Source organism: Pan troglodytes, chromosome 7 (genome assembly GCF_028858775.2).
Source record: "Pan troglodytes isolate AG18354 chromosome 7, NHGRI_mPanTro3-v2.0_pri, whole genome shotgun sequence".
Classification (NCBI taxonomy): domain Eukaryota; kingdom Metazoa; phylum Chordata; class Mammalia; order Primates; family Hominidae; genus Pan; species Pan troglodytes.
The window spans coordinates 18,081,767-18,370,124 of NC_072405.2; the positions used below are offsets into that span (position 1 = coordinate 18,081,767).

Consider the following 288,358-nt stretch of genomic DNA (forward strand, 5'->3'; position numbering starts at 1 on the left):
TACTTTTAGTAGAGACGGGGTTTCACCGTGTTAGCCAGGATGGTCTCCACCTCCTGACCTCGTGATCCGCCCACCTCGGCCTCCCAAAGTGCTGGGATTACAAGGCGTGAGCCACTGCGGCCGGCCCTGAGGTGGTTTTAATCACATCTGAATGGTGGATACATTTAATTCGCATTGACAACAGATTTTTTTCATCGTTATGGATCCTTTGTATAATTATCTCATACAACAAGACAAGTAAGATCAAGAGAGTTGAAAGATAAAAGACAGAGTAAAGTGCGCAGCTCCTGTCAAAAGACTCTGAGTCTACAGCTTAAAGAGATTCCCCTAACCTTTCACCCTAACCCACCACATAGCAACAAAATGTTGAAAGCTTAAGAGCCTGCCTTTAATCAAGAATCAATTGACCAAGATCCAACTTACCCAAAACAAATTTACCTTCTGTTCAATTTCTTATTGGCATATTTCCCTGAATTGATGTTTTTTTAAATTTGTAAACTTTCATATATGGTGTCAGTCTTTTCTGAAAAATTATATATACATATATAATATAACTTTTATATAGCTTTTATTTGACTACTTTTGATCATTTTCATGTTAGCTGATGTATTTATAAGCATTTGCTTATTTATTTCTTCATTAATAATTTATGCCTTAATAATTTTAGGTTTGCATAAATGTTCCAAAAGACTAATATTCAAAATATTTTTTGAAAAGTAGAACAAAGCCAGAGAATTTAGACCACCTTGTTTTAAGACAAAGCTACAATAATGAAGACACTGTGATACTGGAATAAGGAGAGACATATAGTTCAACAGAACATAATGGAGAGTCAAGGATAAGACCATCATATGAATGGTCTGTATATGGGTAAGACCATATATATTTATCCATGCTCAGTGATTTTGACAAAGGTGCTAAGTAAAGTCTTTTTTTTTTTTTATGCCCTCATTCTTGTTTATGTAACTAATTCAAGTGGTTCATGCGCAGGTTTGTTACATGGATAAATTGTGTGTCCTGGGGGTTTAGTATACAGATAATTTTCCCAGATATTCAGCATATTACTCAATAGGTAGATTTTCAATCCTCACCCTCCTCCCAACCTCCACCCCCAGGTAGGCCTTAGTGTCTGTTGTTCCCTTCTTTGTGTCCATGTGTATTCAGTGTTTAACTTCCACTTTTTTTTTTTTTTTTTTTTTTAGACAGAATCTTGCTCTGTTGCCCAGGCTGGAGGGCAGCAGCATGATCTCGGCTCACTGCAACCTCCGCCTCCTAGGTCCAAGCGATTCTCCTGCCTCAGCCTCCTGAGTAGCTGGGACTACGGGTGTGTGCCACCACGCACAGCTAATTTTTTGTATTTTTAGTAGAGACAGGGTTTCACCATGTTAGCCAGGATGGTCTCAATCCCCTGACCTCGTGATCTGCCTGCCTCAGCCTCCCAATAGCTTCCACTTTTAAGTAAGAATATATGGTATTTGGCTTTCTGTTTCTCTGTTAATTTGGTTAGAATAATGGCCTCCAGCTGCATCCATGCTGCTGCAAAGGACATGATTTTTTATTTTTCATGGCTGCATAGTATTCCATGGCACATATATGCCAAATTTTCTTTATTTAGCCCCCTGTTGATGGGCATCTAGGTTGATTCCATGTCTTTACTATTGTGAATAATGCTGCAATGAACATACACATGCATGTATCTTTATGGTGGAATAATTGATATTCCTTTAGATATATACTAAGTAATGGGATTGCTGTGTCAAATAGTGCTTCTATTCTAAGTGTTTTGAGAAATCTTCAGACTACTTTCCACTATAGCTGAACTAATTTATATTTCCGCTAGCAGTGTATAAGCATTCCCTTTTCTCCAAAGCCTCACCAGGGTCTGTTATTTTTTGACTTAATAATATCTATTCTGACTGGTGTGAGAGGGGATCTTATTGTGGTTTTGATTTGCATTTCTCTAGTTATTAGTGATATTGGGCATATTTAAAAATAAGTTGGGTGTCTCCCTGTATGTCTGCTTTTGAGAAGTGTCCATGTTTTCCAAATTTTTGAATAAAGGTTTTAGTTTTTGCTTGTTGACTTAAATTCCTTATAGATTCTGGATATGAGACTTTTGTCAGATGCATGGTTTGCAAATGTTTTCTCCCATTCTGTAGTTTGCTGTTTACTCTGTTAATCGTTTTTTTTTTTTTTTTTTCTCTCTCTGCAGAAGCTCTTTAGTTTAATTCGGCTGCACTTGTCAATTTTTGTTTTTGTTGCAGTTACTTTTGAGGACTTAGTCATGCATTATTTCCCAAGGCCAATGTCGACCATGATGTTTCCTAGATTTTCTTCTAGAATTCTTAAAGTTTGAGGTCTTACATTGAAATCTTTAATCCATCTTGAGTTAGTTTTTTGTATATGGTGAAAGGTAGGCATTCAGTTTCATCCTTCTACATATGGCTAGCCAGCTATCTCAGCACCATTTATTGAACAGGGAGTCTTTTTCCCATTGTTTATTTTTGTCCACTTTGTCAAAGAGCAGATGGTTATAGGTGCGCAGCTTTATTTCTGTGTTACAACAATCTTAATCTCTGGAATAGAGATTCTGTTCCGATGGCCCATGTGTCTGCTTTTGTACCAGTCCCATGTTGTTTTGGTTTCTACAGCTTTGTCATATAGTTTGAAGTCAGGTAATGTGATGCCTGCAGTGTTGTTCTTTTTTGCTTAGGATTACTTTCACTCATCAGACTTTTTTTTTTTTTGGTCTCATATGAATTTTCAAATAGTTTTTCTAACTCTGTAAACATGTCATTGATAGTTTGATAGGAATAGCACTGAATCTGTAAATTGCTTTGAGCAGTATGGTCATTTTAATAATATTGATTCTTCCTATCCATGAGCATAGAATGTTTTTTCATGTTTGTGTCATCCCTGATTTCTTTCAGCATTGTTTTGTAATTCTCACTTAGAGATCATTCATCATCCTGGTTAGCTGTATTCCTAGGTATTTTTATTTTTTCTTCCAGCTGTTATGAATGGGATTTTGCTCTTGCTGTGGCTCACAGCTTGGTGTATAGAAATGATATTGATTTTTTGTACATTGATTCTGCATCCCGAAACTTTACTGATTATCAGGTCTATGGCCTTTGGGCAGAGACTATGGAATTTTCTCATTATGGAGTCATATTATCTCTGAAGAGAGATAGTTTGACTTCCTCTCTTTCTAGTTGGATGCCTTTTATTTCTTTCTCTTACCTTATTGCTCTGGCTAAGATTTCCACTCTTTCAACCAGTGGTTCTGGAGAGGGAGATACAAACAGAAGTCGTATAACCTTTTATTATGTAGCCTGAGAAGGCAGAAAGCATCATCAGCACTGTATTTGTTAGTTAAGGCAGTTACGAAGGTTTGCCTCAGATCAAGCAGAGGGAACATAGACTTCACCTCTCAGTGGAGGAGTATCAATGTTACATTATAAAAAGTTCTTGTGGGATGGAATACATATTTTTAGAAAACTACAACTTTTGGAAACGTGTTTTTGAAAAACACAATGTGCCACTGTAGCTATAATTTTTTTTCAGTTTCACAAATGTCAATTTTACGTGGTTCAATCCATTATGCTCTTGACTAAAATTGCCAGAATTTTAATGTCCTTCATTTTTAATATTGGGAATTGCTGTGACTAGTAAGTACTAATAATAGTATAATGAATAAATTATATGGTACAAATAGTATAATAACAAGGTTGTGGTGTAGTGACAGCAGCAAAAATGGAATAAAAATGTTCAAAATTTTATCTCTTTATAAAATATACTAAAAAGCTGGCAACAACTGTCAAAATAAAGCTTTTTAGAACTCTGAAAACTAACCTAAGGTTTTTAGCAACCTAGGGAGTGCTAATTCTAGCAAAATATCTCATCTCAGTAAGAACATCGATTTGTGGTTTTTAACTTACCCTGTTTCCACTCTTCTCAGAGAAGCAGCAGGCTTGAAAATAATGCCCAGATTCTTAATACCAATGCCAGAAGAAACAGAATGGACCTCATTCATGAAAAATTGATCTCCCTGTTGACTCCCTCAAATATATTCTCAAAAGCCTCGTTTTTTCACCTAATCTGGACCTCACGTAGTGGTAAAGCTGCTACTTGGTGTGTGGCGGTGTTAGAAAACATTTACAGAAAAACATAAATACTGCTGCATGAATACTGGGGAAAACAATAGACTAAACAAAAATCTTGAGAGAAAGTACTGGGAATGAGATGCTTTGGGGAATATGGGCTTTGAAAAGCTTCAACATATTTCTGAGAATTTGCAAACTGTGTATGTCAAGGCTGTGTGCATGTTCAGTAAAAACCTGGGAAATTTCTACCTTCCCTGCACAAGCAGAAAGTGTAGGCCAAGGCAGAGTTGTAAACTGTCTGGCTGAGTGTTGAAAGCAGGGCCCAACACATACACAAAGCCGCTCTGCAAGTTCCAAACACATATGGAAATCTTTGTCAAATTATTAGCTGACCTCTAAGCTAATGGAAAAAAAATATTTTAATCGACATAGGTGACAAAAAATAGAGACCACAAAATTTATTCAGAAAAGATACTAAACAAACAAATAACTACAACGAGGAGTACAACGTGGGGAGGAGGGAGAATCTTATTTCCAGAGTGGCCACATTATCATGTTTAAAATGTCTGGTATTCAAAAAAAGTATGAGACATACAAAAAGAAAAAACTGAAGAAAGTATGGCACATGGAAAAGAAAAAATGCAGTTAATAAAAACTACCCCGAGGAGATCCAGACATTGGCCTTAATAGAAACAGACTTTAAATCAACTATTTTAGATATGTTCAAAGAGCTAAAGGAAACAACATCTAAGGAACTAAAGAGAAACATGAGAATGATATCTCAGAAAAATAGATAATATCAACAAGAGACAATTAAAAAAAAACATGAGAATGATATCTCACAAAATAGAGACTATCAATATTTTTTAAAAATTATTTATTTTATAATGTTCTTTTAAAAAGAAACCAAATAGAAATTTTCGAGTTGAAAGATAAAATAATGGAAATGAAAAATGCTCTAGAGGGCTAAACAGCAGTTTTGAGGAGGTACGAAAAACTAGTGAACATGAAAATAGGTCAATTGAGATTATCCAGTTAGAGAAAATCTCACTTAGAGAAAAGAATGAAGAATAATAAATGGAGCCTAATAGACCTGTGGAACACCATCAAGATATCAACATATGCATAATGGAAGTTCCAAAAAGAAAAGAGAGAGAGAAAGGTACAGAAAATATATTTGAAGATATAATTGTCTAATACTTACCAAATTTTATGAAAAATTTAATCTACATGTACAATAAGCTCAATGTACTCTAGGTGGATAAACTCAAAGAGACCACCCGAAGACATATCATAACCAAATGGCTCAAATCCAAAGCCAAAGAGTAAATCTTGAAAACAGTAGGAGAGAAGAGACTTATCATTTATAGTAGTTCCTTCTTATCCATGAGGGATAGATTTCAAAACTCCTAGTGAATGCCTGAAACCATGGATAGTATTGAATCATACACATATTATGTTTTTTAATACAACTTACAATAACATTTAATCAAAATTTAAAATTTGATAATTTTAATGTATAAATTAGGGGGAATACGCTTGCATTTTGGGGCCATTATTAAGTAAAATTAGGGTTACTTGAATGCAGAACTGTGATAGTGTGACAGTCAATCTGATAACCAGGATAGGTGCTAATTGACTAATGGGTCAGTAGCATATACAGGATGAATATTCTGGACAAAGGGATGGTTCACCTCCCAAGTGGGATGAAGCCAGATAGCATGAGATTTCATCATGCTACTCAAGTGGCATGCAATTGAGAATTGTTTATTTCTGAAATTTTCCATTTAATATTTTCAGGCAAAAGTTGACCATAGGTAACTGAAGTCATGGAAAGTAAAATTGCAGATAAGGGAAGATTAGTTATTAGTGATTCACAGTAAATTTACAGCTGACCTCTTTTAAGAATACAGTGGGATGATAAAAAATTCTATGAGCAGTTATTTGGGCTGAAATGAAAGAACATTATATAGTAATTTCAAACACATAAAGGAGTAAAAATGCTGGGGGGTGTGTGTGTATGTGTGTATCTTTAATAAAGGTAACTTTAGTATATATAAGCAATATCCTCTTTTCTTCTGATTTAAAAAAAACTACACATCACAATGCAGCATTACTCACATTACCCAAGATATTGAAAAAACCTAAGTGTTTATGAACAGATGGATAAAGGAATTATATACATAATAAAATATCACTCAGTTTTGTAAGAAGTTTCTTTCATTTGCATCAACATGGATGAACCTAGAAGACATTATGCTAATAATAAATCAGGCACAGAAAGAAAAATACTGCATTATCTCATTTATAGGTAGACCCTAAACAAAAAAGCCCCACAAAAGCCCTAAGAAATAGAAAGGTTAGAAAGAGGTGGGAGGTGTGTGGAAGATGGAAGATGAAATCCAAAGGGTACAAGTTTCAGCTATATAAAATAAATAAGCCTGGAGAGCTCACGTACAACACAAGAGCTGTAGTTAATAATGTATCATACTCCAAAATTTGCCCAGAGTAGATTTTAGATACTTTTACCACAAAAATGTAACTATGTGAGATGATGGATATGTTAATTTGCTTGATTATGGCAATCATTGCACTACATATATATGTATATATACACAAACATAATATTGTATATCTTAAATACAATAAAAAGAAAGTCAATGCATAAAGCAATAAATATAAACCTATGTTGATGATCATACGATGTATAAAGATATGATTTAGGTTGGGCCCGGTTGCTCACGCCTGTAATCCCAGCACTTTGGGAGGCCGAGGCGGGCGGATCACCTGAGGTCAGGAGTTCAAGAGCAGCCTGACTAACATGGAGAAATCCCGTGTCTACCAAAAATACAAAATTAGCTGGGCATGGTGGCCCATGCCTGTAATCCCAGCCAAAAAAAGCGGGGGTTGCAATTCTAGTCCCTGACAAAACAGAGTTTAAACCAACAAAGATAAAAAAAAAGACAAAGAAGAGTACTACATAATGATAAAGGGATCATCTCAACAAGAAGAGCTAACTATCCTAAATATATATGCACCCAATACAGGAGCACCTAGATTCATAAAACAAATTCTTAGACACCTGCAAAGAGACTTAGACTCCCACAAAATAATAATGGGAAACTTTAACACCCCACTGTCAATATTAGATCAACAAGACAGAAAATTAACAAAAATATGCAGGACTTGAATTCAGCTCTGGATCAAGTGAACTTAACAGACATCTACAGAACTCTCCACCCCAAATCAACATAATATATATTCTAATCAGTGCCACATGACACATATTATAAAATCGACTGCATAGTTGGAAGTAAAACACTCATCAGAAAATGCAAAAGAACTGAAAACATAACAAACGGTCTCTCAGACCACAGTGCAATCAAATTAGAACTCAGGATGAAGAAACTCACTCAAAACCACACAACTACATGGAAATTGAACAACCTGCTCCTGAATGACTCCTGGGTAAATAAGGAAATTAAGGCAGAAATCAAGAAGTTATTCGAAGCCAATGAGAACAAAGACCACATACCAGACTCTCTGGGACACAGCTAAAGCAGTGTTAAGAGGGAAATTTATAGCACTAAATGTCCACATCAGAAAGCTAGAAAGATCTCAAAAATGACAGCCTAACATCACAATTAGAAGAGCTAGAGAAGCAACAGCAAACAAATCCAAAAGCTAGCAGAAGGCAAGAAATAACTAAGATCAGAGCAGAACTGAAGGAGACAGAGATACAAAAAACCCTTCAAGAAATCAATTAATCCACAAGCTGATTTCTTGAAGAAATAAACAAAATAGACCACTACCTAGGTGAATAAAGAAGAAAAGAGAGGAGAATCAAATAGACACAATAAAAATGATAAAGGGGATATCACCACTGACCCTATAGAAATACAAACTATCACTAGAGAATACTATAAATACCCCTATGCAAATAAACTAGAAAACCTAGAAGAAATGGATAAATTCCTGGACATATACACCCTCTCAAGACTAAACCAGGAAGAAGGTGAATCCCTGAATAGACCAATAAGAAGCTGTGAAATTGAGACAGTAATTAATAGTCTACCACCCAAAAGAAGTCCAGGACCAGACTGATTCAGAGCTGAATTCCACCAGAGATAGAAAACCAGCAGAAAACAAGGATGCCCTCTCTCACTGCTCCTATTCAACATAGTATTGGAATTTCTGCCCAGGGCAATCAGGCAAGAGAAAGAAATAAAAGTATTAAAATAGGAAGAGAGGAAGTCAAATTGTCTCTGTTTGCAGACGATGTGATTCCCTATTTAATAAATGGTGATGGGAAAACTGGCTAGCCATATTCAGAAAATTAAAACTGGACCCCTTCCTTACACCTTATACAAAATTTAACTCAGGATGCATTAAAGAATTAAATGTAAATCCCAAAACCATAAAAGTTCTAGGAGAAAACCTAGGCAATACCATTCAGGACATAGGCATGGGCAAAGACTTCATGACGAAAATGCCAAAAGCATTTGCAACAAAAGTCAAAATTGACAAATGGGATCTAATTAAGCTAAAGAGCTTCTACACAGAAAAGGAAACTATCATCAGAGTGAACAGGAAACCTACAGAATGGGAGAAAATTTTTGCTATCTACCCATCTGACAAAGGTCTAATATCCAGAATCCACAAGAAGCTTAAACAAATTTACAAGAAAAAACAACCCCATTAAAAAGTTGGCAAAGAATATGAACAGACACTTCTCAAAAGAAGACTTTTATGCGGCTAAGAAACATAAAAAAAGCTCAACATCACTGATTATTAAAGAAATGCAAATCAAAACCACAATGAGATAATATCTCATGCCAGTCAGAATGGTGATTATTAAAAAGTCAAGAAGCAATAGATGCTGGTGATGCTCTGGAGAAATAGGAATGCTTTTACACTGTTGGTGGGAATGTAAATCAGATCAACCATTGTAGAAGACAGTGTGGTGATTCTTCAAGGATCTACAACCAGAAATACCATTTGTCCCAGCAATTCCATTACTGGGCATATACCCAAAGGAATCATAAATCATTCTACTGTAAAGACACAAGCACACGTATGTTTATTACAGCACTATTTACAATAGCAAAGACATGCAACCAACCCAAATGCCTATCAGTGATAGACTGGTAAAGAAAATGTGGTAAATATACACCACGGAATACTATGCAGCCATAAAAAGGAATGAGATCATGTCCCTTGCAGGGACATGGATGAAGCTGGAAGCCATCATCCTCAGCAAACTAACACAGGAACAGAAAAACTAACACCACATGTTCTCACTCATAAGTGGGAGTTGAACAATGAGAACACATGGACACAGGAAGGGGAACAACACACACCAGGGCCAGTCAGGGGATGGGGGTGCGAGGGGAGGGAGAGCATTAGGATAAACAGCTCATTCATGTGGAGCTTAAAACCTAAATGAGGGGTTGCTAGGAGCAGCAAACCACCAGGACACAGGTAAACCTTGCAACAAACCTAGACGTTTTGCACTTGTATCCCAGAACTTAAAGTAAAATGAAAAAATAAAAAAAAGTAGTACAAGAACAAGATAATTAAAATGATACACTAGAAATATTTAATACAAAGGAAGGCAATAATGGAGGAATGAAAGAATTGAAGAACAAAAAAGGTGTAAGATATATAGACAAGAAATAGAAGAATGGCAGAAATCCTTCCTTGTTAGTAATTATATTCCATGTAAATGAATTAAGTTCTACAATTAAAGGCAGAGATTGAGAGAATATATTTAAAAACATGATCCAATTATATGTATCTATGAGGCTCATTTTAGATTAAAATACACAAGTAGTTTGAAAATAAAAGAATGGAAAATAATATTTCATGCAAATTGTGACCAAAAAAGAGCAGAAATAGCTATGTTAATGTCAGAGAAAATAGACTTCAAGACAAAATTTTTATAACCAAAAGGATATTGTATAATATTAAAAGGGTCAATCCATTAATAAGATATAATAATTATAAATATGTATGCACCTAATAAGAGAGCCCTCAAATACATATATGCTAATATAACTGAAGAGAGAATAGCTAAAAGGTATGGATATTCTGATACTCTAAATTTAATAATACAAAATAACTAGATAGAAGACCGGTAAGAAAATGGAAAACTTGAGCAACACTATAAACCAGTAGACTAACAGACATCTATACAACACTCCAATTAACAACATGTGAATACATATTTTTTTCTTAAGTAAACACAAAACAGTCTCCAGAATAGTCCACGTTAGGCCATAAAATAAATCTCAGAAAATTTTAAAATATTAAAATCATACAAAATACTTTCTCCAACCACTGTGGGATGAATCTAAAAATCAGTAACAGAAAAAAAAAAAAAACAGAAAAATTCACAAATGTGTGAGAATTAAACACCATACTCCTACATAACCCATGTGTCCAAGAAGAAATCACAAAGGGAATTGAAAAATACTTGGAGAAGAACCAAAATGAAAATACAATCAGGGATGCAGCAAAAGCTAAGCTCAGATAAAAATTTATAGATGTAAACTCTTACCTTAAAAAAGAATGAATAAAATAGATAGCTAACACTCTAAATTCAGAACCCAGGAAAAGAAGAACTAATTAAATTCATAGCAAGCAGGAAAAATAAAATAGTAAATATTAGAGCAAAGTGAAATAGAGAATAACAAAATAGTAGAGAAATCAACAACAAAAAAAAGTTGATTATTTGAAAAGATCAAGAAACTTCACTAGCCTTTTGCTATACCGACCAAGCAAAAAAGGAAGAATACATAAATTACTAAAATTGAAAATAAAGGCCAGGCGCGGTGGATCACGCCTGTAATACCAGCACTTTGGGAGGCTGAGGCAGGCAGATCACGAGATCAGGAGATCAAGGCCATCCTGGTTAACACGGTGAAATCCCGTCTCTACTAAAAAAATACAAAAAATTAGCCGGGCGTGGTGGCGGGCGTCTGGAGTCCCAGCTACTTGGGAGGCTGAGGCAGGAGAATGGCGTGAACCCGGGAGGCGGAGCTTGCAGTGAGCGGAGATGGCGCCACTGCACTCCAGCCTGAGCGACAAAGCGAGACTGTCTCAAAAAAAAAAAAAAAAAAAAAAAAAAAAAAGAGTGGGAATACTACTACCAAACTTACACAGATAAAAGAAATTATAAGCGAACCCTATGAATAATTGTATGTCACCAAATTAGATACCCTAAATAAAATGATGGACAATTTCTACAAATAAACTACCAAAACTGAGTCAAGAAGAAATAAAAAATACAGATAGACATATAACAAGTGACGGTAGTGAGTCTGTGATTAAAAACTTCCAAAAAAATCATCCAGGACCAGATGGCTGTACTAGTGAATTTAATCACGTTTAAAGAATAATGAAGGCTAATCTTTCCTACAATCTTCAAAAAATTGTGACACATTTCCAAACTAATTTTATGTGACCAGTGTTACCCTGATATGAAGGCAAGACAAAGACATTACCAGAAATGAAAACTAGTCCAGTATTCTTTATCAATGAAGATACAAAAATTCTTAACAAAATACTTTAAAATGGAATCTAGCAATATATTAAAAGGATTATACACCACAACCAAGTGCAATTTATTTTAAGAATTGGCTTGTGGGGGGTGGCTCACGCCTGTAATCCCGGCACTTTGGGAGGCTAAGGCAGGCAGGTCACTTGAGGCAAGGAGTTCGAGACCAGCCTGGCCAACATGGCAATACTCCATCTCTGCTAAAGATACAAAAATTAGCTGGGCGCGGTGGTGCACGACTGTAATTTCAGCTACTCCGGTGGCTGAGGCAAGAGAATCGCTTGAACCCGGGAAGCAGAGGCTGCAGTGAGCTGAGATTGCACCACTGCCCTCCAGCCTGGGTGACAGAGCAAGACCCTGTCTCAAAAAAAAAAAAAAAAAAAAAAAAAAAAAAGTTTTTTAAAATATGCAAAATCAATCAATATTAGTAGAATAAAGGGGAAAAAAAGCCACAATCGTCTCAAAAGACATAAACAATTATTTGACAAAATCTAGTGCCCTTTCATGATGACACTCAAGAAACCATAAATCCAAGACAATTTTCTCACCCTGGTAACGAGCATCGATAAGAAAAGTGTAGCCAACATCATACCTAATAGTGAAAGACTAAAAGGTTTTCTCCTAAAAACAGGAACAAGAAAAGAATGTCTGCCCTTGACACTTCCGTTCAACAATGTGCTGAAAGTTCTAGCAAAGGCAATTAGGCTAAGAAGAAACTAAAGGCATTCGGAGGAAAGGAAGAAGCATTATTATCTCTATTAAGCCATGAAATGATATTACATGTAGAATACTCAAAAGAATTCACAAAAATCTATTAGGGCTAATAAACAATTTCAATAAAGTTTGAAGATACAAGATCAATATGCAAAAATCAGCTGCATTTCTTTTCTGTAATAGCAATGAACAACTTGGAAGTTAAATGAAGAAACAATGATACTTACAATAGCATAAAACATTAAATACATAGGAAATAGTGCAATGAAGGAAGTGTAAGACTTGTACGCTGAGTCTACAAAATATTTTTGAAAGAAAAAGAAGATCCAAGTGAATGGAAAGATTTCTCATGCTCATGAGTTGGAAGATTTAATATAATTTGAATGAAAATACTTCCCAAATTGATTTATAGATTTAATGCAATCCCTATCAAAATTCTGTCTTTTTGCAGAAATTGAAAAAATTATTCTAAAATTTATATAGAAATGAAAAGACGATTAAATATCCAAAACAATTTTGAAATAGAAGAACAAAGTGGGAGTACTCAAATTTCTCAATTTCAAAACTTACCTCAAAGTCACAGTAATCTAAACAGTGTGATAATGGTGTAAGAATAGACATATAGACTGATAAAATCAAATTTAAAGTTCAGAAATAAACCCATTCATCTACATGCAATTGATTTTCAACAAGGGTGCCAAGACCATTTAATGAGGAAAAAATAGACTTCAACAAATGGTGCTGGGACAACTGGATATCCACACGTAAAAGGAAAAATTTGTCTACCTCATTCCATATATGAGAATTAATTCAAAACTGACCAAAGACCTTAATGTAATAACTAGAATTGTAAATGTTTAGGAAAAAATGGTACAAATAGTTGTGACCTTAGATTAGGCAATGCTTTCTTAAATATGACACCAAAAACATAGCCACAAAAAATAGCTAAATTGGACTTCATTTAAGTTAAAAACTTGAGTGTATTAAAGGATACTACCAAGGAAGGGGAAAAAAGCCCACTGAATATGAGAAAAATATTTGAAAATTGGATTAATATCCAGAATATATAAAGAACTACTACAAATCAGCAGCAGCAACAACGACAATAAAACACAAATGATCTAAGAAATGATCAAAAGATTTGAATAGTTTTTTGAAAAAGATATTTAAGTGGGCTATAAGCACATGAAAGGGAAATGAAAATCAAAACCACAATGAGATACCATTTGATATCGAGTGGAATAACTATCATCAAGAAAGATGGAAAATAACAAGTGTTGCGGAAAATGTGGAGAAATTGGATTCTCATACATTTCTGATGGAAACATAAGATGGTGGAGGTAGTTTGAAAAACAGGTTGGCAGTTCTTAAAGAATTAAAAATAGAGTTCCCATATAACCCAGCAATTCCACTCTTAGGTATATACTTAAGAAAATAGTTTCTACCTAAGAATTGAAAAATTCTCAATGAATTCTCATAGCAGCATTATTCATAATAGTAAAAAAAACTGAAATAACCCAAATGCCCATCAGCTGATAAATATATAAACACAATGTGGTATATTTATATAACACAGTATTATTTATTGATAGAAGGAATGAAATAGCTATATATCCTACAACTTGGATGACCTTGAAAAATTATGGTAAGTTATGGAAGGCAGACACAAATGGGTATATATTTTATAATTCCAGTTATGTAATGTCCAGAATAGTCAAATCTATAAAGATAGAAAACAAATTAGTAGTTTCTGGGGATTAGAGAAGGAGTTTCTTTTTGGGGTGATGGAAAGGTTTTGGAATTAAATAGTGGTGATGGCTGCACAACATTGTAAATATACTAACATCTATTAAATTAAACAAATCAAAATGGTTGAAATAGTGAATATTTTGTTGTGTGAATATTATCTTAATAAAAATTGTTTTGACAAATACGATGTTTTGGAGTGTCCCTTTTTCTGTTTTTTCTTAGAAGAGTTGGATATAATTACAATTGTTTAAATTTCTGAAATGTGGTTGAAAATATAAGTTAAGTGCCCTCTTTTTTGGGAGGTTATTGATTACAGAATTAGTTGCTTTATTAATTCAGGAAAACATTCTTATTTTCTGTTTCATCTTGAGTTAATTTTGTCAAGTTTCTTTAATGGTTTTGCATATTTGAAGATGCTTCCTTTTTTCCTGTTACTTTTATTTGTGCATTTTATTTTCTTTGTAATTCATACTGCAAAGACTGAGATGTTTCTGTTTTCTATTATTATTTTCTTCTGAGATCAGATGAGATCAGGAGTGTTCATGATGGTATTGCCAAAGACTCACCATTATTATTTTCTAATATTAGCATTTATGACTCTGAATTTCCTCTTTAATAATATACCAATGGAATCCAAAAAGTTTTAATAAGTAATATTTTAATTTCAATATATTTATTTTTTCACTAAGTTTTTTTCTTTAATTAACTGGGTTTTAGAACAGTTTCTTATAATTTCATATCAGTGGGATAAATGAACACTTTCTGTAGAGTGTCAGTTATTTGACTTTTGTTAAGATTTGGCATGTAGAACAAATCGTTATATGGTCAATATTTGTGCATATTCAATATGTCCTATTAAAATTGTATTCGGTAGTTGTTGAATGAAGTTCTTTGTAATTATTCCCTTCACAAAAATAGTAAATTTTTATTAACATCCAATGTATTATTGATGTTTAAAGTCTTCTTTTTCTTTGAATGACTAAGAAAAATAAGTTATAATCTCCCTCTATAGTTTGGAATTTTTTCATTTTTCCTTGTAGGTTGCTCAATTTTTGTTTTATAAATTTGATGCTATGTTATTGAAGTGCACATATTTTGATGTATATATTTTTCTGGTACCACACTGTTTTGGTGACTATGATCTTATAGCATACTTTGAAATCAGGTAGTGTGATGCCTCCAGATTTGTTCTTTTTGCTTAGTCTTGCTTTGGATATGTGGGCTCTTTTTTGGTTCCATATGAATTTTAGAATTGTTTTTACTAACTCTGAAGAATGATGGTGGTGTTTTGATGACTCCGTGGGGGTCATCCACTTTGTAGGATATATAGCTATTTCATTCCTTGTATCAATAAATAATACTGTATTATATAAATATACCACAATGTGTTTATATATTTATCAGCTGATGGGCATTTGGGTTATTTCAGCTTTTTTACTATTATGAATAATGCTGCTATAAGAATTCACTGAGAATTTTTCAACTCTTACGTACAAACTTTTTTCTTAAGTATATACCTAAGAGTGGAATTGCTGGGTTATATGGTAACTCTATTTTTAATTCTTTGAGAACTGCCAACCTGTTTTTCAAACTGCTTCCACCATTTTGGTGGTTTAAGGCTCTATTTTTTGTGCTGATGGGCCTCCTGCTGGGAGATGGCGCTTTCCAGAAAGCATCCGCTGTAGTAGTGTTGAGAGATGACAACATGCTAGCAGCCCTCGCTTGCTCTCAGCGCCTCCTTGGCCTCGGCGTCCACTCTAGTTGCACTCGAGGAGCCCTTCAGCCCGCCACTGCACTGTGGGGGCCCCTCTCTGGGGCTGGTCAAGGCCGGAGCCGGCTCCCTCTGCTCGAAGGGTGTGGAGGGAGAGGCCCTGGTGGGAGCCGGGGCTGTGTGTGGCCCTTGTGGGCTGGCGCGGGTTCTGGGTGGGCGCGGGCTCGGTGGGCCCCACACTTGGGGCGGCTGGCCGGTGCCTGCTGGGCTTGACCGGGGGATGAGCTCTCTCTAGGCGGCTGGAGTGCTCGGGCTGGGTGCTGCAAAGTCCTGTCTGGCGAGTGCCATCAAGAGGTGAAGCCGGCTGGGCTTCTGGGCCCGCTGGGGACTTGGAGAACTTTTCTGTCTAGCTAAATGATTGTAAACGCACCAATCAGCACTCTGTGTCTAGCTAAAACTTTGTAAATGCACCAATCAGCGCTCTGGGTCTAGCTAATCCGGTGGGGGACTTGAAGAACTTTTGTGTCCAGCTAAAGGATTTTAAATTCACCAATCAGCACTCTGTGTCTAGCTAAAGGTTTGTAAATGCACCAGTCGGCACTCTGTTAAAACGGACCAATCAGCTCTCTGTAAAATGGACCAATCAGCAGGATGTGGATGGGGCGGGGCGGCAAACAAGGGAATAAAAGCAGGCCACCGGAGGCCACAGCTCAACAGGCTTGGGTCCCCTTCCATGCTGTGGGAAGTTTGTTCTTTCGCTTTTTGCAACATAGCTTGCTGCTGCTCACTCTTTGGGTCCGTGCCGCCTTTAAGAGCTGTAACACTCACTGCGAAGGTCTGCAGCTTCACTTCTGAGGCCAGCCAGACCACGAACCCACTGGGAGGAATAAGCAACTCTGGACACACCATCTTTAAGAATTGTTAACACTCACCAGGAGGGTCTGCGGCTTCATTCTTAAACTCAGCGAGACCAAGAACCCACCAATTCCGGACACTGTGGAGAGGGACCAGTGGTGGGCAGGGCTCCAGAACTCCAAAGATCGTATGTTCTTTGTCTTCTGCTACCAGGGTGGATATGGAAGGACCATCAGGTGGGGGTGGGGCTAGGCGTGCCCGAGCTCAGACTCTCCTTGGGTGGGTCTTGCTTTCGCTGCTGTGGGGGATGGAGTTCAGATTCCCATGTTAGTGGAATTGTGTACCTAGAAGGATTATGGCTGCCTCTGCTGAGTCATGCAGGTTGTCAGGGAAGTGGGGGAAAGCTAGCTTCCACGCACACTGAAAGGCTGGTCTCACTCCCACAATGCCCCTTGTGATAGCCCGGAGTCTGTTTCCAGGCCGAAGGCGAATCTGGCTTGAAAACTTACCTGAGGCTTTCTGCCTTCCGACTGACAAAGAAATGGGCTTCAGTTCTCACCCCGCCTGTGAAGTCTGCAAACCGGATTCACGCCCTCCCCCCGAGTTCTGGCCAGGAGGCTTCCAGCCCCATTTAATTTTTTACAAAGTTCAGCTAGAGAAGTCCTTCTCCCTGTGAAGTTTTACCCCCTGCTCCTCTGGCCACCCTCCTGATGGATGCCTGTGGTGTCAGGCAGGAATGGGCTACTTGGGGATCCAGCGGCCTTCCAGTGCCTTTGTGCTACTTCCTTTACTCCTGTATGTTGCTCAGCTTGGCTCTCTAACTTGGCTCAGCTCCAGGTAAAGTCACGAACTTCTCCCACAAACAGACTTTCAGCTTCTCCAGTGGGGGTGTGTGTTCATGAGACGAGGGTCTCCCTTTCCCATTTCCGTGGTTAGGGGACTTAAAGTATTTGGGGTGTCTCCCAGGTCCTGCAAGAGCAGTCTGCTTCCTTCGGAGGGTCTGTGGGTCCTGTCAGGATTGCTGATCTGTTCTTGCAGTCCATCTGGAGCTAAAATTCACAATGCAAGCCTCCGCATGCTGCTCTGTCCAGAGCTGCCATCTAGTTCTGCCTCCTGTCTGTCATAATCCCTCATGACCCTTGAGCTTTTTTTTCATATGATTGTTGGCAGCATGTATGTCTTCTTTTGAGAAGTGTCTGTTCATGTCTTTGCCTACTTTTTAAAGGTTTTATTTTTTTGTAAATTTGTTTAAGTTCCTTATAGATGCTGTATATTGGATCTTTGTCGAATGCATAGCTTGCAAAAATTTTCTCCCATTCTGCAGGTTGTCTTTTTGCTCTGTTTATAGTTTCTTTTGCTGCCCAGAAGCTCTTTAGTTTAATTACATCCCATTCGTCAACTTTTGCTTTTGTCACAATTGCTTTTGGTGTCATTGTTATAAAATTTTCGCCCGTGCCTATGTCCTGAATGGTATTGCCTAGGTTGTCTTCCAGGGTTTTTATAGTTTTGTGTTTCACACTTAAGTCTTTAATCCATTTAATCCTGCATATTAAGGCCGATCTTTATGTTTAGAAATTCTTTCATCTTCTTAATCTAGTCTATTGTTGAGGTTCTCAAATTGTATTATTTATTTTATTTATTGAATTATTCCATTTCAGCTGTTAAATTCCTTTTCACTCATTTTATGGATTTGTTTGATTGAAATCTGTTGCTGGAGAATTATTGGTTTTCCTTCAGAGATGCTATGTTTCCTTGCTCTTTAATGTTTCTTATGCCCTTACAATATTTGAATATCTGGTAAAACAGTTGCTTCTTCTAATTTTATAGATTGGCATTGGTAGTAAAAGACTGACTTCTGCAGCTGTATCTATACTGTTGAATCAGTAAGACACTTTGCCTTTAGTTCTGGGTTGGTTCAGTAGTTTAGACTTCTATGATTTCTTCAGCTATAATCAGCATCACTGATGTCTGTGAGCTCCTCAGTGTCTTAGCCTTCATTGTTAATGGAGGCTGTGGTGAGATTTTGCTGGGGAAAGACAAGCCAGGCAGTTTGGTCCTTGGGCACCAGTTGCATTGGTCTTTGAACTTGTGGGTGATGAACGTGGGCACTACTGGTTGAAGTTTCAGGCAGGCCATCCTCGGGCCTTCAGGTGGCTTTTTTTTTTTTTTTTTGAGATGGAGTTTTGCTCTTGTTGCCCAGGCTGGTGTGCAATGGTGTGATCTCAGCTCACTGCAACCTCCGCCTCCCAGGTTCAAGCAATTCTCCTGCCTCAGCCTCCCGAGTAGCTGGGATTACAGGCATGCACCTCCATGCCCGGCTAATTTTGTATTATTATTATTATTATTATTATTATTATTATTATTATTTTTTAGTAGAGATGGAGTTTCTCCATGTTGGTCAGGCTGGTCTTGAACTCCCGACCTCACGTGATCTGCCCCCTTCAGCCTTCCAAAGTGCTGGGATTACAGGCGTGAGTCAGGTGGCTTTCTCAAGTGCCAGCAGTGACAGTGGTGAGCTAGGTAGATAGGCATGCCCTCAAGACCCTGAGAGGCATGTGTAGCATCAGCAATTGCAGTAGTCATAGCAGGTCAACTCTTGCGACCCCAGATGGCATGTGCAGACACCAACAGTCGTGGCAACATGATGGACAGAGTAGTCCTCAGGCTTTCACCTTGTGCAAATATGTGGGCACTGGTGGCAGCGGTGATGGCAGGCTGGGAAGTCCTATCCTTAGGCTCTCAGGAGACACACAGGTACTTGATGGTGATAGACATGGTGGATTAATCCCCAGGCTCCCAGACAATGTGCACAGGCACCACCAGGCTGGGTGGGCTCATACTCAGGTCACAAGAAGGCATGCACAGGTGCCAATGACAGAGAGCAGTGTGGGTTGATCCCCAGCCTCCTGGACAACGAGCTTGGGTAGTGGTAGCGACAGCAATGGGTGGGATGGGCCTGTGCTCTGGCCCTGGAATAGTGCCCAGGAAGGCGAGTCCCCAGGTTCCCTGAGGATGCCTGCAGGTGTGCAGTGGCCCTGCTCCTGGGGGTCAGGATTGCTGTCAGTGTCAGTGGTCCTGGGAAGGTGACTCTCCACTTGTGAAGAGTGGCTGCTTCAGCTCCCTTTGTTCTGGGGGCAGCCTCTCTAGTGAATGGCACTGCCAGTTCCCTGGAGTGTAGGACACTGTGTAGGCTAGAGTGATGGGGACCAAGCTACACTGGTGAGTTCAGCTGGTATTGTGACTCTGCAGGCCTCTGGATGGACATGAGGGAATGTCACTGGGGGTCCAGAAATGTGGAGATGCAGGGGCTGTTGGGCCCCAGGGAAGGATGTAGTCTGATGGGGGCTGGACTCTCAAAATGGCACTGTGCCACAGCTGCCTGTGTCTGTGGGTGGGTGCAAACGATCCAGTGCCAACTCCTTCTCTGGGACAATGACCATCACATAGACTCCAGGCAGCTCCCTATAGTAGTCTCAGGGCCTGCGAGGGCTGAGAAACTGTCCCTTGGCTAGGATTGCAGTGTCCACAGTGGGAATATGGACCACTGGAGCTGTCTTTTTTACCTTTTCACCACACTGGAGAGCCTGTCCTGGCTTTAAGCTGATTCTGGCTGGGCTGCTGCTTCATTTTCCTTTCCTTCCATACCTCAGAGATTCCTTGTTACTTTGCTGCTGAATTCTAGTGCCCTCTTTCATGCCCTCTTCAAGGTATGATTATCTACTTGCTGTTTTGGTCTTTCTTTGGGAGGACACAGTGCCTGGTACCTCTAGTCAGCCATCTTGAAGGCCACCTCCTAGCAATGAGAGGATAACATTCTATGTGACGGCTTTAACATACGTGTCCAAACTGCTTCTTTTCTAGGGAAGCACTTACTCTAAGAAATAAATGTTATATAGTGCAAAAATATATTAAAGGGTCAGTTGGTGATGTAGTTTCAAGAGTGGCACTGAGGAAAACTTGGCACTTCGACAGGATTGAGTTGGTTGGAATATATCTCAATCTCTGAGATTTTGAACCCAATGTTTTGAACTTTTTGAGATTTCAAGTAGCCCATGTGACATAACTTAACATTCTTTCTTGGCCAAATCAGGCATAGTGAAAAATAAAATCCAGCTAATATACTTTGAAATATCTTGATTCTATACTCTTTCAGTAACCAAGGGGAGGCCCCCCATTACTTTACACAAAAAAGAAAAGTCTATGAATGAGAATCTCTTCACACAAAGCCACTAAAATTGTGTCTAAAAGGAGCAAAATGGTGACAGGTGGTAAAAGCACTCAGTGGCTATTGTAGGCAGAATAATGTCCCCTCTGTCTCCCACCAAAGCTATCCACATTCTAACTCCTGGGTCCTGTGAATGTGCCACCTTGTAAGGCAAAGGGGAATTGAGGTTTCATGTGAAATTAAGGCTGTTAATCAGCTGACCTTAAAATAGGGAGATTATCTTAGATTATCCAGGTGGGCCCAATGTAATCATGAGTCCTAAAAAATGGAAGAGTGGGGAGAAGATGAATTCAGAATGATGGAATGTGAGGACTCAACGCTCCTTTGCTGGCTTTGAAAATGGATGGAGGAAGCTATGGTGCCCAGGAGTAACCTGCCATTGCTGGGATAAAGGTGCAGGAAGAAAACTGCAGAGCTTCCAGAAGAAAGCTCAGCCCTGCTGACACCTTGATGTTGGCCCACTGAGATCCAACTGAAACCTGCAGCCTATAGAGCTGTCAGATAATGCATTTGTGTTGCTTTAAGCCACTAAGTTTGTTGTAATTTGTGATAGCAGCCGTAGGAAGCCCATGCAGTGTTTTAAAAGATGGAAGAAAATGCTGAATGACTATTCCCAGAGAAAGGTGGTAACTAAAGGAATTCCCTGAATCTTGGCCAGGCATACATGTACAGACCCAGGGAATTGCTTTTGAAAAGAGTGCTGAACAAATTGCCTTTAATCTGAGTGCACCTCTTTTTATAATTTAGATTTCTGGTGAAGTCTGGCTGACGTGATTGTGCAATTTTCCCATGTGCTGCACCTTTATCAGGGAGAGACAGACCCCTGCAAGGCTGCATGGAATAGGATGGTGCATTTTCCCAGTAAAAAAGGGGAGTGGTCTTCCCACACGCAGGGTGAAGGGTTACAGTGCGAAACAAAAGCAATAGGTATGGTTGAAAGTTCCCCCACCCTGCTGTAGGTCATTTTCAACTAAGAGGTCATCCAGATGGGATAGAAGGATACTGGAAACCAAACAGTAATCAAGTCATAACATGTAATATAAACTTATTTTTTTCTTTCTTTTTTTTTTTTTTTTTTGAGACAGTGTCTTGCTCTGTCGCCCAGGCTGGAGTGCAGTGTCAGGATCTCGGCTCACTGCAGCCTCCACCTCATGGGTTCAAGAGATTCTGCTTCAGCCTCCTGAGTAGCTGGGATTACAGGTGCCCGCCACCATGCCTGGCTAAATTTTTGTATTTTTAAAAGAGACAGGGTTTCACCATGTTGGCCAGAATGGTCTTGATCTCCTGACCTCATGATCCACCCACCTTGGCCTTCCAAAGTGCTAGGATTGCAGGCATGAGTCACCGCACCCAGCCAGTAATATAAACTTTTAAAAGAGGTTTTGTGCTGGTTGGTTTTGGTTTATTCTTTTTTGAGGATTCAGTAAAAATCCCTGTGAGGAAAACGGAGAGAGGGAAAGGGAGACAGGGAGACAGGGAGAGGGAGAGAGAAAAAAGAGAACCTAAAACCTCCAGAAAACAACAGGCTTCAGTCCTTTTTGGGTGTAGTGCTCTCAATTCTTGGTTGATGCCCCAGAGGCAGACAGCAGGGTCAGCTATTTAAACATCTCCTAACATGGATTTCTGTTTCGAGGCAAAAGTCCCGACAGGAGCCATTTGGACGTTCACAGATCTCCTTGAATTTGCCCCTGGCTACATGCAGAAGAGGGTTATTGTAACCATTCATCAGTCTTTCTTTACTTTGTATTGAATTACATGGATGTAGGGGGCAGTGCCTGAAAATAATCTCGTGCGGATTTGCGTGTGTGTGTGTGTGTGTGTGTGTGTGTGTGTGTGTGTGTTATTTGATTTCTTAAACACTTAAAAATCTGCTGTCACACAAAAATTTGGATTTTTTGGTGTTCTTGAAAAATCTGAGAATATTGGGTGCACCTACATGACAAAAGGCTGGAGGTGAGTAGCCCGCTCCCCTTTACAAGTTCTAGAGCATGCAAGTTTCAGTTTATTTCTCCCTTATTATCTTCTAACACTGATGGGATATTTCAGCCTTTTAAAAAAATTTATTGTCTTCTACTATGGATTTTCCTGGAGTGAAAGAGAAGAAAATCTCTTTTGGCTTATCTCTTTTTATTTCTACACACACACACACACACACACACTCTATATGATAGATTATAATAGATGTATCTTTCATAAGTAGAACTGAAATATAGACCTAAAAGATAATATACTTTAATTGTTAGAGAGGATATTTTTCCTGTGGAAGGGAACAATATTCCTATGTGTTTAATACACAAATATATCTGTGCCAGTACTTGGTACACCCTGAGACTTCACTCACTACTTATATCTCTGGCACTGGTCTTTGAGGTTGCAATTTTTCTCTAGAAACCATGGCATATATTAAGAGTGAAACATCCAAGGCCTTCTTAAAGGCTCGAAAACTATACTTGTTGAAAACATTGAATAGTATTTCATTTATGTCCGAAGATATCACTGCTCTGGGAATAGGCTGCACACACTGAGGTATTTAGTTTGAAAAGTGTTTTAATTCTGAGCAGTCTTTGTATGTAACACAGAGCACCTTTTCCATGACAACTTCTTGGCAATAAGGGAGGTATAAAAACCAGCCCTTTTTTTTTCTATTCTGGAACACAAAAGCCAATTCTAGAATAGCTTTCAATCAGTACAGCAATTTTTATAAACATTCAATAAATGCCTATTGAATTGAACTGAAATCCAAATGTATTAGATTCCATTTTACTTTTCAATGGTCACAAAGCAGTTAGTGGATTGATGTGAAGACCAAATATATGTAATATCATATTTATATCTGTAATGCAAATTGGGAAATAAAGGTCATGCTTTTCTGAAGACAATGGTAATTGTAAATGTTGACCACTTGGTAGAAACAAGCTGAAATCTGAGTTTTTTGATCCCTGAGCTTTCCATCTCTTCCTTTTATCTGTAAGTAGTCAGCTACTACGTATAGTAGTACCCAAGCCCACTGGCTTTCTGCTAAAATTGGCCCTTTGCAGCTGGAAGAGTCATAAGAGATTAGTATAGTGTAGAGGGTGAACCACTGACCTGTCTTGTGATATGTGATAAATCACTCTTGAACATCCCTCTGTGGTAGTACTTCTTGCCTTCTACTACGGGTGGTGTTTTCCCATCTGACCTCAATTCTTGATAATGAATTTCTTGAGGGCAGGAATCATATCTTATGCTCCTCTGTATGTATATTCCAGAATCTGATTAAAGTCTTGGCTTATAATAGCTATTCAGTAAATGATTGTGGAATAATTGATTAAAATACAGCTATTTTCTAACTTGCAATGTGTTTGTGCGGAAATTTGTTGTTACTCTCAGTTCACAGGTCTTTGAATCATGTGTACTATTTTACTATACCTGAGTCTATTGAGCATTACATTTTCAAACCACTTTTCGAGAAACTTAATACAGAACTACCATTTGACCCAGTAATCTCACTACTGGGTGTATATCCAAAGGAAAATAAATCAGTCTTGTAAAAAGACCTAAATTTGTATGTTCATCACAGTGGTATTCACAGTAGCAAAGATATGGAATCAAACTAGGTGTTCATCAACAGTGGATTGAATAAAGAAAATCTATTACATATATGTCATGGAATACTATGCAGCCATAAAAAGAACAAAATTGTGTCCTTTTCAGTAGCATGGATGCAGCTGGAGGACTTTATTCTAAGCAAATTAGCTCAGGAACAGGAAGCCAAATACCACATATTCTCAGTTATAAGTGGGAGCTGAGCAATGAGTGCATATGGACATAAAAATGGGAACAAGAGAGATTGGGTCTTACCAGGAGGGGAGGGAGAGGGAGTAGTCTGAATAGCTACCCTTTGGGTACACCCTACCTGCATGACAGAGTTATTCATACCCCAAACCTCAATATCACACAATATACCCATGTAACAAATCTGCACATGCACTCCCTGAATCTAAAATAAAGGTTGAAATTATTTTAAAAAATTGAAATTACAAAGGGCTTTTAAAAATTATGGTGTACCATTGTTCAATTGCAAGAATTCAAGTAACATTAAGGATTTTAAAAATCTTTTGTTTTCATTTGTTCTTTGCTTGTAAACCCTGTGTATTGCATATTGTGGACACTATGTCTTTTCCAGCTATTTGCTTTAGGAACAAAAGCTAGAGTTACAATGAACATCATAGGCTGTCTTGTCTAGTCACTTACCTTAAAGATGAGGAAATAAGCTGACGGAAAGGAAGAAACATGCTCAAGATCACCCAGTGATCGAGGGAGGCAGATGATAGGGACAACACTAAGGCTTGGTATTCTGAGCCTCATTCCATTTTCCACTCTTGCCCTCTCTCTGTGTCCTCCTCTCCTCTCTAGCCTTCTACAAAAAGTTGGCAGTTCTGCTTCAATGTCTACCTAAGGACATCCAGAGGAGATGCCACCTCTCATTAGGCTGCATTCTTTAGCACCATCCTGTGTTTTCTTCTCCAGTCTTGTTGCATCCCATTTTTGACTGTGAGTCATGCTTCTGCCTGTGCTGTTCTATCCAATTAGTTGCTTCTATTTTGATTGAGTGACAGTGAAAACAAACAAAAAAATTGTTTATCCAAATTTGGAATTTTTAAACCTTGATTAAAAGCATTGATTTCTTGGGGTTATATATGTAAGACACATATTTTAAAATATTTTTAACTGATTAAAAAATCAAACCCATGTATTTAGCCAGGATGACTATTTAACAAGTACTAGTGAGACAGAACTTCAGTAATGCCACAAGGGTAATAATCTTATAAGTCAGTCCCCGATGTTGTGTGCTACCAAGTTAATATAATTGGATATGGTATCTCCTTTTTTCAGCCTTTAGGAAGTCACAGAGAGGAACAGCACAACAGAACTCCAGAGTGGGATGTATAGGGAAAGCCAGGATACTAAAATAAAGCATTGACGCTGACATTTACCCCACCGTTGGGAAAGGCATTTCGGTTTCCAGGGCCTTAATTTTTTTCTCTATAAAACAGCAGAAATAGAGGCAATAAGTTGCTTATTCATCCTTGAATACACATGTTCAGGAGTTCCAGAAAATTTTTGGATCTACTTTTGGTGTCTGGTAATCACCTTGGGCCAATCCAAGAAGTCCTATACACACTTCTCCAAAGCATGTCTGTGCAAGGGGCCTTATACCTGTGATTAATGTTCACATGCTGAATGCAGTAGGCTATGCTCTGGTGTGGGGTCATCCCTGGTTCCTGTGTTTAAATTCTACATTACAAGACTAGATGCTGAGAAGGAAGAGGGACAGCCAGGGATGGAGATGGAGCCTTAAGGGTAAAAGTCAAGCCCCAGGGACCAACAGTATTGGCGAGCAATAGGTTAAAGATTTCTTAGATTATAATAATATTTTCAAAGAGACTTCTTCCACCAATCCCTTCTGTCTGAGCCAACCACAGCTTTGGCATAGCTCTTATGCCAGTTCTTAGGATAACTAACTTTTGCCGAAAGAAACTAGAGGAGCTTTGGAGACCAAGATTTAGTAGAATAATGCCTGATTTTTAATTTTTGAGGCTAGTAAACTTGCCTAATTTGGAGATGGAATAAGAGGGTTTCAAAGACTTGAAACACCATTGACTTCATTTAACTGAGTTGCTATGGAGAATTAACGAATTAGATGGCTGCAGGCCTCTCAGCCAATGAGTCTTCCAGATTTCCTATTAGACCCCCTTTTCTGGTCATAGGTGATGGTGATTTCTCTTTGAGTCTTGAATCCCTGTAAGGTGTTACGCACTCTACTCTTACCAAGTTTATTTTGTTACCTGGTAGAACTTGGCTCATAAAGAAGAAAATGGTGAAGAGGAGGACAGCAATCCTCATGGCTGAAGAAAGAAGAAAGTTTGGCTTCATTTCCACGAGGCAGAGAAAACTTCCGTCTGTGGCTCTCTAGCACCAGTGGAATGTCTCTGTTTGGGTAATAAGAGTCTTTCTGTACCTCCTTAGGCATATTCATAGATAGAGGTGTTCTATGCATGCAAAATTGCTTTTATGGGAAGACTGAGAGTCCTTTTTTTATTGGACAGCCAGTTCATTAGAATGATGTGGGTGCACAGTTTTGGCCAGAAAACCTTGTTAAATGGGGACATAAGCTACAAACATTTTGGCAAAAGATGAAAGTTTATGAACAAACAACCATTTATATTGTTACAATAAATTAGACTGTGTTGAGAAATCAGTTGGTTTCATTAATGACCAGACATTTTGTTAGTGAACACTTCCCAGACTTTACTAGCCCTAAGAATTAATCACCCCACTTGCTCCTGGTCTGAAACTCCAAAGTGCTTTGTCTATGTTACAGTACTTACTGCCTTGTATGTTAGATTAGTGAATGTATATTTGCCTCATCCACTAATGTATGAGCTTCTTGCTTGCTGGGACAAGGCTATATTCCTCAGAACTGAGGAGGGAGTTGAATCATGTGGCTATTTATTCTCAAATCCTCTTCACCAAGTGGAACAAAACAACAGCGAAAGACCACCGCGCATGGAAGCAGGAGGTCTGGATTTGGATTCTAGATCTCTAGATCTATTACTAACTGGAGGTATGGATGTAGTCAGGAAAATTGTCTTCCTTAGGTCCTTCCTTGATAGCACCTATAAAGGTCGAGATCTGTTGGATCTAGATCAGGGGATTCTCAATCATTACTATGCAGAAAATCAACTGGGAGAGTTCCTTTGCAATACAGATGCTTAGTTCCATCTCATGATACTTTTATTTTTTTTAAATTGGTCAAGTATTTTTCATTAAATAATGTAAACTTTCTTAGTCTACATCTAATAAAACTCCCACCAGCATACAAATACATTGAATGATATTAGCAGCAGAATCTTTAAATAAAGTAACCATACACAACTGTTAGGCCACTTTTTTTCATTGCTTAGTATTTCATGCTATTTGTCATCATTGTCATCATAATCAGCCTCATCCTACATTGTTGAACACCCATCATGGACCATATGGCATAAACATTTTTCCTACTCATAAAGGAGCATATGTTCTCTATATGTATATAAAATTAATGTCTGAACAAAGTGGCTTAAACAAGGCAGAAGTTTGTTTCTCCCTCACTTAAATCTATAGTTCTACCTACCATGGCTAGTACAGATACCTGCCAAATTCATTAGGGACACAGGCCCCTTCCAGCTCTCTGTTCTGCTATACTTTAGAAGAGGCTCTAGTTTGGCTGCTAAATCCCCACCTATCATTTTTGAATTCCAGGCAGCAGGAAGGAAGAAAGCCAAGAGAGAAAAACAAGGAACATCTACCCCTCCTTTTAAATTTTTTAAGCAACCCCCTCTTGTTTTTTTTTAACAGACTTTGTTGAGCTATGATTACATTTAAAAAGCTGTACATATTTAAGGTGTACATCTCAGTGAGCTCGGGGATAAGTATACACCATGAACACATCACTACCATCAAGATTATAAACATATCCTTCACCTCCCTAAGTCCCCCCCCTTTATTATTATTATTATTTTTTTTTGGTAAGAAATTTTGGTAAGAATACAAAATCTACCCTTTTAGCACATTTTAAGTATGTAATACAGTATTCTTAGCTGTAAGCACTATGCTGTAAACGAGACCTCCAGAACTTACTTATGCGGTATATCTGAAACTTTGTACTCTAACCACATCTACCCATTTCCCCAGCACCACGGCCCCTGGCAACCACCATTCTACTCTCTGCTTTTGTGAGTTTGTCTATTTTAGATTTCAAATACAAGTGAAATCATATAGTAATTGTCATTCTGTGGTTGGCCTATTTCATATAACGTCATGCCCTCAAAGTCCATCCATGTTGTCACAAATGACAGGGTTTCATTATTATGTAACACTGAATAATATTCCATTGCATATATGTATTAGCCATTTATCCTGATACTCTCCCTCCACCTGCCTCCCAACAGGCCCCAGTGTGAGTTGTTCCCCTCCTAATATCCATGTGTTCTCACCGTTCTGCTCCCACTTGTAAGTGAGAATGTGCAGTGTTTGGTTTTCTGTTCCTAGGTTAGTTTGCTGAGGATGATGGCTTTCAGCTCCATTCATGTTCCTGCAAAGAACATGATCTCATTCCTTTTTATGGCTGCATAGTATTCCATGGTGTATATGTACCACATTTTCTTTATCCAGTCTGTCACTGATGGACATTTGGGTTGATTCCATGTCTTTGCTATTGTGAATAGTGCTGCAATGAACATATGTGTGCAAGTATCTTTATAATAGAATGATTTATATTCCTTTGGGTATATACCCAGTAATGGGACTGCTGGGTCAAGTGGTATTTCTGGTTGTAGGTCTTTGAGGAATCACCATACTGTCTTCCACAATAGTTGAACTAATTTACATTCCCACCAACAGTGTAAGTGTTCTTATATCTCAACAGCCTCATCAGCAGGTAGTTTTATTTTAAAAAATTTTTGAGAAACCTTCATACTATTATCTGAAATGGACATAGTAATTTGTATTTCCACCACAAGTATACAAGGGTTATCTTTTCTCCACATCCTCACTAATACTTGTTATACATCTTTTTGATAATAGCTATTCTAAGAGGTATCAGATGATATTTCATGGTGGTTTTTATTTGCATCCCCCTGATGATTAGAGATGGTAAGAATTTTTTCATATATTTGTTGGCCATTTGTATCTGTTCTTCTGGGAAATGTCTATTCAGATCTTTGCCTTTTTTTTTTTTTTTTGAGATGGAGTCTCGCTCTGTCACCCAGGCTGGAGTGCAGTGGCATGATCTCGGGTCACTACAAGCTCCACCTCCCAGGTTCACACCATTCTCCTGCCTCAGTCTCCCAAGTAGCTGGGACTACAGGCACCTGCCACCATGCCCTGCTAATTTCTTGTAATTTTTTTTTTTTTTTTTTTTGGTGGAGACAGGGTTTCACCATGTTAGCCAGATTTTTGCCCATTTAAAAAAAAAATCAACTTTTATTTTAGATTCAGGGTATGCATGTTCAGGTTTTTACATTGGCACATTGTGTGATGCTGAGGCTTGGAGTATGGATGATCTTGTAACCCAGATAGAAAACATAATACCCAATAGACAGTTTTTAAGGCCTTTGTCCCCACCTTCCCTTCCCCCTCTAGTAGTCCCCAGTATCTGTTGTTCCGATCTTTACATCCATGTGTAACCAATGCTTTGTTCTCACTTATAACTAAGAACATATGGTATTTGGTTTTCTCTTCCTGCATAATTTTAGAATAATGGCCTCCAGCTGCATCCATGTTGGTGCAAAGGACATAATTTTTTTATGGTTGTGTAGTATTCCATGGTGTACATATACTGTATTTTCTCTATCCACTCTAACATTGATGGGCATCTAGGTTGATTCCATGTCTTTGCTATTGCAAATAATGCTATAATAAATATATGAGTGCACACTTCTTTATGGTAGAACAATTTATTTTCTTTTGGATATAAGGGTCTGTCCCCATGGCTGCTGTCAAGGGTCAGTGTTGAGTGCCTGCAGCTTTTCCAGGCTCAGGGTGCAAGCTGTCAGTGGATCTACCGTTCTAGGGTCTGGAGGATGGTGGCTGTCTTCTCAGAGCTCCAATAGGCAGTGCCCCAGTGTGGACTCTGTGAGGGCTCCAACCCCACATTTTCCATCTGCACTGCTGTAGTAGACATTCGCCATGAAGTCTCCATCCCAGCAGCTTCTACTGGACATACAGGCTTTTCCATACATCTTTAGAAATCCAGGCAAAGTCTTCTGATATGGTTTGGCTCTGTGTCCCCGCCCAAATCTCACCTCAAATTGTACTCCCATAATTCCCACATGTTGTGGGGGGACACAGTGGCGATAACTGAATCATGGGGGGCAGTTTCTCCCATGCTGTTCTTGTGGTACTGAATAAGTCTCACGAGTTCTGATGGTTTGATAAGGGGAAACCAGTTTTGCTTGGCTGTCATTCTCTCACTTGCCTGCTGTGATGTAAGACATGCCTTTTGCCTTCTGCCTCCCCCCAGCCATGTGGAACTGTAAGTCCAATTAAACCTCTTTCTTTTGTAAATTGCCCAGTCTCAGGTATATCTTTATCAGCAGTGCACTCCTGTACTTTGTGAACCTGTAGGTTTAATACCCCATGGAAATTGCCAAGGCTTATGACTTGCACCCTCTAAAGCGCTGGCCCAAATTATGTCTGGGGCCCTTTTAGCCATGGCTGGAGCTGGAGTGGCTGAGACCTAGAATGCTGTGAGCACTGTCCTGTGCTTGCACTGGACCCAGCCCACAAAACGATTCTTACCTCCTAGGCCTCCAGGCCTTTGAGGGGAGGGGCTGCCACCAGCCAAGGTCTCTGAAATGTCTTTGAGGCCCTTTCTTCATTGTCTTCTATTAGCATCTGCTTTCCTTTTAGTTACCCAAATTTCTGCAGCCTGCTTGAATTTCAGACAATACCAGTGGTCTTACAAGTACTACATGACCCCTATAACACTTCCTGACTTCATTTCTGCAATATATTTTATTTTTTTACATCATCATGAACATTGAAACTTTTTATATCTATTCACCTTCCATTTGTTTTCAAGTCCAGTTTACCTCCAAAGAATTTTAGAATATAGAGTCTCCAGAAGATTCTAGTTTGTCTTGTTTCTTGCTGTATCCCTTGACTGCGAATGCTTTCTAGTACATATAATACACTCAAAAGTACTTATGAATAAAAAAAAGGAATTAATCTTCACATTTTTCCTTCAAAATAGACTTAACTCTGTGGTTTCCAACTTTATGTGAGGGTTTTTAGTAGTAATCTTAAAAATCCAATCAAATTGAACAGGGAGTGTCTCCAGAATGAAGTTTTTGATTAGATTCCGTGTCTGTGCAATCGGGACATGTCTCTTGGAATGTAGTGGTGATTAGGTTTATTAATTTTTTATATATATAAGGGGAAGCCAATCAGAGGATGCATTTTCCCAGAGAAGGAGCATCTGAAGAGTTTAAGACCTTGGGGAAAGAGAGTCTTGCTGCTTGCTTGTGGGACTTGCCTTGGAAGGTAGATAAGTTCACTGCATCCTCCAACTTTTTATTTTTGGTGAGTTCTCCAAGCACTGAGATGTGAACTGGCCTCATTCCCTTACAATGATACTGTTACCAGTAGAAGAGATTCCAGTTACTGGCAGCATATCTGCATGGGTCCATAAGCAGCTTCAGTCCTTGCCTCCTCAGAAGAAAGAATTCGACTGAAGGGCATACAGCAGAAAAAAAGACTGAGCGGTAAGTTTCAGAGTAGGAGGGGAAGTTTATTTAAAAAGGCTTTAGAACAGGAAGGAGAGGAAAATTCTCTTGGAAGAGACCCGAGAAGATGCCTGAAGGTCCAAGAAAGAAAAGAGAAGAGTCTTTAACGTTGATCCTGCGATGGGTTTGCCTCTTTTCCATGATTCTTCCTTTAGGGAGAGTTTCCGGCATGCACAGTGCTTTCCTTACCCTTTGAAACTGAGCATGCACGGTGTGTTTAGGGAGTTATATGCATGTCCATCTGAAGCTTTCTTTCCTTTTCCGGTGGAGTGTGCCCCCAGAAGATTATGCTTTGCCATTTTTGTCTCTTAACATGCATGCCCAAGAAGTTGCTTCCTCCTGGGGTCTGCATTTAATTAACATTTTTGATGTTAACAGGTGTAGACCATCAGGAAATGGCCTCTCTCTGGTGCTGCCTAATTATCATTTTTAGAGAGGCAATGTGATAATTGACAGGCCATCACCTGACATTTCTAGTGGGTAGGGGAAGAGTCCTCTCCTGTCCTGCTCATGCTCTTCTACCTGTAGCAAGACAAGCCTTGTATATCATTAGACATTTGCCCCATCAAGGCAGCATCTCATTATTACATTTTATTGTGTGAATTGTTACTTCACATTCTCAGATTCTGTGTTCACTATTTGTGTGCCTTTTCCATTTTTGTTTTGGCCATATCTCATTATTTTAACTGCCTCCTCCAAGATTCTAGATCTGTATTGACCAATATAGTAACTACTAGGCACATGTGACTATAAACTGTAAATTAATTATAATTAAATGGACAATGCAGATATAGAGAATTTTTTTCATCACAGAAAATCATGTTGGGCATGTTGGCTACCACTTATTTTTAAATTCTATTTGTGTGGTTTATAGTTAAATTATATTCTGCTTCTCTATATTCATTTCCTTTCACAGATTTTCTCAAGCAATTTTTAAATTTCATTCATTTACCTTATTGAGGTAAGTACTTAGATTACTTTTTTAAAATAATGCACAGCAAATAATTTTTCCATCGATATTGTTTTAGCTTTATTGTATTGGTACTTTTACGTACTATATTCAGGTATTATTATTTTTCATAACGTACTTTAAAAATTGTGCCAAATTTATTTAAAATAGATTTCTCCCTTGATTTTCAGATGTTAGATTCTGTCTTCCATTGCTGTATTTTAATTTAATTTAATTTTATTGTATGTAAATATGTTGCATATTCCTTTTTTAAAAATGTGAGATATTTCCTCTCTCCTGTTACACAAACTTTGTATGCAGTGTTCATTATGCACTTTAAAAATAAATATTTTGTTTCAGGGCATGGTGCTTTCACACATAAAACCTTAGAATAATTTTAAATTCCATTCCACTTTCACCATTCCTGAACTGCTTTGAATATATTGGAGGTTGGAAGCCATGAGAGGCTTGCAATCCTGTCAAGATAATAGGATTTTCCATTTATAGTGTAATCTGACTTGCAATCCCATCAAGATAATAGGATTTTCCATTTATAGTGTAATCTGACATATATTCGTTTTGGTTTCATACTTTAAAAAAATCTATTCTCTTTTACTCTGTGGTGATCTCTGCTTTTCTATTTGTTCATTGCTAGAATGTCAGCTTGCTGTTTCCCTAGCACCTGAGATGTCATTCAACATTGTATAGCACTGGTGTTGAGAATTGAGAGAATCTACTAAATAGTAGGACTTTTCGAGACTGCAGTTCTGAATTAAAAGGAAGGGAAAGGACAGGCAAAACAATATAGACATCAGCTATTTTTACTGAAGATCTGTTGGAGAACATGGTTTTGTTGTCCAGGAACTTGAGACCTAATACCTCATTCCTAATACTTCACTAAGGTGTGTCTAAATAGCCGTGAAAGGGCTAAGAAGTCACAAGTCGGCCTCTTAATTTTTACGGGTGCCCTTAAAATATTAAGGTAATATTGAGGATGCAGAATGGCTCATTCCTCATGACTTTTTAAGAGATCTGGGCTGGGCACGGTGGCTCACGCCTGTAATCCCAACACTTTGAGAGGCGGAGACTGGCGGATCACCTGAGGTCAGGAGTTCCAGACCAACCCGACCAAAATGGAGAAACCCCGTCTCGACTAAAAATACAAAATTAGCTGAGCACGATGGCGCATGCCTGTCATCCCAGCTACTCAGGAGGCTGAGGCTGGAGAATTGCTTGAACCCAGGAGGTGGAGGTTGCGGTGAGCCGAGATCATGCCACTGCACTCCAGCCTGGGCAACAAGAGTGAAACTCTACCAAAAAAAAAAAAAAAAAAAAAAAGAGAGAGAGAGAGAGAGAGACATCTGGAGGGAGATACTAAGCTGTGCAGGCTCTCATCTTGAAGTCACCAAATACATAAGTTGTTATTTCTGCTCTGGTGAAAAGTTTGTCAATACATTTTTTTCCATGAATTAATGAAAATTTTAGACTCATAACATAAGTTTTTAAAAGTTTATCCTAAAGATTGCTTGTGTATGTATGTGTTTTAAAATATATTTAATCTCTACATCTTGAAATAGTTTTTATAGATTCCACATAAGAATCCTTTATGAAATAAGTATGCTTTAACTTTCTTATAATATTTGTCCTTTTTTGTCCCTGGCACGGTCTGTATATGACCAGTTAAATTACTTTTAGTTCATGTTTGGGTTATAATTACACACAAATATTCTCTAAAGCCCAAATCTTATTTTGATATTCGAGGAAGAGTTTACTTGGTAATAATATTAAGGGTTACAGCTGGTTACACTGAAGCTTTGTCGGCATTCTCTAATATCTTATTTTTTTTGAAGGAATATCTGTTCTGCTTGAATTATAGACTACATAATACATGTACTGTCAGGTACATTCATGGAAGGGACAGGCAGATGGAGTCATATGTTACTGGAGTCTTGATGAACAGATGTAGAAAATAGTCCAAGGAATAAGAAAAAAGTTGATATTGAAAAGTGCTTGTTGAAGTCTGTAAATGTGCATTAAATGTGGCAGTAAAAATAGACACAATGATGTTTGGGAACTGGGGTCTAAATGCCGGAGTCCCCAGAATCATAGAGAACCTTGGTTAGGGGAGTAATTTTGTCAAAAAGCAAGAAGAGGCAGTGACAGGCAGAATATAATTAAAAGTATTGCTGGGCCAGTTTCTAATTTTGTAATTTTGTCATATTGTTCAAACCCTGTTGATCATTTATTAAATTGGTAAATAAACTGTAATCAGCAGGGTTATTATGAGGGTTAAATAAGGAAATATATGTACATCTGTAAGCACAATGTCACAATTAATACAAAGTTACCCTTTTTATTTTTCCTGGACTTCATGTACAAATGGGTCAGTAAATTTTTTGTTTATGACACACAATTATCACTTGCACATAAAATATATTTAATTATTTTTATATTTTTAGCAGGGAAATAATACATGCCTGTTTCCCCCTGTCTCAAACACATACATTCATATAAACATATGCACCTATATACCTACATATCTATGTACGAATATATACATGGACATCGGTATTTCTCAGCAAATATGTATCATGATAATCAGAGATATTGCAGCTAACAAAGAGTAATATAAGCCATGATTGCAAGAATTTTAGATACCACGTTAGTAAAACATCAGATTGAGCTGCTAAATTTCTCCCACCCCTAAGTCATTTTGTATTTTCTGAGCATCCTAGAGGATTGTGACTGTATACACAGGACAGAAACACCATGACTCAGGGTACTCCTGCTAATTTCCGATGCAGGAGATTTTAAGGGCTAGATTAGCAGGATGGGAGTGTTGACCCTCTAAGTGAAATAAATCCCTCAATTGATTATCCCCATCCTAAAACAGATTTTTTTTTTTTTTTGAGACAGAGTCTCACTCTGTTGCCCTAGCTGGAGTGCAGTGGTGGGATCTCGGCTCACTGTAATCTCTGCCTCCCGGGTTCAAGAGATTCTCCTGCTTCAGCTTCCTGAGTAGCTGGGATTACAGGCAAGCACCACCATATCCAGTTAATTTTTGTATTTTTAGTAAAGACGGGGTTTCACCATGTTGGCCAGGCTAGTCTCAAACCCTTGACCTCAGGTGATCCACCTGCCTTGGCCTCCCAAAGTGTTGGGATTACAGGCGTGAGCCACCGCACTCGACCCTAAAACAGATTCTTACTTGATTATTTCCACGTTCCAAGGGGAAATACAAAAGTCAGAGTTGAGTGAAAGTAAAAGTGGAGTAAGGCTTCAGAAGGCTGTGGTGGGTGTTGGAGAAACATTGCTAGGGCATAAAGCTAGGATAAGAAAATCTGAGAATCCCAGGGTTTATCTATAGGTGGAAATCATATTCCACATGTGGATGGAGTCAGGGATCCCTGTGTTTTAAAATCAGTGAGGGAATTGAATATCTGGGCTTGTGCCAATTAACATACAAAACTCCGTGCTTTTGATGTTCTCATTCAGAAGATATCTGTGTTCCTTCCTGGTTAGCAACCATAGTCATAGGCTTCCTAATTTTGACCACAGGAAAAGAGGAGAGGCCTCTGCATGTTTGTGTCTGTTGGTTAGGCTGTGGTGCAGTTGGTGTCACACTTCAGTGAAAGTCTGGCTTTTCATCACAGGTTGATCTGAAAATTGTGCACAAGACTGGTGTCTCACATGTTCTTTCTCCAACCTCAGCTTTTCTTAGTGCCTAAGGTGTCTGCAAGTGGAAATCCAGAGGAAGACAGAGAGAAACTGAGTTCCTGACAATGCATTCACTAGTGAGTAGGGGATGCCTCTTTCTACTGAAATTATACCCATATTGCTGGCAAATGGACAGTTTTCTCCAATTTGCATGGGTGTTTCAGTTTTATTCTTTTTTTGTTTGTTTTTATGATGTAAAATCCACCCAGCCTGAGTCTTCCAAATGCAGTCAGGAGGCTTTCAGGTATCTGGCCTCCAATTAAGTTTTCTCAGGACTCTAGGTTGGGTATCGTGTGTCAAAGACTCCTAAATTATCAATATAATTTCTAATATTACACTACTTTATTCCAGCCCTCATTAAGACTATTTACAAAAAAAGATATTAGAGGTTTCATTTATATATTTCTTTTTCTTCTATCCATCCTATAATCTCATAGGGAAATAATTGACCCATTAACTGTACTGTTGGCTGAAATAGACTTAGGATTGTGATGAATGCAGGCAACAGAAATGAGTGAAGAGCAGAACATCACAGCCCAACAATGAGTCTGATGTTCTAGCAGCTGAGTTCAATAAATCCAGTGTGATAGGACTTGGGCAAGAGCTGTGCAGTGTTGAGGGAAAAGAAGAGTTTGATAAAATATATTTGAGCTTTTAAAAACTTTGTGAAAGGACAACTAAAGAAGTCATTACTATTCTTATCCCCATTCATTTTACCTTTTGGTAATTAACCTTTTTGCCTTCTGGTAACTGAAAGTAACATATAAGAAATATAATTATTTAATTATGGTTGCACACTCAGAAGAAGGAATATAGTAGATAGAGTACAATTTAGGGTTCTGTGGAAATGCTTTATAAGGGCTGGTTAGAAAAAAAAAAAACAATGAAGAGGCTTTTTAAATCTTTGAACAAGTGAAGTGAGAAGGTAAATTTAAAAGAGAAACAATGATAACTGATGTTTAGATTGCCGAGAGAAAGTTGAGAACAGGAGGCTTCATATCACAGGAATCATCGGACTAAGATTTCCTCAGTATAGCAGCCTCAGCGGTCTTGTCTTGTGCTGCTACACTGTCTTTAAGCCTTGTCATGAACACCTGAATTATATAACATTAGAGAGACTATATGTATGAATTGAATCCTATATTCTGCATAAAGCTTGTTCAGTTCTGAAGAATGCTGGAGTCTGGTTCATTACTTTCTAACTTTTTAATGAATAAGGGACCAATGACTTATATTTAATAAATATTTGCTAGATAGGAAACATGTTTTCTATTAGTTCATTAGATTATTCAAAACACATCATAGGTCTTTTAACCATTTGATTGGTGAGAAACCCGTGGTTCATCTAGATAAATAATTTATTTCATCATAGTCATGTTTAAAAAGTAGTAAATCATGGTTATTTGCCTTGTGACAAATCTGTAATTTACTTGAAATTCATGGTAAATTTCATTTTATTTATGAATGTTCAAGTGAAAATTTTATAATCAGTTATGTAGAGGTGATTAACAGATTACTGAAAAATATCTGGGTTATATTATGCCACACCTCATGCGATATTTCTTTATAGTAAACTTTAATGGATTCAGAGTGGGTATATCTCTGTGAGTGAATCTGAAAGGCAGATACCAGCTTAGTACTGAGAATGAACTGGCTGGAACCAAAAACACTGAGTATTCTGAATACCCAGCTCCTAGCTATGTCATCTCAGCCTTCCTCTTCCAGACATTGAAAGGGATTTCTCTGTCTAAACTAAAATGTCTGTGATGTTTTAGGAGAAAGTGACTTTTGAAGATGTAGCTATTGACTTCACCCAGGAAGAGTGGGCCATGATGGACACATCCAAGAGAAAGCTGTACAGAGATGTGATGCTGGAAAATATCAGTCACCTGGTGCCCCTCGGTGAGTCCCTCAACATTCACGTACATATGTAGACACACATTCTCTCATTCATTCAATAAGTGTTAGAACAGCTTCCCCATATCTCACTCTAATCTCTTCTCTGATTCTCTCACAGATCTCATCTGAAAAAAGTTTGAACTCTCTAAATCTATCTGAAATGAATATCTGTCTTTTTATTTTATTTTATTTAGCTTGTCACTCAATTAGAATGTAATCTTGACAAGTATTTCATGGTTTCTTTAGTACTCAGTCTCTAATACTCATAACAGACCTGGGAACATAATGAATATTTTCAATGTATTAAATTAAATATTTTCTAAATAACTCTTCTGCTTTAGTCTATGCTTAAGCTGAGACCAATTAGTGAAAACAATAGCAATATGTTTTCCATATAGAACACCAATTATTTTTGTAAATAGAATGTTTTTTTTGTTCTGCGTGAGAATAATAATAAACACAATGTGCAGAGATTTAATTACTCTCTTTCTGAAAAGATTGTGTATTATGCATTGTGTCTTGGAACTTAGGCATGGACTCAGCATTCATAGGTCCTGACTATTTTGAATTTCCTTTTCCTGATGGCCCTTTGGTTTGGATTTATTTTCTAGTCTCACGTTGGGTCAGAAAAATCCTGGGGAGTTTTCTGTGTTCTAGGTCTTGTGGCCTGAGCTGACCTTCACTGTTTTTATTCTTCCTTGATAGCCTGCCTTACACTTGGTGATAATGCACATTTATTGACAGTGAACTCAAAACACATGTATTCTTTCCACTAGCAGGGTACCAGATAAGCAAATCCTATATAATTTTGCAGCTGGAGCAAGGAAAAGAGCTGTGGCGGGAAGGAAGAGAATTTCTTCAAGACCAGAATCCAGGTAAGCAACAGGGTCCTGTGCTCTAATAGGAGGAGTTGCTTTGTCAATGAATAATATCAGTTGAATATTAATTAGTGGTTTTATTAAATGAGTGATAATTTCTAAAATGTAGGTTAGGCTACTGGAGCAGAATTCCTTAGATGTTATTATCATTTTGTTCATGTGTCAGATGCTACTCTTGTGTCCTCCTCTTTTTCTTTTCTTTTAATTTTGGGAAAAAGATAATTCATGTACTTGGCTGGGGTTAAACTTTCATATACTGACTCTTTCCCTGATATCCCTGTGAAGACTATCCCTCTATTTACTTGCCTGATATCTCATCACCATTTTAACTCTATTCACATTTTAATTTAAAAAATCTTTTCTAATTTCTGACACTGTACAATCTATTTCTTCTATTCAAGTAGTTTCTTCATTTGACACACTTGCCACATCTAAGTGTCAATTTTTGAAAAAAAGTAAATGGGCCTTGGGGCTTTTCAAACAATTTTATTACCATAATACCAATGTAACAATTTATTTTTCAATTATTTCAGACAGGGAAAGTGCCCTTAAGAAAAAACACATGATATCCATGCATCCTATCATCAGAAAAGATGTATCCACCAGTATGACAATGGTAAGTTTTATAGCTGTGTACACCAGTCATCTAAGTTAGAGACATGGTAATGGGTTAAGTTAGTAATGAAGCACAATCACCTGAGTGTAATTAGGCTGGCATTAAGTGCTTTCTAAGCAAAGAAAAAAACTGGAGACTTTGAATTTAGTGAATACATTGACCTGTGTTCTAAACCATAACATGAGATCTCTAAAATAGAGCAAGTGTATATACATTGCTCATGCCCAGACATTGAAAGATATTGATATCATCACAATTATGCAATAACTCTACAGTTGAGATGTTACAGAAGAGAACATATCTGTGTCTGCAGGAGATAATGTGTATGCAAATGTCAATCGAGAAAAATGACAAGACAAGTCTCAATCATTTTAGGAGATTTATTTGCCAAAGTTAAGGACATGCATCCAGGGGACAGGTGTATGCCTTTCTCCAAAGATGATTTTGAAGGCTCCAAATTTAAAGGGGAAAGGGTGGGATATTGAGAAGTATACAATTTTCATGTAAAAGGTGGGTAGAAAAAATAGTCATTCATGCATTTTTCTGGCTTAGTGAATCTGGATTTTTTTACATAACATGACATAAACAAATGAGGCAGAGGAATAATGCAGGAAAGCTGCATTTTTACATAAGACAACATAGGCAACATGGGGCAGGGAAACAATCAGATGTGCATTTGTGTCTGGTGAACTGGGGATGACTGCACCTGTAAAGACAAGTTATCAGTTTGCATTGCCATGGTGTAATTTTAACAGCTCATGAGGAATTTCCTTGTGGGCAAAATATGGGGGAGGCTTGTAGCTTTTCATCTTGTAGCCATATTATTTAGGAACCAGAAGGGGGAGGCAGGTTTGTGTGACCCAGTTCCCAGCTTGATTTTTCCCTTTGGTTAAATGAGTTTGGGGTCCCAAAATTTAATTTCCTTTCACACAAGAAACATTGGAAAGATTTCAACAGGGTCTACCACTGAATATTTGGTCTAGGATTCAAAGGTAGTGAAATGAATGTATAGATATATGTGGGTAAACCATTAAGAGCTTTTAATCTTTGTCCCAAAGGAGAACTCTCTCATTCTGGAGGATCCTTTTGAATGTAATGATTCGGGAGAAGATTGCACTGACAGTTCCACAATAACTCAGTGTTTGTTAACTCATAGTGGAAAGAAACCCTGTGTCAGCAAACAGTGTGGAAAATCCCTTCGTAATCTTTTGTCCCCTAAACCACATAGACAAATTCATACTAAAGGTAAATCATATCAATGTAATCTATGTGAAAAGGCCTATACTAATTGCTTTCACCTTAGACGGCACAAGATGACTCACACTGGAGAGAGGCCATATGCATGTCATCTATGTGGAAAAGCCTTCACTCAGTGTTATCACCTTAGAAGACATGAGAAAACTCACACGGGAGAGAGGCCATATTCATGTCATCTATGTGGAAAAGCCTTCACTCAGTGTTCTCACCTTAGAAGACATGAGAAAACTCACACGGGAGAGAGGCCATATAAGTGTCATCAATGTGGGAAAGCCTTTATTCAATCCTTTAACCTTCGAAGACATGAGAGAACTCACCTTGGAAAAAATGTTATGAATGTGATAAAAGTGGGAAAGCCTTTAGTGAAAACTCTGGCTTTAGAGGAAACAAAATAATTTACACTGGAGAGAAACCACATGCTTGCCTTCTATGTGGGAAGGCCTTCAGTCTGTCTTCCGACCTTAGATGACATGAGAGAACATGCACTGGAGAAAAGGCATATGAATGCCATTTATGTGGGTAAGCCTTCAGTCAATGTACTAATCTTAAATAGCATCAGAAAATTCACCCAGGAGAGAAAATTATAAACTTCTTCAGAACATATTCTGACTTTAGATGACACGGTGTTAGGAATGACGAAGGTGAGGAATGTGGAAGAGACTTCAGCTGTAGTTGTAGCATCTAAACATGCCAAAAGACTCACATTTTGAAGAAATACTGTAATCAACATGGAAGATACTTCAGTTACCTTTATTCTCCAGCCCACATCAATAAATTCATATGGAAGAGAAATTGTATGACATGTATGTACCAAAGACTTGTTAGTGATCTGAGCATAAATGACATGAGAGAGCTGAAACTGTCAACATAATCAACTAAAAGTCTTCAGCAACAGCTTTAACTTAAAACATGTGGGACTTTCAGGTAGAGAATCTCTAACTCTGCATTCAGTGTGAAAATGTTTTTATTTGCAATTTATTGTCAAATAACATGAGAAAACTTTACTTGGATGAACCCTTTATTTGTATTTTCTGTGAATAAACATTCAGCCAAGCACCAGGCTTGATGTTCACAAGAAAACACAGTGATAAAATGCTGCTAAAATGGAAAATAAGAGAGGAAAGCCTTCATAAGCTAAATAACAAGGGAAAGTCTTTTCAAGGGCAATGAATACTCTTGGAATACCAAATACTTCTTACTGGAGAAGTTATGCAATGAAAAATCATGAGCAATCCTTTCTTCATAGAGCAACACTTGTGGCACATGTGAGATTTCTCACTGGACAAAACATGGTTAGCATCTTGAAAGGAGAAAATTCTTTAGTGGTAATTCATTTCTTAGTTGACATTAAGTTTCTCACATTGAGGAGCTATCAAACTTGAAAATCACTGTGGAGAAACCTGATAGATTTCTCATCAGAAAAGTGAGTCAAGAAGGTGGACCTCTAGGAAAAACTCTTAACACATACTTTAGCAAAATAATTCAGAAATTTGGGAAAATATCTATTCATAAAAATGTGGCATGTAAATGCATAATAGCAAAGTGACCAGGGAATAAATTGAATGCAGAATTATATAAGAAATCTCATTAAACTTTTCCAAAAGATCAATACTTACAAATATTAAAAGAATACAATCTGTTGTTGAAAAAACTTAGTATGTTGGTGAAGCCCTTGTTTCATTTATGCAGCCCTAACAAATTGATTTGCATCTGCACTCCTTGGGTGAGATTCTTGGTCGAGATTCTACCCCAACTTCTGAGTCTCCCCAGTCTTCAACAGCTCTTTCCTCACAGCTCACCTCCCTTTACTTCAACGTCCACCAAAACCACTTGTTTCCATCCAACCCTCGAGTTGACACACCAGGGAACTTCAACCCCACTTGCTAGATTTCTCAGTATGTCATTGCTTAGATTTAGCAGGGAAATGGAGGCTGTATCAAAGACCCCTAGTATATGCATTTGGGTATCCCCAGCTCTTGCCTCTGTCTCTGAGCAGTTACCTGGGATCAGAGAATAAGGCAGCTCTTCTCTTCTATCCCTCAGAAGGCTCTTGAAATTTTGTCCCTGGAGCCTCTCTAACTGGAAGTAGCAGTTCATCTCATGACACCCCACATTTTATTCCGGTGAGTCCTGAGTTATTACACAGAGACAGACACAGCTGTGCTCCTTTTACTGCAGTCCAGAAGATAAAACACCAGCATGATAAAACAGCCGAACCTGTCAGCCACCTTGCAAGCCTTTCCTATATTTGATTCAATGTACTTTTCCCGAAGCAAAATGAAAGTTCTCACAGAGAGGCCCTCCTCTGCCTTGTCCTCAGAATTGGAAAATGTATTCTCCGTGAAGGAGCCTCACCACTGAACCTAAAACTCAAGAGAAAATGTTTCCTGAATATCAAGTGGGATGACTTGAGATTTTGCCAAACAGGCACAATCTTAATACGATCGGCCTTACTAAGGCTAAACGGCTTTATCCATGGTTGAAATTGACACATCATCATATTAAAAAATCTCCACGAGTAATTGATTTTACTCTGCAGCCAGGCTTTATGTCAAGTGTGAGGATAATGAGCAAGAAATTCAAGCCCTTGGCAAACTGGTTGGAGAGGCAAGGACTGTGTCCAGGCAGAGCTCATATCATTATTTATTGTTATATCTATTTAATTAAATATGTAATTTACCCACAAACTGTGGCTGACCTTATATGTACTCCTGAGCCCCATTAAGATGTACTATTTGTGCTGTGAAATTCTATGGGATTTGACAAATGCATGGTGGCAGATCTCCAGCCATTATTAAAGTGTAACACAGAATGCTTCTCTTATTCAAGCTCGTCTTCCCTCCACATAGAGGGAATCAATCGACTTTTGTATACTGACTCTTGAATTTGCTTCTTTATTTCCATCTTCTTTAATTAAAGCACAAGATATCATACTCAATTTCCATTTGATCTTCCAAAAGAAAAGTACTGAATAATCCACACCTGAATTTCAGTGATTCAGACTCAGGTCCACCGCTAAGACCAAACGTCCTGTGCTGCCACCTCATGGCCGGCAGAGGGCAATGAAACCCATCGTTCCGGCCATGCAGGGCGCATGCGCGCTCTGCCTCCCGCGGCGGGCCGGGTCTCCAGGGAGGACCTGAGTTTTCTTCACCCATGGTCAGGGAGGCGCCATCGCCCTGGCTTTGGGGCTGGGGCCTCCGGGGAGGTTCCGGTACGGGGGTTGGAGAGGCCGCTCTTTTTGCGAGGCCTGAGACGGCGGGCCCTGTGCAGGCTGCCCTATTCCGCGCCCTCAGGGCGTCAGTATCCGCCTGAGGCCGGATGCCACCGCTGGGCCTGGAGCATCCTCGGCGCTGCCCTCCCAGAGCCCCGCAGAGGCTGAGGTGGCGCGGTGGGGAGGCCGGCTCCGGGAGAAGCGGCGGCAGCGAGGGCTTGAGGACCCGGGCTACGGGGCTCCGGGGCGTCTGGCCTGGGTGGGACTGAGCCCATCCAGGGACTGGGACTCCGGGGTTGTGGTGTAGGTGGATCCGGGGCAGGCTCAGGACCAAGTCCCACTCCTTCCACCAAGGAGCGCCCAGAGGCCGGCGGCAGCTCCAGGTTCACCTCCTCCTCCTCCAGGTGTTTACTTTTCCTTTATTTCTGTGAGGCCAGAAATTGTCGCCATCCTTCACATCGGTGAATCGGGACCCTAACACTCATTACCTCAGGTTTATTGTTATTGCCATTAACAGTGTTGGTGGCATTATCACTAAGATCATCATTGTTGTTATTATTGTCATTTATGATTATTAGCAGGTGTGTTCATCATTTTGTCTCACTATGCATTTTTTTTGGGGGGGTGGGATTGGTTTTGTATGACGTTGAATTGAGCTTCTTTAATCTTGACCAGTGTTGTCAGATTTCTGAAGAGAATTCCGGAGGACATCTCCTGCCTTTCAGCGCAGCCACAGAATTTCGTGGGCACAGGAGAGCACCTAGAATATTCCCCTTTCATTGCACAGCAGCTTTGGGAAATAGTGGCTGCCTGGCTCTGAGATGAGGTAGAAAAGACTGGATACTGGGGCAAGTGTTAGCACCTCCACTGGTGTTTTTATGAAGCTAAGAGCACTGTCTCCCATGTAGACTTAGAATAAAATCTGATGGCTCTAAAGGGCCATGGCTGCCCTTCCTGGGACTTCCTGGGAACCTTTAAACCTTCTGTGGTTCCTGGAGTAGGTAGGTTGCCAAGTCTGTGCCTCATATGGTAGCACCAGTCTTTTCTGGGCCAACAAGGACACTTAGAATGTTTCCAGAAGCTCGGGCATGCTGTCTCTGTTCCTCCCTTCTGTTCAATGGCAATTCACTGGGTCCCTGGCTGATATAGAACATCCTGCAGAAGGTTGGGCTTGGGTGACTTCCTGTTCAGCCTTCCCAGGCAGTCATCTTTGAAAACCTTGAAGAGACTCACAGAGGCCATTCACTGGTATTTCATGACTGCAAGTGGGGTTTCTGGATCCTTGAGTTTACTCAGAATGTTTGAATGGCTCTGAATGGCCAAGAAACCCTCCCTGGTCTTAGAAGCTGCCAAAAGCTATTACTGGGTCTCTGAAGAGACTTTTAAATTTTTCCAAGTACATTTGGGCATAGGAAACTTTTCCAGGTCTAGCTGAGCCAGCTCAGGTCGAGTCCTGAAAAACTGGTGGGTATTGGGTGATCTCATCTTATGAAAGAGCAATTGGTGGCAAAGCTGGGCCTCCAGGAGAGCTGTGTGTGTATATGCCTGTAGAACATGCCTTGTAGTCACCTTTGGTAACTGAACACCATTTGTGAATGGATAAACTATATTCATTGCTGTACAATCATGAAAAATCCATATTAACAATGGCAGTAATAAAAATATTGATGGATATTAACAGGAATAATGATCATCATGATACTAGTACTAATGGTTTTAATACTGATAATAATACTAACCCTATGGACTTGGGACATATAAGTTTTCCATAAGTGGATAATAGGCATAAATATTTGGCTGTGTAGATTTACTTCAAGTCCCAAAAAGCAAGGATGAACATCTAGAATGAGAAGAAAAACAATCTGGAGGTTAGTATGTGCACACCTGGGGACTCCTGTGTTAACTTCTGGTGTTTCAGCCTAAGAGGGAATGTTAATATAACCCTGGTCCTGGAACACCATGCTGACCAACACCTACCAGCTTTCAGGAGATAAGACAGCTGGCTGATGGGGCAGGGATCCAGAGAAGGCACGGGTCCACACCTGCACATGTTGCCCAGTGGCAGAGTTCATGACAAGCAATAAGCCCCAGGACAATGTCATTCCCAGCCACCTGGCTGTCATCTGCTCTTTCATGGCCCCTCTCTACTGGTACCTCTAGGCACTGGCATGTCCTCCAGAGGCTGCAGGAGGGCATGATACTCAGAACTCTCCCACCTGCAGGAGGCAAGAAAGATGGAAACAGCTAAATACCATGGCTTCTGGATTTTTTTTTGGTGGGCATGGAATATTTGGCACTTGCTTTAATAATGGTAGAACCCAGTCAGTGGCTTGCAATACAGATCTAGATGACTCTGGACACCTGTAGAGATTTTGACAATTTCCAGAAGGTCACAAGTTCTTGGAGGACTTTTTCATGAGTTCTTTGACTGAAAAGGTGGTTCAAAGAGCTTCTATACTGACTTAGAAAATGTTGCAGAGGCCAGGTGCGGTGGCTTATGCCTGTAATCCCAGCACTTTGGGAGGCCAAGGCAGGCGGATCATGAGGTCAGGAGTTTGAGACCAGTCTGGCTAACATGGTGAAACCCCCTGTCTACTAAAACTACAAAAATTAGCCGGGCGTGGTGACACGCACCTGTAATCCCAGCTACTCAGGAGGCTGACGCAGGAGAATCGCTTGAACCTGGGAGTTGGAGGTTGCAGCAAGCCAAGATCGCGACACTGGACTCCAGCCTGAGGGACGGAGCGAGACTCCATCTGAAAAAAAAAAAATAAAATAAAATAAAAATAAATAAATAAGTAAATAAAAGAAAAAAGAAAATGTTGCAGACACTCTGGTGAACAGGTAAGCCCTCTCCTGCCACTCCAGGTAAAAGTTTCTTGGCCACAAACCTGATTTAGCAATATCCCTTCATCTTAGGTGGGTAACAGAAAGCCATTCATGACCTATCCAAGCATGGAGAGGGGATTTGACTTAGAAAACTGTTAGGTGCACTAGTTGGTGAAAGAAAGTGCATTCTAGGGCTCACAGGCCTACACATAGTGTTGCTATCACATAAAGCATATATATGAATTCTTTCTGAGCCCATGGCAAGATGAGGGTGCACTTCATCAGTCTCCTATGCTGGTATGAATAGGTACTTGCCTGAAAAATAAAAGAATAATTCAGGAAGCCCATTCTTCTACAGGACACCAGGCAGTACAGTAGGAGTCCTGGGGTTGCTGTGGTATTTATGTTTTAAGGTTGTCTTTTAATCATCTTCAGCAAATTCAACAGTCTTCAGGAACATGAAACAGTTATTCAACATTGCATAAAAATGACCACAAATATATCCATGATAAAGAACTGTACCAATATAATAATAACATTAATAACAATCATAATGGTGATGATACAAATGTCAATTTAATGAAGAGAGTAATAAAAAAGCAGATATTTAAGAACATATTCCTGTAAGCCTGTGACAATGTTCCCATACTAGCCCTCATGTTATTGATTAGATGGAGAAGCTTAGGGCCACATCTTGAAATATATTCTGTGATGGCAAAGAAGAGTGGCAGCAGGGAGAATAATTCTGAGCCACATGAGAACATGGGCAAAAGTGGAGATACCTGTGCCATGTGGAAATACATTACAAATGCACTATGGCAAATGGTCTGGCCAGAGTCTTGCCTGACACAGGTCGTACAAAAGCCTTCAGTAGTTCACCCCAAGAAATAGCTGGTCCAGGCTGTAGATGAGAGGCACTAGGCAGACACATCCACACCCACCTCCTGAGTCTTAGAATTCTGGTGTTCATCGAACATTAAGCCCCTAGCCTACTGAGACTTCACCTCCCAGCTGGTCTTCTACCATCTGATTCTTGAGCCCCATCACGTTAGTGTCATCTCCATACTGGAATTGCCAACAATGTCTGATGGAGGGTTTCACCCTGGGTACTTGGTACCAGCAATGTATGAAATACCAGAAGGGAGGCTCCAGGGCTTCCATAGAAGACACATTCTAAAGTTACTCAGGTGATCAAATGGTCATCTCAGAGATTTTCAGTAGAACTGCAGCATTTTGTCAATACCTGAGTGAATGCAGAAACTATCCAGAGGCACGGGCATTCTAGGAAGCTCCCTGTGTAAATCAAATAGAAGGAATATCTACTTCTGGGCTCAAAAGCTAACTTAGAGAAAAAAAAAGTGAGATGCTGGCAGAAGGCAAATAACTCCATTTCAGTTCCCAAGAGAAAAATGGTTCTGTAACCTCTCAGTTTATTTAGAAAAGTTTTGGAGCCTCAGGAAGACCGAGTATATCATTCCTGATGTTTCCAGGACAGATTGGACTGCTTAGGCCTTTGGGACTATTCTAAGTCCTCTCAGGCTTCCAGGGGAGACTGTAACTCTAATCCTAGAGCTCACACCAACCCCGAGCAAGCTCATTGTTTTCGAAATATTCCAAGGAAGCCCATCCAGGGTATGCCTATATTGGTGAGTTTCACTTTGGACTGGCAGGAGAAGACTGAGAATTATACATCCTGAGTTCACTTGGTAAAGGTAGGGGAGCCAAGAAGTCCAGATCTGGAGAGCACCTGAAACACCAGATGGCAGAAGGACAGTAAGGAGGTAAAGTCAGCTATGGAATTGGAGCTTCATGTTTACTGCGTGTAGGATTCTGAGTTCCAGGACTGATGGGCTGGTAGGGATCAGAGAGGTGTCTTCCTTGCAGGGAGCCAGGCCAAACCAGCCATCTGGTTGCACTACTGAAAGCTTTTGTGTGCCCAGTGGTGGGCAAGACACAAATCACAGTCCCTTCACCTCTGGCTGGTAGTTCTTGATGAGAGAGGTTTGCACACAAATGTTCATATTAGCCCATGGCCTCCTGCGGCTTGCTTTTCTTTCACCTCCTGTTTTTGATGTTTGCCATCATGGAACACATTTCATAGAGAAATTCTTTGACTCTGACTCCAAATTACACAAGGAGGACACAGTTTGTGAAGTTTTCATATATTTAGGGGAAGCTCCACATTAATTTTTGTATCCTTATATTCATATTGTCACCAGTATTAAAATTCGTACTATTTAGGTCATTGCATTCATTATCATGATTATTAATTATTTTTCATTTATCATTTGTTTTTATTGGTTAATTTTTGTGGCAGCTGTTCTATAACAATCACTAGAGTTTCCCTATTCATGAAAGATATCCAAGTTAATGGAGATAACTAGGAGTGTTACTTTACAGGTAAGTAAATACAGATAATCTTGGCTGGACTGTGGCTATATTGTCTGGTGTCCCTTTGAGGGTGAAGCCTCCTGTATTATTCTAAGTGACCTCTGGAGAAAGCAACTGTCTCATAATTGCAGGGACGACTTGAGAAGGCATCCTGAGCCTATGCAGAAATGCAGAAACACTTCCATGATCTAAACAACCTATGTGAAGGCCTGAAAGCCAAAGCAAGATCCTCTTATTACAAAGCTGTCCAACAGAAAGTTTCCGAAGTAACACTGGAGGTCCATCAGTCACTCTTCCTGGTCTGGAAATGCCAGAAATGTCCTCCTTGGTCCTTCTGAGAGTCAAGATTTTTCAAAATCACCTCAGGAGCCGCAGAACCACTCCATCCTACCTGAAATTGCAGGATGACACTTCTTTTGACCAGAGTCTCAAAAATATATTCGTTCATAGTTTTGATTCCTGGGAGCCGCCATTGCTTGCAAAAGATGTGCCAGAGAATAGACATTTTCTGTCTCCTCACTTGTCCGGGGAAGACTGAACTTTTACTGAAACACAGAGATGGGAATCTGACCCTCTGAGCAGCCTCAGGATTTTCTAAGTCTTCCAAGCAGAGTGGAAATACTGGTGAGGACCCATTGCACCCCTTGATGGTCTGGAATCACATAGGATGATGCTTTCAAACAACTCTAGGTGGAGATACATTTTCTGAGATATTCCAAGGAGGAGGGACACAATTGGACCAGATGTTAGAAGGACAGCTGAGCATTAAGTGCCTATGTAGTGTTTGCAGCTTAGTGTCCCATGCAGAAGGGGAATCTGGGCCCTGGTGTTAGAATTCAGTGTAATTCTGGGTTCCTGCTTTCCTTCCATGAACTCCCAATTCCAACTGGATGTCTGGAAGAACTACTGAAAGCTGCTGAGTGTCCTGCAGCAGGTGAGCTGTGGCCAAAGCCCAAGGATGAAGGGAGCTCCCTCACTCTGTGACTGTGAAGAGGAAGCCTGAGGTGTAGCAGGCCCAAGCCCCAGAAGTGTGGAAAAAATGAGGTAGGGAGGGAGGGGGCCTCAGGAGAAGACTGAGTTCTACAGAATCCCAGGGTCAAGAGGATGGTGCGGTGTCCTGGCACTGTCTTTGATGTTGCAAGAGGGGTGATAATCCATCTCCTGAGTAAAAACTTCACATGGAGTGAGGAGGGGAGAAGTGAACAGAGAGGAAGCAGGGAAGGCCAAGACAGCGACCAGCCTTACAGCAATTTTAACCAGAAATGGACACAGACCCTGGACCCCATCACAGGAGTGCAGGCCTAGGACTGTCTCCAGGTAATGCATAGCTCCCTTGTCAGGTTAGTGGGTGCAGGGATTGTGACGTCTGCAGGGGTGTGGAAGGCTGGGCAACGGGAGCAGCTTACTGGGCTGGACCAGAAATACTGAACTTCTTTTCCACCAGTGAAATCCCTTCTGGGTCAGAAAAAACTGCGAGTTCCGGAGGGGCAGGGCCTAGGAGGAGGTCAGGTCCTGAGCCTTCCTGGTTTGACCCCCTCCCACCCCCTGTGTTTCTGGGTCTGTCCTCACTTCCACCCAGTGGATCCTGAGTCTCTTCCTTTGAGTCCCTTTGAGTGTGTTGTGTGCAGTGGGGCCGGGCCGCTTCATCGACTACACGTTAAAGGTTTCCAATACTTTCTGGCCAAAGCTTAGAGTTGTCAGACCACTGACTTTGAATGTTGACCTGGTTCCTTGTGGAACAGAGTAATAGCTATTGAAGTTTAAAGTCACTTTCCTGCGTGGATGGTGAAGAGGCAGGCTGTTCAGGCATAACTGTCCTCAGGCCTGGAGGGCTGTGGAGGTCACCGTGGGCGGTGGGTGGATCCGGAAACTCTGTGGCTCTAGACTTTCAACTATTTCATTTTTTCTTTTGTAGTTTTTGTTTGTTGCTTGCTTTTTTTACAATGGGAAGTAGAATGTAAGATGCCAAACTCAGCCTGTGGGGAACATGGATTTTCACAACAGCAACCACAGAGCGTGGTTTCCATTTCTATTCCCTGTTCATGTGGGAGGCAGAGAAGGAAATCAGGTGCTCAGATCCAGGGACATCACAGGACTAGGACATGTGCAGTGAGGGTGGAAGGCAGAGGCATTGCTTTAGGAGAATAAAATTACTGCATGCACACACATATGTATGTATATGGATGTATGTACACAAACTTGCATATTTATAGATTCTGTTCTCCCTCTGTCTATATAATTTTCTTTATTTCACACTTGATATGATTTCTAAATTTAAATACCTTTGAGAAAAATGTGAATTGTGAAGGGATTTAAATGTCAGTGAAAAATGGAATTAACAATAAAAATATAAATATAAACTTTATTTCTCAATATAAGCTCTACTGAGATCAAGACACTCCATTAAGGGATGATCCCAGCCATTCAGTCCATTGCTAAAGAACTGAGGGTGATGGGAATTTAACCGTGTCAATGCAGTCTTCTATTATTACCTAAAGAAAAATGGGTGCCCTTTACAGTTATTTTAAGATTATGGAAAAAATAGTCAGAAGAAACCAAATCAGGACTGTAATGTTGGTGCCTAATAATTTCCCATGAAAACTCTTACAAAATTACCCATGTTTGATGAGAGGAAGGAAAAGAAGTGTTGCTGTGGTGCAGAGGGACTCCCTAGTGAAGCTTTACAGGGCGCTTTTCTGCAAAAGTGTTTGCTAGTTTTCTCTAGGAACTCTCCTAGTAAGCAGATGTTATAGTGCTTTGATCTTACAGAAAGTCAACAAGCAAAATGACTTGAGCATCCCCAAAACCTCCATGGCTTTTGCTTTTGAGAAGTTTGCTTTTGCTTTGACTGGACCACTTCTACCTCTTGGTAGCCATTGCTTGAATTGTGCTTTGTCTTCAGGATCTTATTGATAAAGCCAGTTTCACTCCCTGTTAAAATTCTTCAAAATAATGCTTCAGGATCTTGATTCCACTTGCTCAAAACAGTAACTAATAGCTCTGCTTTTGTCCACTGCTGATCTAGGCACAAGGGTATTTGGGACTCATCAAATGTAAAGTTTCTCAACTTTCACGTTACAGTCAGTATTGTGTAAGCTGAACTAATTGAGATCTCTGTGGTGTTGGCTATAATATCTCTTGTTAATCATCAATCCCCCTCAATTAGGGCATACAAACGATTTTTTTTTCTCAAAAATTAGTATGGATGTCCTTTCTCTGTTGACTTCATCTTCAACATTGTATTATCTCTTCTTACAATAAGGTATCCATTTGCAAATGATTGATTCTTCAGGTCATTTTTCCCATAGACTTTTCATAAGGAATAATTTATTTCACCATTTTTTGTACCCCAGCTTCACCGTAAATTTGATGTTTGTTCTTGCTTCAGGTTTGACAGAATTCATGTTGCTGCCATAGAGGGGCTCTTTTCAAACTGATGTCTTAAATCTTGTTCAGATATGTTAAAACTGGGCCAGGCATGGTGGCTGACGCCTGTAATCCCTGCATTTTGGAAGGTTAGAAAAAATAAAGTTTTTTAAAACTTTATTTTATTTCATTTTAAGTTCTGGGATACATGTGCAGGATGTGCAGGTTTGTTACATAGGTAAATGTGTGCCATGGTGGTTTGCTGTACCTATCAACCCATCACCTAGGTATTCAGCCCACATGCATTAGCTATTTATCCTGATGCACTCCCTCCCCACTCACCCCCAGACAGGCTCCAGTGTGTGTTGTCCCCTCCCTGTGTTTATGTTCTCTCATTGTTCATCTCCCACTTATAAGTGAGAACATGTATATTTGGTTTTCCGTTCCTGCATTAGTTTGCTGAGAATAATGACTTCCAGCTTCATCCATGTCCCTGCAAAGGACATGATCTCTTTCCTTTTTATGGCTGCATAGTATTCCATGGTGTATATGTATCACAGTTTCTGTATCCAGTCTATCATTGATGGGCATTTGGGTTGATTCTATGTCTTTGCTATTGTGAATGGTGCTGCAATGAACATACGCATGCATGTATCTTTATAATACAAGAATTTATATTCCTTTGGGTATATACCCAGTAATGGGATTGCTGGGTCAAATGGTATTTCTGATTCTAGGTCTTTGAAAAATCACCACAGTCTTCCACAGTGGTTGAACTAACTTACATTCGCAAAAACAGTGTAAAAGTGTTCCTATTTCCCCACAGTCTCACCAGCATCTGTTGTTTTTTGACTTTTTAATAATCACCATTCTACTGGCATGAGATGGTATCTCACTGCGGTTTTCATTTGTATTTCTCTAATGATCAATAATGTTGGGCTTTTTTTTCATGTTTGTTGGCTGCATAAATGTGTTCTTTTGAGAAGTGTCTGTTCATGTCCTTTGCCCACTTTTGAAATTTTTAATTTTTAATTTTTTAAGACAGAGTCTTGCTCTGTCACTCAGGGTGGAGTTCAGTGGCACAATCTCGGGTCACTGCAACCTCTGCCTCCTAGATTCAGGCGATTCTTCTCTCTCAGGCTCCAGAGTAGTTGGGATTACAGGCCCGCACAACTACATCCGGCTAATTTATTGTATTTTCAGTAGAGACGTGGTTTCACCAGCTTGGCCAGGCTGATCTTGAACTCCTGGCCTCAAGTTATCTGCCCACTTCACCCTCCCAAACTGCTGGGATTACAGGCATGAGCCACTGTACCCAGCTTTTGCCCACTTTTATATGGGGTTGGATTTTTTACAGTTTTGGGTTTTACATTTAAGTCTTTAATCCATTTTCAGTTCATTTTTGTATAAGGTATAAGGAAGGGGTACAGTTTTAGTTTTCTGCATATGTCTAGCCAGTTTTTGAAGCACCATTTATTATTAAATAGGGAATCCTTCCCCCATTGCTTGTTTTCATCAAAAATAAAATGGTTGTAGATGTGCAATCTTATTTATGATATATCTATTCCATTCCATTGGTCTATGTGTCTGTTTTGTACCACTACCATGCTGTTGGGTTACTGTAGCCTTGTAATATAGTTTGAAGTCAGGTAGCATGATGCCTCTAACTTTGTTATTTTAGCTTAGGATTGTCCTGGGTATATGCGCTCTTTTTTCATTCCATATGAATTTTGAAGTAGTTTTTTCTAATTTTGTAAAGAATGTCCATGGTAGTTTATGGGACTAGCATTGAATCTATGAAATACTTTGGGAAGAATGGCATTTTCATGATATTGATTCTTCTTACCCATGAGCATGGAATGTTTTTCCATTTGTTTGTATCCTCTATTATTTCCTTGAGTAGTGGTTTGTAGTTCTCCTTGAAGAGGTCCTTCACTTGCCTTGTTAGCTGTATTCCTAGGTATTTTATACACTTTGCAGCAATTGTAAATGGGAACTCATTTGTGATTTGGCTCTCTTCTTGTCTATTGTTGGTGTATAAGATTGCTTGTGATTTTTGCATATTGATTTTGTATCTTTAGACTTTACTGAAGTTGCTTATAAGTTTAATAATCTTTGGGCTGAGATGATGGGATTTTATAGATATAGGATCATGTCATCTGCAAACAAAGACAGTTCAACTTCCTCTTTTACTATTTGAATATGCTTTATTTTTTTCTCTTGCCTGATTGCCTTGGCCAGAACTTCCAGTACTATATTGAATAGGAGTGGTGAGAGAGGGCATCCTTGCCTTGTGCGGAATTTCAAACGGATTGCTTCCAGCTTTTGCCTATTCAATATGATATTGGCTGTGGGTTTGTCAAAAATGGCTCTTATTATTTTGAGATATGTTCCATCAATACCTAGTTTCATGAGGTTTTTAACATAAAGGAATGTTGAATTTTATCAAAGATCCTTTCTGAGTTTACTGAAATAATCATGGGGTTTTTGTCTTTAGTTCTGTTTACAAGGTGAATTACTTTTATTGATTTGGGTATGTTGAACCAGCCTTGCACCAAAGGGAAGAAGCTGACTTGATCTTGGTGGATAAGCTTTTTGATATGTTGCTGGATATGGTTTGCCACTCTTATATCGAGAATTTTTGCATCAAAGTTTATCAGAAATATTAAACTAAAGTCTAGTAAATACATTGAAAATAATAACAGACTGATTAAAAGACTAAATAATATGAATCCTAAGTGTTCTCACAGCTGATTTATAGAGTAAAAGCATTGTCAAACCAAATGAGCTTGGCCAGAAACTGTATAGAGTCTGAGATGTTGTCTGAACTTCCAGTTACTCATTGTGAGGTGGAACTGCAGTAACTATATTTGGTGCAAAATTTCATGTTGATGGAAGCTGAGATGTCCTGCAGTCTCAGAGGGAGAGAATTCTGGTGTATCTCCCTTTGGCTTATGAGAAATGAAGATTTAGGCCATGAGGGTTTTGTCAAAATTTATGAGATATAAGAAATGGGGACATTTTTAGGCCACGAGGCAAGGCCTAGAGGTGTAAAGAAAACAGCTTCTGACCCAGCGCTCATGAAGTCAGCATAGTGTCAGAGGTGATGGCGGAGTGAGCATAGTATGGTCTTTGGAACCATTCCTTCCCCATACTCCTTCATAGGCCAGGTATGCGCAACCAGGGGGCATCTCAGGCCTGATGAGCAGAGTCCTGAAGAGACAAAGAGGAAATCCTGAGGAAGAGACTTGACAGGGAGGAAGGAGCCACCATTTTCACTCCTGAAAAAACTCTTCCTCCCTAGTAAACCACAGGATTTTCCTTGAACTCAGTGAGAGTTTTCTCGAGTGAAGAGAAAAGAGAGAGAAAGGGACTGATGAGTTATCTGTTTCCACCACCTGAAGTGATTCTGAAACATTGGGGGACAGGAGAATTCTCTTCAGAATCATGAGCAATCCAGGTGCCATGGTTACACATGAGAGACTGGAAGTTCTTATCTCTGGAGTGTAGGCACTAGGCATTGATATTCGTTAAAGCTCATTCACTGATTAAAAAGTGAGACAAATAAATACTCTGCTGCAAGATTTATTCATGACATTTTATTTCACACACAATTCACTTGTCTTCAACACAAAGAGCTCTTGGTTCCCTGCCTATGGACACACTGTAACTGGGTCTTCCAATTTCATTCTTCTGGATGTAAAAGAGGACATAGGCCTGTTGACTCAGGGGAGAAGTGATACCAGAGGCAGTGACCTCGGTATCATCCATTTTATACCACTGGCATTCTTGAATTTGACATAAGAGAAGTAATGTCCGTTGTGACAACTCCACCCGGTGAGGACAAGCACAGCATACAGGACATAGACAAGAGGTCCTGTGTTCTGCTGAGACATGTATGGCTGCATGTCAAGGCATTCAGGATATTGCACATTCTTGGCAAGTTTGTTGTCTGTGACATCGGAGAATCTCTTCAAGACAAGGATGATGACCTTGGCAGAAGTGTGTAAAGTTAACGTCTTGGAGGCCGGCGCCCTCTGGAGACAAAGACCACAAAGATAGGCATTCTCTCCATTGAGTTCTTCGGGCTTCACCAACTGTTCCAAAGCTTGCTTGACACTCTGATCTGCCTGGATATCCAGCGCGATGTCCAGGTAAGGGTCAAAGGTGTCTGAAATGCCGTGGAAGTAGAGACATTTGATTTGAGATCTCCAGTAGCCTCCAAATATTTGGTGGATGAGGGTGGTGTCCTTAGAGTGATGATCTACCTGCTTGTGGCCGGGAAGGCATGCCTTTTTCATGGCATCCACAGTGAACATGAAAAATTCATGGGCATCTTCCTGTTTGTCTCTATGGAAGCCACCAGCCAATGCCTGTGAGGGCTGGATGACATGACCAGGATGGTGGAGGTGCCCCTGTGATGTGAGCTTACATAGTACAGAGCATGCAGCACTTGGGAGGATGACACGTTTGAGAGTGCTCCCAGGACAGCATGTAGTTGGCAAGGGGCAGTGTGTATGTCAGGCACTGCAGGGAAGCATTCAAGTAGCAGGTATTTCCCATATTCTGGAGCCCAGCCCCCACCGCAGAAGGTCTCCTGCTACTCAGAGGAAGCTTCTCCCTGGGAGCAAGCTGTCTTGCCACAGGAGCCAAATCATCACAGAGGTCGACACGGGTCTCAGATGAGAGTGGTGACTTCTCAGGGAGAGAAATCCGCTGGATTTCGGCAACAGCTGCATCTGGCCGAGAAGATGTGAGTTTCAAAAAGTGGTTGAACTGCCACTCACCTCCCAAGTAGAGTGAGTCGTCCTCCATGTTGCCTGAAACAAGGATCACAAGGTTTTTCTGCTGGGACCGCAGGTTGCAGAAAGACGCTGTCTCTTCCGAGAGAGTCTTCAAATGACGAGCTCTCTGGCCGCATCAGCCCTTCCATAACTCACCCCCACCAACCGCGAACACCCCACCCACACATCAGGTGCACGATAAACCAATCATATATCAGCACTCAATTAAGGAATGAGTCACAGGGTGTGTCCCCTTGCATCGCTGGGAATTCAACAGACACAGCCCACATCATGATTTCTAGAACACCTGCTTCAAATTACTCCTCAGGATGATAGGCACATATATGAGTATAACCGGGTGGGACAGTGGGCGCATAGATGCCTTATTTTAGGTAAAACAATGTCAGGGAAGAAATCTTTACCTATGAAACCGTGTGAGTATGTGTGTTTGTGTACGTGTGTGTGTGTGTGTTTGTGCTGGGATGTACTTCCAAGTATGTACTTTTGGCAGCTACTATCATCCTCTCAGCGACGGAAGGACAAGAAGTCTGAAGTGCGCTTTCTGACCTGAGAATAGTCAATGAAGTATAGTAATTAGCACAGTGTATCTTTTTCCTTAATAAGGAAGGAGAGATCCGTGGAATCAAACAGACCTTCCAGCGATAACCTTTCCACGTTCAGCCTATTGACTCTATATCCGAGAGAAATTACCTGCTAGTGGAGAACAGGAGAAGTCTTTGCATGAAATGCTCTTGTGGAAGCTAGATTGCCAAGTAATAAAGCACCAAGTGGTAGAAACATGCACTGAAATCTGAAGAGATACTCAGCGCACAATGTAAAGTGTGAAAGTCTTTGGGGAAATCATGCAATCACCGATAGACTAATTGATGACATTCCGCAAATTTATGTGTGCCAGAAAAGAGAGATGGTCATGACATTGTATAGGGAGTGTTTTCGGACGTGCGACGGCAGTTTAAGAAAACATGAAACAAAAAACTTGAGAAATCATAAGGTATCCCAACTATAACCTTTTGTTTATTAAAGAACTGACGAAAATAAAAACAACGTATCTCACAGCATGGGTGATACTATTTCCATACGTATGTGATAATGGATCAACGTTTCATAGAGATGAAATAAAAAGTTCTAATTTTGACAAAAGGAAACAACGAAAATTATACCTTAGAAAAGCCCGGGACACGGAAGTGAGGCCCTGTCTCAAGAAGAAACATCGGAGACTTTTAAAAGCAGGGAGTGAAACAGAGGACAGCACAGCATTGTTAATACTGGCCCTTGTTTCAGTGGGAAAAGGCAATAATAAGCCGTGTATCTCCTGGATTCTCGAATCGATTGTTCATGATCTGAGATGTTCCCTCCATTTCCAGTTATGCATTGTATGCTGGAATTGCAGTTGGCACATTTTGTGCAAAAATTGTAATGCTGATGAAAGTGGACATGTTCCCTGAAGTAAGAGGGACAGAATTTGGGTGTGTCTTCAGGCTCTCTGGCTTACCAGGAATGAAGATCCTGGCTGTAGGGATTTTCCCAACGTGTCTTAGACTGTAAGGAACAGGGCAGAATTGAGGCCCGGCGCCAAGGCCTCGAGGTGTAAAGAAACAGCCCTGGCTTCAGGGCCCATGAAATTAGGATAATTTTAAGGAGGATGCTGGAATGAGAGGACTGTGTCCTTTGGCCCCGTTTCTTTCCCTTGTCTTTTCATGGGCCAGGTGTGCTCCATCAGAAGGCTTCCTGTGCCTGATGTAAAGTGTCCTGGGGGAAGAAAGGGCACTGCTTAGAAAGATGCTCCACAGGGAGAAAGGAGCCACCATTTTCAGGAGAATGATCCCAGAAGCATGAGCAATCCAGATGTAGTGGCTTCACACCTGGTGTGGGAGAGTCTCATCTCTTTAACCGGGACCTGGGCATTGGTGTCCTTTAATGCTCATAACTGCTTTTGAGGTGAGCCGAATTGATATCCTGCCTGCGTGTCGTGCTCATTGCACTGTAGTTCACACACATGTCACACAGAAACACTCTGAATAAGCACATTTTTGTTCTTGAGCAAAGTTGCACCCAAGATTCTGTGGTTCTATGGAGCCCTGAGTTCTGTCCTGGACCTCTCTACTCTTGTGTAGGTCAACTTTGATCTCTGTACCTAATGAGAAATGGACTATGAAATCTAATCAACAAATATACAAAAGTAAGGGCCGTTCTCCAAAATTGCGTCTCTCCAGTAGGTCATCTTTGATAACTGTACCTAACAAGAAATGCATATGTGATGATTCCAAATCAAAGAATCTCTTGGTTTTTCACCATTTTATTTAATTCTGTTAACGTTTAAATAGAGTTTAAAACCCAAGATTTGGCATGAAATCTAATCGTCAAATACACAAAAGGAAGGAGCCATTCTTCAAAATCTTTTCCACTGAAAGACCACCACTGATAAACAAGTGTCGTTGCATTACAGGGATCCTGCTTCCAAGATGCAACTTTCACAGCTGGATGATTGACCAAGAATCTCCTCTAATGCCATTTTTTTACCCCCAAAATGAGATTTATTTCGGGGCTTTCTGATTTTATTTTAGTTGAATACACCCACTCTTGTGTTTCAATTTCTTTCAAACACCTTTAAATAATTAAGTATCTTGCTGCATCAGCCCTTATTTAACTACTGTCCACCCACAGAAACCATTACATTTATCCCTCAATTACCCTATTTACTAATGAAATATCAGGATTCAATTAATTTTTTTGTCTTAGGTTGTATCCTCTTGCATTCCTCAGAGAATTTAATGGACACAGCTTACATTGTGATTATGGAAGATTTGAAGCAGATTTACTTGTCAGTATTATGGTCAAATATGATAGGAGTGGAACCGGGTTAGGATAGGGGCTAAATATTTGCCTTATTTCATGTGAAACAATGCTAGCTAACAATTGTGTACATATTAAACAGTTTGTGTGTATGTGTGTATTTGTGTGTTTGTTTCTGGATGTGTGTGTATGCATTGAGAAGTACTTCCAAGCATGTGCATCTGTGAGATAAATCATTCTTTCACCGACTAAATGACAAGAAGTTATAACTACACTTTCTGACTTGAGAATCTGCAGCAATGTTATGTAATTAATACAGCATATACTTTGTCTTAATTAAGATGGAGAGATCAATGGAGTCAAATAGACATTCCAGAGATAACCTTCCCATTTTTGGCCAGTTGATTCCATATCATGTTGTAATGATCTGGCATTGGGGAGAAGACAAGTCTTTGCATGAAATGGTCTTGTGGAAGCAAGATATGCAAATAATAAAGCATCAAATGGGACTATTCCCCCCAATAGTGAATGTAGAAACATTCACTTAAGTTTGTTGAAATTCTCAATGCCCAAAATAGATTGTGAAACACTTTCAAGAAAACATGCTATAACCCAGAGACTAATTGATGACATCCACCGAAGTTATGACTGCAAGAAAAGAGAAATATTCATGGCATTTTTAATCCAAGGGTTTCTTGTATATGACAGAATTTTTTAAAAAGTCAAAATCCGAAAAGCTTCACAAATTGGAAGATATCTAAGGTAAAAACTTTTGTTTCTTAAAGGGACGATGAAAATAATTGCAATGTAACACACGGCATGTGTGATAATGTTTTAATACATATCTAAAAATGCCTTAAAATTCAATAGAAATAAAATAACAACTTCTAAAACTTGACAAAAGGAAACAACAAAAATTACACACTGGAAAAGCCTGGCTGACTGGAGTGACATCCTGTCTCAAGAAAGAACAGACAAACACACAAACAAGCAAAGGATTCTAAAAGCAGGGAATCAAACAGATACTTGTACACCATTCTTCCTACTAGCACTCTTCATAGTAGGAAAAGGCAAAAACAACCCAAATGTGTGGCGAATTACTTCATTAATTTTTTTAGGATCTGAAATACTGCCTCAATTTTCAGTTACTCATTGTGGGGAGAACCTGCAGTTACCACATTTGTTCCAAAATTTTATGCTGATGAAGGTAAACCTGTCCAGCATTCTCAGAGGGACAGAATTCTGGTGTTTCTCCAGGTTCCTTGGCTTACCAGGAATGAAGATCTGAGCTGTATAGACGTTTTTCAAAAGTATGTACTTGTGTATGTATGTATGTATCCATGTATATATGTATCTATTTCCTCTTTTTAAATTTAAAAATTACAGGATACATATGCAGAATGAGCAGGTTTGTTATATAGGTATCCTTTGCTATGGTGGTTCGTTGCACCTATTGACTTATACTGTAAGTTTCTTTCCCTCACCCCCAGCCCTCAACGGGCCGTGTTGTGTGTTGTTCCTCTCACTGTGTCCTTGTTTCCTCAATGTTCAACTTTCACTTATTAGTGAGAACATGCGGTATTTGTTTTTTTTGTTGTTGTTGTTCCTGTGTTAGTTTGCTCAGTATGATGGCTTCCAGCTTCGTCCATGTGCCTGCAAAAGACATAATCTCATTCCTTTTTATGACTGCATAGTATTTTTTGGTGTATATGTACCACATTTTCTTTATCCAATCTAGCACTGAAGGGCATTTGGGTTGGTTTCATGTCTTTCCTATTGTATGTAGTGCTGCAATAAACATACGTGTGCTTGTGTCTTTATAGTGGAATGATTTATATTCCTTTGGGTACATAGCCAGTAATGGGATTGCTGGGTCAAATGGTATTTCTGGTTCTAGATCCTTGAGGAATCGACCTACTGTCTTCCAAAATGGTTGAACTAATTTACAGTTTCACCAACAGTGTAAAAGCGTTCCTCTTTCTTCTCAGCCTCACCAGCATCTATTGTTTCTTAATTTGTTAATAATCACCATTCTGATGGGTGTGAGATGGTATCTCACTGTAATTTTGATTTTCATTTCTCTGATGATCAGTGTTGTTGAGCTTTTTAAAAATATATTTGTTGGTTGCATAAATGTCTTCTTTTGATAAGTTTCTGTTCATATCTTTTGCTCACTTTTGATGGGGTTGTTTGTTTTTTTGCTTGTAAATATGTTTAAGTTCCTTGTCAACTTTGGTTATTAGACCTTTGTCAGATGGGCAGATTGCAACAATTTTCTCCCATTCTGTAGGTTGCTTTTTCATGCTGATGATAGTTTATTTGCTGTGCAGAAGGTCTTTAGTTTAATTAGATCCAATTTGTCAATTTTGGCTTTTGTTGCAATTGCTTTTGGCATTTTTGTCATGAAGTCTTTGCCCATGCCTATGTCCTGAATGGTATTGCTTAAGTTTTCTTCTAGGGTTTTTATGGTTTTGGATTTCACATTTAAGTCTTTAATCCGTCTTGAGTTAATTTTTGTATAAGGTGTAAGGAAGGGGTCCAGTTTTGGTTTTCTGCCTATGGCAAGCCAGTTTTCCCAGCAGCATTTACTGAATAGGAGATCCTTTCTCCCTTGCCTGTTTTTGTCAGGTTTGTCAAAGATCAGATGGTCGTAGATGTGTGGTGTTATTTCTGAGGTCTTTGTTCTGCTCCATTGGTCTATATGTCTGTTTTGGCAGCAGTAGCATGCTGTTTTGGTTACTGTAGCCTTCTAGTATGGTTTGAAGTTTGGTAGCGTAATGCCTCCAGCTTTGTTATTTTTGCTTACAATTGTCTTGGCTATACGGGGTATTCTTTGATTTCATATGAAATTTAAAGTAGTTCTTTCTAATTCTGTGAAAAATGTCAATGGTAGCTTGATGGGTATAGCATTGAATCTATAAATTAGTTTGGGCAGTATGGCCATTTTTACAATATTGATTCTTCCTATTCATGAGGATGGAATGTTTTTCCATTCGTTTGTGTCCTCTCTTATTTCCTTGAGCAGTGGTTTACATACGTCCTTGAAGAGGTCCTTCACATCCCTTGTACTCCTAGCTGTATCCCTAGGTATTTTATTCTCTTTGTAGCAATTGTGAATGGGAGTTCATTCTTGATTTGGCTCTCTGCTTGACTATTGTTGATGTAAAGGAATGCTTGTGATTTTTGCACAATGATTTAATATCTTGAGACCTTGGTGAAGTTGCTTATCAGTTCAAGAAGTTTTTGAATTGAGATGATGGGGTTTTCTATATATAAAGTCATGTCATCTGCAAACAGAGACAACTTCGCTTTCTCTCTTCCTATTTGAATACCCTTTATTTCTTTCTCTTGCCTGATAGCCCTGGTGAGAACTTCCAATACTATGTTGAAAAGAAGTGGTTACAGAGGGCATCCTTGTCTTGTACCAGTTTTCAAAGGGAGTGCTTCCAGCTTTCGCCTATTCAAAATGATGTGGGCTGTGGGTTTGTTATAAATAGCTCTTATTATTTTGCAATATGTTCCATCAGTACCTAGTTTACTGAGAGTTTTTAACATGAAGGGATGCTGAATTTTATCAAAGGCATTTTTGCATCTATTGAAATAATTGTCTGGTTTTTGTCTTTGGTTCTGTTTATGTGATCAATTACATTTATTCATTTGTGTATGTTGAACCAGCCTTTCATCCCAAAGATGCAGCCGACTTGATTGTGGTGGATAAGCTTTTTGATGTGCTGCTGGATTCTGTTTGCTAGTATTTTATTAGGAATTTTTGCATTGTTGTTGTCAGGGATATTGGCCTGGATTGAGCAGGTATGTGTGTGTGTATGTGTCTACCTTGGTTTGCCAGTAGGTTGATGTGTGAGTGTGTGTGACTTTGTGTGTGTGTGTGTTTGTGTGTGTGAATATGCGATAGAGAGCCAAACTAGAGCAGAGGAGGTTCCCTGGCCTGCCATGACATTAAATGTTCTGAATTCAAGATACCAAGAGAGGCATGAGACCCACAGTGGAAACTTCATGATGTGGCCAGGTTTCAGGGGTTTCTGGGAGCTGCCAGCGGGCATGTCTCAGGCTTGCTCCCACTGACAATCCATGTCTTCTCTCTAAATGGGAGATGGTTCTGTATGGAGAACAGACAACTTAGAGCATGATGTAAGGGTTCTGCCTCATACTCACTAGGAAAGGAAACAGTTTTCATCATCTCTCACTCCATTCCCATTGTAAATCTATAGACACAGGGGTCAGTTACCTGAAATATTAGCATAGCTAAAGTCCTCAGACCAAATTAGATGTCCTACCTTCTCATGTGGATCAGATCCTAAAAAAACAACTGCTTCCTGTGGTCATTATCTTTTCTCACAGGCCATTTCCAATCCAGAGGAAGACCTTCTAAAAGAGGTGATGGATGGGAGAGTGCTGACATACTATGTGAAGCTACTATTTGGAGTTGGACACGAGTGCATGTGACCTTGTGCCACAGCGGCAATGTGAGCTGGATGACAAATGGAGATTTGGACTTGTGATAATTGGCCTCTGTGTCATTGTGTGGAAGACTGACTGGTCCCTTTATTTCCTGTAGCTTGACTACCACACAAATGAATCCATTCAAATGTTGGCAAGTGGAGCAGAGTCCCAGGACAGGTAAGGCACCTTCCCTGCTTTTTCTTAAGATCAATCCCCATGCCTAGAAATTAAAGTCACATCCCACACTATCATTAAAGTAGAGAGTGCATTCTGCAGGATGAGTGAAAAGGCATTTATGATTCTTGGGGGCAGATGTTCTACAGTTGCCTGTGCTAGTTCACATCTTTCTGCAGATCACATTCTTAACCTCTAGAGAGTCTGGCAGGAACAGAGCCATACCTTTCCCAGTCTGCAATCTCTACAGGTACAGAAACACCCCCAGTTCAAGGATCTTCACACCTGGATTTAGGCCTACACCTGCAACTACCCCAGGTAAGTTTCCTTTTTCAAGGGCAAAGTTCGGACAATGCTGTTCAAACTCCAGGCAACAAGCAACATCTAGGGAATGTGCTTTTAGGTAGGGTCAGCATAATATCGCACTCTGGGAGACATTTTTATTTTAAAGTTCTAGAGGGTGATGCTGCTGGCGGCTCCCTCCCAATCTGCACCATTTGCAGCCTCTTTTGAAGACAGAGAACTGAAGGCTGTCCTTCGAATGGAGCAGTGTGATTCCAAAAAAAGAGATGCTCCTTGTGGTCCTGGGACCAGGGATAGGACTCCAGTTGAGCCTGGTGGAAGAGGTCCTCGTCCTAGCCCAATGGAGAGCCATGCAGCTGAGCTTGGGTGATGTGGTCCACGTGGTTGTTTCTGACTGTGTCCTGAGGTTGCAGGATGGCTTGCAGTTCCCTATGCAGATCCAATGCATCTTTTGCTTTTTTGCTTCTACAACCTGGAATTTATATGTTCAAGATGGAGCCATCTCAGCCATGACAACAGAGAATGTACCACTCCCACGTGAGGAAGAGGGGTAGGCAGTGCTCTTGTATCACCAGCCCTTAATGAGACCCTGAGGAAACCACATCATGGAGATCAGCCCTTCTCTCCTGTAAGGAACTCATCCTATGAAAGAGCAATTGGTGGCTGCAAGAGCTGTCTCTGGGACAGCTGTTCATGTCTATATCTGCAGGGTAACCCTCATAGTCATATGCAGTCATATCCATAGTCATATCTGGAGTCAGTCTCCAGTTCGACTGAGTGAATGGAGAAACTAAACATTTATTACTGAATAATAACATTAATAAACCATCTTAATGATAGTAATAATAAACATATTGATGAGTATTAACAGGAATGATGATGATTATTATGATACTAATATCCATAATTAATAATTTTAATATTGATAGTACTACTAACCCTGTGGACTTGGGACCTAAAGAGCAGTTTCCCCTGACAATTATCCCATATTTGGCCAAATGGGGTAATATTGAGTTCCAGAAGGCAAAGATTAACATTCAGAAAAACAGGAAAAACAACCTGCAGGTAGGCATGTGCACACATGGGGACTCTATGGATAAATACTAAAGTGACTCTTGCTCTGGATCTCCATGCTAACAAACATGCACCAGCTTTCAGGAGGTAGGACAGCTGGCTGATGGGGCAAGGCTTCTTGAGGACATGGCAGGAGTCAGAAATCACACATGCTGCCCAGCAGCAGAGCTCATGACAAGCAGTAAACCCCAGCGAAAGGACCTGGCTGCCCTTCTGCCATCTGCTCTCCCATGGCCTCTCTTGACTGGTACATCTAGGCACTGGAGTAACCTTCATTGGCTATAGGAGGGCATAATCCTCAGTATTCTTCCACCTGCAAGAAAGACAAAAATTAACTGAACACCATGGCTTCTGGGTATCCTTAGTGGGCTTAGCATATTTTGCTTTTGCTTTAACAGGCCAGTTATCCAGGCAGTGACTTTCTGTACAGCTACAGTCACCTCTGGACACCTGCAGAGACTTTAAAATTTCCAGAAGGTCAGAAATTTTTGGAGACCTTTCTCATGGGTACATTGCCTGCAAAGGTGAATCAATAAGCTTCTGAACTGACTTGGAAAATGTTGCAGAGACTCTTGTGAACAGATAGACCCTCTCCTGCCACTCCAGATAGACGTATCTGGGTCACACACACCTAATTTAACAACTTCTCATTATCTCAGGTGGGCAACAGACAGCAATTTAGGACCTATCCCAGTGTGGATGAAAGACATTGAGTTGGCTTAGAAAAATATTTGATAGACTAGATGTGGCAAGAAAGCCCATTCTGGGGATCAAAAGCCTGCACATAGAGTTGTTGACACATAAAGGGTATGTATAAATTCTTTCTCAGCCCGTGAGATCAGGATGTACTTCATCAGTATACCATGCTGGTATAAAGAGATTCTTGCCTCCAAAGGGACTCAGAATATTTCAGGGAACCTGTATTAGTCTATTTTTACACTGTCGTAAAGACACTACCCCACACTGGGTAATTTACAAAGGGAAGGTGTTTAATTAATTCACAGTTCTGCATCGCTGGGGAGGCCTCAGGAAACTTACAGTCATGGTGGAAGGCAAGACAGAAGCAAGCACCTTTTTTCACAAGGTGGCAAAAAAGAGAAGTGAGTGCGCAGAAAAAAAAACCTCCAACTTTTAAAACCATCAGATCTCCTAAGAATTCACTCACTATCATGAGGATAGCATGAAGTAAACTTCTTCGACACATGGCGATCACAGGTCCCTCTGTCGATGTGTGGGGATAATAATTTGAGATGAGGTTTGGGTGGGGACACAGAGCCGAACCATATTATTCTGCTCCTGGCACCTCCCAAATCTCATGTCTTTTATATATATTGCAAAACCAATCATGCTTTCCCAACAGTCCCCCAAAGTCTTAACTGATTCCAGCATAACTCAAAACTCCAAGTCCAAAGTCTTATTTGAGATAAGTCCCTTCTGCCTATCAGCCTATAAAATTAAAAAAAAAAAAAACAAAGTTAGTTACATCCACAATGGGGACCTCATGACCCTGACCAGGGCCTTATCCTACTGTGGCTCAACTGATATCCAAGATGCAAGACAAAGTCCTTTTTACTCTTTCCTCTAATCTCCTCTAGCAGAAGGAGGCGGTCTTTTTCGGAGCTGCAAGCTGTGCTGCCTGGGGTTGGGGGAGTGGTAATGCAAGTACTCCTTTAGCTGTCCTGGCTGGTGTCTCAGTAGGTTTTATGGCCACTCACCTCAGTACACTGGCTCTGAGTACAGTACTATTGTGTCTGCAGTAGTGTATGAGATGGAAAATAAGTCTCCATTCTCCAAGACTCTTCTTGAGCATCAAGGCTGCCTGATTGTTGAGATATAGCTACAGACTTTCCTCGCTGAGCCTAGCATGCACATGTTCCTCTGCTGGAAAAAAAACAAAAACAAACAAACCACCAGACGACTTCCCACAAGTGGAATGTTCTGGGACTCAAGGCCATCTAGATTATTTTGTCCCCAGGGTGCTCCCTTGATGTGGTGCGCTTCCTCTTTCCTCAGAGTAGGAGGCCCTGAAATTCAGATTACTGCATATGCTGCTGCTGCTTCTCTGGGTCTAGCTACCCAGTGGGGCTGCCGCACACCAGGCTGGTGCTCAAGAATGTCCGCAATGGATCCAGTGATATAATCTGTCCTCAAGTCTCACAGCAGTGTGTATCAGCAGCTGATCAGATGGGGATGGCAGGGGAGTGATGTAGACTCTGAAAGATTCCTCGGTTATAAATAGTCCTAGTGTGTTGTGTATTGGATTTCTCAAATGCCAGGTGTAGTAGTAATGAACTCATCACATGGACAGACTCAGGGCCTCCTGCTTAGCCAGAATGATGCAAGCAATGGTAACAGTTGTGGTCACTCACAACTTTTCTCCTTCCTGGGTGCTATGTTATTCTACCTGCAGATGCTGTAAAGGACTGTCAGTAGGCCTTCAGCCAGGAGGTGGTGCTTCCAAAAGACTGCCAGCTGTGATGGTAGTGGTGAGATTTGGACTTGCCTTATGTTACCCATGGGAGACACTCTGGTGTCTCAGGAAATAGGTGGAGCCATAGAGCTTCTAAAAGTTTCTTCTGTTATTTGTGTTAATCTACCAGGGTAGGTGGTTGAGCAAAGCCAGGTGGGAACTAGGTCAGGTAAGGTGATGCTCTGGCTCTCTATGTGTGGGACAAGCAGTGGCTCCAGTGGGAATTGGAAGGCAGTTCTTGGGCCACTGGAGTAATTCTCCAGAGAGAAGTGAAGCTGTCTCTGCCTCTGTACAAGGAGAGTCCATGTGAAGAATGGGGAGTAGCAGCTTGGTAGTAAGCCCCATCCAGCTCCCACACACTTGGCAAGGCAGGTCTCACACCCACAGTGTTCCAATGGGAGTAGCTAGCTAAGTTTCAAGAAGTCTGAGCTCAGAACTCAAAATTGGCCCATACCATAAGTCTCCCCTATGGAGACAGCAACTGCAACCTTCAGGCCACACCCTTCCTGATCCACCTGCAGAGCAGGGGCCCCCAGCTGCTGTGCTTGCTGCTGCAGCACACTTCCCACTCACCTCTCAGTTCTGGCCTGGGGAGTTTGTCCCCAGTCAAGATTATATCACACATTTCAGTTGGGAGGTTGTCTCAACCTGTGACCACCATCTGAGTTAGCTGGCAGACTTCTAGGAGGTCCTGTCTGAGGTAGAATCAGAAATGGCTCCCCTCCATTCTACCAGAAACTGGGAATGTGCTGGAGATTCAAAGCACATCCCAATGCCACTCCTCATATACTCACCACTCTTCCCTAAATCAGCTCCAGCACTGAGTAGGGTTAAGGCCTTCCCTCACGGCCTGGATTGATAGGTTTCCCAGTGGAAGTGTATATCTTAGAGTCAGTTTACCCTCCTGTCACACCCTGGAAACTTACAATTTTCTGCCTAGCTTATGGTGTAAGCTGCATTCTGCTGTTTCTTTCAAATGGTCTGTGGCTTATTTCAATTTTCCTGTTAAATTCCTGTGTAGCTTCTTCAAAGAAAGTTCACAGTGTGAGTCTCTACACACCATTTTGTCTTTCCAAGTGCAAGAGGCACACTAACAATGCCTTCAATCCACCATCTTGGAAAACAAAAGTAATGATTTTCTCATTTTTAAAAGTTTTGTTAAGATCTGTTAATGACTCACAAAGAAATAGTACTTGGGTATATTTGAAATTAGGATTTATTCATTTATGTTGATACGTGAAAATGCAAGACGGTTATCAAGATGGAAGTACTTAATATATATATTTTAATATTCTTAGATGCAAATAACTGCACTTTTGATGTATTTTTATTCTGTCTCAGTTTCATTTCAACTTAGGTTTAAAGGGTTCTTGATAATCTGACATGATAAGTGGTGTTGGAATTGGCATTAAAATCCACCACGCTCTACAGCCCTTCATCCTTCTTCGGCGGGCACCAATTTGATCTTCTACTACTTTGCAGACATCTCTTCTGCAAACACCAGACAAATTGAGACAATGACCTTCCGCAGGACCCAAACCACCTCTTACTGCAGGAAACAAGATCCAGTGAGATAGTTAGTCCACAAATGGAATGCAAATCCATAAACACTCTTAAGTAACAGAATAAATTTAGTATGAGCATTTTTATGTGGGAGCTCTTGAAATGGTTGCTGCTCATATGTCAGAGACACATGCAGTTTAAGAAAGGTAGCAGTTCCAATCCTGGTTTGGCCCAACAGTCAGTGCATTTTTGGTGGGGAAAAGGGATGTGGAGGAGATGGTACATCTTCATCTTTTTCTCTGGGTTTTCTGTCAGAAAGGGATGTTGCTTACTCCAGTGGCAAAAAATGTCAGTGTCTTCTGCCAGAGTGGGTTACTGAGGGCCATGGTGGTTCCACCTTGTGGCTGATACAGATAGTCCCTTTCTGCTTTTGTTTCTAGCCAAAAAAGATGTTTCTCGCATCTCAGGTATGCTGATTTCAGCAGCTGTTTTCTCTATATGGCTATTTTTTTTTCTTTCACTCTCTCTTTCTCTCTCTCTCTCTCTTTTTTTTTTTTTTTGGCTTCACTGTGCTGCCATAGTTTCTTAAATGGTCCCTTGAACCCTCCCAGGGCTATTTTGGTTTGTACATAACTATCTATATATTTTTTCTCTTGGGGGGAGTGTGTAGAGCTAAAGGCTGGTATATCCTGCTCCTGCTCCCCGAAAGTGACATTATTCCCCCAAGCTAGTATTTCAGGCTTTCAATCTATTCATGCTTTCATCTGTTTAAACATAAGTAGAAATTACTTTTTCTCTCCACATTTAGATTTGCTCTATCTACTTTTATTGCTAATAGTGTCTTAGTCATAGAATAGATTAGTTAGAAAAAAGTGTTTTTGACATTATAAATGATTCTTTCAATTTGTGTCTAAAAGTGGAAAATGCTAGAAAGCTTAACATTTGTTATTGTATTCAGACCAGTATTTCCTCCAGATGACCTTTATTACAACAAAGATAATTTAATGAAGATCTCTCTAATGGTAAAGCTGATGGCTTTGTGCTATTACAATATCCTTAAAATAAAGTGACGGTCTGGTGGAAATAACAACTAAAGCAAGGATTAGGAAGAAAACAGTTAATACCTTCAATTTGGTCTCACTGTGCGTTAAGAGTTTTCATTGTGTTAAGGATTTACTATACATTAAATAATTTAATGTTCATTTAATAATAAATGGATCTTATTAAATATGATTTTTAGAATTATAATCACATTACTTTTATTCACATCTGTCTACTGATGCCATTCCTAGATGAGAATGGTATAACATTATTTTATTTTTTTTCATTTTGCCACATCTTTACTTACTTAGGATTATGCTGTATCAAACAATGTATGTGTGGGAGTAATGGATGATTCAGGAATGCATGAGGAGGAGGTTTAAGCTCCTTAACCTTGAACAATTAAAATTAGCAACATAATATTGAAATACATACATAACACTCAAGTGGTACTTTCAAAATAGTGTATATTTCCTCTGTTTATTTGTAGCTTTTAAACCCAGCTAGAAGCATTCTATTTCCTTTAGGTACCATAAGTCTGAAAGTCTGTAGTGAAAACTACAAGTAGTAAATGATACTAATTCATGTGCTCCCACCTGTGGAAGAATCGAATGTCTTAGATAAAAAAAGATGGTGCAATTGGTGTACAAAGTATCTAGAATACAATTTGGTGGTGTTTTTTCTGTTTCCATAGCAGAGTAACATATATAATATTCTCCTTTCATCAAGTTATTTAAATATGCCTTTGAACGGGGAGAATTGAAAATAATACTGTGAATCCTGGTAAACATTTTAAAATAATGAGAAGAATATTGCCTTTACAAAGTCAAAATTTGTCTGATTACAACTCATATAGCAATTTCATAGCAAAACACTTCATTCAATCCTATTAAAATAAGAAGGAAAAGAAGAATACCCACTGTCAATGTTGTATTAATATAGTTCTAAAAGTTTTGGACAATGAAATAGGTTGTAAGAAGAGAAGTCAGGGGAGACTTGAGCCCATTGTTTTCCCTCTCCTTCTATACCTCCCAAAATACCATTGGAATGTTGTAACATTTTGAAGAATCTATAGCAGTGTCCCAAATCATAGAACAGTATGAATACATCTGAATCTGAGATATCTCCGAAAGATACAAAATAGGTGTGATTAGAATGAAAGAAAGATTTAGGCTTTTGGCCATGACTGCAAGTTAGCTGCTCTCAAATGACTGCTGCTATCGAACAAATACATTTTAGAGGATCTCTCTGAAACATTTCTATTCTTGAAAACGGTTAGGCAAGTTCTTTAAATATCTCCTCTTTCAAACACAAAAATAGTCTGTGAACTGGAGCTTGAGCACTGGGCACTTTGTATTGGCTAGCTGATGGAGGGGTGTGAGGGTTTCCCAGATCTTCTGGGAAGATCTGCTATTATCAGCAATGCTAATGGTGGTACTACTGACTCTTGGGCCATCAGAAATTCCAGTTCGTTAATCCTGGAACTTCTATATTGAGATAAAGCATTGAGTCAGTTTCACATAGGAAGTTTGGATAATAGCATTCTCATTTCAGACCGTAGAATGATGGCAGATTAAGGATGAGCAACGAGTTCAGTATTAAGAATGATCAGGTAAGCAAGACACCATGAATAAAACTTAATGAAATGAACAGCACATTTAAATCCTTGAAAACTAAATGTATTGAAATTGTCAATGTGGAGAAATAATTAAGCAGCTGTGTATCGATTGTTTAAAGAAACAATCTACTCTTACAAAGAAGTAAAAACAATAGTAAAACAATATAGATGATAGAAAAAATGGGCAGGTCTGGCTGGGCGTGATGGCTCATGCCTGTAATCGCAGCACTTTGGGAGGCCGAGGCAGGTGGATCACGAGGTCAGGAGTTCAAGAACAGCACCCCCAAGATGGTGAAAACTTGTCTCTACTAAAAAAAAAAAAGTGTTTATATATATAAAAATTAGCTGAACATGGTGGTGGGCACCTGTAGTCCCAGCTACTCAGGAGGCTGAGGCAGGAGAATCACTTGAACCCGGGAGGTGGAGGTTGCAGTGAGCCAAGATTGCACCACTGCATTCCAGCCTGGGCAACAGAGTGAGACTCTGTCTCCAAAAAAACAAAACAAAACAAAAAGGCAGGTCTGAATTAAAAAAAATTAACAATTAATGCAAGTTATTAATGATATATTAGATATAGGTAACAGGATAATTAGTAAAGAAAAAAATGCTTAAATGATATACCCAGAATGTAGCATGGAAACACAAGGTCTAACATTTATTTAATTCAAATATGGGGGGAGAAAGGTGTAAGAGGATTCACCGTTTCAAGAGATTCTCAAAAAGAAATTAGGAAAAAGTATAAATCCATGGATTCAAAGACCGTATTTCTAACAGATGATATAAAAATAAATCCACATTACTTAAATTATAAATTATAAAACATTAAAACCAAAGACCAGACCATATAAACATTGAAAAAAGGACAATTTATAATGAAATAATATTTATCTGATTATTATAGTAAAGCAAAAACTAAAAATGAGTAAACTAGTATCAACAAATATTGAGAGAAAATAACTGTTAGTATAGAATTGGGTACTCAGTAATGCTGTCTTTCAAGAACAAAAGTAACAATATGAAATTGACAGATAAAAACTAAAATTGTTCACTATCAAGAGATCTGCAGCAAATAAAATTTCAAAGGCTATATATCAGGAAGAAAGAATTTAACCCAAAAGCTGATCTCAGAGTCAACTTGGAATTCCATAAATATCACTAAACTGATGATAATAGTAATACTTTCTGACATGGGGGGATTCTGAAAAGAAGCGAACTTTTACTTTTGTTTAAAGTTTAGAAAGCTATAGAAAAATGCTCTTGCCCTGACAAAGAGAATAAGCTGGATAATCTATAGATCATAGATTTCATTTTAAAAGACAGAGCTGAGGTCTCAAAAAAAGCTAATTAACTTAAATTCAGAGTAATGAAGCCCTACTGAAAAAAGAACGGATCCACAGATGATTTGTGTGTACCTGAGTTGCAGCAGCAGAAGCAGGAGGAAGCTGCCCCTGATGGAGATAAGAAGGAAACAAGTGAACCTCAAGCAAATGTTGAAAGGCTGAATGTGGGCTTGTGATAGTTTAGCATCTGTAGGGGCCCAAACACACTCACTCACTCACTAATGCTTTAATGCTTTTCTTTTCTTTCTTTCTCTTTCTTTCTTTCTTTCTTTCTTTCTTTCTTTCTTTCTTTCTTTCTTTCTTTCTTTCTTTCTTTCCTTCTTTCTTTCTTTCCTTTCTTTTCTTTCTTTCTTTCTTTCTTTCTTTCTTTCTTTCTTTCTTTCTTTCTTTCTTTCTTTCTCTCTTTTCTTCCTTTTTTTTTTTTTTTTTTGACGGAGTCTCACTCTGTCACCCAGGCTAGAGTGCAATGGCATGATCTCGGCTCATTACAACCTCCGCCTCCAGGGTTCAAGCGATTGTCCTGCCTCAGCCTCCCGAGTAGCTGGAACTACAGGCACGTGCCACCACACTCTGCTAATTTTTTGTATTAGTAGAGACAGGGTTTCACCGTGTTGGCCACTGACCTCGTGATCCCAAAGTGCTGGGATTACAGTGCCTCGGCCTCCCAAAGTGCTGGGATTACAGGCGTGAGCCACCGCACCCGGCCCCACTAATGGTTTTTTCATGACCTATCTTGTGTGCTCCTAGGTAAGATCAGATGGAGAGCAGGTGAACTACCTGAGACACTTTTGAGGGACAGGCATGTAGGAACTGCTGCAATTTGAGGTCAGAGAAAGGTAAAGGTCACACTGTGAGAATCGGGAAAATCCTCTGTTACTGGGGAGTGGGTTGGGGAGCTGAGAGAATCCCCCCTTCACTCTCTTTTCTCACAGGTGCATAAGAAGAGAGGCCTGATGAGGTCTGAAGGCAGGGGAGGGCAGGTAGCTGAGAGAAGTAGATTCTCTGGTCTTTCACTGAGTGTGAGGCAGCTACTGCCCGTGGTTGGGCAAGGGATGGGAGCCCTGAGAGATTCTTGAGGTGCAGAGATAGAGGCTTGCTGAGGATGAAAGTGGACAGGAAAGCTAAGAGAAGCTCCAATGCTGACCATGGCACTCTGCAAGAAGAGAAAATCTGTATGTAGAGGTTTCTGAGGGAAAATCATGAGTTCAGTTTTGGATATATATTACTTTTGAAATCAAGTGTCCAAGTAGATATATCAGTTATGCAGTTGGATAATTTATTATAAGCCTGGAGTTCAGAAGGAGGTCCAAAAGGAGAATTTAAAGGGATGAGACTTGCTGAGCCCCTCCAAAGAGTGTGTGGTGAGGGAGAAGAGAAGAGGACCAGGAACTGAGCTCTGGAGCTCTCCAATAGGAGGTGTGATGCAAAAAGATGAGGAAGAAACAAAGGAAGCCGAAGTGGTAGCTCCAGTGAGATAGGCTGAGACTCAAGTGAATGTGCTGTCCTGGAAGCCAAGTGAAGAAAGTATACTGTGAAGAAGGAAGTGATTATTTGTGTCAAATGCTGCTAATAGGCCAATTAAAGTTGTAGTGAAAAATGATTACTGGATCTAGCAATGTGGAGATTATTCGTAACTTTGACAAAAGTGGTGTCAATATCATGATCGAAAAAGGGGGAGAGAGCCTGATTGGGATATATTTAAGAAACAATGAGAGGAGAGGAATTGAAGACAGAGAGTATGGACAGCTCTTTTAAGATGTTTTGCTGAAAAGTAGAGCAAAAAATGGGATGACAGCTGGCATCAGAAGAAAAGCAAGGACATTCTTTTTCTTAGATCAGAAAAACAACAGCATATTTGTATGCTGATGGTAATCATTTACTAGCATCAAAATTGATGACACAGTCATGATATAGTGAACTGCAACAGGAAAATCCCCAAGTACACAGTGAAGAGGGAATATAATGCACAAATTTAAAAATTATTTGAATCTCTGAAACATCTGTTTTGATATTAACCTTTCATTCCTGCAATAGTTATTTTAAGCATGTTCTCATTTTCTCTTGTTCAGCGTTGCCCGGTTATTATAAAGTGTATTAGACTTTTTGAAAAACATTTTTTAAAATATTAGTTTTTTCTCATTTATTTCATTAATTTATATTTTGTATTTATAATTTTCCCTTTATCTTCTTTAGGGTTATTATGCTGTTTTTTTTCCAAAAGCCCCCAAAATGCATGCTTAGCCATTAAATTTTAGCCATTTTTGTATTGAAAGTTATGTTACCCATTTCTGTGTGGTTACCTGTAATATACCGTGAGCAGCACTTCTTGGTGTCTTTGCTCCTTATTAATTCACTTGTCTGAAGTTCCTTTAACTCTCCTTTCTGGTCCTCAGTTTCACTTTGCAAATCATTTATTCATAACCACATAAATCATAATTTATTTTGAAAAGTCTCTCATAAAATTTTCACTTATTCTAGGATTATAATTTTTCCATTTGTCTCTTAGAATGAAACTTTCAGATTTGTCAACACTCATTTAGCAGTAGCTCCTATTGATAGGATTCCACCATCTCTTTTGACCTAGTAAGTGAATATAATAATAGATGCCACAGAGATTCAATCCTGTCAGATTTAACTGCCTACATATAAATTTCCATGTCCCGCAAAGGCATCTCATTGAGGTCATGTTCTGTTGTATCCTTACTTTGTACCTTGAGATGCTTGGTGGGGCATGGAAATTTATATGCAGGCAGTTTCATCTGACAGGATTGAATTTCAGCAGCATCCATTATTATATCCACTCACTAGGTCAAAAGACATGGATGGAATCTTATCAACAGGAGCTACTGCTAAATGAGTCTCTTTTCTATTTTTCCCTATTATAATCCTAGTGAAGCTGTAAATATTAGGTTCTTGAACCCACAGGACTGATTCTAGGATCTTGTCTGGCCAGAGATATAGCCTTCTCATCTGCAGAACCTTATAGTAATCAGCTACCAAATTACCTGGGGATAAGAGAATTGAAAAAAGAAGGAGAATAAGGAGAAGCAAATGGAGTCTCACGGCTGAAGGGCCAGCATCAATGTGGGTTGAGCCTGGATTCTCTGGGCATCGTGGGTCTGGGTCTTTTTATGATGCTCTCTGAGTCTGTGATTTGTTCTTGGTCAGAAGAGCCTAACGAAAAGAGAATAACTAAATCTCCCACAGGAAACTTCCAGGGACACACAAGTACATAAATGTGGTGATATCTCAATGGAATAGAAAGCAGGTGAATGCTATTTATTTCCCAAAGATTCAGGATGTCTTTATTGCCACCTGCTTTCTTTATTATTTTTGACATGCACATGCAATAATCATTGATCTCACTTTATACATCTATTGTTTGCCAGGCAATATAGTAGGAACTGAAGTAAAACTGTTATACACAAACAGTACATAATTAATGGATATAGTTTGGCAAGTTTGCACATATATATTATCTTGTTACCACACCAATATCCAGGTAATAATATATCCATCACCTCCAAATGTTTCCTACGTCCCTTTATTGTTGTTGTTGTCAGAATCCCTAAGATCGACCCTCTTAACAAATTGTTAAATACAAAATACCTCATTGTTAACTATAGGTACTATGTTTTGGAGCCTATCTCTGTAATTGACTCATTTTGTATAGCTTTAACCCTTGAACAATAACTCCCCATATTGCTCTTTCCTCACTCAGTAAAACACCAAAGTCTTTTAAAGCACATTCTATATAATCCACTTTATGAAGCTTTTCCTAACACTCTTTTATCTGTTCCCCCCCAGTAAAGGGAACTACTAATATAAAAATTACCTATTTTGGATTACTGTGTCTTTTACAAACATTATTTTATGAACCCATTTAACACTTATCTCCCATTATCTTATTATGAAGTAAAATAAAACTTGACGTGATTTTAAAAAATGAAATCACAAAAGGGCTTTGTTAAATTATGATGTACCACTGCTTATTTGTAACAATTCAAGTTACACTAGGGGTTTTTAAAAATCTTTTGTTTTTATTTGTTGCATATTGTAAGCACAGTGTCTTTTCCAGCTATTTGCTTTGGGAAGAAAAGTTAGAGTTACAATGAACATCATAGGCTATCTTGTCTAGTCACTTACATTACAGATGAGGAAATGAGCTGAGGGAAAGGAAGAAACTTGCCCAGGATCACCCAGTGATCTAGCGAGGAAGGCGATAGAGACAGCACTAAGGTTTGGTATTCAGAGCCTCATTCTGTTTTCTCCTCTTGCCCCTTCTCTGTTTCCTCCTCTCTTCCCCAGCCTTCCAGAAATACTTTACAGTTCTGCTGCAATGTCTACCTAAGGGCATCGAGAGGAGACTTCACTTTTCATTAGACTGCTTTTTTAAGCACTGTCTTGCATTTTCTTCTTCAGTCTTGTTGTATCCCATTTTTGGCTATAAGTAATGCTTCTGCTGTGCTGTTCTATCCAATTAGTTTCTTCTATTTTCATTGAGAGAAAATTAAAACAAAAAAACCATTAGTTTATCTAAATTTGGAAGTTTTAAAACTTGATTAGAATTTCCTGGGCTATGGATGTAAGGCATATATTTTAAAATATTTTTCATTTTCAAAATTAAAAATCAAACCCATATATTTAGCCAGGATGACTACTTGATAACTACTAATCAGATGGGTCTTCAGCAACGCCACAAGGATAAACATCATATAAATCAATTCCCTGGTGTTATGTGCTACTGAGTTAATGCAATTTGATATGGGATCACCTTTAAGCAGGCTTTACGGAGTCACACAAAGGAACAGCACAACAGAACCATAGGGTGGAATGTATAGGGAAAGCTGGGATGTAAAACCCAGCCTTGACTCTGACATTTACTCCACTGTTGGCAAAAGCACTTTAGTTCCCAGAGCCTTAATATTTTCCTCTATAAAACAGGAAAAATAGAGCCATATTTAAGGTTTTGTCAAATCTTGTTGCTGAGTGATTTTACAGTGTCTGCAGCTATCCTCTCTGCTAATCATAACAAGGCTAACGAACTGTTCTTTTGTTTAGTTAAAGATATTTTTGCATTTGTTTACAAATTCTTATTCTTCCCTTCACAGAAAAGGAAACATTTTAAAGGTAATTTATAAAAGGTTAAGAGTCTCTTACATGTCAACTCTTCACAATGTGACAGAGTAGCTTAACCCCATCCCTAAGAGTATAGTTTCAGATCAGCCCCAAACCTATGTGGAGTGTGGGATACAGAATATATTTCAAACACATGCAAAGGCACACACACGCGCGCACACACACACACACACACACACACACACACACACACACACACAGTATTACCTAAAGCAGAGGTGCAGATGACAATCTTGGATAGACAGCTCAAAACTCTTAGTACTAAAATAATCCTAATAATAATTTTCCTGCCAAAGTTCCCACTAACAATCAGATCTCTTAAGGGTTGGTGCCTTAGGTTTTCGAGCCTTGTGTATCTTTTGGCTTTCTTTTTTGGTTGTGTGCTATTTATCTCATAGAAAGAAATCTCTTCTTCCTCCTATGCCAGTGCTGTATTGTAGGGGCTTGTTGACGTCTTCCTGGTATGTAGCAATCCAGGTGACTGGCCTCTGGCTTCTTAAGAGCAAGGCCATCACATGCTTTTGTTCTTTGTCTGCTTGTTTCCTTGTAAGGGCCCCATATACAGTGGGCGCTTAACAAAAATTTGATCAACTGAACTCATTTTCCATCTCCGTTCTCTCCACTTCAATCTCTCCCTTTTACTTCTTCCAGGTTAGTTTTCCTACAGCAAAATGGGAATTGTCCAAAAACTGCCCTTCATCTTTATAACTTGAAGGATTCATTTACCCTAAGCCGTCCTTTTAAATTTACTATCACAGACTAGATAGAAAAGTCTGGGTTCACCAAGAATAGGCATGTGTGCCACCATATTTTCTGTTGAAAACTTTGGAAACTCTTTTAGCAAACAACATGAAGCATAGAATTTGACCATCCCTGACAATGTACAAGGATCATCCATATTCTCACATATACATGCCTACTTTCCCACTCCTTCCCCAACCTTGAAATCCTGAATTCAAAAGAAAATATGAGAAGATAGTTTGCCTCATATAAGCCAACAAGTTGCTTAATCTTTCTTGCCTATGCACATTCAAGAACTCCAGAAAATTTTCTGATCTACTTAGAATGCCTGATCATCTTCTTGGGTAAAAGCAATAAGTCCTACACAGAATCACCAAAACCATGTCTGTTCAAGGGGTCTTATACCTGTGATTGATGATTGCATGCTCAATGCAGAAGGGCATGCTCTGTTGCAGGGTCATATCTGGTCATTGTGTTTAAGTTCTAATTTAGAAGACTAGTTGCTGAGGAGGAAGAGGGAAGGATAATGTTAGGAAATGGAATCAAACTTAAGGGGAAAAGTCCAGTACAGGGGAATAACAGTACTGAGGGGTAATAGGTTGAAGATTTCTTAGATTATTGCAGTATTTTCAAGGAGGCCCCACGAATCCTTCCTGGCTGACCCCACCAAAGCTTTGGCATAGCCTTTATGCCAAATGTCTTAGACTAACTAACTTTTCCAAAAGAAAATAGAGGAGTTATGGAGACCAATATTTAGTAGAATAATGCCTGATTATTTTGCTTTTGAGGTCTAGTAACTGCTAGTAAACTTGCCTAATTAATTCACATTTAGAAGTAGAGTAAAGAGGGTTTCAAGCACTTGAAACACCACTGACCTCATTTCATGTGAGAGGTGCTATGGAGAGCTAATGAACTATGAGGCTGCAGGTCTCTCAGCCAATAGGTCTTCTAGATTTCCTATGTGACTCCCTTTTCTGGTCCTAGGCGATTTTGCTTTTGCTTTGAGTATTATAGCACAATAAGGTGTCAGACACTCTACTCTTACCAAGTCTTACACAAAGTTTATCTTGTTATTTGGTGGAGCTTGGCTCATAAAAAGAAAAAAAAAAGAGAGAACGATAAAGAGGAGGACAGCAATCCTCATGGCTGAGGAAAGAAGAAAGCTTGGCTTTATTTCCAGTAGGCAGAGAAAACTTCCGTCTGTGGCTCTCTAGCACCAGTGGAATGTCTCTGTTTGGATAATAAGTGTCCTTCCATACCTCATTAGGCATATTCACAGAGATGTACTATGCACACAAAATGACCTTCATGAGACGACTGAGAGTCCATGTTTTATTGGACACTAAGTTCATTAGAATGATGTGGGTGCACAGTTTTGACCAGAAAACCTTGTTAAATGGGAACATAAGCTACAAATATTTTGGCAAAAGATTAAGGTTTATGAACAAACAACGATTTATGTTAAGTTACAATTAATTAGGCCATGTTGAGAAACCTTTTTGTTTAGTTAATGATTAGACATTTTGTTAGTGAACACTTCCCAGATTTTACTTGCCCTATTAATCCCCACTTTGCCGCTGGTCTGAACCCCCACAGTGCCTTGTTTATGGTACAGTGCCTACTGCCTTGTATGTTAGATTAGTGAACATATATTTGCCCCCTCTACTACTGCAGGAGCTTCTTGTTTGCCAGGACAGGGCTATATTCCCCAGAGCCGAGGAGGAGTTGAATCATGTGGTCATTTATTCTCAAATCCTCTTCATCAAGTGAAGCAAAACAGGACAGTGAAAGGTCACTGAACATGGAAGCAGGAGGTCTGGATTTCAGTTCTAAATCTCTAGATCTATTACTAACTGGAGGTATGGATAGAGTCAGGCAAATTTTCTTCCTTAAGTCTTGACAGCACCTATGTAGGTCCAGATCCATTGGATGTAGATAAGGGGATTCTCAATAATTACTGTGCATAAAATCAACTGAAAGAGTTAGTTTGCAATGCAGATTCTTAGCCCCATTCTATGAAATTTTTACTGTTTTATAAATTGATAAATAATTTTTATTAGACAATGTAAATTTCCTTACTTGCACCAGCATACAAAAATATTGAATAATATTAGCAGCAGAATCTTTCAACAAAGTAACTATGTATAGCTATTAAACCACTTTCTTTCACTGCTTTTTATTTTCTTTTATTTATCACTATTGTCTTCATTATTATCATCACACATTATTGAACACCTATCATGGACCATATGGCATAAACATTGTTTCTGCTCATAAGGAGCATGTATTCTCTACATGTTTATAAAATTAATGCCTGAATAAGTTTGCTTAAACAAGGCAGAAGTTGATTTCTTTTTCACTTAAAATTAACCTGTAGTTATACCATTCAGGGCTAGAACAGATACTTTCTTATATCATTAGGGATGCAGGTGCCTTCCGGCTCTCCGCTCTGCTATACTTTAGAAAAGGTCCTAGTTTGGCTGCTAAATTCCCACCTATTATTTCTGAATTCTAGACAGCAGGGAGAAAAAAGGCATGAGAGAAGGGCAAAGGAACATCTACCCTTCCTTTTTAAAATTTTTAACCAACCCCCCTTAAAAACACTTTGTTGAGACATGATTACATTCAAAAAGCTGTACCTATTTAATGTGTATATCTCAGTGAGTTTGAGAATAAGGATACATTGTGAAAGCATCACTACCATCAAGATTATAAACATATTCATCAACTCCCAAAGTTCTCCCTCCCATTCTAATTATTATTTTTATTGGTAAGAATAATTAACATAAAATTCACCCTCCTATTATATTTTAAGTATGCAATACGGTATTCATAGCTATAAGCACTAAGCTGTAAATTAGACCTCCTGAACTTATTTATGTGGTATATCTAAAACTTTGTACTGTAATCACACCTACACACTTACCTGCACCACAGCTCCTGGCGTCTACCCTCTGCTTCTGAGTTTGTTTTTTTGAGATTTCAAATACAAGTGAAATCATACAGTATTTGTCATTCTGTGTTTGGTTTATTTCACATGACTTCATGCCCTTCAGATCCATCAATGTTGTCACAAATGACAGGGTTTCATTATTATATAATACTGAATAATATCCCATTGTACATATATATATACATATATATATGTATAACATTAATTCAGCCGTCCATGAATGAATGATAACATGTATGTCTTCTTCATAGATCTTGACTATTGTGAACAGTGTTGAAAGGAATATAGAAGCACAGATATCTCTTTCACATACTGATTTCAATGACTTCATAGATAAATATTTATATATATATGATATATATAATACATATAAAATAAGTGGGATTGCTGGAACAAAATGGTATTTTTATTGTTAATTTTTTGAGAAACCTCCATACTATTTTCCAAGGTGGCCATACTAATTTACATTCCCACCACCAGTATACAAAGGTTCCCTTTTCTCCACATCCTTACCAACACTTGTTATCGTCCATCTTTTTGATAATAGCTATTCTAACAGGTGTGAGGTAGTATTTCTTGGTTGTTTTCATTTGCATTCCCGTGATGACTAGAGAGGGTAAGAATTGTTGATATATATGTTGTCCGTTTGTATCTCCTTTTTCGACAAATGCCTGCTCATATGTCTTTGTTCATTTTTTACGTTTTTAATTTTTATTTTAGACACAGAGGATACATCTGCAGGTTTGTTACATGGATGTATTGTGTGCTGCTGAGGTTTACAGTATGAATGATCTCATCACACATGTAGTGAACATAATACCCAATAGGTAGTTTTTCAGGCCTTGTACCCAACCCTCCCTCCTCCATCTAAGAATCTCCAGTGTCTGTTGTTTCCATATAAGTGAGAGCTGAACAGTGTATAACCCAATGTTTAGCTCTCACTTATACATGAGAATATGTAGTATTTGGTTTTCTGCTCCTGCGTACCACACCACACTGGGCTAATTTTTGTATTTTTGGTAAAGATGGGGTAGCTTCAGCATGTTGGCCAGGCTGGTCTTGAACTCCTGAGGTCAAGCGATCCACCCACCTCACAAAGTGCAGACATAACAGGCATGAGCCAGTGCACCTGACTTTTCTGAACTTTTTTAGCTTATGTTAGGTTTGTCTGTTCTAGAATTTTGTATACATTTATTTATATTATAGGACACTTTTTAGCTTAGCTTTCCCCACTCGGGGTTAGAAAGATTATATTGATCCATGATCATGATGTCGATTCATAGAGTTGATTATTCCCATTTATTGATAAATATTACTCTATAATATGCATATAATTTATCAATTTCCTCTCAATAGACATTTGAGCTATTCCCAGGCTTCTGCTATTGTTAATAGAACTCAAGGACACATTTTTAAAAGAAAAAATTTCAACCCAAAATGTCCTTTCCTTTTGGCTCTCCAATATTGTGTCAGGGTTATATATTTGTTGTCTTGAAAATCCAATTACATTGAACAGGAGGTGTCTCTAGAATCAAGGTTCAGTATATGTGTGGTCTGGCTGTGTCCTGGAATGTAGCCCTTATTAGTTTTATTGAGCATTTTCCTATATAAATTGAAATCAAGTTGAAGACTCATTTTTCCACAGTAGGACAAATACAACAGTTTAGGACTTTGGACAGATAGCAACTTGCTGCTTGCCTGTGCAACCCACCTCAAAAGATACAACTCCTCCAACTTTTGATTTCTGGTGACTTCTCCAAACAATTAGATGTGAATTGACCTTATTCCCTTACATTAGTACAAGTCGATCTTCTGCACCTGGCCAAATACAGTATAAAATTGATGAGCATACGTTTCTTTTAGTTTCATATTTTCTATTTAAAGCTACTCTCTTTGGCTGGGCACTATGGCTCATGCCTGTAATCCCAGCAGTTTGGAAGGCCAAGATAGGTGGATCACTTGAGGCCAGGGGGTTGAGACCTGCCTGACCAACATGAGGAAAGCTGTCTTTCTGAAAAATACAAAAACTTTCTGGGTGTGGTGGCACGTGCCTGTAATCCCAGCTACTCAGGAGGCTGAGGCAGGAGAATCACTTGAACCCAGGAGGCAGAAGGTGCAGTGAGCCAAGATCCCGCCTCTGCATTCCATCCTGGGTGACAGAATTAATCTCCATCTCAAAAAAATAAAAAGCTAATCTATACTTTTCTTTTGGTGCATTATTAGAACATAGAAGGCAATAAGGCAAAACTATTGTGGGTATATTAGTGCATATCTGTAGCACATAGCACAGTGCCTAGCCCAAAACTTGTGTTGAAAATTAAGAGAACCTTCTTCATATCACTTTTCCACACTCTAGTTCTGAATTTAAAGAAAGAAAAAGGTAGGTTAGCAAATATAGGTATCAGTTATTTCTATTGACAGATCATTTGGATAACATGTTATTGGGTGTGGGAGAAAAAAGATTCCTAACTCTCCACCCCAGAAATAATTTTGCTGATACAAAAATCAGCCAGACATGGTGGCACAGACCTATAATCCCAGCCACTTAGGAGGATGAGTTTGAGGATAAGGATACATTGTGAAAAAGGTGGGAAAATCACTTGAACACAGGAGGCAGAGATTGCAGTGAGCCAAGAGTGCCCCACTGCACTCCAGCCTAGGCAACAGAGAAAGACTCTGTCTGAAAGAAAAAATAAAAAGTTGTTGCTATATAGCACATAATTTCATTGTCATCTCATTTAAAATTGAATAGCACATTTGGGTTGAATTCTTGTGCCTGCAGAGACATTTGCTTCCGGCTTAAAATCACTGGCTGTAGGAGGAAACTCCAGCAGAGGGCATCGTAAGGATTTCATAGTGTCTATGGTCATCTTGGTAATTCCTCAGATAATTCCTGGCAATTCTGTTAGGTCTTGAACTTCACTTACTTCTTACATGTTTAATAAAAAGAAGTTCAAAACATTGCCATGGCTGTTGAATTCCCACAGGCTTGTCTTCCCTTTAAAATTCATCACATGGTTTGTACTCTTTTGCAGATATAATACGTAAGTTTGGAGGTGGATGCTTTCAGCCATTAAGTTCAAAAGTACTGCTAAAAGGGCCAGGCCTGGTGGCTCACACCAGTAATCCCAACCCTTTGGGAGGCCAAAGCAGGTGGATCACGGTATCAGTAAACTGAGACCATCCTAGCCAACATGGTGAAACCCCATCTGTACTAAAAATACAAAAATTAGCTGAGTGTGGTAGTGTGTGCCTGTCGTCCCAGCTACTCGGGAGGCCGAGGCAGGAGGATTGCTTGAACGCAGGAGGCAGAGGTTGCAGTGAGCTGAGATTGCGCCATTGCAGCGCAGCCTGGTTACAGAGTGAGACTCCGTCCCCCACCGCAAAAAAAAAAAAAAAAAAAAAAAAAGTACGCTACATGGACATCCATTGTCCCAGCATCTCTGCCATAATAGCTGAGGAATTATCGAGAATGTCTGTTAATTTCTTCAACTCCAAATTTGTGTTATGTCCCTTGGTCTCCTGTCATACCATAAATTGTATTATTCATAAAATGGACAATTTGTCTATACTTATGTCTTCTCAGTATGCTACATCCCTTTAGAATTTAAACATAGAGTGTCTCCCAACCTGAAATTGGAAGTTTTGAAAAACCAGAAAAATGTTTTCGGACACCTTTTATTTCCAGCTGTTTTTATGTCCTCTCCTGAATCCAAGTTGAGGGTAAAGTCCATTCGTCAGCATTTCTCCTCAACTCACAACAACCTCATCCCACTCCAGTATGATGTTTGTCCCCACAAATTGATGCACATAATTCTTGCTGGCAGTGGTAATGTCCTAATTAAAAAAATCATGAGATGGCGTCAGACTTTACTTTATTTTCTAGCTCAGCAGAATTTGATTCCTGCCTGATGAGGAAACCCTATTTTCCCTAGAAACTTTTCAATTTTGTCACAGGTTTGGTTCCCAGGGAACTGGATATAGATGAAGTTTAGTGTGCAGGATGTTTATTAGGAAGTGATGTGAGGATCCACATCTGTGGAAAGGATTGGAGGGAAGCCTTATGTGCAAAGGGACAAGTCTAATGGCAGTGCAGCCTGACATTGTCACCTGGCCACACGGACAGAGCTGTAGAGCTAAGAAGTCCTCCCCTATTTGTCCCAACTGAATCAAATGGCAAAGCCTATGTACCCCTTGCCTCCATTAATGATTGTGTGCTTGCCACTTGTGGAGGATGAGACTTTGAAGCAGGTGGCTTTCTGTGGCTGAAGAAAACCTTAAATGTGCTGACAAAGATTTCCAAAGAGACAGAGAATGTCATCGGCCATGTATGCTGCCCCTTTCCAAAGAGGAAGCAACAAGGGTAATGGCCTCCAATGGCTCTGTATGCAGATAGGTGGACAGTAATATCTGTCCCTCCTGTGACCTAAGAAGAACAGATGGCAGACATGCAGCCAGGCAGTTAGAGGTGACACAGTGTTAGGAGATAAACATCTGTCAGAAGCAGTGCTTCTTTGAATCAGGTGTGACACGAGCCTTGCATCCCTTGCATGGACCCCTTCCCCATTATCCTGCACCTCATGAAGGTGGGTGGGGGCTGGCTGGTGGGGAGTCCCTGTACCAGGTACACTTTGCCTGCAGTCTTTCCACATGAGTTCCAAGGTAGCCTATGTGGTCATCCATAAACCTTGTGTTTTCCTTATGCTGCTTGTCCTTTGCCTTTGAGGAACACATTTCATTTGACTCTGAATCCAAACAACTCATGTGTCCCTATATCTGTACATTGTCCTTCACTTAGGGGAATCTCCAATCCCTAATGCCTTTGTTTTATTTTTGCTATTAATATTATAATAATTAACATTGTCATTATTATCTTCATTGTTGATATTCAGTTATTTTTATTAATAGAGTTACTATGAATTATTATATTGTGGCTACTTACACCAAGATGAAGATAATTAGTTCAGGAAGAATCTGCATTCTGAAGACAAATAGAAGTTCCAGCTACAGATGGGCAGACGCATGCCCTCTCAATTCCTGATGGACCTCCTAATGCCTCCTGGACCTAAGGGGCCTCCCTCAATATTCCAAGATGCCACCAAGGCAGGGATCAGCTCGTGCATTCCTGAGAACATCCAGGATGAAGTGAGGCTCTGGAAAAATGCAAGAGTTTCCACATAATCCCAAAAAACCCTACAGGTGAACTGGATGCCACAGAAAGAGGAGTGGTCTTTGTTACAATGAAATCAACAAAATTATTTCGAAGTCAATTAGGAAACTCAGAAATCACTCTTGCTACCATTAAGAGGAAGAACAGGAGCCTGTGAATGGCGTCCCTGGCCTACCTGAGACTCCACAGATATTTCTATGTGGCTTCAGACAGCAGAAATCTCTGTGATTTACAGAAAGGCAGGGACAGCTCATGCCAGCCCATCCCTCTGCAGAATGTCTCCCAGCAGATCAGTGGCATGGAACCATCATGGACAGCACCAAGGCTCAAGGGCAGCATCCCAGGCCGGCCTGTGACTCTAGATAAGTTCTGAGTCCCCATGGGGGCTCAGGAAAGGTTAGTGACGACCTGGAAAGAAGGGACAGGCTGAAACCGCCCCTAAGCAATCTGCAGGATTCCAACTTCAGCAGGAAGCCAAGGACCAGCTCGTACCACACCAGCGCCCCCTGAAAACGCTGGATACAATCCCACTCTGCAGAAAGTTCCACATAGAAGTGGCTGGGAATTTTGCATTCTAGACTGCATTTTACACTGCCTCTGGACATGTGATGAGAAATTTAACATTGGTGTATCTAACTCTGACATATTTCACGAAGTGATTTTTAAAAATGTGGTAAAAAAGACCAAATATAATTCAAACATATGCATTATATGTCAAAGTATGCTTCGCTGGCATCAAGTAGACTCACCTTGAGATACAATCTTGGACAACCTCCATCTTCAGAATATCTACTTTTTCAAAGGGAAACTCTCCAACCACAAATCAATAACATCAAAAGTTTGCAACTACAAGCCGACGTAAAATAAATACATGAATTCTACCACAGTGAATTGGACTGCACTGGGAAACACAGATGAAGAAAGTCAACACCGCTTTGTCCTTCAGTGCCTGGCTCCTTTTTCAGCTCGTCTTGCGACTCCAGGCATTATGCCTGAAAAGTCTCCCGGACGCCTGTGAGGCTCTAATTCCCTGGGTCCCATTGCCAATTCTCTGGTTTTGCGAAGATCCACCGGACTTTCTGTGGAACTCCCGTGTCCCTGAACTTTTGTGCCACGTCCCCTAATTCTGCCCATGCTCATCTGCACCTGCACGACTTAGGGTCCATGTTTCTTGGACGGGAAGAGACAGGCAGGAGTCGGAATGATGAACCAGCACACTGGGGCGTTTTCTCATGTAGCCCAAGGGACCCCATGGTGTTCTTGAGCTTTGGAACCAGTCGCGTCCCCTTTGACACTGCACCCGACTCCCAGTTTCTCAATCTTGTTGGCCCTCCGGCGATCTCTCGTTGGATGAATTGCACCTGCGGAAACTCGAGTCCCCTTTGATTTGCGCTTCATTAATTATTCATGATTCAGGTGGGAAGGCCTGCTGACGACCCCCTGTGGCCATTCTCTGAGCTTTCCGGTCATATCGTTTCCTTCCACGCTCTTTGGTTCATTGTGTCCTGCTCCTGCTGTCAGAGGAGCAGAGAGTTGATCTTATTGATTCTGGATACGGATACTTTCTAGGTGATCTGGATAATCCAGATAACGACCCTCAACAGCGGCGGAAAGGGAGCAGCCGTTTGGTGTGTCTCAGAAAATCCCGCTCAGTTCCGAGGCCTCCTAGATGTGGAATCCTGCTCAGAGTTGTTCCCAGGTCAGAGAATGGAGAGAGCCTGTGCATGATGGGATATCCCTGCCTAGATCTTTCAATGAGTCTCTACCTCAGCTACTCTCAGGATCAGGGGGAGAACCATGGTGTCAGACATCCGGAAAGAAGACGGGATGAATGTTTTACCTCTGAAGTACATCCCAAATATCGGAGTTAACTTCAGCTTTGCTGGGGTCTATTTGACCAGTGAAACTCTGCCTGGTTCATTCGCACATCCGGGAGCCACTTCACGGGGGGCCGTCGCAACCGGAACCACACACTTGACATCGGCGGTTGAGCCAAATGGGGACTCGTGGTGCAAGCAACGCTCCCCACGTGTTAGCGTGCGTGAGATTCAGTTGGCGGAATTTTACTAGGTGCGTGTTGGTAGAGCGGGGCTGAGGTTTTCTTGCTCCTGTGGTTGTATAAGAAGTCAAAGGTCCTGCCCAGCCCTGCGGTCCCCTCAGTCAAGTCTGTTTCGGAGACATAACGATTTGGATTGCTAACAAGTCAAGAAATTTTCAAGCCCTTGGATGTAGGGAAGAGAAAGATGTCACACTGTCACTGTGTCGATGTAGAAAGGGAAGACACAAGAGACTGCATTTTGAAAAAGACCTGTACTTTACACATTTGCTTTGCTGAGAAGTTGTTCATTTGTAGCTTTGCCCCAGCCAATTTTCCCCAGCCGCTTTGACCCAACTTGGAGCTCACAAAAACCTGTGTTGTATAAAATCAAGGTTTAAGGGATCTAGGGCTGTGCAGGACGTGCCTTGTTAACCAAGTGTTTACAAGCAGTATACTTGGTAAAACTCATTGTCATTCTCTAGTCTCAATAAACCAGGGGCACAATGCACCGTGGAAAGCCACAGGGACCTCTGCCCTTGAAAGCAGGCTATTGTCCAAGGTTTCTCCCCATGCGATAGTCTGAAATATGGCCTCGTGGGATGAGAAAGACCTGACTGTCCCCCAGCCTGACACTCGTAAAGCATCTGCACTGAGGTGGATTAGTAAAAGAGGAAATCCTCTTGCAGTTGAGATGGAGGAAGGCCACAGTCTCCTGCTTGCCCCTGGGAACTGAATGTCTCGGTGTAAAACCCGATTGTACATTTGTTCAAGTCTGATCTCGGAGAAAAGCTGCCCTGTGGCGGGAGGCAAGACATGTTTGCAGTAATGCTGCCTTGTTATTCTTTACTCCGCTGAGATGTCTGGGTGGAGAGAAACATAAATCTGGCCTACGTGCACGTCCAGGCATAGTACCTTCCCTTGAACTTAATAATGATATAGATTATTTTGCTCACATGTTTTTTTTTGTTGTTGATCTTCTCCTTATAATCACCCTGCTCTCCTACTACATTCCTTTTTGCTGAAATAATGAAAATCATAATCAATAAAAACAGAGGGAACTCAGAGGCTGGTGCCAGTGCTGGTCCTTGGTGTGCTGAGTGCCGGTCCCCTGGACCCACTGTTGTTTCCCCATACTTTGTCCCTCTGTCTTATTTCTTTTCTCCGTCTCTCATCCCACCCGACTAGAAACACCCACAAGTTTGGAGGGGCAGGCCACCCCTTCACTTGGAAAATCAGTTAAACACAAACACGGAATGGGAGTCAAAAGACAATACGTCATCTTTTTGAGAATTTTATTCACTTCTAAACAAATTCAACACACATATGTACAAAGGCATTCCACAGCCCAGTTTTCGAGGCTGAGGAAAGACCCCGAGAGCGCTTTGCACAGCACGCTTCCCAGCGTCCGAAACACTGCTCTCAGGGCGGGGCACAGCGGAAGGGCTGCACCTCTCAGGGTTCCCTAACTTTTCCCTTATTCAGTCATCTAGAGAGCAAATACACAGTAATTCCCCAGTTTCCTACTGACGTCCCAGCGGAACTCTGACTCCTGTGCATCACGCAGTTTCTGAGGCAAGGAATCTCTGGCACGGAAGCTTTTCCTGGCGCGTTTCCGGAGAACCATGCGAACTACAATGTCCCTCACCAGAATTCAATGAGGCAGAGTCCCTGCATCTGCTCCCTGCCTGGCCTGGGCTCCCACATCCACAGAAGCGCCACAGCCGGGGAGCTTCGGAGTCACCGCACAGAGTCTTCTCTCTGCTCTCCGGTCCTCAGTCCCACATTCCCTTTCAAGTCACGGGAGCTGGAGGCCAAGGAGACCCTGTCACCTGCAGTCTCACTCCAGGTCAGAATCGCTGTCCTCTGAGGAGGAGGAAACCTGAAGGTCCTCATAGAGGACGCTCGGTGGGACACGAACACGGGGACCCTCAGACTTCTCTGACACATGAGGGCTCTGAGCGAGGAAGGCTCCCGGCTTCTCAGGAGAGTGAAATGGGGGTGCCGCCAGGAGGCTGGAGCTCCAGCGTCCGTTTTCCAGTCTCCGGAAGAGCACTCTGAGAGGCTGGGCCCCATCATGGCTGGCCGCTGGGTAATGGGACATGGTGCAGGCCTGGGCAGTAGGCAGGCAAGGTCTGCTGTGCGGAGGCTGCCGGTCGACGCTGTGCACCTGGGCGGGTGTCCTCCCGCCCATCTGGGGCGACGTACTTGGTCCAAGTTCGGTTGCGGCTGGCGGAGGTTGGAGATTCTCCGAGGCCCCCAGCTCACCTCCCTGGATGGCGCTTTCGGGGATCTGGAAGGGACCCAGTCTCGGTTTCTTGGGGAAGTTCAGGCAAGCCTGAATCCGAGCCTGGGCAGGTCTCTTGGCTCCTGGCCCGAAGCTGAGATTGGAGCCTAGGCCCAAGCTGTGTGTGGCGGCTGGTGGGCAGGGCTGTGAGGTCACCGCAGGACGTTTGTCTTGTGCCTGGGGTCTGATGGCCTGGAGCAGGCCATGGGTTTTGGAGGCAGCCTGGGGAACTTCTCGGCAGCCACCCTCAGGGCTGCTGTGTGCCGGCTTCACCACGAGGAGAGGCTCGGGGCCCTGGTGCCTGACTGCAGGCTGAGGGATGTCGGCCGCAGCCCCTGTCTGTCTTTCCTTTGGTCCAGGACTTGAGGAGGAGCTCAGACTGGCTTTTCTGAGGGGAGACAGTGAAGCCAAGATGGAGACCCTGTCAGACATTTCGGTAGCTGAGCGATCAGAGAGGACAGGGTCCACGCGCGGCCTCTTAGTGGTTGTGTGGACCGGCATTGGCCCGCTTGCAACCTGAAAGAGAGGAAACAACACAGGTTAGAAGTTCCTCCGCATGGAGCCAACATGAAAATCAAGCACATCCAAAGACAAGGTGCACACGCCATGAAATTCTTAGTACAGTATCGACAGGCGGTCCTTGGAAGTAGGGACAGACCCTCCACCTGAGTGCTGATCAGGACAAGACACATGAAAGATGCGCTCTCGAGCTATGTGTTGCTGACCTAAGCACACCATTGTTCAAAAGATCGCGTCTTGGGCATTAGCTGGACCAAAGCGCCTCCACTCACTCTTCCATGAAGTGGAAGGGACTAATGCCCTTCCGAAGGCAGGTTGGTGGCTCAAGGGTACTCAGGACGTCTTCTCTGAACACATGCATGTTCCTGGGTTTAGCCTTCTCCACGTTTGGGGCCTCTGAGGACCTAATTTCCTCATGCCGCTAGGAACGTGTTGTTGGCAGGCTTGCCATAATTGGACAGAAAGTAAGCCACAGGAAATACGGCATCTTCAGATGCCTTCGCCTGGAATCAAATTGACCTGGAAGGATCGTGGAGTCCCTGACCCCAAGAAGGCAAGAAAGAGGGGTTCCCCGATTTCCTCCTGCAGACAGGAAGCTGAAAGGAAATCAACCAGGTTGACCTAGAGGAGAAAAAGGCCAGGGGCCCAGGGTGACACTCACCCTCAGATAATGAGAAGATTCCGTGGATCCTTTTCGATTTGGCAGCGGCTTCTCTGGAGGTTTCTCGGAAAATATGTGGAGGAGAGTCTTCCTCTGCGGGTCTCCTTGCCTGCAGAACAGAAAAAGGTCAGGTCGTGCCCCCTGGTTTTCCCAAGGAGACAGGGAGAACCCTGTCTGGGGCCCAGTCCCATTCCGTGTTTTGTGATACAGAAATGGACATCTGGTGCCCTTTCCGCCTCAGCACTTTCCCTCACGTGCCAACCTTCCCATCCTCCATGTGGCCCTCTAGTCTTCCCAACTAAGGACTGTGATTTGGATTCCATCGCTTTTCCCCCTGTCGTGGGGAACCTGCACGAAGCGCCCCCGCCTCTCCCCGTCCCTGAATCTCCCAGAGCCAAAGGAGCTCCTGGGTGTGGAACCCTGGAGGACACGGAGCTCAGGTCTATTTCTCTGCAGCGTTCCTTCCCTGGCCCGGAGACGGAAAGGCACACGGTGTGCAGGTGCAGAGACACCATGTCCTTAGGAGGCAGTACCCTAAGAGTGGTGAAAACCCCTCCCACTGCTCACCTTGGTCTCTCTTCCTTCTCTCCCTTATCCTTGTTCAAGGGCCCCGGGTTGGCTTCAACCTGGGGCTTCCATGGTTTCAGGTTTTCCTTCCCTTCCTTTTTCCCCAAGGTCGCTGGAACCAGGGCTGCCTTCCAGCACTTCATGGGGCACCTGGTGCTTCTGGCCGTGTGGCCAAAGGCCCCGCAGTTTTTGCACTTGAGCTGTGGGTGGAAAGGAAGTGATGTCGGTGAGTGAGCTGAAGCCACAGGCAGCGATCCCACGTCAACATTGAGACGGATTGTGAATTCAGAGCTGAATAAGGATTCCAAAGAGGGGACACCGGCATGGGGGCCGTTAAGTGCTGGGAGAGTTCGGATGCGATGTTCCCTCCCAAAGCCCATGTGACGGAGGAACTCTAAAAGGCAGGACTCAAGGTTCTAAGGGGCACGATGGTGAACCCGATGTCAACAACACAACCAAACGTGGCCACACAGGACTCTAAGTAGAAAGGGAGGTTGCCCCCAAGGGTCTCTCAAGAGGCCTATCGGGCCGGGGAGGAGGTCCCAAGCCACGCCCACCTTGGATGGGAAAAGCAACCTGGGTGGTGGTGACAGAACTCTTTGGAATCCAACCCAGTCTCTGAGGACCGTGTGACACACCCTCCCCCCGTCCCCGCCCCCACCCCAATACCCAAGAGATCCAGTTCTAGACTTACCCTTGGATCTTCTTCATCGGGCAGGGGAGACCTTGGCCCAACTGGGGCGCTCCGCTGCTTCTGGAGGGTCTGGGCTCTCACCAGTCTGTTTGCCCCAGGTTTGGGATCATGACGTGCCATCATCTTCGTATCCTGTGGGTTTTATGACCGGCTTTTTCAGGGGTTGATTGTTGGGTCACCTGAAACACACACAAACACACACATGTCGATGGTTAAGCACATTGGATATTCACACACCCACAGGAAGCCCCCCGCTAAATCCTTGCCGGTGTGGTCATGAGGAGACCTCACCACCAGTCGGTCAAATCTGTGGAACACAATGTGCTGTGTGCATCCTCAGATATTGTGTGTTCCTCTGCCATGATTACTTAGTCCGAGAGTAAACCTCGCCTGCCACAGGGCCCGTGGCCTAGGTATGGGGAGTTGACCTTTCAACCCAAAACAAGCAACTGATTCTGGAGACCGGACTTATGTCTATCACGATTCACTCCGGTAGAAGACACGATGACTCTATCTCCCTTGACGGACAGAATGATCAAAGCCACAGGGCATGGCGTGTGTCACCCTTTGGCTGGTCTGTTTGAAATCTGAGATAAGGGATGCTTCCTGTGACAACTTGAATCGCTACTCTTGCCATTTCATTAGGCAACTTCCAAACACAAATTCATAAAGAGAAGTTACCTTCCTCTCTACCACACTAGCAGGTGATGGTCTTTCCTGTTCTATCTTTTTGGCTTTAGCTCCAGCCCCTCTTTATTTATTTTTCTGGTATTTTACACATGCCACATGAATTCATCTAAACAAACTGTGAACAAGTGCCATATCGTATCGATGTCTTACATGGCTGGAGGGCAAACCACCCTTTTTTCCAAAGTCCTTTTTCCATTCACCCACCAATTCAGCATGCTGCAGTACATTTCTTTTCGCATTCCCACCTTGGTCTTATCCCACACATGGAGACGGAAATGCTTTCTCGTTTTCTGTTCCAAGAATTACTTGTAACGAGAGCACACCCTACCCCATCAGCAAGCCCCAGTGTGATCGGTTTCTTTCGGCCTCCTTTGTCTCTTTTCCCCCCCACCCCTCAGGGATTGCGTGAAACAAACAACTGTTCAGTGAAATTAACCTGAAATTGCACGTCTACTTTCTTTCCCCGGCTGGCGCTGAGATGGGCAGGTGATGGAGCAGCCCCGCTGGGAGCGATGCAGCATCCACGGCGACAGAGGAAGGGGCGGAGAGGGACCTCTGCTTTCCAGGCTTCCTTTTATACTGCCTCTGGTCACCTGACGTGGAATGTACCCTAACCTAATCAGTTACATGTAGGTTAATTACAATCAACTTAATCCAATTACATGACCTGGAAAGGTCTATCTGCACAGCCCACTCTAAGATCATGTCCACTGCTGACAGACATTCTAAAACCTACGTGTACAGCTGCAAGCTTTGAAGAATAGATGTTCCCCGTCAGACATGTAACACTGGTGCCTGTACCCCTGTCTTCTTTTCCATCTTTTTTGTTTTTGTGTTTTGTTTTGTTTTAAAAAATGTGGTAAAATAGACACCTTTTAATTGGACCAGATTTACTCTATCTCGACGTAGGCCTCAGTGTCATCAAGGAGATTCTCCTTGACATGCAGTCACGGCCATGATCCATCTTTAGGGTTTCTCTTTCTTCCCCACGGTAGGTCTGTCAGCAGAGAACCCTAACCACACCCTCATGTGTTTTCTCCTCCAGGAGGCGCTCGGAAACCACCGTGAATTGGACCGCACTGGGAAGCACAGATGAAGAAATTCAGCACCGCTTTGTCCTTCAGTGCCTGGCTGCTTTTTCAGCTCGTCTTGCGACTCCAGGTATTTGAGTCCAGGGAGGGATACCCCGCCTTTACCGTGTGCTTGCCACGATCTTGTCTCCTTAATCCTCACTGCAGCTCTCTGCCATAGGGTCTTATACTGCTTTACATGTGGGAAACTGTGGCTCAGAGGGTTTCACAGCAGGGCAGGGAGCCCAGATGTGAATCTGTAGATAACAAGCTTTCTAGTTTTTCAGTAATTTGCAAGCATCTTTTTTTTTTTCTTGTTTCGTCATTGGTGTCTTTTTTTTTTTTTTTTGAGACAAAGTCTCTGTCGCCCAGGCTGGGCTGCAGTGGTGTGATCTCAGCTCACTGCAACCTCCGCGTCTCACATTCAAGCAATTCTCATGCCTCAGCCTCCCGAGTAGCTGGGACTACTGGTGCCCATCACACCCAGTTTGTTTTTGTATTTTTAGTAGAAACAGGGTTTCACCATGTTGGCCAGGCTGGTCTTCAACTCCTGACCACAGGTGATCCACCCGCCTTGGCCTCCCAATATGCTGGAATTATTGATATGAGCCACTGTGCCCGGCCATGTCATTGTTGCCTTAACCAAGCCTCTTTTAATTTTTCAAACGGAAGAGCCCCTGTCCCACAGTTACTGCTGCTGAGCCCTTTCCAGGTGACTCATTGTGGAGGAGGAAAAGCGGAAGCAGTGTGGGAAGAGGCGGGGTCTGGGCCAGCTGCTGATCCTGCTCTCCTCCCTCCTTTGGCCTCTAGGCTCCCAGGAGTGGTTTGGAACCTGCGCCATGTGCTCTGGAGGCTGTGGCAGGGCAGGCACGGCTTGGAACCTGCACCATGTGATCTGGGGGCTGTGCCAGGGCAGCGGGAGTCCTTGTGTCCCCTGCGCACAACACAGACAGAAGGCTGGGTCCACCCAGTGGGCGGTCAGGTGCCAGGCCAGTGCTTACCCCGCCATGTTTGCAGCCTGAGGCCAGCTGGCTGCAGGTGCAGGGCTATGCGTCAGGGGTCAGGGTGAACACATCCCTGCAGGTCTTGGGGCTCCTGGGTTGCTTCTGGAAGGGCCCGGATGGGGCCTGACTGGAGCTGCTGAGGGGTGGAGCTTCTGGGAAAAGGATTCCTCCTAGGGGGAGTGTCTTGGGCCTGGGACCACGTGGCAGGGACAGAGACGGGTGCATGGCAGTGTCTGCTCTTCTCTGTGAAGGCAAAGGGCCTCTGAGGGAGTATTACAGCCGCCTCATCCACCAGAAGCATTTCCAGCACATCCAGGTCTGCACCCCCTGGCTGGAGGGCCGAGGACTACCCCTGCTTCTAGGTGAGAGGCCAGCAGGAGGCTCAGGGAGGAGACGGAGCCTTAAGCAGGGGGAGCAGGGGTGGGCAGGATGTACTTTTTCTGAAAAGGTGGCTCTGGAGGCCACTTGGGGACAGGACCTGGGCTCTGGCTGAACTCCCGGGAGGAGGCTACTTCCTGGTGTGCCAGCCCCTTCCTGCCAGGTGGCCCCAGAGGCCCTTTACCAAGGGGTTTGAGGAGGCCACGTCCTTTCAGTCTGCCACGCCCTCCATTCAGTCCTCTTCCTTCCTGCAGGAAGTCTGGGCCTGGGGTTGGGGCCACTGTTGCCCAGGTGTGGGAGGGCAGTGGCTTTGGGAGGTACAGGGACGATGTGTCAAACAGCGTCGCCTCTCCCAGTGAGATGGTTCTCCTTTGCCTCCGTCTCTTTCCCCGTTGATTTCTCCAAGTGGGGAGTCATGGCTTGGTCCTGATGCGTCTCTATAGCCGCATCTTCCAGCTTCGAGTGAGCAGAGTACTTGGAGGCTGAGGGCCTTTTCCTGGCAGGATTCTCCAGCTAGTCTTTGTTTTAGACAGTCTTGCTCCTTTGCCTAGGCTGGAGTGCACGATCTCAGTTCATGCAACCTCCGCCTCCTGGGTTCAAGCGATTCACCCACCTCAGCCTCCCAAGTAGATTACAGGATTACAGGAGCCCGCCACAGTAGCTGGCTTATTTTTGTATTTTTAGTAGAGACAGGGTTTCACCATGTTGTCCAGGCTGGTCTTGAACTCCTGACCTCAAGTGATCCTCTCGCCTTGGCCTCCCTAAGTGCTGGGATTCCAGGCGTGACCCATCATGCCTGGCCCCAGCTAGTCTTTAGAAATGTTAAGCTATTTGGCTTATTTTCACACTGACAGCTGGTTTGCGGTGGGTGTGCTGTGGTTTATTATTATTATTATTATTATTTCTTTTTTTTTTTGAGACGGAGTTTCGCTTTTGTAGCCCAGGCTGGAGTGCAATGGCGCGATTTTGGCTTACTGCAACCTCTGCCTTCCCGGGTTCAAGCGATTCTCCTGCCTTAGCCTCCTGAGTAGCTGGGATTACAGGCACCTGCCACGAATTCGCTTCGCTAATTTTGTATTTTTTTTTTTTTAGTAGAGATGGGGTTTCACCATGTTGGCCAGGCTGGTCTTGAACTCCTGACCTCAGGTGATCCGCCCACCTTGGCCTCCCAAAATGCTGGGATTACAGGCGGGAGGTGAACCTGGGTGTTGGAGGTTGCAGGGAGCTGAGATTGTGCCACTGCACTCCAGCCTGGGTGACAGAGTGAGACTCTGTCTCCAAACAAAACAAAACAAAACAACAACAACAACAAAAAAATCAAATTGTGGTTACGTAGAAAAAGTGTCAACTTACATTTTCAGATGTCCCAGACAGGCCGTGTGGCTGCTTGGCCAGCTTAAGCCACTTGTGGTTGGGGCTGTCGGGGGCCTTATCCAATTTTCACTCCCCTCAGGGGATGTTGCCTCACTGTGCTGGAAGGATTTGTGTTCCCAGGGCAGAGACCAGCGCTCTGACCCACCCCTCTTGCCTAGCAGGGTCGGTGGACCTGGGTGTCTATCTGGACACGTCCTCCAGTGGCCTGGACCTGCCTATGAAGGTGGTGGACATGTTCAGGTGCTGTTTGCCTGCGTGTGCCGTGAACTTCAAGTGGTAGGAGCAGAACCCGAATCTTTCTGGGGATAGCTTCACAGATCCACCACTGTGGGGGAGCAGTGCAGAGTGAGCTGCCCACAGTGAGGCCCTGCCCCTCGGTCAGTCCAGCACACACTGGAGGCCATGACGAGGAGCCCTGCGGTTACTGTGTCTGGGCTGAGCCTCACTGAAGTAGTTGCTTCCATTTAGAGCTCATGTTATATTTAGGTTGGCATAAAAGTAAACACGGTTTTTGCCATTAAAAATGGCAATTACTTTTGCAGCAACCCAATATGAAAAAAAAAAGCACCTTAAATACCAGAACTCCACTAGGGGCTTTTGCTCCCAGAGTAGAATTGGCGGGAATTGCCTGCAGGCTTACATGGTTTTCTTTCTTTCTTTCTCTCCCACCATGTCCCTTTTGGCCAAGCTCACGTGCTGGGCTTGAATCAGTTAAATGAGTGTCATGCTGTGGCCTGACTCCACCCAGCATAGACGGGTGTTTGGAAGGGTGGAGTTAGAGGAGATTCTAGAAGCAGTAGCCCCAGCAAACGTTGAGCCCTTGGCCCCTGCTCAGGAGCCGGCCCCTGGATGGGATTCAGGGATGCGAGCCCCTCGTGTGAGCTGAGCTCAGGGAATGTCGGGATCAAATCTGGTGTCCTAGAAAAGTCATATTTTATGTGCTGAGCCAGTCCCCAGGGGGTTGCCTTTACTTGTTCCATGGCCATGGAATTAAGAAAAACATGCAAAAATAATTCTTCAGTCCTTGAAGAGCATCCAGCACAGAAGGTACAAACCTTCCTTAAGGCTCCCTTCTCAAATCAGTTTGTCCATTTTGATGTGCACCCCCCCAGGCTTTTATACTCTTCAGATGCCAAATCTAAGAACCACCTCCCAGAAACCACACACCCTGTTCCAACCCCCAGCCTGGTTTGAGCGTGGGGTGGGTAGGAGCCCAGCTGGGCACCCCAGGGGTCTGGTGTCTTCTCCAGGAAGCTCTCGGGCTCCCTTTGTTCTCTCTGCAGTTTACATGAGCTGGTGAAACATGAAGAAAATGGTCTGGTCTTTGAGGACTCAGAGGAACTGGCAGCTTAGCTGCAGGTAGCCATGTCTGCCACCACGCCAGGGTGGGCAGGGTTCTGGAGACTGGCACCGAGCCACGCTCCCTGATCCCTGCTTCACACAGCCAGGGTGGGACCATGCGGGGTCTGGTGGAAAAGCTAGGGAGGGAGCAGAAGTCACAGAGGCTTCCTACTCTGCTGTCCCATTTTGGCACAGTAGGCTTGGGAAAGTTAGGACACAACCCCACCTGCCCTCTGGATTTATGGAGCTGACACTCCACAAATGATGCTGGAGCCGGGTGGGCCGGGCTGCAGTTTAGGAAGTGGTCAGGATCAGGTAGGTGCGTGGGCAAAGGGAACTTCTGGGACAAGCCTTGAAAGATGGGTGGAATTCTGCAAAGGTTACTTGTTTCTTATTGCAAAAAGTAATACATCATTCTTGTCAACAGAATGATTGGGAGGATTTTCAGTAAAGGTCCAGGTCAGAAGTCATTTAGACTGGGTCCCCCAGTCTCTGTCAGAACCATGGTACTCTGTTGTGGTGCGAAAGTAGCCACAGCATCTGTAGAATAAGGGGTGTGGCTTTGTTCCAACAAAGCTTTATTTACAAACACAGGCTGTGGGCTGGGTTTGGCCTGCAGGCTGTAGTTTGTGATCCTTGATTCAGACAGTTTAGCAAGGCTGTAAAGAACACCCACACCCCCTTGTTACCCACAGATGGGTGGGACTGTGTTGGCCAGAGGCTGAGAGGACGGTGCTCACAGGGGAACGTACAGCATGTGGAGGCCGGAAGGTGCTCCAGCGCACCAAGTGTGGGAAAGTGGGACATACGGGGAAGTTTCCAGAAAGCATGATGTCAAGTTGGAGGCAGAGCGCTGCTGGGGTGTGAAGGGTCTCAAGTCCAAGTGAGGGAGTTAGGGACTTGGGAGGGGTTGTTGTTGGGTCGGGGAGCTGGGGTCATCCAGGTGGTGACCTGGGATGGGGTGGGGACAGGCAATGAGGTAAGCTCTGCTCTTTAGTATTTTGCAGATGCCTTTCTCAAACTTTCCTGATCCTGCAGGCAAGCTAAACCAGTTCTGGAAGAACCTGCGGGAGTCTCAGCAGCTCTGATGGGATGAGAGCTGGGTGCAGACTGTGCTCCCTTTGGTTATGGACACATAACTCCTGGGCCAGAGGCTAAAACCCCAGGGCCCCTGCTGTCCTTCCCACAGCTTCTTCTTGGAGTCTCAGGGCAAATCCTTTTGAGCAGCGCCTCCCAGTGGCCAGAAGCTGAAATGACGGCAGTGGTGCCACCTGGTGAATGACCCGGGAAGCTGTGGTTGGCCCTGATTTCTTCTTTGGAGTCTCCGAAACGCTTCCTGTCTTCTGTTCTTCACGCCCCATGCCCCTGCTAGCATATTACTGTTCTGTGACTTCCCTGTGACCTCTACAGTACTCCCAATCCTGCATTTGGTCTCCAGGTGTCACCTTTCTTCCATGTTCCTAACACTTTGATTCCTGTCTTGAAAAAAGCACCTGCTGCACCATAAGCCCAGGGATGTGGCAGCTGCAGCGGGCTTAGATTTGTGAGGAACCGAGTGTGTCCGGGGATGTGGCAACTGCAGCGGGCTTGGCTTTGTGAGGAATCGAATGTGTCCAGGGATGTGGCAGCTGCAGCAGGCTTGGTTTTATGAGGAACCGAGTGTGTCCACGTGGGGGAACGTCATAGTTGATACACACGTTTTTATTTGCACAAAGAAAATGCTATTTTTGGAGCCAGAATTTTCATGTCTGATTTATGGTGATTTTCTTAAGAACCAGAACTGCTGGCAGAAAGGGGGCACCCACACGCTTAGATAGCCGATGTCTTATTAGAGGGCAGTTTGTGGTTCCTGATTTGGAATTTAACATTCTCCAAACATTCCAGTCCAATGAAAGTTTTATCCCCTTTCTCATATAAAAATTCTTCCCACGAGAGTGACTTGATTCTCACAATCCCGTTGGAGTCGTGTGTGAGTCCTACAGTGTGAGGTTCAGCATTGCCATCTCCAAGTGCTCTCCGTAGGGAAACAGTTTCTGGTCATGATGAGCTTCCGCTTCCCATCTGATCCCAGCCCAGCCTGGAAACAGAGCACGTGTTTGAGGATGGCGGTGTTTGGGGACAGGACATGTGCGTTTTGTGTGGGGCTGCTAGGACAGGCCTGGCGGGGTGGGGGGTGTCTAAGTCAGTTTACTTGCTTCACAGGTTCCCAGGCCCACCCACGTACCTAGAATTGGCCTCCAGGATGGGACCGGAAATCTGGTTTTGCATAGAAATGGCTAGCAGCAGGCACCATGCCGCTGTCCACTCTCTGCCCGCGTCTGCCCCAGCACTTGGCACAGCAGGACCGAAGCAGAGATCTGAACCCACATCTACCTGGCTGCTCAGTCAACTCACTCTTCACAAAGCTTAGAAAGTGGCCGGGCACACTGGCTCATGCCTGTAATCCCAACACTTTGGGAGGCCAACGCCGGCGGATCACTTGAGGTCAGGTGTTCGAGACCAGCCTGGCCAACATGGTGAAACCCCATCTCTACAAAAATACAAAAATTAGCCAGGCACGATGGCGGGTGCCTGTAATCCCAGCTACTTGGGAGGCTGAGGCGGGAGAATTGCTTGAACCCAGGAGGCGGAGGTTGCAGTGAGCCGAGATTGTGCCACTGCATTCCAGCCTGAGTGACAGAGTGAGACTCCATCTCAAAACACACACACACACACACAGACACACACAGACACACACACACACAAAAGCTTAGAAGGGGCTGATGTTCTCATAAGCACAGATGTCTGAAGAGCCATTAGCCAGAATGATTCTTTTTTTTTTTTTTTTTTTCTGAGATACGATCTTGTTCTGTCACCCAGACTGGAGTGCAGTGGCACAGTCATTGCTCACCACAGCCTCAACTCCTGGGCTCTAGCAATCCTCCCACTTCCTGAGTAGCTGGGATGACAGGTGCATGCTACCATGCCAGTATTTTTTTTATTTTGTAGAGATGGGGTCCTGAACGCATGGCCTCAAGTGATGCTCCTTCCTCAGCCTCTTTTATTATTATTTTTTAGATTGAGTTTTACGCTGTTCCCCAGGCTGGAGTGCAGTGGCGCAATCTCAGCTCACTTCAACGCCTCCCAGGTTCAAGTGATTCTCCTGCCTCAGCCTCCCGAGTAGCTGGGATTATAGGTGTGCACCACCACGCCTGGCTAATTTTTGTGTTTTCAGTAGAGGTGGGGTTTCACCGAGTTGGCCAGGCTGGTCTTGAACTCTTGACCTCAGGTGATCTGCTCACCTCTGCCTCCCAAAGCCTCAGCCTCTTACAGGGTTGGGATTAGAGGCATGAGACACTGTGACCTGGGATGATTTTCAATCACGGTTTTTTGTTACGAGTGGAAAATGCGTATTTATAAAAATGAAGTAGTATAGACATGAACGTGTAGCAATCTCTATAATCCTGCAATCCAAGGATGGCACCTGTTAACGTGTATATCAGGGATGTCCAATCTTTTGGCCTACCTGCGCTACATTGGAAGAAGAAGAATCGCCTTGGGCCACCCATAAAATACAGTAAAGCTAGCAATAACTGATGAGCTAAAAGAAAAAAAATCACAAAAAATCCTCATATTGTTTTAAGAAAGTTTACAGATTTGTTTTGGGCCACAGGTTGGACAAGCCTGCTATATATATGTTCTAGGTTTTCCCCTATAGGTATACCTATGTGAAAATGATTATTTTGATACATTTTTTTTTAGATGAAGTCATGCTATGTTGCTCAAGGTGGCCACAAACTCCTGGGCTTAAGTCATCCTCCCGCCTCAGCCTCCTGAGTAGTTGGAATATAGGTACTCATAACCACGTGTGGGTGATTATTATTAGTTTTTAAACAAAAATGGGGCTGGGCGCAGTAGCTCAAGCCCGTATTCCTACCACTTTGGGAGGCTGAGGCAGCAGATCACTTGAGGTCAGGAGTTCAAGATCAGCCTGACCAACATGGAGAAACCTCGACTCTACAAAAAATACAAAAATTAGCCAGGCGTGGTAGCACGCACCTGTAGTCCCAGCTACTCAGGAGGCTGAGATGGGAGGATAGCTTGAACCTGGGAGGTGGGAGGCTGCAGTGGGCCGAGATGGCTCCACTGCACTCCAGCCTGGGCAATACAAAGCCAGACTCTGTCTCAAAAAAAAAAAAAATAAATAAAAAAAAATAAAAAATAAAGGTTGGTGGGGGCTTATACTATGTGTTCTGCTTGGCACTGTTTTTTTTTTCACTTAAAAGATATTGCAGGTTTTTTTTCACGTAAGTATCCGAAAAAAGACTTCCTTTTTTTTTTTTTTTTTCTTTTTTTCTTTTTTGAGACAGGGTCTCGCTCTGTTGCCCACGCTGGTGTGCAGTGGTGAGATCAGGGCTCACTGCAGCCTCCACCTCATGGGCTCAAGCCATCCTCCCACCTCAGCCTCCCGAGTAGCTGGGACTACAGGCGTGTGCAACCACATCTGGCTAGTTTCTGTATGTTTTGTGAAGATGGGGTCCCACTATGTGGCCCAGGTTGGTCTTGAACACCTGGGGTCAAGTAGCCCTCCTGCCTTAGCCTCCTAAAGTGCTGGGATGACAGGTCTGAGCCCCGCGCCCAGCCAGCCTCCTGTGTTAGGTTGTGCGGGACTCTGTCGTGGAACCCAGTATGCCTTCGTGTGTTGGCTTGTTTGTTGACTCTGTAGTTCACGGGCTGCCCCACATGGACAGGCACTGGGTCGTCCGTGTCTCTGTGTGCAGGCAGAGGCTGCTGCGGGTGCATCTGTGCACATGGCTGCCAGGAGGGGCTGTGCTCAGGGGGAGCTGGGGCAGAGGCTGGTGGCAATGGGGGGCTTGGGTGTAGTGTAGAGGCACGAGAGCCACGTGGTCTGGGTGCAGTCTGTGGGAGCTCGGGGGTCGCTTGGCCTCTGTGTGTCCTAGTGTTTTTGTCGGTGAGATGGGACAATGACAGCACACTTTCACAGGTGCCGGGGGCTGACCAATGTCAGGTCTCAGGACAGTGGCTGGCCCATTAGGGGGCCCGTTCCCCTTCTCTATAGTCACCCTGCTCGTCTTCCATCAACTAGGTGCTCAGGACAGTGGCGTGGAGGATCCGCCTGTACAGCCTGTGCTCCAGCATCCTGCAGGCCACAGCTGTGTCCAGCCCTGACCCCAACTGCCCCTCCCGCCACCTCCATTTTACAGATGAGGAAACCGAGGCCCAAGGGCTTAGGGAACCCTGCTCTGAAGCACATAGTAGGGCTGCTGGGCTCAGACCCTCCCTGCCTGTGCTGACCTGCCCTCCTCCTGCCGCAAGCCCCCAATGCCCCGAGCCCACCCTGCTCACCGGCCTCTGCCCGAGTTCCCCGCATGGTGTGGGAGTGTGGGGCATCCTAGCTTTTCCCCGGCACCCAGTTCTTTCACTTTCACTGGAGTCCTGCAGGGACAGCTCGGGGACCATGCAGGCCCGGGTGGGCGTCGGGGCTCACCTAGCTCCGTGGTGAACAGCTGGCACGTCTCTGGGTTGCGGACGGTAAAGGCCATGTAGACCTCAGGAGCCCGCTTGTGCTCTTGGCAGGCAGCCAGCCTCCACAGAACCCCGACCAGTGACACGATGGCTTCTGGGCAATACAGCAAGTCTACGGTGAAAGCTTCAGGTTACTGAAAGGGACAAGTGGAAAGTTCCAGTTCATGCTGACCTCAGCAGCAGGGCGAGGCCAGAGAGGCAGCGGTCCTATGAGACTATTAGATGCCACTTGACCATTTGGGCCATTAGATGGAAAGGCAATTACTTGGGTGAAAAAGGAGAACCCTTAGTAGAGAAAGCTGCAAAAGACCGAAGCAAAAGAAAAAAATCTCCAGACTCACTGGTGTTCCTTAAAAAACCAGCTCTGGTTCTCGGCCTATCTAGGGGGCTTTGAATGACAGAAAGCCTGACCCTGCCGTGAACTTCGTGTTTCAGGTGTCTGCCGATTGGTCTGCTGGCTTGCAGGGGTGGGCCTGTGTCCCTGGCCACCGCTGGACCTGTGGGTTTCAGGGCTGGGACCCAGGACCACAGGCAGAGCTCTGTTCCACCAGAGAGGGGACTGAGTGTGCTGTCAGGGGTGAGGGGTTTTTGGTGGCCCAGCCAAACACCACCTTCTCTCAAGGGCCCTGTCCTCATCCCAGAACTGGTTGTTTTCCTCCTGTGGTCTCTGAAGGACACAGGGCATGGCTCTGGGACACAGCCATGTGGTGACGACTGTAACGGGAGTATGCCTGTCTCCAACAAGAGGGCTGTGGCTTGAAGGTCACCTTAAGAGGCACCCCTGTCCTTTGATGTCACCCTGGAGGCCCAGAGTAACTCTTCTGGAAGCCCCATCATGTCCATGCCCGACAGGGTCCATTGTTCCCTTTTCCCAGAGCCAAGAGCTGGGTAGAGCTGCAAGGACACCGCCTGCACAGGATGCCCGGGGCTGGGCATTACCTGCTGCAATGACAACATCTGGCTGGAAGGCAGAGAGCTGATGGACCATCGCTACGTCCCAGTCCAGCTGGGCCACTGTCACCCTGGGGCTGTCTAAGTTGGCAGTGATGTCTGCCTCTAATGAGAGGCCATTGAGAAGGACATTCCCTCGGAGCTGCTCGAGGAGCCGGCTGTGACAGTCGCTGAAGATGTATGCCCGGGGGTGGCACATCTTGCAGACGGACAGGCCTGTAAGGCCGGCGCCACTGCCAAGCTCTAGGACCGTCCTGGCGGGAGGAAAGGGGACCGTGTCTTCGACTGCACCAGGGTAAGCCTGCCTCGGTGCCCTGCCCTGTGCCCCGAGGTCACCTGTTAGTGAAGGCTGCCGGGTTCTCGATGACCCATTCTGCAAGGTAGACTGCGGCTGCCCTGTGCCCCAAGGTCACCTGTTAGTGAAGGCTACCGGGTTTTCGATGGCCCGTTCTGCAAGGTAGAGGGCGGCGTCCCATGTGACCAGGCCTGTGGTACCGTGGGAGATGATGGCTGTGCTCTCGGAGAATGTGACCGACCCTTCCGAGGGCTGCACCAAGAGAGGGCGAGACAGTAAGTCCAGCAATCAGAAAACAAGTGGCTTAGAAGACAAGTAGCCATCCACCACATGGCTGAATAAAGCATGACAGGACCAATCGCCACTCAGCAATGAGAAGCAGCTAACTGTTGACATACCAACAGCTTGCACGGGCCTCAAGGGTGTCACGTGGCATGAAAGACACTCATCTCAGGCCACACAGGATTCTATTCATCGAACATTCCTGAGACAACGGAATTCTGGCGATGGAGCACAGGTCAGTGGTGGCCAGGGGCCAGGTGTGGCTATGAAGGGGTGGCTGCATCGTGATGATTCAATATGCTATGTTTTTCCTTTGTGGTTTTCTGTATCTATGTTTTATCTTATTTTTTTTTTTTGAGCTCTGTCATACAGGCTGGAGTCAGTGGCATGATCTTTGCTCACTGCAACCTCTGCCTCCTGGGTTCAAGCAATTCTCCTGCCTCAGCTGCCCAAGTAGCTGCAACTACAGGCATGTGCCACCATGTCCGGCTAATTTTTGTACTTTTTTTTGAGACAAAGATTCGCTCTCATTGCTGAGGCTGGAGTGCAATAGTGCAATCTTGGCTCACTTCAACCTCCACCTCCCGGGTTCAAGAGATTCTCCTGCCTCAGCCTCCCGAGTAGCTGGGATTACAGGCGCTCACTACCACACCCCGCTAATTTTTGTATTTTTAGTAAAGATGGAGTTTCACCATCTTGGCCAAGCTGGTCTCAAACTCCTGACCTCAGGTGATTCCCCCCGCCTCAGCCTCCCAAAATGCTGGGATTACAGGCATGAGCCACCACGCCTGGCCTAATTTTTGTATTTTTAGTAGAGATAGGGTTTCACCATATTGGCCAGGCTGTTCTCGAACTGCTGACCTCAGATCCACCCGCCTTGGCCTCCAAAAGTGCTGGGATTACAGGCTTGAGCCACCATGTCCAGCCCTGTCAAATATTCTTTGAGGACTGGGCACCAGGTCCTTGTGAGGCAGGTAGTGTGTGTCACCTATTGGACAAATGCCCAACAACCCCACGAGACATGCTGTTGTTGTTGAAGTGCTTGATTTACAGACAGGGAAACTGAGGCTAAAGAAGGTTAATGGACCTCATGTCTAAGACTGCAGAATGGGTGAGTCAGGATTTGAACCCACACCCACGTTTTCACTTTGTCTGTGCAGGAAGGGTATCTGGGCTGTGAGGGGGAGGAGGGTGCCCTTCTCATACCAGCAAATAGCTCCAGTGGCCCAGGGTGCACTCCTTGGCCATCAGGGTCTCCACCAGCGCCTCGTACAGCTCGTCCAAAGGCTCCGTGTGGACAGCCTCGTGCTGCGGGCAAAGAGAGTGAGAGCTTGTTTGCTTTCGTTCTAATCTGTAAAAATGGCCAGATGATTTTCACCAAGTTTAGAGGGGAGATTTGGGATGGAATGGTGTAACACCGGACAGCTGGCGCATAAAATATTCACTTCGTTGGGCGTGGTGGTGTGTGCCGAATAGTCCCAGCTAATCTAGAGGCTGACATGGGAGGACTGCTTGAGCCCAGGAGTTCGAGGACAGCCTGGGCAAGAGACCTTGTCTCTAAAAAAAAATTTCACTTGGTAGGGCAACCTGGAAGGGAGGGCCTTCAACAAGAGGTGTTGAGAGGGTAGGGTTAGGTGTAGTCTAGGGCAGGAGACAAGGATTCCATGAGAGCTGCCACGTGACCATGACAGAGAGCTCTGTGTTTAGATCAAACACAGAGAGGAGGAAAACAAAAGGTGCTTTTAAGTGAGCCCAGGCAGAACTGTGAGGGCGGCCCATGCTGCAGGCTGTGGCTGTCAGCAGGCTGCTTTTCCACAGCTGGCCCCATCCTAGGATTCACAGGGCAGCAGCAGGGTACACTGGGTGACTGCTGCCCTCTCGTGATGGCACAGGGCAGACCTGCTGGAGACTACAGATGCACCCTTCTGGGGAGGACTAGGGAGAAAGCAGGTATTGAAGAAGCAGGGGATTGTTTATTTGCTAAAAGTGTGGCCCTTTCACTCAGCAGGTCTGCTACTGCCTACTAAGGAAAGGCCTCTTGACATCCTCATGTCAAACCCTGCATGTTCGGGCCCATCTTTAAAATCCATCCTAGGCCAGGTGTGGTGGCTCATTCCTGTAATCCCAGCATTTTGGGAGGCTGAGGCAGGTGGATCACCTGAGGTCAGGAGTTCGAGACCAGCCTGGCCAACATGGTGAAACTCTGTCTCTACTAAAAATACAAAAATTAGCCAGGCATGGTGGCATGTGCCTGTAGTCCCAGCTTTTTAGGCACGAGAGTTGCTTGAACCCAGGAGGTAGAGGTTTCAGTGAGCCGAGATTGTGCCACGGTAATCCAGCCTGGGCACCACAGTGAGACTGTCTCAAAAAAGTAAATAAATAAGTAAAAAATAAAATCCATCCTGTATCAGTCAGGAAAGAGCTCATTCCAGCAGGATCAATGCAGAGAATTCACCAGAGGAACTAGTTCCAAAGGTATGGCAAGAGCTAAATTTTCCAACAGGGGCCCGTGGGGCAACCCAGAGACAGACAAGAGCAGGAAACTCCAAACCCTTTGGCGGGCAGGACAGAGGGTGTGAGTGAGGGTTCCAGTGCTGTGGGCTGGACCAGCCTGGTAGGAATGAGAATCCATATGCTAGGAGATGGGGCCCCAGAGAAGCAGCTGCTGTGGAAACCCCAGGAGGCAGAGTGAGGGAGAGATGCTGGCCTCCCCTTCTTCCCGCCCTGCACTGTCTCCCATGGGTCACACTCAGCTGCAGCCAGTTGCCTGGGGAGGCCCCTGCCATGCTGGGGTTTGCAAAGCAGGCCCAGGGCCTGGGAAGGATGGGGGCTCCAGCACGCAGGTGGCTATGCTGTCCGGCTACTGGGTGGACACTGCCCATTACTGACCTTTTTGATGAGTTCTGAGAGAAAGCACCGGGCATACTTGACTGACGGCGGGTGCTTCACACACAGGATGCCTCACAGTCTACGGCAAAGAACAGAACGTTGGTTGCTCGAGAGCCCGTCTTAAGTCTCCTATGAGCTTCAAGCCAATACAGCAGAGGGCAAACTCCAGGCTAGCCGATCCCTCAGCAAAGATGTAGATGGACACGGCGTTCTGGCCCCACGCATCTGCAGTTTGTCTTAAGATATAAGTCATTTCCTAAAGATGCTTCCACTGCAGTGGCACAGGCTATGGCAGCATTTCTAATGCCCATTCTGAGCAGGAACACAGGGCATGTGGGCCCAAACAACCTCCCTCCCAGGGGAGCCAGTGTGAACCAGGGCTTGCAGTAAGGACAGTCGCCAACTATCTGGCTCTATGGAAGAGGCGGGAAGGCCCACTTGGCAACTGCTCTCTTGGAGCGTGTGTCCCTGGGGACAGGATGGAGGGGAGGGGACACTCAGGGTGACACTCCAGCTAAAGCCGAGAGAAGCCAAGTGCAGGATGAGCAAGTTCCAGGCAGTGGGAACAGCCTGTGCAAGCTCTGAGGTGGCCACGGGCTGGCACTTGGAAAGGAGGGCAGAGGGACTGGTGCAGCAGGAGTGGGGATGGTGGGAAAACAGGAGCCTGGAAGGAGAGGGAGGAGACAGTCCGCAGCGCCTGCTGGCTGGGAGGGATGCAGATTCTGCCCAAGGGCAGCAAAGTACCCCACGCAATACACAGGCTCTTCATGCTGGTGCTGGTTTTTCATTTTTTCTGACACAGAGTCTCGCTCTGTTGCCCAGGCTGGAGTGCAGTGGCCTGATCGTGGCTCACCGCAGCCTGTGCCTCCTGGGTTCAAGCGATTCTCCTGCCTCAGCCTCCCGAGTACCTGGGAGTATAGGCGTGCACCACCACGCCCAGCTAATTTTTTTTATTTTTAGTAGAGATGGGTTTTTGCCATGTTGGCTAGGCTGGTCTTGAACTCCTGACCTTAGGTGATCCATCCACGTCAGCCTCCCAATGTCCTGGGATTACAGGTGTGAGCCAGTGCACCCAGCCTTGTGCTGGGTTTTAAAGCAGCTCTCCCTACATCTCATGCTTCACCACCTACAAGAGTGAGTCTCAGGGGGAAACTCAGAGCAAGGTGCGAGATAACTTCAGGTATCTCCATGCTCGAAGCCCTGACCTACTGTATTGCCCTGAAAGTCTTCCCTGCTGTGGCTGCATCTTTTCCACGTGGATAATCTTGGTTCACCTCTAGAACAGGAATTCTTCACCGGGGCTCCTAGGATGGGCTGGGTGGGTCAGGGTGGAGGATGTCTGCCTCCCCTGAGTTTGTATGGAAAATGTATTCTGGTGCACTTCTTTCTGGGAGGGAGTCTATTGGTTTGTCTTTTCAGAAGGGCCCATGGCCCTTCGAAGGTGAAGACCCAGGATGCAGGGTGATCTGCACTTGGCCCTCAAGGCCAAGGTCAGCCTGTGGCTGGGCCGGGTGGTGATCCTGGCTCTCACTTGCATGCAGATGCACTTGAGTCCAAACCCCACCCTGGGCAAAGCAGGGGCCCATTTAGGTCTAGAAGAGACAGGAGTGGGCGGGACAGGCCTCATGAATGCAAAAAAGAAAGTCTCTGAGCATCTACCAAATGCTAGAAGCTGTTTTGCACCTGTCATCTCTGTTTTTGCTGTGGATGGTTTAAAAAACATTCCGTAGATTTCCCCCCTCTTGCAGATTTTTGTATATTCTGATGTCTTTGTCTAAGTCATAGATAGAAAACGAAAGCTTAGGAGCTGTCGGAGGTGCTGACACCCTCCTGAAGTGCTGACTCAATGGTTTTGTTCTTTGAAGAGGGCTGTTTTTAAAGGGTACAAGCACACCTGTGCTGCTTCTCTCAGGTCTTCCGGAGAGCTTCAGGAGGCAGGGTCATGAGTCCCAGGGACTCTGGGATTCTTACCTTCTGCAAAATATCCCGCAGCAGCTCAGAATCTGATGAGTCTCTTAACTTTGCCTCTAAGCTCTGTGTGGACGGGAGAGAGAGAAATCTCAAGGGCCCATTCACAGGAACATTAAACACGCAATAGAGTGTGTTGGCAAAGCTCTATGTGATCCCTCCCTGGGGACGTGGAGCCAGTTGGAAGTGGAAGCCACAGCGGCTGAAAGCCTGACCTTCAGATGTCGCAGGATGCACCTGGATGAGTCACAGGAAGAAGGCTGACTCTTGGTCGCATTAGTCCTGGCTACTCAGCTGCCACCCAGGTCATGGGCCAGCTCCCTGGTTACACTGGTCAGCCAGGAATTACCAGGGCAGCCATGGCACCAAGGTTTGATGGGCTTGCCATCTGAGTTTAAGTGGAAATGCAGAATGTGCCCATACCAGCCTGGGTTACATTGTCCTCTTACAGGGGCCTCAAGCCCAGCAGCGAGCTTTGGCTCCCGAGTTAGGCAGACTGTCTCGGCTGGTATGTGACACATGGCAAGGCACTTCATTGCTTCAGAGCTCCTTCTATGCCATAAAAGGCCCTACAAGACCTGCTGCTAATCCCCCTCTCTGGCCTGTTGTCCCTCACCTCTGGCCCACCCTGCTCACTCCACTCCAGCCACACTGGCTGCCTTGCTATTGTTCCTCAACCACAACTGGCTTATTTCCACAACAGGGCCTTTGCATATCCTGTTCCCCAGACCCTTCCCATGGCTGGCTGCTTCACCACTCAGGCCCCAGTTCAAATGCCACCTCTTTGGGGAAGGCTTCCCTGATTCCCTGACTTTGGTGACACTTCTCCCCAGTTGCTCCATTCACCATTTCCCTGTTTTCTTGGCTTTAAAGCCACTCTCATCTGGTCTTTTCTTGTTTATTCATTTATTTGTTTATTCTCTGGCTCTCCCATGCAAGCAGAGCCTCATCTATCATGGGTACTGCTGAGCCATGGTGCCTGGCTCACGGAAGGCATTTATTAAACATTTTGAGACTGAATAAAACACTAGCTAACACCGACATGCATTTACCATGAGCCAGGCACTGATCCACAGGCTTTTGTACTCAACGCTGACAACAACCCTAAGAGGTAGGTATCATTATATCCCCCATTTTATTAATAAGAAAACAATAGCACAGAGAGATGCAGTCACTTGCCCAAGGTCACACAGGGCCAGGGGTTGGGCCAGGATTCGAAGCAGGCAGGCTGTATCCTGTGTCTGAACTCTCAACTACTTCACCATAATCAAACAATCCCTCTGGTCAAATGTGAGTGATAGTAATAGTACACACCTCGTGGGTGTTGAGGGTGAGCCCAAGTTAGCATTCAGTGTGGGCATGTGAACAATTATAGTCAATATTGAATGGAGACCTATGATGCTTTTATGAAGGTTTCTATTTTGGGTTAAAAATGCACAAATTTCTCCTGACTGGAAATGATCTCTGAGTGCTAAATATTTTATGTCAATGGAATAACGCAAATGATTAAGCAACACCCCATAAAATGGGGCAGACCCAGGGAGGAATATATATCCAAACTGACTCATCCCAGTGAGCTCACTGCACATGAATTCCAAATGGAGCGGGGTGCATTAAGCCCCTCTGCTGGCAGAAGGGAGGCTGCTGCCTGCCATGTGCCTGTGCTGAGAATGGCAGGTCCCCAGGGAGAGGAGAGGCCACCCCCTTCTCTGTCTCTTCCATCACAGGCGTGAAAGCCTCAGCGCATGAGCCGATTGTGTGCAGTGCTCGACATACAGATGAGAACACTGAGGCACGAGGGACAGCCTGTGACCTGGTCACCATGCTCAGGAGGAGGTGGTTACCCGCGGGCCTGAGGGCGCTGACTTTTTAGAATGGGCGAGCGCAGCTGTGTCCCAGTGACCAGAACGATTACTGCCTTTAAAAAGTCGTGAAAATGATCGTGAACTGTACCCCACACCAAGCGCGCGTCTGCCCCCCAAGGCGGTGGAGACACCCCCAGCTTCCGCCGCCAGCTCGCGGGGCAGAAGGGGTGCGAGCGACTCTGGCCAGGCCCTAGGGACGGGGACCGGTTCTCGCGGTCCTGACCGGGGAGAACCCAGGAACTCACGTGGCCGGAGCGCCGGGGGTTTCAGCACGGAGACCCATCCCGTCTGCCCCTGGACTCCCGCGAGCCCCGCGGGCCTCTCTGCTCGCCCCGCGGGCCTCTCTGCTCGCCCCGCGGGCCTCTCCGCTCGCCCCGCCGCCCACCTGCCAGGGGAAGGAGTGCAGTGTGCGCGCCGCCAGGAAGCGGCGCTCGAAACCCTGCAGCAAGAGTTTGGTCCCCGCGTTCTCCTCGGGCGCCATGACGTGGGCGGGGCCGCAGCGTTGCCGGGAGACCTGGAGGAAGCCGGGCCTGGACTGAAGAGGGGGCGGGCCGAGGGCAGTGCGCGGGGGCAGAGAGGGGGCGGGGCCTGGGGATAGGGTCAGGAGGTGCGTCCTGGGGTCGGACTCTAGGACGGGGCCAAGATGAGCGTTAGGGGGGCGGGGCCTGGGGTAGGGCCAGGATAAGCGACGTCGGGGCAGGTCTTGGGTAGAGTCCAGCTTGGCGGTTCCTGGGGCGTGGCCAGGAGAGGGCGATCCTGGAAGCTGGGCTTCGGAAGCGTCCAGGTTGGTGGCGTCCTGGAGGCGGTGCCTTGAGTGGGGGCAGGATAAGAGTCCTGGAGGCGGGCATTAGGGCGGGGATAAATGCCAATGGGTTCAGGAAGCGGGACTCAGAGCAGAGCCCAGGAGACAGGTCTTAGGGCGGGGCTAAGGCCAGACCCAGAGAAGGTCTCAGGAGGCGGGGCAGGGGCGGGGCGTTGACTATGTCGTAGCACATGGCCAGGCGGTGCGTGGACTCTGGGAGGCGAAGCTTAGGACGGGCCCACGTGGGGAGGAGCCCAGGGTCCGGGAAGCGGGGACGAGTCCGGGCTGGGCTGCGCTCAGGAGGCGGGCCCTCGGAGGCGGAGCTTAGGGAGGGGCCGGTGTCGGGAGGGACCCAGGGACTGGGAGGCCGGTCGGGGCTGGGCTCGGGGGCCGAGACCTAGCTGGGCTTGGGGCGGGGCCGAGACGGAGCGAGGGGTCCAGGGTGTGGGAAACGGGGAGGGATTTGAGGAGGGGATCGGAATGTGGCTCAAGTTCGGGAGGCGTTACCTGCGGAGGGTTTGAGGCAGGCCCAGGAGCGAGCCCATGGTCTTCCGACGCGGGGCCGGGGGCGGGCCCCAGGATCCGGAGCTTCGGGCGGGGCCGAGTCCGGGTTTGGGGCCCGGGAGGCGGGGCCAGTTAGGGCGAGGGTCCCTGGGATCGTCGGGTCAGGCCTTGGGCTAACGTAGGCACTCTCGCAGTTCCTCCGCCTTCGGAAGGTCTTTTTAGCAGGGGCCTTACGGGTGCATGCTTCGGTCCTGGAGGCCTTATCCTAGCCTCCTCTCCATCAGCGCCACCCGTCTGGGGCCCGAAAGGAGGGGCTTTCCCTCTGTCCCCCAGCCTTTGGACTGTCACCAAACAAGCCATTTGTTCATCAAATACTTTTTAAGCGCCTACCATGTGCCTGACAAGGGAGATGTAATGGTGAGAAAAACTAGGTGTGGTCCAGGCCCTTCAGAGGCTCAGGGGCTCGTGGAAGAAGTGGACATTGAAGTACTTATCACACAAATGAGGATAAAAGTACGATAGCGATATCTACCACGAAGGTGAGCAGACAGAGCTAGTGGGGCTTGCAGGAGGAGTTTTGATCTTGCAGGGACAGGAAGGAGGAGTTAGCTCCTGCGGGGTGGGATTGGGGATGGTGGTGATATAGACGTGGGGACAGAGTGGAAAACAACAAAAATATAATTATTTTAGTTCAAAGTTATTGTGTCTTGAGTTGAAAGGCAGGGCAGTTAGCAACACAGTTTAGATTTCAGTACTGCCCCTGAAATCTGAACTGTGTTCAAAGTCTAAAACGTTTACCTTAGCAAATTCCTCATAAAATTCCATTTGGAAGAGTCCTGAGAGCGAATTTGGTAAGTATACTTGCAACAGGTAGATGAGGAGACAGATAAAATCTTATTACCTCTTTCAGATGAGAGGCACTTGAGCCCTGCTCAGCTATGAGAATAAGAGAGGGGAATTAATTCTAATTGAATACACTTGTTCTCTTATAGCTGTTGTTCCACACCAGAACCAAATGAGCGCAAGATCTGACAAAGAAAAAAAAAGATTCATCTTTTATTCCTCCAAACACTTTCATTTAAATCAAGAGGATGGGATGTGGTTATTGCTGTGTTTTTAGACAGAATCAACGGTTTCTGGGTCTGAGATGTTGCATACACCCTCTCAGTCCCTGTATCCTGAGAGGGAGTCACCTGAGAATCCACAGCAAGTCCTAACCAGGGATGGGTCTGGGTGATTAAGGAAGATTGGCTTCAGAACTGGGCCAGGGGCACTGCTTTGCTTTTGCTGTTTTGATCAGCTCTCTGCCTGCAGGAGACAAGGAAAACCAATGGGAACAGGTTAGTTATACTCATAAATCCTGGGCTTATTTTATTAACTCACATAATAGCTATTAATTGTCTTTCCTCCAAGGAGCAAAAGGGCATATACGGTCAATGTCATAGTAAGTAACATTGTATTATGTTATACTAAAATATTAATAAATCTAGGTTGGTTCAGTCTTTCCTGAGTCCACAGATTGGAAGCAGATTGAGGAAGGAAACTAGCGGACCACAGAGCTGAGCCATGCACACAGAAGAAATCTTTTTTTCTTTTTTTCTGGAGACGGAGTTTTGCTCTAGTTGTCCAGGCTGGAGTGCAATGGTGCGATCTCGGCTCACTGCAATCTCCACCTCCCAGGCTCAAGCGACTCTCCTGCCTCAGCCTCCCGAGTAGCTGGGATTACAAGCGTGAGCCACCCTGCCGGGCCACTTTTGTATTTTTAGTGGAGACAGGGTTTGAACACCTTGGCCAGGCTGGTCTCAAATTCCTGACCTCAGGTGATCCACCCGCCTCTGCCTCCCAAAGTGCTGGGATTACAGGCGTGACCCACCGCGCCTGGCCAGAAGAAATCTTTATCTTGGTGTGCAGTGTCTGGTGATGGACAAATGTCATCTCTCTTGGATCTGAATCTGGAAGGATCAAGGCACTGAAGGAATTTTTTTTTTTTTTTTCAGACAGTCTCCCTCTGTTGCCAGGTTGGAGTGCAGTAGCACGATCTCAGCTCACGGCAACCTCTGTCTCCCGGGCTCAAGAGATTCTCTTGCCTCAGCCTCTCGAGTAGCTGGGACTACAGGCACGCGTCACCACACCCAGCTAATTTTTGTATTTTTAGTAGAGACAGGGTTTTACCATGTTGGCCAGGATGGTCTCAATCTCTTGACATCATGATCCACCTGCCTTGGACTCCCAAAGGGCTGGGATTACAGGTGTGAGCCACCATGCCCGGCCTCACTGAAGGCATTTTTTTAATGTCACGTGGCTCTCACAGGTGCGGTGTGTTCAGGAGCAAGTGAAGATTACGACTGACGCTTAAAAACAAACGTAAAATTCCAGGTGGTGTTGTTATGGGTAGCAGTATTAGGACAAACTGAGTGGTTTCAGTGGCAAGAGTGTGCGTGTACGTGCAAGAACTACAGTCAAGATTCAACTTCTGGCTTTGAGGGTCTCTTTAATAACAGTATCAACAACCTAAGGCAGTTTAACAGTATGGAATGGTTGCCTTTTAGAAGTTAAGCTATGGGCATGGAAGTTCAATCAGTACATTGAAGTTTTTCCTTTATCTCTCCTATGGTTAATGGTTTCTGCAGAAAAGGACCAATTGATTTCTTTCTAAAACGTTGCTTCAGGGTGTAGAGACCTTTATAGGTCATGTTTCAACTTACAGAACATTTTTATAGTTCAAATATAAATTAAGTTCAATATGGACTTTGTAACAGAATTTAAGGTTAAGTAAAATCTCCACTTTCCTTAGGCTGTTTACAGTGCCCAGCAGGTCCCATGATATGGAGCTGGAAGTTATGTTAAAGGAGGAGATTGGTCAGGGATGGGCAGAATAAGGAATATGGGCAGCTCAGGCTAATGATACAATGATTTTAATGTAGAAAGAGGGTCAGGCATGGGATAACACCTGTAATCCCACTGCCTTTGGAGGCCAAGACAAGAGAATCGCTTGAGGTCAGACCAGCCTGGTCAACAGAGTGAGACCTAACCTGTACAAAAAAAACCACAAAAAAACAAAAAAATTAGTTGGGCATGGTGGTGTGCGCCTGTAGTCTCAGCCACTTGGAAGGCTGAGGTCAGGGGATGCCTTGAGCCCAGGAGTTTGAGGCTGCAGTGAGCTATAATCACATAACTGTACTCCTGCCTGGGTGACAGGGTGAGGCCGTGACTCAAAAAAAAAATTGAGTCAGGGAAAAAATTTGAAATCTAAATCCTCAGTACTGAGGAATGTGACCTTATTTGGAAATAGGGTCTTTCTAGATGTAATCAAGTAACGATGAGTCATCCTGGATTGGGGGCTGCTGGTGAGGGGGCAGATGCAATGACTGGTGTCCTTATAAAAGAAGAGAATGAGGGCCGGGCATGGTGGCTCATGCCTGTAATCTCAACACACATTGGGAGGGTGAGGTGGCGGGATCAGTTGAAGTCTGGGGTTCGAGACCAGCCTGGGCAATAATAACAATAAAAAAGCCATTTTAGATTCCAATCCACTGAAAGAAAACTGTCCCTTAGTTAATGTCATGATTATTGGATCCATGAAGTCTTTGAAAATTTAAACTACAAGGACACTGCTCTCTGAGGTGGTGGAAAGAATACAAAGGATTTAAAGGTCTTTAAGAAAGAGAATGTAGAAAGCGTACTCATTGGAAACAGCAGGATGATGATAATCGTACTGACAGCAATAATAAGCTCAAATATATAGAGCTTACTATGTATCATGAATTGTTCTGAATGCTTTATATATATATGTTACCTCGTTTACCCTCACGGCAGCCCAGTAAAGGCGCCATTCCCCATTTTACAGCTGGGGAAACTGAGTTACAGAGCTTTTCTGCACTGAGTCATCAGGAGCAAATTGTAGATCAGGTAATTGAACCCAAGCAATCTAGTTCCAGAGCCAAATAGATGTATTTTTTATGGTATAAATACATATACATACACTTTTAGGGGAAGGGTGGGTGTAGGATGGGATGAGGATTCTGGGTAATTGCTTGGTAAATGGCAAATACCTTTCTTGTCTGTCCCTCTTTTCAAATGATAAAGTAATTTCAATTGCAACACTTTTTTTTTTTTTTTTTTGAGACAAGGTCTAGCTGGAGTACAGTGATGCAGTCATAGCCCACTGCAGCCTCAAATTCCTGGGCTCAAGCGATCCACCCACATCAGCTTCCCAAGTAGTTGGGACTACAGGCCCACACTACTATGCCCAGCTAATTATTTTAATTTTTATAGATATGGCAGGTGGGGGTGGGGCTGTCTTGCTGTGTTGCCCAGGCTGGTCTCGAACTCTTGACCTCAAGTGAACCTCCTGCCTCAGCCCCACAAAGCTCTGGAATTATAGGTGTGAGCCACTGTGGCTGGCTACAATGCTATTTATTTATATTTTAGACCAACACATATTCTAGCATCTAAGAAATGTGATGCTCTCTGTACATTGAAGAGCTGGTCTAATATTTGGCCTGGGGCATACAGAAATTGCCTGTCTGCTCCGCTCTGGTTGAAGAAACCAGTCGGACTGTCTCTGAGGCTATGGAGCAGTCCATCAAGAATGAAAGCCCTCTGCCAGGCACGTTGGCTCACACCTGTAATACCAGCACTTTGGGAGGTCGAGGCAGGTGGATCACTTGAAGTCAGGAGTTCGACACCAGCATGGCCAACATGGTGAAACCCTGTCTCTACAAAAAATAGAAAAATTAGCTGGGCCTGGTGATGCGTGCCTGCAATCCCAGCTACTCAGGAGGCTGAGGCAGGAGAATCACTTGAACTTGGGAGGCAGAGGTTGCAGTGGGGAGCTGAGATCACATCACTGCATTCCAGCCTGGGTGACAGAGCGAGACTCTCAAAAAAAAAAAAAAAAAAAAAGAATGAATGTCTTCATGATGGCCTCAAGCACGTTGGTCCCTGAAGAGAGTCAAGGAAGGCCCACTTTACTCTGCACTGCAAAGCAGGCAGGTGGACAGGAATCTGAGAAGTGGATTCAGTGAGAGGCATTGACCCAAAGGATTTTCTGCCTAATGGTCGGTCCAGCAGAAGATTAAACTGAGCACATCATCCTGTTCCCTCAAACCATCTGGTTGGTCAGTGGGGAATGTTCTTGTCTCGTTAAATGTCTTCATGCTACTGTCAAGATATCCTGTTACAAAACGTCATAAACCAGGTTTACAAATAGGTCAGGTGACTGTGGAATTTCTCCTTGGCAAGGCCTTAGCTATGGGATTGCGATTGGTGTGCAATAATCACAGTGTTCCAGGCCACTTGAGGGATAAAATATACCTTAGGTGATAAACTGTTGTATTTTAATGTGAATATTTCCACCAACATTAAACACTAACCCCATGAGTTTTCTCATACCTGTTACACTCTGGAGTTGCAACAAGCTAACATGAACCAAGTTGCAAACATAATGATCGCATTTGGCTCCTATTCACAGCAAAGGTTCTTCAAGCTGTACCGGGGGCAGTCTTCCCTCACATGAGGTTTATAGCATCATTTATTTAATTATGTATTTATTTTTTGAGATGGTGTTTCGCTCTGTCGCCCAGGCTGGAGTGCAATGGTGCGATCTTGGCTCACTACAACCTCCGCCCCCCGGGGTTCAAGCGATTCTCCTGCCTCAGCCTCCCGAGTAGCTGGGATTATAGGCACCCGCCACCACACGCGACTAATTTTTGTATTTTCGGTAGAGATGGGATTTCACCATGTTGACCGCGCTGGTCTCAAACTCCTGACTTCAGGTGATCCACCCACCTCAGCCTCCCAAAATTTTGGGATTACTGGCGTGAGCCACAGCGCCCGGCTATAGCATCATTTAAACTTTGTTTCTGCCATGAATTGTTAGTTGGTAGTTAACAAGATATAGACCACCTCATTTATGTCTCACAGTTAGCATTGGTTTTTGTGTTTTCTTTAGGCTTGTTTTTTAATTGTTTTTAAAACTGTGAAACAATTTCTTGTTCTGTTGCTGAGGCCAGAGTGCAGTGACACAATCTTGGCTCACTGCAGCCTCAACCTCCTGGGCTCAAACAATCCTCCCACTTTAGCCTCCTGAGTAGCTGGGACTACAAACATGAGCCACTACCGATGGCTAATTTTTAATTTTTATTTATTTATTTTTTTTTTGAAATGGAGTTTCTCTCTGTCGCCCAGCAGGTTGGAGTGCAGTGGCGTAATCTCGGCTCACTGCAACCTCCACCTCTCGACTTCAAGCGATTCTTCTGCCTCAGGCTCGGCACCCACCACCATGCCTGGCTAATTTTAAAAAATATTTTTAGTAGTGACAGGTTTCACCATGTTGGCCAGCCTGGTCTTGAACTCCTGACCTCAAGTGATCCACCTACCTCAGCCTCCCAAAGTGCTGGGATTACAGGCGTGAGCCACCACGCCAAGCCTAATTTTTAAATTTTTTGTAGAGACCAGGTTTTGCCATGTTGTGTAGGCTGGTCTTGAACTCCTGGGCTCAAGTGATCCTTCTGCCTTGGCCTCTCAAAATGCTGGGATTACAGGCATGGCCCTTATGTCTGGCCCTTAAAGCTGCTTTTTAATAACAGCTTTATTGAAAGATAATTTACATACAATACAATTTACCCATTTAAAGTGTATCATTTGGCCGGGCATGGTAGCTCACACTTGTAATCCCAGTGCTTTGGGAGGCTGAAGTGGGAGGATCACTTGAACCCAAGAGTTTGAGATGAGCCCGAGCAACATGGCAAAACCCTGTCTCGACCAAAAATACAAAAAAATTAGCTGGGCATGGTGGTGTGTGTCTGTAGTCCCAGCTACTCAGGAGGCTGAAGTGAGAGGATGGTTTGAGCCTGGAAGGTGGAGGGTGCAGTGAGATGAGATTGCACCACTGCACTCCAGCCTGGGCAACAGAGCCAGACCCTGTCTCTAAATAAATAAATAAAGTGTCTAATTCAGCGGTTTTTAATATATTCACAGAGTTCTGCAGCCATCATCACCATCAATTTTAGAAATTTTAATTACCCCAGAAGAAACCCTGTATCCATTAGCAGTCACCCCTTATTTCCCCCTGATTATCCCCACCCCTGGCTCCTGGCAACCATTAATCTACTTTCTGTTTCTTTGGATTTTCATATTCTGGGCATATATATATATATATATATATATATGTAGAATCATCTAATATTTGTCTGGCTTCTCTCACTTAGCCTAATGGTTTCAAGGTGTATCCAGGTTGTAGCATGAATCAGCCCTTCATTCCATATTTTGGCTGATTAATGTTCCATCACACGGGTAGACTGTACTTGTTTGCCCATTCGTCTGTTGTTGATAGGCATTTGTGTTGTTGCCACCTTTTGACAATTATGAATAGTTTTGCTACGAGCATCTGTGTGTGTCTTTGTATGAAGAGGCTTGCATGTTTTTTGATATGGGCAAATGAGAACCAGCGGCAGGGGGCCTCTGTCGTGACATTTTTGGTGATCTTCGTGTACTCTGTATAATGATCATCCACTCAGGCTTGGGGGCAGCACTTAACCTTACATTTCTTTCTTTTTTTAAAGTTAGGGTCTCTCTCTCTGCCACCCAGGCCAGAGTGCAGTTGACGCAGGGCAGGGGAGCCCCGAAGTGGAGCATAGTGTGTTCGGAACTGTTGGGTTCTTGGTCTCACTGACTTCAAGAAAGAAGCCGCGGACCCTCGCGGTGAGTGTCACAGTTCTTAAAGGCGGCGTGTCCAGAGTTTGTTCCTTCTGATGCTCGGATGTGTTCAGAGTTTCTTCCTTCTGGTGGTTTTGTGGTCTCGCTGGCTTCAGGAGTGAAGCTGCAGACCTTCAAGGTGAGTGTTACAGCTCTTAAGGTGGCGCGTCTGAAGTTGTTTGTTCCTCCCAGTGGGTTCATAGTCTCGCTGGCTTCAGGAGTGAAGCTGCAGACCTTCGAGGTGAGTGTTACAGCTCATAAAGGCAGTGTGGACCCAAAGAGTGAGCAGCAGCAAGATTTATTGCAAAGAGCAAAAGAACAAAGCTTCCACAGCGTGGAAAGGGACCCCAGTGGGTTGCCACTGCTGGCTGGGGCAGCCTGCTTTTATTCCCTTATCTGGCCCCACCCACATCCTGCTGATTGGTCCATTTTACAGAGAGCCGATTGGTCTGTTTTACATAGAGCAGATTGGTCTGTTTTGACAGGGTGCTGATTGGTGCATTTACAATCCCTGAGATAGACAAAAGTTTTCCAAGTCTCTACTAGATAAGCTAGATACAGAGTGTCGATTGGTGCATTCACAAACCCTGAGCTAGGCACAGGGTGCTGATTGGTGTGTTTACAAACATTGAGCTAGGTACAGAGTGCCAATTGGTGTATTTACAATCCCTTAGCTAGACATAAAGGTTCTCAAAGTCCTCACCAGACTCAGGAGCCCAGCTGGCTTCACCAAGTGGATCCCACACGGGGGCCGCAGGTGGGGCTGCCTGCCAGTCCCATGTCCTGTGCTGGCACTCCTCAGCCCTTGGGTGCTCAATGGGACTGGGCGCTCTGGAGCAGGGGGCGGTGCTCATAGGGGAGGCTCGGCACTCATCGGGGAGGCTCAGTCCATGCAGGAGCCCACAGCGGGTTTGGGGGAGGCTCAGGCATGGCGGGCTGCATGTCCTGAGCCCTGCCTTGCAGGGAAGCAGCTAAGGCCTGGTGAGAAATTGAGCAAAGCAGCTTCTGGCCCAGGTGCTAAGCCCCCCACTGCCTGGATCCAGTGCAGCCAGCGGGCCACTCCGAGTGCGGGGCCCCGTAAGCCCATGCCCACCCGGAACTCATGCTGGCCCGCAAGCGCCGTGCCTAGCCCCGGTTCCTGCCCGCACCTCTCCCTCTACACCTCCCCGCAAGCTGAGGGAGCCGGCTCCAGCTTCGGCCAGCCCAAGAAGGGGCTTCCACAGTGCAGCGGTGGGCTGAAGGGCTCCTCAAGTGCTACCAAAGTGGGAGCCCAGGCAGAGGAGGCGCCGAGAGAGAGCTCGAGGGCTGCCAGCATGCTGTCACCTCTCAATAGCACGTGAGGGTTCTTGTCTTTACCCAGGAAAGAATTCAAGGGCAAGCCGGAGGTTTAGAAGAAAACAGCTTTATTAAAGAGGCAGCATTACAGCCCTGTGACTGCTCCTGTAGGGCAGGGCTACCCTGGAGGCAGAGAGTAGCGACAGAGAGTTTGCAATCACATTTATACCCACTTTTAATTGCATGCAGATTAAAGGGCAGTTTATGCAGGAATTTCAAGAAAATGGGTAGAAACTTTTGAGTCATTCGGTCATTGCCATGGAAAGGGGCAGTAACTCCCGGGTGCTGCATTGGCAATAGTAAACTCACATGGCACACTGGTGGGCATGTCTGATGGAAAGCTGCTTCTGCCCCAGCCCTGTTTTAGGTAGTCCTCAATTTGGTCTGGTGTCCAAGCCCTGCCTGTGGAGTCAAGTCCTGCCTCCTATCTCACAGTGGTATGATCATGACTCACTGCAGACTCCACACCCCCGGGCTCAAGCAGTTCTCCCACCTCAGCCTCCTGAGTTGCTGGGACCACAGGCACATGCCACTACGCCCAGTTACATTTTTTGCATTTTTTGTAGAAATGGTGTTTCACTGTGTTGCCTAGGCTAGTCTCAAAATCCTGGGCTCAAGCAATCTACCTACGTTAGCCTCCTAAAGTGCTGGGATTACAGGTGTGAGCCACTGCACGCAGCCCAACCTTACATTTTTAATTTCAAGTCACTTCTCTCTAGGTTTTGATTTCTTCTTTAAAATGGTGGAAGTAAGAGCATCTATTTTATAGGGTTGTTGGGAAGACAAAAATGAAAGAACTGCTACTCAATGTTTAGTGAAGCGCAATGCACAATTTTGAATAATGAAGTTGGTGTTTATGTTTTATTATTTGTTTATTTATTTTTTAGAGACAGGGTCTTGCTCTGTTGCTCATGCTGGAGTGCAGTAGTGCAATCACAGCTTAGTGCAGCCTTGACCTCCTGGGCTCAAGAAATCCTGCCACCTCAGCCTCCTGAGAAGCTGGGACTACAGGCATGCATCGCTATATCTGGCTATTTATTTATTTGTTTGTTTTTTGTAGAGATGGGGTCTCCCTATGTTGCCCGGGCTGGTCTTGAACTCCTGGCCTTAAGCAATCCTCCTGTGTTGGCCTACCAAAACACTGAGTTTACAGTTGTGAACCACCATGGCCAGTCTTATTTGTATTTTTAAATCAGCCTTGTAAAGTTGAGTTGGTCATTAATCTTGTATAACGGTAATTTGGGGCAGCATTGGTTGGGCGGGGGGTGGGGAACATTTAGGACCCTGTGGGCTACAACTCGTAGTGTGTGCACTTATTTTATTTTATTTTATTTTGTTTTGTTTTGTTTTATTATATTATATTATATTTTTTTTTTTTGAGACAGGGTCTCACTCTGTTTCCCAGACTGGAGTGCAGTATCATGATCTTGGCTCACTGCAACCTCTGCCTCCAAGGTTCAAGCGATTCTCCTGCCTCAGCCTCCAGAGTATCTGGAACTACAGATGCGTGCCACCACACCCGGCTAATTTTTGTATTTTTAGTAGAGATGGGGATTCACCATGTTGGCCAGGCTGGTCTCAAACTCCTGACCTCAGGTGATACACCTGCCTCAGCCTCCCAAGGTGCTGGGATTATAGGCGTGAGCCACAGTGCCCGGCTGTGCACTTATGTTTGATTTTTGCAGAACCACCCTTCCCTAATGGTTGTCTCCTAGATCCAAGGTGACTTTATTCATTTTAGAATGAACTTACCCCATTGATACTGTAACCAGAGTTGGCATACATCACGATTGGCAGAACCCGGTCATGTTTAGCGAGATGGAAGTGTTCTGGAAACTCCTCCTTCTTGTAGATGTGGAGGTGAGGGTATGCATTCTTCAGTGACTGGTAAAGGGCTTCCTCTTGCCCCAATTTGGGCAGGGGCATCCCAAAGCCACCGTAGCCCACAATATCAAACTTGACCAAGTCCCTGAACTTGATGTAGTTGGACAAGGGGATCTTGTTGACATTGGGTCTCTTCTTCACGGTGGTCATCCCACGGTCTCATGTGATGATGACGCTGAGGTGCTCTGCAGGCTGTGCTTCTCAGTGGCTCCCACCAGATACCCGATGGTCCTGTCGATTTGCTGAATCATCAACTTCCTGTTCTCTGCCTGTGGCCCGAATCGATGTCCCATGTTATCTGGCTCTCTGTAGCACAGAGTCACAAAGTCATAGTCTTCCTTGGTGAACCAGTTCATGACGGTATCGATGTTCTCCCTCCGCTCTGTCTCGTTGCTGTTTGGGTGAGTGTAGGACTCCACCAGGGTCCGCTTGACAGCCTCACCCTCGTATTTAGCACCACCCCTGGAATAGTGGAATGATGCCACTTTGTTCCCCTGCAAGTACAAGAAGAAAATTCCATCAGGGCCATTTATCATACCTTTCTCACAATCAACAAAGCTCGACTTGTCTACATCTGTGCCCTATTCCAAAGGCATAGGAAATATGTGGTCTTTGGAGTCAGACAGGGTGGAGTTAGGATTCTGGGCTTCCCCAGGATCTCATAGCATCTACAACACTGTTAGTTACAAGATGTGCTATTATTTTATGCGCTACTAAGCAGAAAAATGTTGCCAACGAGACCGTGACATTCCAGGGATTGTAAGGTATATTCCAACTTCAGAGATGGCAAAATGAAAAATAATTCCTTAGAATAGAGGGAGACGGTAATTTCTGAGTTGGTGGTGGTGAATTTGTGCATGTGTGTTTTTTATATATATACACATATATATATACACACACATATACACATATACATGTATATATATGTGTGTGTATATATATACACACTTATATACATGTATATATATGTGTGTATATATAGATACATATATATATTTATATATAGTGGTGCAGGGGTACAATCATAGCTCATTGCACCCTTGAACTCCTGGGCTTAACTGATCCTGCCACCTCAGCCTCTTGAGTAGCTGGGGCCACAAGCATGTGCCACCATACCTATTTTTTTTTTTTTTTTTTTTTTTTTTTGAGACGCGGTCTCACTCTGTCACCTAGTTTGGAGTGCAGTGGCACAATCTCAGCTCACTGCAAACTCTGACTCCTGGGTTGAAGCAATTCTTGTGCCTCAGCCTCCCAATAGCTGGGATTATAGACATGTGCCACTATGCCCAGCTAAGTTTTGTATTTTTAGTTGAGACAGAGTTTTGTCGTGTTGGCCAGGCTGGTTTCGAATCCCTGGGCTGAAGTGATCCACTTGCCTTGGCCTCCCAAAGTGCTGGGATTACATGTGTGAGCCACCGCGTCTAGCCCTAATTTTTGTTTTGTTTAATATTTGTAGAGATGAGGTCTCACTAATTTGCCCAGGCTGGTCCTGAACTCCTGGGCACAAGTAATTCTCCTGCCTCAGCCTCTCAAAGTGCTGAGATTACAGGCATGAGACACCGTGCCTGGCTGGTGGTGAGTTTTTAAATCTCCCAGTGTCTCAGTGTTTCAATGTTTCTACCTGTAGGATGCCAAAAAGTAGATGGCATCTTTGTGAGGATTAAGCAGGCTAGCTTTTTATTTTTATTTTTTTATTTTTTATTTTTGAAGACAGAATTTCTCTCTTCTCACCCAGGCTGGAGCGCAATGGCGTGATCTTGGCTCACTGCAACCTCCGCCTCCTGGATTGAAGTGGTTCTCCTGCCTCAGCCTCCCAAGTAGCTGGGATTACAAAGCCAGCTAGCTTTAAGATATAGTGTTGGGCATCACATTTTGGCGTGGAGCAGGCACTCTTTTCTTTGCCCCCAGGTGGGACTAAGCCACCACAAGCCTTCCCTGGTGTGTGCAGTGGGTGATGAATGCTTGCCTGCTCAGCCCCCACTTCCTGGTGGCAGGGTCACATTACTCTGACTCCCCCTTGAGCTTCAGTTCGTGCCTGGTTCAAGATGTATTGACTCAACCTGAGGATCCAGAGGTGGGATGTAGCTCTGGCCTGGCCAGAGGACCGAGGATGCTGCATGCCATGGCTACAGCAACTGGTTCAGCTTTGGGCTCATGTCCTAGTCAGAGCCAATGAGATGTAATCTTGGGATATCTGCTGGGCTGTTGGGAAGGGGACAGGATGTCCTGCTCATCCCCATTCCTGATGCTGAGGGATCTGAGAAAATCACTTGTAAAATTTGGGGGTGTTTGGAAGAAGTGGAGACTGATGTCTCTTTCTCTCTACAGACATCTGATCAGCTACAGAGCTTGACTAACCTACCCAGAGGCAGAATGATATGGTGGTTAAAAGTGTGCTCTGGGACGAGATTTTGCCACTGTACTCCAGCCTGGGCGACAGAGTGAGACTCCATCTCAAAAAAAAAAAAAAAAAAAGTGTGCTCTGGGCTGGGTGCGGTGGCTCACAACTGCAATCCCTGCACTTTGGGAGGCTGAGGCAGGAGGATCGCTGGAATTCAGGAGTTTGGGATCAGACCCTATCTCTAGAAAAATATTTTTTAAAAATTAGCTGGGTTGGTGGTGAATGCCTCTAGTCCCAGCTACTCGGTAGGCTAAGGCGGGAAGATTGCTGGAGCTTGGGAGTTCAAGGCTGCAGTGAGCTATGATCAGGCCACTGCACTCCAGTTTGAGGGACAGAGAGAGACCCCATCTCTCTGAATAACAAAAATGTGTGCTCTGGTGCCGCACTGCCTGGTTAGATCGTTTGTTCACCACTTAGATGCATGTTATATAAATGCTCTCCTCAGTTTCCTCGTCTGTAACTTGGGGATGGTAATGCTGCCCCAATAAGTGGTTATGGGGACTAAATGCATGTGGACATATTGGTAAGTATTCAACAAGCTTGATTTTTCCTGGAGAGGGAGAAAGAGCATGCAGTGAGGTGGCATGGTCAGGTGCATTGGGACAAGGATTATTTCCTCTGGCTTCTGCCTCCTGGGAGGTACTAAGGAGGGATCTGAAATGTGTCTGCAGACCCCAGAGATGGGGACTGCAGAGGGAAATTGAGATCAGGGACCCCAGTCTGGCAGAAATGAGTGCAGCATGGGGCATTGTGTCCCTTCCATCAGAGGCATGGGGTGTGTTGCAGACAGTCATGAAATGTGGCTGAATCTTGCAAGGGACCCTCGGTCCTATGGTTGCTGCTTGAGACAAAGACCCCTGTCAGTGGAACCTGGTGACCTTCACCCTTCTGTGTCAGGCTTCAGACAGCAAGAGACGGCAGCAGATTATGCCCAACAGGAAAAGGGCCATTGCCATCACACAGGTTGCCATAGGAGGAGATGACATCTCTCCCTCTCGTCCTCCAGCAGTGTCAGCTGGGGAAGAGGTGGGTGGGTGTGCACAACCAAGAGTAGACCACAGACCATGCTCCTTCTCCTCCAGTCTGCTGGGGCCCCAAGGGAGTCTGCAGCCCTGGGCCAGGGACCGGCTGACACAGGAGAACAAAAGACCTTAGGCTGGGATAACATGGTGGTGCAGTTCACACTCTGGAGCTCCCTGTGAGATCAGACTGGAGCCAGTCTCCAACTGAGACCACATCTCACTTAGCTCCTTCCCTGTCATATCCTGTTTTCTTTACTCCTATCTCCTGAGAGTTCTTCCTGAATGAATTACATGCACTCAATCCCTGCCTCAGGATCTGCTTTTAGGGAACTTGACCTAAGACAGAAATGTTGGTACTAAATACTTTGCAAGGCGTCAGAAGCTCTGCTGTCCACAAGCAGGTGAGATATTACCTTCCCTACCCCCTGGCAGTCATAGTCTATGATGCGATTGAGCTTTATGGAAGTGCTTCTCTAAAGAACTTCCCCCAATTTAAGAAGATCTTAATTTGCTTACTTGTTTACTGTCCATTTAGCTGCTCTAAAATGTGAGCTCCAAATCAGGGGCCATGTCTGGTTGGTTACCCATTTCCTGGGATCTAGAATGGGCCTAGCTCAGAGCAGGTGCTCACTATTGATGGAATGCATGTTGAAAGAATGCATGAATCTCATCTCCCTTTGTGGGTGAAAAACTCATCCTATTTTCACCCAGATTAACTTTCTTTCTTTCTTTGTTGCTTTCTTTTTTTTTCAAAATGGAGCCATGATCTGTCACCCAGGCTGGAGTGCAATGATGTGGTCTCCGCTTGCTGCAACCTCGGCCTTCTGGATTAAAGCAATTCTCCTGCCTCAGCCTCCTGGGTAGCTGGGATTACAGGTGCATGCCACCACGCCCGGCTAATGTTTTGTATTTTTAATAGAGACAGGGTTTCACCATGTTGGCCAGGCTGGTCTCGAACTCCTGACCTTGTGATCCACCTGCTTTGGGCTCCCAAAGTCCTGGGACTACAGGCATGAGCCACCGTACCCAGCCACTCTTGATTAATTTAATGGAAATATTTACAGAGATTCTTTCTCTTCTGGGTTCTAGCGTCTTTTCTGTAACCTCTGCAGGTAATACATTTTCCTTCCTGATGATAACATTTCTATGGTTGCTTTAACTTGCAAATCCTTTAATACTTATTTATTCCATTTCTGATTGGCATTAGACATAATTCTCAATTTTCAGTGACAGCACTTTTTTTAACGTACATATAATTCGACTTTGCCTTGAAATGTGACATTGACTAGAAGGATGAAACTTCTAACATGCTGTAGACCATAGTTTGACTGGCTAATTTATTATTTAGAAGAAGCTAATATTGTCATTATGAGGGACTTAGGTGGCTCTGAAGAACCAGTTGTATTTCTAATGTTTGCAATGTTAAATCACAGATATTGCCAACGTGAAATAGTTTCCATATGCTGTATTCTCAATACACAGCTTTTCCAAAGATATCCCAAGCTGTAGTCTTAGGAAACTGTTATTTTTCTTATTTGGTCTGATAGGAATTTGGGGAGCTATGCGGGATCTCCATAAAATGGTCTCCAGAAACACACATGTGTGTACACACACACACTCATGTACCACACCACATTTGACTCTGTTTATTTGGGACCCATGATTATCAGAAGTGCTATTTTCAACAAATACTTCTGAGAAATAATTTGAACACTTAATTGGATGCAAAAGAGTGGCTATTTACTATTCTACCCTTTAATTAGCATAATCAGTGTTTCCAGCAGCAAAAGCAATTGAAAAATCGCTAGTTTTATTAGGTTCATTATTCTCCCTTAGCGTAGTGTGGCATCAGCACGGCTATTATTCTTAAATTGCCTCTTTAAAACAAGAGCTGGTGCTTCTTACAGGCAATTCCTAACTCTTGGGTTTTGTAGAGGGTCCAAAACTCTTTAGAAGCTATAATTCAAGGAAAGCCTCCACTTTGGTTTTACATTTTGTCTGGTCTCTTTCGGTGACAGAATTTATGTCACAAGGTGCACATATTTTGGGGAGGCTCATGGACAGCCCATCGCTCTTGTGCTTTGGAAGGAAGTATGTGCAGTTAAGGGGAAGGAATTAGTTACTCATCTAGGGAACAATTGGGTAGAAAGAGATGGACTCCCTGTATTTGAAATTCAGAACTCAAGCTTGGCTCTAAGTGTTTCCTTGATTTACTGTGCTCCGGGGGAGTCACTGAGCAGAAGGAAGCGAGTTGCCTGAGATTCCTCAAAGCCCGCAGCCCTTTTGGAGGTTACATTGTTATTCTCAGAGCCTTATGATGCACAATAAAGACCTAGCTTGGACCAATATTAGGATGAGTTATCTTGCTATGAACATTCTTTTAGGTAGAAGTTGCTGGTTCCATCTTGCTCACAATCCTCCAAAGTTTGGAAGTTACTTTCCAGGAGACATAGCTTGCACTGAGAGCTGCCCTCCCACCCTCTCTCCAAATTTCCTCTTGGGAGTAGCCTAACAAGGTGCTGTCACAGACCCTTGCCAGCCACGATGACCCCACCCAGACCATCCCTCTGCTGTTTCACTCTTTGATACTCTCTGGAGCTCTCTGGGGAGGGGTGAGACCTGCTGTCTGATTTGTACGGTTTGCTCAGGTCTTACAGTCATGGCTGGCTGCTTCTCTCTGAGAACTGGGACTCCTGAACTTGGTGAAATACGTGAGCCATCGATCATGTTAAATTATCAGGGACACTCATTTAAAATCCGAGTCTGGAATGCTGGGGACCGACTCATATTCAGAGAAGGACTGTGTGGTAGATAGAGCTCCCTCTCCCCTCTCCCCTCTCCCCTCTCCCCTCTCCCCTCTCCCCTCTCCCCTCTCCCCTCTCCCCTCTCCCCTCTCCCCTCCCCCCTCCCCCCTCTCCCCTCTCCCCTCTTTCCACGGTCTCCCTCTGATGCCGAGCCGAAGCTGGACGGTACTGCTGCCATCTCAGCTCACTGCAACCTCCCTGCCCGATTCTCCTGCCTCAGCCTGCCGAGTGCCTGCGATTGCAGGCGCGCGCCGCCACGCCTGACTGGTTTTCGTATTTTTTTGGTGGAGACGGGGTTTCGATGTGTCGGCTGGGCTGGTCTCCAGCTCCTAACCGCGAGTGATCCGCCAGCCTCGGCCTCCCGAGGTGCCAGGATTGCAGACGGAGTCTCGTTAACTCAGTGCTCAATGGCGCCCAGGCTGGAGTGCAGTGCCGTGATCTCGGCTCGCTACAACCACCTCCCAGCCGCCTGCCTTGGCCTCCCTAAGTGCCGAGATTGCAGCCTCTGCCTGGCAGCCACCCCGTCTGGGAAGTGAGGAGCGTCTCCGCCTGACCGCCCATCGTCTGGGATGTGAGGAGCCCCTCTGCCTGGCTGCCCAGTCTGGAAAGTGAGGAGCGTCTCTGCCCGGCCGCCATCCCATCTAGGAAGTGAGGAGCGTCTCCGCCTGACTGCCCATCGTCTGGGATGTGAGGAGCCCCTCTGCCTGGCTGCCCAGTCTGGAAAGTGAGGAGCGTCTCTGCCCGGCCGCCATCCCATCTAGGAAGTGAGGAGCGCCTCTTCCCGGCCGCCATCACATCTGGGAAGTGAGGAGCGTCTCTGCCCAGCCTCCCATCGTCTGAGATGTGGGGAGCACCTCTGCCCTGCCGCCCCGTCCGGGATGTGAGGAGTGTCTCTGCCCGGCCGCCCTGTCTGAGAAGTGAGGAGACCCTCTGCCTGGCAACCGCCCCGTCTGAGAAGTGAGGAGCCCCTCCGCCCGGCAGCCGCCCCGTCTGAGAAGTGAGGAGCCCCTCCGCCCGGCAGCCACCCCGTCTGAGAAGTGAGGAGCGTCCTCCCTCCTCGTCTGGGAGGGAGGTGGGGGGGTCAGCCCCCCGCCCGGCCAGCCGCCCCGTCCGGGAGGTGAGGGGCACCTCTGCCCGGCCGCCCCTACCGGGAAGTGAGGAGCACCTCTGCCCGGCCAGCCGCCTCGTCCGGGAGGGAGGTGGGGGGGTCAGCCCCCCGCCTGGCCAGCCGCCCCGTCCGGGAGGCGAGGGGTGCCTCTGCCCGGCCGCCCCTACTGGGAAGTGAGGAGCCCCGCTGCCCGGCCAGCCGCCCAGTCCGGGAGGGAGGTGGGGGGGTCAGCCCCCTGCCCGGCCAGCCGCCCTGTCCAGGAGGTGGGGGGGGTGCCTCTGCCCGGCCGCCCCTACTGGGAAGTGAGGAGCCCCTCTGCCCGGCCAGCCGCTCTGTCTGGGAGGGAGGTGGGGGGGTCAGCCCCCCGCCTGGCCAGCCGCCCCATCTGGGAGGTGAGGGGCGCCTCTGCCCGGCCGCCCCTTCTGGGAAGTGAGGAGCCCCTCTGCCCGGCCAGCCGCCCCGTCCGGGAGGGAGATGGGGGGGTCAGCCCCCCGCCCGGCCAGCCGCCCCGTCCGGGAGGGAGGTGGGGGGGTCAGCCCCCCGCCCGGCCAGCCGCCCCGTCCGGGAGGGAGGTGGGGGGGTCAGCCCCCCGCCCGGCCAGCCGCCCCGTCCGGGAGGGAGGTGGGGGGGTCAGCCCCCCGCCCGGCCAGCCGCCCCGTCCGGGAGGGAGGTGGGGGGGTCAGCCCCCCGCCCGGCCAGCCGCCCCGTCCGGGAGGGAGGTGGGGGGATCAGCCCCCCGCCCGGCCAGCCGCCCTGTCCGGGAGGTGAGGGGCGCCTCTGCCCGGCCGCCCCTACCGGGAAGTGAGGAGCCCCTCTGCCCGGCCAGCCGCCCCCTCCGGGAGGGAGGTGGGGGGGTCAGCCCCCCACCGGGCCAGCCGCCCCGTCGGGGAGGGAGGTGGGGGGGGTCAGCCCCCCGCCCGGCCAGCCGCCCCGTCCGGGAGGTGAGGGGCGCTTCTGCCCGGCCGCCCCTACTGGGAAGTGAGGAGCTCCTCTGCCCGGCCACCACCCCATCTGGGAGGTGTACTCAACAGCTCATTGAGAATGGGCCATGAAGACAATGGCGGTTTTGTGGAATAGAAAGGGGGGAAAGGTGGGGAAAAGATTGAGAAATCGGATGGTTGCAGTGTCTGTGTAGAAAGAGGTAGACATGGGAGACTTTTCATTTTGTTCTGTACTAAGAAAAATTCTTCTGCCTTGGGATCCTGTTGATCTGTGACCTTACCCCCAACCCTGTGCTCTCTGAAACATGTGCTGTATCCACTCAGGGTTGAATGGATTAAGGGCGGTGCAAGATGTGCTTTGTTAAACAGATGCTTGAAGGCAGCATGTTCGTTAAGAGTCATCACCACTCCTTAATCTCAAGTACGCAGGGACACAAACACTGCGGAAGGCCGCAGGATCCTCTGCCTAGGAAAACCAGAGAACTTTGTTCACTTGTTTATCTGCTGACCTTCCCTCCACTATTGTCCTGTGACCCTGCCAAATCCCCCTCTGCGAGAAACACCCAAGAATGATCAATAAAAAAGAAAAAAAAAAAAAAAAAAGAAACCGCAGAGAGCTCTCATCCTCCTGCAAAATGAGGGTAAAACCTGAAGTGTGCAGGCTGAAATTCAGAAGCGAGTCATCACCAGATCTCAACCATGCTGACACCCTGATTTCAAATTTGAACCTCTGGAGGTATGAGAAATTAAGTCCTGTTGTCTATATGCTGCCTATCTATGGTTCTTTGGTATAGCAGCCTGAACTAATACAAAAGTGATATCCTTTTCTGTATTTCATTGGACAGAAGCTGAATTTGTACCCCCTATACTGTTAAAAAAAAAAGACTTAAAAAATCGATCTTCAGAATGAAAGATAGGAAATGGCTTGTTGAAACACTAAAATTTTAACTGCTATAAGTTTTTTAAACATTGGCTGAAATTGTTGGAACCAATATGGCCAACTGAAGTCCATAAAGCATCAGTTTGCAGATGTTGGAGCCCAGATTTCCATTGTGTGCTTCATACTAACTCTCCCTGAATTTGTATGTGACCTGTGAGGAAACAAGAAGAGATGACTGTGGAAAAAAAAAAAAATCCGAGTCTGCTCCAGATGGACTCTCTCTCTTTCTGCCCTGACCGTCAGAGAGACAGACTGTGAGAGAGACCGTGAGAGAGACCGTGAGAGAGAGAGAGAGAGAGAGAGACCGTGCCCTGACCTGCTGGACGGTGGAGATGCTCGTGGGCTGTGAGCAACAGATGCAAAGGCTGCCGGGAATCCCATCTTTCCAGCATCATCTGCCAAGGCACATCAGTTCCTGGGTGTCTTGATGGGTTCTGGCAGCATTGTTGTCTTTAAAGGAAAACATTTTAGCCATATTAAAGGTGAACGCAGCAATCTCCACACAGGCTGCCTGGAAGGGACGCGGGATAAGGGTAGGTTTTCCCTGTGATGGACAGGAGGCAGGCGGCCCTCCCACAGCCCTGCCTGGCAATGGAGATGTGTCCCCAAAAGGCACTGGGGGCCAGCTGGAGTGCTGTGCGGAGGCGAGCTCACCCGGGCCGTGGGTTCGCTCTGATTGCAGCGGTTTCCCGCCAGCTCCTTGGAGAGCTGGCAGATGACCCAGCCCCATAGCAAGAGCTGTGAATGGCAGAATGAGATACAACAATTTGATATCCACTTGCCAGACGAGCCGGGTGTCGTCAGTCACCTGGCTCTGCGCCAACCTCTTTTTGCACAAATACTTATGAATTGAGCCAGGAGGAAAAGCACTCTGATTATGAATTGAGCAGAAGGAAACAAAGTTCTGCAGATAAACACCAATGAGACAAAAAAAACAGGAATAAGAAAAATGACAGAAAAGAAGAACTTTCCCAGAAGCCTCCTGCCAGTGAACGGCCACCATAGCAAGAGCATGGAGGCCCTGGGTTTTGAACCGTGAGATAAGGAAGATGAGGAAAACCTCCCTAGCAGCCAGGCAAGCACAAGATTCCTGTGAAATCCAGGTCTCAGTGTTTTGACCACAGAAGTAATATTATGTCATAGATGAGAGCTGTGAGTTGCTGAACCCAAAGTGAGTTCAAATCCGAGCTCTGCCTCCTGCTACCTGTGTGACTTTGAGAAGTTCCAGCACTGCTTTGTGCCTCAGTTTTGTCATCTGTTAAATGGGCATAATCACAGCTCCTGCCTCAGAGTTGTTGTAAATTAATACCTGTAAAGCCCTGAAATCAGCCTGGTATACAGTAAGTGTAATGAACGTTATTTTCTTGGAAGGACAGAACTTATTTTCATGGTCTAATCCTGAAAGTCTAAAAAATGTGAGAGGAAAGAATCTAGAGTGTCACCATGAGGGGGAAAAGTCAACTTGAAGCAGGACAGGGTCATTGACAATTTCCTGTGATTCTACAGCTGCCTTGTACACTATGGTAGCTCCTAGCCACTTGTTGTTTAGATTTTGTGATTTAGAAATGAATTAAGGGCGGGGATGGTGACACACCTGTAATCCCAGCAGTTTGGGAGGCCAAGTTGGGCAGATCACCTGAGGTCAGGCGTTCAAGATCAGCCTGGCCAACATGGTGAAATCTCGTCTCTACAAAAATACAAAAATTAGCCGGGCATGATGGCGGGTTCCTGTAATCCTGGCTACTCAGGAGGCTCAGGCAGGAGAATTGCTTGAACCCGGGAGATGGAGGTTGCAGTGAGACGAGATTGCACCACTGCACTCCAGCCTGGAGGATAGAGTGAGACTCTGTCTCAAAAAAAAAAAAAAAAAAAAAAAATTAGTTAAGAGAAAATTGAAAATTCAGTTCTTCATTCTCACCAGCCACATTTCAAGGGCTCAACAGCCCATGTGGGTGGCTAGCAGCTCCCATGTTGGACATTGCAGAGTAGAGCAAGCCCGCCATTGCAGAATGTTTGATTGGACCGTGACTGAATAGTCTATTGCAGTGCTCCCCAATTTTTTTTAGCACCAAGGACCAGTTTCCATGTATTTTTGGGGGGAAGTTTCAGTATGATTCAAGTGCATTACATTTATTGTATACTTTATTTCTATTGTTAAGAACATTATAGTATATAATGAAATCATTATACAACTCACCATAATGTAGAATCAGTGGGAGCCCTGAGCTTGTTTTCCTGCAACTAGATAATCCCATCTCCGGGTGGTGGGAGACAGTGACAGATCATCAGGGGTTAGATTCTCATAAGGAGCACACAACCTAGATCCCTTGCACATGCAGATCACAATAGGATTGGTGCTCCTATCAGAATCTAATGCCACTGCTGATCTGACAGGAGACAGAGCTCAGGTGGTAACGCTAGCGGTGAGGAGCAGCTGTAAATACAGATGAAGTTTCACTCATTAGCTCACTGCTCACCTCCTTCTGTGCAGCCCAGTTCTTAACAGGCCACAGACCGCTACTGGTCTGTGGTCTGGGGGATGGGGACCTCTGGTCTATTGGATAACACTAGCTTTGAGGGTACTGATCAGCCAAAGAGGCACTGAGATGACTTGTCCTCCATTAATAAGAATGATGGACTTTTTTTCTTTTTTGAGACAGAGTTTTGCTCTTCTTGCCCATGCTGGAGTGCAGTGGCACCATCTCGGCTCACTGCAACCTCTGCCTCCCAGGTTCAAGAGATTCTCATGCCTCAGCCTCCCAAGTAGTTGGGATTACAGGTGCCTGCCACCATGCCTGGCTAATTTTTGTATTTTTAGTAGAGTCGGGGTTTTGCCATGTTGACCAGGCTGGTCTTGAATTGCTGACCTCAAGTGATCCACCTGCCTCGGTCTCCTGAAGTGCTGGGATTACAGGCGTGAGACACCGTGCCTGGCCAGATGGACTTTTTTTGAGCATTTAGTTCCAAGCACCTTCCCTGCATTTTCTCAGTTAATCCTCCCAGTGACTCTTTGAAGCAGGGACTATGACAATCGTCATTTCACAGATGGAGCAACTGAGGCACAGAGAGGAAGCCAATAGCCACAGTCGCCCAGCTGAGGAAGGATGGAGCCGGCTGAGATCCTGTTCTGGGGATCTAACTCTGCAGCCTGCATTCTGGGCTGCTGTATTCTCCCATGTTGCTATCTGACTAGCACAGCATGGGCTCAGAGTACAGACAGGAGGAACCAGCTAATAAGGAGAGGTCTGGGGTGAAGGCTGGTGCCTTGGGGAAGAAGAGAGAGGTCCCATTCTAAAGGGATGGCATTGGAAGCTCATAGTGATAAAGCAAAGCCAACAGGTTTTGGGGCTGGGAGTTAAACACACAGCTCTGGTTTCTGCCTTTTCATAGTGGTGATGAATGGGCACTGAGACCCTCTCGAGCTAAAGTTGTCATCATTGCTCTTCATAGTCTGAAGGTGCATGAAATGGTCAACTTTCTTCCAAAGGGCTTTTATGCCTAAGTCTGTGGTTAGTGTCTAAACAGATATTGACTGAAGTCCTGCTGGGTGCAGACACAGTGGCCAGCCCTGAGGCTACAGTCGAGATGAAGCCAGTCTCTGTCCTCATGGAGACCTGTCTATTGATAAGAAAAGAGAAAGCTCACTGAGCATTGACCCTGTGCCCACTGCTTTTGATGCATCTCTCATTTAATCCTCCTATCAAATCTGTGAAATAAACACATCACCATCATCCTATTTCACATTTAGGGAAACATGCTTAGAGAGGGTAAGTAACTTGGTCAAGATCACACAGCTTTGAACTCTCATCCCACAGGCGCAGGAATGGGAGGCAGCAGCCGGGGAAGCCAGGGTCTCTGGCAGTCCTTGTCTCTGGGTGGTGATCCAGAGAGAGAGAGAACACGATTGTCTCAGCACTGGGTCTTCTTCTGAGTCGTCTTGACGGAGCAATTCCAGAGCATCTCGGTGTTAAACATCATGTTGTGAATGACTCAGTGATCTCTGACCCAGAGACCTTGGGGATAAAGGAGGGGAGGTACGGAGAAGCTCTTCGAATGGATGTTACCGGGGTGTCAGTGTTCTTTGAGGCCACAGGCTATGTGTCACCCAATTGAAGGGGTGGCCTGCCCCTCCACACCTGTGGGTATTTCTAGTCGGGTGGGATGAGAGACGGAGAAAAGAAATAAGACACAGAGACAAAGTATAGGGAAACAACAGAGGGTCCAGGGGACTGGCACTCAGCACACCAGGACCTGCACGGGCACTGGCCTCCGAGTTCTCTCAGTTTTTATTGATTATGATTTTCATTATTTCAGCAAAAAGGAATGTAATAGGAGAGCAGGGTGATAATAAGGAGAAGGTCAACAAAAAACATGTGAGCAAAGGAATCTATATCATAATTAAGTTCAAGGGAAGGTACTATGACTGGACGTACACGTAGGCCAGATTTATGTTTCTCTCCACCCAAACATCTCAGTGGAGTAAAGAATAACAAGGCAGCATTACTGCAAACATGTCTCACCTCCCGCCACAGGGCAGCTTTTCTCCTAGCTCAGAGGTGAACAAATGTACAATCAGGTTTTACACCAAGACATTCAGTTCCCAGGGGAAGCAGGAGACAGTGGCCTTCCTCCATCTCAACTGCAAGAGGCTTTCCTCTTTTACTAATCCACCTCAGCACAGACCCATTACGGGTGTCAGGCTGGGGGACAGTCAGGTCTTTCTCATCCCACGAGGCCATATTTCAGACTATCACATGGGGAGAAACCTTGGACAATGCCCTGCTTTCAAGGGCAGAGGTCCCTGCGGCTTTCCCCGGTGCATTGTGCCCCTGGTTTATTGAGACTAGAGAATGGCAATGACTTTTACCAAGTATACTGCTGGTAAACATTTGATTAACAAGGCACGTCCTGCACAGCTCTAGATCCCTTAAACCTCGATTTTATACAACACATGTTTTTGTGAACTCCAAGTTGGATCAAAGTGGCTGGGGCAAAGATACAAATGAACAACGTCTCAGCAAAGCAATTGTTAAAGTACAGGTCTTTTTCAAAATGGAGTCTCTTATGTCTTCCCTTTCTACATAGACACAGTGACAACCTGATCTCTCTCTTTTCCCTACATTTCCCCTTTTCTTTTTGACAAAACCGCCATGGTCATCATGGCCCCTTCTCGCTGGTCACTGTCTCTCCGGAGCTGCTGGATACACCTGTAGACTAACAATAGAGAGGACAGACATACAAGAATTAATACAAAATTTGCAATAGTGGAATTTCCAGTGGTTTTAACCCAAGTGACAGGGTTAAGATTTGTGAGGCTATCAACAGCTTTTACCATTGCCTCCATTTCTGACACCAGATTTAACTGGGCTTTTGATGTTTCAAAAATTTGTTCTTTCAATTTAGAAATGTGTAAGGTAAGATTATCTTCTCTTCCTTGTAGATGACGTCTAACCATGTCCCAGTGATGTTCAGATTCATTATAAGCTCGAGGTGTAATACAAAAATCTGACGTATTCCAGTCACACTGTAACTGAAAAAGATATTCCAAGCTCATGAGCCTATCTCCCATCCAAATAACAGTTTGTCTAAGATCATTAATTTGATTTGCCAATTTTTGATCTGTTTGAGTCTCACAATTCCACAATTTTGAGGAATTGTTTTGCCAATTATTCACACATTCTGCAGTTTGAACAGAGGAGTGTAAAGCAATTCCAGCAGGCGCAGCAGTAGCTGTGACTGCAATAAGACCCATAATCACTGCAATGAAAGTAAAAATGAATCTTTTAGATCTAGTTAGAACTCCTTTTAATACTTAACATATGTACAGATGGAGAAGCCTCCCACGGTCGATCCTTGGACACAGGGATCCACACGCCTTTTCTTGCCCTTACTAACAGAATACCATTCTGCCAATCAAAAGTTGAATCAATGCAAGTAAACAATCTACAGTTTTCACTGGTTGTAGTTTGGGAATCTGGCTTAATAGCTATGTTTCCTACAACTAGCATATAAGGGGGTTTTACACAACTTTGCAAAGGAATTTTCAGATTGTAATTTAGGTTAATAGTATAATATGGCTTATGACTTCTTGTTCCCATAACTTGATTACCAGACCAAATTCTAATGTTGTACGAGGCCACAGTGAGCTTCCATAATTCTGGGTGTTCAGGACCAACAACAGGACTAACTAACTTTGGTCAGGGTGATGAAATCCTCTTTTCACCCCATTTCCATGGATAGGGTGATTCTAGCCTTCTATAAACCTGGTCTAGCCTTTTAGTTAAATCACTATCATAGGCCGGATTAGTGGGCCAGACAGATGGAGCCTGTGAACATGAGTGGATCTGGCCCATACAGTCATCATATAATTGGCCTCAAGGGGCCTAGTCTATAATAGTTCCAAATTTATTGTTTTGTAGTACCACTGCAGTATCAGCCACACATTCTTCCCAAACTAAGACTTCTGGGTCTTTTGATTCTTTTGGAATTTCCTTGGGGCATGGTTTCCCTTTAGGCCTAAATTTTAATGATCTTTGATAGGAAGAATTCTGTAAATTATTCATTTGTGACCCGAGTGACATTCCACTTATCATACGATAAGTAAATTTACTGGTGTCCCTGACAGTAGGTACTTCTACCAACCAATTTTGGTTTGTAGGCATTAAGCATCCTGGTGCTTTTCCCAGGCAAATAGGAGGATAATGATACCCAATGGAAATGTTTATCATCATTCCTTCTTCTTCAGGTTGGGCAGGGCCACGGTCATCTGTGGGGCCTGGTACCCATGCACTGTTATTAACATATACTTCAATAGGATTATCTATCCAAGTGACTGCTCGAATTAAGGGTGGGAAAGGCACATAGGCCCAGTAAGTATAGTTAGCTGTAGCCGCTCCTGAAGACATAGGGAGACTTACCACCGTTGATACAATCATTAAAGCTGCAAGCAGCATATTCTCTGGAGTTTGTGTTACCCTTGTGTTTTCCAGGCTTTTTTCAGCTAACTGTGTGAGCTTCTTTAGCTGGGCCCAGGTCGGCGGCCCCACTTTCTTGGTGGATGGCAACTTCATCTGTTCTTCTGATATCACCATTTTGTTCACCCTGCGAGTCGATGATGTTCGATTGCGTGTTCTCTGTCTCTGCGGAGGAGCCTTCCCTTGCACCTCTGATGGGTTCATTGTAGAACTTCAAATGTCTAGTGGGTACCCAAAGAGGAAGCTGATTTTCTCCTGGTGAAACACAAGCAAAACCTCCCCCCCATGTTATCACCTTACCTATTTCCCATGTTTTATTTTTGTTGTCTTTCCACCAAATCAGTTTTCCCTCATGTGGGCTGTTCTTTTTTACCAGTAAAATGTTGTTCTGCAGAAGTAGTGGTCTGATTTCTATATATATTTAAAAAATTTAAAGTATAGAGTGCTAGATTAAGTTGCATCTGGGGAGTGTTATACTCCTTACTTTTTCCTTTTTTTGTTTAACCAATTGAGCTTTGAGTGTTCTATTAGTTCTTTCAATTATGGCCTGTCCTTGGAAATTAGGGATTCCTGTTGTATGTGTAATTTTCCACTGATTTAAGGATTTTCGAAATGCTTTACTACAGTATCCTGACCCATTATCTGTTTCAATTTTTTCTGGAAATCCCATGACTGCAAAACAAGATAATAAATGTCTTTTAACATGGGAAGTACTTTCTCCTGTCTGGCAGGTTGCCCATATGAAATGTGAATAAGTATCAACTGTCGCATGGACAAATGACAATTTTCCAAATGAAGGTACATGTGTGACATCCATTTGCCATAATGCATCAGGACACAAACCTCTAGGATTAACTGCTGCCTCTTGAGCGGGCAGGTGTAAGACTTGACACTGAGCACAATGTTGTACAACATTTTTTGGTTGTTTCCATGTGATATCAAATTTGTTTTTTAATCCTGTTGCATTTACATGAGTCAGGGCCTGAAGTTCTTGTGCTTCCATGAAGGCAGATGATACTAGCAAGTCAGCTTGTTGATTTGCCTTAGTTAAAGGCCCTGGTAAATTAGTATGTGCTCGGATGTGAGCAATATAAAATGGGAAATTTCTTTTTCTTAGCTTGTTGTAACAATTTAAACAGCTGATTTAACTGATCATCCATACTATATTTGATTAGGGCTGTCTCAACATCCTTTGTAGCCTGTACTACATATGCAGAATCTGAAACAATGTTAATAGGCTGATTAAAATCTTGTAACACTGAAATGACAGCAACCAATTCTGTTCTTTGAGCTGAGTGATATTGAGTTTCAATGACTTGTTCTTTTGGCCCAGTGTAAGCCACTTTTCCATTGCTGGAACCATCAGTAAACACCGTCAGAGCATTTTATAGAGGTTTTTCTCTGTAATTTTAGGTAAAATCCAAGTTGTCAATTTCAAAAACTGGAAGATTTTTGCTTTTGGGTAATGATTATCAATAATTCCCACAAAATCAGCAAGACCAATCTGCCCTGCACCAGAATTGATAAAGACTTGTGTAACCTGTTCCTTGTTTAAAGAAACAATGATTTTTATCTGGGTCATTTCCACACAATTTTACTATTCATAGTCTTGCCTGACCAATTAATGTAGCCATTTGATCTAAGTACAATGTAAAAGTCTTAACTGTACTGTGAGGAAGGAATGACCACTCCACAAGATCTGTATTTTGAACAATAATGCCTGTTGGAGAATGTGCAGTAGCAAAAATTAAAAGTTGGAGTGGGGCTAAGTGATCTATTCTATTTCTATTTACTTTTGCTGACTGAAATTTTTCTTCAACTAATTCTATTTCTTTAGTTGCCTCTGGAGTTAATATTCTTTTACTATTTAAGTCTGGATCCCCTCTTAAGATAGAGAACAAATTTGACATGGCATAACTAGGGATGTCTAGAGTTGGCTGAATCCAATTAATATCTCCTAGCAATTTTGGAAGTCATTTAATGTTCTTAATGTGTCTTTTCTTATTTCTACTTTTTGTGGTTCAATTTTTCTCTCCTCTACCTGCATTCCCAAATAATGAAAAGGAGTGGAGGTCTGAATCTTATCAGATGCTATTGTCAGGCCTGCGTTTGCAACCTCTGTCTGCAGAAATGTGTAACAGTGAATTAATTTGTCTCTTGTTTCTGCAGCACACAAAATATCATCAACATAATGAATGACATAACAGTCTGAAAACTTGTCTCTAACTGGTTGAAGAACTTGAGCTACAAAAGTCTGACAAATAATTGGACTATTAAGCATTCCCTGAGGCAACACTTTCCACTGAAATCTAGTGGCTGGTTCTTTATTATTTATGTCTGGTAAAGTGAAAGCCAATTTTTCAAAATCCTGTTTTGCCAGAGGAATGGTAAAAAAGCAATCCTTCAGATCAATTATAATTAAAGGCCAATCTTCAGGGATCATGGCTGGAGAGGGCAGCCCAGGTTGGAGAGACCCCATGGGTTTAATTACTGCATTAACGGCTCTTAAATCAGTTAGCATGTGCCATCTGCCTGATTTTTTCTGAATTACAAACATAGGAGAATTCCAAGGCGAAAATGAATGCTCAATATGTCCCTTTTCTAATTGTTATTTTGCCAATAAGTGTAAGGCCTCCAGCTTTTGTTTTGGTAGTGGCCACTGATTTACCCATACAGGCTTTTCTGTTTTCCAAGTTAATGAAATGGGTTTTGGAGGCTCTACAGTGGCCACCCCTAAAAAGGATATCCTAGTCCTTTTCTTTCTGGATTTCCCTTAGCCTCAAATGGAACTTTAATGCCTTCTCCATTTTTCCCTAGTCCTTTGCCAGGGAGATATCCCATTTTAGTCATGATTTTTTGACTCGTGGGGCTGTATAGAGAGATTGGAATAGTAATCTCTGCATGCCACTGTTCGAATAAGTCTCGGCCCCATAAATTAATTGGAATAGAAGTAATCATAGGCTGAAATGTACTCTCTTAATTATCAGGTCCTAGACAATGTAAAATCCTGGCACTTTGATACACTTCTGAGGCAGTGCCCACACCAACAAGTCCTGTAAAAGGCTTTTGTTTAGGCCAATTTTTTGGCCATTGATTTAAGGCAATGATAGAAACATCAGCCCCAGTATCCACTAATCCTTCAAACTGTTTTCCCTGAATAGTAACTGTACACACAGGTCTATTCTCTGAGAGCTGACTAGCCCAATAAACAGCTTTTCCAGCAGTGTTGGTACTTCCAAACCCTCCTGTTCTTTCTGTTTTGCTATCCCCAATTTTAATATAAGGCAAGAGCAGTAATTGAGCAATTCTATCACCTGGATTGGCACTCCAGGGAACGGTAGAGCTGATCACTAACTGAATTTCCCCTTTATAATCTGAGTCAATTACCCCAGTATGAATTTGAACTCCTTTCAAATTTAGACTAGATCTTCCTAAAATAAGGCCTACCATCCCTTGTGGCAGCAGGCCATATACCCCTTTAGGAATCTTTTGCGTGGGCTCTCCACGGAGTAAAGAAATCATTTGAGTAGAACATAAATCTACTTCAGCACTGCCTGCTGTGGCAGGGGATAATTGTCGTATTCTAATTGGCTGATTCCCTGAAATGGTGGTATTTACTCTGGGGGTTGTCCCTGAAAACCCTGAGGAACAAATGGCTGAATCGGGAATGCCCCACTTTGTTGCGGGGCCTGGGGCTGGCCCCTCTTGCCGTTTCCCGACAAGGGTTGTCCATTTTTATCAAATTTAGAACGACATGCCTTAGCCCGATGTTTTCCTTTTCCACATCTTGGACACAGGCCAGGTGGCTCTTTTTTTTTTTTTTTTTTTTTTTTTTTTTTTTTTTTTTTTTTTTTGCTCTGTTTATTTAAGCCTGGGCAATTCTTTTTTAGATGACCGATTTGACCACAATTATAACATTTTCCCCCAAATGTTTTAACTTGTCCTCCTAAAGCAACCCCTGTAATTGCTTGAGCCAATAGCATTGCCTTATGCATAGCTCCTCCAGTCCCATCACAAGCCTTCATATATTCTGTAATTACATCAACTCCTGCTGAAACCTTTCCTCTTAATAGCTTTATGGCTGATTGACACTCTGGATTTGCGTTTGGATAAGCCATTATTTCTACAATAACTTTTCGGGCGTTACATGCAATGGATTTTTGAGCTGCATCTTGCAACCTTGCCACAAAGTCTGGATATGGCTCTTTAGAGCCTTGTCTGATTAAACTAAAAGAAGGGCATGAGGTTCCTGGGTCCTGAATCTTTTCCCAGGCCCTGAGGCAAATAGCCCTTAGTTGTTCAATAGCCTCATTTTCATTACTGATTGTTGGTTAATAGTGCCCCAGTTTGGACCTGTTCCTAGCAATTGGTCTGCATCTATATAAGCAACAGGATTAGTAGCCTGATTTTTTCGTACCTGTTCTTGTACCCCATCAATCCACCAGGTTTTAAACTGTAGTTACGGAGAGGGTGAAAGGGAAGATTTAGCCAAAATTTCCCAATCATAAGGAATAAGTCTATTTCCACGAGCAATGGAATCTAATAATGTTCTCATATAAGGAGAGTTAAGTCCATATTGTTTAACTCCTTCCTTCATATCTTTTAAAATTTTTATGGTGAGAGATTCATATCTAGTCTCAGTTCAGACAGACGCTCCTGCGTGACTCCCTTTCCCGGCCGTCATCGGTTGTAACATTACCGGATATTGCCATGCCTCAAGATCTCTCTGTTTTCTGGTTGTAGCAGTGGTCTCATGCAGTGCACATTCTTGTCCACTAGGTGGTACTGTAAGATCAAACGCCATCGCCGTGGGTTGTTGATATAGTGCCTTGCTGTTTGGCACAGGACGCACTGCCTGAGATCCATACTGAACCTCTGGAGACGGCGGATAGTGAAATTCGGCTGGCGGCTGGTGGTGATAAACTACCGATGGTCGGGTTTTATTTTCTACTGGCTGGTATTGCGGATACTGTGCCTGGATTGGCATTTGAGATTGTGACATCACAGGCATCTGAACCGCGGGAGAAAGAGTTGGTGGCCATCGTGGTCTAAACTCTGATGGCCCAAATAATTCTGGACCTCCTTCCCCCAATTTTGATGATTCAGGATATATTACCTCCTGTAATTGATTATAGTCAACATTCTGCATTGACCAAGCCAGTACAGGCTCTACTGCATTTTTACAATGTGAACTTTCCATTCCTTTCTTAAACTCTGTTTCTGCCTCTTCTTCACAATCTATTACACAGCTTTCAGGGGCATCAAAGACTGAAACGCTATCTTCTTCTATTTGAAATGGTTCTAAAGTTGCTTTAATAGTGGCCCAATCATTCCATACTGTAAGTGGGATGATTTTACCTTCCCTAATTGCTTGTTTTAGTTCTTTGCCAATTTTTTCCCAATCTTTCAAATCTAAAGTTCCCTTTTCTGGAAACCATGGGTGGAATTGTTCTATTGTTTGAAATAGCGTAACTAGATTTTCTGTAGAAGCTTTAACTCTACCTCTTCTTAAGAGAATTTTAATGAAGCTGAGATAAGAAGCATATTTACTTTCAGTTTGCCCCATTGTTACCCTGGATTCCTCCCAGCGCACAAGCTAACCGCAAGGCTGACTGTGGACGTACTCGGGAATCTCTCGTCCGCTGTCCTCAATGCTCACGTTCTTAGCGTACCTTCACCCTAGAGAAGGGCCCCACGCTGGGCTCCAGATGAAGGGGTGGTCTGCCCCTCCACACCTGAGGGTATTTCTAGTCAGGTGGGATGAGAGACGGAGAAAAGAAATAAGACACAGAGACAAAGTATAGAGAAACAGCAGTGGGTCCAGGGGACCGGCACTAAGCACACCAAGGACATGCACAGGCATCGGCCTCAGAGTTCCCTCAGTTTTTATTGATTATGATTTTCATTATTTCAGCAAAAAGGAATATACTAGGAGAACAGGGTGATAATAAGGAGGTCAACAAAAAGCATGTGAGCAAAAGAATCTATATCATAATTAAGTTTAAGGGAAGGTACTATGACTGGACATGTACATAAGCCAGATTTATGTTTCTCTCCACCCAAACATCTCAGTGGAGTAAAGAATAACAAGGCAGCATTACTGCAAACATGTCTCGCCTCCCATCACTGGGCAGCTTTTCTCCTATCTCAGAGTTGAACAAATGTACAATCGGGTTTTACACCGAGACTTTGAGTTCCCACGGGCAGGCAGGAGACAGTGGCCTTCCTCCATCTCAACTGCAAGAGGCTTTCCTCTTTTCCTAACTCACCTCACCACAGACCTTTTATGGGTATCGGGCTGGGGGACAGTCAGGTCTTTCTCATCCCACGAGGCCATATTTCAGATTATCACATGGGGAGAAACCTTGAACAATACCCTGCTTTCAAGGGCAGAGGTCCCTGCGGCTTTCCACAGTGTATTGTGCCCCTGGTTTATTGAGACTAGAGAATGGCAATGACTTTTACCAAGTATACTGCTTGTAAACATTTGGTTAACAAGGCACGTCCTGCACAGCCCTAGATCCCTTAAACCTTGATTTTATACAACACATGTTTTTGTGAACTCCAAGTTGGGTCAAAGTGGTTGGGGCAAAGTGTCTGGGGCAAAGCTACAAATGAACAATATCTCTGCAAAGCAATTGTTTAAAGTATAGATCTTTTTCAAAATGGAGTCTCTTATGTCTTCCCTTTCTACATAGATACAGTGACAGTCTGATCTCTCTTTCTTTTCCCTACACAAATAAAGAGCCCAGTGCCTTTTCTCATTGCTCCAGAGATTGAAGGGGTAGGAAGAAAAGATGTTAAGTTATAAACATGTTTCAGTTTTGGTACCACTTGAGCCAATTTACGTTTTAAAGAGGAAAGAGTCTTGCCTACAAAGTCAGCCCCTGGGTTTTCCTTCTGCTTATGGAATCCAGGCAATGGGCAAAGAGAAAAAGAAAACTAAGGAATCAGCCAGATGCAGTGGCTCATGCTTGTAATCTTGGCACTTTGGGAGGTTGAGGCAGGTGGACTTCTTGAGTCCAGGAGTTCAAGACCAGCCTGGCCCACATAGTGAGACCCCGTTTCTAGAAAAAATGCAAAAAGGTGCTGAGCATGGTGGCATGCACCTGTAGTCGCAGTTACTTGGGAGGCTGAGGTGGGAAACTACTTCAGCCCAGGAGGTTGAGGCTGCAGTGAGCCATGATTGTGCCACTATACTCCAGCCTGGGTGACAGAGTGAGGTCCTGTCTCAAAACAAAAAAGATAAGAAAAAGAAAACTAGGGAATCTGGACAGAATAAGTTTATATATATAATAAAGAACTGAGATAGAACTGGGTTCACTGAATAATTATTTGAGTTGCTTTTGAGTGAATTTTTCCTATTGGAGTCTACCTTTGTTTTTTTGTGTGTGCGCATTTTTTGTTTTTTGTTTTTTTTTTTGTTTAGTTTTGTCTTTGTGTTTTTTTTTGAGACTGGGCTCTGTTGCCCAGTCTGCTGGAGTGCAGTGGCACGATCTCAGCTCACTGCAACCTCTGCCTCAGCCTCCCCAGAAGCTGGGACTACTGGGCATGTACCACCAAGCCCAGCTAATTTTTGTATTTTTAGTAGAGATGGGGTTTCACCATGTTGGCCAGGCCTGGTCTTGAACTCCTGGGCTCAAGTGATCCACCTGCCTCAGCCTCCCAAAGTGCTGGAATTACAGGTGTGAGCCCCTGCGCCCAGCTAGAGTCTACCATTCTTTGAATTCACTGCAGTGCAAAGACTGGGACATGTGGAACTCCAGGTGTATATGGGTTATGTAGAGATGCTAGGGGCGGATTAAGGAAGGAAAGATATGAGAAGCCTGCAGAGCATGCTTTCCCAGACTGTATGGGCCCTGGGAAAGGAGAAGTGGACAGAAAGAGAACACTAGGTACCCTGGAAGAGAAGATTCATCAAAGTCATCAGGGAAGTTAGTAATGCAAGGGAAAAAATTTAGAGACAGGGCCAAACACGCTTCTTCCAAGTCCTTTCTGTCTGCTCAGTCACCTCTATGCTTATTTTTCTTCTTTCCTCTAAGTAGTGTCATGCGTTTTCTTCCTATTCCTAGTCACTCCTAGTCAACAATTTCCTCTCTTTACCATCTTTTCATCAGAACTTGAAACCTCCTCTCCTTCATGTATTAGTGATCATGTTTCTCCATAATACTGCTAGAAACAAGAATTGAAACCTGGAAAACCTGCATTTGAGAACAAGATCTGCCTCTGCTAGCTATTTGAGAAGTTATTTTGTTCCATTCTTTTTGTTGTTATCGAAACAGCGTGTCACTCTGTCGCCCAGGCTGCAGTGCAGTGGTTCAATCTTGGCTCACTGCAGCCTCAATCTCCTGGGCTCACTCAATCCTTCCACATCAGCCTCCTGAGTAGCTGAGACTACAGGTGTGTGCCACCACAGCTGGCTAATTTTTAATGCTTTTTTTTTTTGGTTTACTTATTTTTTTTTTGTAGAGATGGTGTCTTGCTATGTTGTGTAGGCTGGTCTCAAACTCATGGGCTCAAGCGATCCTCCTGCCTTGGCCTCTCAGATGAAATGGGAAAAGTTCTGTTGTCCCCCTCGAAGGGCATGCGATGCGGGTGTCGTTAATTTTTCAGTGCCCCACTGCTCAAACCTCTAGGAGAGCATGCAGACAGGCAGGGAGACTCCTGGCAGTGTCCAGGGGTGAATGTTTATAGTTGAAGCCCCAGTGGGCGTGTGTTACAGGGTGCTGTTTTAGTTTAGCCGTCTGTAGGTAGCTTCTGTTAGTCGGCTCAATTAGACCCCCGCCTTATTGCAAGGAGAGAGGGCTCTCTTTGTCCCGGGGTTCTTGCCTTGGTGTACCGGAAGTGGTGCGATCTCAGCTCACTGCAAGCTCCGACTCCTGGGTTCACGCCATTCTTCTGCCTCAGCCTCCCAAGTAGCTGGGACTACAGGCACCCACCACCAAGCCTGGCTAATTTTTTTGTATTTTTAGTAGAGATGGGGTTTCACTGTGTTAGCCAGGATGGTCTGGATCTCCTGACCTCGTGATCTGCCCACCTCAGCCTCCCAAAGTGCTGGGATTACAGGCTTGAGAGTGCAAGGTTTTATTGAGTGGAAGTATCTCTCAGCAGATGGGGGAGCCAGAAGGGAGATGGTTTACCTCTGGAGTTGGGTGAGTGGCCGGACTCTTCTCCGAACGTCCCAGCCAAACTCTGCGTTGTTCTGCAGTTAGTGGCCTGCGGTGTGTCGGTGCCCATTGGTGCGTTCCTCTTGACGTCCAGCACCCTTGTGTTCCTCCGGTGATGTGCTCCTCTCGAAGTCCAGCTGCCTGTGTGTCTGCCTGCTAGGGTGTCAGGGTTTTTATAGGCACAGAATGGGGGAGTGGCAGCCAGGGTGGTCTTGGGAAATGCAACATCTGGGCAGGAAAACAAAAATGCCTGTCCTCACCTAGGTCCATGGACACAGGCCCTGGGGAGGAGCCCTAGCTAGGGACCACACCCTCCTCTACCCAGTACTTCCCTTCCTCACTTCCATATCATTTAAAGGGACCACATTCTTCCCTTCTGAGCACTTCCCTTCTGTATCACAAAGTGTTGGAATTATAGGCATGAGGCACTGGTCCCAGCCAATTCCGTTCTTTTAATGCAAACTAGAAAATAGGTGTTCAGAAAGGCCTGCCCTATCCATCTCAGGGAGTTGCTATGAAGATCAAATTAGACCATGTTCAAGAGAAGTTTAGAAAAGATTCCAAAAGCACTGTGCAATGGGAATGTATTTTTAAACTCCACTGAGTGGACTTAAAACTATGGTTTTCTTTCTTTCTTTCTTTCTTTTTTGGTTGAGACAGAGTTTCGCTCTTGTTGCCTAGGCTGGAGTGCAATGATGCCATCTTGGCTTACTGCAACCTCTGCCTCCCAGGTTCAAGTGATTCTCTGCCTTAGCCACCCGAGTAGCTGGGATTGCAGGCGCTCGCCACCATGCCTGGCTAATTTCTTTCTTTCTTTGTTTTTGTCATTTTAGTAGAGATGGGGTTTCACAGTGTTGGCCAGGCTGGTCTCGAACTCCTGACCTTAGGTGATCCACCCACCTTGGCCTCCCAGAGTGCTGGGATTAAGGCTTTAGCCACCGCACCCAACCTGTGTTTCTTTTTTAAGCAAGAAAACAAATGCCTCTCCCCAGCGCTCATTAAACAAATCCCTCTGTTGTTTTTTTTTTTTTTTTCCCCCATAGGATTCTTATCCTTCTTACCCCACTGCAAACAATCTATTTTCTTTTGGCCCTTCTGTCCGTCTGTGAAAGGGTCAGGCTTTCTAGCTAACCCTTCATCAAATATTTTTGATGACCACAGTCAAGACAGTACTTATTATTTTTGGGGGGAGGACGGAGTTTTGCTCTTGTTGCCCAGGCTGGAGGGCAATGGCGCAGTCTCAGCTCACTGCAACCTCTGCCTCCAGGGTTCAAGTGATTCTCTTACCTCAGCCTCCCAAGTAGCTGGGATTACAGGTGCACAACACCACACCCAGCTAATTTTTGTATTTTTAGTAGAGATGGGGTTTCTCCATGTTGGTCAGGCTGGTCTTGAACTCCTGACCTCAGGTGATCTACACACCTCAGCCTCCCAAAGTGTTGGGATTACAGGGGTGAGCAACCCTGACTGACCAGGACAGTTCTTATTAATGCCTGAGATGCATCCAGGAGCACATGACCTGGCTGTGACTGTTCTAACAAAGTTCCCCAAATGGGTGGCTCAGGACAACAGAAAGTCATTCTCTCCAGTTCCAGAAGCTTGATGTCTGAAACGGGCAGGGCCGTGCTCCCTCTGAAGGCTCTAGGGATGAATCCTTCCTTGCCTCTTCTGGCTTCTGGTGGTTGCTGGCATTCCTTGGCTTGTGGCCACATCATTCCATTTTCTTCCTTCATTCTCATGTGGCCTTCTCCCGTGTGTGTCTCTGTCTCTTCTTCTCTTCCCATGAGGATGCCATTATTACTCAATTTAAGGTTCACGCTATTCCAATATGACCTATTTGTAATTAGATCTGCAGTGACCCTATTTTCTTTTCTTTTTTTTTTTTTTTTTTTTTTTTGTGATGGAGTCTTGCTCTGTTGCCCAGGCTGGAGTTCAGTGACACAATCTCAGCTCACTTCAACTCTGCCTCCTGGGTTCAAGTGATTCTTCAGCCTCAGCCTCTGAAGTAGCTGGGATTACAGGTGCACGCCACCATGCCTAGCTAATTTTTATGTTTTTAATAGAGACAGGGTTTGCCATGCTAGCCAGGCTGGTCTCGAACTCCTGACCTCAAGTGATCCTCCTGCCTCAGCCTCCCAAAGTGTTAAGATTACAAGCATGAGCCACCATGCCCTGCCCCTATTTTCTAATAAGGTCACATTCTGGGATTCCTGGTGAATGTGAATTTTTGGAGGACAGTATTCAGTCTAGCAAAAGGCAGAACATCCTCATTTTCTTCCCTACCTCAGAAATAAAGAAGTTAACTTCAACCCCTCTGAGAGAGAGAGGCTTCCTGAGCTTCCAACAATCAATTATCCAAATATTAGTCACAGAAGGGCACTAAGGGTTGTGCACAGCACGTGGCCAGCCCGTTCTCTGAGTCTGTCAAGTTTAAGGTGAACGCTAATCCTGAATGAGTCTTAAAATGTATTTGGCATATCCTGGTCATTGTAAAATGTTCTCACATTGTGATGGCTGGGGCTTCCCTCTCCGGTGTAATCTGAGAAGTCAGACGTGACACAGCCTGGGTGAGGTGGGCCAAGCCGGGAACTGGGTTAGGAGGGAAGCTGGGGAATGATCTCCAAGGTCTCAGATCCCAAACTGGCTTTAGCCAGATTCACCCAGAGGGATCTCATAAAAAATGCACATTCCGGGGTCCACCCCAGACCTAATGAATCAGAATCACCTGGGAAGGAGCCTGGGGAGCTCTATTTTCAGAAGCAGCCCAGCCGAATCCTATGGTCAGACAGGGCTAGGAATCCGAGCTCAGTCTAGCGCGGTAGTTCCCAAACTCGTCTGTGCTTCAAAAAATACAGATGCTGATGTCCGGCCATGGTGGCTCATACCTATAATCCCAGCAGTTTGGGACGCTGAGGCGGGAGTATCGCTTGAGCCCAGGAGTTTGAGACTAGCCTGGTAAACATAGGGAGATACTGTCTCTATAAAAATTTTAAAAATTAGGCAGGTGTGGTGGTGCCCGCCTGTGATCCCAGCTACCGTGGAGGTTGAAGTGGGAGGGTTTCTTGAGCCCAGGAGATGGAGCCTGTAGTGAGCTATGATTGTGCCACTGCACTCCAGCCTGGGTAACAGAGCGAGGCCCTGTCTCAAAAACAAAACAAAACAAAAAACGGATGCTATGTCCCATTCCAGAGGTTGAGGTTTAATTGTTCTTGGGTGTGGCCTGGATTTTGGAAGATTTAAAAAAAAAAATCCCAGGTGACCCTAAAGTGTAGATGAGTTTGGAAACCACACATTTAAGGCACACTTGAATGGGGGAGCAGTGAGGTGGCGCGGGCTAGCCAGCCAGAACCCAGGGTTGGGCCAGTAGGAACGAGCATTGCAGAGGCCATTAAGTCTGGGAAGCGTAGTGTCTGTGGCCCATAACAATGCTTCGGCATGAATGCTTTAGACCTAAGACAATTGGCTCCTAAATGTACAAACTGCAAGGCTGAAATGAATGCATGTTTAATGCTTTCCAACACTGTCAAGGGATCAGCTGCAACTCCGTTCTGAGGGCATGATGCCTGAGATATGCCTGTAATGGAGGTTGATTTTAATGAATTTAATATGGTGTGGAGTGGGGCCTTCAAAAGTAAAGATGTCAGTTCTAAGTTGGTTGCAGGGTTATGGGCAAAGGTCTTAAAACCCCATGGTGAGCAGATGGCCAATCCTGAGCACCCCAATTTTAAAACAGGGCTTTTTCCAAGAGACTTTTTGAAAATAGCTCCTATTTTGAGGGGAGGAACCCTGGCAGGAGAGAGCCAGAGTTAAGCCCAGCTGAGAGGGGGTTGGCAGGCAGGGGTCTGCCTGATCCTCACTGAAGCTTGGTACTCAGGGTGAGCTTCCTAAACCAGTGCAGATTTGCTGGCCCACTGAGCCTCCCAGATGAGAACCTGCATTTCAACAAGGTCCTTGATGCAGCAAAGTTTGAGATATACTGGGCTAGAACACCCAGGAGACACAAAGGTTCTCTGAAAACTAAGGAAAATAGGTAGGGTGTGGTGACTCATGCCTGTAATCCTTGTATTTTGGGATGTCAAGGCCGGCGGATCACCTGAGGTAAGGAGTTTGAGACCAGCCTGGATCAACATGGTGAAACACCATCTCTACAAAAAATACAAAAATTAGCTGGGTGTGGCTGGGCACAGTGGCTCATGCCTGTATTCCCAGCACTTTGGGAGTCCGACGCGGGCAGATCACGAGGTCAGGAGATCGAGACCATCCTGGCTAACACGATGAAACCCTGTCTTTACTAAAAACACAAAAAAATTAGCCAGGCGTGGTGACAGGTGCCTGTAGTCCCAACTACTCGGGAGGCTGAGGGAGGAAAATGGCATGAACCTCGCGGAGGAGCTTGCAGTGAGCCGAGATTGCACCACTGCACTCCAGCCTGGGCAGCAGAGCCAGACTCTGTCTCAAAAAAAAAAAAAAAAAAAAAAAAAAAAATTATCTGGGTGAAGTGGCAGGTACCTGTAGTCCCACCTACTTGGGGGCTGAGAGAGGAGAATAGATTGAACCTGGGAGGCGGAAGTTGCAGTGGCCCGAGATCGCACCACTGCACTGAAGTCTGGTGGCAGAGTGAGACTCCATCTAAAAAAATAAAAAAATAAATACACAAATAAATAAAAAATAAAAATAAATACTGGGCTAGAAGACCCAGGAGACCCGAAGATTCTCTCAAAACTAAGGAAAATAATCTAGGTCACAAATATATTCTCTTCCTCTGTTATGCCCAGACCGTTAGTTCCCCAAAGAAGACCACCAGAGTCCAGAGTCAAAGCCAAGCGGCAAGGATCTTTACTACAAGTTCGAACCTGTTCCCTCCATTTCACAGCATACAACAGGGCCCTGAACAATGCGAGTGTTTGCTTTTTATAGCCTGAAAGTTACAGGGGAACAAAGGAATTCTTTTGGTTCCCGCTCTTTCAGTAAAACTTTGAACGGCTGTCCCCTCATCTGTCCCCTTATCGGAGACTTTCCTGGTGGTGTTTGTACTGGGCTTCTTTGTTTTGAGCCCGGGGGAAGTTTAAGAGATATATGGTGATATGTGGTGGGATGGGAGGATGGGATGTGTTTGTACTGGGCTTGTTTGTTTTGAGCCCGGGGCTGAGGAATGCGCCCGGCTCTTTTCACCTCCTTCTCCCCATTGCCCCCCTCCACCAGTAATCTTTATAGACTCAAATCGAGTTGATGTTCTATAATCAATTCTAGTCACTTTTATTTGTATTTATTTATTTTAGAGATGGGGGTCTCACTATGTTGCTCAGGCTGGTCTCAAATTCCTGGGCTCAAGTGATCCACCCACCTCCGTCTCCCAAAGTGCTGGGATAACAGGCATCAGCCACTGGCCGTCACTTTTATTTTTGATGTTCAAATTATAAGCTAATGCCTGTGAGACCATAGATTCTTTTTATGCACTCAATACATTTTCGTGTTTACCTTATATTTGTATTATGGAAAAGTTCTGTTTTTTCCACCTGTTTCTATTTGATAATGAAGCCCTCTGTGCCTATCACCAGCCTCAGCTGCCATCATCTCATTACCAATCTGGGTTATTTTGAAACAAATATCTTCTAGTATTTAGCCAGTGTTCAAATTTCCCTAACCATCCTAAATGAATGTTTAGGACAGTTGTTTCATTGGAAACAAGGTCAAAACAAATACATTTTACATTTTTAGGCCAGTCTTGAAAGTAAGTGTAAAACCATGTGTGGGGTAGGAGGTGGGACTAGACTCTCAAGGTGAAGCCTGGATACCAGACCCAATTGAGGACTAGATAAGACAGATTCCACAATGAATAACACCAGGAGGTGGGAATATTAAGGTCCATTGTGAAGGATGGTTACCACAATTTTTTGATCAACTAGTTATCAACCCTGACTGAAGCTGAGAGAGATTTGTTTTTGCTTTTTTTTTCTTTTTTTTCAGAGACAGGGTCTTGCTACGTTGCCCAGGCTGGACTCAAATTCCTGGGCTCAGGTGATTCTTCTGCCTCAGCCTCCTGAGTAGCTGAGACTACAGGTGTGTGCCACTGTGCCTAAAAAGATTTTAAAAAAATACGTATGCCCGGACACCACTCTAAACCAACTAAATCAGAATCAGATATCGTGAAGTCACTAATCATTTTGCTCCTGGGTCTTTATGACAGTTTTGCTCCTGGGAAACTCCTGGGAATGTGGTAGAGAGAGAGAAAGAGATGGGAAAATAAGATTTTAAGAAGTGTTGCTATGCATTTTGAAAATAATTTTTATTTGGTGTTTGTCTTGAGGGACGGCGGTAAACATTTCAATTGCCTTTAAGTGTGCTGCATGCTGGAATGATGGTTCTTTGAATGCAGCATCAAACTGGCATTGGGTCACATGGCAGCCTGCATTAACCTTTATGCCACATTTATTAAAGATGAATGTCATGAGCCCACTCTCAGGGACCTTATAATTTGGAGGGTTAGGTCAGATCCACAAATCTCTTGTATCTCATTGTAAAGGAAAGCTGGCGTGTAGCAGGAGATGGTGTGATAACAATAACATATTGCATGATCAATATTTGTATCTTCTTAGCAATATTAAACTTTTTGACCTCCTCCATTGTGTCATCAATTTGCTTAACACAGTTTCTTCCTCGGCGTCGTTTTTTAGGCCTGGCATAAGCTGTTTGAAACCCAGGCATATACCCCACCCATCATCTTTGGCCTAGTTAACACCTCCCCTCCCTGAGTGGTGCTTTGGAGAACCTGCTTGTTCCTCATCCCACTGATCCCAAACCCAGGACACCCCACAGCTGCTGACCAGGATTAAACCTAACGGAGATTTAATGCCGTTAAATCAGAAGAAATTCTGATTCTCAGGGACTGACATTCATTCACTTAAATACTTGCAGAGTCGGCCAGGTGTGGTGGCCCACACCTGTAATCCCAGCACTTTGGGCAGCCGAGGTGGGTGGATCATGAGGTCGAGTTCGAGACCAGCCTGGCCAACATGCTGAAACCCCGTCTCTACTAAAAATACAAAAATTAACTGGTATAGCTGTGTGTGCCTGTAATCCCAGCTACTCAGGAGGCTGAGGCAGGGGATTTGCTTGAACCTGGGAGGTGGAGGTTGCAGTGAGCCAAGATTATGCCATTGCACTCCAGCCTGGGCAGCAGAGCGAGACTCTGTCTCAAAAAACAAAAAAACCCAAAAACTTGCAGAGTGAATTTAGGAAACCATGTAGTTTACAGTTTGATGCAATGTCTTCCTTTTCCTCTTTCTCAAATATTTTGAGCCAGGTACTATCCTAGATTGTCTTGTGATATTTACAATCTAGGAGAAGGCAGGAGAGAGAACTAAGAACAGAGAGCATGTTCTGAGATGTCTGCTGTGTCTGCAGGTACCTTCCCTCAATTTCCCTATTCACTGGCCATGATGGAAAGCAGGTCTTGGAGCCATATTTGTACCATGGTACTTCCCCTTCCTATACTCAATTGGTTGGCCAGAAGCCCAATTGTCATTCTCTCTCTCTCTCTCTCTCTCCCTCTCCCTCTCTCCCTCCCTCCCTCCCTCCCTCTCCAAGATATCCAGTAACTGACTGATCAGCTGGCGGTGGGCTCTGCTGGCTGCCATGATGGGCCACCAGCAAAAAGGGAAAATTGGTTGTGAGTGAGAAGAAGAGATAAGAAAGTCCACAGGGCTGATAAGAAAGACCATGGGCTTCCAGGTGCGGTGGTTCACGCCTGTAATCCCAGCACTTTGGGAGACCAGGATGGCCAGATCACAAGGTCAGGAGATCGAGACCATCCTGGCTCACACGGTGAAAGCCCATCTCTACTAAAAATACAAAAATTAGCTGGGTGTGGTGGCGGGTGCCTGTAGCCCCAGCTAATTGGGAGGCTGAGGTGGGAGAATGGCGTTAACCTCAGGAGGTGCAGCTTGCAGTGAACTGAGATTGCACCACTGCACTCCAGCCTGAGCGACAGAGCGAGACTGCGTCTCAAAAAAAAAAAAAAAAAAAAAGAAAAAAAGAAAAAAAAAGAGACCATGGGCTTCTGAGAGCAAGAAAGAGGAATTTTGGCTTCTGTAACTGCAGTTTCCATTCTCTCATGGCCTCTCATTTGTTTCTTGTGCCCATGAGTTTGCCTGTTAGAGATAAGGTGTGTTCCTTGTCCTCAAGTTCATGCAAATGGGTTTCTGTTACTTACAATCATTGTTCCCAGATATGGATGGTGACTGATGCTCTACTAAATGCTGAAAAAAAGCAGAGTGGAAGCACAGAAAAGCGGACTTCTCTGAGGAGGTGACGTTAGAGCCCAGTTGGAAGGCAGGAGTAAATGTGCACCATGATTTTTTAGGAATAAAACCAAGTATCTCACTGCTTGGGCACGTGTAGATAGAGGTGATTTAACGGTAAAGTGTCCCAGTTGTACCCATTGTGAGTTACCTCACCACAGGGATTATGTAGCCCTGAGTTTGCTTAGTGCTTATTTATTTTAGGTTGTTGTTTATCCAAACCTCTTAAATGATATGTGTTTGGAACAGGTAACAGCATCGTTCATTGATGTTGTGGGCAAACCACTATTTTATTACTCAAGACTGGGTAATTTATAAAGAAAAAGAGGTTTAATGGGCTCACAGTTCCATGTGGCTGAAGAAGTCTCGAAATCATGGTGGAAGGCAAAAGGAATGTCTTACATGGTGGCAGACAAGAGTGATAGCTATTTTGGTCATTGTTCGCTGGCCATAGAATTTACTTCTATATTTTGAACTAAGATGAGAGCCAGGCACACAAGACGGTTACAGGTCTGTCTTTTGTTTTTGATGATGATGATGAGGATGATGATGATGGTGATGATGATGAAATGGCTGACATGGTTGATGACTTGCTTTTTCTCATCATCTCAGACCTAGATTTTTGGCTGGACAATTGGCTTGGGATAGATGAAAATCATTCCTTGTATCCCCTTATCTTAAAGTCAAGACTGAACCAGCCTCCAGACTCAATCTTTCATGGGACTTCAGATACCATGAGGAATGGGTGTCCCTGCAATATTGTCATGGCTGTCAAAAGTGTTATTGGAGCTGGGCAAGTGGGCGCTCTCCTGTCATTCCATCCTGCTTAGATTTCCCATTCAACACCAATCTTATTTCCTTTTTTTTTTTTTTTTTGACAGAGTCTTGCTCTGTCTTCTAGGCTGGAGTGCAGTGGTGGGATCTCGGCTCACTACAGTCTCCACCTCCCAGGTTTAAGTGATTCTTGTGCCTCAGCCTCCCACGTAGCTGGGATTGCAGGTGCACATCATCAAGCCTGGCTCTCTTTTTTTTTTTTTTTTGTACTTTTAGTAGAGACAGGGTTTCGCCATGTTGGCCAGGCTGGTCTTGAACTCCTAACCTCAAGTGATCCACCTACCTCTGCCTCCCAAAGTGCTGGGATTACAGGTGTGAGTCACCGTACCTGGCCCCCTTTCCTCTTATACCATAAGTCATTGCCTGCAGATGTGTTTTCTCCATTAGTTTGCAAAAGATTCCTGAGAGTCGGTCTGTGCCTCATTTACTCTGGAATCTCCCTGGCACAAAGCATAGGGCTTTATCTTCAGCAGGCATCCAACAAATGTTTAGTTTCATTCAACAGCTCCTCTTACCACTGCCCCCACCTTATTTGCAGGTGGCTAAGTACAATCGGAACAAGTAGGTATCATAAGATTTAGTCCAGAGTCAATTTGAGAAGAAATTACTTTAGTGATATGAAAATAAACCATGCTATTTAGTCAGAATACTTCTGAGAGTATCCCCTGTCCAAGCATTTGCTGAATTTTGATCTACTATTTTTCAGGTGGAACAGTATGCCTGCAGAGAGTCCATTTGGACATAGATACACTTTCATACATTCATGTCTTTAACAATAATTTGTGTCCCTACTGTGTTTGTTCACTAACTCCTTTGAACCTACCACATAAGCTATATCTGTATTTTCCTTGTAATTTGGGAGGTCCAATGCTTCATTACGCTCATATGCCTGAAACTAATGACGAAAACAGCTCGTTAACCAGCTAGTATAAAAGTAGCCACCAAATCAAGTCAATCACCTGCCTTAAATCAGCCCAGTAATCCCATCTTGAGCGGAGAAGCCTATTCTGAATCACAGTCAAGACATTGATGGAAAAACAGCTCCCTCTGGGGATCAAAACCACGCTCACTCCAAATCCTCCTCCCCAGAGTTCTACTCATTGCTCACCCACTGAACCCAGAACAAACCAGAAGTGCTTGAAATGAGGACGGGTAGCTCCGTGTACCAATCGGAATTTAAAACTCTATCAATTCCTGCTATAGAAATGAGGCTTCTCCCCAGGACCAGCATTCCACGAAGGCAGCCCTTTTCTAGATGGAGAAAACAGAATCTGAAGACACCCGTTTCCCTAAACTGCTCTCGCTCATGTGTAAGTACAAATGAAAAATGTTGAGGCTGCTTCTGTTGGCATTGCTTTTTATGGCCATCAATAAATCATTTTATCCTTGAACAAGACTTGAGAATGACCCGAAGGCAGAGGCACAATTCCTTAGGAATTAGGCCAACAGAGAATGGGCTATCTCTCTTCCCACCCCTTCTCTTATTCTGCTGTCAGAAACAGAAACGTTCACTGTGAGTAGCTGGGAGTAGACGGCCACACTTGAGTTCCATCTGGGGGTTCTGTTAACACAGTTTTACCCCAGCCTGCCTTGATGGCCACTGCCACACAAGCTGCATCTGTTCTTTCTTCTGCGCCTTTTGTTACTTCGTTGTTTTTCCTCTTTCTAGTGTAGTGAGCTGAATGGTGGCTTTGCACAAGATATATCCAGATCCTTGTGCCTAGAATCTGTGGAGGTGGCATTATTTGGAAAAAGGGTCTTTGCAGATGTAATTAAGTTGAGAATCTCGAGATTATCCTGGAGTAATTTAGGTAGGCTGCACATCTAAAGACAAGTGTCCTTATAAGAGGACACTTTTGTCCGGGTGCAGTGGCTCATGCCTGTAATCCCAGCACTTTGGGAGGCCGAGGCGGGTGGATCACCTCAGGTCAGGAGTTTGAGACCAGCCTGACCAACATGGAGAAACCCCATCTCTACTAAAAATACAAAATTAGCCGGGCATGTTGGCGCATGCCTGCAATCCCAGCTACTGGGGAGGCTGAGGCAAGAGAGTTGCTTGAACCCAGGAGGAGGAAGTGGCAGTGAGCTGAGGGCATGGCATTGCACTCCAGCCTGGTCAACAAGAGTGAAACTTCATCTCAAAAAAAAAAAAAGGACACCCTTTTTCATGCGCGTCCGTGTGAAGAGACCACAAAACAGGCTTTTTGTGAGCAATAAAGCTGTTTATTTCACCTGGATGCAGGTGGGCTGAGTCCAAAAAGAGTCAGCGAAGGGAGATAGGGGTGGGGCCATTTTATAGGATTTGGGTAGGTAAAGGAAAAAGGGGGGTTCTCTGGCAGGCAGGAGTGGGGGTCACAAGGTGCTCAGTAGGGTAGCTTTTGAGCCAGGATGAGCAAGGAGAAGGAATTTCACAAGATAATGTCATCAGTTAAGGCAGGAACAAGCCATTTTCATTTATTTTGTGGTGGAATGTCATCAATTAAGGCAGGAACTGGCCATCTGGATGTGTACATGCAGGTCACAGGGGATATGATGGCTTAGCTTGGGCTCAGAGGCCTGTCGTTCCTGTCTTCTTATATTCATAAGAAAAATAAAATGAAATAGTGGCAAAGTATTGGGATGGTGAAAATTCTTTGGGGGTGGTATGGAGAGACAATGGGCGATGTTTCTCAGGGCTGCTTTGAGCGGGATTGGGGTGGCATGGGAACCTAGAGTAGGAGAGATTAAGCTGAAAGAAGGTTTTGTGGTAAGGGCTGATATTGTGGGGTTGTTAGAAGAAACTTTTGTCATTTAGAATTATGGTGATGGCCTGGATACAGTTTTGTATGAATTGAAAAACTAAACGGAATAAGAGAAGGAGAAAAACAGGTATTAAAGGACTAAGAATTGGGAGGACCTAGGACATCTAATTAGAGAGTGCCTAAGGAGGTTCAGCATAGCCTTGTCAGCAAAGATTATTTAAGAGTTAAGCGTGGTGGTTTGGGGATAGCACCAGGAGATATCAGCTGTGATGGCTTGGAGAAACAGTGTAAACCACCAGTGTAAACAAGAGCAGGGCATATATGAGTAGTTGAGAACAGTGAATAGGAGTATGGCTAGACAGAAGATAGTAGGGATGACAATTTTTTGGGGGCAGAGTCCAAGTTGGTCTTGTGTCTGGAATGAGACTGGAGCCTATCAAAAAGGAGCGTCTATACAGGAGATCCAGTGGGTTTCGGGGGACCTGCCCCGATAATCACGTAGGTTCTTTTCTATTTTCCTAAGCGTCGACTGGCTTGAGAAATAAAAGGACAGAGTACAAAAGAGAGAAATTTTAAAGCTGGGCATCCGGGGGAGACATCACACATTGGTAGGATCCGTGATGCCCCACAAGCCACAAAAACCAGCAAGTTTTTATTAGGGAGTTTCAAAAGGGGAGGGAGTATACGAATAGGTGTGGGTGACAGACATCAAGTACTTAACAGGGTAATAGAATAACACAAGGCAAATGGAGACAGGGCGAGATCACAGGACCACAGGACCGAAGTGAAATTAAAATTGCTAATGAAGTTTTGGCACCATTGTCATTGATAACATCTTATAAGGAGACAGGGTTTTGAGATCAACCGGTCTGACCAAAGTTTATTAGGCGGGAATTTCCTCTTCCTAATAAGCCTGGGAGCGCTATGGGAGACTGGAGTTTATTTCACCTCTGCAATCTCAACCATAAGAGACAGGTACGCCCCAGGGGGCCAGTTCAGAGATCTACCCCTAGGTGCGCATTCTCTTTCTCAGGGACGTTCCATGCTGAGAAAGGAATTCAGTGATATTTCTCCCATTTGCTTTTGAAAGAAGAGAAATATGGCTCTGTTCTGCCGGGCTCACCAGGGGTCAGAGTTTAAGGTTATCTCTCTTATTCCCTGAACGATTGCGGTTATCCTGTTCTTTTTTCAGGATGCCCACATTTCATATTGCTCAAACACACATGCTGTACAATTTGTGTAGTTAACGCAATTATTACAGGGTCCTGAGACGATATACATCCTTCTCGGCTGACAGGATTAAGAGATTAAAGCAAAGACAGGCATAGGAAATCACAAGGATATTGATTGGGGAAGTGATAAGTGTCCATGAAATCTTTACAATTTATGTTTAGAGATTGCAGTAAAGGCAGGCATAAGAAATTAAAAAAGTACTAATTTGGGGAACTAATAAATGTCCATAAAATCTTCACAATCCACGTTCTTCTGCCATGGCTTCAGCCAGTCCCTCCGTTTGGGGTCCCTGACTTCCCGCAACAAATGGGCTGTACCTTGTATCATTCCGAGGACAGGCCTGAATTCTGAGAAAGAAAAGTGGTAAAAGTATTGTCCAGTCCTTTTTAAGTTGGTGGCTGAGCTTGGTAAGGTGTGTTTTTAAAAGACCATTAGTCTGTTCTACCTTTCCTGAAGACTGAGGACTGTAAGGGATATAAAGGTTTCACTGAACACTAAGAGGCTGAAAAAATGCTTGGCTGACTTGATTAATAAAGGCCGGTCTGCTATCGGACTGTATAGAGGTGGGAAGGCCAAACTGAGGAATTATGTTTGATAGAAGGGAAGAAATGACCCTGGTGGCCTTCTTAGACCCTGTGGGAAAGGCCTCTACCTATCCAGTGAAAGTGTCTACCTAGACCAAGAGGTATTTTAGTTTCCTGACTCAGGGCACGTTGAGTAAAGCTGATTTGCCAGTCCTGGGTGGGGGCAAATCCCTGAGCTTGATGTGTAGGGAAGGGAGGGGGCCTGAAGAATCCCTGAGGAGCAGTAGAATAGCAGATGGAACACTGAGAAGTTATTTCCTTGAGGATAGATTTCCACGATGGAAAGGAAATGAGAGGTTCTAAGAGGCGGGCTAGTGGCTTGTACTATAGCATAGTCTGCTTTTGCTGGTGTGTGGCAATTAGGCCTGGTGGAACTGCCATCAATAAACTAAGTGTGGTCAGGGTGAGAAATAGGGAAGAAGGAAATGTGGGGAAATGGGGTAAATGTCAGGTGGATCAGAGAGATGCAGTCATGAGGGTCAGGTGTGGTATCAGGAATAATGGGGGAGGCCGGATTGAAGTCCGGGCCAGGAACAATGGTAATTCTGGTAGACTCAACAAAGAGTGAGTACAGCAGAAGAAGCCGGGGAGCAGAATGTATATGTGGCAGGTATGAGGAAGAAAATACATTTTGGAAATTATGAGAGCTGTAGAGAGTGAGTTTAGCATAGTTTGTGATTTTAAGGGCCTTTAAAAATATTAGGGTGGCAGCAGCTGCTGCACAGAGACATAACAGCCAACCTAAAACAATAAGGTCAAGTTGTTTGGACAAAAAGGCTACAGGATGCGATCCTGGTCCTTGTGTAAGAATTTCAACTGCACAGCGCTGCACTTCGGCTGTGTGTAATGAAAAGGGTTGGGATGAGTCACGGAGAGCTAGTGTAGCAGGACGAGTTCCAGACAAAACTCCTCAGACACCGGATTAAAGAAGGAAGAGGCTGGGAGGTGGAGGTTGTAGCGAGCCGAGATCACGCCACTGCACTGTACTAAGAAAAATTCTTCTGCCTTGGGATCCTGTTGATCTGTGACCTTACCCCCCAACCCTGTGCTCTCTGAAACATGTGCTGTGTCCACTCAGGGTTAAATGGATTAAGGGCGGTGCAAGATGTGCTTTGTTAAACAGATGCTTGAAGGCAGCATGCTCGTTAAGAGTCATCACCACTCCTTAATCTCAAGTACCCAGGGACACAAACACTGCAGAAGGCCTCAGGGTCCTCTGCCTAGGAAAACCAGAGACCTTTGTTCACTTGTTTATCTGCTGACCTTCCCTCCACTATTGTCCTATGACCCTGCCAAATCCCCCTCTGTGAGAAACACCCAAGAATGATCAATAAAAATAAAAATGAAAATTAAAAAAAAAAAAAAGAAGGAAGAGGCTTTTTCATTTGGCCGGGAGCGTCGGCAGACTCGTGTCTTAAGAGCCGAGCTCCCTGAAAAAGAAATTCCTAGCCCTTTTAAGGGCTGACAACTCTAAGGGGTCTACGTGAAAAAGTCATAATAGATCAAGTAAGCCTGAGGAACGTGACTGGGGGCTACATACATCAGCTAACAGAACAAAAAGTTTTTACAGTGCTTTCTCATACAATGTCTGGGATTTACAGATAACACCAGTAGTTTTGGTCAGGGGTTAATATTGTTATTTTAACCACCAGGGCCAGGTGGTGGCACCAAGGTCGTCTAGCTATTTATTTTACTTCTGTTTTTTCCAACTTTTTGCTTTCTCCATTTTTTGCTGTCTTACAAACTAGGGAAAAGGGGAGGTTGGGGAGAAACTGGGAAGGACAACAGGAGAAGTGGTGGTCTCATACCATATTTCCCCCCTTTGAGCATTTTCACTTTTTAGTGGGAGTTCTCACTCTCATCTTTACTTTTTGAGTGTCTTTGTGAGATAGAGCGATACTGATTTATATAACACACTTGTGCTGAAGTTTTCTGATGAACCAAAGTAGCTACAAAACCTTTTATCATTTGAAAAAGCAAGAGTAATACACAGGGGAGCAGAAAGCAGTTTCCTATCACTAGCAAGACACCTACAGTGAGGGTTCTAAATCCTCCTATAGCTTGAAACCATTTTTCAAATAAAGACTCAGGATTAAACTCGTGCCAAACCTGTACAGGCACGTGTGCCACCTTTGTCATGTCCCTGACTATGTTTTTAACCACCTGTCCTTGATCATTTATTTGTAGGCAGCAATTGGTTAAGTTAAATTTTCCACAAACTCCTCCTTCAGCTACTAGCAAGTAGTCTAAGGCCAGTCTATTCTGATAGATAGCATTCCTCATTTGGGTTTCTTTCCAAGCTAAAACAGTCAAAGCTCTGCCAGTTTCATTAGTAATTATTTGTAAGATGGCCTGCAACCGTATGATCCAATTGAGCATGTAGATGGGGGTTCGGTATCACCATGAGCCGTCTTGTGACCATGTGGCAGGCCCATAATACTGAATGATCCTTTCAGGGGGCCACTCATTCTCTTTCCAGTTTCCTATAACTATGCCTTTCTTTTCTCGGGCGGCGTAGAGAGGGAAACCTAGTAGCTCACCCATTTTTATGGGTAATAAGAAAAAGGATGGCTTAATAGTGCCAATAACACAACTGCCTGCCCATTTATTAGGTAACCGAATGTAGGCTCTGTGCCTACGTATCTAGTATAGTCCAGCGGGAACCGTCCAGTCCTGATGAGATTCTGGATGAGCCTAATCAGTTTTTAATTTAGAAAATTTACTAAATGGATTCTTTTCAGTGTGGTTTAGGTCCTACTAAGTAATTGTCTTTGTTGTGTTGTTATACAACTTCTGTCCTATACAATTAAGCTTTCCTACAGGGATGATAACGTCTTTCCCTTCTCCAGCTATACAGTATTGTCTAATAATTGAGGTTTTTAGGACCTAGAAGTTGCTAGCTTCGGCCTTCTGAACTGGAATTATATCAGGAGCTGGATCAGTAGGCACCAACTCTCGGGCTTCCCAAGGCCATCTGTCTCCGATAGTGGTTCCTCCGCGTACATAACAAGAAGTAACATTTAGTAAGAAAATTACATTTTCTGCTAATTGGAGAAACAATTTTTTTGTCTTTTTCAGAAGTTCTGGTGCTGGCAGATTCAGCTCCTCATAAAAGGTTTGAAATACTGGTTTGGGAGAGCACTTGTGGACCTCCCCTCTAATTAAAATGGCAACTTGAGGGTTTAAACCTGTCCTATTGATCCCCAGGGTTACACTTTCTCCCTTTTTCCAAAGGGGATCTAGGGAATTGGTAATTATTAGTTCTAGTGGGTTACAGTGACCGGCAGCACAGGAGGGGTTGGCTTCTCCCTTCTGAAGATAAACCGAGTCCTTTTTGTTCTTTTTTTAAGTAGCCTAAATAACACATGTCCAATAGGCACAATTTTTACAAACCCCTGACTCATGACAAACATATTTATTTTCTACTCTTTAGCTCCTTTCTCAGTTAAGAGAACCACATCCTATTTCTAGCTTTTTACTGTTAATGGCTGCACAAGCATCAAATCTTAAAATGATTTGCTTGGGGATTTCTTTTTCTTCTGTTCTAGTTATTATTTTACTTGTATCACCTAGCAAAAGGCCAGTTCTTATTTGAAAAACAGTGGTTGCAGAGGGCTCAGATGGGTCATAACACACATCAGGTCGGTCATTTCTTGGGCTACATACCTTGTACTGAGTGGCATTACACAAACAAGTTTCTTTTAATGTTTCCATACATTCATAATAACTATAGAACAGAAAGATTGTTTTAATTTGCTGTCCTACTTCGGTGACCTGATGAATACACTGGGAACAGTCCCCATTTTGAGTAAGGTCAGTTGAAGCCCTTACTGTATAAGTCCAAAATTTAAGAAAAATGAATCTAACGATGAGCTTCCTCATGCTTCGGCCATGCGTGGACCAGTCAGCTTCCGGGTGTGACTGGAGCAGGGCTTGTCGTCTTCTTCAGTGTCACTCTGCAAGGGTTGTCTGGGCTTGGTCTTGCCTCCCAGGTTTCCGGCACTGCAGGTTTTACACAGCTGTGGTGGTTCCAGGCTGGGATTCCTTCTACCTTCACAGCGGTGGGAGTGGTCAGGACGACAGTCTGGGGTCCTTTCCACCGTGGACACAAAGAGGCTACGTTCCAGTCCTTGATCCACACTCGATCATCTGGGGAGAAAGGGTGAACTGGGGAGAATAAGCTAACAGGGCATCTCTCATTTACCCAGGCTGAGATTGTCTGTGTAATTTTCCCTAAAGCCTGTAGCTGTCGCTGTAACTCAATTTCACCTAACTCTCAGGGAGTGCCTGGAAGTCCCCGCAATATAGGAGGGGGCCTATGATATAATATTTCATAAGGGGAATATGCTGTTCTTTTAGAAAGGGTACATCTAATTTTAAATAATACCATAGGGAGAGCCTGTATCCATTTTAATCCTGTTTCCTGACATACTTTCCCTAAACTATTTTTGATAGTTTGATTCATTCGCTCCACCTTTCCGGAACTCTGAGGCTGGGAGGCAGCATGCAGTTTCCGTGTGATCCCCAATACCTTTGCCGCCTTCTGTACTAAGTCAGCCACAAACGCCGACCCATTATCTGAGCTGATCCATAAGGGCAGTCCAAATCTAGGAATAAGATCTCGAAGAAGCACACGAGTTACTTCACGAGCTTTCTCAGTTCGTGTTGGATAAGCCTCCACCTACCCAGAGTAGGTACACCCAAGAACTAGTAAATACTTGTTACCTCTACACTTTGGCATCTCTGTGAAGTCCACCTGGAGCTCTTCAAAGGGGGCTGCTCCATAAGCTTGTATGCCGGGTGGAACGGCTGGACATTGCCTCGCATTATGCTGTCGGCAGGTAACACACCACTGCGTCACCGTTTTGGCAAGAGCTGGCAAATGCGAGATGTAGAAATACCAGCCTAACAACTTTTCAAGTGATTCCTGACCTCGATGGGTGGTTTCATGCACAGCCAGTACAACTGCAGCTCCTAGCAGCTGTGGCACAGCTACTCTCCCATCCGGTAACCGAATTCATCCTTCCTCCATCACTTGTGCTCTCTCAGCCTGGAGAAAGTCCTTTTCTTCTGTAGAATAAGTAGGTACAAGATCAGATGTTTGAAGGGAGCATGGGGGCTGTGACTGATGTCCGGAAGGGGGCAGATGCTGCTTTTCGAGCCTCTAAGTCAGCGTGGGAATTCCCTAAACCCACCAAGGTGGAAGCTCGCTGCTGTCCTCTGCAATGCATAACTGCCACCTTGTGGGGTCTCCATACTGCTTGTAATAATTGCAAGATTTGTTCTTGATGTTTTATATCTTTTCCCCCAGAGTTCAATAGGCCCTTTTCTTTATATAATGTTCCATGCACTTGAAGGGTTGAAAAGGCATATTGAGAGTCAGTGTAAATGTTGACATTCTTAGCTTCACTGAGTTCTAAGGCCCGAATGAAAGCAATGAGTTCAGCTTTCTGAGCTGAAGTGCCCTGGGGAAACGATCTGGCTTCAGCAACAGTGTCCAGAGTTACCACCGCATAGCTTGCACATCTCTCTCCTTGTGGGTGGATGAAGCTGCTCCCAGCCACGTATAGTTCCTAGTCTACTGATGCCTAAGGCTGGTCCTGGAGGTTAGGTCTGCTAGAGTAAACTGAGTCCAACACTTCTACACAGTCATGCTCGACAGGGCTCTCGGATACTGGGAGCAAGGTAGCGGGGTTCAGGGTGTTACAAACTTCAATGGTTATATGGAGATTTTCACAGAGCAAACTTTGGTACTTGGTGAGTCTAGCATTCATTAGCCAATGGTGTCCTTTAGTATTCCGTAAAGTCACCACAGCATGGGGGGCCTTTATGTTCAGGTTTTGTCCAAGAGTCAGCTTATCTGCTTCTTGTACTAGCACGGCAGTTGCTGCCAAGGCCCTTAAACACGGGGGCCATCCTTTAGAAACCCCGTCTAGTTGTTTAGAGGGGTAGGCCACCGGCCTTGGCCAGGGACCCACAGTTTGGATTAAAACTCCAACTGCCATCTTTTCTCTCTCTGACACATACGATAGAAAAGGCTTTGTTAGATCGGGTAGCCCCAGGGCTGGGGCTGATATAAATCTTTCCTTTATCTCATGAAAGGCTTGCTGGTGCTGGGATCCCCATTCAAAACGTTTCCGCCCCCCCCCCCTTTGTGACCTCATACAAAGTCTTGGCTTATACTGCAAAGTTTGGGATCTACAGTCTGCAAAACCCCACAGCCCTTAAGAATTCTCTCACCTGCCTTCTGATCTTAGGCTCCGGTAGATCGCAAATGACATGCTTTCTTTCTGATCTTAGGCTGCTCTCCCCCTTTCCGATAGTAAATCCTAAGTAATGTACCTGCTGTCGGCAGATCTAAGCTTTTTTCTTGGACATCTTATACCCACAGTCCTCCAGGTGCCGGAGTAGAGCATCTGTTCCTTTGGTGCACCCGACTGCCGTGGGGTGTCCCAGCAAAAGATCTTCAACGTACTGGAGCAACACGCAGTCTAGGTCTCTGGTGGGAGACTTCTGGAGGTCTCGAGGCAATGCCTCCCCGAAGATGGTGGGGGAGTTCTTGAACCCTTGGGGAAACCCGGTCCAAGTGTACTGAGTAGTGACACCTGACTCCGGATCTTCCCACTGAAAGGCAAACAGCTTCTTCCTCTCAGGGGCTAATCTGATGCTAAAGAAAGCATCTTTCAGGTCCAAGCAGGTGAAGCAGCTGTCCTCAGCTGGCAGCAACCCCAGCAATGTGTACGGGTTAGGTACTGCTGGATGTAAAGTCACTGTAGCCTGATTAACCAAGCACAAATCCTGTACCGGCCAGTAGTCCTTGGTCTTAGGCTTGGGAACAGGCAGGAGGGGAGTGTTCTATGGAGACTGACAAGGAACTCTAATTCCAAAAGTTCTTAGGTGCTTGAGATGGACCTGGATACCTTCAAGAGCTTCTCTGGGGACCGGCTCCTGTTTTTGCTAACCGGCTGGGCCCTAGGCTTAACTTCTATAAGTACGGGGGCTTGGTTGACTGCAAACCCTGGAGGTTTGTCTTCCGCCCACACTCTTGGCCACCGCTTAGCCAGAGCTGGTCTTATCTCTTGGCCCCACTCAGTTAAGAAAAGTCTCCATTCTTCCTCTCGGGTGACCGTAAGGGTCATAATGACTCCCGTTCTTGGTGACTTTAGCAGCAAAGAGCCATGCTCTGTAAAAGAGATAGTGGCTCTCAGTTTGCTAAGTAAGTCCCTTCCCAACAAGCGCAAGGGACAGTCAGGTGTGTACAAAAACTGCTGAATCACTTTATGTCCTCCTACAGTACAAGTCCGATGCAAGCAGAAAGCTTGCTTTGCTGAAACTCCCGTGGCTCCGATGATGTCAATAAACTTTTTGGGTAATGGGGCAGCCGGGGCGGTTACTATCGAATGTTTAACACCGGTATCTACAAGAAAATCAATGTCTTTACCCCAAACTGTCATCCTGACCATAGGCTCTTTGGGGGTCCTTGAGCCCGGTCCCCCTCAGTCCAATAACCCTTCTGCCAGGTTGAGCAGGGCCCTTCATCCTTGTCTGGGGCCTCCTGCTCTGAGTCATCTGGTTTTCTTTTTAGCTGAGGGCATTTGTTTTTCCAATGTCCTATTTCTTTACAATAAGCACACTGATTACGCTGCAAGCTCTGGCAGCCAGGCTGAGTTTCCTTCCCGGGGCCCCCCTTCCCTTGCCTCTTTGGGGGGACCCCTCTGATTGCTGCCGCTAACAGGTCGGTGTTTCGCTGGGCCTGACGTTCATTGTCTCTGTGGTTTTCCTTATGGCTTACTGCATCCCCGTTTACAAACGCCTGGTTAGCTATTTCTAATAACTGTATGTGTTCATCCCTGCAAACTCAGCCTGTTTCTGCAGTTTTCTTTTAATGTCTTCTGCGCTTTGACTAACTAAAGCCATGTTAATCATGCCTTGATTTTCAGGGCTATCGGGATCAAAGGGAGTATACATACAATAGGCGTCACACAGTGTCTCCTACAATTGTGCTGGACTTTCTTCTTTTCTCTGAATGACCTCAGAGACTTTGTTAACATTTGTGGCCTTCTGGGCTCCCCTCTTTAATCCTTCCAAGAGAGCTTCCCTGTCTCTGTTTAGCCTTTGCATATCCTCTCTTTCATGTGGGTCTCACTGGGGGTCAGTTCCTGGTAACTGGGTCCTTCCATACTCTTGGGGGTTTTGATAATCAGCTGGTACATGTTCCTCTGGCCACTTAGTTGCTGCTTGGAGCACTCTCCGCCTTTCATCTGTGTTAAAGAGGAACATGAGCAACTGGTGGCAATCAGCCCAGGTGGGGTTATGGGTCTGCATAATAGTTTGGAGCAAATCAATCAGAGCTTGTGGCTTTTCGGTACAGGACGGGGTATTGTTTTTCCAGATGAGAAGGTGGGCAGAGGTGAAGGGCTGGTACACAAAAATATGCCTCCCCACCACGTGACCATCCTCATCTATCCCAGTATACCGCTGCTCTCTCAGGGGCACTTGTGTCCCCGTTTTTGGTCTTAAACGAGCTGCCAAGGGAGGGTTTCTACCGAGTCCTCACCTCCTCTCTTGTCTACTCTGGGTGGCCTGGGGATATGTTTGTCTTGTGGAGGCGCAAGCACTGTGGACTCAAAAGTGGGGAGCCTGCCTCCCTGGCAAGGAGAGGGCACCACTGGGATCACTGGTGCCATCTCCTGCAATGGATCTTCTGATGTTGGGTCGAACAGAACTTCAGGAGTTGATTTCCCTCGGTGGGTGGAGAGGCATCCTTCCTTGGCTGTCTGTCACTTTGCTACTAGCACTGCTGCTGCCTGCCCTCTTAGCCACTGTGGGGGATTTAGCATCAGCCGTAACCAAGTGTCTATGTATGGAAACTGGTCTGAGTGTCCTGACTTACCAGTTACCTTGTGCCATACCTTAGAAACAAGAGACCTGTCCAGGCTTCCTTCTGATGGCCACCCTACTTCTAATGTTGGCCAATCTATTTCACACAAAGTTCTAAGTTCCCCAAAGTCTCCATTAAATCCTTTCTTAAAATTTTTCAACATAGCTCCTAGCGGAGTAGGCTTACTTTGTATCTGACCCACGTTTCCTCGAGACAAAACACCAAGCTCACACCACAGAACAAATAATGGGTCAAAAGGGCACACATACACTTTTTCAGTTTTCACCAAACCAGAATCAAAAGCAAAATCAGAGTATCCAGAAATCCAAGCCAGGTCAATCCAAAACCAAAGTATCAAGCAATTCAAGTCAAGTCAAAAACACAAACCAAAGTGCCAGTACAGGCAAGCCGTGGGTGATCAGGCCACGCTTCCACTCAAATGGAGTGGGCAAGTTCCAAAGACCAGTTTTACCAAGTTTCAAATGTCCAGACTCCAAGTGCCTCTTCCTTACCTGTGTTCAGCCACTGTGTTGATCTTCCATGGGGGCCTACCACACAGTGCTCTGAAGAGGCATTCCTCCGGGGCAGTTGCCTACCCGGGAGAGCTCTCAGGATCCGCGTCTCTCAAGCTGGCCGGAGTCCCCCGCAGGGATGCTCCACAGGGCAGGCCTAAGCCACCTAACGGGCTGCCTCGACTTTCCATCAATTACCTCACTTCCCGGTCAGGGAACCAAGACTGGGGGCGGGGGACAGTCTTTAAAGCTGTCTTCAAGGAACAGAGGAGTGGGGAGAGGATTTGGGATCTATGGGGTCAGCTAGGTTTCCTTTTGTGAGTTTATATAATGGTTTTGTTAGGATGGCAAAACCAGATATCTAAAGATGAAAGTATCCAACCATGCCCAGGAAGGAAAGGAGTTGTTGTTTTGTAGAAGGGGTTGGGGTTTGAGAGATTAGTCACACACGATCGGCAGGGAGAGCACGTGGATTTTTCTGAGAATTATGCGGAGATAGGTAACAGATAAGGAAGAAATTTGGGCTTGACTGAAGTAATGGGGGCTGTCTGTGAAGCTTTGCGGCAGTACAGCCCAGGTAACTTGCTGAGCCTGATGGGTGTCAGGGTCAGTCCAAGTGAAAGCGAAGAGTGGCTGGGATGAGGGGTGCAAAGGAATAGTAAAGAAAGCATGTTTGAGATCCAGAACAGAATAAGGGGTTGTGGAAGGAGGAATTGAGGATAGGAGAGTATATGTGTTTGGCACCTTGGGGTGGATAGGCAAAACAATTTGATAAGTCATAGATCCTGAACTAACTTGTAAGGCTTGTCTGGTTTTAGGACAGGTAAGATGGGGAAATTGTAAGGAGAGCTTATAGGCTTTAAAAGGCCATGCTGTAGCAGATGTGTGATAACAGACTTTAATCCTTTCAAAGCATGCTGTGGGATGAGATATTGGCATTGAGCAGGGTAAGGGTGATTAGGTTTTAATGAGATGGTAAGGAGTGCATGATAGGTCGCCAAGGAGGGAGTAGAGGTATCTTCTACTTGTGGGTTAAGGTGGGTGGCAATGAGATGTATCTGTAGTCCGGGAATAGTCAAGGAAGCAGATAATTTAGTTGAAGTGTCTCGGCCTAATAAGGGAACTGGGCAGGTGGGGATAACTAAAAAGGAGTGCTTAAAAGAGTATTGTCTAAGTTGGCACCAGAGTTGGGTTGTTTTAAGAGGTTTAGAAGCCTGGCCGTCAATACCCACAACAGTTATGGAGGCAAGGGAAACAGGCCCTTGAAAAGAAGGTAATGTGGAGTGGGTAGCCTCTGTATTGATTAAGAAGGGGTTGGACTTACGCTCCACTGTGAGAGTAACCTAGAGCCTCTGTGATGGTCCTGTAGGCTTCCGAGGTGATCGATCGGGCAGTGTCGGTCTGCTGCTGCTAAGCCAAGAAGATCTGGGAAGGAGTCAGTCAGAGAGCCTTGGGCTGGAGTTGCAGGGGCTCTAGGAGTGGCTGCCAGGTGAGTCGAAAAGTCCGATTTCTAGTGGGGTCCCACACAGATGGGACATGGCTTAGGAGGAATCCCAGGCTGCAGGCATTCCTTGGCCTTGTGGCCGGATTTCTGGCACTTGTAGCAAGCTCCTGGGAGAGGCGGTTCTGTAAGAATGCCTGGCCACTGCGCTTTAGGCGTTTGGAAACTCTTGTGCTGGAGATGTGGCTGGGGTTTGTCTCACAGTGGAGGCAAGAAATTGCAACTGAGAAATATGTTGCTACTTGGCTGCCTCTACTCTATTATTGTACACCTTGAAGGCGAGGTTAATTAAGTCCTGCTGTGGGGTTTGAGGGCCGGAATTTAATTTTTGGAGTTTTATTTAATGTCGGGAGCAGATTGGGTAATAAAATGTATATTGAGAATAAGACGGCCTTTTGACCTTTTAGGGTCTAGGGCTGTGAATCATCTCAGGGTTGCTGCCAAACAAGCCATGAACTGGGGTGGATTTTTATATTTGATGAAAAAGAGCCTAAATCTTACCTGATTTGGGATAAAGAAAAAGGAGCATTAACCTTGACTATGCCTTTATCTCCAGCCACCTTTTTAAGAGTAAATTGCTGGGCAGGTTGGGGAGGGCTAGTCATGGAATGAAACTGTAAGCCGGACCCAGTGTAAGGAGGGGAGGTGATAAAAGGATTATAGGGTGGAGGAGCAGAGGCTGAGGAAGAATTGGGACCTAGCTCAGCCTGGCGAGGAGGGGAGAGGTCAGATGGGTCTGTAGAAAAGGAAGATTAGAAAGACTCACTGACACTTGGAGTTGGGACTGAGGGGACAGGTGGGAGGGAAAGAAAGAAGATTTGGCATGAGTTGCATTGGGAACAGAGTCTAGGGAGGGACCAATGTGTAAAAGAATGCCTGGACGTCAGGCACCTCAGACCATTTGCCCATCTTATGACAAGAATTATCTAGATCTTGTAGGATGGAAAAATTGAAATTGCCATTTTCTGGCTACTTGGAACCACTGTTGAGTTTGTATTGGGTTCAAGCGGCAATGTAGAAGAAAATAAGGCATTTAGGTTTTAGGTCAGGTGTGAGTTGAAGAGGTTTTAGGTTTTGAAGAAGACAGGCTAAGGGAGAAGAAAGGGGAATGGAGGGTGGAAGCTTGCCCATAGTGAAGGAGGCAAGCCTAGAGAAAAGAGAGAGTAGAGACACAAAGAGAAGGGGTGGGGTGGTCTTGCCTTCCAGAAAAGCAGGAAATGGGTTGGGGCACAGAAATAAAGGGTTGGGGTGCAGAGATAGGAGGTCAGGTTGTGGAAATAAGGGATCAGGGCACAGAGAAAAGAGGCGGGGCATGGAAATAAGGGATCGGGGTGCAGAGATAAGAGGTCGGGGTACCTGTGCCTCCCCTAGAAAAGTGGGACTTGCTGCTAAGGGTGAAGGATATGGGGTTGAGGGGTTCTTGCTTCTCCCCCAGAAAAGCAGGACTTGCTGCTAAGGTTGAAGGAGCAAGGCAGGCATCCCTGCGTGGTCTGACACCTCTGAAACCTGGGCGAATAATCAGAGGGGAGTCCCTGCAATGATTAAATGCTGAGGGAAGGCTGCCTTCCCTAGTCCGTGACCGGCACCAGAGTTTTGAGTCCACGGATAAAACGTGTCTCCTTGGTCTCTACTGGAAAATGAAAGGAATTGAAATTAAGAGAAAGGAGAGATTGAAGTGTGGTGCCAAGATTGAAAGGAGAAAGAGGTTGAAGGATAGAGAGGGAGGTTGGAGAAGAGAGTAAAAAGAAGCTGCTTCCCAGATTTGAAATTGGTGAGTTGTTTCTTGGGCTGGTCAGTCTGAGGACCTGAGGTCGTAGGTGGATCTTTCACACAGAGCAAAGAGCAGGAGGACAGGGGATTGATCTCCCAAGGGAGGTCCCCCAATCTGAGTCATGGCACCAAATTTCACATGCATCCATGTGAAGAGACCACCAAACAGGCTTTGTGTGGGCAGTAAAGCTGTTTATTTCACCTGGGTTCAGGTGGGCTGAGTCCGAAAAGAGAGTCAGTGAAGGGAGATGGTGTGGGGCGATTTTATAGGATTTGGGTAGGTAAATGAGAAAGGGGGGTTGTTCTCTGGCAGGCAGGAGTGGGGGTCACAAGGTGCTCAGTAGGGGAGCTTTTGAGCCAGGATGAGCAAGGAGAAGGAATTTCACAAGATAATGTCATCAGTTAAGGCAGGAACTGGCCATCTGGATGTGTACATGCAGGTCACAGGGGATATGATGGCTTAGCTTTGGCTCAGAGTCCTGACATTCTTCCTCCAGAGGAGGAGACCCAGACAGAAGATGAGGCAAGGTGATCACAGAGGCAGAGATTGGATCATGCAGCCAGAAGTTATGGAATTCTAGTAGCCTCTATAAGCTGGAAGATGCAAGGAATGGATTCTCCCCTAGAACCTCTGAAGGAGCATGCTCCTGCTGACCTTTGATTGATTTTGGACTTCTGGCCTCCAGACAATTTTTTTTTTTTTTTTTTTAGACAGAGGCTTGCTCTGTTGCCCAGTCTGGAGTGCAGTGCCACGATCTCAGTTCACTGCAACATCCACCTCCCAGGCTCAAGCCATTCTCTTGCTTCAGCCTCCCAAGAAGTGGGGACTACAGGTGCCTGCCACCATGCATGGCTAATTTTTGTATTTTTAGTAGAGATGAGGTTTTGCCATATTGGCCAGGCTGGTCTCGAATTCCTGGCCTCAAGTGATCCACCCACCTCAGCTTCCCAAAGTCCTGAGATTATTTAGGTGTGAGCCACGGCACCCGGCCCAGACATTGTTTGAAACCACCCATTTCATGGTTCTTTGCTGCAGTGGTTGTGGAAAATGAATGCACTCGTGCCGTTGGTTAGACTTTGCTGACCTTTTGTCTGTTATTTCCTGGCAGTTCTACAAGGCCTGGAGCTGATACGAAAAACCTCCCTTCTTTCCCAAATGGTCCCCAGCTTCCCCGTTCACTGAAGGCCCTGCAGTCAGGAACAGTCAGGACTTTGCACCCAGTTGTTGTGGGTGTTTGGCCGACCCTTCCTCTTGTGTGATTCATGGACCCTTAGCATTGCATCACCTGGGAGCTTTTGGAATTGAAGACTCTCAGGGCTCACCCGGAAGGACCTTCTGGGCCAGAATCTGCATTTTAACAAGATGCCCAGGTTATTTGCATACATGTTCAGATCTGAGAAGTGCTAGTAGGAGAGGCTTTAAGGTGGTAATTAGATCTTTTCTCCACCTGCAAGAATCTTAGTTTCTTCATGTTAAATCTATTAACTGTGGCAATGGCATGGGGATTATAAAACAAAACAAAATCCTTACATCAAGAATGCACCCTGGTGTGTTATGGATGTGGGTGAAATGAAATGTCTGGAATTTGCTTTAAAATATCCTAAAATAGCAAGAAGGAAAAGAAAAGTGGGAACTGGAATGAGATTGGAGAAATGTTGACAAGTTCTTCCAGTGGGATGATGGGTGCATGGGGATTCATGGTATAATTCTCTCCCTGCTTTTTGTGTATATGGGAAATTTCCATAATGAAAAGTTAGAGGTCGGGCACGGTGGCTCATGCCTGTAATCTCAGCATTTTGGGAGGCTGAGGTGGGTAGATTGCTTGAACCTAGGAGTTCAAGACCATCCTGGACAACATGGTGAAACCCCATCTCTACTAAAAATGCAAAAATTAGGCATGGTGACAACATGCCTGTAGTCATGTTGAGGCACAAGGTTGAGACATGAGAATGACTTGAACCCAGGAGGCGGAGGTTGCAGTGAGCCAAGATCGCACCATTTCACTCCAGCCTGGGTGACAGAGTGAGACTTGGTCTCAAAGAAATTTTTAATTTTCTTTTTTTTTTTTTGAGATGGGGTCTTGCTCTTTTGCCCAGGCTGGAGTGTAGTGATGTGATCTTGGCTCACTGCAAGCTCCACCTCCCGAGGTCACTCCATTCTTCTGCCTCAGCCTCCAGAGTAGCTGGGACTATAGGCACCCAGCACCATATCCGGCTAATTGTTTGTATTTTTAGTAGAGATGGGGTTTCACCGTGTTAGCCAGGATGGTCTCAATCTCCTCACCTCGTGATCTGCCCACCTTGGGCTCCCAAAGTGCTGGGATTACAGGCATGAGCCATCGTGTCCGGCCTTAATTTTGTTTAATTTTTTTCTTTTTTGAGAGAGGATCTGTAGCCCAGGCTGGAGTGCAGTGGTACGATTCCTGCTCACTGCAGTCTCTACCTCCTGGGTTCAAGCGATCCTCCCACCTCAGCCTCCTGAGTAGCTGAGACCACAGGCATGTATCACCACACCTGGCTAATTTTTTCCCTTTTTCTAGTGGTAAGGTCTTGCTATTTTGCCCAGGCTGGTCTTGAACTCCTGAGTTCAAGCAATCTTCCCATCTCAGCCTGGGAGTAATCCCAAAGTGCTGGGATTACAGGTGCGAGTCACTCTACCCAGCCTCAACTGTTTTTCATGACTCCACTTTTTTCTCCCCTCTTGGAAATGAGTAGTCTTTGAGGGAATGTCTTTTTTGTCTCAATCTCTGGTTTCTTTGCTCAGTGCACCTGTGTTTGGGGCTTTGTTGATCTCCAGGCCTTTTTCAGGAGCGTTGTCCCTGGAGAGCAGGATGGGAGCTGATGGCTTCTCAGCATCTTTTAACTCAGTTTAAAGATGACTATCAACAACATCTAGTCAGCATCTGTTGCTCTCGGCAGCTGGGACTTCATTTCTTTTCTCTTTCTCCACCTCTCTAACCTCTTTAAGACTCTGTCTTTGTCATGGGTACAGCATCACCTGTGTGGCCCTTAGGCTCTCTTACTTACATGTGATCTGCATATTATGTCTTTTCTTCAGGGCTTCTCAACCAGGGGGTGACTTTGTCCCCCAGACAACATGTGTCCATGTCTGGAGATAATTTTGGTTGTTGCCGCTGGAGGAGGTGGTGCTACTGGCAGCTAATGGGTAGAGGCCAGGGATGCTGCTAAACACCCTACAATGCCCCGGACAACTCCCACTAAGACAAAATAATGATCCAGCCCCAAAGGTCTATAGTGCTGAAAGTGAGAGACCCTGATTCCATCTTAGAGATCATCCAAGCACACTTGGCCAAATTGTTTTTGCTACTGTCCCATGAAGAAAAGGCAGACTCATGACTGATGGCAACATCGATGGGAATTTTGTTTACCTCTTCTTTGTGGACTTTGGGATACGATGACTTACCATTTGTGCAAGTTGTGCGTTGCATACCTCCAGGGGGCGCCACCCACATATATATGAAAATGCCACCCCAGGAATTGCACAGTACATAGTCTACATGGCAATAAGCAGTTGCTCTGGTTTTGGGGTTGTCCTGGGGTGCTCTGGAACTGGGAGGAACTTTATTTCTGGCCATTGGAGGCCCTGAGCATGACATTGAGTATCCTTTCAAGAAAGGAGAAATGTTGAACAGAGAGGACCTCATTTTTATAACTCTTGACCATCATCTAGTTACAGAGCATCCACTTTTCACCCCTGGGCCATATCCATTTGACGGATGAAAAATCAAATTATAATATCATGGCTTATACTTTTGATAGCTTCTGCCCGGAACATGGCGGTAACAGCTTCTCATTTTCAATTGATTCATTGGGGGAGAAAATATACATGGCTGCCCTAAGACTTTCTATGACACACAATTTGCTTGACGGGATTTCTTTAGTTTCTGTAGCATAACTTATTCTAACTGGTCCTCAATCACTTTGCAATAAAACCTGAGATTGTGAAGATGTTCATTGTCATTACCAGTGACGGAGCAGTAAGTACAGAGTTCTGGAGAGGAAAGGAATCGAGAGAGTTAAACTAGCAGAATGAGCCGCTAACCCTCAGAACTGCTTTTAATCTTGGTGAGAACTGAGGGGAATTTTGACAGGGTTCAGGGGGACTGCGGGGAGTGGGGCTGGGAAGTGGCTGTTTGCACGTGTGGTCAGCAAATCCAGTGAGGGGTCCATGTACTGTGGGCAGCCCCACAGATGGAGTTGGGATTGCCCTAGACTGAGTACTGGGTCATCAGTACTCAAGATATCGAGGCCCAGGCTGGTGCAGGAGATACATTGCACTGCTTCAGCCTTTCTTCTATCGCTCCTTTCCAATGACAGTCCCCGATTTTCCACCGAGGAGTCACTAGTCCCCCACGACATGTGTGCGACTGGCCATTCCCCACCCTGATGTGGAGCTGGGACATGTGGTCCCAGCCTGGATGTTAGTATCCTTCCACCACCCTGGCCACAGTGATTGGGTCTGAGAAGCAGATTAGCCAAAGGAGAAACAGTCTTGGAAATTTCATGTTCATGCTTAAGAAAGTAAAATGGAAAGCGGGGGGAGGGTGAGGGGTCATTCTGATGATATAGTTTTAGGACCTGGATGTAGCCACACCTGTAGCTGTCAACTCTGTGCCATAGTATTGCTTTTTTTTTTTTTTCCTTCAACTTTAAATACTTTCTAAAGTCAAGGTCTTGCTATGTTGCTTAGGCTGGTTTTGAAAACTCCCTTTTGGGGGGATGCTTTCACTGCTTCACTTCCTTTCTATGACAGCTCAGGGAATCAGAAGAAAAGGGAGATGATTTTTTTATTTGTTTGTTTGTTTGAGACAGTGCTTGCTCTGTTGCCCAGGCTGGAGTGCAGTGGTGCAATCACAGCTCGCCACAGCCTTGATATTCTGGACTCAAGCGACCCTCCTGCTTCAGCCTCCTGAGTAGCTGGGACTGTAGGTGGGTACCAACATGCCCAGCTAATTAATTTTTTTTTTTTAGAAGTGAGATTTCACTATGTCACCCAGGCTGGCCTCAAACTCCTGGGCTCAAGTGATCGCCCTGCCTTAGCTTCCCAAACATGCAGGTGTGAGCCCCCACACCAGTCAACGCCATGGACTTATGCTCCTGGTGTCCCCCTACGCCCTGACCAATGATCCTCCTGCTTCAACCTCCCAAAGTGCTGGGATAACAGATGTGAAGCAGCATGTGTGGCCCACATAGTATTCTTATGGGTTAAATTGAGTCCACCTCAAAACATGTTGAAATCCTAAATTCTAGTAGCGCAGAATGTGACCTTATTTAGAAATAGAGTTATTGCGGGCCGGGCGTGGTGGCTCATGCCTGTAATCCCAGCACTTTGGGAGGCCAAGGCGGGCGGATCACCTGAGGTCAGGAGTTTGAGACCAGCCTGACCAACATGGAGAAACCCCTTCTCTACTAAAAATTCAAAATTACCTGGGTGTGGTGGTGCATACCTGTAAACCCAGCTACTCGGGAGGCTGAGGCAGGAGAATTGCTTGAAGTCAGGAGACGGAGGTTGCATTGAGCTGAGATCGTGCTATTGCACTCCAGCCTGGGCAACAAGAGTGAAACTCCGTCTCGAAAGAAAGAAAGGAAGAAAGGAAGAAAGAAGGCAGGAGGGAAGGAAGACAGACAGAGAAATAAAGAAAGAAAGAAAGAAAGAAAGAAAGAAAGAAAGAAAGAAAAAGAAAGAAAGGAGGAAAGAAAGAAAAAGAAATAGGGTTATTGCAGATGCTATTGATTAGGATGAAGTCATCCTGGAGTAGGGAGGGCCTAAGTCAAAACTGGTGTCCTTATAAAAGAGGAGAGGACACGCCAAGTCACAGAGACACAGGGAAGAAGACCATGGATTGGACGGAAGATTGGACTGATGCGTATGCAAACCAAGAAACACTGAAGACTGCCAGGAGACCACAGGAAGCTAGGAAGAGGCAAGGCAGGACTCCCCGACAAGTGCAGGAGGGAGCGTGGTCCTGCTGGCACCTCTGTTTCAGACTGCTGGCCACCAGAGCCACAAGACAATCAATTTCTCTGGTTTCAAGTCACCCAGTTTTGGTACTTGGTTGTGGCAGCCCTAGGGAATGAATATAAGTACTTTCTCTTTTTTTTCTTTTTTTGAGGTGGAGTCTCGCTCTGTTGCCCAGGCTGGAGTGCAGTGGCGTGATCTCGGCTCACTGCAGGCTCCGCCTCCTGGGTTCACGCCATTCTCCTGCCTCAGCCTCCTGAGTAGCTGGGACTACAGGCGCCGGCCACCACGCCCAGCTAATTTTTTGTATTTTTAATAGAGACAAGATTTCACCGTGTTAGCCAGGATGGTCTCCATCTCCTGACCTCATGATCCGCCTGCCTCAGTCTCCCAAAGTGCTGGGATTACAGGCGTGAGCCACCACGCCCGGCCGAATATAAGTACTTTTAAATTAACTCTCCTCTTCTCTCCATCTTCTTCTAAATCATCATTTTCGCCTAAGCAACAGCTAGGGTCTAATACGGATGTGATGACTCACTTCAAAGTGGGGGAAGCCCCCATGTGCACCCAAAGCTCCTGCTGCCTTGGCCCTGGCTTCAGATACTGGACCATCATTGTGGAGGCTTGCTGGAGATCTGAGCCAGGACACCATTCTCGGTTGCCTTTAAACAAAGGCTGGTGCTCGCCCAGGCATGTAAGCTCCACCGAGGATCTATTTGGAAGGCAGAATTCTGAGATGACCCCTTAGGTTCTTGCCCTGGATAAATGCCAGGTGTAATCTCCTCTCCCCTGGAGTGTAGGCAGGACCCGTGGCTTGCTTCTAATCTATACCTATGGAAAAGTTGAAGGGATTTTGCAGACGTAACTAAGCTCCGAATCCATTCACTTTGAGTTAATCAAAAGGGAGATTATTCAGGGTGGGCCTGACATCTTCAGGTGAGATCTTCAATGAAGGTCTGGAGGAGAGAGACTCCTTCCTCCTGGTTTTTGGTTTTTGTTTGTTTGTTTTTGACATGGAGTCTCACTCTGTTGCCCAGCCTGGAGTGCAGTGGCACGATCTCGGCTTACTGCAACCTCTGCCTTCTGGGTTCAAGTGATTCTCCTGCCTCAGCCTCCAAAGTAGCTGGGATTACAGGCGTGCGCCATCATGCCCGGCTAAGTTATGTAGAGACGGGGTTTCACCATATTGGCCAGGCTGGTCTCGAACTGCTGACATCAGGTGATCCACCTGCCTCGGCCTCCGAAAGTGCTGGGATTACAGGCGTGAGCCACCATGCCTGGCTGGTTTTGACGAAGCCAGCCACATGAGTTCCACAGTTGCATGAAAATAAATTCTGCCAACAACCATGTGAGGTTGGGAGAAGACCCCAAGCCTCATATGAGACACTAATTCCAGCCGACACCTTGATCACAACCTTGTAAGAACCTGACAAGAGGACACAGCTAAAGCTGCACCCCCAGACTCCTGACCCACAGGAAAGAGAGGTAATAGATGGGTGTTTTAAGCTGCTAAATGTGTGTTGATTTGTTATGCAGCTTAGAAGATGAATACATCATTCCATTTTTTAAAAATCATAAGCTAATCACACCATTCGATATCTTTTTTTTTTTTTTTTTTTTTTTTTATACAGAGTCTCACTCTGTCGCCCAGACTGGAGTGCAATGGCGCAATCTTGGCTCACTGTAACCTCTGCCTCCCAGGTTCAAGTGATTCCCTTGCCTCAGCCCCCCAAGTAGCTGGGACTACAGGCAAGCACAACCACACCCAGCTAATTTTTATATTTTTAGTGGAGATGGAGTTTCACCATTTTGGCCAGGCTGGTCTCAAACTCCTGACCTCAAGTGACCTGCCTGCCTCAGCCTCCCAAAGTGCTGGGGTTACTAACATGAGCCACCGCACCCGGCCTGACACACCATTCAACTTTAAGGAACTTCCAGGTGCTGTGGTCACGCCCCTCTTGTGTGGCATGCAGGTGGGGAGAGATGGGTTGGAAGATGACTGGATGGGGGCATGGAGCTAGGTGAGAAGAGGAAAAGTGTCTTGAAGGAAGTAAGTCCCTTCAGATAAGGGAGGGAGAAGCTTGATCAATATGCAGACTTTCACAGTCCTTCAGTCCTGGGGATATTGGTGGAGAGACAGGTCTTGCCTTACATTTGAGAGTTACCATCCCAGGCAGAGGCCCTACTTCCACCTTCTTGCAGGTGGGGCTGGCGAGCAAATACTTAGAGGAGAAACGAACACCCTTTGTAAGCATGTGAAAAGTTTCTGGAGTGGAGAGATGATGAAGCAGGATATTTGGAGTCAACAGCCAAAGTTTTTATTTTATTTTTTATTTTTTATTATACTTTAAGTTTTAGGGTACATGTGCACAACGTGCAGGTTTGTTACATATGTACACAAGTGCCATGTTGGTGTGCTGTACCCATTAACTCGTCATTTAACATTAGGTATATCTCTTAATGCTATCCCTCCCCCTTCCCCCGACCCCACAACAGGCCCCAGTGTGTGATGTTTCCCTTCCTGTGTCCATGTGTTCTCATTGTTTAATTCCTACCTATGAGTGAGAACATGCGGTGTTTGGTTTTTTGTCCTTGCAATAGTTTGCTGAGAATGATGGTTTCCAGCTTCGTCCATGTCCCTACAAAGGACATAAACTCATCATTTTTTATGGCTGCATAGGATTCCATGGTGTATATGTGCCACATTTTCTTAATCCAGTCTATCGTTGTTGGATATTTGGCTTGGTAACAAGTATTTGCTATTGTGAATAGTGCCATTATAAACATACGTGTGCGTGTGTCTTTATAGCAGCATGATTTATAATCCTTTGGGTATATACCCAGTAATGGGATGGCTGGGTCAAATGGTATTTCTAGTTCTAGATCCCTGAGGAATCGCCACACTGACTTCCACAATGGTTGAACTAGTTTACAGTCCCACCAACAGTGTAAAAGTGTTCCTATTTCTCCACATTCTCTCCAGCACCTGTTGTTTCCTGACTTGTTAATGATCGCCATTCTAACTGGTGTGAGATGGTATCTCATTGTTGTTTTGACTTGCATTTCTCTGGCCAGGGATGATGAGCATTTTTTTCACGTGTCTTTTGGCTGCATAAATGTCTTCTTTTGAGAAGTGTCTGTTCATATCCTTTGCCCACTTTTTGATGGAATTGTTTGTTTTTTTCTTGTAAATTTATTGGAGCTCATTGTAGATTCTTGATATTAGCCCTTTGTCAGATGAGTAGATTGCAAAAATTTTCTCCCATTCTGTAGGTTGCCTCTTCACTCTGATGGTAGTTTCTTTTGCTGTGCAGAAGCCCTTGAGTTTAATTAGATCCCATTTGTTAATTTTGGCTTTTCTTGCTATTGCTTTTGGTGTTTTAGACATGAAGTCCTTGCCCATGCCTATGTCCTGAATGGTATTGCTGAGGTTTTCTTCTAGGGTTTTTATGGTTTTAGGTCTAACATTTAAGTCTTTAATCCATCTTGAATTAATTTTTGTATAAGGTGTAAGGAAGGGATCCAGTTTCAGCTTTCTCCATATGGCTAGCCAGTTTTCCCAGCACCATTTATTAAATAGGGAATCCTTTCCCCATTGCTTGTTTTTGTCAGGTTTGTCAAAGATCAGATGGTTGTAGATATGTGGCATTATTTCTGAGGGCTCTGTTCTGTTCCAGTTGTCTATATCTCTGTTTTTGTACCAGTACCATGTTGTTTTGATTACTGTAGCCTTGTAGTATAGTTTGAAGTCAGGTAGCATGATGCCTCTAGCTTTGTTTTTTTGGCTTAGGATTGACTTGGCAATGTGGGCTCTTTTTTGGTTCCACATGAACTTTAAAGCAGTTTTTTCCAATTCTGTGAAGAAAGTCATTTGTAACTTGATGGGGATTGCATTGAATCTATAAATTACCTTGGGCAGTATGGCCATTTTCACGATATTGATTCTACCTACCCATGAGCATGGAATGTTCTTCCATTTGTTTGTGTCCTCTTTTATTTCGTTGAGCAGTGGTTAATAGTTCTCCTTGAAGAGGTCCTTCACATCCTTTGTAAGTTGGATTCCTAGGTATTTTATTCTCTTTGAAGCAATTGTGAATGGGAGTTCACTCATGATTTGGCTCTCTGTTTGTCTGTATTGGTGTATAAGAATGCTTGTGATTTTTGCACATTGATTTTGTATCCTGAGACTTTGCTGAAGTTGCCTATGAGCTTAAGGAGATTTTGGGCTGAGACAATGGGGTTTTCTAGATATACAATCATGCCATCTGTAAACAGGGACAATTTGACTTCCTCTTTTCTTAATTGAATACCCTTTATTTCCTTCTCTTGCCTGATTGCCCTGGCCAGAACTTCCAACACTATGTTGAATAGGAGTGGTGAGAGAGGGCATCCCTCTCTTGTGCCAGTTTTCAAAGGGAATGCTTCCAGTTTTTGCCCATTCACTATGATATTGGCTGTGGGTTTGTCATAGATAGCTCTTATTATTTTGAGATATGTCCCATCAATACTTAATTTATTGAGAGTTTTTAGCATGAAGGTTGTTGAATTTTGTCACAGGCCTTTTCTGCATCTAATGAGATAATCGTATGGTTTTTGTCATTGGTTCTGTTTATATGCTGGATTATGTTTACTGATTTGAATATGTTGAACCAATCTTGCATCCCAGGGAGGAAGCCCACTTGATCATGGTGGATCAGTTTTTGATATGCTGCTGGATTCGGTTTGCCAGTATTTTATAGAGGATTTTTGCATCGATGTTCATCAGGGATATTGGTCTAAAATTCTCCTTTTGGTTGTGTCTCTGCCGGGCTTTGGTATCAAGATGATGCTGGCCTCATAAAATGAGTTAGGTAGGATTCCCTCTTTTTCTATTTTTTGGAATAGTTTCAGAAGGAATGGTTCCAGCTCCTCCTTGTACCTCTGTTAGAATTCGGCTGTGAATCCATCTGGTCCTGGCCTTTTTTTGGTTGGTAAGCTATTAATTATTGCCTCAATTTCAGAGCCTGTTATTGGTCTATTCAGAGATTCAACTTCTTCCTGGTTTAGCCTTGGGAGGGTGTACGTGTCGAGGAATTTATTCATTTCTTCTAGATTTTCTAGTTTATTTGCATAGAGGTGTTTATACTATTCTCTGATGATAGTTTGTATTTTTGTGGGATTGGTGGTGATATCCCCTTTATCAATTTTTATTGTGTCTATTTGATTCTTCTCTCTTTTCTTCTTTATTAGTCTGGCTAGCGGTCTATCAATTTTGTTGATCTTTTCAGAAAACCAGCTCCTGGATTCATTGACATTTTGAAGGGTTTTTGATGTCTCTATTTCCTTCAGTTCTGCTCTGATCTTAGTTATTTCTTGCCTTCTGCTAGCTTTTGAATGTGTTTGCTCTATGCTTCTGTAGTTCTTTTAATTGTGATGTTAGGGTGTCAATTTTAGATCTTTCCTGCTTTCTTTTGTGGGCATTTAGTGCTATAAATTTCCCTCTACACACTGCTTTGCATGTGTCTGAGAGATTCTGGTACGTTGTGTCTTTGTTCTCGTTGGTTTCAAAGAACACCTTTATTTCTGCCTTCATTTCATTATGTACCCAGTAGTCATTCAGGAGCATGTTGTTCAGTTTTCATGTAGTTGAGTAGTTTTGAGTGAGTTTCTTAATCCTGAGTTCTAGTTTGATTGCACTGTGGTCTGAGAGACAGTTCGTTATAATTTCTGTTGTTTTACATTTGCTGAAGAGTGCTTCACTTCCAAATATGTGGTCAATTTTGGAATAAGTGTGGTGTGGTGCTGAGAAGAATGTATATTCTGTTGATTTGTGGTGGAGAGTTCTTTAGATGTCTATTAGGTCCGCTTGGTGCAGAGCTGAGTTCAATTCCTGAATATCCTTGTTAACTTTCTGTCTCGTTGATCTGTCTAATGTTGACAGTGGGGTGTTAAAGTCTCCCATTATTATTGTGTGGGAGTCTAAGTCTCTTTGTAGGTCTCTAAGGACTTGCTTTTTGAATCTGGGTGCTCCTGTATTGGGTGCATATATATTTAGGATAGTTAGCTCTTCTTGTTGAATTGATCCCTTTACCATTATGTAATGGCCTTCTTTGTCTCTTTTGATCTTTGTTGGTTTAAAGTCTGTTTTATCAGAGAGTAGGATTGCAACACCTGCCTTTTTTTGTTGTTTTCCATTTGCTTGGTAGATCTTCCTCCATCCCTTTATTTTGAGCCTATGTGTGTCTCTGCACATGAGATGGGTTTCCTGAATACAGCACACTGATGGGTCTTGACTCTTTATCCAATTTGCCAGTCTGTCTTTTAATCGGAGAATTTAGCCCATTGACATTTAAGGTTCATATAGTTATGTGTGAATTTGATCCTGTCATTAAGACGTTTGCTGGTTATTTTGCTCATTAGTTAATGCAGTGTCTTCCTAGCCTTGTTGGTCTTTACAATTTGGCATGTTTTTGCAGTGGCTGGTAATGATTGTTCCTTTCAATGTTTAGCGCTTCCTTCAGGAGCTCTTGTAGGGCAGGACTGGTGGTGACAAAATCTCTCAGCATTTGCTTGTCTGTAAAGTATTTTATTTCTCCTTCACTTATGAAGCTTAGTTTGGCTGGATTTGAAATTCTGAGTTGAAAATTTTTTTCTTTAAGAATGTTGAATATTGGCCCCCACTCTCTTCTGGCTCCTAGAGTTTCTGCCAACAGATCAGCTGTTAGTCTGATGGGCTTCCCTTTGTGGGTAATCTGACCTTTCTCTCTGGCTGCCCTTAACATTTTTTCCTTCATTTTAACTTTGGTGAATCTGACAATTATGTGTCTTGGAGTTGCTCTTCTTGAGGAGTATCTTTGTGGTGTTCTCTGTATTTCCTGAATTTGAATGTTGGCCTGCCTTGCTAGGTTGGGGAAGTTCTCCTGCATAATATCCCGCAGAGTGTTTTCCAACTTGGTTCCCTTCTCCCTGCCACTTTCAGGTACACCAATCAGATGTAGATTTGGTCTTTTCACATAGTCCCATATTTTTTGAGGCTTTGTTCATTTCTTTTTATTCTTTTTTCTCTAAACTTCTCTTCTTGCTTCATTTCATTCATTTTATCTTCCCTCACTGATACCCTTTCTTCCAGTTGATTGAATCGGCTACTGAGGCTTGTGCATTTGTCACGTAGTTCTCGTGCCTTGGTTTTCAGCTCCATCAGGTCCTTTAAGGACTTCTCTGCATTGGTTATTCTAGCTAGCCATTCGTCTAATTTTTTTTCCAAGGTTTTTGACTTCTTTGCCATGGGTTCGAACTTCCTCCTTTAGCTCGGAGTAATTTAATCATCTGAAGCCTTCTTCTCTCAACTCATCAAAGTCATTTTCTGTCCAGCTTTGTTCCATTGCTGGTGAGGAGCTGCATTCCTTTGGAGGAGGAGAGGCACTCTGATTTTTAGAGTTTCCAGTTTTTCTGCTCTGTTTTTTCCCCATCTTTGTGGTTTTATCTACCTTTGGTCTTTGATGATGGTGACGTACAGATGGGATTTTAGTGTGGATGCCTTTCCTGTTTGTTAGTTTTCCTTCTAAGAGTCAGGACCCTCAGCTGCAGGTCTGTTGGAGTTTGTCTGGGTGTCAGCAGTGGAGGCTGCAGAACAGCAGATATTGGTGAGCAGCAAATGTTGCTGCCTGATTGTTCCTCTGTAAGTTTTGTCTCAGAGGAGTACCCGGCCATGTTAGGTGTCAGTCTGCCCCTACAGGGGGTTGCCTCCAGTTAGGCAACTCGGGGGTCAGGGACCCACTTGAGGAGGCAGTCTGTCCATTCTCAGGTCTCCAGCTGCATGCTGGGAGAACCACTATTCTCTTCAAAGCTGTCAGAGAGGGATATTTAAGTCTGCAGAGGATTCTACTGCCTTTTGTTTGCCAATGCCCTGCCCCCAGAGGTAGAGTCTACAGAAACAGGCAGGCCTCCTTGAGCTGTGGTGGGCTCCACCCAGTTGGAGCTTCCCAGCTGCTTTGTTTACCTACTGAAGCCTAGGCAATGGTGGGCGCCCCTCCCCCAGTCTTGCTGCCACCTTGCAGTTTGATCTCAGACTGCTGTGGTAGCAATGAGTGAGGCTCCATGGGTTTAGGACCCTCTGAGCCATGCGTGAGATATAATCTCCTGGTGTGCCGTTTGCTAAGACCCTTGGAAAAGTGCAGTATTAGGGTGGGAGTGACCCGATTTTCCAGGTGCCATCTGTCACCCGTTTCTTTGACTAGGGAAGGTAATTCTCTGACCCCTTGCACTTCCTAGGGTGAGGCAATGCCTCACCCTGCTTGGGCTCATGCTCGATGCGCTGCACCAGGTGTCCTGCACCCACTTTCTGACATTTCCCAGTGAGATGAACCCAGTACCTCAGTTGGAAATGCAGAAATCACCTGTCTTCTGCATCGCTCACGCCAGGAGTTGTAGACTGGAGCTGTTCCTATTCGGCCATCTTGGCTCCACCCCCGCTGTTATGATTCTTACACAGAGTCCTTTGCTTTCCAGCAGCCTCCTCTTCCTCCATTTTAGGTTGGAATCCCTCTATTTTAGTGGCCACTGGGATTCTGAAATGACCAGGTCTTTGTCTCAGAGACCTCACACATGCTCTTCCCTCTGCCTGGAACACTTTTCCTTGCTCTGGTCCCCTGAGATCTTTTTCAGCTCAACTGCCCCATGCTCAGAGACCCCCTTTCTCCCTCTCTAGTTTGAAGGCAGTTTACCCCTGTAGTCTGTGCCTGAAAAACTTGTTTTCCTCCTTGATGCCTCCTGAGTTGTCACGGGATGTATGTGCCAGTTTGGGTGTCTGGTGTCTGTCTCCCCGACTGGACTGCATGCTCCTGGTGAGCTGGAGGGACTGGACTAGCACAGGCCAAGGCCCTCGGGCTGGAGGGAGCAGGGCAGAAGGCACAGGCAAAAGGCCTTTGTGATCCGGAAGGAAGTGAAGGAGAGGGAGAGAGATGAGAGAGGCTGACAGAAGATGGGCCAGGGGCCAGGCTGTGTGGGATCTTTTGGGCTACAGAACGACATTTCAATTCTTATGTAAGAGAACCAGGACACCATTGGAGGGTATGAGTCACCTCATCTAACTGAGCTCTGTAAATGTCAATGTTTTATTATTTTTATACAATTATTTAAAAGTGATTTTAGTTATTTACATTTTTATTTTTATTACTTTTTCTTTTTTTGAGACAAAATCTTGCTCTGTAGCCCAAACTGGAGTGCAATGGCATGATCTCGGCTCACTTCAACTTCCACCTTTTGGGTTCAAGTGATTCTCCTGTATCAGACTCCCGAGTAGCTGTCGTTATAAGCATCTGCCACCACGCCCAGCTTATTTTTGTATTTTTAGGATAGGCGACGTTTTACCATGTTGGCCAAGCTGGTCTTGAACTCCTGACCTCAGGTGATCCACCCGCCTCAGCCACCCAAAGTGCTGGGATTACAGGGGTGAGTCACCATGCTTGGCCTTATTTACTTTTTTAAAAAAGATCAGGCCAGGAACGGTAGTTCATGTCTCCAATCTCAGCACTTTGGGAGGCTGAGGCGGGATGATCACTTGAGGCCAGGAGTTCAAAACTAGCCCAGGCAACATAGTGAGATACCCCCTGCCCCAATTTCTAAGACAATGAGAAAATTAGGCATAGTAGCTTCTCTGTATCCCCAGCTACTGGGGAGCCTGAGCTAGGGAGGACTGCTTGAGACCAGGAGTTTGAGGCTCCACTGAGCTGTGATTATGCCACTGAGCTACAGCCTGGGCAACAGAGTGAGACCCCGGAGCCGCCCCAGCCTCCCTAAAGCTGACCGAGTTTTTGCTTCTTATCACAGGGAATAACTGACGCTGGGGCTTTGATGGGCATCGGGTGAAATGGGCAGAGTGACGCTTACCTGGCATGGCAGTGAAGTGGGACGGGGAGGTCATTGTGACAAGGGGCGGCATGAGGTACTTGGCCTTGACGCCCTCCCCGGCCAGACGGTCCCTGTTGGGGGTGTCCACATCCTGATCGTAGTCCCAGCGGAAGCCCTGGAAGGAGATCGGCAGCAGTTGTGAGTGCTCTTCTTCCCTGGGAGGGGGTGGCCGCCCAGCAGGACAGGTGGTGGCAGCAGCAGCTGGAGGGCACCGAGCCATGTCATCCCACGAGCACCTGTCATGCACTCCTCACAGAGTTCTTGGGTTTCTCCCTCTTTAGTCCGTTGTTGAACAAAGTCCACATTAATAATTCAACCCAGCTCTGTTGTGGGACAACAACCTGGAGTGTAGCAAGGTGCTGCATATTTGCAGGACAGTATGAAAGCATTCTGGGGATGGATGGGGGATATGGCTGTAGAGTGTGGTGGATGCACTTGACAGCACTGAATTTTTCCTTTGAAAATGGCTAAAATAATAGATTTTGTATGTATTTTACAACAATAAAAAATCAAACTGGCCGGGCATGGTGGCTTACACCTGTAATCCCAGCACTTTGGGAGGTCAAGGCGGGTAGAACATTTGAGGTCAGGAGTTCAAGACCAGAGTGGCCAACATGGAGAAATCCCATCTCTACTAAAAATGCAAAAATTAGCCAGGCGTGGCGGTTCATGTCTGTAATCCCAGCTACTTGGGAGGCTGAGGCAGGAGAATTGCTTGAACCCGGGAGGCGGAGGTTGCAGTGAGCAGAGATTGTGCCACTGCATTCCAACCTGGACGATGGAACGAGACTGCATCTCCAAAATAAATAAATAAATAAATAAACCACATGAAATATTTTGGACTCTTATACTAATTCCAACATTTTGAAGATCTGGGGAGAACAAACTAGATTGGTGCTTTCCTTGGCTTAGTATGTTCTGTTTTTAGAGGGAGAGCAAATTATTGCTCACCAGCACTATTAAAATAGCTACAACAGGATGGGCATGGTGGCTCACACCTGTAATCCCAGCACTTTGGGAAGCTGAGGTGGGAGGATCGCTTGAGCCCAGGAGTTCAAGATGCCAGCCTGGGCAACATGGTGAGACCCTGACACTACCAAAAAATACAATGACAACAACAAAAATAGCTAGGTGTGTTTGTGTGCATCTGTAGTCCCAGCTACTTGAGAGGCTGAGGTGGGAGGATTACTTGTGCCCAGGAGGTTGAGGCTGCAGTAAGCCATGATTATGCCACTGTACTCAGCCTGGGTGACAGAGTGAGACCCTGTATGGAAAAAAAAATTAAAAGCTGCAGTGGACTCAGTGATCATGAGGCCAGGCACTGTATACATATACATCATCTCATTTAACTTTTTCTCTTGTTTAAAATTATTTTTTCCTCTAATCCGCATGTTGATCGACATTTTTTTTAATCCTAGGAATTAGTTGAAAATTTTGCATAAGAATTAAAAATTGCCTGGCCTGATGGCTTACACCTGTTATCCCAGCACTTTGGGAGGCTGAGATGAGAGAATCACTTGAAGCCAGGAGTTTGGGCCTGTCTGGGCAATAAAGCGAGAATGCAACTCTATAAAAAAATTAAAAAAGCTGGGTGTGGTAGGGTTCACCTGTAGTCCCAGCTACTTGGAAGACTAGGTGGGAGGATTGCTTGAGCCCAGGCGGTAAAAGCAGCAGTGAGCTATGATTGTGCCATTGCACTGCAGTCTGGGTGATGGAGTGAGACTCTATCTCTAAAATAAATGAATAAAATTGTGGTATAATATATGCAACATTTATCATTTTGTGCATCTGAAAGTGTACAATTCAGGGACATTTTGTACATTTATCATGTTGTGCAATTATCACCACTACCTAGTTTCAGGGCTTTTTCAACACCTCAGTTGGAAGCCTCATATCCATTCAGCAGTCACTCTGCATACCCCCTCCTGCAGCCCTTGGAAACCTCTCGTCTACTTTTATCTCTGTCGATTGGCTTAGTCTGAACATTGCATATAAATGGAATTCTACAATATATGACCTTTCATGTCTGCTTCTTTCACTGAGCATATTTTCAGCGTTCATCCATATCACAACATGGATAAGTTTTATTTTCTTTTTAGACCCTATCTAAAAAGAAAAAAAAATTGTGAAACAAAAACAAAAAGAAAAAAATATATAGGATGGAGATCAGATGAGTCCTGCAAAGTTTATAATATTTACTATCTAGTACTTTACATAGAAGCTTGCCTACCTCTGAATGATATGCAGGTACAGAGATGACATTTATCTTGGCACTTATAGAAAGACCTATAAATTGTATAAAGACATCATCATTGGATTTCCAGTAACAAGAAGTGGCAAGACATGACGGTGGTCCAGGTGTTCAGGTGAAGTGTAGGGAAGGTCTTGTCTTGACGAGGTCGGATGAGACCCAGATGAGATAACCCCATTTCCCCTGCTGAAATTGCCTGAGAATTTCATTCCAGTTATTTGCGTAGGTTGATTCTTTCGGTGGGGGTGGGGTTGGGGAGGAGGTGAAGTGTCAGGTGAGTTCTATTTTGTATTTGCACAACTTGGCTTTCTTTTTACTTGGTGTGGTGTTTTGCTGTATGAGGAATTTCATAGAATTTTGTGATGAGTATGCAGCATAGTGGTTTGAATCCTGCCAGGCCGAGGGTCATATCTCAGCTCTGCAACTCATTATCTATGATGCCTTGGGGCAGGTCCCATAACTCTCCAAGCCTCTGTTCTCTATTCCATAGGGTTGTGAGGTTCAGATGAAATAATGCATGCTGGCAGGAATGGTTACTGCTCATGGGATTTCCATGTGCTCCCCGTATTCCCCAGGCCCCCTGTAGTTAGATGGATCCATGCCAGGGTCCAATGCTCTATAAGTGGAGGTCACTGATATCACCTCTACTCTACAGCTTTTGAGGGCTTGGGAATAACCATCTCATTCTTTCATCTCCTGGTGCAGTAACTATGGGAGAATCCTTACATTAAGATGGTAGAATTTCCATCATTCTAGGTCTTTGAGTGGCCATATGGAGCACACCATACCCAGCCAACCCATTGTGGACATGGAATGTAAGAAATCAACCTTGATTGCTAAGCTGCTGAGACTCTGGGGTTAATTTGTTACTGCAGCATAACCTAGTCCATCCTGATGCATGCAGCATGCAAACCACTTATGTTGACCCTTAGTCATGGTAAGTGCTCCACAGATGTTGGTTACTTTCGGTAGGAAGCTAGATTGCCTCGAAAGTTTTATTAGCTGATCTCATGATGCCAATGTTGCTATTTTGTAATTGGATAAATTGGACTCGGCTCTCCTTCCAGCATGTGGGAGAGAAAGATGACTGAGAGACAATAAGGCACTATTATCTTCAGTTTGTGTCCTTGGATACCCTTGGTGGCAATGAGCAATGCATGACCCTCTGAGAAAACTGGACCTAAAGGAGAATGGGAGGTGATACCAGAATTGGGAAAGTCCAAGGCCCCAGGCATTCCCTGGTCTGGAGACAACTTTGAGTCCTTGGTGGGAAGATTCTCCAAGGGAACATAAATGCTTCTACTATCTAGTTTGTCTCTTTGAGAATTAAAACTTTTTTTTTCATTCCAGTAGCTTTTGGGGTACAGTTTGGCTCTTTGAGAATTGCATACTAATTAATTTTAGGGGCCATCTGTACACATCTCTATATTCCTGAAACATGGTAGAAAAAGCCAGCAGTCAGGCGACAATCTACCATGACCACTAAAATATCCCCAAAGTAAACACTAGATGTGATCCACTAGGTTTAGTGGAGGTGGCTGGCTCGAGAGTTGATTATATTTATTATTGTCACTGTGGTGATTATGGCCACAACATTGTGATACGTATTGGTCTTCTTTTGGTGAGTTGCAGTTTGGAAGGAATAAATCCATTTTTTTTTTTTTTTTTTTTTTTTGAGTCTTGCTCTGTCACCCAGGCTGGAGTGCAGTGGTGCCATCTCAGCGTGCTGTAAACTCTGCCTCCCAGGTTCAAGTGCTTCTTCTGCCTCTATGGCCAGGCTGGTCTTGAACTCCTGACCTCAGGTGATCCACCTGCCTCAGCCTCCCAAAGTGCTGGGATTACAGGCGTGAGCCACCATGCCCGGCCCCATTATTCATTTAACCAGTATCTATTGAGCACATTGGGTGTGGTGGAGGATGAACTGAAGGGGAGAGAGGAAGCCTCCTCCTGCCACTATGTTTTCAAGTTGTCCTAATACTCCACCATGACACGCAGGCTTGTGGGTCCCAGAGCTCCAGAAGCATCTCCCGACCACAACATCCTGACCCAGATTCTACTGAAAAATACGCGAGTCTAGGAGAGCCATCTCTGACACTTCCCTTCTTTTGAACGGCTGATCTGTCAGTCATGGGGAGCCCTTATGAAAGTGCAGTGTGTTTTGTGAAATTTGAGGTTGATCAAAGAATACCATTAAACTTTGTTAAGAAATCTACATATTGATGACATATGCAGTGGGGTGGAGGTGGGGAAATTCCCAAATACCTTTTAGGAATTATCTCAGAAGGAGGTAATAGTCAGAACTCTTGGTTGTCAGTGACAGAAACTCGTCTTACTAGTCTGGAGTGGAAAAGGGATCATGTTTTTCTCTGCATTCCCCAACCCCAACCCCAAGTAGATCCTGAAAGAGGGACAGGATTGCAAGTGGATTATTTAGGAGATGATTCCAGGGATCACCAATAGGGGAGTGAGGAATTGACTCATGGAAAGGCAGGAGGCCACACAGGGGGCTTCAATGAGCATCTTACCACTCCAGGCAACTAGGATTTGACCCCACTGGGGACCTCTGGGAAGTGATGTGGAATACATTTCAAAGTTGTTCCATCCAGGGGGCAAAGATATTGAAACATTTAGAGCCTGGCTCCCATCCGTCACTGGCTGTGGACTGGTCCCAGGGCATCAACTCTCTGGCTTTGCTTTCTTCTTCTTCTTTCTTTTTTTTTTTTTTTTTGAGACATAGTCTTGCTCTGTCACCCAGGCTGGACGGCAATGGCATGATCTCGGCTCACTGCAACATCTGCCTCCCAGGTTCAAACGATTCTCTTGCCTCGTATTCCTGAGTAGCTGGGATTACAGGTGCCTGCCACCATGCCTCACTAATTTTTTTTTATTTTTTGTAGAGACGGGGTTTTGCCATGTTGGTCAGGCTGGTCTCGAACTCCAGACCTCGTGATCCACCTGCCTCGGCCTCCCATTGTTGGGATTACAGGAGTGAGCCACTGCGCCTGGCTTCTGTGGCTTTTCTGACATACTCTATGCCTGACTTTGAGAAAGCCCTCAGGTGAAAGTCTTGGTTGTATGCAGTAGCAAGCATGTACTAGAATGATGAAAACCAAGGGGCTTACCACAAGATCTCTCTCTCTATCTCTGTCTCTAGCTTTGTCTGCATACTGGCTTAATGTCTTCTTACTCAAGCCTTTTCTCCATAAGGCGGGAAACGTGGCCACAAAAGCTCCTGTATTTCTCACTACACACAATTCCTGTCATCACAGAGAATGATTAACTTGGTCTAGTTTCAGTTTCGAAAAATATTCAAGGAAAGAATTCTGATTGGCCAATTTAGGCCAGATGCTCATCCCTGAACCAATCAACTGAGGACAGAGGGGTGGAGTCATTTGAGAACATGGCAGCCCCCATGAGAGCCACATGACTGGAGTAGGAAGTGTGAGTCTCTATAGAGGAGAGGGCTGCTAGGCTGAAAAGGCAATAGATGTCTGCAGTGAAAGGAATAGATCAGGAGATACATTCTGTTAAACCTGTTAATTATTTGAAAAAAAGAGAAACTTTCAATATACTGTCACAGTATATGTGAGCCGGTGGCTCACGCCTATAATCCCTGCACTTTGGGAGGTTAAGGTGGGCAGATCAGAGGTCAGGAGTTCGAGACCAACCTGACCAACATGGTGAAACCACGTCTTGTGCACCTGTAATCCCATCTACTCAGGAGGCTGAGGCAGGAGAATTGCTTGAACCAGGGAGGCGGAGGTTTCTGTGAGCTGAGATCATGCCACTGCCCTCCAGCCTGGGCAACAGAGTGAGACTCCTCAAAAAAAAAAAAAAAAAAAGTTACATTGTAGTTCCCTCAGCATGATTTATCAGAAAGGAAAAACTTACAATATGCGTATTTCCTATGCACAGGCTACTGCTATGAATTGAAATTCTTAAATTCCAAAGATTAATTAAAATGTTTCTCAAGACACATAAACTGTTAGAATCTGCTTATAATGAGGCTGAAGTTGAGTAAGAAGAGAACTGGCATTTAGGATACTAATTTTCTTCTGTCGAGTACTGTCAAGTTTTGGTTCTGCCTGGAAGTAGATGCACCTCAAGGGAGGGTTGCATGTAAAGCTGTGTGTGTGTGTGTGTGTGTGGTAGTTTCCAAAGATGGGTATAACTTTCTGCAAATGCTCGTGCAGTATAATTGAACCAATCTTTCCTTTAAGAGGTAGAGTTTATACTCCTCTACAAGAATCTGGGCTGCCTATGACTTGCTTTGGCCAGTGGAATGCTGCCAAAGTGATGGTGAACAACTTCTAGCCGTGAAAGGAAAATAAACCTTGGGGCCTCAAGATCAGTAAGCTAGGCTGGGCTCGGTGGCTCACGTCTGCAATCCCAGCACTTTGGGAAGCTGAGGCGGGCAGATCACCTGAGGTCAGGAGTTCAAGACCAGCCTGGCCAACATGACAAAACCCCGTCTCTACTAAAAAATATGAAAATTAGCCAGGCGTGGTGGCAGGCGCCTGTAATCCCAGCTACTTGGGAGGCTGAGGCAGGGAAATTCTTTGAACCCTGGAGTTGGAGATTGCAGTGAGCCGAGATCGTACTACTGCACTCCAGCCTGGGCAACAGAGCGAGACTCTGTCCCCCCTCCCAAAAAAAAGTTACTAAGCTAAAGAGAAAAGTCAAGCTGGGAACTGCTTAGGGGAAACCTGCCTCCCATTCTATTCAGTCACCCCTTTGCTCACTGAGATAAACGTATATGTGATTGCCTCATTTGGAGAGGCTAATCAAGAACTCAAAAGAATGCAACCATTTGTCTCTTAACTACCTATGAGCTGGAAACCCCTTCCCTTTTTCTCACCTTCACCTTCACCTGGAGTTGTCCCGCCTTTCCAGACTGAACCAATGCATATCTTACACATATTGATTGATGTTTCATGTCTCTCTAAAATGTATCAAACCAAGCTGTGTCCCTACCACCTTAAGCACATATTGTCAGGACCTCCCGAGGCTGTGTCACAGGCATGCGTCCTCAACCTTGGCAAAACGAACTTTCTGAATTAACTGAGACCTCAGATTTCTGGGGTGCAAATAATCTTAGGCCTTGAGAGCCCTCTGGTAGTTTCCATATTTTTGCCCTCTTGGATGCTGGCACCAAGCAAACCTTGGCTATCCTGCTTAAAGGGACATTTGGAGAGGGGTTCTGGAGGGCAAGGGGCCACATGGAGGAAAACAAGGTTCCCCGGCTGACAACCAGCACCAACTGACAGGCACATGCATGAGGCCGTCCTGGATGCTCCGCCCAGCTGGCCCTCCAGCTGCAGGTAGCCACACAAATGAGCCCAGGTTAAACCAGCCAGGAAGTCCCCATGCAACTCACAGGGTCCTGAGCAATAATGGCTTGTGGTGGTTTAAAGTTTCTAATTTTAGGTGCAATAGGTAACTGAAACAGCCCACAAGGGTGTGAGCCTGTGGAGGGTGCATTTCCCACCTGCTGAAGCTTCTCATTTCCCAGGATCCAATCCAGATAAGACTCCTGTTCTCAGTGTCCTTGATGGAAATGGCAATGAACTTTTGCAGATTGGACCATCTCGGGAATCCCAAAGATCGGAAACTATTTTCTTTCTCAGAATCTTCCACACAGTATTGAGCCTTAGGAATTTCTAAGAAGGATCTGGAATGAAAAAAAAAATCTTTTGAAAAGGTATTTGTATAGCTTCACTTCAGCAAGATTCATGGGGGGTATTAGACTAAGTGCTGGTATTAAGCCAAACCATGTTTTTCAAAGACTCATCTGGCCTCAAGATTGGCAGGATCAGAGTGGCCTCCCAGGATCTATCCCATCCTCAGAAGAGTTGGTTCAACTGGCATGTACCCAGATCTCTTTGAGCTACGATGATACTCCCTTGAGCCAAAGGCTTTCACATCACATCTCCTTTAAGTCCCCCTAAGTACGACCCCAGAAGTATTGACAAAATAGTGCTATTCCTGAAGATTTCAGGAGGACATAAATGAAGAGATTAAACTGCAAGGTACCAAAACTTCCATCTTTGCTAAAGACCCTCATCCAGGCTGGGCGCGGTGACTCACGCCTGTAATCCCAGCAATTTGGGAGGCCAAGGCGGGTGGATCACCTGAGGTCGGGAGTTCAAGACCAGCCTGACCAACATGGAGAAACCCCATCTTTACCAAAAATACACAATTAGCCGGGCGTGGTGGCACATGCCTGTATTCCCAGCTACTAAGGAGGCTGAGGCAGGAGAATCGCTTGAACCTGGGAGATGTAAGTTGCGGTGAGCTGAGATCGTGCTATTGCACTCCAGCCTGGGCAACAAGAGTAAAACTCCATCTCAAAAACCAACAAACAAAAAGCTCTTATCCAATGGTCATGCCACTCTATCTGGCCATGTAATTTCTCCTCCTGGCTTTCTGTAGCAACAGCCTTCTGGGGAACCTCACTCTGCCTTTCAAAACCCCTTCACCTTGTACCCTTCATCAGCAAAGTACTTAGCTCAACATGTGTGCCTCTGGGGGTACTCATCCACATGCCATTTCAGGATATTTCCAGCAACATCATCTTCACTACCTCAGGATGGCATTTTAGAGTGGATTGCATGCCTGCTGGATGTGTTGTACTTGAACGAGTTAGAGAAAATGCCACACTTTGAGACAAATTGTCTGTTCATTTAGCCGACGGCTAAGAAATGGCTAACGTTTTAAGTTCTCTCGGCCTCGAAGAAGGGGATAGATTTTCTTTTATACTTTGGTTTAGAAAGGGGAGGGGGGTCTAGTTAAAACAATTTTACAGAAGTAGGCAAAAAAGTTAAAAGGATAAATTGTTGCAGGAAAGTAAAGAATTCTAGTTCTAGGGGCTTTAAGACTATTATGAGGTGATAAAAGCGGGGCTTTGGGCGCTATCAATTGGACGAATTCCTGGGAACTGCGGATATTGCTCGCCACAGTATCTTATCAGTTAATTGCATTCTTCGATGTGCTGGGAGTCAGCTTGCACAAGTTAAGTCCTTGAGGAAGGGGCTGCCAGTGAAAGAGCCAAGATGGAGTCTCTCTGGCTCTCTTAGCTAAGGGAGAGTCAATTCAGATGGAAACAATGCTAGGTGATTCAAAGAAAGGGAGAGTCTAAGAACAGGGTTAGTAAAAATAAGGTTGGGCATTACATTCCTCACTTGTGTTTTTGGGGAATCAAATCGTTGATTTTTCAGTTATAACAAGGGGGTTATATTGAGTCTTAAGATACATAAGTTTGACAGAAGCTATGCGTTGTTTTACAAAATTAAGAAACTAATTTAATATACAAGGTCCAAAAATTAAAACTTAATAGTAGGACGGGGAGGGGGTCTGTCTAACTTAGTAATTAGAATAGTTAGCTCTGGGTTCTAGTTGAACATGTTTTGATACTGGGGGATGTTATTTTCTTGTTCTTGTTGGTGCTTATCTAGATTTTCTTGCACTTTCTGGAGTGTATCTTTTATGACTAAGAATGGTGGAGGAACAGTTAAATCAACTTTGTCAGGGTGTTTCTGGAACATAGGGTTACTTAGATCAGTTAAAGGCCTGATTGGCTTGGGTGGGCTTTATGAGACTAGGGTTTTTTTTGGATGGTGAACATAGACTTAACATTAAATCCTGGGATATAAAATCTTAATCTTCATGACATGCCATGATACTATTGAGTTAAATTAAGGTCATGGCCAGTTATAGTAAGAGGATTACAATTTTTTCTAGTATATAATTTAGGATGAGAAGCATGACTTATGGAAAGAGTTGAAGATCTGGTTGATCTTTTAGAGTAGGTGGCTAAAGTTACACATGTCTAATCAGGGCAGAAAAACTGATAAGTATCTTGACAGCTAGCATCAGGGTGATTTCCAGGGCAGAGGTAAAAGTCAATATTTTGGAGTCTTTTTTCTGCACTTTTGGAGCTTCTACACTTAGTTTGGCTGTTGGAGTGTCTGAATCTTGCTGAAAGGTCGACACTTCCTGCTCCTGGAACTGGCAGATTGTGTTGCTTTTCATGGGTATGGGCTGGCTTTGGGAACAGTACAAATAAGTCAACTGCAAAGGAGACTTCCTTGGAGGTACTGGCCTTCTAAGTGGTGTTTGCAAATACACGTCCTGTTGTGAAAGAGGTGAGGAGAAAGGAGTAGGAAGGCACAGAGGATGTAACGGGCAAAAACAAATAAGTGGGGTAGATAAAAAGAATGAATCTAATGGCTTCACCTAACTTAGGTGCAGTTTTAAGGGGACTGACTTAGACCTGGCGACTTATGTTTTTAGCTGGGCTCTTTTGGCCTTTTTGATGCGGGAGTGATGAATGTAAGCAGGAATGCCGTCTACTTTCAGAGCACTTGGCGTCGTGAGGATGACGGTGTGAGGTCTTTTCTAAGCAGGAGTGAGTCTTTCTTTTTGGAACTTTTTAACAAACACTAGGTCTCTTGGCTGGAACGAATGGCAGGACTTTGGTCAGGAATTGGATTGGGATGGGCTCCTGGAACAAGTGGCAGGAGAATATCTTGTACCTGTTGGAGAGACTTTAGGTACTGTAATCAATTAGTTTGTGATATTTCTGCTAATTTGGCATCTGTTAGCTTAGGCAAGATAGGTGGTGCCTTATTATACATGATTTCAAAAGGTGAGAAATTAGCCTGGTAAGGGGTGCACCTTACTTTAAGTAGGGCTAAAGGAAGGAGACTTACTTAATTTACACTGTTTTTTTAAGATTAATTTTGTAAGAGTGTTTTTTAGGGTGTGGTTCATGCGTTCTACTTGCCTGGAGCTCTGGGGTTGATAGGCACAATGGCGCTTCTGTTGAATGTTTAACGCCTTACTGACTGACTGAGCTATAGGCGAGGTGAAGGCTGCTCTATTATCAGACTTTATGGCAGCAGGCAGCCTATATTGAGGGATGATTTCATTGAGTAAAAACTTAACTACTATGTTGGTGGTTTCATTTTCGGTAGCAAATGCCTTAGTCTATCTGGAGAGGGTGTCTACTAGTACTAGAAGGTATGTGTACTTAGCCTGGTGTGGTTTGACTTCCGTAAAGTCAATTTCTTCCTTTTTTCTTGGCGACTTTTTTCAGAGACAGTGGCCTGGACTGGGTTTAGGACTTTGTTTGGCATTTACTTGGGCGCAGGTTGTGCACTGGAGAGCTGCTTAATTTGTTAGGCTTTGAAGATGGGGGATCTTAAAATGGCTCTGGAGGAGCTGAGGTAGCTTTGCTCTTCTTAAATGGGTGGTAGACTGTACGTAACTGATTAAAGTTTCTTTAAGAGTTCAGGGTATGAAGATTCTAGAGTCAGGAAGAATCTACTAACTTTCCTGATTTTTATTGGCTCTCAGATCCGAAGCCCGTTGTTGTTGTTGTTGTTGTTGTTGTTGTTGTTGTTGTTGTTGAGTATACGGGATTGTCAGGCAGATCTGGCTGTGGAAAGGAGACTGTGGGCAGCAAGTTTAGAGGCGTGACTGAAAGTCTCGCTGCGACCTGAGCTGCTGAATCAGCTTTCTGATTACTATGGGCAACGGCCGTGTTTTCTTTTTGATGTCCTTTGCGGTGGATCACAGCTACCTGCTGAGGTGAGTAGCCTGATTTCCTGGTAGATGGCTTTATGTACATGCACAGTAGCAAAGGCGTACTTGCTGTCAGTGTAAATGTTAATACGTTTATTCTTACTTTATCGGAGAGCCTGAGTGAGGGCGATCAATTCAGCCTTTTGTGCTGAGGTGTTTGCTGGTAAACCTTGAGCTTATAACCCATGTGTCTCCGTGGTAACAGCTGCACTGGCTCTTCATATTTCCTGCTTGAGGAAGCTGCTACTGTCTGTGAACATGGCAGCATCTGCCTTTTCTAGGGGCACAGCTTGAAGATCAGATAGGCCAGTTTCGATAGTTTCTAACAGTTCTTGACAGTCATGAGCAGGAATAGTGGAGTCTGAGTCAGGAAGTAGTGTAGCTGGATTGAAACACTTTGTGGGAGAGAAAGTCAAACGAGGCTGATCTAACAGTAAACTTCGATACTGCAAGATGCGAGCATTTGACATCTATTTGCCAGAAGCATTTTGTAGTAAGGTCTTTACGGCATGAGGAGCTGTAAGGGTTAAATTTTGGCTTAGAGTTAACTTATCATCTTCTTGGGCCAGGCTTGCTGTAGCCGCTACGGCTCACAGACAACTTGGTCATCTAGAGGCCACAGGATCTCGCCTCTTAGACAAATAGGCCACTGGGTGGCTTTAGGGTCTTAGAGTCTGAATGAGCACGACTTTAGCAACTCCTTGGCTTTTATGGAGATATTAGGGAGGGCTAAAGCAGGGGCTTCAGTTAATGCTAAATTAATGGGCTATTTCATTCCGTACTTCTTGGATAGATGCCACTAAAATTTTTGTCTGTCTTTTGAATGCTTTACAGCGGCCTTTTCAGCTGCCTGTGTTGCTTGTTTTTGTTTTTTAAGCTTTTGATTATCAAAAACTTTTTGGGCTATTTCTAAAAGCTGACTGATATTTATTCTAGAAAATCTTTTTAGTTTTTGGAGTTTCTTTTTAATATCGTAGGCTGCCTGAGCCACAAATGCTAAATTAAGAGCAAGGCTATTTTCGGGAGCTGCCGGGTCAAAAGGGGTGTAAATCCGATAAGCCTCCTGGAGGCGCTCTAAAAACGTTTTGGTGACTTATCGGGCCTTTGGACAACGTCGGTCGTCTTAGACAAGTTTATGGGTTTCTGAGAGGCTCTTTTAATACTTGACAGGAGATACCGGTGAAAATCGTCTAAAGCTCTCTTTCTACTTGAGGAATGTGAGTCCTGGTTAGGCCGGGTAGAGGGAAAGACATCCTCAAGGAGGTCTTTAGCTTCTTCTTCCGGTCCATTGGCTGATGTGAGGAAGTAGTTTTTGGCTTCTTTTTGGATACGTTCCTTCTTTTCAGAGGTGAAAAGGGTTAAAAGCAGCTGTTGGCAATCATCTTAGGTGGGCGGGTGGGTCCGGAGTACAGACTCTGTCAGAGAGGTCAAAGCCTGGGGCTTTTCAGAGAAGGGAGGATTATGGGTTTTCTAATTATATAAGTCAGAAGTAGAAAAAGGGACACAAACTAAGAAGGGTGCTGAGCGCTCGTCACCTGGAGGGACTTGTGCCTCTCTCTGTGGTAGTAGAGGGGCTACTTCTTCCTACCACGGTCATGATTGAGAGGCAATGGGTGGCGAGCCTACAGGGGACGTCGTCGAGGAGACATGGTATAACTTTAAGGGAGAAGGCTGGTTGTAAGGCGGTGGGACTGGGTGAGGGAGACCCCCTCTTCTTCAGAGGGAGGCAGTACAGGGGAGCTGAACCGGCTGAGGGTCGAGGCGAAAACGCGGTCTGGCTTAGGAGGACCTTGGAGGTAGAATCATGAATGGCGCATGAATGGAGCCATGGAGAGTGGATCCTGACTAAACGTAGCTAATGTAGGGAAACTGATCAGGGTGGCTAGGAGTTTCTGTAACAACCTGCCACACAGCTTGAACAATTGTGAGGTTCAACGACCCTTCAGGGGCCACTTGACTTTAAACTTTGGCCATTTTATTTTGCACAGTGTCTGGATCTTGCCTTTTTTAAGGCGGACTTTATAATCCTCTGAACTGAGAGAAAAATTCTGCAGCATACATTGGAGAGGGCTTTAACTTTACAAGGCTGGGAAGAAGTGTTTCTTATTTTATTTTATTTTTTTTGAAGGCAATTTAATAAGATTTGAGCATAGATATTAAACTTAGCATGGACAGAGAAACGTATTTCTTGGGGGACTGGCGTAGTGAAAGAACAGAATCAATATGACTAGAAAGAGCAGAAAAACTTACAACAGCTAATACTACTTGCTACATTGCTGTAGCTTTAAGATTGAGGGAGGAGGACTAGAGCCAGCCTGAGATCTTCTGGGTCAGTTTGATCTAGGCATTCTTCTTCTTCTTCTAGATCTGTACTTTAAATACTTTTGGTGTCTTTATGACTTGAACGCAAATAGCTTTAACTTAGCTTTTACTTTTAAGGGTTTAAGGAGTAAGAGCAGAGCCAAGTCCTGGAGACGGTAAACTTTCTGTCGCACCGTAAAACGAGATGTGCGGGATAGGGGGCAGGGACAAGGCGGAAAAGGACTACTCGGATCATTTTTAAGTAGGGACAGTAGCCACAGAGGAACAGAGTAAGAATCTAAATGAAGTAAAGCAGTACGGGCGTACATTTCTTTACACAGTGTTCTACTTAAGGGCACTGGAAAAGTTACAGAATGACAAGAGAGGTGAGCAAGGAAATCTGCAGGGTGGCTGTTTTGAACTCACTACTGGTTTAACTTAGAGGAGGTCTAATCACTTGGACGTGGAGTATGACGATCTAAATACTTACAACTTTCATGGTGCTAGAAATCTTAATCAGGCAAATGTTTTTCACACTTGCTCTTGTAACAACACTTGACTTGCTTCTGGCAGAAAAGACAGGACTGTGGTGGCCAGCCTAAAAGATTGATGAGAAATTTAACCTCCTGTGACAAAAAATCAGCACTAAGGACTTAGAAGAAGTTTTTACTTAGACGTCTTGGGCAATATCAACGTCTTGACATGCAAAACTTTGACAACTACTAACAAGACAATAGACACTGAACAGAACAATCAATATAAAACAAACAATTGACTTTAGGGCATGTAAACAGTTATGACAATTTCTTTCTTTTTTTTTTTTTTTTTTTTTTTAGACAGACAAGGGGCGGGTTTCCTGTGATGGGATCAGTCAGGTGCCTGCCTGGCCGCTCCCCCTGAGGGGACTTGGGCTCCTCTTAGCATTGGCAGGCCGGTATAAACTTCCGGCTCAGATCAAGCTATGCCTGATGCTGCCTTAAGCCTTATGAGGTCGCCACGGAACCGCAGGTGAGGGCCCACTTGAACTCCGTAGCTTTCGCCGTGGAGCTACAAACTGCAGGACAAGCGCAAGCCCTTGTCCTCCCTCATTCATTCATTATTCACACAGAGTATATAACAGTTTTTTTTTTTCTTTCTTGGAGATTCTTCAAGAAACTTGGAATAAGAGAAAGATGAGAGATAGAAAAAGAGAGACAGAGAGTGACCGGTCTGCCAGAAACCAGGACTCAGTCCTCCAGCATCCTGGGATGTGAACTGAGTCAAGGGAGGGCCCCTGTCAGGGCCACTTCCCTCCTAGAAAGAAACACAGAGGTGCCTAACAGAAAACCAGGGCTCTACCTTCTAGCGTCCTAGAGAAACAGGTAGAGTGGAAAGAGGGACACCCTCATCAGGGCCGCTTCCCTCTTACTAGAACTGAAGTCAAATCTGACCTACGTGACCTCAGGGTCAGAAGTCGAGGACTCAGAGGTGGAATTTTTATGGGCACCCACACGGTTGTCGATAAGCTCTCCTCTGGAAGACGGTCACCTTTCGAGGACCTGAAATTTTTTTTTTAGGTGGCACCCCCCTACAAGCCGGCCGTGAGCCCGGAGGGAGCCCGGGTCTCGCCTGATGGCGTTTCTCGCTGGGGCCTCCAAGTGTTTTACTTGAATGAGTTAGAGAAAATGCCACACTTTCACATGAATTAAGAGTCTGCTTATTTAGCTGGTGGCCAAGAAATGGCTAACTCTTAAAGTTCTCTTGGCCCCGAAGAAGGGGCTAGATTTTCTTTTATACTTCAGTTTAGAAAGGGGAAACGGGTCTAGTTAAAAGAATTTTACAGAAGTAAAGTAGGCAAAAAAGTTAAAAGGATAACTTGTTACAGGAGAGTAAACAGTTCTAGGTCTAAGGACTTTAAGACTATTACAAAGTGATAGACGTGGGGCTTTAGACATTATCAATCGGACAAATTCCTGGGAACTGCGGATATTGCTCGCCCCGCAGTATCTTATCAGTTAATTGCATTCTTCGATGTGCTAAGAGTCAGCTTGCACAAGTTAAGTCCTTGAGGAAGGGGCTGCCAGTGAAAAAGCCAAGATAAAAGCTGTCCCCGGTGTTAGAGGTGGGGCCTGATGGGAAGAGATTGGATCATGGGGGTGGATTTCTCATGAATGATTTAGCATCATCCTTTTGGTCCTGTCCTTGCAATAGTGAGTGAGTTCTTGCAAGATCAGGTTGTTTACGAGTGTGTAGCACCTCCCTCCTTACTCTCTTGCTCCCGCTTCACCTTCTGCCATCATTGTAAGTTTCCTGAGGCCTCCACAGAAGCTCAGCAGATGTCAGTGTCATGCTCCCTGTATAGCCTACAAAACTGTGAGCCAATTAAACCTCTTTTCTTTATATATTGCCCAGTCTCAGGTATTTCTTTATAGCATGAGAGCAGCCAAATCCAGCAGCCATAGACAATATGTAGCAAATGTGCATGGCTGGGTTTCAATAAAACTTTATTGACAAACACATCTGCAAGCAGGTCAGATTTGGCCCATGGGCCATAGTGTCCCAGCGTCTGCTCTGGAATATTCTGTTCAGCCTGGTTGGACATCTCTAGGTTTTTTTTTTTTTTTTTTTTTTTTTTGAGACAAAGTCTCACTCTTGCCCAGGCTGGAGTGCAGTGGTGCAATCTTTGCTCACCACAACCTGTGCCTCCTGTGTTCAAGCAATTCTCCTGCCTCAGCCTCCCAAGTAGCTGGGATTACAGGCACCTGCCACCACACCTGGCTAATTTTTGTATTTTTAGTAGAGATGTGGTTTCACTATGTTGCCCTGGCTGGTCTCGAACTCCTGATCTCAAGTGATCCACCTGCCTCGCCCTCACAAAACGCTGAGATTACACGTGTGAGCCACTGCAGCTGCCCTCTAGGTTTTTTTTTTTTTTTTTTTTGACCATTGCTTATTTGGTTTGACTTTCATTTTCTTCCCCATTGTGGTAGTCATTTTCTGAATGCCTGTTAGTTTGTCCATCTCTCTCCTCTGTAGTCCCTAGCGTCAGATGAACTCCTCTGCAGGTGCAATGGTGTAACACTCTCTAGTGCTGAATTTTGAGCAGGAGAAAGAGAGCAAGAGTGACCACTACCTTTGGAAACTCTGGCCTCCTGAGAATTTGGTGTCTCCTCTGCAAAGGTTGCATACCTGTTAACCCACAGGCCGGAGAGAGAGACAAGCCAGAATCATGATCTGTTGAGCTTGAGTTTAATATTTGATGAACAGAGATCACTGAGTTTTTTGATAAGAATTAGAGGGGGAAGAAATGGCCACAGAGAACAATTTCTATCTCCAGATGAGGATTCAGGAGATAATTCTGTGAACAGAACTTCCTGAGAACCGAGATGGGGGAAATCGCTGGTATTAGAAGAGTGAAAATGTCAGTAAGTATGGCTACGACTGTGCTCTTAGAGGCAAAAGAAGAAAATGAGACTGCCAGGCCTGAATAATGAGAAATCTTTGATGGAATTAGCCATGCGGAACAGACACTAAATGCATCCTCATTCTTCTCATAGTCAAAAGTTTTTGCTTAAGCTGGATGGGAAAAAGAGAATCCCATTTCACTAAGTATAAAAGAGGGGATTTTAGAGAAGGTCTCAGAAGAAAGAGATGTGGGGGTTTGGTGAAACTCACCAGAGGCTGAACCCTCTCCAGCATTACACAGGGATTGGGAGGAGCGGGGTGGCATTAGGCCAGGTGCATAGCCCAATGCTGCTCTCTCTGGACTTGTTTGCTAGCTGAGCTCATCCATTTACATAATTTTCAGTGCCATTTCTCAGCTAATGAGTCCTGAACTTTTGTCTTGAGGCTAGACTTCTCTTTGAAACAGCAGTCTTAAACACTCAACTTCTTTATTGTTTTTTCCACTTGTCAACTCATGAACACCTCAACCTTGTTACATCCAAAGCCAAACTCATGGCTTGGAGTGGTAGGTGATGGCTGTAATCCCAGTGCTATGGGAGGCTGAGGTGGGAGGATTACTTGAGGCCAGGAGTTTGAAGCCAGCCTGGAAAACACAGTGAGACTCCCTATCTACAAAAAAAAAAAAAAAAAAAAGCTAGGCATGGTGATATGCATCTGTAGGATCTGTAGTCCTGCTACATGGCAGGCTGAGGCAGGAGGATCACTTGAGCCCAGGAGTTTGAGGCTGCAAAGAGCTATGATTGCACCAATGCACTCCAGCCTAGGTGACACAGCCAAAGACCCTGTCTTAAAAAAAAAACCCAAAGCCAAACTCTCTTTTTCCTCCTCCTTCTCCGTGGGCTCTGTCCATGCCATCTCTGTTCTGTAAATGGCACCACCCCTGCTGAGCTGCTAAAGGTGGTCATAACTCATGTGTTGTGCTAACTCTGCTTTTGCCCTCTTCTCCAGTCAGCAAGTCCTGTGATTCTAAACTTTATCCAACTTGTCCACTCTCTGTAGCTTCACTGTCATTATCTTTGCCTAGGACACTGCTATCTCAGCTGGGCTACAGCAACCTCCTAACTGGTCTTAACTGGTATTCTGCACCTGCTCTCCATGCTCAGCAATCCATTTCCTACCTGGCAGCTTCAGTGATCTTAAGGCGTCCATTGAGTCTCATCCCTGCCTTTCCTGCCCATGGCACATAGAATAAAATCGAGACCCCGAGTCTTCTGCCTGTTCCTGCCACCTCTCCAGCCGTCTCCTATCTCCTGCCCTTGGCCTACTCTATTTCAGCCACTATGGCCTCCTTTTGTTTTCTTGGACTTTCAAACTTTTTTCCACAACATGGCCTTTGCACTTGCTGCTTCAGCCTGGAATGATATTCCTCTGCACCTCCCCAAATTAGACCATCCTTTAGGTGTCAGCTAAAATGGTGCTTCCACAGACAGTTCTTCCCTGACCCTTTTACGAAGTGGGCTTCCCTGCTCTTCTCCACCTTAACCTTATTGTTTCTTGTTGTGGGAAGTCAGGGACCCCAAATGGAGAGGGACTGGCTGGAGCCATGGCAGAGGAACATAAATGGTCAAGATTTCATGGACATTTATCAGTTCCCAAATAATACTTTTATAATTTCTTATGCCTGTCTTTAATCTCTTAATTCTGTTATGTTCATAAGCTAAGGATGTACATCACCTCAGGACCACTGTGATAATTGTGTTAACTGTACAAATTGATTGTAAAACATGTGTGTTTCAACAATATGAAATCAGTGCACCTTGAAAAAGAGAATAACAGCAATTTTTAGGGAACAAAGGAAGACAACCATAAGGTCTGACTGCCTGCAGGGTTGGGCAAAAAGAGCCATATGTTTCTTCTTGCAGAGAGTCTATAAACCGATGTGCAAGTAGGAGAGATATCACTAAATTCTTTCCCTAGCAAGGAATATTAATAGTAATACCCTGGGAAAGGAATGCATTCCTGGGGGAAGGTCTATAAATGGCCGCACTGGGAATGTCTGTCTTATGCGGTTGAGATAAGGACTGAGATACGCCCTGGTCTCCTGCAGTACCCAAAGGCTTACTAGGGTGGAGAAAAACTCCGCCCTGATATATCTGTGGTCAGCCTGGTTCTCTGCTCTTGAACCCTGTTTTCTGTTGTTTAAGATGTTTATCAAGACAATACATGCGTGAATGAACATAGACCCTTATCAGTGGTTCTGCTTTTGCCCTTTGCTTTGTGATCTTTGCTGGACACTTATCAGTAGTTGTGCTTTTGTCCTTTGTCCTGTTCCCTCAGAAGCATGTGATCTTTGTTAGACCCTTAGTAGTAGTTCTGCTTTTTACCCTTTGAAGCATGTGACCTTTGTACCTACTCCCTGTTCTTACACCCCCTTCCCTTTTGAAGCCCTTAATAAAAACTTGCTCATCTGAGACTCAGGGGGCATCATGGTCCTACTGATGTGTAATGTCACCCGCAGCAGCCCAGCTGTAAAATTCCTCTCTTTGTAGTGTCTCTCTTTATTTCTCAGCTGGCTGACACTTATGGAAAATAGAAAGAACCTACATTGAAATATTGAGGGCAGGTTCCACCTATACTTCTTTCATGGATTTACTTATTTTTTATTTGTCCCCCTCTGTATCCTAGAAACTCCTGGAGGGCAGAGGCAGGCCTGCCATCTTCATCATTGCATTACCACCACCCAACACTATCGGGGGACCTGCCCTGATAATCAGGTAGGTTCTTTTCTATTTTCCTAAGCGTCGACTGGCTTGAGAAATAAAAGGACAGAGTACAAAAGAGAGAAATTTTAAAGCTGGGCATCCGGGGGAGACATCACACATTGGTAGGATCTGTGATGCCCCACAAGCCACAAAAACCAGCAAGTTTTTATTAGGGAGTTTCAAAAGGGGAGGTAGTATACGAATAGGTGTGGGTGACAGACATCAAGTACTTAACAGGGTAATAGAATATCCAAGGCAAGTGGAGACAGGGTGAGATCACAGGACCACAGGATGGAAGTGAAATTAAAATTGCTAATGAAGTTTTGGCACCATTGTCATTGATAACATCTTATCAGGAGACAGGGTTTTGAGATCAACCCGTCTGACCAAAGTTTATTAGGCGGGAATTTTCTCTTCCTAATAAGCCTGGGAGTGCTATGGGAGACTGGAGTTTATTTCACCTCTGCAATCTCGACCATAAGAGACAGGTACGCCCCGGGGGCCAGTTCAGAGACCTACCCCTAGGTGCGCATTCTCTTTCTCAGGGACCTTCCACGCTGAGAAAAGGAATTCAGTGATATTTCTCCCATTTGCTTTTGAAAGAAGAGAAATATGGTTCTGTTCTGCCCGGCTCACCTGCGGTCAGAGTTTAAGGTTGTGTCTCTAATTTCCTGAACAATTGCTGTTATCCTGTTCTTTTTTCAGGGTGCCCACATTTCATATTGCTCAAACACACATGTTGTACAATTTGTATAGTTAACGCAATTATTACAGGTCCTGAGACGATATACATCCTTCTCGACTGACAGGATTAAGAGATTAAAGTAATGACAGGCATAGGAAATCACAAGGGTATTGATTGGGGAAGTGATGTGTCCATGAAATCTTCACAATTTATGTTTAGAGATTGCAGTAAAGACAGGCATAAGAAATTACAAAAGTATTAATTTGGGGAACCAATAAATGTCCATAAAATCTTCATAATCCACGTTCTTCTGTCATGGCTTCAGCCAGTCCCTCCGTTTGGGGTCCTGACTTCCCGCAACCTCTCTTCCTCTCTTTTTATATAAATGTGCCATGGTGATGAAGGCTTGTTCATTCTCTCGATTTTGACACAGGATTATTTGACTGGTACGGCACACTGAAAGCCTGCCGATTAAGCAGAGAAACATAATTCCAAAATTTACTACAGTGGAGTCCCCAATAGACTTAATCCAAGTTGTGGGGTTTAATCCATAAAGCTTTTCTGCCACCTGATCTAACGCCTGAGCTCCAGGCACGATGGATAAGTGAGCTTGGGAGGCTTCAAAAATTTGTTTTTTTAATTTAGTTGTTTTCAATGATAAACTATCTTTTCTACCTAGAAGGTGTCCTTTGACCATTTCCCATGAATGATCAGTCTCGTTATAGGAATAGGGGTGATGCAGAAATCCACAGTATTCCAATCGCACTGCATTTGCATGCGATGTTCTAGACTCACTACCCGATCTCCAAGCCAAATAACAGACTGTCTTAAATCATTAATTTGATTTGCCAATTTTTGATCGATGCCTTGTTGAGAATTCCACATTTGGGTGGAATTGGCTTGCCAATCATTAACAAAATGAGCCGTTTGAATAGACTGGTCTAATGCCATTCCGGCAGTGGTGGCCATTGCAGTGACTGTAATTAGGCCCATGATAACAGCGACTAAAGTGAAAACAAATATCTTAGGTCCTTTTAGAATTCGTTGTACCACTTCATTAATTAAATGTATTGAGGGGGAGGATTCCCAAGGTCTAGGTAAAATTATCAGAATCCAGATTCCTTCTCGAGCTCGAACCAACATTACACTTTTCCTCGAGTCAAAATGGGAGTTAATACAAGTGTATAGATGACAATTGACGCATTGGACAGTTTGATTATTCATCCAAATTTTGATATTTCCTACCAATAGCATGTAAGGAGGCTTAACACAACTCTGTATGGGAACAGTCAGGTTGGAGGTAAGTAAAGCAGAATGTCTGGGTCTACGTTGATACTGAGAGAGTGGGACGGTAGTGGGAAAAACAGTCAAAATAGTTTTTCCTTCCCATACTCGCAGTCCAGACACGGCAATAGCCAATTTCCAAAGTTCTGGGTGTTCTGGGCTCAGAATAGGGAGTATCATAGGAGGCCTGGTGGGGGGGGGTAATGCCTTTATCTTCCCATTTTAAGGGAAAGAATGAGCTGATCCTGGTATGCAAAGTAGAATGATGATTCTCTTTCTCCTGATAAGAAATAAAATAAGTAGCCTCCAGGCATTCCCTTCCACAGGGGAGCAATTGTTTTTTAAATAGCCCTTTGGTGCCCAGTCTATTACTAAACCATATGAGTCATTTTTTAATATTACTGCATGTGAGTTAACACAGTCTTCCCAAATTAAAGTTTTAGATGGGCCCTCAAAATGTTTAGGGCATGGTTTTCCTGCAGGTTTATATTGAAAGTATGGGATACCTCCCATTACTCCTCCTTTCATTTGTTGTAAAGGAGAAAGGGAGAGGCCACAGACCAAATGTCCCATTTTATCTGTAGCTGATGTTTCTGAAAGATAAACAGCCCAGAACTGAGTTTCTAGATGGATGCAACCAGGTGCATGTCCGAGGCACAGAGGGGGGTATTTATAACCCATGGTAACATTAAATGCAGTGCCTTCTTCTCCTGGTTGAGCAGGGCAAGGGTCGTCTATGGCTCCAGACATCCACACAGTATCGTTAGTGTAGATTTCTGCGGGAGCATCTATCCAGGTGAGAGGGCGAATAAGTGGAGGAAAAGGCACCTAAGCCCAAGAAGAATAATTGTGTGTAGCAGGTAAATCAGTGTGAGAGGAAACTCGTGAGACAGAAAGTATTAGGAGGAGAATCATTAAATAAAACCGAGTGTAAGCGAGATGGAGTGCTGAAGGAGAAAGAGAAGAACAGAGGGATGTTATTTTCAGGCTAATAGAAATGGTGAGATATTTAGGTTTGTAAGGAGAAAAAGAAAGGTAATCAGGAGAAGTGTGATTAGTTAGATGGGTCTCCACTGTCATCAGGGAGGATTGATTTACACCCATTGTGATTTGGTGTGCCTGTTTCTGAGGAGTCGGCACAGATCTCACCACATCTGAAGGCAGTCTCTGACACAGACGTCTCTTCACTGTGGTTTTGATTGTCAGTATTCACAAGAAGCTTGAGTCTTCTGGTGGGTACCCAGACAGGGGATTGATGATCTCCTGGTGAAACACAAGCATATCCTCTTCCCCACGTTAAGTAGAATAAGAGACAATATTTAAAGGTTTGGGGAAGTCCTGTAAGGCAGTAATCACAGCAATTAACTCCGCCTTTTGAACAGAAGTATAAGAGGTAGAAAGAAGTTTGTCTGCAGGACCTATATAGCCAGCATTGCCATTGCTAGAGCCATCAGTGAATACTGTAACGGCCTCAGGAATGGGTTGATTTTTGGTTAATCGAGGAACCACCCAAGACGTTGTTTTTATAAAATCAAACAATTTGTTTTTTTGGATAATGATTGTCAATAACACCAATAAAATCAGCCAAGTGAATTTGCCACAGTACAGAATGTTGAAAGGCAGCTTGAACTTCGAGCTGATTTAAAGGAACTACAATTACACTTGGATCAAATCCAGAAATTTGAAGTATTCTGCAGCGAACCTGTCCAATTAATATGGCTATTTGTTCTAGATAAAGTTTTTGACACAGAATGAGGAAGAAAACACCATTCCACTAAATCATTATGTTGAACTATTAGTCCAGTAGGAGAGTGTAATGAAGCAAAAACCAGAAGCTGAAAAGGCTGAAATGTCTGTACTCTAGATAACTGGGCAGTCTGGATTGTTTCCTCTACAAATTCCAGATCCAGTACATAGGTCGGAATGCCTAAAGTAGGTCTTAAATAATTAATGTTACCCAAAAGTTTTTGGAAGTCATTTAAAATTTTTAAAGAATCTCTCCTAATTTGAACTTTTTGAGGTTGAATACATTGTTTATCGACCACCATTCCTAAATATTGAACAGGAGTGGTCTGTTGAATTTTATCCTGAGTAATGTATAACCCAGCCTCTGTAACACAGCGGCTCAAAATTTGGTAACAGTCAATTAATTTTTTATCAGTGGGGGCAGAAATTAAAATATCATCAATATAATGAAGAATAGAGGCCTCGGGAAATCGGGCTCAAACTGGTGAAAGCACTTGTCCAACATAAAGCTGGCAGATTGTAGGGCTATTTAGCATTCCCTGAGGAAGTACTTTCCATTGATAATGAGCTACAGGCTCCTGATTATTGATAGATGGTACAGTAAAAGCAAATTTTTCACAATCCGATTTATATAAAGGTATATGAAAAAAAAAACTCTTTAAGATCAATAAGTATGAGAGGCCAATCTTTAGGTATTAAAGCAGGGGCAGGCATGCCGGGTTGGATGGCCCCCATAGGTTTAATTACAGCATTAATGGCCCTTAAATCGGTTACCTTCCGCCATTTGCCTGATTTCTTTTTTACTAGAAACACAGGAGAATTCCAAGGGGAAAGAGAAGGTTCCATATTTCCAAGTTGTAACTGCTCAGAAACCAATTGATTTAAAGCCTCCAGTTTTTCTTTAGAAAGCGGCCACTGCTGAATCCCAGGGCCACTTGTCTTATCTCCTTTGTTTAAAAGGATATTAGGTAGTAAAAGCAATTGAGCTTGTTTAACAGTAGTAAAAGAAACAGGAGCTTGGGCTGGGGAGTGTAATTTATCCCAAGCTCTCATACACACTTTTGTTACTTGTTCTGTGGTAAGAGTATCAAAGTTTAATTGGGCATAAGCATCAGAGAAACTATCGGAGCCTGTGAGCTGAACCTGAGTAATTAGAATGTCATTACTCCGATTTAGCTGAGCCTGTAAACAGGCCTCCTCTGACCACCAGGCTGAGATGGACTTAGAACAGCTTTTTGCCAAAAGATCACAGTCTGAAGGAAGCAAAACGACCTCAGTATAAAAAGTGTGCAATACCATTTGAACATAAGGAAACGTAGGACCATACTGAGTACAAGCATCCTTAAATTGTTTTTAAAAAGGTAAGATTGAGCGGCGCATATCGACGCAGACTGGTTGAGGAACTGAAACGACAGGAGGGTGAGGGGCTGTAGTGGATGGGGGAGGGCCTGGAGAATGACAGGTAAATTGTAGTTTGGTCCCAGAGCCATTATTTGATGCTGGAGGTTTGAAGAGAGAAGAATTAGCATATTTATGGTACCGGGCTTCGTGAGTCACAGCCGCAGGAGTTTGAAGTACTGGCTTTTCGTGAGAAGAAGTAAGAAAAGTAGGGGGAAACTTTAAGCCAAAGTTACCAGTTAGAAATCAAATTTTCAGAATCGTTAGGGTGGGGAGGAGTAGCTGAAGGGAGAGTCTGAACGAAGGCCATGTGGGAGAGGAAGGTTGAGAAAAAGGCAGAGAAACTGAGGAAAAGGCAGAAAACTGCGGCAACTGCAGGGGTTCACGAGATTGGCAAGCCACGAAGATGGCACGCACCAAGCACCCCAAACAGTGATGGGAACATAATACCCGGCCGAGACCAGTTTTCGGAATGCTTTACGGACACAATCACACAATTTTATATACACCGTTCCTTTTTCAGGAAACCAAGAACAGTATTTTTCTACTGCCTTGAATAGAGTGATCATATTTTTCATGGTTACCGGTTTTAACAGGAGTTTGTTAGATTACACATGACCGATAGTTAACCCAGACCTTACACAGATTACTCACCACTCGCCGGGGAGTTGAACACGCTTATCTGTGGACCAAGCCGATTGACGTTACACCGCACCTACCAAAGCGAATCCGGTTCCCTCATGCACTTAGGAAAAAAGAAAGACCACGTGGGAGCCAGATATCGGGGGACCTGCCCCGATAATCACATAAGTTCTTTTCTATTTTCCTAAGCGTCGACTGGCTTGAGAAATAAAAGGACAGAGTACAAAAGAGAGAAATTTTAAAGCTGGGCATCTGGGGGAGACATCACACATTGGTAGGATCTGTGATGCCCCACAAGCCACAAAAACCAGCAAGTTTTTGTTAGGGAGTTTCAAAAGGGGAGGGAGCATATGAATAGGTGTGGGTGACAGACATCAAGTACTTAACAGGGTAATAGAATATCACAAGGCAAGTGGAGACAGGGCGAGACCACAGGACCGAAGTGAAATTAAAATTGCTAATGAAGTTTTGGCACCATTGTCATTGATAACATCTTATCAGGAGACAGGGTTTTGAGATCAACCCGTCTGACCAAGGATTATTAGGCGGGAATTTTCTCTTCCTAATAAGCCTGGGAGTGCTATGGGAGACTGGAGTTTATTTCACCTCTGCAATCTCGACCATAAGAGACAGGTACGCCCCGGGGGGCCAGTTCAGAGACCTACCCCTAGGTGCGCATTCTCTTTCTCAGGGACGTTCCATGCTGAGAAAAGGAATTCAGTGATATTTCTCCCATTTGCTTTTGAAAGAAGAGAAATATGGTTCTGTTCTGCCCGGCTCACCGGCGGTCAGAGTTTAAGGTTATCTCTCTAATTCCCTGAACAATTGCTGTTATCCTGTTCTTTTTTCAGGGTGCCCACATTTCATATTGCTCAAACACACATGCTGTACAATTTATGTACTTAACGGAATTATTACAGGTCCTGAGACGATATACATCCTTCTCGACTGACAGGATTAAGAAATTAAAGTAATGACAGGCATAGGAAATCACAAGGGTATTGATTGGGGAAGTGATAAGTGTCCATGAAATCTTTACAATTTATGTTTAGAGATTTCAGTAAAGGCAGGCATAAGAAATTAAAAAAGTATTAATTTGGGGAACTAATAAATGTCCATAAAATCTTCATAATCCACGTTCTTCTGTCATGGCTTCAGCTGGTACCTCCGTTTGGGGTCCCTGACTTCCCGCAACACAGCACAGTGCCTGGCACAAAAGAGTTGCTCAATAAATAAATCAGGATGAATAGATAAATACACGGATAGGCACTTTGAACTACAGATGAGCTTAAATACTTTGTGTTTTTCTTAGTCAAACATGTCCAATTAAGCATGTGATAAATGTTATGATGACCATACCTGTGTCTTGCCTGATGTTCTTTGCAATCACTAAATGAATTCAATTGTTCCTGTTTTGACAGTTCTATTTTCAACCTAATGATCTGTTTATTTTAACTTCTGGCTGTTGGCTTTGTTTGGGTTTGTTAGCCTGACAAAGTGGTAGATATTGGTATTTGCTCTTTTGTTTAAATGTCACGAACATTAAAAATGCCTTTGCTTTTGGTAAGAAACCCTAGTTAGGACACCCTAGCGGTCAGGATGATTTGCGTTCTGGTGCAGTAACAGCAATCCCCAAATCTCAGTGGCCTCATGTAGTGAGGTATTTGTTTGTTTGTTTTTGAGTCAAGGTCTCACTCTGTCACCCAGACTAGAGTGCAGTGGTGCAATCTCAGCTCACTGCAACCTCTGCCTCCCAAACTCAAGTGATTCTCTTGCCTCCTGAGTAGCTGGGATTACAGGCCCATGCCACCACTGTCTGGCTAATTTTTGTACTTAGTAGAGACAGGATTTCACCATGTTAGCCAGGTTGGTCTTGAACTCCTGACCTCAAATGATCCACCCGCCTTAGCCTGCCAAAGTGCTGGGATGACAGGCATGAGCCACCATGCCTGGCCAGAGTGAGGCTTATTCTTGGTCACGTTGCATGTCTGGGCTGTGTTAGGGCATTGTGGGGTGGTCTGTTCATTGTGTTCACTCAGGGATCCAGGCTGACAAAAGCCCCATCTCTGCATGTGTCCTTGATCACCACTTCAGGGGAAAGGGAATGTGGTGGATCATAGAGCCTCTTAACACTTCCACCTGGAGGTGACTCAAGTTGCTGCTGCTCATGGTTCATTGGACAAAACGGATCACAGAGTCATGGGCAACTTCTCTGTGCCTGGAAGGGGAAACAAAATATGAATAGCCACATTGATTTTCCCTAGATATTACACAGAAGGCCTCATTTAAACACAGTTACTTATTTGTGTTTTGAAGCTAATTGTAGTCCATCAAACTTCACAGAAGATATGTGCACTTCCAAACTATTATTAAGCACAATTTTTTTTCTTTTTTTTTTTTTTTTGAGACAGAGTCTCACCCTCTTGTCCAGGCTGGAGTGCAGTGGCATGATCATGGATCGCTGCAACTTCTGCCTCCTGGGTTCAAGTGATTTTCATGCGTCAGCCTCCCAAAATGCTGGGATTACAGACACCCACAACAACGCCTGGCTAAGTTTTGTATTTTTAGTAGAGATGGGGTTTCACCATGTTGGCCTGGCTGGTCTGGAACTCCTGACCTGAGGTGATCCACCTGCCTCGGCCTCCCAAAGTGCTGAGATGACAGGCGTGAGCCGCCGCGCCTGGCCTTGAGTATGATTTTTGATTTGGAAGTTCAGAGTTAGGGTTTTAGTCTGAGGACTGTATGATGGGAAGGTGAAAAGCAGAGCTTGGCTGTGAGTTTGCTGGGATTCCTGTGCTGCTTCTACAGCTCTTTGGCTGTGTGACCGTTACTTTTGGCAAGTTCCTTTACCTTTCTATGTGTTGGTTTCCTCATCAATAAAATGGAAAAACTAATCATAATCATAATAGCTATTGGTGTTGGGATAGCCCAGTGGTTGACACATAAGGACTCAAACATACTTTTTTTTTTTTTTTTTTTTTTTGAGACGGAGTCTTGCTCTGTTGCCAGGCTGGAGTGCAGTGGTGCAATCTCGGCTCACTGCAACCTCTGCCTGCTGGGTTCAAGCGATTCTCCTGCCTCAGCCTCCCGAGTAGCTGGGATTACAGATGCCTGCTACCACTCCCAGTTAATTTTTGTATTTTTAGTAGAGACGGGGTTTCACCATGTTGTCCAGGATGCTCTCGATCTCTTGACCTCATGATCCGCACACCTCAGCCTCCCAAAGTGCTGGGTTTACAGGTATGAACCGCCGTGCCCAGCTCAAAAATACTATTATTAATTTTGGGGGGCAGTTATTATATTTTGTGAAAATCAGAGTTCAGTACCTTGTAACACTGAGTTGGGATCTATCCCTGAAGGAACAGGCTTCTAAAGAGGAAGGCATCGAGAGAGGGGCAAAATTTTAGTGGACGCTGTAATGACTTTAGGTATATGGACCTGGGGCAGAGTTCTAGCTGGGGCCACCAGGTAGCAAGGTGGACTTTGCTAAATTCTATCACTTTCCTGAGCCTCAGCCTCACTTGTTACAAATGGGGTTAAAGCATCCCTCTTTCATAAAGATGATTAAGTAAGAGGGAATGAAAGCAACTTCCATCAATGGTCAAAAGTATTCATTTAACTTCTTTTTTTTTTTTTTTTTTTTTTTTTTTTTTTTTTTGAGATGGAGTCTCTCTCTGTTGCCCAGGTTGGAGTGCAGTGGCATGGTCCCGGGTCACTGCAACCTCCACCTCCTGGGTTCAAGTGATTCCCTTGCCTCAGTCTCCTGCGTAGCTGGGACTACAGGTGCGTGCCACCACGCCTGGCTAATTTTTCTATTTTTAGTAGAGACGTGGTTTTACCATGTTGGCCAGGATGGTCTCGACCTCCTGACCTTGTGATCCACCCACCTTAGCCTCCCAAAGTGTTGGGATTACAGGCATGAGCCACCATGCCTGGCCCATTTAACTTCTATATTACTTTCCTGTTGGTGGATTTACCAGTGCAAACTGAGCAGCTTAAAACACCACCCAGTTATTATCTGTTTCCATGAGCCAAGGGTCTGGGCAGGGTTTAACTGGGTCTTCTATTCAGGGTCACAATACTGCAAACAGAGTGTCAGCTGGGGTCTCATCAGATGCTCAGTGTCCTCTTCCAAGCTTATTCAGTTTGTGGACTGAATTCAATTTCTTGCAATTGTTGAACGAAGGCCCTCAGCTCCTAGAGCTGCCACCTCCAAAGACAGTTCACAGCATGGCCATTTATGTCTCCTTGGAGGCTAAGGGTTGAATCTCTGAAACTTCACCTTTAAAAGACTCACCTGATTAGGTCTGGCCCACCTAAGATCATCCTGCTTTGGATGAACTCAAAGTCAGCTGAGCAAATGTGCTTAACAAAGCAAGCGTGACCATAATCACATTTGCAAAATTCCTTCCCCTTGGCCAAATCACAAGCTCTGCACACACTCAAGAAGAGATGATACAGGGAGCAGATATAAGGGAGTGGTTCTCTTGGGGGCTGTCCTAGAACTCTGCCCATTACAACTTCCTTTCTCGAGGAACAGCAGGCCTGGGGAGAGATGATCACGGATGAGAGCAGCCCACAGGTTGTGAGCACCAGGTGCTGGAGTAGGATGCAGGAGGCTGACAAGCAAGTATGAAAAGCCTTCTCTGGGCTGGGTGGAGTGGCTCACACCTGTAATCCCAACACTATGGGAGGCCGAGGTGGGCGGATCACGAGGTCAAGAGATCGAGACTATCCTGGCCAACCAACATGGGGAAACCCCGTCTCTAATCAAAATGCAAAAATTAGCTGGGAGTGGTGGCATACGTCTCTAACAACCCAGCTCCCCAAGTGAGCAATTCCTGTCCCTTTTAAGGGCTCACAACCCTAAGGGGGTCCACATGAGAGGGTCGTGATCGTGAGAGAGTCGTGATCGATTGACCAAGAAGGGAGTACGTGACTGGGGGCTGCATTCAGCAAACCCCATCTCTACTAAAATAGCAAAATTCAGCAAAGTCTCAGGATAAAAATCAATGTGCAAACATCACAAGCATTCGTATACACCAATAACAAACAGAGAGCCAAATCATGAGTGAACTCCCATTCACAATTGCTTCAAAGAGAATAAAATACCTAGGAATCCAACTTACAAGGGATGTGAAGGACCTCTTCAAGGAGAACTATAAACCACTGCTCAACGAAATAAAAGAGGATACAAACAAATGGAAGAACATTCCATGCTCATGGGTAGGAAGAATCAATATCGTGAAAATGGCCATACTGCCCAAGGTAATTTATAGTTTCAATGCCATCCCCATCAAGCTACCAATGACTTTCTTCACAGAATTGGAAAAAAACTACTTTAAAGTTCATATGGAACCAAAAAAGAGCTGGCATTACCAAGTCAATCCTAAGCCAAAAGAACAAAGCTGGAGGAATCAGGCTACCTGACTTCAAACTATACTACAAGGTACAGTAACCAAAACAGCATGGTACTGGTACCAAAACAGAGATATAGACCAATGGAACAGAACAGAGGCCTCAGAAATAATGCCGCATTATCTACAACTATCTGATCTTTGACAAACCTGGCAAAAGCAAGAAATGGGGAAAGGATTCCCTATTTAATAAATGGTGCTGGAAAAACTGGCTAGCCATATGTAGAAAGCTGAAACTGGATCTCTTCCTTACACCTTATACAAAAATCAATTCAAGATGGATTAAAGACTTAAATGTTAGACCTAAAACCATAAAAACCCTAGAAGAAAACCTAGGCAATACCATTCAGGACATAGGCATGGGCAAGGACTTCATGTCTAAAACACCAAAAGCAATGGCAACAAAAGCCAAAATTGACAAATGGGACCTAATTAAACTCAAGAGCTTCTGCACGGCAAAAGAAACTACCAGCAGAGTGAACAGGTAACCTACAGAATGGGAGAAAATTTTTGCAATCTACTCGTCTGACAAAGGGACCTATGACTTTCTTATAACCAAGAGAATATGGCAGAGGTGATGGGATGTAGTGATTATGTTAGATAGGATGTTAAGTTGTCTTGCTAGGAGGTTATCTTGCTGGCTTTGAAGATGTGAGCTGCCATGTCATGAGTGGCCAGATGGAGAGGCTCATGTGGCAAGAAGCTGAGGACAGCAAGAACCTGGGGCCCTGATTCCAGCAGCCTGCAAGGAACTGAATGCTGCCAACAACCAGATGAGACGGGAAGCAGATCAATCACCAGTCAAGCCTCCAGATGAGAACTGAGCCCTGGCTGACATTATGGTTGCAGCCTTGCACTGAACCCAGCTGAGTCACGCCTGGATTCCTGACCCACAGAAACCACGTAGTGATAACTGTGTGCTGTCTCAAGCCACAAAATTTGCAGTAATATTGTTGCACAGCAATAGATAACTAATATAAAAACTGTCCTACATCATGTACATTACTGAGTGAAATGTAGGACCTGGATTTAAGCTCTGATTTCAGAGTTGTGGTCTCAGTCTCCCCAGGGAGACCTGTCCTGGGAGACAGTTATGCCAGGCTGTGATGCTGTGATGATTGTTCTCTTCCTACCCAGAAGCTTTCAATAGGCATGTCAAGCATGTGACCCCAGCTACATATACCAAATGTATTTCTGACAAATGCCAGGACATCGTGAGCTTCCTTGTTTTACTGAGAGCTCCATAAAGGAAGGATCATCTCTGTCTCTTTTTTTTTTTTCTTTTTTAAGAGTCTCACTCTCACCCAGGCTGGAGTGTAGTGGTGCGATCTCGGCTCACTGCAGTCTCTGCCTCCTGGGCTCAAGGGATTCTCCAGCCTCAGCCTCCTGAGTAGCTGGGATCAAAGGTGTGCATCACCGCACCCAGCTAATTTCATATTTTTGGTAGAGACGGGGTTTACTCATGTTGGCCAGGCAGATCTTGAACTCCTGGCCTCAAGCGATTCGCCTACCTCGGCCTACCAAAGTGCTGGGATTACAGGCATGAGCCAATGCACCTGGCCTGTCTTTTTTATGTTATGTCCATGTGAAACAGCCCAGTTGTCAGCACACAAAGGGGTCCAAATGTGAAAGGAAAGGGCAAACACAGGGGAAACCTAGGGGTGTTCAGAAGTAGTTCCCAGGTCATTGCCTGTTTCAATATGTACAGTCCTGGGCCCCACGCACATGATTCTGTCTTGGCAGGTCAGAGTTAGAGATGGGGAGCTACCTGGTTACGAGGGATCCCAGTGCATTTTGAGGCAGCTGGTTGTTAAGACTGCATTGTAAAAATTACAACCCAAAGATGTGAAGGGAAACAGAAAGACATTGGCAGGCTAGAAAACAACACAAGTAAAACATGAACAAGTTCATTCCAGAAGGAGATTCTCAATGACAGCTGCACATCAGAATCACCTGGGGAGATTTTAAAACCCCAGTGCCCGGGCTCTGCAGCCCAGATCAATTATTACAGAATCTCTTGGGGATGAAACATGGGCATCAGTATTTTTGGTGTGTGTGTGTGTGTGTGTGTGTGTGTGTGTGTGTGTGTGTGTTTGAGACGGAATCTTGTTCTGTCACCCAGGCTGAAGTGCAGTGGTGCGATCTCAGCTCACTGCTGCCTCTGCCTCCCGGGTTCAACCCATTTTCCTACCTCAGCCTCCCAAGTAGCTGGGATCACAGGTGTGCACCCCCACGCCTGGCTAATTTTTGTATTTTTAATAGAGATAGGGTTTCACCATGCTGCCCAGGCAGGTCTCGAACTCCCAGCCTCAGGTGATCTGCCCGCCTTGGCCTCACACAGTGCTGGGATTACAGGCACGAGCCATTGCTCCTAGCAGTATTTTTTTAATGAGGCAAAATTCACATAACATAAAGTCCCTGTATGAAACCATACACTTCAGTATCATTAAATACATTCACAATATTAAGCAATCATCATCTCTGTCTAGTTCCAAAACATTTTCATTAACACCCCCGCCCCCCCAAAAAATAACCCTGTATCCATCAAGCACTCTCCATCCCCTCCCCTTTCCCCCAGCTCCTGGCAACCACTTACCTGCTTTCTGCCTCTATAGATTTGCCTATTCTGGGCCTTTCACATAAATGGAATCATGCAATATATATAATAACCAAAAGGTAGCAACAACCAAGATGGCCATTTGGTTGACGAATGAACAAACAATATGTGCTGTATCCATACAATGGAAATATTGGTGCCTACTACATGTGGATGGACCTTGGAAACATCATGCTAAGTGAGAGAGAGCCTTGGTATTGTCTCTTCTCCCCAGGAGATTCCAAGATGCAGCCAAGGTTGAGACCCCCTGACAAGCAATGGATATGATTGGGTGCAGATGAAATAAGGCAGCCAGGGGCAGGAGGGACGTCTCATTGAAGATGATTATTTGTGGATGCCTAGCAGGGGTGGGGATGAGGTATGATAACAGCAACCCCAATCCCAACACTGCGTGACCGATTTTATCTTCAGCCAGCTGATATGCCTCATGGGGTTTGGACACAGGACAACTCTGCCTCCCAGGTTCAAGCAATAACACCTGCCTCAGCCTCTTAAGTAGCTGGGATTACAGGCATGTATCACCACGCCTGGCTAATTTTTGTATTTTTAGTAGAAACGAGGTCTCGTCATGTTGCCCAGGTTGGTCTCGAACTTCTGGCCTTAAATGATCCACCCACCTCAGCCTCCCATAGTACTGGGATTACAGGCATGAGCCACAGTGGCAGCCTCCAAATTGTATTTGAAGTTTGACTTTCCACCTCCAGAAAATCCAACCTTTTCCCAAGTCACAGTGGGACACCCCGGAGTTAATTTGAGAGAAATATGCTTTTAAAAACAACTCCAGGCCAGGCGCAGTGGCTCACGCGTGTAATCCTAGCACTTTGGGAAGCTGAGGCGGACGGATCACGTGGTCAGGAGATCAAGACCATCCTGGCCAACGTGGTGAAACCCCGTGTCTACTAAAAATACAAAAAATTAGCCGGGCATGGTGGCACTTGCCTGAAAGCCCAGCTACTAGGGGGGCTGAGGCAGGAGAATCGCTTGAACCAGGGAGTCAGAGGTTGCAGTGAGCCGAGATCGCGCCACTGCACTCCAGCCTGGCGACAAGGAGAGATTCCGTCTCAACATAGATAAATAAAACCCTCCGATATGAACACCAAACTAGAATCATTCCACTGACTTCCCTCCGCCAATCAGGGGGAGTTATGGTGATGGTGCATGAGTGTCTATTTGCATTGAGTCTTAATGGAAAAAAAGGTTGTGTCACTCAAACGAAAAACAAATCACAGCCCAGACTGGAGCTGTGGATGAATAGCATGGCTGAGTGTTGGTACAGGCTTTCCACAGCAATATTAAAACTGAAAAAATCAGCAATGAAGCTCCCAGCCACATTTCTGCCAAATGATTTGGGGGGAAAACAACAGAGGCACTCCTCAACTTTTCCTTCGCTGCACAAAGTGGGTTTGGCTGGAAATGCCAAGTGTACTTGTTGCTGGGATCTTTCAAATGAAAGCAAGCTGGGAGTCAACCTCCTGCAGCCGCAGGCCAGAAATGGGTTTAGACCAAACTAGTATAATAACACTGGTGCACATCTAAACAGATTTAACTCACTCCCAGCAATCCAGATTAATTTAATATGCTTTCTTATTGGCATTCTGCATTTTTCATTAAAGCAAATAAACATCCATCCCTCTGTGATAAGTTAGGGCAAAAAAAAAAAAATTCATATGTTTAGGGCATAGGGAAGGAGGAGTTGTTGGCTGTTAAAAAAAAATACTGCAAATGGCCTTTGAAAGTCTAGACATCTTCATCATAAACACAAACATTCCTCTTCACAAAGGGACCTCAAGTAACCTTAGGCTGGATGGCCCACTTGAGTATGTTTTTCTTCTCATTCTTTCTTACCTTCCCTCCAGCCAACCCAACCCACATTCAGTGACCAAGTCACGTGGGTTTTACCTCCTATATCTTTTCAGATCCGTTCACTGCTCAGCCACTCTCCTGACACCACCATAAACCAAGCCACCATCACCTCCAACTGTTTGACTGCAAATGCCTCCTCACTGGCCTCTGTCTTCCCCTGGTCCTGTGACAATCTGCACTCCGGTCGGATCATTACGTTAGGAGATCCAGACCATTCTCCCTAACACGGTGAAACCCTGCCTCTACTAAAAATACAAAAATTTTAGCTGGGCGTGGTGGCGGGCGCCTGTAGTCGCAGCTACTTGGGAGACTGAGGCAGGAGAATGGCGTGAACGCGGGAGGTGGAGCTTGCAGTGAGCCGAGATCGCGCCACTGCACTCCGGCCTGGGCGACAGAGTGAGACTCCATCTCAAAAAAAAGAAAAAAAAAATGATAAAAGGTCACCTTTACTGAGCCCACCCTATCTCATTCCATCCCTACATCAGTCCTTTATTTCACCAGTGGGGAAGCTGGGACACAGAGTAGTTAGGTGGGATGCCCAAGGTGGGACCACTCGTGTGAAGTTTCCACACAGTAATGTGAGACCCTCCATGACCTAGCCCCTCTCTTTCTCCAGCCTCATTTCCTGATTCTCTCGCTTGGCCTGCAGGCCTCAGCCACACAAACTTCTTGAAAGTCCCTTAAATCTGGCTGAGCGCAGTGGCTCACACCTGTAATCTCAGCACTTTGGGAAGCTGAGGCGGCTGGATCACCTGAGATCAGGAGTTCGAGACCAGCCTGGTCAACATGGTGGAACCCCATCTCTACTAAATATCCCAAAATTAGACAGGTGTGGTGGATGGCACCTGTAATCTCAGCTACTCGGGAGACTGAGGCAGGAAAGTCGCTTGGACTCGGGAGGCAGAGGTTGCCGTGAGCCAAGATCGCACCACTCCACCCAAGCCTGGGCGTCAACAGTGAAAGTCCGTCTCAACAAAAAAAGTCCCTTAAATCTGCTCTATGCCTATCAACCTCAGGGACTTCACTATGCTGTTTCTCACCCTGAAATGCTGTTCCTCATTTCTCTACATAGTGAACTCATCCCACCCCCTAGGCCTTTCCTTAAGTGTCATCACTTCAAGGAAGATTTTACTTTTTTAATATAACTATTAAAATATAATTCAGGTACCGTATCATTTGCCCATTTAAAGTGAACAAATCAGTGGTTTCAGTGCATTCACAGAGCTCGGCAACCACCATTATGATCAATTTTAAAACATTTTCATCACCCCAAAAGGAAACCCTGTATCCATGAGCAGGTACCTGCCATTTCCTCCTCCCACTAAGCCCTGACAATCTACTTTTTTTGAGATAGAGTATCTGTCACAGGCTGGAGTGCAGTGGCACAATCTCGGCTCACTGCAACCTCCGCCTCCCGGGTTCAAGCAATTCTCCTGCCTCCCGAGTAGCCGGGATTACAGAGATGTGCCACCATGCCCATCTAATTTTGTATTTTTAGTAGAGTCAGGGTTTCTATCTTCATAGATTTGCGTGTTCTGGACATTTCATATAAATGACATCTTAGAATATGTGACCTTTTGTGACTGGTTTCTTCCACTTAGCTTAATATTCTCATAGTTCATCCGTGTTGTAGCCCGTGTTAGTACTTCATTCCTTTTGATGACTGAATAATATTCCATTGCATAGTCAAACCATGTTCTATTTCTCCACTCATCAGTAGACAAGCATTTGTGTTGTTTTCACTTTGGCGCTATTATGAATAATGCTGCTATGAGCATTTGTGTACAAGTTTCTGGACGGACATATATGTTCATTTCTTTCATAAACTGGAGTGGAAGTGCTGGGTCATAGAGCTCTGTGTTTAAGCTTTTGAAGAAGTGCCAGACTGTGTAAGAAAGAAAGCCTTTCCTCACCCTGTGAGACTGAGCTCCCTCTCTCCATTTATACGTTCTCTTTAAGCCCTTTGCTTCTCTTTCAGAGCAATTCACGTTGACCTGGGTCACCCTCAACTTAAGGCTCATAACTCCCCTAGATCCTCAGGGTCCACACTAAATGTGATGAAATATGATGCAAGCCACATATTTACTTTTGCATTTTGTAACAACCACATTTTTAAAAGTAAAACAAAAGAAGTGAAGGTAATTGGAATAATATCACAGATGTAAACAAATCTATCCAAAATACCAGGTCTACATGTATAAAATTTTTTAACAATAACAAAATACTTTGCTTTCATTTTATATTAAGTCCTCACAATCTAATGTGTATTTGACACTTCTCGCACATTTCAGAATGATGGCAGCAGCCCATATGGGGGGCCCGCCCATGATGCCAATGATGGGCCTTCCTGCTCCTGGGATGATGCCAGTGGGACCTGCTCCTGGAATGAGGCCGCCCATGGGAGGCCACATGCCTGTGATGCCTGGGTGCCCAATGATAAGACCTCCTGCCCGTCTCATGATGGTGCCCAGTCAGCCCAGAATGACTCGACCAGACAGATAAGGATAGAGGGGAGGCCTCATTGCATCAGTGTTGTTTTGTTGTTGTTATTGTTGTGTTTTTTTTGTTTGTAATGTTTTGTTTTGTTTTTGAGACAGAGTCTTCCTCTGTCGCCCAAGCTGGAGGGCAGTGGCATGATCTCAGCTCACTGAAACCTCCACCTCCCGGGTTCAAGCGATTCCCCTGCCTCAGCCTCCTGAGTAGTGTGGGACTACAGGCGTGTTCACCATGCCCGGCTAATTTTTTTTATTTTAGTAGAAACGGGGTTTCACCATGTTGGCCAGGATGGTCTCAATCTCCTGACCTCGTGACCCGCTCGCCTCAGCCTCTGAAAGTGCTGGGATTAAAGGTGTGAGCCACTGCGCCTGGACTATATGAATTTTATATTTACCTGTTCCCTTCACCAGGAGATCATGCTGCTGTGATGTCGGGTTTTCTTAACAGCGTAAGGAAGACTTGCCCCCTTGCCCTATCAAAGAGAATAGTTTTGGAGGGGAGAAGTGGGACCAAAAAAGATGCAGTTTTCATTTGTATTGGGAAATGTGAAAATAAAATTGACAACTCTTTCAGTTAAAAACAAAAAAAGAAAAGGAAAGAAGATGTGGGGCTGCCATATGCAATACCGTGGATTTCATGGATCTTCTACTCTGGAGGCAAATATTATCTTTACTGAAGCCAGACCAACCTGACACAAAGACCTTTTGTTTTTTTAATGTGACTGTGTTTTATTTTAGAATGTGTAATTCACTTTAGAAGGGTAAAGTACCTGTCTGGGGAAGACTATTTAATTTCCTGCATTTATTTAGAATGTTGGCTGATGTTGTTATGAAGGGAAACAGCTCTAACAACTGAGTGCCCCCCACATAGCCACAGCTCATGAGTTCACGGGGCAAAGGAATTGAACAGCAGCCTCCTAATAGCCAGCCTTCTCTGTGATGTGGAAATAATTATCAGCATGTAAAAGACTATATATATATTCAACAATTCTGATCCCCTGAAAAATTCAAATCTACAACTGATTTGCTTCCTGGGCTCCTGAAAACAACTTTGTCAAAATTGTTCAGAAATATAATCAGCCAATCGTTGCCCCTTGGGGACGCAGGATAAAGCAAGTCAGCTATGACCAATGTGGAGTCGGCCATGCACAATTACATGCAGACCTGCATGATATCGAGTTCCTGCTATGGTCCCTCCCCAGTCAGGCCCCCATTGCCTGGGCTGCAACCAGAAGCATTCAGGCACAAGTGCATTCAACAAATACTTATTTAATTGTATTGGTGGTTAGAGGGTTGCAATTGATTAAGGTACATTAATGGATCCATGTCCTCCCTGTATCCAAGACTCTGCCATTTGTCTCTGCAGTTCCTCCCACTGAAGAATCGGAGTATATTTCTCCAGTCCCTAATGTTGGGTTTTGTAATGTGTCTAGCTTTGGCCACTGGAATATTCATCTGTATGACCAACAACTTGGAAAGTGTGCATTCATTTGTGCTCACTCACTCCTGCTATCACCATGACAACAAGCCCAGGCCAGACTGCTGCTTCCAGCAGAAGATAAGAGACACCAAGAGCAAAGTCGAGCTTCCCAGACATGCTCATGCTAGATTGACCAATCCTCAGCTGACCCATAGATCCATGAAAATAAACGATTGTTGTATTAAGCCACTGAGATTTGGAGTGACTTGTTATGCAGCATTTTGTGAAAACAACTAACTGACACAAGGGTCACTGTCCTTTATCTCTGTAGATTTTAACCAATTTTAATAGCTAGATGGAGATCTTCTAGTTGCCTTTATTTATAATGAATATGACTGTAGAGCTAGTTTGGCCTGACACTACCAGTAACCTACCCAGAAATTCAGAAATACTTTCTTCTCCAACCTGCCCCAACCAACCTTTTGTTTGTTTGTTTGTTTTTGGGTTCTCCCTCTTTGCCTAGGCAAGAGTACAAATGGTACAGTCAGAGCTCACTGTAGCCTCAAAATCCTGGGCTCAAGTGATCTTCCCCTTCAGCCTCCTATGTAGCTAAGACTACAGACATGTGCCACCATGCCTGGCTAATTTTTTTATTCTTTGCAGAGAGAGGGTCTCACTATATTGCCCAAGTTGGTTTCAAACTCCTGGCCTCAAGCAGTCCTCCTGCCTCACCCTTCCAAAGTGCTAGAATTATAGGCATGAGCCACCACACCCAGCCTCTTCTTCTTTTTAAATAGAAACTTTATTTTATTCTGACAGTGGGTTTCTTTCTTTCTTTTTTTTTTTTAAGAAAAAGTTGGCCCAGCCCCAGGGAATAAATTTTGACTGCTCTAAACAACTATAGACCAAGGGCCAAATCTGGCCCTCTGACTGTATAAATTAACTTTTACTGGAATAAAACCAGGTCCGTTGATTTATCCATTGTCTACATACGCTTTTAGGCTACGATGGCACCACTGCGTCACTACAACAGAGGTTATTTAGACCAAAAGCCTAAAATATTACCGTTTGCCTCTTTATGGAGAAAGTTTGCCATTCCCTATCTAAGGTTTAGATTCTGAGCTTATCATTTTATCCTACCCGCCCTCACCAGTGACTGGCTCAAAACAAGTCTGTAATTCCATTCTGACTGTTCTACTGAGGGAATTCCCCCTTCTTCTCATGCAGAACTGATGAGGGTAAGTTGTATTAATAGGACATACGCTCAGGTTTTCTGAAAAATACTTTTATCTAGAAATGCATAGGAATATGCTGGTGCCTGAATGTACCATCCGGGGGCCTGGAGATTGACTCCCCTGCCTCCACAGCTGGTGCTCACACTTACTACTGAGAGGCCTGAGGAAACACCTGCCTACCCACCACCAGAACCTGCATAGGTCACCTGGAGAACTAGAGATCAGCCTGCCACACACACCACCCAGGAGCCCAGTGGTGCACCTGCCCACCTGGCCCAGTGCTGCCACTGCCAGCAACCAAAGAAGCCACCTGGAGACCCAGGGATTGGCTCACACAGACAGGCTATCATCAGTGCCCACAAACGCTGCCCATGGTCCCTAGTATTGACACACCTGGTCCACCGCCACTACCACTGATGCTGAAGGACAAGACTTCCTGGCATCCCCATCCTCAGCAAAGCCTCACCACAGCCTCCAATAACAACTGCCATCTGGCCAAGTGTGGTGGCTCACGCCTGTAATACCAGCACTTTGAGAGGCCGAGGCGGGTAGATCACGAGGTCAGGAGTTCGAGAGCAGCTTGGCCAACATGGTGAAACCCCGTCTCTACTAAAAATACAGAAATTAGCTGGTCATGGTTGCATGTGCCTATACTCCCAGCTACTCAGGAGGCTGAGGCAGGAGAATTGCCTGAACACGGGAGGCAGAGGTTGCGGTGAGCTGAGATTGTGCCACTGCACTCCAGCCTGGTGACAGAGTTAGACTCCATCTCAACAACCAAAAAAAAAAAAAAAAAAAAAAAAAAAAAAAAAAAAAAAAAAAACAACAAAACAAAAAAAAACACTGCAGTCTAAGCCACTGAATGACTCACAGGCACCACTCATGCCAATTACAGCTGAAGGAATCATATGCAGACTATACCACTGTACCCACCCAGAATCAAAGCCAAAGTGTGATATCCAATGAACACTGTAGATACAGCTATAAGAAAAGGTCTTTCCCATATAAAAGCCAATCCATAAAATTGGAAGAAATGACTGTTATGTCAGAGGCACAGATAGTCACATAAGGATGCAAGAAATATGAAAAAGGAAACATAACATCTCCAAAGAAGCACAATAATTCTCCAGCAACAGATCCAATGAAAAGAAAATCTATGAAATGCCTGAAAAAATTTCAGAATAATGTTATTAAAGAAACTCACGGAGATACAAGAGAACACAGATAATGAATACAAAAAAAAAAAAAAAGAAAGAAACAGAAAACAGGAAAACAATTCATGATCTGAATCACAAATTCAACAGAGATAGACAGCATAACAAAGAGCCAAACACAAATCCTGGAAGAGAATAAATCATTGAAATAAATACAAAAGATAATTGACAGCTTTAACAATAGACTAGATCAAGCAAAACAAAGAATTTCTGAACCTGAAGAGTGGTCTTTTAAAATAATCCAGTCAGACAAAAAGAAAGAAAAAAGAATGAAGCAAGGCTACATGACATATGGGAAACATATGTGACAAAAAACTGAAATTCTGGGAGTTCTGGATGGAGATGCGATTGGTAAAGGCATAGAAAACCTATTTAATGAAATAGTAACTGAAAACTTCCTGAATGCTTCCAAATGCAGGAAGCTCAAAGATTACCAAGTAAATACAACTCAAAAAGGTCTTCTCCAAGGCACATTATGGTAAAATTGTCAAAAGACAAAGAGAAAATGCTAAAAACAGGAAGAGAAAGGTATCAAGTCACTTATAAGAGAATCTCCATCAGGCTAACAGGGAATTTCTCAGCAGAAACCTTACAGGCTAGGAGAAAAGGGGATGTATATTACAAGTAAAAAATAAAAATAAAAAAATGTAAGCCAAAAATACTATACCCAGCAAAGCTATCCTTCACAAATGAAGGAGACTGGCATAGTGGCTCACATCTGCAATTCCAGAGACTCAGAAGGCTGAGGCAGTAGGACCATTTGATCCCAGGAGTTCAAGGCTGCAGTGAGCTATGATCATGTCACTGTACTCCAGCCTGGGTGACAGAGTGAGACTCCATTGCTAAAAAAAAAATAGTAATAATAAAAGAGAAGAAAGTATTTCCCAGATAAGCAAAAGACTGTTTGTTTGTGTCTTGTTTGTTGCGGTCCTACAAGAAATGTTTAAGGGAGTCCTACATTGGGAAGTGAAAGAACAATATCTACCATCATGAAAATACATGAAAGTATAAAACTCACTGGTAGTTCAGACACACAAAGAACAAAGGATTCAAACATCACCACTAAAGAAAACCACCAAACTGCAACCATAAATAATGAGAGAAAAAAGGAACAAAGGTGTATTAGTCTGTTTTCACACTGCTGATAAAGACATACCTGACTGAGACTGGGCAACTTACGAAAGAAAGAGGTTTAATGGACTTACACTTCCACATAGCTGAGGAAGCCTAAGAATCACGTTGGAAGGCAAGAAGCAAGTCATGTCTCACATGGATGGCAGCAATCAAAGATAGAGCTTCTGCAGAGAAACTACCCTTTTCAAAACCATCAGACCTTGTGAGACGTATTCACTATCATGAGAACAGCATGGGAAAGACCTGACCCCATGACTCAATTACTTCCCACCAGGTCCCTCCCACAACATGTGGGAATTCAAGATGAGACTTGGGTGGGGACACAACCAAACCATATCATTCTGCCCCTGGCCCTTCCCAAATCTCATATCCTCACATTTCAAAACCAATCATGCCTTCCCAACAGTCCCCCAAAGTCTTAACTAAGTTCAGCATTAATTCAAAAGTCCACAGTCCAAAGTCTCATTTGAGACAAGGCAAATCCCTTCTGCCTATGAGCATGTAAAATCAAAAACAAGTTAGTTACTTCCTAGATATAATGGGGGTATAGGCACTGGGTAAATACAGTCATTCCAAATGGCAGAAAATTGCCAAAACAAAGGGGCTACAGGACCCATGCAAGCCCAAAATCCAGTGGGGCAGTGAAATCTCAAAGCTCCAAAATGATCTCCTTTGACTCCATATCTCACATGCAGGTCATGCTGATGTAAGAGGTGGGCTCCCATGGCCTTGGGAGAAAAAAGGCCACAGCTCCACTCCTGTGGCTTTGTATGGTTTAGACCCCCTACTGGCTCCTTTCACGGGTTGGCATTGAGTGTCTGCAGCTTTTCAAGGCACACAGTGCAAGCTGTCAGTGAATCCAGAATTCTGGGGTCTGGAGGATGGTGGCCCTCTTCTCAAAGCTCCACTAGGTGGTGCTGCAGTAGGGACTCTATGTGGGGGCTCCGACCCCACATTTCCCTTCTGCACTGCCCTAGTAGAGTTTCTCCATGAGTGCCCTGCCCCTGCAGCAAACTCCTGCCTGGATATCTAGGCATTTCCATACAACTTCTGAAATCTAGGCAGCAGTTCCCAAACCTCAATTTTTGACTTCTGTGCACCCACAGGCTCAACACTATGTGGAAGCTGCTAAGGCTTGGGGCCTGCACCCTCTGAAGCCACAGCCCACGTTGTGCCTTGGTGCCTTTTAGCTGCAGCTGGAGTGGCTAGGACTCAGGCACCCTAGGCTGCTCACAACAGGGGTCCCTGGGTCCAGCCCACAAAAACATCTTTTCTTCCTAGGCCTCTGGACCTTTGATGGGAGGGGCTGCCATGAAGACCTGTGACATGCCCTGGAGACATTTTCCCCATTGTCTTGGGGATTCACATTTGACTCCTCGTTACTTAAACAAACTTCTGCAGCCAGATCGAATTTTTCTTGAAAAAATGGGATTTTCTTTTCTATTGCATTGTCAGGCTGCAGATTTTCCAAACTTTCATGCTCTGCTTCCCTTATAAAACTGAAGGCCTTTAACAGCACCCAAGTCATCTCTTGAATGCTTTGCTGCTTAGAAATTTCTATCAGATACCCTATATCTCAAGTTCAAATACCCTATCAGATACCCTAAATCATCTCTCTCAAGTTCAAAATTCCACAAATCTCTACAGCACGGGCAAAAAGCCACCAGTCTCTTTGCTAAAACATAACAGGAGTCACCATTGTGCCAGTTCCTAACAAGTTTCTCATTTCCATCTGAGACAACCTAAGCCTAGACTTTATTGTCCATATAACAATCAGCATTTTGGGCAAGTCTCTAGAAAATCTCTTCCAAATTTTCCCACATTTTCCTGTTTCCTTCTGAGCCCTCCAAACTGTTCCAACCTCTGCCTGTTTCCCAGTTCCAAAGTCACTTCCACATATTCAGGTATCTTTTAGCAACACCCCACTTCTGGTACTAATTTACTGTATTAGTCCATTTTCACACAGCTGATAAAGACACATTCAAGACTGGGAAATTTACAAAAGAAAGAGGCTTAATGGGCTTACAGTTGTACATTGCTGGGGAGGCTTCAAAATCATTGCGGAAGTCAAGGAGAGGCAAGTCACATCTTACAGGGATGGCAGCAGGCAAAGAGAGATCTTGAGCAGGGAAACTCCTCCTTTTAAAACCATCAGATCTCATGAGACTTATTCACTATTAAAAGAATAGCATGGGAAATACCTGCCTCCATGATTCAACTACTTCCCACTGGGTCCCTCCCACAACACATGGGAATTCAAGATGAGATCTGAGTGGGGACACAGCCAAACCATATCAAAAGGATATACAAAATAACCAGAAAACAATGAACAAAATGACAGGAATAAGTCCTCACCTATCAATAATAACTTCGAATATGGGTTAAATTACCTACCTAAAAGATAGAGACAGGCTTAATGGATAAAAAAATGACCCACAACATCTACAAGAAACTCACTTCACTTGTAAAGACACACACAGACTGAAAGTGAAGGGATGGAAAAAGATACACCACACAAACAGAAATAAAAAATAATCAGGAGTAGCTAAACTTACACCAGATAAAACAGACTTTAAGTCAAAAACTGTAAAAAGGACAAAGAAGGTCATTATATGGTAATAAAGGGATCAATTCAGCAACAATGTATAACAATTCCAAATATGCATGCAACCAACACAAGCGCATCCAGAGACATATAGCAAATATTATTAAATCTACATGGAGAGATAGAGTCCAATACAATGATAGTTGAGAACTTCAACATCCTACTCTCAGCATTGGACAGTTCATCTAGACATAAAATCAACAAAGAAACATTAGATTTCAGCTGCACTTTAGACCAAATGGACCTAACAGTTATTTTCAGAATATTTCATCCAGCAGCAGCAGAATATACAATCATCTCATCAACACATGGAACATTCTCCAGGATAGACCATAGGTTAGGACACAGAACAAGGCTCAATAAAATTTTAAAAACTAAAATCATATCAAGTGTCTTCTCAGACCACAATGGAATAATACTTCAAATCAATAAGAAGAAGAAATTTAGAAACTGTACAAATACATGGACATTAAACATGCTATTGAATAATCATTGGGTCAATGAAGAAATTAAGATGGACATCAAAAATTTTTTTTAAACAGAAAATGGAAACACATCATGCAAAACCTATGGGATACAGCAAAAGCAATACTAAGAGGAAAGTTTATAGCAATAAATGCCTACACGAAAAAAGTAGAAAGATTTCAAATAAACAACCTAATGATGCACCTCAAGGAACTCAAAAAGCAAGAACAAATCAAACTCACAATTAGTAGAAAGAAAAAAATATAAATAACATAGCAGAACCAAATGCAACAGAGACAAAAAAATGCAAAGAATCAACAAGATAAAAGTTGGTTTTTTGAAAAGTTAAACAAAATTGATAAACCGCTAGTGAGGCTAACCAAAAAAAAAAAAAAAAAAAAAAAAAAGAGACCCAAATAAATACAATCAGAAATGAAAAAGGAGACATTATAACTGTTACCAAAGAAATAAAAAGAATCATTAGAGGCTATTATGAACAATCATATGCTAACAAATTGGAAAACCTAGAGGAAAGGGATAAATTCCCAGACATACACAGCCTACCAAGATTGAACTAGGAAGAAACAGAAAAATGTGAACTGACCCAAAATGAATAGCAGGTTTGAATCAGTAATAAAAAGTCTCCCAAAAGAGAAAAGTCCTAGACTAGGCTTTTATGCTGATTTCTACCCAATTTATAAAGAAAAACAAACACCAATTCTTCTCAAACTATTCCCAAAAATTGAAGAGGAAGGAATTCTTCCTAACTCATTGTATAAGGCCAGCATTACCCTGATATCCAATCAAGAGAAGGACACAACAAAAGGAGAAAACTACAGACCAATATTCCTAATGAACACAGATGGTAAAATTCTCGGCATAATACTACCAAGCCAAATCTAATGATGAATGAAAAAGATAATATACCATGATCAATTGGGATTTATCCCAGGAATACAAAGATGGCTCAACATACACAAATCAATACATGTGATACATCACATCGACAAGATGAGAGGCAAAAACTATCTGATCATCTCAGCAGATGCAGAAAAATCACTCAGTAAAACTTACCATTCCTTCATGATGAAAACTCTCAACAAATTAGGCACAGAAGGAACACTTCAACCTAAGAAAAGGCGTATATGACAAATCTACAGCTAACATCCTACTCACTGGGAAAAAATTGAAAAGCCTTTCCTCTAAGAACTGGAACAAGGGAAGGATGCCCACTTTCACCACTCTTATTCAACACAGTATGGGACATCCAAGCCAGAGTGATCAGACAAGATAAAGAAAGAAAAGGCATTCAAATGGACAAAAGGAAGTCCAATTGTCTCACTTTGCAAATGACAAAATCTTATACCTGTAAACAGAAAAACCTAAAGACTCTACCAAAAAACTCTTAAAATAAATTAGGCTGGGCATGGTAGCTCATGCCTGTAATCCCAGCACTTTGGGAGGCCAAGGTGGATGGATCACCTGAGGTTGGGGGTTTGAGACCAGCCTGGCCAACATGGTGAAACCCTGTCTCTACCAAAAATACAATTAGCCAGGCATGGTGGTAGGTGCCTGTAATCCCAGCTACTTGGGAGGCTGAAGCAGGAGAATCGCTTGAACCCGAGAGGTGGAGGTTGCAGTGAGCCAAGATTGCACCACTGCACTCCAGCCTGGAAAACAGAGTGAGACTCTCTCAAAAAATAAAAAATAAAAAACATTTTTAAAAATGGATGTATAATTCAGTAAAGCTTCGGGACACAAAATCAACATACAAAAATCAGTAATGTTTCTATATACCAGTAACAAACTAGCTAAAATAGAAATCAAGGAAGAAATTCTATTTATAATAGCTACAAAAATAAAATACCTAGGAATAAACTTAACCAAGGATGAGGAAAAAAAAAAACCCAAAAAACTTCTACAATGAAAACCACAAAACACTGATAAAATAAATTGAGAAGGACACAAACAAATGGAAAGGCATCTTATGCTCGTGGGTTGGAATAACTAATACTGTTAAAATGACCATACTACCCGAAGCAATCTAGAGATTCAGTATAATCCCTATCAATTATATTCTTCACAGAAACAGGAAAAAAAAAAAACCCTGAAATTCATATGGAACCACAGAAGACCCCAAATAGCCAGAGCAATACTGAGCAAAAAGAACAAAGCTAGAAGCCTCACACTACCTGATTTAAAAATATACTGCAAAGAGGCCGGGCGAGGTGGCTAAAGCCTATATCCCAGCACTTTGGGAGGCCAAGGCGGGTGGATCACAAGGTCAGGAGAACGAGACCATCCTGGCTAACACGGAGAAACCCCGTCTCTAAAAAAAAAAAAAAAAAAAAAAAAATAGCCAGGCGTGGTGGCGGGCATCTGTAGTCCCAGCAGCTACTCGGGAGGCTGAGGCAGGAGAATGGCATGAACCCGGGAGGAAGAGCTTGCAGTGAGCAGAGATCACGCCACTGCACTCCAGCCTGGGTGACAGAGCAAGACTCCATCTCAAAAAGAAAAAAAAAAAAAAAACTATATATATATATATATATATAAATAAAATATATATATGTGTATATATGTATATATGTATGTTATACGTATATATGTATGTATATACGTAGATATGTATGTATATACGTATCTACGTATGTATATACGTAGATACGTATGTATATACGTAGATACGTATGTATATACGTATATATGTGTATATGCACATATATGTATATATACACGTATATATGTATATATACACGTATATATGTATATATACACGTATATATGTATATATACACGTATATATATAAGTATATGTGTGTGTGTATATATATATATATACACATATATATATATTACAAAGCTATAGTAACCAAAACAGCGTGTATTGGTATTAAAACAGACACAAAAACAAAGGAAACAGTCTAAAGAATCCAGAAATGAATCCACATATTTACAGCTAACTGATTTTCAAGAAAGCTGTCAAGAACATGCATTGAATAAAGGACACCCTCTTCATTAAATGGTGCCAGGAAAACTAGATATCCAAACACAGAAGAATAAAACTATACCCTTGTCTCTCATCACTTACAAAAATAAACTCAAAATCAATTAAAGACTTAAATGTAACAGCCACAACTATAAAACTACTAGAAATAACCACAGGAGAAACGCTTGAGAACAAAGATTGTATGGCTAACACTTAAAAAGTACAAGCAACAAAAACAGACAAATGGGATTATATTAAACTAAATACTTTCTGCATATCAAATAAAACAATCAACAGAGTGAAAAGACAACACCTCTCCCTTACACCATACACAAAAATTAACTCAAGATGTCCTACAGACTTAAATGTAAAACTCATAACTATAAAAACGCTGAAGACAACCTAGGCAATACCACCCGGTACATAGTGATGGGCAAAGAGTTCATGGTGAAGATGCCAAACGCAATTGCCACAAAAGCAAAACTTGACAAATGGGATCTAATTAAATGAAAGAGCTTCTGCACAGCAAAAGAAACTATGAAAAAATAAACAGACATTTCTCAAAAGAAAATCTACAAATCACCAAGTTTATGAAAAAATATTCAACATCACTAATAATCACGGAAATGCAAATCAAAACCACAATGAGATATCATCTCACACTTGTTAGAATGGGTATTAAAAAGACAAAGCACAACAAATGCTGGCAAGCATGTGAAGAAAAGAAAATTATTGTATATTGTTGGTGGGAATGTAAATTGGTACAGCCATTACGAAAAAACGTACAGAGATTTCTCAAAAAACTAAGAACAGATCTCCCATATGATCCAGCAATCCCACTCCTGGGTATATATCCAAAAAAAGATATCAGTGTATCAACGGGATACCTGTACCACCATATTTACTGCAGCACTATTTACAATAGCCAAGATATGGAATCAATCTAAATGTCAATCAATGGATGAATGGATAAAGAAAATGGGAATATACACACAATAGAATAGTATTTAGCCATAAAAAAGAATGAAATCCTGTCATTTTCAGCTAAATGGATGGAACTAAAGGTCATAACGTCAGGTGAACTAGGCCATGCACAGAAAGAAAACTATTGCATGTTCTCACTTATATGAGCAGCTTATGCTCCTGGAAATCAAAGCGGGGCCATGTTTCAGGTCAGTAGGGTCAGGGATAGAGACCACAGTTATGGACTTGTGTGCCCTGGAGCTCTATAAAATTGATATCATGGAGATAAAGAGTAGAATGATAGTTACCAGAGGGTGGGAATAGGAGGGGTTTGAAAAGAGGTTGATTAATAGGTATAAAAATATATAATAGAAGGAATGAGATCTAGTGTTTATTATCACAGAAAGTGACTACAACAATTTATTGTATATTTCTTTTTTTTTAATTTCAATAGTTTTTAGGGAACAGGTGGTATTTGGTTACATGGATAAGTCCCTTAGGGGTGATCTCTGAAATTTTGGCATACCCATCAGCAAAGCCGTTTACCCAATATATAGTCTTTTATCTCTCACCCCCTCCCACCTTCCCCCTGAGCCTCCAAAGTCCACTGTTTCATTCTTGTGCCTTCGCATCATCATAGCTTAGCTCCCACTTACGAGTGAGAACATGCAATGTTTGGTTTTCCATTCCTGAGTTACTTCATTTGAAATAATGGTCTCCAACTCCATCCAGGTTGTTATGAATGCCATTATTTTATTCCTTTTTAAGGCTAAGTAGTATTCTATGGTATACATATATATAACACATTTTCTTTATCCACAAATTGATTGATGGGCATTTTGGGCTGGTTCTATAGTTTTGCAACTGTGAATTCTGCTGCTGTAAACGTGTGCAAAAGTATCTTTTTCATATATTAACTTCTTTTCCTCTGGGTAGATACCTAACAGTGGGATTGCTGGATCAAAAGGTAGATGTACTTCTAGTTCTTTAAGGAATCTCCATATTGTTTTCCATAGTGCTGGTACTAGCTTACATTCCCACCATCAGTGTAAAAGCGTTGTCTTTCACCACATCCATGCCAACATCAATTTTTGTTTTTTTTTGTTTTGTTTTGTCTTTTGTTTTTTGTTTTTTTTTGAGATGGAGTCTCACTCTGTCACCCAGGCTGGAGTACAATGGTGCCATATCAGCTCACTGCAACCTCTGCCTCCCGGGTTCAAGCAATTTTCCTGCCTCAGCCTCCTGAGTAACTGGGATTACAGGCAACTGCCACCATGCCCGGCTAATTTTTGTATTTTCAGTAGAGACTGGGTTTCACCATGTTGGTCAGGCTGGTCTCAAACTCCTGACCTCGTGATCGGCCCACCTTGGCCTCCCAAAGTGCTAGGATTACAGGCGTGAGCCACCGCGCCCGGCCCTCTTTTTGTTTATTTTACACGTGGTATTGCATTGTGGTTTTGATTTGCATTTCCCTGGTAATTAGTGATGTTGAGCATTTTTTCATATGTTTGTTGGCCATTTGTATATCTTCTTTTGAGAATTGTCTATTCATGTCCTTGGCACATTTTTTGATGAGATTATTTTTTTCTTGCTGATTAGAGTTCCCTGTAGATTCTGGACATTAGTCCTTTGTCAAATGCAGTTTGTGAAAATTTTCTCCCACTCTGTGGGTGCTCTGTTTACTCTGCTGATTATTTCCTATGCTGTGCAGGAGGCTTTTAGTTTAATTAAGTCCCATCTATTTATCTTTGTTTCTGTTGCATTTGCTTTTGGGTTCTTGGTCATTAACTCTTTGCCTAAGCCAATGTGTAGAAGCATTTTCCAATGTTATCTTCTAGAATTTTTATGGTTTCAGACCTTAGATTTAAGTCTTTGATCCATCTTGTGTTGATTTTTGTATAAGTTGAGAGATAAGGATCCAGTTTTATTCTTCTACATGTGGCTTGCCAATTATCCCAGCACTATTTGTTGTATAGGGTGTACTTTTCTTACTTTGTTTTTGTTTACTTTTTCGAAGATCAGTTGGCTGTTAAGTATTTGGCTTTATTTCTAGGTTCTCTACTCTGTCCCGTTGGTCATGTGCCTATTTTTATACCAGCACCATGCTGTTTTGGTGACTATAGCTTTGTAATATAGTTTGAAGTTGGGTAATGTGATGCCTCTAGATTGGTTCTTTTTGCTTAGTTTTGCTTTGGCTTTGCAGACTCTTTTTTAGTTCCAAATGAATTTTGGCATTCCTTTTTTCTAGTTCTATAAAGAATGATGATGGTATATTGATAGGAACTGCATTGAATTTGTAGACTGCTTTTGGCAGTATGGTCATTTTCACAATATTGAGTCTACCCATCCATGAGCATGGAATGTGTTTCCATTTGCTTGTGTCATCTATGATTTCTTTCAACAGTGTTTTGTAGTTTTCCTTGTAGGGGTCTTTCACCTCCTTGGTTAGGTATATTCCTAAGTATTTTATTTTTACAGCTATTATAAAAGGGTTTGATTTGATTCTCAGCCTGGTAGATGTTGGTGTATAGCACTGCTACTGATATGTGTACATAGATTTTGTATCCTGATAAATAGATTTATTGTGTATTTCTAAATAGCAATAAGATTTGAAATATTCCCAACACAAAGAAATGATCAATGTTTGAGGTGATTAATATCCTAAAGACCCTGATTTGATCATTACACATTGCATGCATGTACCAGAATCTCACATGGACCCCATAAATGTGTACAATTATTCTCTATCAAAAACATTTTTTTAAGAAACATGCAGGAATACACTGTACCTCTTCCTTGCTGTGTCTGGATATTGTCACATGAGGACTTGACATGCGGATTGTGGCAGCCTCTGTGACCAAGAGCAGAAGACAACAGCAGCATAGAAACCTCAAATGAAAAACCTAACATCTGAAGCTACTAATTTAGCCAACCTTGGCATCAGCTATCTCTGGTCTTAGTACATGAGGTGATAAGCCCCCACTGTTCAAGTTGGGTGTCCATCAATTGCTGCAGAATAGAAGTTAATGAGGCTTCCTCCTCCTGGATCCCCTACTCGACCCTGACATGCCCATTCAGTCACAGGCAGAAGGGGAAGCACAGGGTAAGGAGACCTGGCTGACTGTGCCAGACGCAAATCTTACCTGTCCTGCTTAGAACACTCAAAGCTCAATTGGTTAAACAAAAAAAGGAAAAAGACAATAAGGAGTATAGCACTCCCCAGATGCAACTTAATCTAACACTCTATACTTTAGATTTTCTAGACATACATAGAAATCAGACCACTACTTCTGCAGAACATTTTACTGGTAAAAAGAATAGCCCACATGAGGGAAAACTGATTTGGTGGAAAGACAACAAAAACAAAACATGGGAAATCGGTAAGGTGATAACATGGGGGAGAGGTTTTGCTTGTGTTTCACCCGGAGAAAATCAGCTTCCTGTTTGGATACCCACTAGACATTTGAAGTTCTACAATGAACCCATCAGAGATGCAAATGAAAGTGCCTCTGCAGAGACAGAAAATCCGCAATCGAGCATCATCGACTCGCAGGGTGAACAAAATGGTGATATCAGAACAGATGAAGTTACAATCCACCAAGGAAACGGCATATGTGGAGAGCCAGAGAGAGGAAGGGAAAGAAAAAGAGACAGAGATCAGAGAGAGACACAGAAAGTGAGACTGGGGAGAGAGATAGTGTTAAAGACAGAGAGAGAGACCGTAAGAGAAGGGAGACAAAGAGATAAAAGGTGCGAGTGAGCAGGTGAGGAGAAAGACTGAAAACTAGGAGAAACAGCAACTAAGACACAAAGGAGGTGGGAGACTGCCCGGGTGCCGCAGCACCCACACCGTCCTCTTGCCCCCGTCACTTGGGTTAAAACCACCGGAAATTCCACTATTGCAAATTTTGTATTAATCCTTGTATGTCTGTACTTTCTATTTTTAGTCTACAGGTGTATTCAGCAGCTCCAGAGAGACAGCGACCAGCGAGAAGGGGCCATGATGATGGTGGTGGTTTTGTCAAAACGAAAATGGGGATATGTAGGGAAAAGAAAGAGAGATCAGACTGTTACTGTGTCTACATAGAAAGGGAAGACATAAGAGACTCCATTTTGGAAAAGACCTGTACTTTAAAGAATTGCTTTGCTGAGATGTTGTTAATCTGTAGCTTTGCCCCAGCCACTTTGCCCCAACCACTTTGACCCAATCTGGAGCTCACAAAAACATGTGTTGTATGAAATCAAGGTTTAAGGCATGTAGGGCTGTGCAGGATGTGTCTTGTTAACCAAATGTTTGCAAGCAGTATACTTGGTAAAAGTCATCACCATTCTCTCGTCTCAATAAACCAGGGTCACAATGCACTGTGGAAAGCCGCAGGGACCTCTGCCCTTGAAAGCTGGGTATTGTCCAAAGTCTCTCCCCATGTGATAGTCTGAAATATGGCCTCGTGGGATGAGAAAGACCTGACGGTCCCCCAGCGCGACACCCATAAAAGGTCTGTGCTGAGGTGGATTAGTCAAAGAGGAAAGACTCTTGCCGTTGAGATAGAGGAAGGCCACTGTCTCCTGACTGCCCCTGGGAACTGAATGTCTCGGTATAAAACACGATTGTACATTTGTTCAATTCTGAGATGGGAGAAAAACCGCCCTATGGTGGGAGGCGAGACATGTTTACAGCAATGCCGCCTTGTTATTCTTTACTCCACTGAGATGTTTGAGTGGAGAGAAACATAAATCTGGCTTACATGCACGTCCAGTCATAGTACCTTCCCTTGAACTCCATTATGACATAGATTCTATTGCTCACATGTTTGTTGCTGACTTTCTCCTTATTATCACCCTGCCCTCCTACTACATTCCTTTTTGCTGAAATAATGAAGATAATAATCAATAAAAAACTGAGGGAACTCAGAGGCTGGTGCCAGTGCAGGTCCTTAGTATGCTAAGCGCCGGTCCCCTGGGCCCACTGTTGTTTCTCTATACTTTGTCTCTGTGTCTGATTTCTTTTCTGTCTCTCATCCCACCCGACAAGAAATACCCACAGGTGTGGAGGGGCAGGCCACCCCTTCAGTAGGAGATTACAGGCATGAATAACCCCACCTGGCCACCTAACTCACTCTTGAAAGGCCAGAAGTGATGCTGGAACTTTCTTCCTCTGTGGGTTAAAAAGGGAAAATTAGGGAGAACACAAGGCATGAGAGATGCAGCGATGGATATGTCTATATGGAGCTTCTGTCTGCATCCAGTAGAAAATGCATCTCTAGGCACCAGGTTTAAGAGCGAAAACCTGGAGTCTTGTATGTTAGCATTCTCCTTCCCCAAAAACCAGAGAGGGAATCCATTTGCTCTAGCACACCCGGATGTAGGAAATGTCACATTCCTATTTCTGTAACTTCAGTTAAATCTGCTCTGAGTCCCTGGATGCCTGGCAGGTGGAGAATTCAATCTTGTCGTTACCAGCATTCCTTTTTCTTCTCCATGGGCTTATGTAAGAATTCTGGGCTTACACACTGTTGGAAAGCCAAGTAGGAACTACATCCCCCGAACTCTCCATTCTTCCAGCTGCTCATGATCCATCAACTTTCTTTGGGCCACCTGCTATAGCAAGACCCTCCTCACAGCATCATTCCACTGACCCACAGGCTCAGCCCCAGGGACCCTCACTAGAACAGGTCTCCACTATGCATAGGAACTCACAAAAACCTTCTCTTCATCTTGGCTTCCTCTGATATCCAGCCACTCCCCCACTTCTCATCTTAAACACAGATGGCAGCTCCTTCCCATCGTTCCAAAACTGAGGGATTGTCCAGCCAAATTCTCTGCAGACACCAAAGCTTCACCCGTCCTCTTCAGGGAGGTGCTGCAAGGGCATCTGAGATCTTTGGAAGCCCAATTCTGGCCTCTCTTTGGGGTGGGCTGAGAGTGGGAACTAGACTCTCTTTTCCAAATGCCATGTTTATCTTGTTCATCATTATATTATCTCCAATGCCTGGCACATAGTAGGCACTACAGACTGACACATAGTAGGTGCTATTAGTGTCTGTATAATGGGCCTCTTGAGGTTGAAGCTATTAGCAGAAACCTGCCAAGCAAAAAGATGGAAAACCAACCACCAAAAAAAAAAAAAAAAAAAAAAAAGAAAAGAAAACAATCGTGGCTTTGAGCTCTAAACACACAAGGCACCAGCCCAAGTTTGGGCAATTTTAATACAACAGCCATTTTGCCTCCAAACAAACTGGCACTGGAAACCTCCCTCTGCCTCTTAAAGAGAACCAGTTTCCCTTTCTCTAAGTGGGCAGCATTTCTCCCCGGAGGCAGTACCCAGCCCACTGCCACCAGCAAACGACTGCAGCCAGGAGCCAAGAGCTTGATAGTTTGAAGAATAGATCTTATAGGGAAAAACAAAGTAACATCCACATAAATCTGGAACTACCACCACTTTCCAGAGGCCGAATCCCATTTGTAAATTCTCTTGCGTGTCAAGCACCTTGCAGTCAGCTCAACTACACACTTTTGGGATTCATTGCAGAGAAGAATGAAGGTTATCTGCAAAATAAAGGAACCACGGCTCAGAATTCCCAGAGCAATCCATGACAGAGGAGGTGAGTAGAAAAGGGAAGGGTGAAGTCAAAGGAGAGAAGTCAATGAGTTGGCCAACACCAAGCAAGGATCATGGGACCCTCTCCACGGCCCCACATCTCAAATGAAGTCAACAAAACCCATCAATGCTTGGTGTAAGTGTTGTATGCTCCTGGAAATGAAAGCAGGGGCCACATTTCAGGTCAGTAGGGTCGGGGGTAGAGGCAGCGGTCATGGACTTGTGGGCCCTGGAGGATGGGATGATTCTGAGACATTGAATCCCTACACTGATCTCAGTAGAAATCTCAGGTAGGGCTTCAACATTCGTGGACAAAGGACTCTGTGGGCCTGAGAGCAACAGCCTTGGTGCATGTCCAAGCTCCATCAATCCCAACTGGGGCTTTGAACAAGTTATTTTTTTAACTAAAGTTATTTTAATTGACAAATCATAATTGTACCCATGTATGTGATGTTTTGGTACGTGTATAAAATGTGGGATGATTAGATCAAACTAATGAACACATCCATCCCCTAATTTACCGACAATTTTCATGATGCGACATTTGAAATGTGCCCACTTAGTTATTTTGAAAGATACATTATTATTGACTATAGTCACGCTGCTGTGCTATAGATTTCAAAACATATAATCCAGCAACCCAACTTCTGGATATAGACCAAAAAAAAAAAAAAATCAAAATATGTCGAAGGGATCCCTACATTCCTATGTTCACTGCAGCTCTATTCACAATACCCAAGATATAGAATCAACCTAAGTGTCCATCAGTGGATGAAAGGATAAAGCCAATGTACTATATACACACAACGGAATACTATTAACCCTTAAAAAAGAAAGAAATCCTGTCATTTTCAACAACACAGATGAACTTGAAAGACATTGTGTTAAGTGAAATAAGCCAGGCACAGAAAGACAGATACTGCATGGTTTTACTTATATGTGGAATCTAAAGAAGTTGAACTCACAGAAATAGAGAGTAGGACAGTGGTTATCAGGGGCTGGGGTGAAGGAAAGGGAGGGGATGGGAGACACTGGTCAAAGGGTACGAAGTTTCCAATAGGAAGAATAAGTTTTAAACAAGCTAAACTCCTCTGAAAGCTCAGTTCCTCATCTGTAGAGCACGGATACATCATTAACCTTCTAAGGATGTTGCTGTGAGAGTAAGAGATGATGTTCAGCACAATACCTAACGCACAGTCAGGTCTCCTTAAGCTTGAACCTGCATCGCCATGACCTCTACATCTCAGGACAGAAAGGCTCACAGCCAGTGTCTCAGTTCCCAATGAAAAGTGGATCCCAGACCAGGCTGAACAGCAGGATCCCTAGGGGATATCCCACCCTACTGAGTCAGAATCACCAGAGGTAGAACCTGGGTATGTATGTATGTATGTGTATGTGTGTGTGTGTGTGTGTGTGTGTGTGTGTGTGTGTGTGTGTGTGTGTGTGTGTGTATGTATGTATGTACAAGAGACAGGGTCCTGCTCCGCAGTCCAGGCTGGAGTGCAGTGTCACAATCATAGTTCACTGCAGCCTCAAATTACTCCTGGCCTCAATCCATCCTCCCGTCTCAGCCTTCAGAGTAGCTGAGACTACAGGCGCATGCCACCAAGCCCGGATACTTTTTTTTTTTTTCTTCCTTTTGGAGAGAGTCTCACTCTGTTGCCCAGGCTGGAGTGCAATGGTGCAATCTTGGCTCACTGCAACCTCTGTCTCCCGGGTTCAAGTGATTCTCATGCCTCAGCCTCCTGAGTAGCTAGGATTACAGGCATACACCACCACACCAGCCTAATTTTGCTCTTTCATTGTTGTTTCTTGTTTGTTTTTCACAAATAGGACTTCTTATTTGCTACTGTTTTAAGTCTGAACTTTAAACGGATTCTTGGACTGGTGGTTCATATCCATCAGCTCATTCAACTTTAGCATGTGTGTGTCTCGTCCCTAGTGGGTTTTCCAGAACTACTACCGTCACCATGAAGCTCCATGCCTTTCAAATCCACGGTTCTCCAGCATTTTTAGTTTTCTAATGAAGACATCATGGAGAGGATAGATTGGCAAGCCTTTTCTATATCTTTTCCAATGTTGTCTGGAATCAATTTATTGACCACTTCTTTCAAGTCATTTGTCTGCACCTCTCAGGTCATGATTTCCATCATCTTCTTCTGGATTTGGCAGACAGCTGTTGCTGAGCATAAGAGGTCTTCAGTATCTGATTGTTGTGTTTTTTAGTAAAACCAACACAAAACAAAAGAAAGAAGTAACCATCGGTAGTGTTGACATCAACATGAGCTTCAATCATTGTTGAACATTTTTCAACCTTGGAACATATTTTGTCACAGGTAAGACCCATGCCATAGAAGTTAGGCAGTTTTTGTCCTGAACATCTTCAGTAATCAGCTTGAATTTTCTAAATGCAACTTCATCATTCTGCAAATCAGCAAGACTCACTTCAAACAGAAGACCCTTCAAACCATCAGATGCAATTTGGGTTCCTTGGGTCCTGGCGACCAAGTCTTTCCAGTATTTCTTATATTGAACATAGCAGGTGCTTTCACATCATACTGATCTTTCTTAGAGAATGGACCAACTACTTCCTTCTTAACTCCCTTTTTGCCACCTTTAATAAGGCACTTGTTCTTAACAACCGCCATGGTGCTGCTCGGAGTACCAAAAGGCTAAATTTTATATTTTTGGTAGAGACGGGATTTCAGGATGTTGGCCAAGCTGCTCTTGAACTCCTGATGTCAGGTGATCTGCCCGCCTCTGCCTCCCAAAGTGCTGGGATTACAGGTGTGAACCACTGCACCCAGCTGTTATTTATTTTTTCTTTTTTTGTACAGACAGGGTCTTGTCATGTTGCCAAGGCTGGCCTGGAACTCCTGGCCTCAAGCAATCCTCCCACCACAGCCTCCCAAAGCACTGGGATTTCAGGTGTGAGCCACCATGCCCAGCCTGGAATCTATTTTTAAAGCCAATCAAGTGTTGAATAAAATTGCAACTTGGGCTCCTTTTTCTTTGCATTTTTTACATTTCAATGGTTTTCAATATATTCAGAGATATACACAAACATTACCAGTCAATTTTAGAACATTTCATGACCTCAAAAAGAAACCTCATACCCTTTAGCTAACACCCCCATCCTCCCATGCCCCTACCAGCCCTAAGCAACCACTAATCGACTTCCTATTTCTGTAGATTTCCATCTGAATGAAATCATGTAGAATGTGACCTTTCATCTGTTTTGAAGGTTCATCCACGCTGTAGCGTATGTACTTTCCTCTTTTTTGTGATCAAATAATATTCCACCATGTGGGTAGAAAACAATAGGGGTATCTCTTCATCTGGTGATAGGCATTTGGATTAATTCTCTCTTTGGGTTATTAGGAGTGATGCTACTGTAATTATTCATGTACAAAATTTTGTGTGGACCTGTGCTTTCATTTTTGAATATGAAAATATGGCACATCTCCAAGGAAGACATACAAGTGGCCAATAAGCACATGAAAAGATGCTCAATGAAATTCATCATCAGGGAAACAGAAATCAAAACCACAATTAGATACCACTTCATACCCATAAGCATGGCTAGAATCGAAGATAGAGAAAATTGGCCTGGTGCAGTGGCTCATGCCTGTAATCCCAGCACTTTGGGAGACCGAGGCAGGTGGATCACCTGAGGCCAGGAGTGTGAGACCAGCCTGGCTAACATGGTGAAACCCTGTCTGTACTAAAAAAAATACAAAAATTAGCCAGGCCTGGTGGCAGGTTCCTATAATCCCAGCTACTCGGGAGGCTGAGGCAGGAGAGTAACTTGAATCTGGAGGCAGAGGTTGCAGTGAGCTGAGATTGTGCCACTGCACTCCAGCCTGGGTGACAGAGCAAGTCTTTGTCTCAAAAAAAAAAAGAAAAAGAAAATAACAAGTGTTGGTGAGGATGCAGAGAAACTAGAACCTTCATACACAGCTGGTAGGAATTAAAATGGTGTAGCCACTGTGAGAAACAGTTTAACAACTTCCCAAACAATTCTACATAGAGTTACCAAATGACCCAGCAATTGTACTCCTAGACATAGGCCCAACTTGGGCTCTTTCAATCTATGGAAAATGAAGTGTGGGTACTTGGCAAGAACAAAGAGGGAGAGAGGCAGAAATGCTGCCATGAGGGCACATTGATTGGTCTCTAGTACACATGGCTTCTACTGCAAATGGTCTCTAAATGACTTCATCAGTTGCTCAGAAAAAAAATCACCCTCTGCTCCAATCGTGGAGGAAGAAGTATGGATTGGACCTGGTGAGCCACGGTAAGACTGACTGCTAAACTTTATGAATGATGAGGGGATTTGCACGTATAATCTTGATTGTACATCAAATCTTGATTTTTTATTTTATCCACTGTCTTTGAAAACCTAACTCTTGACTAAGAATTGACTTTCCTGTACTTGCTGACTCTAAGTAAATTTCCAATTCCACATAGTCCAAAGATGATGTGCTGAGAAATCTCTCAAAGGAAAAATGCTAAGAATACAGGCAGAGTTATGCGACAAATTTTGCACAATTAACAGAAATTGCACTTGTGGGTATGAAGCACAAAACATTTTCATGGGTAAAGAAAAAAGTGTTCTTCATTCTAGTAGACGCTGCAGGATGAGGCCGATCAAGGTGTCTGCCCAGCCAGACCTTGGGCTCTTACCTAGTTTGTGTTAGAGTCAACTCTGAGGGAGTCTGTATTTCAGTCATCTTTTTTTTTTTTTTTTTTGAGATGGAATCTTGCTCTGTCTCCCAGGCTGGAATGCAGTGGTGTGATCTCAGCTCACTGAAACATCTGCCTCCTGGGTTCAAGCGATTCTCCTGCCTCAGCTTCCCAAGTAGATGGGACTACATGTGCATGCCACCATGCCTGTCGAATTTTTGTATTTTTAGTAGAGACGTTTCATCATGTTGGCCAGGCTGTGCTCAAATTCCTGCCCTCAAGTGATCCGCCTGCCTTGGCCTCCCAAAGTGCTTGGATTACAGGCATGAGCCACCATGCCCGATCTCAGTCATCTTTTATCCTCCACGCCTGGCAAGTTCTAGACACACTGTGTTTCCATACAAGTTTGTTGAATAAACAGGAGACAGAAAGTGGGAACTCTGGAAGTAGAGAAGATTCCAGAAATTGTGCATATTTCCCAGAGACTGTGGCCCAATTCCTCAGTACTGCCAGAGTTTCTCTATCTCAACTCAAACCTTATGTGTGGGCCCAGGCGGAGTGGCTCACACCTGTAATCCCAACACTTTAGGAGGCGGAGGTGCGCAGATCACTTGAGGCCAGGAGTTTGAGACCAGCCTGGCCAACATGGTGAAACCCCGTCTCTACTAAAAATACAAAAATTACCCAGGCATGGTGTTGTGCACCTGTAGTCCCAGCTACTCGGGTGGCTGAGGCACAAGCATTGCTTGAACCTAGGAGGCTGAGGTTGCAGTGAGTCACGATTATGCCACTGTACTCTAGCCTAGACAATAAAGCAAGACTGTCACAAAAGAAAAAAAAAAAAACCCTTAAGTGTGGGCCTTGTTACAGAATTAATGTTTATATGGACAATATGTACATGGGTGTATGTTAAGAGCATGAGTCATCCACAAGATTTTAGCAAAGTCCATTTAGAAAGCTCAATGCTTTGGGCTTCCACTTGCTTTGCTGCCTCTGTCCTCAGAAGGAGGCTTCATCCTTCCATGTAACCAGCAAATCCTTTATGCAGAGATGTACACAACACACTCCTCTCCTTGGCTATGACACCTTGAAAGGGTCCTCTTGGTGGCCCCTGGTGCTCATTTCAGAGTAGTTCAAATTAAGGTGATCAGCTTTCACGCCAATCACTCTACAAATGACTCCTATTATGACCAATTTTTCTAAATGCTTTATTGAATTATTACTTAAAGAAATGTGCACATAGAAGAGGTCAACACAGTACTTTTCTTACAAACTGAACATACTGGCCAGACGCAGTGGCTCATGCCTGTCATCTCAGCACTTTGGGAGGCCGAGGTGAGCAGATTGCTTGAGCCCAGGAGCTTGAGACCAGCCTGGGCAACATAGTGAGACAACCCTCTCTACAAAAAATAAATAAATAAAAAATTAGGCAACTGTGGTGGCACATGCCTGTAGTCCCAGCTACTAGGGAGGGCTGAGGTGGGAGGACTGCTGGAGCCCAGGAGGCAGAGGCTGCAGTGAGCCATGACGGTGCCACTGGGCTCCAGCCTAGGTGACAGAGCAAGATCCTGCCTCAAAATCAACAACAACAACAAAAAAAACCGAACATCTCCATATTACTGACACCCAATTCAAGAAACAAAATATTACAGCCCCTTCCAGGATATTCCTGGGGTCTCTTCCATCTCTATTAACCCCTGACTACAAACAGCCTCCACCTATTTCACCTGACATTGTACTTTATGAAAGCAGCAGTTCTCAGATGGGGCTATTTTGCCCCCTGGGGACATTAGGGAATATCTGGAGACACTGGGGGTTGTGTCTACTTGGGGAGAGTTGTGTTACTGCATCCAGTGAGTCCAGGGATCCAGGGATGCCGCTCAACATCCTGAAATGCACAGGGAACCCCCACACATACAACAGAGAAATTGCTGAGCCAAAATGTCAGCAGTGTCACAGCTGACACCCTGATATACACACTATCACACAGTATCTGCTCTTTCGTGCTCAGGATCTTTTTCATTCTAATGATCTCATAGGAAACAGAAATGTCATTTAGAGGTAGGTAGAGTCCAATACAAAGAAGATCCAGAGGTTTTTTGTTTTGTTTTGTTTTGTTTTGTTTTTTAATCAGCCTGGTGCCTTTAGAGCTAGGATTTAGTTTCCATTCTTTCTGTCTCATTTTCAAGTGATTTTTTCTTCAAATGGCATCTACTGGGCTCAAGAACCGGAGATCCCCACAAAGCTGAGATTCACATGGGAATTTTGTACACACCCACACAGGTATACACTGCCATTTACTTGCAGACATCCACCCACAGATACACACATCCGGAGACCAAGACAGAACGCAAACTCCACCATAAAAGCACGGTTCCCCAAACAGGAGAAAAGCACCATTCACTCCAGGGAGGTACCTATTTGTTTAATTCAGCCTCCGATAGTCAGGCTGTTGCCAAGCCCAGCTCTGAAAGTCTTCCCCTCTAGGAAAGAGAGATGGATTTTTTCTTTACTCAAGAATATAGATTAAAAAAACAAACACTTCTGCATCTCAAAGCAGTCTCTACCTCCTGAGCTACACATATTCATCAGCATTTTATTGTCAATTTTCTTTTATTTGAATTGGAGAAAAATATAACTTAGTTATGTTCTTACTGACAGTTTGGAATCAGTTACACTAAATCCAATTCTCTGGGTTCTCATGATTAAGTTGTTTAATTTGGGGGACAACAAAGCAAAAGTATTGGTCGTGTTTTAATTTAATTAGTACAGGATATATCTAAGGGGTTGCAGTATCACTGTAGCAAGAAGCTCATTCTGCAGTAAAAGGGGGGGTTCTGCCACTAGGATTGAGTGAGGGTGGTTCATGGCTGCACCGTTTCATCAATGTCTCTTCAAGAGTCCATGGAATGTGGAATGGGAAAGACTGAAATAGTGCAAGTCTTGGCTAAGCTTCTATTAAGGGGTGTTAGGAGCTGATAAAATAACTTGGTCTTTATAGACATCCCACACTGTAGTTCTCTAAGCTACAGATTCTCAGATTTTTCTATTTTATAAACAAGTAAAAATATTTTTTTAATTTGAGAACCAACATAAGGTTGCTATCTTTTTTTTCTTTTGGGTAAGAAGGAACTTTTTTAAACTACCAGTTACACACACACACACACACACACACACACACACACACACACACACACACACACAGAGAAATTCCACCATGATTAGTCAGAATAGGTGAGGTTTTGCTGCAATAACAAACAACTCCTAAATCTTGGTAACTTCAAACATCAGAAGTTGTTTTTCTCACTCATGCTACATCTGCAGGGAGGTGTGGGGTGCTCTGTTTCCCATCAAACTTGCCCTAAGACAGAGGTTAATGGGGGTTGCAATACCTCGAGTATCACCAAGTAGGGAACAGAGGGAGAAGAATGTTAGGAGTCTTGTACTAAGAATTAAACGCTCCAGGCTAGAAGTCTAACATTGCACCTCTGCCCCCAGCCTCTTGGCCAGTACTAGCCACATCCCCTCCCCCACCACAGGGCAATACATGAAGACAGGAGAATTGGATACATTACAAATTTCTACCCCATTGCATTTCATAAAAGAGAAAAAAAATGCCAATACAAAAATGTTTTAATAGAATAGAATATATACATTTTTAGAATAAAGAACAATCCTCCAAAAAGGACAGCTGGTGGTCTTTCACTGGTGGGCACATTTCTGTGACATTGTCTCTGTTTTTCCATTTTATCCTTGACCTATGAACATTTTATACAGATGGCCAAAAGAACACCATTTGGGGACCACTGCTCTAATCAGGTGATGAAAACGGCCCCAAGAACAGAGCACAGTCTCTTTAGCAAAGACCCAGCAGGGCCAGGGTGACCATGTTCTCACCATCAATGTGCAGACATCCACCTGCAGCATCCTCACATCCCAACATCAAACAGTGGCTCTTTATAGCTTGATTCTAATGCCCTTTGATCTTCATCATCATTGTAAAGCTCTCTGGCCCCAAGATCTAACATCGCCACTCTAGCTACATCCTGCAACTGTTCACCTCTCCTGCCTCCTCATCCCTCTAAACTTCTCTTCACAACCTCATGTTTACTTCTTGCTTTACCTTCCTGCTCAGCCTGGACCTTACAGTCACCTTCTTCTTGTAATGTGCTCCTAAACTCTTTCTTCCCTTCCTTCAACCACACCCACCTGGAAAATCTCCATACCCCATTGATGACTTGCCTCGCAACTGCCCAAGGGCTGCTGAATGATACTGGAAAGAATCACAACATGGATCTGGTAGTTCCACTAAATAATCTCACCATCCAACTCTAGGGTAGACTTCACTTCTGTTCAGCAATATTTTTAAGCATCACAAATAAATTCCAAACCATATTTGCTATAACAATTGACGTTAAACCTCTTCCATATCTCAAAGCCCCCCAAACCCAGCCCTAGGGGTTTCAGAGCCCAGAGTTGATTTCTCTCAACTCACTTCCATCTCATCCCTAGATCACTGTATCTTGATCCTCTTCCTCTGCCTTTCCCATGTTATAAGGAGAAGCATCCTTCTCCTTTCCCAAGCTACCTTCTTCACTTGTGCCTCATTTGAGACCTGCCTTTATCACCCGTTCCCTTGGAACTCCCATGACTCACCACCTTCCCTTGTCATTTCACTCATAAACATTTTGCACCGTGTATGTGCCAGGTGTTTAACATATAATCATGCTTAAGTCTCCACATGCTAACAAGAAAAACCTTGATTATCCCGGCTATGCCCTCAAGTCATTACCCTCCCCGCTCCTTTCCTGTGTTCCCAAATTTTGTTGATCTTCATCAATCCCTCTGATGCAGATGGCTCCGAAGTTTGCATCCTATTAGGTTGGTGCAAAAGTAATTGCGGATTTTGCCGTTAAAAGTAATGGCAAAAACAGCAATTCTTTTTGTAGCAGCCTAGTATCTTTTCTCCTTCTACCAAACTTTGTCCCTGAGACATCTCGTCACCTATAACTACCTCCTCCATACAGTTGATTCCCAGATCTGTATTATTCTACTGAAAGTCCATTCCCCAATTTTCTTGGCTAGAATAACAGAAGCTCAATTAGAATTCATGATAACAGTTTCCCACCACCACCACCACCACCACCATCGTCGCCCTGCCATTGTTAGCAAAACCATCTCTTGAGTGGAGCTCAAAGATTTGTAATTTCCCACTCCCCAGAAAGATAACTTCAGACTCAGACTAGAAGTAAAGATCCTCCAGATATGGCCTCAACTACCCTCCAACCCATGTCCCCAGTGCATCCCGTTGATGTCCCCTTCAGTGGAGTTAAAATGGAGTGAGTGTTTTTCTTTTCACATACTCCTGGTGTTCTTCCACAAATACAATTTTCACCTCTTGAATATTTTCAAGGATTCTCCATGCTACACAAAGAGAAATCCGAACTCCCCATCAGGACCCCAGTCTTCCCAAACCCTCTTTGCACTTTTCTGCCGCCATGCTTTTCCTTGGGTCATCCTCTTCTCTAATATAAACTTGTGTATTATTCTAGGTTCTCCAGAGAAAGAGCAGAGAGATAGAGGTAGAGCTATACACATAGAGAGAGACAGATTGATTTGTTGTAAGGGATGGCTCACATGGTTATGGAGGCTAAGGAGACCTGGAGTCTGCAGCCAGCAAGCTGGAGACCCAGGACAGCCAATGATATAGTTCCAACTCGAGTCCACATCTAAAGTCAGGACAAGATTGATGTCCCAACTCAAATATAATCAGGTAAAAAGAGCAAATTCTCTGTGACTCTACCTTTTTGTTTTGTTCAGGCCTTCAATGGATTGGATGAGGCTCACCCACATTGGGGAGGACAATCTGCTTTATTCAGTCTACCAATTAAATGTTATCCTCATCCAGAATACCTCAGAGACACACCCAGAATAACGTGTAGCCAAATATCTGGGCACCCCACAACCCAGTCAAATTGATACATACCACTAACCATCATGTCTTGCTTCTACTCTCTCGCCATTTCTGCATGGCCAAATCCTTCCCTTATTTCAAGGCTTAGTTCAAATGTTACCTCTTAACTAAGCCTTCCCTGCTAACCCCAAATATTAATAGAATTGGTTTCTCCCTTCTCTGATGTCTCAAAATATATTGTGTTTCTCTTTTATTGTATTTATTACAAACTCCCTTATAAATCAAGACAGTGATTCCCAGACAAATTATCAAAAGAGTATAAAAGAAGTCTTCTTTGAGTGTGAAATATCTCACGGAATATAGCACATGGCCTCTTCATGAAGAAACTACTGGGAGAGAAGAAGACAAGCTGGAAGAGGCCAGGGAAAGGGGGTTAGTATAAAGCACAATGAGGCTGGGCTCATACAGTGGCTCACACCTGTAATCCCAGCACTTTGGGAGCCCAAGGCCGGTGGATCATGAGATCAGGAGATTGAGATCATGCTGGCTAACACGGTGAAACCCCATCTCTACTAAAAATACAAAAAAGTTAGCCAGACATGGAGGTGAGCGCCTGTAGTCCCAGCTACTCGGGAGGCTGAGGAAGGAGAATGGTGTGAACCCGGGAGGCAGAGCTTGCAGTGAGTCGAGATTGCACCACTGCACTCAAGCCTGGGTGACAGAGCAAGACTCCATCTCAAAAATAAAATAAAATAAAATAAAGCACAATGAAATGTCAGTGGATGGGTGCTTATAATTTCTAAGGGAAATAGAGTATAATCCAAGAATTTTATAGCCAGCTAAATTATTGCCCAATCAAAATAGGCAAAAGACATGATCACATGTCGAAGAACTTAAAGAATACAGTATTTCTGAGCTCTTTAAAAAAAAAAGTCTTCATAATAAAATTTAGTCAGCCAAGGAATTAAAAAATAAGCAACTTGTGAATTGAATGACCATGACAAAAGGCTAGTGATAGGACTATGATTGCAGAACAGAAAGAGAAGGTGGTCAACCTTAACAACATAAAACAACCTAGAAATAACTAGTTTCCAGAAGTAAAGGGAGGGACTGTAGGAAGTAGAAGTGCTAATGCCCTTTATTAAGTCAATTAATCAGGTCTAAAATTGAAACGTGGTTTTAAATATATAACTTCTTGTTTATTTTCCTCCCTAACTACCTGAGGATCAACCACCATCATGAATGACACAGTGACTACCTGGACCAGGAAGTTCATGACCAATCGACCGTTCCAGAGGAAACAAATGGTCACCAATGTCCTTCACCCCGGAAAGGCAACAAAATGTACACGACCACAATGGATGTCATCTTCATGTTAATAGTTGGACTCAGAACCCATTTTAGTGGTGGTTAGACAATCGTCACCCACATTGGAGTACAGTGGTACGATCTCAGCTCACCAAATCTCTGCCTCCCAGGCTTAAGCAACTCTCCTGCCTCAGCCTCCCCCGTAGCTGGGATTACAGGCACGCACCACTACTGCCTGGCTAATTTTTATGTTTTTAATAGAGATGGGGTTTCACCTTGTTGGCAGGCTGGTGTTGAACTCCTGACCTCAAATGATCCACCCGCCTTCGCCTCCCAAAGTGCTAAGATTACAGGCATGGGTCACCGTGCTCAGCCTTTTCTGTATTAAATTTTTTTAAACACAACATTTAAAATAATCAAGTCATTCTTTTTGAATCTACTTTGTATTATAGGTATCCAAATACTCACCTATTCTCTCTCACATGATGACAAACTCGTTGAAATGTCATTTCATTTTGTGGATCCAGCCCCAGGGATTCTGACTCTGATTCTAAAGGGCCTGCATGCAGAGCGAGCAAGCCGCCTGGATGATTCTCTTACAGGTGTTTTAAGGGCAGCAGTTTGAGACACCCTGATGCAAAAGAACGAACCCTCAAGGAAGTTGGCTGTACATGTATTTTCCTTCCTAGCACAGGAAATGACAGAAAGATTATCCAATCAGTACCACTCATAGCACCTGATTATATGTGTATGAGGAATTCAGAAATGGTTTGATCAAGGTTCAAGACCTAAAAAGTAGCTTTTCTCTCGGACACCAAGTCCCCATCTCATGCGTTGTTGAGTTAGTAGAATCTGAGGATGATGCTTCTTCCTCCAGCATTGGTATCCTATGGTTTTGTTGTTCAGTAAATGAAGTACCTCCATCCCCCAACATCCCCAAGCTTAATTCCAGTTTCCTCACATACACTTTTTGTTTTGTTTTGTTTTTGAGACGGAGTCTCGCTCTGTCACCCAGGCTGGAATACTGTGCAGTGGTGCAACCTCAGCTCACTGCAACTTCCACCTCCCAGGTTCAAGTGATTCTCCTGCCTCGGCCTCCTGAGTAGCTGGCATTACAGGCATGCACCATCATGCCTGGCTAATTTTTGTATTTTTAGTAGAGATGAGGTTTCATCATGTCGTCCAGGCTTGTCTCAAACTCTCTGCCTCAAGTGATCCACCTACCTCAGCCTCCCAAGTGCTAAGATTACAGGTGTGAGCCACCGTGCCCAGCCCCCTCACTTACACTTTTACAGAAGATCTGATCATACCCACTCCGCAGAAGTCAGAATGGCCCCCACGTGGTGTTAAACCGGAGTGAAAACTTCAGTTCAATCAACTGAGGGTGACACAGAAACATTTCCCCCAAAATGCTTTCGGCAGCTCTGCTGATCCATAACCTGGCTCCATTTCAGGGCAAGATCTCCACTTAAGCTGCACTGGCTTCCACTAGAGTAAATCACATTAACTCATGGCAAACACAACTGAAGGGCAAAAAGATTCTTTTTAAAATGATTTTTGTCTCTCACTTACCAACACACGCTGGCCTCCCTACAGCCTGACTCCATTCAGCACCTGTTCCACTGAGCACCCACTGAAAGCTCAGCTCATGAGCTGAGATGACCCAGACATCAAGGAGTTTACAATCCAGGGGAAGAACAGACCTGAATACAAGTGATGACAATACAAGACAGAGTCAAAGAGCCCAACTTGAAGTATCAGCAGAATAGCACCAAAGACTAGTTCCCAACCCAGCTTCCAGCGCCAGAGACAGAGCCAGGCTGGCTGCATGAGATCAGCTGGGAGCTGTTGCAAACCTAGGTCCTAGCTAAGCCCCTAATCATCAGACTGGCAGTCACTGGGAGTGAGCTCCAGGAACTGGTTTATTTAATAAGCACCCACACACACGATTCTGATGTTCCTAAGGGTTGTAGAAACATGGAACTATAGAAAACACTAAAAAAAAGAAAGGCACTAAAAGAAACCTATAAATATTCACTACCATCCCAGGCATCATGAGGACACTCCACGTGCACTATTTACAATACTTAGAATATCCTGCAAGGGAAACATTCATTCATGACGATGGACTTTATTGGGATCAGAGCCAGCCCTGGGAATGTTTGAACCTGCGCTGAAAGTCACCCCCTCCTCCCCACAGGAGGGGGCTAACATTAAGGAGCACGGACCAGATGGGAATTGGAGTGTCCTTTTATTATGAGACCACAGTGAGAGACTTTTTTTTTTTTTTTTCCAGAGTCTCGTTCTTGCCACCCAGGCTGGCGGCCAGTGGTGCAATCTCAGCTCAGTGCAACTTCTGCCTCCCGGGTTCAAGTGATTCTCCTGCCTCAACCTCCCGAGTAGCTGGGACTATAGGCATCCGCCACCACACCTGGCTAATTTTTGTATTTTTAATAGAGACAGGGTTTCACCATGTTGGTCAGGATGGTCTTGATCTCCTGACCTCATGATCTGCCTACCTTGGCCTCCCAAAGTGCTGGGATTACAGATATGAGCCACCACGCCTAGCCTCAGACTTTCAAGTAAAGCCACAATGGACCACAGAGCTTAGACATCAGGGCTAACATGGAATCTCTGTCATTACATCTTGAGATCTTATTATCTTTGCTCAAGGAAAAAAATAATCATAATTGACATTTTGAGGACAAGACATCTGAATGTAAACTTGATCTTAGAGGATATTAAGGAATTACAGCTAATTTGATTAGGTATGACAATGATCATATAAAAAATGCCCTCATGTTTTTAGAGGGAAAGTAAATTACGTAGGGGTGAATATCAGGATGCAATTACATAACTACTGTAAACTATTTTGTAAATACTTCAGAAAAACAAATGGAGTAAATATTGCAAATGTTAATAGTTTTTAAATCTATGTGATGGGTATATGATAGCACATTAAACTGCTGTCTCTGCTTTTATGTTTATTGAAATTTTTGTAATAATAATAATAATAAAAAACTTGGCCAGGCACAGCAGCTCATGCCTGTAATCTCAGCACTTTGGGAGGCCGAGGTGGATGGAGGACTGCTTGAGCCCAGCAGTTTGAGACCAGCCTAGGCAACATGGTGAAACCTCATCTCTAAAAAAAACAGGCAAATTAGTCAGGCATGGTGGTGTGCACCTGCAGTCCCAGCTACTCAGGAGGCTGAGGTGGGAGGATCAACTGATCCCAGAAGGTCAAGGCTGTAGTGAGCCAAGGTCACGCCACTGCACTTCAGCCTGGGCGACAGACCCTGTCTCAAACAAACAAGCAAACAAAAACCCTCTTGATCCCATTTCCCAAAAAAATGATTTTTTTGAGATCTTACCATCTCCTGGCTTGCTGCAGAGTACAGGAAATCAAGACAAAGTACAGCACACAAGGAATAAGGAGGGAGGGAAGCGTGGGGGAGGCTGACACCATGGACTCTGCCAGCTCAGTCGACCCATGCGCCTTGCTTCATGGAAGAAAGGAATGGAAGATGAGGCATGCCTTTCACACACAGTGACCTTCCTCACTAGTAAATGTGCCTCCAGAAGTGTTCAAGAACTGATTGCCAGAGCCAGGCTGGCTGCATGAGAATCACCTGTGAGCTTTTGCAAACATAGGCCCCCACTGGGTCCAAATGTATTCATCTCTTGGAGAGGAGGAGAGAGGCAGAACAAGGAAAAGGATGGGAAGAAACCAGCCTTCTGCACAGGAGGATGCTGGGATTCCTCCTGCAAGTTTAGCACAATGCAGCCTATTTTACAAGGTCACAGAAGCTCAGAGATGTAAACCTGCCCAGGTTCTCATAGCTTGTAACTGGGAAAACAAAACCCACCCAAGTCTCTGTCTCTAGAGATATTTCCACTTGCTTCAACTCTGGAGCTGTCTTACTTGTAAAGAGAGATTTCACTCCTCACTCACTTTTGTTTGCAGATATTGCCTAAGGTCCCTTGTGAATATTTAGGTCAGGGCTTTTTAAAAATTTTTTTTGAGTTTTTTGTTTGCTTGTTTGTTTGTTTTTAAAAAAGCAATCTTGTAGAAAGAACCCAAAGTGGCTCCCCATTTTAAGACCCTGCAAACAGGGAGACCAGAGTCTGGAGTCCCGGTCTGATTTCCACACTTTCCTTAGATTTCCCTGTGTGTAAAATCCAACAACAATCTTTGACAAATTGCCTCCCGCAGGGGAGAGATGGAGGAAGTGTTAACTTTGCTTTTTTCTTTCTTTTTTTCAGACAGAGCCTCACTCTGTTGCCCAGGCTGGAGTGCAGTGGTGCAATTTTGGCTCACTGCAACCTCTGCATCCTGAGCTCACATGATTCTTGTGCCTCAGCCTCCTGAGTAGCTGGGACTACAGGCAGATGCCACCACACCTGGCTAATTTTTGTATTTTTAGTAGAGATGGGGTTTCACATATTGGTCAGGCTGGTATCGAACTCCTGGCCTCAAATGATCCACCCCCCTCAGTCTCTCAAAGTGCTAGAACTACTATAGGTATGAGCCACCATGCCCAGCCACTTTGCTATTTTTTTAATAGACAGCTTCGAGGTCCAGTATGATTTCACAGATTAGGAAACATCACAGGCAAAGAACACTTTGCATTCAAATACTAGAATGTTTTCATTTTCAAAGAGCTCTCACCTGCCATCCAATCTTGTCTTCCTAGCAGTCCTGGGAGAGAAGCAGATGTGGTTTCTAATCCCACTTTCCAAAAGAGGAGACTGAGGCAGAGGCTTTGCGGATACACAGAGGACATGTGAGGACAGGTGAAGGTCATGATCATTGTCAGCGCCCTCCCCCAACTTGACATTCTCAGACCTAGTGGACTTCCAAACAAAGGAGACAGAAGAACTCATCAATCAATTCTGCCATGGGTGCCAGGACCGAATTTTTCCCTGGCTAACTCAGTCACATCCTGTCTGGGATCTCCAACTACTACCCATCCCACAAGTCTCAGCTAAAACAGGAATTCAACGGGGAACATTTTTCTGAAGCTCCAGGATTGGGCTAGGCCCTCTCCATGGCTCTCTGACCTTCCCCTACTGCAGAACTTAGCACCTGTATGTCATTATTTGTTAAAACATGTGTCTTTCGTATGCTCTCCACGTTATCTGTAGCATCTGCCAAGAATAATAATGAATGGTAAAACCTAATCTCTATTGAGTGCTGATGATGCACTTTTAATGTGACATCTTATTTAATCCTCACTATATCTGCAAAAGTAGAAGCTATTAATAGCCAATTTTCAGATAAGAAAGTCAAAGCACAGTTTCTATAACTTACCCAAGCAGCTAGCTAGGAGGCAGTTCAGTTTGAGCCCAGGGAATCATATTCCAGAGATCATGTTCTCAATTATTAGAGCAGGTACCTCCCCAGAATCTAGCAGGTGGTTAAGGAGTCTTTGTGGAATAAATGAACAGAAGGACAACAGATGGATGGATACATAGGTGGATGGGTGGATAATGGGTGGGCGGGCAGGTGGACGAATGAATGGATGGTTGAGTCAGTGAAGGGATGGCTGAGTGGGTGGAGAAATGGATGAGTGGGTGAGGGGTTGGAGGGATAAATGGATGGATGGGTGGGTGGATAGATGGTTAGATGAGTGAATGGGTGGATAGATGCATGGGTGAGTGCATGGATAGATGGGTTGGTGGGTGGGCAGGTGGATGATAGTTAGGTGCATAAGAGAGTGGGATGGATGGATAGATGGGTGGGTGGTTGGATGTATCCATGTCTGGATGGATGGAAGGAAGGAAGGGTGGTTGGTTGGATGGACAGATGAACAGATGGGCTTGGGCATTTATTCGGGGTCCTCCAAAGAATTGAGTGATTTCCCTAGGGTGTCTCATCACCCGCAGGTAGGTGGGCAAGGAGGCTTGCCTCTGTAATACTCATGATTATGGGTAGTGCTCAGCCTTAGTCACCACTCTCAGAACACTTTATTGACTAGGAAAGTCAAAACTGGCATTGATAACTAATGCAAATTGCAGCTATAACTAACAGAAGATGTTGAGCTGATGACAGCTGGGCAACCAAAAATCAGTAACTTGGCTGTGTCATATTACTGCCATGCTGGGCAGGTAGAACCAGGGGTTCCTTAATCCCTCCATCACATTAAGGATGCTTATCAAGACTTCCTCAACCATGGGGACAGGGATATTATCAAATACTTGCAGTTCACCCCAAAAGGCTCACCTTCTTCATTCCACTTGCACATGACCTTCAGCTCAAAGACATTTCCAGTCCTCCAGGTCAGCCCTTCTTCCAGCCTTTGAATTAACCCTGATGACTGCCTGCCAATTAGGTGTCTTCTCCTTTCATCACACAGCCTTTTCCAAGGCTTTCCTTCAATCCAGCCCTCACTAAACGCTGGAACTGTTGTTGACAAAATCCAGAACAAGCTGGCTGGGGGATACAGGTTGGAAGCAGGCTGTAGTAATGGGGAAAAATTCTAAGCAATCTCGAGCACAGAAAAGAAACTGAACAAGTAAGAGAGAGGCAGTAAAGAGAAGAAGTGTGAATTTTGCATAACTGAAGCTGAAGAAGATCGGGGGGCATGGCAGACCACAAGATAAATATGATATAGACTCCTTTTTAAAAAAGGATAAACATAGACCCTTTCCTACTGACAACTGTGCTTCAATATTGCTAAGGTCTTTACTAAAGGCGAGTCAGAAAAACTGGGTATTTTATGCAATACAGTAAGAAGGCCCATAGCCAAGTATGTTCCTGACACCACCTTCTAGGATAACCCCTGAGATTCTGGTTACACCTGTCCAAAAGTTCTCTCTCACTCCTGCTGTTGGAGAACTACCATGAGAGAAGAACAATAGTGAAGGGGTTAAGAGTGTGCACCCAGCGACCAGCCAGATGGCTTGAAACCATCACTATCTAATACCGAGCAAGTTACATAATGTTCCCGAGCCTCAACTTTCTCATCTGTAAAATGGGTATGCTGTCATTCATTAATCAAATTCTAGGTGAGGATATACTAAACACCAGAGACACAAATGAGAATCAGAACAGGCATGTCCCTGGCCCTTATGGTGACCACAGTCTTGAAGGGGAAGGATGACACTCACAGAAATAGGAAGCCATAGCTGAGCTAGTGTCTACCACAGAGAGGCACCTGGTGTCATGAAAGCAGATAACAGGGGGTTGCTGTGACTGAGTCAGTGTGGCCAGGCGTCACTGAGGATGTAGTGACTCCACTGTCAGATGAGACGGTGACCAGGTGAAGAGGCAGGGAGATGGAAAATTTTTCCAGGCAGAAAGAGCAGGATGTGCAAACACCCTGTGGCAGGAAAAGAACAAAGGAAGTGCAAGAGCCTGAAAGAGGCCAGAGAGAGCAAGTGAACATGTGGATAATCATAGCACCCACCTCATACAGGACTTGCAAGAAATCGAGACGCTGTCTGTAACAGATTCAGCAATGACTAAATAGAAACTGTCTCCTAAAAGCACACGATGAGGCTCCTTGGTGGTATTTCCCACATGAGGCTGCCACGCACTCAGAGGCCAAGTTCAACCTGACTGTAGACAACCTCCGAGCCAGCTGGACACACATACACCCTCAGGCTCAGGATACCCAGGACAGAGTCCTGGATGCTTGAAGTCATGATAAGTATCCAGAATGACACAGAATTCCACCCAGGCGTGGTGGCTCACGCCTGTAATCCCAGCACTTTGGGAGGCTGAGGTGCATCACCTGAGGTCAGGAGTTCAAGACCAACCTGGCCAACATGGTGAAACTCCCTCTCTAGTAAAAACAGAAAAATATTAGCCGGGTGTGGTTGTCGGTGCCTGTAGTCCCAGCTACTCAGGAGGCTGAGGCAGAGAATCGCTTGAACCCAGGAGGCAGAGACTGCAGTGAACCAAGATTGCACCATTGCACTCCAGCCTGGGCAACAAAAGTGAAATTCCATCTCAAAAAAGGAGGAAAAAAAAAGAATGACACAGAATTTGCTAATAGGGGAGAAAGGGCTTTCTTCAAAGCTGGGCCTGGTTTCTACAGAGAGACTTTCAGATGAAAATTAAGCAACTATTTGCAAGCAGCTCTTTGCAAGCACCTCAAAGGAGAACCCCTCACCCTGATGAATCAGGCACACAGGCAGATCCAAGACAATTGGCTGCATGCATGTGAACAAGCCTATGGTGGAAATGGAGTGCTTTATTTGTTTGCGGTGGTTTAATCACGAGGAGGAAGAAGCTTCTAAAGCAGCATTCAGAGGTGGCTGTGGCCTGGGTTTTCTGGAAGGGGGAGGCGGTGAGGATGAGGGCTTCCATTTAATCTGCAGGCCCCTTGCAGAAGGAGCTGGGGAAAGCTTTGCAGCCATCTGCACACTGTTTGCCATCTTGTCTGGCTGGGCAGCCGAGCTCCAGATGGGGGCAGATGGGATAGCTCTTTTCACCGTATTTGGAGAGAGATGGCAGGGAAGTCAGCCCCCATGAAGAAGACAGGAGCACTCAGGTGCTGGACAGTGCTGCCTAGGCCCCTGCGCTGAAGTGTCCAACCCCACAGCCTCTAGGTGCCACTAAAGTGGCCCAAGAGGATCTTCTATGTCCATCTCCATCCTGACACCTACAGACACTTAGAGAGAGTCCTTCAAATGGGAACTCACAAATGCACACTGATAACCCCCACACGGAACTCTCATACGTAGCAACTGAAAAGACAGGATGCCAGTTAAACCTGAATTTCAGATAAACAACAAATCATTTTTTAGGGTAAGAAGGTGCCAAATATTGCATGGTATATATTTGCACCCAAAAAAAAAAAAAAAAATGGTTAATGAGAAATTCAGGTTTAATTGGACCTCCTGTATTTTACCTGGCAAGCCTAACCCTGCATAAACACAACCTCGAGCTTGAAACTCACAGAGAAGCCACAGCCGTGCTCACACACGTGCACAAACCCATATGCCTTTCAGAGTCAAGGACTGTGATGAGGGTCCCCACACTTGCACACTTCCCTGTCCTCTGTCTGGGCTCAGAGTAAACAGAGGGTCACCTGGCATCCAGGTCTAAGCTGGGCTTGGAGGTGTCCTAATGAAGCAGGATGCTGACCTGCACTTCCCCAGCTCAGCCGGGGCTGCAGCCAGGCCTATCTTCCAGTCTCGGGCCTAGAACACACAGGACAGCCCCAGACCTTGGCAAGAAGGCTTCATCTCAAGGGCCACTGGTTCAGAATCTATTAGAAGCCCCACTTCTTTCCTCTGTTTCTGCTGCCATTGCCCCAGTCTCTGACCCTGACACTCAATCACTCTATAAACACAGCAGGTACTAGGGGTGGCTCTGGGCTCGGCACTAAAGACAATGCCCATGGTAAAGCCACAGTCTAGCAATGGCAGTCAACCACGTATCAGCAACAGCCCTGCCCCACACGTGCTGACTGCGCACAGGGCCGGCGCTGTGAACGTGCTCTCAACAGTGATCTCACTGAACCCTCATGGCAGCTGTAGGATGCAGACAGTAGCATCACATTATCCCCATTTTACTTTTGAGGAAACTGAGGCCTGAAGGCGGCAAATGCAGGCCTCGAGATTTGCAGTAACATTGCCAGAAATGTTTGAGAAAGCAAAATTCTCCAGAGTGAGGCAGTCTGCCAGAGCTCTGAAGACAGAGTCCCTGTTAGCAGGGGCTGGGGGGACTGTGGGGTGGGGACAGACAAGCAGGTAGGGGCTGGACACCCCAGGACACCAGGGTGCAGACTGGTGTGAGTAAAAGAAAGAGAGGTGGTCGTGCCATCATCTGCAGAAGATGATGTCTACAGAGGACAGTACCATGTGAGCACTTGGGGAGCCGGATGACTGGATGGAATTTTGCACAGGATGCAAATTAAGCACAGATCCCCCTCTGACCTAGACAGCCCACCTCCAGGAACATCTCACAGAAATGCAGGCACAGAGCACCAAGTGATGTGTGTGAGGAAATTCATCAGAACACCGTCTGTGATTGGGAAAAGGCGGAAACCATCCAAAGACCTATCGGTGCAGGGCTGGTTAAACGAAGCATGGTGCATCCACACGTCAGAATAACTGCTGGGAGAAGAAGGTGGTACCCAGGTTCCAACGTGAGACAACGTCAAAGACATGCTGCCTGAAAAGCAGGCTTTCCAAAGAATAAATACGGCATTATTCCATTTTTACTTTTTAAAAAAGTTACAATAAACACTTATATGCAAATACATGTGCTTGCGTGTACAGAGGAAAAAGGTGTGGACAGGAACAGAAAACCAAACTCTGCGGGTTGTCACTCATAAGTGGGAGTTGAACAATGAGAACACATGGACACAGGGAGGGGAACATCACACACCGGGGCCCATCGTGGGTGGGGGACAAGGGGTGGGAGAGCGTTAGGACAAATACCTAATGCATGCGGGGCTTAAAACCTAGATGACGGGTTGATAGGTGAAGCAAACCACCATGGCACATGTATATCTATGTAACAAACCTGCACATTCTGCACATGTATCTCAGAACGTAGAATAGAAAATAAAAAGAAATCAAAGAAAAAGGTGTGGAGAGGTATACCCTAACCATTCCCAGTGTTACCTCTGAGACGCAAGATCAAAAAAAGCGAATCAAGAGGATGTTTAGTTTTTGTTTTCTATATAACTTTTTTTTTTTTTTTTTTTTTTGGAAACATAGTCTCGCTCTATTGCCCAGTCTGGAGTCCAGGGACACAATCTCGGCTCACTGCAACCTCCTCCTCACTGCGACCTCCTCCTCACCACAACCTCCTCTTCACTGCAACTTGCTCCTTCTGGGTTCCAGTGATTCTCTTGCCTCAGCTTCCCAAATAACTAGGATTACAGGTGCGCACCACCAAGACTGGCTAACTTTTCTATTTTTTGTAGAGACAGGGTTTCACTATTTTGACCAAGCTGGTCTCAAACTCCTGGCCCACCCGCCTTGGCCTCCAAAAGTGCTGAGATAACAGGTGTGAGCCACCATGCCTGGCCTGCATTGCTTGAATTCTCAGACCACATGGACCCTCTCATCTGGTCCAATTGCAAGAGTCCAAGGCAGGAAAGGCAGAAGGCAGGGGCTTACCCCTCCATCAGGACAACATAGAACAGAGTCAAAAAAGAAAAACATGAATGGATCAGTCAAAGGGCCATGCACATGCCCTCCCAGGCACCTACACCTTGCAACTTAAGCCAACAAGCTTTCAAGCCACAGAGTCTTCCTTCCTAGAGACTAGCAAGGACACAAGCCCTGGCCAGGCCCATTCAGGAGGATGGTCTGAGGGATAAGGTGGGGTGCACAGTCAGGGGTAGCAGGAGGAAAGGGGGACACGAAGCCAAGGAAACCAGGGCACCCCATGCTTCCTGAAGGCCACCAGAACAGGGCACCACACAGAGCCCCTGTGTACCTCTTTCTACAACAGCCTGAACACAAGGAAAAGGAAAACAAGGAAAATACACAAAGCTCAGCCTCACCTGGAACAGGTTAAATAAAGGTGTGTGACTTTGTCTTCATGTCCTTTGGAATTGGAAATCCAAGCTTCCTCTTCTGTGCCTTTAAGGTCCTGGCTGCTGCCCCACAGCTCCCTTCTCTTCCCTCCTTCTTTTGTCCTGACTTTTTTTTTTTTTTTTTGAGATGGAATCTTGCTCTGTTGCCCAGGCTGGAGTACAGTGGCACAATCTCAGCTCACTGCAACCTCCATCTTCCGGGTTCAAGCAATTCTCGTGGCTCAGCTTCCCGAGTAGCTGGTATTATAGGTGTCACCATGTCCGGCTAATTATTGTATTTTTAGGAGAGACAGGCTTTCACCATGTAGGCCAGGCTAGTCTCAAACTCCTGGCCTCAGGTGATCCGCCCACCTCGGCCTCCCAAAGTGCTGGGATTACAGGTGTGAGCCACCATGCCCGGCCCTCTTGTCCTAACTCTGCCATCTCTTTGCAGTCTCCCCTGAGCAGCTTTTCCTTGGCCCGCCCTGCCCCCCTCCAGAGCTGTACTCACAAACCACCCCCAATGCCCCCTGGCCCTGGCTCCTGCCCCGGGGCTCTGATCCTCAGCTGGTGAGTTCTAGAGGGTCAGAGGGAGCCAGACTCCCTAGAGAAGCTAAGGCAGGAGCCCTGTACTGGGATGTGGGTAATCTGCCCCCTTCCAGCTGGGGCCAAATAGAAGGGGGAAAGGCTGCCCCCAGAATACAGGGCCCTCAGCGGCCCTGGGGATCTGTGCTGGCAGTCAGGAGGACTGTCACCTCAGTGCAGTTGCCTGCAAGGAGGGCTGTGCAGGAAGCTGCATGTTGCTCAGAGAACAAAAAAAGGAAATGAAATGCACCATCTTGTTATTAGCAAGAGCTTTTGAGGCAGACACTTAAATATGCATGCCTAGACATTGTAAAACTTGGGGGAAATGTTAATTTCAATAACGCCAGTTCTTGAGCTTGCAGAAACCATTCTTTTATCTCCCTTCCTAGTCATTTGGGGGCTCCATCCCTCAGAGTGGCAGCGCCAAGACAGCCGGCCTCACTGGGTTTTGTAAGCTGTGCAAGGTGAGATCCCAAGCCCTTACCTGGAGAGCCATCTTAGGAAAACGTTAGAACAGGGCAACAAGTTGGCATTTCCTCCCTCCTTTCTCTTCCCCATACAAAAGTCAGAAAGCACACTAGCCCAGTGCCCAGCCACAGTGATGAGGAAACCCCACTCAAAATCCTGGGTTGTGCCCCTGATACCAAAGATCTGCAAAATTGGGACTCACCTGCTGCAACCCTAGCCCAGACTTGTGTACATTTCAGGGGTGGCTGGACTCATGGCCGCCTGTGACGTCAGGGTGGTACAAGTCCTCTTAATCTAAGACTGTCGGGGTACAAAGATAAGCATTTTTTTCCCTTTTTCTTGAGAGCCAGATGGTAAATAGTTCAGCCTTGGAGGCCATAGGTCTCTGTCCCAACTATTCAACTCTCCATTGTAGCAGGAAAGCAGCCACAGACAATATGCACTGAAATGGGTGTGGCTGTGTTCCAATAAAACTTTATTTGTATGAACAGGCAGGGAGCTGGTTCTGGCCTGTGGGCTACAGCCTGCCTCCTCTGCTACAGCGTGATCTCCAAGGACCGATCCGTCTTGTAGATCAGCAGCTGGCACACAGGAGCTGCTCAGATACTTGAAGGAGGAACGGAGAAGGCAAACAGCCCCCAGTATGCAGACGTGAGGGTCTCCCAGCAGCACCATCCTTTGCCATCTCATGCCGAGGGACAAAGCCAGAGCAGGGCTCTCCACCAAGGCTGGGTTCTCCTCCAAGGAAATGTGATAACAAGACAGAAAGCACTGTGGAAGGATAGGGGCTTTGCAGTCCCACAAACCACAGTTTGCAAGACCAGGAGCATCCTGCACTTCCTTGCACACATCCTGGGTGGGTGCTGGAGCATCTAGTCTTAGAGTGAATCTTCTCCCCCTCCTCCCCCAACTGGCCTCCGTTAAACTTCCAGCAACAATGTAGTGTATGTACACAATGGAATACTATTCAGCCTTCGAAAAGAAGGAAATCCTGCCATTTGAGACAACATGGATAAGCCTGGAGGATACTATGTTAAGTGAAATAAGCCAGGCACAAAACGACAAATACCACATTATCTCACTTACATGTGGAATCTAAAAAAGTTGAACTCAGCCAAGCATGGTGGCTCATGCCTGTAATCCCAGCACTTTGAGAGGTTGAGGCCGGCAGATTGCTTGAGCACAGGAGTTCGAGACCAGCCTGCATAACATAGCAATAGCCCATCTCTACAAAAAATACAAAAAACATTGGAGCATGGTAGTGCATGCCTGTACTCCCAGATACTCAGGAGGCTGAGGTGGGAGGATTGATTGAACTTGGGACGTCAAGGCTGCAGTGAGCCAAGATCACACCCCTGCACTACAGCCTGGGCAATAGAAGGAGACTGTCTCAAAAAAAAGAAAGAAAAATAAAAGAAAAAAGTTGAATTCATAGAAGCGGAGTAGAATGATGGTTGCCAGAGTCGGGAAGTGGGCAGATGCCAAAGGACACAGAATGTCATTTTTAGAGAAGAATAAGTTCAGGAGATCCGTGGGACAACATGGTACCTATAGTTAATAACAACATATCATACACTTGGAAATCACTAAGAGAGTAGATTTTTTAAGTGTTCTCACCACAAAAAAATAAGTCTGGGAGGTGATATGTTATTTACCTTGATTTAGCCATTTCATAATGTATACATACTTCAATCACATCATGTTGTATACCCTTTTGTACATAATTTTTGCCAATTCAATAAATTCAACAACTCCAATAAACAAGACATTCTCTTTACAAAAATAATTATTAAAAATAAAATTCAGAATTCTATTGTATTTATTTATTTTTGAAACAGAGTCTCGCTCTGTCACCCAGGCTGGCTGAAGTACAGTGGGGTGATCTCGGCTGACTGCAACCTCTGTCTCCCAGATTCAAATGATTCTCCTGCCTCAGCTTCCCAAGTAGCTGGGATTACAGGTGTGTGCCATCACACCTGGCTAATTTCTGTATTTTAAGTAGAGACAGTTACGGCATGTTGACCAGGCTGCTCTCGAACTACTGACCTTGGGTGATCCGCCAGCCTCGGCCTCCCAAAGTGCTGGGATTACAAATGTAAGCCACTGTGCCCGGCCAGAATATAAAAGATGGTTTAATTCAACTAAAACATTAAAACATAGATTATTTCTATAAGTGTTAATTGTTCTAATATGTTTTGGTCAAAATAGTCTCCTTACCTATCCACAATTAAGTGGTTAATTGACATTTGATTGGATTTTGATGAAGTTTTCAAATCATGATTGACTTTTCCAATGTATAGTAAAATGTGCTTGAAAATATTTCATAAAAATTAATATTTAAAAATGGTCAGGCATGGTGGCTCATGCCTGTAATCCCAGCACTTTGGGAAGCCAAGGTGGGCTGATCACTTGAGGTCAGGAGTTTGAGACCAGCCTGGCCAAACCTCATCTCTACTAAAAATACAAAAGTTACTCGGGCATGGTGGCGTGCACCTGCATTCCCAGCTACTTGGGAGGCTGAGGCAGGAGAATCGCTTGAACCTGGGAGGTGGGCTCCCCAGGCTTAGAGCAAAACCCCCATCTTGTCTGTCTCCACTCTCATCCCAGGCAATCGCGGTCATTTCCATAGCCTCAACCACTATCAACCTGGGATGCCTCCCAAACCCGAGTCTCCAGCCCAAATCTGCCTTCCTAGCCCCAGACCCATCTGTCCTGGCACACATTGCCCCCTGGGTCCCAAGCAACCTCAGCCAATGAGTCCAACGTCAACTTCCTGTCCTTGCCTGACACTGCCAGCCCTGAGATCAGACCTGACCATTCACCTCCAGTACCTGATAGGTCTGACAGTCCTTTGGAACATATCCCACGAACATTCCCCAAACCAGGCACCGGACTCCACACATCAACATCGTCACGTGAGTCACCAGCATCCCTGGCAAGGATCCCTGTCCCAGCCTCCAACTCATCTCATTCCTGTCCCTTGAGTTCTGTGTCACAATCCAGAGGCCACGAGAAGAAAAATGACAACCTTAATGAAATTAAAAGAATTGAGAAGACATCTCCGTATGGTCCAAAGTCTTTCCAACTGAGAAACACATATCAAGATCCAGCCTGCCAGCCCTGGGGTTAAATGTTCCTGAAATAATTAAAGCCCAGGGCAACACAGTCCCCATTCCAAAGTACTCCCAGCATAGTAAGACTTGCTTCCCTGGATGGGCTCGAAATATCCAGTGTGTACCCTGCCCCTCTCTGTTGTAGCTAACAGGAATGTGCTTCATGTCTTCTTCCTGCACGAAGGACCATCCACCAACCTGTGCAGGCAGCACTTTTGGCCAGGGGAGGATGTGAGAACTTCCCACCATTTCCCACTTACACACTGCATTCCTCAGGAGCCTGCCTCACAAATTACAAGAGCGCCACAGCAGACACAACATGTTCCAGCAGGTGGCCATGTCTTCATGTCAGCTTGAAAGATCGTCACCAGGGAAATATCTATATCTCGGCAGAGAGAGCTTCAGCCTGTGTAGTCCAGCTGTGCTCAAATGGAAATCCAGAAACCCAGATGTTGGTCCAAACACCGTGTCTCAGGGAGCTGGCTCTGCAGGTCCCCAGCGTGGGAGTGAACTGGGTGGGCCACCTGCCCTGCCTGCCCACATCCCTGCTTCCTGGAATCCTGGACCCTGAGAACCAGGGGGACATGGTGGGGAACAGGCAAGTCTTGTGCAGAAAGCCAAGATGCCACCCAAATCCACTCTGCAGTCTAGGTGGGTGATATTCTGCTCTGCACCACACCAGTACATGAGGGGATGGAGGATGGAGTCTAGACAACCCAAGTGTAGAAAGGTATTGCCCAAGTATTTTGTGCTTTGTCTGTGTTACAATGCTATGCCCAGCCCAGGGTGGTGGCTCACACATGTGATCTCAGCACCTTGGGAGGCCGAGCTGGGCGGATCATCTTAGGTCAGGAGATTGAGACCAGCCTGGCCAACATGGTGAAACCCCATCTCTACTAAAAATACAAAAATTAGCCAGGTGTGGTGGTGGGCAACTGTACTCCCAGCTACTTGGGAGGCTGAGGCACGAGAATCACTTGAGCCCAGGAGGTGGAGGTTGCAGTGAGCGGAGATCATGCCACTGCACTCCAGCCTGGGCAACAGAGTAAGACTCCATCTTAAAAAAAAAAAAAATAAATAAAAGCTATGCCCAGCATTTTCAATGTACTGTCTTATTATCTCAGTAAATCCCATGTAACCTTCCTATGAAAGTGTATCTCATTTATCTCCATTTCATAGATGAGAAACCTGAGGCCCCTGGAGTCGTATTAATTTTCCAAGACTGCATTGCTGATAAAGGGTACAGCAGGGACCCAAGCTTGACACTCTCACCCTCAAACATTTCCACAAGTGTAGACAAATGGCTCTCAGCTGGAGTGGTTTGGCTCATGTACAACTCCCTTGCTCCATGGCATTTGAAACTGTCTGGAGACATCTGGGGTAGCCATAACTGGGAGGGTAGAATGGTACCTAGAGGATGGAGACCACAGATGCTGCTAACCATCCTACAATACACAGGATGGCCTCCCCACCACCACCACCACCATGAATGGTCTGATCTCAAATGTTGTGACTGTGCCAAAGCTGAGAAACCCAGGTTTCTCCTCAGCAAGAAGGGAAAATACCTGCAACGTGGATGCACCTCTGAAGGAATCCCTCTGCAGGAGCCCCAAGCTGAGAATAACCTTCCTGATCTGGTTTCAACCCTGGATGCTTTCAACCTGTGCGTCCATCAGGGATTTCAGGGACTCCAGTGAGTTATTACCCTCGAATGCTCGGTTCTGCCTGACAACCCAGAAATCTCTGACAAGATGCCTGGTCTTGGGGAAGGCTCAGCAAGTGGTTGAGGTTGATAACCAAATACCTAGGAGAGACTTTTGTCTCCCTCCAGGAGGAGCTGTGGGTCAGACACACCCTGGGATCATTCACAAGTTGTCAATAAAGGCTTGGGGAGGGCCAGGTTTTCTAGGCCTTCTCAATGGGGTCGGTGTTTATGGATACACAAGAAGCCTGTGAAACTTCTGATATTGGCAGGAAATCAATGCCCCCCACCCTCCACCCCCCCAGGTCCCCACCATAAACACATGCCCTGCAGCAGGACTTGGCACTCTGGGGCTCCTGGGGTCCCGATTTATCTGCTAAAACATCCTCTAGCCACCACCGAATAAAGCAACCCCTTGCCACCCAACCACAAGAGCACAGTATGGGAGCCACCCCAAGGAACACCAAGTCACATTAAAACCTCAGCCATCCAGAGCACCAGGCCTGGTGATAAGAAAGAACATTTTATCCTTAAAAGCATCTGAATGCCCATGCTGCTTCTTACAGAGAAAAGTCCAAAATAATCTGCTATTAAAGAACAAGGATGGTTTTGACATTTTAACCAAGCTAATGGTCTACGCAGACAAAATCTCATAAAAGGGCACTCTGTTCTTCTTGATCCACTCAGACATGGCCTGTGAGTGAAGAAACGGGCTCTCCTCCTCAAAGAAATCACTGCTGATCCTCACACCAGCCTGACGCTGCTTCATGGGTTCTTCAGAAAGAGTATTCCCATAGAAACTGAAAAGGAAGAGGAATGTGTCTGGTGGGCATTGTGGGCAGCAGTGGGCTTTGGGTCAAATTTTAAGTTTGAAAATCAAGATTCCCTCTTTTCGAGGGGCCGCTGGACTGAGAAGATACAGACACCGTGAAAAGAGGGTGCCATGTTCAGATTCAGGAGACAAGGATGGTTTCTGTTCAGTTCCTCCATCATCCTTCAGGTCATGCGATTCCCATTTCCATCTGTGGACCAAACAGTTCAGTGGGGTTTCTGCCTTTTAAATATTTCATTATCAACATATCATCATTTTAGCCTCCAGAAAGCATTTTAACATGGAGATTCTGGCTTAAGACTCTTGTGGGTCTCTCTGTCTCTCTCTCCCTCTCTCTTTTCCTTGAAACAGGGTCTCACATTGTCACCCAGGCTGGAGTGCAGTGGCATGATCACAGCTCACTGCAGCCCGACATTCCAGGCTCTAGCAATCCTCCCACCTCAGCCTCCAAAGTACTTGGGACTACAGGCACACACCACTATACTTGGCTTTTGTTTTTGTTTTTGTTTTTTTTTTTTTTTTTTTTGGTAGATATGAGGCTTCACCACGTTGCCCAGGCTGGTCTTAAACTGCTGGGCTCAAGTGATCCCCCCTTCGCCCTCTCAAAGTTCGGGGATTATTGTCTTGAGCCACCACGCCCGGCCAAGGACCTTGTCTCTTGTGATGCACCCCAGAACAAAACATCACTGCAAAAACACACTAAGGCATGAGTTTCAGTCCTAAGTCCCATTTATCCACCATACACTATGTGCCAGGCACAATGCTAAGTGCTTCTATGGACGAGTTTCCCTTAATCTCAGCAGTAACAACCGCAGGCACTGGGGTCTCTAGACCGATCCATTTGCCAGTGAAGACAGTAAGGCTCAGAGAGGGTAAGTGGCTTGTGCCATGTCAGCCAGCGAAGGAGGGGCAGAACCAGGATCCAAACCCCAGCCGCCTGGCTCCAGACTCGTGTTCCCAAGGTCCTACTACGCTTGGTCACCCCACTGCATTCTAGTATCCTGGTCTTTGGCAGAGTCCACGTAAAAGAAGGAGGTAGAGGGAGTGAGAGGGACTTTACGCAATAAAGTTTCCTGGTGTCACACTGCCACCGTAATTGTGTCCCTGATCAGGACCTCTCACTTCTCATCCTTTCCGTGATTGGCCCTGGAAAACCTTCCTGAGAACTGTCCTCCTTCTCCCGGGATCTCAGAGAAAATTCACCTGAGTTCAGTGTCCAGGTGACCCAAGCTCTGAATGCAGTAACGTGCACAGGGAGATGAGGATGTCACCATGAGCAAGCCTCCCAGACAACATCCAGGAACAACCCCAAGACTGGGCAGGGTGGGGCTCTGATGCAGCCCGCGGTGAGGAGGGCTGCCCGTGCTGCCTAAATGGGTTCAGAATGAAGGCCGCCCTCTCTCCCATGTGGGACTCATTAACCACGAATCAAATTATTAAGACAAGCTCAGTTAAGTAAATGGTCAAACATAAAAACATGTGGAAGGAACAAAGAGGTCAACCCCATTATCCATCAAAAACCATCATGGTGGCGGCCCTCACTGAGGGGTACAGCTCTCCAGCGGGCCCTCATCTGCCCTCCACACTCACGTGCCTCCCCAGTGGAAGGCCAGCAAAGCCACACAGGATGAGTTGGGGTAGGAAAGCAGAAAGTGAACCCCAGGAGGCCAGGCTGGCCACGGAGCCCCATCCCACACACACAGGCCCGGTGACTCAGGGGCCCACGTGTGCAGGAAACTGAGAGCTCATAGGGACAGCGCCCCGGGGGATGCAAGGAACTTTGCCTCTCTGTCCCTCTCTGTAGGGATGGAAAGAGAACGATTTCTGGGATGGAAGCCATCTGCCTCCTCTCAATTCTCGCTGCCCAAATAGAAAGGGAAAAAAAACCAGGAAGATGCGGGACAGGTGAGGAGCTGCGTGAGCGCCACCAGCCCGCAGCCCAGCAGAGCAGGGCTTGGCCAAGCCTTGCGCCAGGGACTTCTCCCCTGCCCCCACCACAGGCCCCTCGCCAGGTGAGAGGCACCGACAGAGTCCCAGACACATGCCCCAGACAGGATGCCCAGGGCAAACCCCGCCCCTTCCCCTGCTGGGGGCCCCCAGGACGCGGGGCTCCCCCTCCCCTTTGGCTAGCCGCAGAGTCCAGCGGGTCTCCCAGTCAGGGACGTCGTGGGAGAATCAGGAAGTCAAAGCCACACAGCCGAGAAGGGGCAGCTGGCGTCTCGGAGGCCGTCAGGAGCTGTCACTCCGCGCCCGCCGGAGTTGCCGCTCAGTAACCAACTTCAACCCCGGGCCAGCCACGGAGACTCCCGCCGCCTCTACCCCGCATCCCCGGCACCTGCGCGCCCCCGGCACCCCTGGACCCATGCGCCCGCGTCACTTACTCCTCTGCCTTCGCCACCTGTCTGGGGGCCGGTCTCCTTCCTGCCTGGCCGCAGCGCGTCCTCCCCGTCCTCGCAGTCCTGGGGCTGTGCGCTTCCCCCCTCCAGCAACAGCCGCAGCCTCTTCTCCTAGGGAGGGACGTCGTCCTCCTCCCTCCTGGGCCGGCCATCCCTGCCTCAGGGCTTGCCAGTGACTTCGGAGCTGCCGGAAGGGCTGGCCATGGCTCCGGGGGCTCTGCCTGCACTTGGGGAAGAAGAAGCACCCGGCGCGAGCGGCCTCTCGGAGAAGCTGGGGCGTCTGAGCGCAGGCTTGCTGGGTCCGCGCGGCGCGGAGCTGGGCATCGGGGCCGGCGCGGGCTCCTCCTCGGGCCGCTCCTGGCTCCCTGGCGCCCTCTGCTGGCCGCTCCCGTGCACCGCGGACACGCCGGACCCGGGCCTGCGCCGCTCTCACCTGTCCAGGCCCAGGCGGTCCCTGTCCCTTGACCTTGGCCAGGCCCGCTCTGGCCAGGCCCTGCATCTCCTCCCCGCCCCAGCCAGGTTGCAACCCGATGGTCTCCCTGCCCAAGGAGGAGAGAAGAGAAGGGACGCCCCGAGAGGGTGGACATCGGCCACAGCCACCTTGTCTTTGCTCTTACCCTGTGTCTTCCATGATTTGGAGGTGGTGGGAAACCCGAGGCTGCTCAAAACTCGTGGAGAATTCCGCCTGCAGGATGACATGAATGCACCTTCCCATTGCCTACCAACAGATCTTTTTTGAGCATCACTGTGGACCAGACGTAGTGATGGGGGAGGGGATATTGTGGTGAACATGACTGGCATTGCCTTCACCCAGTGGGGCTCAGCGCTGGGTGAGAAGTCATTGAGAATGGACATTGTCAATTCGGCCAAAGGAGGCCAAGGAGAAGTGCTGGGGCCATGGGAACTGAAAAAGACAGGAGGCTCAGCCGGTCTTCCAGCTGGGAGAGGGACAGCAGCAGCGGCTGTTCCAAACGAAGCAACAGCTGAGAGAGGTCTCAGATAGTTGTTCTCAGCCCAGTGGAGGGTGTTCAGGCAGAGGGAACAGCGTGTGCAAAAGCCCAGAGGCTGGGAAAGAAGCAAAAAGAGGACTGTGGGGCTGGAGCGTGGTGGGCAAGGGGCGAGAGGCGTGGTGGGTGGACAGATTGCATGGGACCCAGCCGTGCAGGGGCAGAGGAGATAGGGGATCCTTGCAGACCCCCAGCTGGGGCTCAGGCACAGAGACAATGCAGGTGGACAAAGGGAGGGGACGTGGAGAAATATTTTGGAGGCATGCCCTCATGAATGAGCCCAGGATGCACCCTTAGTGTCAGTGTGGAGCTCCTTCCTTGGCTGTGTGATGAGCTGAACCCAGGGGTATTTTCTGGACATCGAAGTGCTACCCAGAGTCCAGGACAGGCTAAGTGAGGACCAGCAGCTCCTGGCCCACCTCAAAAGCAGGAGAGACAGGGGAGACTGGGGAGGCCGGGGTGGAAGGGGAAGCCAGGAAGGCAGGAGAGGCCAGGGAAGCAGAGGAAGCCAGGGAGGCAGTGGAGGCAGGAGAGGCTGGGGAGGCTGTGTCCTTTCCATGATTCTGCCCAAGATCCTAGGCCCCTGTACTCCCTGAGCTTCCCCACCCCAAGCGCTGGAACCATGTTGCACAATGGTCTCCCCACTAAGCTCCTGATGGCGACCCCTACACTGCTGTGCTCCCTATTTCAACCCTAACAGCTCTCACAGTGGGCAGCACATAGTAGGTGCTCAGGAAACACTGGTGGGAGAGCACATGGGTCTGCTCAGCACCTTCCTCTCTCCACCAGCTCTCCCCTGTCACGAAATAATTCTGATAACGACACATGGGCTTTGAGACCCTCTTCTATTACTTGCCATATGCTAATCCATCTATACTTCACAGCAGCCCTGGGGGTGGGTGCAATGAGGATGCCCATTTTATAGAGGAGGAGACTGACGTATAAAGAGGGTAAGTGACATAGGCACACTACAGGGGCTGGGGCCAAGTGATCAGAGCACTCAATCCCCAAAGACAAGGTGGATGCTGTTACCATAAAAGACAGCAGAGTCAAAGCTGCAACCAGAATAGCCTGACTCGCAGAGACCTATGGTGCCAGCTGATCGTGGCTTTCCTAGAAGTGAAATAGATAAGAAGCCTGCCACATTTTTACTTGATCTCTGTTTGCAGAAGAGTTCTAGGTCATGTGAGCAGAAGTCTAATCTGAATCACAAAAACAGAGTCACACTCCCCATTCAATTTCCAGACATAAGCCAGTTCACAGACTCAGAGTCCCTTGTCTGAATGGGAAGCCAGTTCCCCTCCAGAAAGGACTCTGCTCCACTGTCAAAAATTTATACTGTCAATCTTTCTCCCAGTCTGCCCCGAAGGGAATACACAGCCTTTTACCAGGATGACTGAACAGGAGAAAAGGAACTAATGAGACCTGTGCAGGATCACTGGACACAGGCTCTGAACTGGCACTAGGCTGAGACTAGGGTCTACCAGTCAGAATAGGCATTTTGGAGGTCAGGTGAATGTTGGTGCAAGTTCATGTCATGGTAGATCCATTGGGTCCCCAAATCCAACCTCTGGTTATATACAAAGCGGCAATGCTGAGATTCAAATTCACGGCATCCAACATAGAGGCTGGGCTCTTACTCATGAAACATTCTGACACTAGTAACCAATTTAAAAATTCAAACACCTTCTGGGGCTAGCCAGAGTCCTCCAAACAGTCATGTAAATTGGTTCTGCCGAGGATTTCCTCCCACCCCCTGCTAAGAGCCAGTTACAAGGATAGACTAGGGAAGGGCATTGGGTAACTTTGTTGCTAAAAGCTCTTCTGGATAAAGACGTTTGGGAAAAGAAGCAAATAGAGTTCAGCAGAAGAGGTAAGAAAGTAAGTTTATGTTTGGCCAGGCACGGTGGCTCACGCCTGTAATCCCAGCACTTGGGAAGGCCGAGGCGGGCAGATCACGAGGTCAAGAGATCGGACTATCCTGGCCAACATGGTGAAGCCCTGTCTCTACTAAAGTTCAAGAATTAGATGGGCATGATGGCACACGCCTGTAGTCCCAGTTACTCGAGAAACTGAGGCAGGATAATCACTTGAGCCCAGGAGGTGGATGGAGGTTGCAGTGAGCGGAGATCATGCCACTGCACTCCAGCCTGGGCAATAGAGTAAGACTCTGTCTTAAAAAAAAAAAAAAATAAATAAATGCTATGCCCAGTATTTTCCATGTACTGTCTTATTATCTCAGTAAATCTCATATAACCTTCCTATGAAAGTGTATCTCATTTATCTACATTTTATAGATGAGAATACTGAGGCCCCTGGAGTACTATTAATTTTCCAAGACCTCATTGCTCATAAAGGGTACAGCAGGGACTCAAGCTCGACACTCTCACCCTCAAACATTTCCACAAGTGTAGACCAATGGCTCTCAACTGGGGTGGTTTTGCTCACGTACCACTCCCTTGCCCCACAGCATTTGAAACCACCTGGAGACATCTGGGGTAGCCATAGCTGGGAGGGTAGAATGGCACCTAGAGGATGGAGACCACAGATGCTACTAACCATCCTTCAATACACAGGACGGCCCCACCACCACCACGAATGGTCTGACCCCAAATGTTGTGACTGTGCCAAAGCTGAGAAACCCACGTTTCTCCTCAGCATAAGGAAAATCCCTGCAACGTGGATGCAC

The 288,358-nt window shown here is 44.3% G+C and overlaps 4 protein-coding genes and 5 pseudogenes across 21 annotated transcripts; 2 read left to right on the forward strand and 7 right to left on the reverse strand.

Annotated features, from left to right (window-relative positions):
* Positions 1 to 22,443: 22,443 nt before the first annotated feature.
* DEFB108P (defensin, beta 108, pseudogene) lies at positions 22,444 to 26,831 on the reverse strand (annotated as a pseudogene). Its single transcript, NR_036558.1, has 2 exons — positions 26,744 to 26,831; positions 22,444 to 22,607 (listed from the first exon to the last, which is right to left on the reverse strand). The product of NR_036558.1 is annotated as a defensin, beta 108, pseudogene (transcript).
* Positions 26,832 to 36,884: 10,053 nt separating this feature from the next.
* On the forward strand, positions 36,885 to 42,088 carry ZNF705D (zinc finger protein 705D). The gene is given in 6 exon segments (XM_024353624.3): positions 36,885 to 36,967; positions 38,666 to 38,792; positions 39,569 to 39,664; positions 40,201 to 40,283; positions 41,342 to 41,861; positions 41,864 to 42,088. Coding segments are annotated over 6 exon segments (984 nt in total). The 5' UTR covers positions 36,885 to 36,955; the 3' UTR covers positions 42,010 to 42,088.
* A 6,974-nt stretch (positions 42,089 to 49,062) lies between these two features.
* On the forward strand, positions 49,063 to 237,468 carry LOC736669 (uncharacterized). Of its 15 annotated transcripts, none has more exons than XM_054656549.2 (8): positions 49,063 to 50,908; positions 65,298 to 65,422; positions 65,515 to 65,576; positions 97,424 to 97,539; positions 98,704 to 98,814; positions 100,366 to 100,480; positions 101,488 to 101,563; positions 102,584 to 103,284. In XM_054656549.2, exons 1-7 carry the CDS (start codon positions 50,776 to 50,778, stop codon positions 101,555 to 101,557), a joined length of 732 nt encoding a protein of 243 aa, XP_054512524.2. In that variant the 5' UTR covers positions 49,063 to 50,775; the 3' UTR covers positions 101,558 to 101,563; positions 102,584 to 103,284. The 15 variants fall into 15 exon arrangements, 7 of the variants coding, with proteins under 7 accessions (XP_054512524.2, XP_054512523.2, XP_063672952.1 ...); XM_054656548.2 differs by having other exon boundaries at positions 102,543 to 102,628; XM_063816882.1 differs by having other exon boundaries at positions 49,064 to 50,908; positions 100,366 to 100,444; positions 102,543 to 102,628.
* LOC134810811 (ubiquitin carboxyl-terminal hydrolase 17-like protein 6) lies at positions 56,956 to 58,155 on the reverse strand (annotated as a pseudogene).
* Positions 92,242 to 97,449, reverse strand: LOC134810819 (putative protein FAM90A26). Its single transcript, XM_063816881.1, has 4 exons — positions 95,689 to 97,449; positions 94,995 to 95,194; positions 94,428 to 94,536; positions 92,242 to 93,763 (listed from the first exon to the last, which is right to left on the reverse strand). The coding sequence occupies exons 1-4, from the start codon at positions 95,809 to 95,811 to the stop codon at positions 92,801 to 92,803; spliced, it is 1,395 nt and encodes a 464-aa protein (XP_063672951.1). The 5' UTR covers positions 95,812 to 97,449; the 3' UTR covers positions 92,242 to 92,800.
* Positions 103,229 to 116,093, reverse strand: LOC736436 (putative protein N-methyltransferase FAM86B2; annotated as a pseudogene).
* On the reverse strand, positions 140,918 to 144,534 carry LOC134810818 (endogenous retrovirus group K member 6 Env polyprotein-like; annotated as a pseudogene).
* On the reverse strand, positions 165,343 to 196,773 carry LOC107966601 (ectonucleotide pyrophosphatase/phosphodiesterase family member 7-like). 3 transcript variants are annotated; one of them, XM_054656538.2, is made up of 2 exons: positions 195,105 to 196,773; positions 165,343 to 166,356 (listed from the first exon to the last, which is right to left on the reverse strand). In XM_054656538.2, exons 1-2 carry the CDS (start codon positions 195,343 to 195,345, stop codon positions 166,223 to 166,225), a joined length of 375 nt encoding a protein of 124 aa, XP_054512513.2. In that variant the 5' UTR covers positions 195,346 to 196,773; the 3' UTR covers positions 165,343 to 166,222. The 3 variants fall into 3 exon arrangements, with proteins under 3 accessions (XP_054512513.2, XP_054512514.1, XP_063672953.1); XM_054656539.2 differs by lacking the exon at positions 165,343 to 166,356 and adding an exon at positions 170,406 to 170,742; XM_063816883.1 differs by lacking the exon at positions 165,343 to 166,356 and adding an exon at positions 170,771 to 173,776.
* A 12,256-nt stretch (positions 237,469 to 249,724) lies between the features above and the next one.
* LOC134810820 (small ribosomal subunit protein eS1-like) lies at positions 249,725 to 257,614 on the reverse strand (annotated as a pseudogene).
* Between the last annotated feature and the right edge of the window lie 30,744 nt (positions 257,615 to 288,358).

What these genes read in the sequence shown, in the direction of transcription:
- LOC736669 (XM_054656546.2), top strand. Translation starts at nt 50,776, where the DNA reads ATGCAGAAGGGGAATCTGGGCCCTGGTGTTAGAATTCAGTGTAATTCT. An exon ending in TGCTGAGTGTCCTGCAGCAG is followed by an intron (nt 50,909 to 65,297) that starts GTGAGCTGTGGC and finishes CTTTTCTCACAG; the next exon opens with GCCATTTCCAATCCAGAGGA. An exon ending in GGAGCAGAGTCCCAGGACAG is followed by an intron (nt 65,577 to 97,423) that starts GTAAGGCACCTT and finishes TTTCTCCTCCAG; the next exon opens with GAGGCGCTCGGAAACCACCG.
- LOC134810819 (XM_063816881.1), bottom strand. Translation starts at nt 95,811, where the DNA reads ATGATGGCACGTCATGATCCCAAACCTGGGGCAAACAGACTGGTGAGA. An exon ending in CCGATGAAGAAGATCCAAGG is followed by an intron (nt 95,195 to 95,688) that starts GTAAGTCTAGAA and finishes TTCCACCCACAG; the next exon opens with CTCAAGTGCAAAAACTGCGG. An exon ending in AATCTTCTCATTATCTGAGG is followed by an intron (nt 93,764 to 94,427) that starts GTGAGTGTCACC and finishes CCTCTCTTTCAG; the next exon opens with GTTGCAAGCGGGCCAATGCC.
- LOC107966601 (XM_063816883.1), bottom strand. Translation starts at nt 195,345, where the DNA reads ATGGCTCGGTGCCCTCCAGCTGCTGCTGCCACCACCTGTCCTGCTGGG. An exon ending in CCACTTCACTGCCATGCCAG is followed by an intron (nt 173,777 to 195,104) that starts GTAAGCGTCACT and finishes TCTCTTTTACAG; the next exon opens with AGCATGGCTCTTTGCTGCTA.